The sequence below is a fragment of the Amphibalanus amphitrite genome, unplaced genomic scaffold (genome assembly GCF_019059575.1).
Source record: "Amphibalanus amphitrite isolate SeventyFive unplaced genomic scaffold, NRLGWU_Aamphi_draft 000094F_arrow, whole genome shotgun sequence".
Taxonomy (NCBI): domain Eukaryota; kingdom Metazoa; phylum Arthropoda; class Thecostraca; order Balanomorpha; family Balanidae; genus Amphibalanus; species Amphibalanus amphitrite.
In genome coordinates, this window is record NW_024881590.1 from 853,669 (window position 1) to 1,088,682 (window position 235,014).

General features: G+C 48.7%; 7 protein-coding genes across 13 annotated transcripts; 2 read left to right on the top strand and 5 right to left on the bottom strand.

The window, feature by feature from the left end:
• Positions 1 to 13,572: 13,572 nt before the first annotated feature.
• Positions 13,573 to 79,540, bottom strand: LOC122380285 (trypsin-7-like). Its single transcript, XM_043363324.1, has 6 exons — positions 79,358 to 79,540; positions 59,112 to 59,399; positions 50,807 to 51,010; positions 20,035 to 20,211; positions 15,740 to 15,895; positions 13,573 to 13,852 (listed from the first exon to the last, which is right to left on the bottom strand). The coding sequence occupies exons 1-6, from the start codon at positions 79,493 to 79,495 to the stop codon at positions 13,673 to 13,675; spliced, it is 1,143 nt and encodes a 380-aa protein (XP_043219259.1). The 5' UTR covers positions 79,496 to 79,540; the 3' UTR covers positions 13,573 to 13,672.
• A 5,561-nt stretch (positions 79,541 to 85,101) lies between these two features.
• On the bottom strand, positions 85,102 to 138,107 carry LOC122380286 (trypsin-7-like). Of its 2 annotated transcripts, XM_043363325.1 has the most exons (6): positions 137,892 to 138,107; positions 131,513 to 131,794; positions 116,635 to 116,841; positions 108,799 to 108,975; positions 89,311 to 89,466; positions 85,102 to 85,381 (listed from the first exon to the last, which is right to left on the bottom strand). In XM_043363325.1, exons 1-6 carry the CDS (start codon positions 138,009 to 138,011, stop codon positions 85,202 to 85,204), a joined length of 1,122 nt encoding a protein of 373 aa, XP_043219260.1. In that variant the 5' UTR covers positions 138,012 to 138,107; the 3' UTR covers positions 85,102 to 85,201. The 2 variants fall into 2 exon arrangements, with proteins under 2 accessions (XP_043219260.1, XP_043219261.1); XM_043363326.1 differs by lacking the exon at positions 116,635 to 116,841 and having other exon boundaries at positions 137,892 to 138,026.
• Positions 138,108 to 153,957: 15,850 nt separating this feature from the next.
• On the bottom strand, positions 153,958 to 157,806 carry LOC122380293 (uncharacterized protein K02A2.6-like). The gene is made up of 2 exons (XM_043363340.1): positions 157,538 to 157,806; positions 153,958 to 156,760 (listed from the first exon to the last, which is right to left on the bottom strand). Exons 1-2 carry the CDS (start codon positions 157,804 to 157,806, stop codon positions 153,958 to 153,960), a joined length of 3,072 nt encoding a protein of 1,023 aa, XP_043219275.1.
• Positions 157,807 to 159,888: 2,082 nt separating this feature from the next.
• Positions 159,889 to 162,990, top strand: LOC122380294 (uncharacterized protein K02A2.6-like). Its single transcript, XM_043363341.1, has one exon. The coding sequence runs from the start codon at positions 159,889 to 159,891 to the stop codon at positions 162,988 to 162,990; it is 3,102 nt and encodes a 1,033-aa protein (XP_043219276.1).
• Positions 162,991 to 165,493: 2,503 nt separating this feature from the next.
• LOC122380287 (protein expanded-like) lies at positions 165,494 to 193,268 on the bottom strand. Its single transcript, XM_043363327.1, has 13 exons — positions 193,001 to 193,268; positions 187,651 to 187,820; positions 185,773 to 185,872; positions 181,514 to 181,593; positions 180,879 to 180,958; positions 179,118 to 179,301; positions 178,524 to 178,748; positions 174,127 to 174,195; positions 171,194 to 171,353; positions 170,685 to 170,864; positions 169,890 to 170,021; positions 167,623 to 169,742; positions 165,494 to 167,254 (listed from the first exon to the last, which is right to left on the bottom strand). The coding sequence occupies exons 2-13, from the start codon at positions 187,762 to 187,764 to the stop codon at positions 166,022 to 166,024; spliced, it is 4,677 nt and encodes a 1,558-aa protein (XP_043219262.1). The 5' UTR covers positions 187,765 to 187,820; positions 193,001 to 193,268; the 3' UTR covers positions 165,494 to 166,021.
• Positions 193,269 to 203,300: 10,032 nt separating this feature from the next.
• On the top strand, positions 203,301 to 210,379 carry LOC122380288 (actin-related protein 10-like). 6 transcript variants are annotated; one of them, XM_043363331.1, is made up of 9 exons: positions 203,301 to 203,361; positions 205,226 to 205,318; positions 205,938 to 206,084; positions 206,329 to 206,437; positions 207,286 to 207,461; positions 207,782 to 207,890; positions 208,192 to 208,395; positions 208,925 to 209,126; positions 209,411 to 210,379. In XM_043363331.1, exons 2-9 carry the CDS (start codon positions 205,236 to 205,238, stop codon positions 209,536 to 209,538), a joined length of 1,158 nt encoding a protein of 385 aa, XP_043219266.1. In that variant the 5' UTR covers positions 203,301 to 203,361; positions 205,226 to 205,235; the 3' UTR covers positions 209,539 to 210,379. The 6 variants fall into 6 exon arrangements, with proteins under 6 accessions (XP_043219266.1, XP_043219265.1, XP_043219267.1 ...); XM_043363330.1 differs by having other exon boundaries at positions 203,305 to 203,382; XM_043363332.1 differs by having other exon boundaries at positions 203,323 to 203,382; positions 205,230 to 205,318.
• An 8,485-nt stretch (positions 210,380 to 218,864) lies between these two features.
• On the bottom strand, positions 218,865 to 220,131 carry LOC122380295 (carbonic anhydrase-like). The gene has a single exon (XM_043363342.1). The coding sequence runs from the start codon at positions 220,129 to 220,131 to the stop codon at positions 219,034 to 219,036; it is 1,098 nt and encodes a 365-aa protein (XP_043219277.1). The 3' UTR covers positions 218,865 to 219,033.
• Positions 220,132 to 235,014: the final 14,883 nt, after the last annotated feature.

A 235,014-nucleotide genomic window follows, 5' to 3' on the forward strand; every position in this document is an offset into this window, starting at 1 on the left:
GGGGCTATTTTTTGCCCCCCTCCAGACTTTTCGATATATCTCCAGAACCGCTGCGCCGATCGTCACCAAACTTTCAGTACCCTCCCGGACATCAATTTTACACATGATGACCAAAATTTTTTCCAAAGGCTATGATAGGTTGGCCGGAAATGACGTCAGAGTGACGTCATGTTCTGCCGTTTTCGACCCAAAAAAGGGTTTCGCGGGAAGAGCTGTCAGGCCTATAGCTTTGCAAATACAGAAAAATGATAAAGACATAAAAGCTGTAGAATTGACAGGGCTACAAAACTGCTATCTCGGATTTTTGAAATTTTTGGAAAAATAAAAAAATAATTTTTTTGGATATAATGATCGAAAAAAAACAAAAAGCTTTTTGAATTTCGCAAAAACCGGAATATATGTGATAGTCCTTACCGCTTTCCATCCACATACCAAATTTGAGATTGATACCTCCTTTTTTGGCGAAGTTATAGCGAAAAAACTGTTCAAAATTGATGACGTCAAATTTTCAAACTCAATTTTTAGCAAATCTAGACCCCGTAGCGCAAAACAGACCACCATTAGACTCCCCGTGACGAGCTGCATCGAATCAATACCCATTTTATGCAAAACTATCAACTTTAAAATTTGACCTTTTTTTGCCTGACCTTGACCTGACCTTGACCTGAACTTCACCAGAAAGTGACCTAAGCCATACCTGATAGTCTTATAATCAACACCATTGAGTTGGAAATGAAAAATTGGCCATAAAACATGCATCACACAACCTTAGTAAAGTTGGGCTCATGTGACCTGACCTGTGACCCTTGGTGACCTGACCTGTGACGTGACCTGGTATTGTCAGTGACCTCTAATAGCAACATATCTACTAGGCAACTGACGCCCTATCGCTGATTCTCGACAAAATGCGTTTTCCTCGGTGTTATAGCGCATTCCCTAGAAGACCCGTGAACGGTGAAACATTTCATCTTTGACCTGACCTGTGACGTCATCGGTGACCCCGAGGTCAATGAAATTTGGTTTCCTTCGACAAATTTGACAGGCCTTTCGAACGCCGTTTGAATTTTGCGGATCCGTCCAGTAGTTTCGGAGATACGAGGGGGGGGGCAAAAAATAGCCCCCCCCCCACCAGGTCGCGTTATAAACAGACCCCACCAGGGCGCGGGTTAACAACCAACTTCAAAATTTGACCTCACTTGACCTGACCTTGACCTGACCTCGACCTGAAATTCATCCAGAGGTGGTCCATATCACTTATTGAGTGTGCCTATTGAATTCTATGGGTAAAATGACCCATAAAACATGTGTCGCACATGCCCTTTTCTATATTTTGTTTTTGGTGACTTGACCTGACCTGACCTGACCTGACCTTGACCTTGACCTTTGAATGACATTGTATGCAACGAATATTGTCTTGGTAGTCTAAGAACACGTTTTGGGCAATCAGTCTCAGTCCATTATTCGGCAACTACGGTGCGAGGCCGATACTGTAGAAACTTGCATTTTGTACCCTTGACCTGACCTTGACCTGACCTCTGACCTACTTAACCTTCCAGGCGGTGGGGGGGCAATTTTTTGCCCCCCCCCCCCTTTAGTTTTTTCGATATATCTCGAGAACCGCTGCGCCGATCGTCACCAAACTTTCAGTACCCTCCCGGGAGCAGCTAGCGCACATGGTGACCAAAAATTTTTCCAAAGGCTATGATAGGTTGGCCGCTAATGACGTCAGAGTGACGTCATTTTTGCCATTTTCGACCCAAAAAAAGGTTTCGCGGGAAGAGCTGTCAGGCCTACAGCTTTAGAGATACAGAAAAATGTTTCATACATAAAAGGTGTGGAATTAAAAGGGCTACAAAACTGCTATTTCGGTTTTTCAATTTTTTTTTGATTTTGACCCCCAAAAATCAAAAATTAGATTTTTTGAATATAATAGCCAAAAAATCCAAAAAGTTTTTTGAATTTCGAAAAAACCGGAATATATGTGATAGCCCCTACTGCCTTCTATCTACATACCAAATTTGAGATCGATACCTCTTTTTTTGGCCAAGTTATAGCGAAAAAACTGTTCAAAATTGATGACGTCAAATTTTCAAACTCAATTTTTAGCAATTCTAGACCTCGTAGCGCAAAACAAAGACCACCATTAGACTCCCAGTGACGAGCTGCATCGAATCGATACCCATTTTATGCAAAAATATCAACTTTGAAATTTGACCTTTTTTGACCTGACCTTGACCTGACCTCCACCAGAAAGTGACCTAAACCGTACCTGATGGTCTTATAACCAACACCATTGAGTTGGAAATGAAAAACTGGCCATAAAACATGCATCGCATAACCTTAGTAAAGTTGGGCTCATGTGGTGACCCTTGGTGACCTTTGGTGACCTGACCTGTGACCTGACCTGGTATGACCAGTGACCTCTAATAGCAACATATGTACTATACAACTGACGCCTTATCGCTGATTTTCGACAAAATGCGTTTTACTCGGTGTTATAGCGCTTTCCCTAGAAGCCCCGTGAACGGTGAAACATTTTATCTTTGACCTGACCTGTGACGTCATCGGTGACCCCGAGGTCAATGAAATTTGGTTTCCCTCGACAAATTTGACAGGGCTATCGAACGCCGTTTGAATTTTCGGGATCCGTCCAGTAGTTTCGGAGATACGGGGGGGGGCAAAAAAGTGCCCCCCCCCCCCCCCCCCCCCCCACCGCGTGGAAGGTGGCTGGTAAGCCCACCGCCTGCCGGGTTAAGCAAAAAAATTTGGGCTCTTAAGACCCGCCTTGTTGAGAGCTTTCGATTGCCGTTTTCCCCGTCTTTCTACGACCATCGGTTCGGAAGTTAGACAGGGGGGGGGGGCAGAATCTGCCCCCCCCCCCCCCAGCAGGGCGCGTATGGCTGAATAGCCCAGCGGGGCGCGGGTTAACTGTGCAAGGTTCGGCATTGCAGCAAGGGTCTAGAAAAATCGTACCTGGGTGGCAGTGCTGACGTAAGAAGCACTGCTTGGGTCGGCCGCATCGCTCGGGCGGAGGTGCAGCAGCAGCAGCAGCAGCAGAGACAGAAGCAGCGGCGGCGACAGAGCTGATGGTGACGGAGCGGTGGGGGCCATTTCTCCCGTGCGGGTTCTCTTCAGCCCTGGACGGCGACGAGTGAACGAGAAACGACACCACGGGCTGGCTGGTTCGGCTAATAAAAACGACTGATATTGACATTCCCAGGGTATAAAAAGCTGTCACGTTGGTACGTCCAGAAGGGAGTTCATTGCCCAGCGCATAACATTCACTGGCCGGGACATTGGCGTGCAAACATCGTGTTTTTATTGATTGATTGATTAATTAACCCGCACCCTGGTGGGGGGGGGGCTCTTTTTTTGCCCCCCCCCCTCCAGACTTTTCGATGTATTTCCAGAACCGCTGCGTCGATCGTCACCAAACTTTCAATACTCTCCCGGACATCAATTTTACACATTGTGACCAAAATTTTTCCAAAGGCTATGACAGGTTGGCCGGAAATAACGTCAGAGTGACGTCATGTTATGCCGTTTTCGACAAAAAAAAAGGTTTCGCGGGAAGAGCTGTCAGGCCTATAGCTTTGCAAATACAGAAAAATAATAGAGACATAAAAGCTGTACCTAGAGTTAACAGTGCTACAAAACTGCAATCTCGGATTTTTTTTAAATTTGTATTTTGACCCCCAAAAATTAAAAAAATAGATTTTTTTTAAATAAAATAGCCGAAAAATCCAAAAAAAATTTAATTTCGAAAAACCGGAATATATATGATAGTGCATACCACCTTCTATCCACATACCAAATTTAAGATCGATACCTCTTCTTTTGGCCAAGTTATAGCGAAAAAACTGTTCAAAATTGATGGTGTCAAATTTTCAAACTCAATTTTTAGCAATTCTAGACCCCGTAGCGCAAAAAGACCACCATTAGACTCCCCGTGACGAGCTGCGTCGAATCAATACCCATTTTAAGCAACAATCAACTTTAAAATTTGGCCTTTTTTGACCTGACCTTGACCTGACCTTCACCAGAAAGTGACCTAAGCCGTACCTGATGGTCTTATAACCAACAACATTAAGTTGGAAATGAAAAGTTGGCCATAAAACATGCATCGCACAACCTTAGTTAAGTTGGGTTCATGTGCTGACCCTTGGTGACCTGACCTGTGACCTGACCTGGTATTGTCAGTGACCTCTAATAGCAACATATGTACTAGGCAACTGACGCCCTATCGCTGATTCTCGACAAAATGCGTTTTCCTCGGTGTTATAGCGCATTCCCTAGAAGACCCGTGAACGGTGAAACATTTCATCTTTGACCTGACCTGTGACGTCATCGGTGACCCCGAAGTCAATGAAATTTAGTTTCCTTCCACAAATTTGACAGGCCTTTCGAACGCCGTTTGAATTTTGCGAATCCCTCCAGTAGTTTCGGAGATATGAGGGGGGGGGGGGGCAAAAAATAGCCCCCCCCACCAGGTCGCGTTACAAACAGACCCCACCAGGGCGCGGGTTAACCCGCGCCCCGTTGGGCTCTGCCGAGCAACGCGCCCCGTTGGGGGGGGGGGGGCATTTTGGCCCCCCTAAGATCTCGAGAACCACGCAACGTAGCGACAAGCGGCAAACGGTGTTGGATAGCCCTATCAGGGAACTACCTTGTGACCCAATTTTATTGACCTAGGTCAAACCGATGACGTCACAGGTCAGGTCAAAGGTCCAATTTTCACCGTTTACAGGCATTTCAAGAAATGCGTTGTAAAATCGAGTAAAATGCATTTCATTGAAAATCATCGATGGGGAAATGTTCTTCAAACACATATTTTGCTAGTTGAGGTCACTGATACCAGGTCAGGTCACTGAGGTCAGGTCACTGGGGGGTCACAATATGAAAGTGTCGTGTGATACATGTTTTATGGTCCATTTTACATGACAAATGCGATTATGTGGGTCAGGCAGCCTTTGGGGCCAGCTTAGGTCACGTTTTGGTCAAGGTCAGGTCAAGGTCAGGTCAAAGTCAGGTCAAATAAGGTCAAATTTCAATGTTGATATTTTTGCATAAAATGGGTATCGAATCGATGCAGCTCGTCACGGGGAGTTCAATGGTGGTCTTTGTTTTGCCGTTCGAGGTCTAGAATCGCTAAAAATTGAGTTCAAAAATTTGACGTCATCATTTTTGAACGGTTTTTTTCGCTATAACTTGGCCAAAAAACGAGATATCGATCTGAAATTTGGTATGTATATAGAAGAGCGCAGGGACTATCACATATATTCTGGTTTTTTCGAAATTGGGAAAATTTTTTGATTTTTTTTTTTAGTTTTTCTAAAAAAAAATGAATTTTTTTGAATTTTTTTTGGGTCAAAAACCCACAATTTTGAAAATCCGAGATAGCAGTTTTGTAGCGCCGTTTTTTGTCTATTAGACCATATAAAGAACTTTGAAATTGCTTGATAACTGTAGATTTGGTGAGCGTTTCAAGATTGCATGTTTTTTGCTCATTTTTGCTCGAACATGACCTCAGTTTGACCTCAATAACTCCTGACCTAAGGTGACCTAAGACTTGAAATTTGGTGTGAAGGTGTCAAATTGATGCCCGGAAAGGTACTTAAAATTTGGCGGCGCTGCGCGCCGCCGTTTTCTTGCTATTCAGGAAAAACCACAAGGGGGGCCAAAATGGCCCCCCCCCCCAACGGGGCGAGGGTTAATTGATTTGCTTATTTATTTCACATCTGGAACACATCCATCATGAAAAAGGTCTTAAATGTTTTTGTCAAATGATGAGAGCTAAGAGAGAATATGGTGAAGGCGGGATAAAAACATCCATGGCTCATGCACAGTGCACACATCGCATTCGACTTTATGAGGAGTTCTATCGCCCTGGGTTATACACCAGGTGCCGCTTCTCTCTCGCAGATCGGCTGGGAAAACGTCATAAGCAGGGGTGTCGATTTGTGAAAATGGTTGAGGGTGCCCAGAGCTTTAACCCTCGCCCGCATACATTGGGGGGGGGGGGTTGATGCAACCCCCCTAAGGTTTTTTCGCGAATACCTAACTCGCGTAAAAAGCGGCCGGTCGCGACGAAACTTTAGGTACCCTCGCATTGATCAATTTTACATCTTCCCTGAAAATTTCATGACCCTGACCCCAACGACCTTTGACCTGTGACCTCTTTTCCGAGACCAGGTTTGGCCGGAATCGCGATTCGGCGCATGCCGGCTCGCATTAGCCGCGCGTTTGCAAGCTTTCCGTGGTTTCAAACGTTCAGACATGTGATTTGATGTTGCTCCCATGCATTAGGGTGGGTGCCAAAGTCACCTGATGGTCAGGTCATTGACTTTGGTGACCTTGGCTCACTTTTTCGAGTTTTACGTGTTTCTAGGCTAGTTTTTGGAGCTGAATTCGAATTTAGCAACCATTTGAACATTTACGAAGTAGTTTTGGTGCCTTCGTATTATGTTGCGAAGCTGTCAGAGGCGGATGTCAGGTACTACAAATACCTACCCGTCACGACCCCTACCGGTTGACCTGACCTGACCTGACCCGACCTGGTCTAAACGCTTAACCCGCGCCCAGATGGGGTCTGCCGAGCAACGCGGTCTGATGGGGGGGGCCATTTTGGCCCCCCCTCAGATCTCGAGAACCACGCAACATAGCGACAAGCGGTAAACGGTGTTGGATAGCCCCAGCGGGGAACTACCTTGTGACCCAATTTCATTGACCTCGGTCAAACCGATGACGTCACAGGTCAGGTCAAAGGTCGAATTTTCACCGTTTACAGGCATTTCAAGAAATGCGTTGTAAAATCGAGTAAAATGCATTTCATTGAAAATCATCGATGGAGAAATGTTCTTCAAACACATATTTTGCTATTTGAGGTCACTGATGCCAGGTCAGGTCACAGAGGTCAGGTCACTGGGGGGGTCACAATATGAAAGTGTCGTGTGATACATGTTTTATGGTCCATTTTACATGACAAATGCGATTATGTGGGTCAGACAGACTTTAGGGCCAGCTTAGGTCACGTTTTGGTCAAGGTCAGGTCAAGGTCAGGTCAAGGTCAGGTCAAATAAGGTCAAATTTCAAAAGTGATATTTTTGCATAAAATGGGTATCGATTCGATGCAGCTCGTCACGGGGAGTTCAATGGTGGTCTCCGTTTTGCGCTACGAGGTCTAGAACTGCTAAAAATTGAGTTCAAAAATTTGACGTCATCAATTTTTAACAGTTTTTTCCCTATAACTTGGCCAAAAAAAGAGGTATCGATCTAAAATTTGGTATGTATATCGAAGAGCGCAGGGACTATCACATATATTCCGGTTTTTTCGAAATTCGAAAAAATTTTGGATTTTTTTTTGAGTTTTTCTAAAAAAATCAATTTTTTTGATTTTTGGGGGTCAAAATCCCAAAATTTCGAAAATCCGAGATAGCAGTTTTGTAGAGCCGTCTTTTCTCTACACAACCATATAAAGAACTTTAAAATTGCTTGTTAACTGTAGAATTGGTGAGCGTTTCAAGATGTCATGTTTTTTGCTCATTTTTGCTCGAACATGACCTCAGTTTGACCTCAATAACTCCTGACCTGAGGTGACCTGTGACTTGAAATTTTGTGTGAAGGTGTCAAATTGATGCCCGGTAAGGTATCCAAAATTTGGCGGCGCTGCGCGCCGCCGTTTTCTCGCTATTTAAGAAAAACCACAGGGGGGGCCAAAATGGCCCCCCCCCCCATCAGGGCGCGGGTTAACGACATCATCTGTGATCAAAACTAACACGATATTCGTGATCAGCACCCCGGAAAACCCCATAGCAGTCACACTTTACGACTTTCTAACAGGTCTCCATTTTCCCGATTTTCGGGTCATTGACCTGACCTGGAAGGTCAGTCGATGACATAGGACCTTAAAATTCGATATCATAGGCTTCCTCTCGTGACGGGCAACACGCTCGTTTTTCCCGCGAAGCTCTAGCTCGATCAGGGGCTAAACGCGAGGGGGTCGTACCAACTCCCCCCCCCCCCCTTGTGCCGTCGAAGGACGCAAAATGGCCTGTGCCGGCGAGGGTTAAACATTGCTGATACATTGATATCACCATTAAATATTGATATTACCAAATAACGGGCTGGTTCGCTCATTGCCCAGCCAGCCTTCCCAAGTGGGGCCCACTATGGGTCCCGTCACACACGAGCTTTCTAAGTTGAAACTCACATGGACGCAAGCAAATAAGCCCATATGGGTTTTAAAATTGGGGTTACGGATCCAGCTTATGTCGTCCGCTATTTCCGCGTGAGTCCCAAAAAGCAATATGGTCCCATGTTGGAGAACCGAACCTACCCTTTGCCTCTCACTAGATCATTCCCCAGAGATTCGAGTCAAGACCTATGGAACATCATTCGGGGACCCTAACCACTATACACTTACGCTACCACTGCAGGTAGGAGGCTGGCGGCCGGTAGATAACGGAAACGTGGACCTTATTTGCGTACCTATTGTGAAAAAGGAGAAGAGTTTGTAACGATAGGTGTTACAATTCGGTTTGGTATCGGTTTCGCGATTCGCGGTGGACACATTCGTTGTCGGCTGATGCTGTATTCGCTCGTGCCAGGAAGATGATAGTAGGGTCCTCTCCCTGGCGACACTCGTTGAATCACTGATCGGCTTTGGACGCGGCCGTCGGCCCAGGACGGTAACATGTGGCCCACACATGGTCCCACAAGGCTCGGGCGGCTGAGTGCCGGCCGGCCGGAAGGGACGGGAAGAACGATAGACAGACACATGGGCATAGGAAGTAGGAACCTCACGAAAAGTGTGTTTGTGGGGGGGGGGTGCAGCGAAACTTCAATGTCACTTTGTGGGATCCCCAATAACTACCCCTATCGGCCCTATGAAGAAATTCTTTGCAATTTTATGCTCATCTCACCTTGCCGAGCCATTTCTTGCTCTTAGCCCTCGCGGGCCCGGGGGGGGGGCGTTTTCGCCCCCCCCCCCCCTGGCGAATATTTGCGATAGCTTCCGAACGCTTAGGGATAGGAAAGCGAAACTTTCAGTACCTTTTCTCCCATCAATTTGACATCTTAAGAAGTAAAAAATTTGGACCTAGCCCCCTTGATGACGTCACAAGGTCAATTTTTCTAGACCCCTGCACGGCAAACTTCGGCGTCACAGACGCAAACTTCAAATAGCTGCTAAAAATAGAGTTTTAGAGATAAAGACAAATTACGAACACGGTTGTGTAGCGTTTGACCTAGAGAAAAATAGAAAAATAGTTTTGGTGACCTGAGGTCAGAGGTCAGGTCAACGACCCCAAAATGTGGTTTTAGTTTTTCGCAAATAACTTCGACAAAAATGGTCCTATAGCTACGGCAGTGGTACCATCGCATTCGCCTTGTCAAGCCGCGTCGAATGATATATATTTTGTTCGGAAAAGGTCAAGTTTTATGTTGACCTCATGTGACCTCGAATGACCTCTGGTTGACCTTGACACATGAAAGGTCGTTTATGATGGATTTGTACCCGCTGATCACGAATCTGGCATCTATTTTCCTTTAAGCCTTCATTTAGAGCTTCCGGGTGGCAAAATTGTTTTATTTATTATTACTAACTTGACTTAGTGAAATAGCCTCTAGCAGGGATGCTTTTCTGTGACCTTGACCTTTGAGTAGCCTTGTATCGTAAGATGAATCACAAATAGGGAACTGATAAGCCTCAGAACACTTCAAAACATCTTGGAAGTAAGCACGCAAGATGTGCGAAAAAGTGCCAAGTTTGAGGTCAATTTTGAGCGTGACCTTGACCTTGATCTTTGCTTTTGAGCACATTTTCGGAATCCTTAGAGTCCCTTCTTTCGTTTGACACCTAACTTTGCCGGTTTGATGCAGCCTGCCGTCCTCTAAAAGACTTATTTTGAGATCATTACACATGTGCCTGTTTTTGCCTTTGACCTTGACCTCTGACCTTGAAAATTGACCTGAGGTCAAAAATTTTAGGGGCTTTAGAATCGTTTCGTAAGGACCTTTCCTTTGGTATCGCTTTTGTTTCCGTAGCTCCCTTATTTACGGAGTTAGACAGGGGGGGGGGCGAAAAAAGCCCCCCTCCGGGCTGCGGTGGTTGGGATTACCCCCCGGGCTCGGCCGGGTTAGTTTTGTATTTAGATAAAAGATAAATGTTTTACTTTAAAAAATGGCTGAAAATTGAGGCATGCCCCCTCGGCCTCATCCTTTTCCCCCCTGTTCCTATGCCTATGGACAGACAAAACATGCACGTCTAAACTCAGTCGGACAGCAAATACGTCATGATAATTTAACAGAATTTAGATTTGGGGCAACGGGCAAGACGGGCCACTGTGATCCATCATACCCTGCGGCGGTCATTTTTAGGTCCCACATATGAAAATTTTTGCTAAAACATCTTTCCAGGAAGGAGTCTTTGTTGCATGTGAGCCATGCATGCAAGTGCTTAGCAGCTAGCATGCATTCATGGCAAACGACAATCAACACGCAGGCTCCTACCTTTTAGTTGCACTTGCATTACATATCAGTATAGAATAAAGGCTCATTTTATTACTTTTTCACTCTGATTACTTTTGCTTGCAAGAGTACAGAGCGATGTAAAACAAATATGAATGGATAGCAGGCAGAGGCACTGCTGGGTGGTCCTTCTTACCCCGCTTTTTCTTGTCGGTGATTTTGACGTATCCCCCTTTAACAGCAGCCACCTCCTAGGTTTCTTGAATTTGAAATTCATCTTCGCACATATCAAAGGAGGAAGAATTGAGCAATGAGCATTCAGAAGAATATGAACAATATTAGTTACGAGAGCAGTGTAGCAAGATATTCGGCTCAAACCTTAGCTGGTCCATCCTATACCCCACCTTCTCCTATGCTGAAACCAACAAAGTAACGATAGGCATGTATGCTGTAGAGTGCAGACATAGGCGTTGGAACGGAGGGGGGGGGGGGGCGCCGGGGAACCGTAACCCCTTGATTTTGGCACTTTAACATTAGCCCTATGGCCGTTGCATAGAAAGAATGGTACCAAAAGTCGGCAGTGCCCCCCCCCCCCCTAATTGAGGGTGTTTCGCCGCTACTGAGTGCAGACACATTATCCGTAACTCCAGATTGCCTCACTCTGAGTTTAACCCTCGCCCGCACATGCCATTTTCCCATCCTAGAACGCACATGGGGGGGGGGGTTGCCACCCCCCCCCCCCGCGCCATTTCGTTCCTGTTGGAGATATAGAGCTTCGCGGTAATGACAAAAAAGATTCTTTGTTAACCCGCGCGGGGCTGGGGTCTCCAGCCGAACGCGCGGGGCTGGGGGGGGGAGGTAAATTTTACCCCCCCCCCTGTTATCTCCCGAACTAATGGTCCGATTTGGAAAATTCAAACGCCAATCGAAAGCTCTCATCACGAACTACTAAAAACATGTACTTAATTTAAAGTTTGAGGTCAAGGTCAAGGTCAGGTCAAGGGTACAAATTGCAAGTTTCTACAGTATCGGCCTTGCACCGTAGTTGCCGAAGAATGGAGTCATGGACTGAGACTGATCGCCCAAAACGTGTTCTTAGGCTACCAAGACAATATTAGCTGCATACAATATCATTCAGAGGTCAAGGTCAAGGTCAGGTCAGGTCAGGTCAGGTCACCAAAAAGCAAAATATAGAAAAGGGCATGTGCGACACATGTTTTATGGGTCATTTTACTCATAGAATTCAATAGGCACACTCAATAAGTGATATGGGCCACCTCTGGATGAATTTCAGGTCGAGGTCAGGTCAAGGTCAGGTCAAGTGAGGTCAAATTTTGAAGTTGGTTGTTAAGGCCTAAAAAGGTGTCTATCTGATGCAGTTTTTCACGGCGAATCGAATGGTGCTATTTTTGTTTCCGTACGAGGTCTAGAACTTCCAAAAAAGTCATTTTTCAAAAATTTTGTGTGTCGTGACGTCATAAAATTTTGAATAACTCCCACATTTTTCAACCGATTCTTCTAAAATTTGGTATGTAGGTGCGCATAGACCACTTCTCTGACATATATTCCGGTTTTTTCGATAGACTTAAAATTTTTGATTTTATAATGATTTTCCCAAAAAAATCAGTTTTTTGAAAAAATTTAGGCCAAAATCCAAAATTTTCAAAAAACCGAGATAGCCATTTGATAGACAAAGTAAAATTACGTATAACCTTTTTTGTTACGTTTTGATTCCATTAAAAATGAAGATGTTAGCGGCGTTTGAACTTTTGCCGTTTTTGAGGCGAAAATGGCGAACATGACGTCATTAAAACGTCAATTTCTCAAAAAATTTCCGACGGATTTCGCTCAAATTTTCAGGGAAGGTGTCAAATTGATGTAAGAAAAGGTACTGAAAGTTTGGCGGCGCTGCGCGCCGCCGTTTTTGAGATATCGCAAAAATTCGCGAGGGGGGGTAAAATTTACCCCCCCCCAGCCCCGCGCGGGTTAAGAGACGAATCCAATGATACCCAGTTTTACTTTCTCAGGTCAGTTATTGACCTTCCAGGTCAGGTCAAACTAAAAAATGTTGCTGTTTTGGGTCACCGCTGGATATCAAGTGCGCTGCTTATCATATACCGATGACGATGCCGTTTTCTGGTACCAAGCCAGCTAGAACCTCTTTGTCACACCGTTACCCGACCAGATTTTTGCTGCTGAGGTCATTTCAGGTGAAGTTAGGTCAAGGTCAATGATATGTGTTTGTATGTCTGTGTGTGTCTGTGTGTATACTGATGTGTGCATCGAGTGTTTATGTGTCAATATTACATGAAATCATGATCTGAGAAGCTTTTACCGAAAATGCTGTCAAAAAACTTCACGAAAAGTAAATTTAGCTTGCCTAAAACGCAATCATTTTAGATGACCTAGGTTGACCTTGACCCTGACCTTGACATCTGTACATCGTCGAACAACATGTTCCATGATAGAATGGAGGTAAGAATGGCAAAAAAGGCCGAAATCAAGGTGTCAAAAGCTCACAAGGCCCATAGCCAACGCAAGATGTTGAGAATTGGTCATTTGGGTCATGACATGACCTGAAAAACAAGGTCATATCTCCGAAACCAATAATCACAGAAACTTGAAATTTTCAGTGAACATCAAGAACGGATACTGAGGCAGCTATACGAAAAATCAGCCTTCTAGATCTAAAAAATGTTGAGTGCAGACCAGAAAAACTACCTGGGGCGTGGCAACCCCCCTTCCCCCATGTGCGGGCGAGGGCTAAAGAGTGGGAGCGCTGGCTCCATTCGGCGCGGACAAGGGCCTTTGCGCCCGCCGTCTCGTGTTCGAAATGCAAAACTTCACGGGCCCTAGCGGGGCGTGGGTTAATGCAAAGAGGCTGCGAATTTGGTAAAAATGGATATTTTCCTCGAATTCACAAGTTGGTTCGATTTCGGTATTTTTGAATGGTTTTGTTTGGTATTTGGTTTGGTATCGGTATCCTGATTTTCTGTGATTTCTGTGATGACACCAATATAGTATCCACACCAGTAGTCACACTAAATGTTTTTTTTTATTTCAACCAAATATCGGGATCAATGTATGCAACAACAGACAAGTGGCATTCGTCTAGGTTGGTTGTGTATTCATACCGACGTGCAAGAGAACATTTTATTTGGACATCCACGCACATTTCCACCGGTCGTGAGCAGTGGCATGATGTTCAGCAGTAGACGGCATCCTCTGTGTTGTCCAGGAGCCAGTCCAGGAACGAGTAGACTCGGGTGAAGACGGCCGGCTGATTAGGCTGGCCACATCCGGTGCGGTTGGTGGCCACACCCACAAGCGTATACCGGTCACGGTCGTACCACGTCCTGATCATCAGTGGACCGCCGAAGTCGAGCTGAAAAATGGCATCGAATAATCTTACGCATGTTTAAACCTAGAGAATCAGATGCATATTTAACTGGCTCTTATTGAAACGTTGGTAGGTATCTCATGCTACTCATTGCAATCGAGGACGAATCACAAAGCAGGTTTTTGAGATACATTGTGTCTTTAGACTTGAAACAAATCTGTTTCTGTTATGTGTCCGTGCTATGGCAACGACTGAGATGAGCAATACCTCAAACGGAAGCGAACGACCGAAAGCCTTGTATTTTCATCGGTAGCACGTCAGTCAGGTGGTTACGGTTGAGAGCCACGCCACGGTCATAGATACTATACTATAGTACTAGTACATAGTACATAGATACGTAGTAGTAGTAATAGTAGTATAGTAGTAATAGCAGTAATAGTTACGAGCGAGCGAGCGCAGCGAGCGAAGCGAGTCTTTTCAATATAACGGAAAAATCTCAGTATGAGCGGCCCGGCCCGGCCTGTAACGCTTTTGAGAGGCCTATATCTCAGCAGCCGCTGGACCGATTGGCCTGCGGTCTTTTTTGCTGGGTAGCCCCATCCCTTCTACCCCGTAATTGACTACTTTTGATACATCTCAGTGACCGTCGTGGCACGTGCCACGTGAAAAGTCAAGGGTGTTCAAGCTGTTTTGCAAAAGTAGTGATTTTGAGAGGCTCATATCTCAGCAGCCGCTTAGGCAATTGACTTGCGGTAATTTTTGTAGGGTAGCAGCATCCCTTCTACCAAAAATAGGATACTTTCGATGCATGTGGGTCACCCCCAGTGCACGTGCAAAATACAACAATAAGAGGTGTCAAACTTGTTCCCATTTTAATAACTCGGTAATTACTGGGGCAATTTCGCTGAAACTTGGCATACAGGTAGGCACCCACCAGGCAAGCATTCCCATGTGTTGCGGATAAGGTGCTACTGCACGTGCGCACGTGCAGGGGGCGCTTCCAGATCTCGAGAACGGCTGGGCCGATTGCGCTCAACTTTGGTACACGGTTGGGGACCAGTTAGTAGGGTGCCGTGCGAAAGTCAGTTTGGACCCCGTTTGCACGTGCGCACGTGCAGAATGCCGCTTCCAGATCTCAGGAACGGCTGGGCCGATTGCGTTCAAATTTGGTACACCGCTAGCGACCGGTTAGAAGGGTGCTTTGCGCAAGTCCGTTGGAAGTACCCTCTCGCCCTTCCGCACGCGCAGGGCTCACTATCTCGCTCGCTCGTTCTTCGCCCAAAAGGCGTTTTACTGGTAGTAAGTAATAAGTAATAATAGCAGTAAAGTAGTAAGTAATAATAGCAGCAGTAGTAATAGCAGTAATAGTAGTAGTAATAGCACATAGTACATAGTACGTAGTACATAGATACTATACTATACTATACTATAGATACTGAGCCACGCAAGGACGAGCACGAGAGAGTACGTTCATTCGTTTGTTGGGCTTTAGACCAGTTGGACCTTGCACGCATGGACTTGAAGACGGTCCGGATAATTATATGGAGGGAGTACTTTGAAGAGCAGGCTAAGCGGATCTGCGGTGGGCTGACTTATTCAGACTTCGGGCTATACACTCTCGGAAAGCGACGTCAATTTCTCCTGATATTTGAGACGCTCGGAAACAGTCTATTTCATTCCTTCGGTTGGTAGCGGTTTTATGAAGCCTAGCCAAATATTAGCCCGCGCCGTGCTGGAGGGGGGGGGGGGGGAATACGCGCCCCTCAGGTTTTTCGCGAATATCTCAAAACTTAACATGGCGAAAGTTTGGTGGCGATATCTCTAGTCGTTTAGGAGATATCGACGGAAAAGGACACGGGGGGGGGGCGTTTCGCCCCCCCCCCCTACGGCGCGCGGGTTAAACATTAGTACCTGCGGGCTATCTGAGCTCACCGTGCAGGGACCCATGCCGCCAGCTCCGATGTTCTTGGCGCCAGCGCAGATCATGCTCTTCTCGATGGTGTCTTCTCCGAGATAGTCGCCACATTCGCTGTTGCTGATGGTCCGCAAGTTGACAGTGCCCAGCACGTCGCTCGGAGCTCCATCAGCCTGTGTATCAGAGGAGTTCGTACGGGTTTTCCACTGGCAAGCTTTCGTAGACAATAGACCACACACCTTTGTTGGTGTCATCGAATTCCTCATTGAAGGATATTAGTTGCATAGAGAGAAGAGTTTGACACATGCAGAGTTCTCCTGCTCTGACTGACCGAGTGGGTCGATTGGAGCCTCAAGTCGTTTGGCCTCTGTTCGAGATAGATGTTCGGGGTATAAACGAACCTATTTCTTGCGAAAAAAGAGGTCAGATGGTACACTAAATCCGCGCCGTGCTTGGGGAGGACATTTTCACTCTCTCGACCTTTTTTTTTAGAATACCGTAAAGTATTTGCGAAGGTATTTGCTAATGTTTTTTTGACGCAAAGTATATATGCTAGTGAGCCTAATCTGACCTTGACCTGCCCTTCACCAGAACGCAAGCTAATCTGGCACCAAATGTCGCCCACATAGTTACATTTGTCATGTAAAATGGACTATAAACATGTATCACACGACACTAGTTCATATTGTGACCCTCCGTGACCTGACCTGGTGTCAATGACCTCAAATAGCAAAATATGTGTTAGGCAAACAAGTCTCCATCAATTACTTTCTATGGCATGCATATTACTCGATTTTGCAACACATTTCTTAGGATGCCTGTAAACGGTGCAAATTCGACCTTTGACCTGACCTGTAACGTCATCGGTTGGACCAAGGTCACTGAAACTGGGTCACAAGGTAGTTCCCCGGTGGGGTTATCGAACGACAGCTTTCCGAGATCTTAGGGGGAGGGGGCGACCCCCCCCCCTCTTCGAGTGACAGGGTCCGCTGAATAAGAGTTAAGAGTTTATGTCCTCTGGGGGCTAAACTATTGACGTTAGGTCAAATCTGAGGGACAACTTAAGAAAGAACGTTAGAAGAGCTATCGAATTTGCTTTTCTGGGCGCTGCAGCTCTGTTGGATTGCGAGTTAAGCGTCGACTTGCCAAAAGATACTCAAAAAGGTAAAATATGGCCTTTGACAGCCTCTGGTTTCCTGACCTTTAACCTGAACTAAAATGACCTTAACCCACGCACCGACGGGGGGAGGGCGGTTATCCGCCCCCGCTGAGGTTTTTCGGGAATAGCGGTAAAACGGCGGCGCGTAGCGCCGCAAAATTAACTATGTCTATTCTCTCATCAATTTTACACATGGTGTGCAAGTTTGAACCTACTAACTTTTAAGATCAGCTCACCAGGTCACTTCAAATGACCCAACCTCAAGGCACTTTTTTGCAACTTAGTCACCGTGTCACAGCAACAGTAGATGGCGGAGGCCTTTGAAAGTCACAGGATGTTATTAGGTCATTAGTAGCTACAATTTGTTCGTCTCGGAATTTTGATATCGATGACCTAAGGTCACGGTCAGGTCAATTTCTCGACCTCCCCATTATAAGTCAATGGAGGAAAAATCAACTCCCTGTTTTTACCACTAAAACGCGTCAGAATAGCCCCATATACCATAATATACCATACATGACTTTATATACGAACAACTTTCACTATCTTGATGGCTGTTTTGCTGTTGACCAGCTGTAAGGTCATGTGACGTCATCAAAGGTCACCGAAGGTATTTTGCCAATAACTCCTTACAGTCACCTCCATTAAATCCATGGCGGCCGCTAGCTCCTCGACCACGTCAATCAGTTGCTTCAGTGTGGTCGGGGCACACCTTCTGACTCCCGGCATTGCCCCGACCACACTGAAGCAACTGATTGACGTGGTCGAGGAGCTAGCGGCCGCCATGGATCCAATAGAGGTGACGCGCGCCGTTTGCAGTCTCCGCAGACGCGGCGCTGTATGCATCGAAAGACAAGGAGCTCCTGTGGAGACAGCTTGGGTGGAGGCCGACCAGTAAAGTGTAAAATCAAAATGTCCAATTTTTTGCGCTTATGATGACCTAGAATGCTTACAGGAATATAATATTTTTGTACGTTTCTAAGGTGTTTCAAAAAGAACATTCGGCGAGAAAGACCCTGTAGGTGTTGGGGGGGGGGGGGGGGGGCGGCATTTTTTGCCCCCGCTAGTTTTTTCGATATATCTCCAGAACCGCTGCGCCGACATTCACCAAACTTTCAGCACCCTCCCGCACATATCCCCTTACACATTGTGACCAAAACTTTTCCAAAGGCTATGATAAATGGGCCGTAATGACGTCTTAGTGACTTCATTTCTGCTATTTTCGACCCAAAAAAGGTTTCGCGGGAAAAGCTGCCAGACCATAGCTTTGATGATCAGAAAAATGTTCCAGATACAAAACGTGTAGAATTACCAGGGCTACTATACTGCACTCTTGAAATTTTGAACTATTGTAGAATTTGACCCCTGGAAATATTTTTTATAGCAAAAAAAAATTCCAAAAGTTTTTTTTCGATTTTGGAGAAAAATACGGAATAAATGTAATAGCCTCTATCGACTTATATTCGCATACCAAGTTTTATATCGATACCTCTTTTTTGGCCAAGTCATAGAAAAAAAAAAATTTGAAGACGCTAAATTTTCAAACTTTTTTCTCTAGCAATTCTAGACCACTTAGCGCAAAACAAAGACCACCATTAGATTCGCCGTGACGAGGTGCATCGAATCAATACCCATTTTATGCAAAACTATCAACTTTGAAAGTTGACCTTTTTAACCTCATATTGACCTGACCTTTACCAGAAAGTGACCTAAACCGTACCTGATGGTCTTATAACCAAGACCATTGAGTTGGAAATGAAACAAAATTGGCCATAAAACATGCATCGCACAACCCTAGTAAAGTTGGGTTCATGTGCTGACCCTTGGTGACCTGACCTGTGACCTGATCTGGTAATCCAGTTACCTATAATAGCAACATATGTACTAGGCAGCTGACGTCCTATCGCTGATTTTCGACAAAATACGTTTTACTCCATGTTATAGCGCATTCCCTAGAAGACCCGTGAACGGTGAAACATTTTATCTTCGACCTGACCTGTGACGTCATCTGTGACCCTGAACCAGGGCTGCGGAGTCGATGGATTTTCGGCGACTCCGACTCCGACTCCGACTCTGGCTTTCAAAAACCAGCTCCGACTCCGACTCCGACTCTGGGCAGAATTGTCGACTCCGACCGACTCCAACTCCCGACTCCGACTCCGTAGACCTAGCAGGGCTGCGGATTCGACAGATTTTCGGTGACTCCGACTCCGACTCCGGCTCGGGTTTCTCAAATCAACTCCGACATCGACTCCGACTCCGGTCACAACTGTCGACTCCGACCGACTCCGACTCCGACTCCGACTCCGACTCCGCAGCCCTGTCCTGAACTCAACAAAATTGGATTACCTTACAACAAATTTGACATGGCTATCGAACGCCGTTTGAATTATACGGATCTGTCCAGGAGTTTCTGAGATACGTTGGAGGGGGTGGGGGCGGTGGCCGGGAGGCCCACCGCCTGCCGGGTTAAAACATCTGTTTGTAGGTACACATCACACACTGAATCGGAAATTTGCACCTGTGACCCCTCTGTGTGCCCCTGAGGTTATAAGGTCATGAAATGTCACCAGCAGTTGTTTTTACTATGTATAACTTTTGATAGAGACGTGCTAGAACGGTGAAAACGCGCCAGATGTGTTCAGCTCGACAGTAATGCCGCACCAGTGATGTCGTGGCTCTCTTCAGTCAAAAGCTATTACAAAAAAAAACGTGTTTTGTAAACGGCTTTTTTAGAGTTTTCGCTCTCTGGAGGCTAAACCATTGACCTGAGATAAAATCTGACATGAATGTTCGGAAAGGCCTGTAAAAGAGCTATCGTAGGAGCTTTGCTGCAGCACTGTAGCCCAATTGGTTCCCGAGTTATGCATCGGGTGTTTCGAAAATTGTTGAAATAGACAAAACTTGACTTTTGATGACCTCTGATGACCTGACCTTTGACATGATCTAAAATACGACTGAAGTATTTCTGTCATTATTTTTGACGCTCTTTCGAATACCGCTTATCGCGTTTCGCTACGTGGCCCAGGAGCCGAGTTAGACGGGGAGGGGTGAAAAGGTACGACACGGAAAACTCAGACATTGTTCAGCCCTATCACACAGCACCAGCACGGCGCGGGTTACATTATACAGTGCATTATCCAGTATACTTACGTCAAGGGTCCCATACCCGGAGACGGCCACTATTTCATCTGTGTATTTGGACCTGTGCGGCAGGCAGATGGGAGCGAGGTAGTTCACCGCCGCTGGCAGAGACAGTATTGTCTGCAACTTCACCAGCGCAATGTCATTCTCCTTCGTAGTTGGGTTGAACTCAGGGTGTGGAATGAGCTGTAATAAAAGAAAACAGATGGTTGGTTAACATTGTCACGAAGAGTGGCAAACCTTAGAATAAAATCGGCAATGATGATACCTACCAGTAAAACGCCTTTTGGGCGAAGAACGAGCGAGCGAGATAGTGAGCCCTGCACGTGCGGAAGGGCGAGAGGGTACTTCCAACGGGCTTGCGCAAAGCACCCTTCTAACCGGTCGCTAGCGGTGTGCCAAATTTGAACGCAATCGGCCCAGCCGTTCCTGAGATCTGGAAGCGGCATTCTGCACGTGCGCACGTGCAAACGGGGTCCAAAATGACTTTTGCACGGCACCCTACTAACCGGTCCCCAACCGTGTACCAAATTTGAGCGCAATCGGCCCAGCCGTTCTCGAGATCTGGAAACGCCCCCTGCACGTGCGCACGTGCAGTAGCACCCTAACCGCAACACATGGGAATGCATCGCCTGGTGGGTGCCTACCTGTATGCCAAGTTTCAGCGAAATCGCCCAAGTAATTACCGAGTTACTGAAATGGGAACAAATTTGGCACCTCTTCTTTTTGTATTTTGCACGTGCAGTGGGGGTCACTCACATAGATCAAGAGTATCCGACCTTTGGTAGAAGGGATGCAGCTACACTATAAAAATTACCGCAAGACAATCGCTCAAGCCGCTGCTGAGATATGGGCCTCTCAAAATCATTACTTTTGCAAAACTGCTTGAACACCCTTGACATTTCACGTGGCACGTGCCACGACGGTCACTGAGATGTATCAAAAGTAGTCAATTACGGGGTAGAAGGGATGGGGCTACCCAGCAAAAAAGACCGCAGGCCAATCGGTCCAGCGGTTGCTGAGATATAAGCCTCTCAAAAGCGTTACAGGCCGGGCCGGGCCGCGAGTCTAAGTGTGGAACTACCCAGCGCCGAGCCGGCCGGATGACGTCACACCACGGCCAGTGCCGGCGCGGCGGCAGACTGGCCGAGATTGGCATGGTCTTAACCCTATTCCTGGCGGGGGGGGCCTCAGGAGCCCCCCCCCCCTGAGGTTTTTTGGTTATTTCTCCCAAACGCGTTGAGCTAGGAAGCTCAAATTTTCTGACTTTTCCTAAAAGGCTTCTACGCAACATGTCTGAAAATTTTGAGTTGATCTGACCTCAGGTCAGGTCACCAGAGGCGGTTTGGTGACCCTACCTCAGAAAAGTTTGCAATCACGCCAGAGCTAGAGTTTTTGACCGATCAATTTCTTCTCTTCAGGGTTTAGTTAGGGTACCAGTATGTGCAATTTGTATATCTCGGAATTTTGATATCGGTGACCTAAGGTCAGGTCAATTTCGCGACCTCCCCATTATAAGTCAATGGGGGAAAAATCAACTCCCTGTTTTTACCACTAAAACGGGTCGGAATGGCCCCATATACCATACATGACTTCATATACGATCAACCTTCACTACCTTGAGGTCTGTTTTGCTGTTGGGCAGCTGTGAGGTCATGTGACGTCATCAAAGGTCACCAAAGGTTTTTGGCCAATAACTCCGTACAGGAACAAGATACAGACGCGTGGATGGTCTCATTGTGTTCAGCTCGTCAAGACGCATCGAATGGTATACATGATGACCTCGAGGTCACGTGACCTGAGGTCAACCTTTGACCTTGACCTTTCGAGGTCAACATATATATCATTCGATGCGGATTGACGAGAGGATCACGATGATGCCCTTAGTTTGTTCCTATCTTGACTAATTCGAAAGTTATTCGAGAAAAACTCTCTCCATATCTAGCGCCGCCATTTTGACTTTTTCGACCCCTGTGACGTCATCTTTGACCTGACCTGAAAATGACCTTAGTAAAAATTGTAGATCTTGGCCGTGCGTATCCGATGCCGTTTACCGCTTGTCGCTATCTTGCTTCGTTCTCGAGATCTCAGGGGGGGCCGAATCGGCCCCCCCCCCCCGCCAGTTTCTTGTCCCGGCGGAGCCCGCCAGGAATAGGGTTAACTTGGCGAAGAGGCATCGGACGCCAAACTTCTGCTGCAGCTATTAATCACATTTCATGCGTTTCTTCCACGTGTATGAGCTATCAAGTCCTTCGAATACCTAATGTGTAGGTGAGCGTACCTGCATTTAGCAGTGTGTGCTATGCTATGTGGATGGGCACATCCGACAGTCGACACACTGCGCAATGGATTCCGATATTGCTTGGCTGATTCTGGCTTTGTGTCTTCGAACGAACCATTGAAAGGGAGGACGTTATTTTTAAAGGTTGTTAGGTGCACTCAAATGTTTTAACCTTCGCCCCAGTGGGGGGGGGGGCATATGTTACCACCCTGTCGCGTTTTTTGCGTGTGAATAAAAAACCGCGGCGCGTAGCGCCGCGCCGCTTGGGGTAGCTTTTGGTACATCAATTTTGGACAATGTGTGAAATTTTTTACCCCAGGTCATGTCAGGTCAGATCACCAGGTCAAGTTAACTGACCAAGCCTAAAAAAAAGTTTGCAATCATGCCCAGCCTGCAGTGTTTGTCAGAAAGGTTTTAAACTTGGTGGATTGCATGCTGTTATGGGCGCCTACAATTTGTATATCTCGGATTTTTTATATCCGTGACCTAAGGTCAGGTCAGTGGCGTGACCTTTCCATTACAAGTCAATGGAGAAAAATGAAAATGCCTCTAGATCCGTGTGTACGCATCAGAACAGTCCAAATATTTCAGAATCACAATGATTTAGTCCACTCGTGATGACCAAGGTGTCATTTTTGGTGATAGCCTCTAGACAGGTCATCCGAGGTCACTTGAGGCTACAAACAGTTTTTTGCCAATAACTCGCGATTGGAAAGAGATAGAACGCTGGGGATGGTCTCATTGTGTTTGTCTTGTTGAGACGCATCGACTGATATGCAACATGACCTTTTCCGGTAAGGTCATGACCTTGACCTGAGGTCAAATTTTCAAGTTGACCTTTCAAGGTCAAATTATAGTTCATTCGACGCGTCTCGGCGAGGGGAGCACGATTCTGGCAATAGAAATGTCGTGGCTTTTTGTAGTCGAAAGTTATTGTCGAAAAACACTTTTCGTAAAAACAGCTATTTTTGGAGTTTTTGCCCTCTGGAGGCTAAACCGTTGACCTGAGGTCAATATTGATTATGATCTTTTCAAAAGAAGAGTTCAAAGCTATCGATTGCTTTTCAGTGCGTTTTTCTAGCTACCATAGTTCCTGAGATAGCGGCATGTTTTCTGAAAAATATAATGACAATTGGCAAATTTTGACCTTTGATGACCTCTGGTGACCCCAATATTGCTCTAAGGTGAAAAATGACTGAAATACTTTCAAACGTACGCATTAAGAGCTATCGACTGCTTTTTACCGCGTCTTTCTAGCCCTCTTAGTTTTTGAGTTAGAGGTGGGTGGTAACATATGCCCCCCCCCCCCCCCCCACTAGGGCGAAGTTGGCTGAGACCGCCACTGGGGCGCGGGTTAAGATAAGCAACTGCTGATTGAATTTCTGGCGAGGGTTGGTGGAACGCTCTGTTTACAAATGAGTATCTACCTACCTAGTACCTACCTGCAGTGGCAAATAACTGGGTCGCGGTCAGTTAGGCATGATTCACGAAGTCCCTTATCTTTTATTAGACTTATTAAGCCCAATGTGCAACATTTGCGTCTTTTCGCGTTGTATCGGGTAGCAAATGAGAAAATCTGCTTCTGGGGCATTCCACGTCAAATCAAACACCGAAATCCGTCATCCCCTTCGATTTTTCTGAAAATTTGTAGGCAGACTGGGCATGGTTCAAAACTGAGTTACGGATAATATTTTCGAAATTTGATGACGTATCGCTGAGATATAGGTCATCGAATATAGCCAAAAATGCCACACATCAATTTTTTAAATCTCTATAACTCTGGTTCCTTTTCTGGTATCAAAATGATATTAACAGGGTCTTGTAGGCAATTGATAAGGCTTTGATTTTTATTTATAAAATTAAATTGGAGTGACCTTGAAATGCATTTGACGTTGAATTAAAACAGAAAAATTGAAATAGCAAAAAACACGTCACCTTCGATTTGGGTAATTTTTACATATTATGTCCGTCACAATGTTCCTAACCATCTGTGAAAAAATTGGAGTGGGCCATTCATAACTTTCGCGGCAAACGCCGTTTTCATGCATCAACATCACGCAACCGCGCGTGACCTTGAAAGACAGAGTCAAGACATGCTTGCTTGTGTACACTTTCTGAAATGAATGGTTGCTGATTAGTGATATCCCAAACTCTGCGAGAATGGAAATGCATAGTTATCGTAGTCAAGCATTCACGTTCCATAGTAGGGGAAGCGGGGGGAGCACCGCCACCTTAAGCATTTCTGCTCACCGAGCTGATATGCGTAGTAAAAACGAAGCTCTTTTGCATTCATGTGAAAGTAGGTGTTGTGATGCGTGCTACTGAGCCGGCACGAACTATGCCGGCGCAGTCAGCTGACAGCTGTTGCCAGCCGCCGCGGCGCCGCCCGGCGCCTGATGGTAGGCTGTGCCGCCCGGCAGCTTCCGGCGTCCTTGGGTAATGAGTATTGTTGTGCAGTCGTCAGCCGGACTCAATACAGTTAACATCGGGAGTGCGCGTGTGCATCTGGGGCGGTGGAATCGCGACGATAATTAATTTGCTATCGAACCATTATCATGGTGTGTCAAAAGTGGAAATAGCCGCCCGGCTTTAGTTCGCCAGCCTTGTCAATAGATGGCAGTACCACAATATGGGCAGCGGATCGTGCAATTGACGTCAAATTTTCGTTATCTGCTAAGAATTGAATAGCGGATCTTTTCATGCAAGAATCAAGTAAATCGGTCCACAACTTTTCTAGTAACAGAGATATGAAGTCAAACACCCTGCCAGAGCGGCGGCGCGGCGGCCGGCGGCAGCCGTTACGCGCCGCCTGGGAGACTGGCTGCGCTGAACGGTTCCGAATTGGCACTGCACTAAAACCTGTTAGTGCTTGGAATAGTTATTATAGCAAAATTTTCATTCAAGTGAGAAATAACCAAGGGCAGGAAGTATGTATGCTTGTGTGCGTACTATGTAAGCCAAGAAACTGCATTAGCAGATACTCGCTAACATTAGATCCAGCCAAGTCCAAACGCATTCCAGGTGATCTGTTTCTGATGGGTCAACAATATTTATCGTTCGAGGGCGGATACAGTTTTAACAATACAAAAAATATTTTTGCACAGCTCTATTACTTGAATAATTCTCTTCAATGCCTCATTCCTAGTTAAGCGAATTAGCCCACCCTGGTTGAATAAATAAGGCGATTTCGCCACAAGGTCGGGGAAAACCGACCGAAAACGGCCGCGCTCAACGTTAATTTGGGTATGCAGACTCTTAAAAACTCGCCTTGGGCGGGTAGGGTTTCCCAGGTATTGGCTCCAAAACACCGTATTCGGCTCCCGAATACGTCCAAGTGACCCGCCTCGTTCCTAGTTAAGCTCTTATTAGATCAAGTGACTCATAGGAAGCGAAAAAGCGACAAAAAGCATGGATTTCCCTATGGCGGCGGGCTGCCGGGTTGCCAGACGGCGCACCGGCTATTTCCACTTTTGACACACCATGTAACGTAGACTTAAATGTAAAACCATAACATGGCGCGATCGGTATAATTTTTTTTTGTCGTTAAATATAGCATTTTTTCGTCGGTTTTCGCGCGCGTTTCTCGCAATGACGGAGGAAGGCAAGCCGGTAGACCTGGGAGCCCTCACCCAACTCCTCGCCCAGCAACTGGAGCTGGCTCAAGAAGCTCAGCGGCAAAGCCAGCAGCGGGAGGAGCGTATGGTGGCCGTAATGGAACGGATATGGGCCGGGCCGGCGGTAGGGGCCGGCGCTGCAGCCGCGGCGGCTACTGCAGCGGCCACCCCAGCCGATACGAACGCAGCCGTCAATCTACCGCCCAGACTGCCGGCATCAGCGACTCCCGCTCCACAGCTGTCGTCATCGGCGTCACTGAAGGAGTTTGAATCCTGGCGACAGAAATTTCACGGCTACAGTCTGCTGACTGGCGTCAACAGGCTAGCCCAGCCCGAGCAGAAGGCAGCCCTACTCGCTCTGCTTGATGATGATTGGACCAGGGTGGTCAGGTACGGCCTGCCGATCCCCGAAGACGCTGACATGAACACCATCATCACGGCGATGCAGACGCATCTGCGCCGCCAGCGTAACGTCATCATTGATCGGAGAGATTTTTACACGCGAGTACAGGAGCCCGGTGAGACCGTGGACGATTTTCTCTGCGGATTGAAAGAGATTGCATCGTTCTGTGATTTCTGTCACCACTGCCAGGACAACAGGTTCAGAGATCGAGTCGTTGTCGGCACGCGAGACGAAGAAGCACGCCGCAGAATGTTGGAAGAGCCGGATCTCACGCTTCAGAAGGCAGTGGATATCGCCCGAGCGTCAGAGAATGCCGCCTCCAACAGCTCAGCCATTCGTGAGCCAGCTGGCTCGACCCTGGCGAAGGTCTCTCAGTACCAGCGCAGCCGCGGTCGCCCGAGAGACCGGTCGGCTGAGAAGACGTGCCCCCGCTGCGGTGGTGAAGCTCACCGTAGCGCCGGCGACTGCAGGGCCGTCAAGAGGACCTGCCGAGTTTGTGGCAAGGTAGGCCACTTCGCGTCTGTCTGCCGCGGTCGCAGCGCCAGTCGCTCGCGCGCTCCGGCGGCGAGCACAGACCGGACCCAGCGGAGGTCCGATGGAGGCAGACGTGTGTCGCTCGTCACAATGAAGACGCGAGCGGCATCTGCACCTGCCAGACAGGCAGTGGACCAGCAGCACCGAGACTGCATGATCCAAGGCCTGCACACGACGCGTGCTCCGCAGATCCAGATTCTGCTGCATCGGAGTGACGGTCGCAGGCAACAAACGAAATGGACGCCAGATACAGGCGCTGAGGTGTCTGTTATCTCTCAGGAGGCAGCGAAGCAGATGGGCATCAACGTCAAGAAGCTGACGCCGCCCTCTGGAAGCCTGTTCGCAGCAGACGGACGAGAACTGCCCTGCCTGGGAGCGTGCCAAGTCGCACTGCAGCTGGGAAGCATCAAGAGGACGATAGCCGTCTCTGTGGTGAAGAAGCTGCACAGCTCGCTGCTGTCGTGGCACGACGCTGTTCGACTGGGAATACTGCACAAGGAGTTCCCACAGCAGATCCGTTCTGCCATCTCAGACGAGGAGGAGACCTCCAGACCAGCTCCAGCGGTCTGCTCCCTGAAGACCATGCCAGGGAAGAGCAAGATACCCCGCAGAGTGGTCAAACGAGGCTCTGCTCCTGCACTTGAAGACGCCGGGAAGGCGCAGAAGGTGCACCCGCTGAAGCCGACGTGGGATGCAAGCAAAGGTGTGCCATCGGCTGAAGAACGACGGAAGCACTTCTCAGCGATGAAGGAAGCCTTCCCACGAGTGTTTGACGTCACCTCGAAGCTGTGCAAGATGTCCGGAGGCTCAATGGCCATCGAGTTGACTGAAGACGCCACACCAGTTGCCGTCTCCACAGCTCGCAGTGTACCGTTCTGCTGGCGTGACGACATTCGGCGCCAGCTGGATGAGCTGCTGGAGAGTGACGTGATCGAGCCGGTGGAGCATCCGACCGAGTGGTGCCACCCCATCGTGCCGGTGGCGAAGCGGTCGCCGGACGGCACGGTCTCTGGCTGCCGTCTGACGGTCGACCTCACCAAGCTGAACCGATTCGTCAAGAGGCCAGCGTACCCAGTCAGGTCGCCGCACGACGCTGTGGCCTCGATCGGCAGCGGTGCAAGCTTCTACACGAAGCTGGATAGCAAGTCTGGCTACCACCAGATCCCCATCCGCGAGGAGGACCAAGACAAGACGTGCTTCATCACGCCATGGGGCCGTTTCCGCTACAAACGTGCCGTCATGGGTCTGATCTCGTCAGGAGACGAGTACAACCGAAGAGGCGACGCTGCCCTCGGTGACATCCCTCAGACCTGCAAAGTCGTAGACGATATTCTGGCGTACGACTCGAGCTACTCAGCTCACCTGGAGCATGTGTGGAGCATCCTGCAGAGGTGTGACGACCACGGGATGACTCTGAACCCAGACAAGTGCTCCTTCGCCGGGAATGAGGTGGAGTTCTGCGGATTCAAGATTGACCAGACAGGCTACACCGCAGACAACAAGAAGGTGCGAGCCATCGCGGAGTTTCCGCAGCCGGCGTGCCTCACGGACCTCAGATCGTTTCTCGGTCTCGTGAACCAGCTGGGTGACTTCTCACCAGACGTCTCGGCCGCCGCCGAGCCTCTGAGACACCTCCTGCGACCGAAGAACGAGTGGGTGTGGACGCCGCTGCACTCCAAGGCCTTCAGTGATGTGAAGAAGGCGCTGGTCTCGCCACCAGTCCTCGACTTCTTTGACCCGCGGCGCCGGACAGTCCTGGAGACCGACGCCGCACGCCTGCGAGGGCTGGGTTTCTGTCTGCGGCAACAGGATGCAGATGGACGATGGAAACTGATCCAGTGTGGGTCTCGTTTCCTGACCGATGTGGAGTCCCGCTACGCCGTCTGCGAGATTGAGATGCTGGCAGTTGCATGGGCTTGTCGGAAGTGCAGCATGTACCTCTCGGGCATGCAGCAGTTCGAGGTGGTCACAGACCACCGACCGCTCGTTCCAGTGCTGAACTCCAAGAGCCTCATCGACATCGACAACCCGCGACTGCAACGGCTACGGCAACGTCTCACGCCGTTCAACTTCGTCGCTGTCTGGCGGCAAGGGAAACTGCACGCGATCCCGGATGCGCTCTCCCGGGCACCGGTGGATACTCCGACTCCAGACGACGAAGAGGCGGAGAAGGAGGAAGCCCACCAGATCGCAAGCCTGATCGCCAGAATCGCCACGGCTGATCCGACCGAGGAGGAATCACTGTTCCCGGACGCTACCCTGCAGAGGGTTCGGGCGGCGTCTGAGCGTGATGCAGAGCTCAGCGCCCTCCGAGACGTGGTCTTGGCTGGCTTTCCAGACCACAAGTCCCAGCTGGAGCCGACGCTGCGGCCCTACTGGACAGCTAGAGACCGTCTCGCCGTGGACGGCAGCCTGTTGGTATGCGGGCAGCGACTCCTGATTCCCCAGAGTCTGCGTCGGGAGACGCTCGAGCGGCTTCACGCCAGCCATCAAGGTGTGGAGCGCACCAAGCGTCGGGCTAGACAAGTTGTCTACTGGCCCGGGCTTGGCCAGGACATCGCTAACCTCGTCGCAGCGTGCAAGTCCTGCCAGATGTATCTTCCGAGCCAGCAAAAGGAGCCGCTAGTCTCCGAGGTGGTGCCAACTCGAGTCTTCGAGGCCGTCTCAGCGGACTATTTTTCGTGGGCTGGTCGCACGTATCTTGTATACGTAGACCGCCTCTCTGGATGGCCGTTCGTCTTCCACTGCTCTGGAGAGACGTCGGCGAAGGACCTGGTGTCCAGCCTGAGGGTCGCCTTCGCGGCCACTGGGGCACCCAAGACTCTGCGAACGGACGGAGGGCCGCAGTTCGCAGCCCGTCACACCCGCGATTTTCTGCGACGGTGGGGAGTGACCCACGAGATCTCCACCCCGCATTTTCCTCAGTCAAACGGACACGCGGAATCTGCAGTGAAGGCAGTGAAGAGGCTCGTGCAGAAGGTCAGCGACCGAGGCAACCTGGACAATGACGCGTTCGCGCACGGCCTCTTGGAGCTGCGGAACGCGCCTCGGGCCGATGGCCGCTCTCCAGCCCAGATACTGTACGGCCACCCGCTGCGCTCTACCGTGCCAGCTCACCACCGAGCGTTTGCCGAGGTGTGGCAGCGCGCGGCAGAGGAGTGTGATGAGAGAGCAGCCGCTCTGAAGTCCCAGACCGCAGAGCGCTACGACGCGAGCGCCCGCTCGCTGAGACCTCTGCGCATCGGTCAACAGGTTCTCCTGCAAGATCCGAAGACTGGTTTGTGGGACCGGACAGGCGTCGTCGTTGGCATCGGCAGCCGCCGAGACTACCTCGCTCGCCTGCCAAGCGGCCGCACCTACTGGCGGAATCGGCGATACCTCCGCCCGCTGCGGCCGATGGTGACCACGTCACCCGATGGCAGCCGAGACGCCATCACCGAAGACGGCGACAGCGCCCGAACCAGGACCGCCGACAGCGGGACCCCAGCCGCTGATGAAGTCCCCCGCAGCCGCCCTGGCGGAGCGACCCCCGCGCCTGACACCTATGTGAGGCGCAGCAAACGACTTCGTCGACAGCCTAAGAGGCTGACTGTGACTTGGTCGGACCCAGTGTATGAGTTTGTGTAGCCATCGTGCGCTGACACGCGTTGGTGCGTTTGTGTTCGTCGGAGGCACCGTTTTTGTTCTTGAGACGTGTTGTCTCCCCCACGTCTGGGGGGAGGTGTTGTGATGCGTGCTACTGAGCCGGCACGAACTATGCCGGCGCAGTCAGCTGACAGCTGTTGCCAGCCGCCGCGGCGCCGCCCGGCGCCTGATGGTAGGCTGTGCCGCCCGGCAGCTTCCGGCGTCCTTGGGTAATGAGTATTGTTGTGCAGTCGTCAGCCGGACTCAATACAGTTAACATCGGGAGTGCGCGTGTGCATCTGGGGCGGTGGAATCGCGACGATAATTAATTTGCTATCGAACCATTATTAACGTAGACTTAAATGTAAAACCATAACAGTAGGAATGTTTTCCTACATGTTGGCATAGTTTCCAGCGCTCCATGATAAAATTTCGCTACTTTACAGACATCGAAAACAAGTCCTGCATTTTTCGTCCTCCAAAAAATGTGCGGGTAGCACCGCCACTGATGGCGATGTTATCCACAGATCGGCCTTACGGTGACAGCCACCCTTGGAAGCGTTACTGCTGTCTGAAATAGTAACTCAAACTCATATAAGACACACAAGAGTTGGTTGTTAGTTTGTCACAGATCAGACTGTTTGTTGCGGACAATATGCATACAAAGCATGACAAATTCACGTTTATTTCGAAACATCCAGTGAAGTCAAACGTGAGGTTAAAAAACAGCCGACGTTTGCGGCCTAACTAAAGCTCTTCTCCGAGCTGAGTGAATCATCATTGCGGCTTTATCCATTTTGCCACCCCTTGGGGTAGCACCGCCGAGCATGGCGGTGTTACCCCACACACAGTCATGGACCGACAACGCCCCGACGGGAAAACAAGCCGGGACGCGATTCTTCTGTAATTCCTTTCTCAACGAAGAGCACTTCATGCCCTCAAATTTAACGTAAAAATCAAGGCATTTTGACTTGAAATGACCACTTACTTGCTGCTAAAACATGCCAAATGATTACAACGATGGTTTGTAATTCACAAAATGGGCAATTGCGATCTCAAAATCAAATAAGTCTTAGCGAAACCTACCTCACGCGGCGTCCCGTTTCCGTTCGGACACCGAAATGGCGGGTGTTTACATTCACAATTCAGAGTTTTGCCGATAGAGAGGATGGCGGTGTTTCCCACATGGCGGTGCTACCCCCGCTTCCCCTAAAAGTGTCTCAGGCAAACGGTATTTTGCGGTGAATTTTGAGCCGTGTGGAAATGCAACATGAAGTAAATTCAACGAAAACATTATCACGCAACGATATCTTCACGTCTTTTTATCCTGACTTTACGAAAGAACATACATTTTTGAGTATGGATGGGGAATTTCTAGTTAATCCAATAATAAATATGGCAGTTAGAGGCCTGCTAAGAGTAACATGTCGCCGACTGAGGCGGGGTCGGCCGACGCGGGAAACGCAGCAATCACAATTTTGTGTTTACACGTTCATGTTTCAATTGTTTACCAACTGATTTTCAAAATTCTTTCACCATGAGCTTGCCTGTACATTTCTTAGTCTTCTCACAAAATTTGACGCGAATCGAACGTAATCAGCGGTAAGGAGCGCGATGTAAAGACGGAACCGTTCCGTTCCGTCCCGGCACAGTCTACAATTCAGGCGGCGCGTAGCGGTCGGCGCCGGCTGCCGAGTCGCCGCGTTGCCGCGGCGACAGGATGTTCACTTAACCCTCGCACGACCAGGCCATTTCTCATAACACGAACGACCAGGGGGGGGGGGGTTGTTACGACCCCCCCCCTGGCGTTTCGAAACGGAAGGTCGTAGAGCTTAGCGGAAAAAAACCAACGGATTGCTCTCAACGAGATCTCGCGATTGGTGGTATATTTTTTGGTCCTAGGTCAACATTTGACCTACTTATGACCGCTCAATGGTCAAATTTTCCGAAAAAAAATCAAACTTTTTCAACTTTGCGCAACGATTGCGGCAAAACGGTGAGAAATATTAACTTCAAACCTTCAACAACGTATTCCCCACTCAATTCTGCATCATGTATGGTGTTTTTGGTGTATTTACCCTATAAAAGTAAGAGGTCTATTGCTGATGAGTGATATGGTGTCACATCACCCTCCGGTGTTTGTCCCGATTCGTCGGCTGTTGACCACTGCTCCGCTATAAATACTGTAGGTAACGACTCAGAAAAGATATGTGGATATCCACTGCAATGTGGATAGCATCAGCAGAAAACCTCGGGACTCGGTACACACTTCGTGAAAATCCGGCCGGAGGCTGTACCTCTTATGACGGCATAACTCCGTGACCTGACCTGACCCGGTCAATTTTTTGCACCACACGATAGCCAATGCTTGCCCCAACATGCATGGGAAGTTTCATCATGATCCATCAAACAATGTGGGTATCACCGGCAGAAAACCTAGGGATTCGGCGCACACGTTTGGTAACTGTCGGCCGGAGGCTGTACCTCTTATGACGTCATAACTCCGTGACCTGACATGACCCGATCAATTTTTTTTCGGCAAAAGATGCGCAAAGGTTGCCCCAGAGGGTATTGAAAATTTCAGCCCGCTACGACAAGCGGTTTAGCGTGCACTTCGAAAAAACCTCAGGGGGGGGGGTTGATACAACCCCCCCTAGGCGTTCTAGGGTTAACACCGCTATTACTAGAACAGTTGTGAACCGATTTTCTTATTGCTTGCACGATGAGATGTGCAATTCAATTCTGGACAGGTAGCCATAATTAGTTTCGCATTAATATTATGAGATATTGGCGAAAAACAGGAGGGGTGGGGCGAAATTCGCTCTTCCCCCTCCACTGCGAGTGCTAACATACGTTTGCATATGTGCCATTTTCTTCAAAACTTATGAATGGCCCACTCTAATTTTTTCACAGGTTGTTAAGAATATGGTAGGCAATGAAATATATGAAAATGAGCCAAATCGAAGGTGACGTGTTTTTTGCTATTTCAATTTTTGTGCTTAAGAACAGAGTTAAGCAAATTTCAAGGTCATATATCTAAGTAGGTGCAATTCTTAACAAACGCTTAAGAAATTACCTAAACAGTAAGGTTTATTTCATTCAAATCAAACAAGTACAACCAAAGTTATGGTCGTTCAAAAATATAAAGATGCAACATTTTGTAAAAATTTGATGCCCTATATTTAGAAGACCTATGGTCAGAATGTGCAAAAAACATCAGCGTAATGTCCGGGGCGACACAGGAACTCGCTCACCAATTTATAATGAAATCGCTGATGGTAAGGTGCAAAACAGCCGATTTTTGTTCGATTTGACGTGGAATTCTTCTCCACAGCCCTCAATTCAAGAAACCGTCCTTTTCCTTATCGCATCATTCCAGAACATAATTTTCAAACATGGGTATCTTCCCCACAAAAAAAAAACAGAAGCAGTTTCCTTCGGCTCCAATGCTCCGCTCGCCCAGGGAGACGGAAGTGTTATATTCTCGGCGGTCCAGTCTGCATTCTGCAGCACACTCAAACTTGGCGGACCCCCAGCGCACGACTGAACGATTCGTATTGTTGTGACTGTGGCAATTCACTGGTGGTTTCGGAATAATTAACAGGCGGCGCAGCCCAGTGCCTCTTACAATGAATTACAGTGGCGAATGCACTATTGCAGAGAAGAAATGGATTGAGCAGATGCCCAACCTCGCTGTATTATCAACTAAACATTAGGTACGCTTTACATTTTAATCAGGCAATCATGTAAACAAACGACTTGCGAGTTGCGACCCTTCCGTCTTACATAACTCGGCAGAATGCCCCTGAGTCGGCTAAACTACACTGCATCTCTTCAAACCTTAAGTATTTTACAATTTACCACTCAGCTATGCAACAGGCTTATAACTCACTGCTCAAGTCTCAACCCCTTTTTCCCTATCATCTTTTTGGCACCGTCAATCGCCATCTGCGCTGCCCACTGTCCAGCAAATAATCCGGCCGTCTCCAGTTCTCTGGCAGGGGCTTCCAAACTCAAGCGAACTCGCCGAAGTTTCGCCATTCAATGCGCAGGATCTGTACAATTAAGTTTGAGAGCCTCTGGGTTGGCTCGGCGCGCCTGCGCCGTGCCGTTGGTCCGGCCAAGCACGCGAGTGACGTCATGCTATAAGCGTCATCCCCCGACCAAAGTCACCAATCAGAGCCCAAGAATCGACTTGTAGTTCCACACTTAGGTAACTCGCGGCCGGGCCGCTCACACTGAGATTTTTCCGTTTTATTGAAAAGACTCACTTCGCTCGCTGCGCTCGCTCGCTCGTAATTACTCCTTAGAAACATTACGAACATGACACTTTCTTACGTGATGTCATCATTTATTACATTTACGTATATAAAAATCAAAACGTCTGTACGTATGTATGTAACGCGTCAGTCACGCTTTAACCCTCGCATGTGTGCGGCGTTTGCCAGCTTCTAATGTGTAGGGGGTGGGGGGGGGGGGTCGGTTGGACCCCCCCTTGCCGTTTGGCCCCTGATCGAGCTAGAGCTTCGCGGAAAAAACGAGCGTGTTGCCCGTCACGAGAGGAAGCCGATGATACCCAATTTTAAGGTCCTAGGTCATTGGTTGACCTTCCAGGTCAGGTCAATGACCCAAAGTCGGGAAAATCGGGACCTGTTAGAAAGTCGTAAAGTGTGGCTGCTAAGGGGTTTTTCGGGGTGCTGATCACGAATATCGTGTTAGTTTTGATCACAGATGATGTCTTGAAGCATTTAGACCAGGTCGGGTCAGGTCAGGTCAGGTCAACCAGTAGGCGTCGTGACGGGTATTCGTAGTACGTGTCAACCGCCTCTGACAGCTTCGTAACATGTTACGAAGTCACCAAAACTACTTCGTAAATGTTCAAATGGTTGCTAAATTCGAATTCAGCTCCAAAAACTAGCCTAGAAACATGTAAAACTCGAAAAAGTGACCCGAGGTCACCCGAGGTCACCAAAGGTCAATGACCTGACCTGACCTTCAGGTGACCTTGACACACATGGGAGTAACATCAAATCACATGTTTGAACGTTTGAAACCACGAAAAGCTTGCAAACACGCGGCTAGTGCGAGCCGACATACGCGAAATCGCGATTCCGGCCAAACATGGTCTCGGAAAAGAGGTCACAGGTCAAAGGTCATTTGGGTCAGGGTCATGAAATTTTCAGCGTAGGTGTCAAATTGATCAATGCGAGGGTACTGAAAGTTTCGTCGCGATCGGCCGCTTTTTACGCGAGTTATTCGCGAAAAACCATGGGGGGGTCCATCCGACCCCCCCCCCCCCCTACACATGCGAGGGTTAAGGGCTATTGCTGTGGAACGGTGCGGGCTACGGGGGTAAAATTTTGGACTTAAGTCGGACGCGTGCATCTGTTTGTCGTAACAACTTTTCGTGGGGGTGGGTTCAGCGGTGTGCACGTGGCGGGCGCATCTTTGCGGGATTTTGGCCGCGGCCGGCTTCGAGCAGACGGCACGTGCCTTAGGCTCAGATTGTTCGCTGCAAAAATGAGGGAAATCAGAGCCGGAAGGTCACTGACCTTTGGCAATGAATACCGGAACAGAGCACCGCCGGCCAGGAGGAGACGCCAAATTTATTCTGGCCATAACTCGGCCGCTACTGGGCCGATTTTAATGAAAATTGATTTATTACGCTGCGCGTAATGCTGTCCCTCTAGTTACATATATAAAAATCAAAACGTCTGTACGTATGTATGTAACGCGTCAGTCACGCTTGGCGGGTTATTGCTCCGGAACGGTGCGGGCTACGGGGGTGAAATTTTGGACATAAGTCAGACGCGTGCATCTGTTTGTCGTATTAAATTTTGGTGGGGGTGGGTTCGGTGGTTTGCACGTGGCGGGCGCATCTTTGCGGGGTTTTGGGCCGCGGCCGGCGCCGAGCAGAGAGCACGCGCCTTAGGCTCAGTTTCTTCGCTTGCCAAACTGAGCGAAATCAGAGCCGGAAGGTCACTGACCTTTGGCAATGAATACCGAAACAGGGCACCGCCGGCCAGGAGACGCCAAATTTATTCTGGCAATAACTCGGCCGCTACTGGGCCGATTTTAATGAAAATTGGTTTATTACGCAGCGCGTAATGCTGTCCCTCTTTACGCTGCGCGTAATGCTGTCCCTCTAGTTTACATATATAAAAATCAAAATGTCTGTACGTATATATGTAATGCGTCAGTCACGCTTGGCGGGCTATTGCTCCGGAACGGTGCGGGCTACGGGGTTGAAATTTTGAACGTAAGTCGGACGCGTGCATCTGTTTGTCGTATTAAATTTTGGTGGGAGTGCGTGCAGCAGTGTGCACGTGGTGGGCGCAACTTTGCAGCATTTTGGGCCGCGGCCGGCGCCGGGCAGAGAGCACGTGCCGTAGGCTCAGTTTCTTCGCTTTCAAAACTGAGGGAAATCAGAGCCGGAAGGTCACTGACCTTTGGCAATGAATACCGGAACAGAGCACCGCCGGCCAGAAAGAGACGCCAAATTTATTCTGGCCATAACTCGGCCGCTACTGGGCCGATTTTATTGAAACTTGATTTATTACGCTGCGCGTAATGCTGTCCCTCTTTACGCTGCGCGTAATGCTGTCCCTCTAGTTTACATATATAAAAATCAAAATGTCCGTATGTAACGCGTCCGTCACGCTTGGCGAGCTATTGCTCCGGAACGGTGTGGGCTACGGGGGTGAAATTTTCGACACAAGTCGGACGCTTGCATCTGTTTGTCGTATAAAATTTTGGTGGGGGTGCGCTCGCCGGTTTGCACGTGGTGGGCGCATCTTTGCAGCATTTTGGGCCGCGGCCGGCGCCGGGCAGAGAGCACGTGCCGTAGGCTCAGTTTCTTCGCTTTCAAAACTGAGGGAAATCAGAGCCGGAAGGTCACTGACCTTTGGCAATGAATACCGGAACAGAGCACCGCCGGCCAGAAAGAGACGCCAAATTTATTCTGGCCATAACTCGGCCGCTACTGGGCCGATTTTATTGAAACTTGATTTATTACGCTGCGCGTAATGCTGTCCCTCTTTACGCTGCGCGTAATGCTGTCCCTCTAGTTTACATATATAAAAATCAAAATGTCCGTATGTAACGCGTCCGTCACGCTTGGCGAGCTATTGCTCCGGAACGGTGCGGGCTACGGGGGCGAAATTTTCGACACAAGTCGGACGCTTGCATCTGTTTGTCGTATAAAATTTTGGTGGGGTTGCGCTCACCGGTTTGCACGTGGCGGGCGCATCTTTGCGGAATTTTGGCCGCGGCCGGCTTCGAGCGGAGAGCACGCGCATTATCCTCAGTTTCTTCGCTTGCAAAACTGAGCAAAATCAGAGCCGGCAGGTCACTGACCTTTGGCAATGAATACCGGAACAGGGCACCGCCGGCCAGAAGGAGTCACCAAATTTATTCTGGCCATAACTCGGCCGCTACTGGACCGATTTCAATGAAAATTGATTTATTACGCTGCGCGTACTCACATATATAAAAATCAAAACGTCTGTACAGTGGATCTAGTAAGGATCTCCAGACGTAACTAGATGGCGTTGAGCCTCAGTCGAGTCCATGTGAGATTCAAGGAGAGGTCACTACCGAGCTGGGCCCGATGGGGAGGAGGGCGGGGCGGGGGGGGGGCGGGTGGCGAGGTCACGGTGCGGATGACCTGTCAAACAGCCCCGGCGCGGTGGGGCACTGCCGCAGGCAAATGGCGCACTCCAGCGTTGTTCCATGTCGCGGTGGTGGGCTGGGCGGCCGGTTAGCTTGGCAGTTGGCTGCTTGGAAGGAAAGGATAATGAGGCATGGGTTTGCTGTGGCCGGTTTATCTACTGTCAATTGTCGATTGTCAATTATGATGAACCCAAAGTAATGCAAATGTGATGTTGGTAATGCAGCTAGCAATGGAATGCTAGCGAATGCTCCGGGCGCAGCGCCCAGTAGCTATAAGGATTAAGATTTTAGATTATTTATTGTCTCCTGAAATTTTCATTGAATATAATTCAAACAATAAAAAGATCGTATCGCTCGACAGTTTTTTGACCGGCTGGCGTTTCTTGCGTAGGCAAATAATTATCACGCAGGTGATTTTTTTTTTTGCTGGTAAGGTTGATTTGACATCACATATTCTTTGATGTCAAATCAATTGTTGTTAAGAGACGATGAGGAAAAGTGGACGAATGCCACATTTTTTGCATGAAGTCTCGAGTTAAAAAAAGCTAAAAGTTATTATACGTGTAAGCTAAAAACAATAAGATCAGTTAGTAAAAATATTTGAACCGAAATAAGCCTCTGTTTTGTCTGACCATGATTGCGTGTAAGACACCGGTCCAACCGGGTTCAACCCGGCCCAACCTGGTTCGGCTCCCCCTTTTTTAATATAATTTTGGTCCGAACCTTTTGAATGAAAGGACTCACAAGGACAAAGTCCCCGCTAAGCTTAGCTTGTTGCGTTGACCCTGCTCTCTGCTCTCCGATCAAGCAATTCCTGGTTTATGGCAGAATTTAGAGTCCAAATTTTAACGTGCGCACATAGCCGCGCACGGCCGGTCCCCTCACTGACTTCGCCTGGCAGCGGCCTGCCACCAACCACAGCCATACCCGTCAGGAGACTCAAAAACGTCAAGCACACGTCGCGTTTCGAACCCGGACTTTTGCAACCGGGACGTGCGCTCTCACCCCATGTCACATGGAGTCCAACGCTCTACCGACCGAGCTACCGGAACGGACATTTACCTTGGGGTTTCGCCTCGTGACATTCACAGACGTCAGACACATACACTTTGGTCGAACTTTAGCCGAAACACTGAGCAAGCTGCGCAGGGCCGGATAGGTGCTCGTAGCGTTGACGTTGGGTAACCTTGAGCTGAATGCGATCAGCGATCTGTCGTGAGTTCGAGCCCCACTCCCGGGTATGGTTTTATCTAGACACGAACCAAAACCTTTCCTTCTACTGCAACACAGATAAGCACGATGGCATCTTTCCCCAATATCCTCTCCAAAAGTCAAAATTATGGGTTATAAATTTTGAGCTAAGTTTCATTTTTTTAAGAAAATATTTTTGGTAATTTGTCTGGAGCCATTTCAACTCTTTTTTCTTTTCTGATTCTTTTCGACCTGATAAAACCCACCAAAACTGAACGTGCCAAATGAAAAATATCTAACTCAAATAACAGTTCAGAAAAGCCTCATCATGCATCATGAAAAGCATCATGCAACTATCGACTGAATAGTCGCATGCTGTGAATACGTCCTAGATTTCAATTGTCATTGTCCAACATTTAGGCTGAAACAGGGAACTAACGCTGCCTCTGGCTTGCCCGTTTGTTTGAGATAATTATTCCCTTCAGTCGCATTTTTGCCGGCTCCACATGAACAGGATACCACCATACCGGAGTGAACGCACCCGCAACCATCATCCCCTCCCCTCAGCCTCGGCGCAGTGGCGGGCGGCCCTGGGCGGCCCACTCCCGGCGCTACGCACGCCCCATGCGCCGTGATACCGCTTCACTCCCCCTCCCTCCTTCCCCCACAATGACCGGTGACCTCACTTCCCTCGGGATTTGGACTCGCCCTACCCCGACCGTAGCGCCACGTGGTGGCTCTGGAGATCTTAAATAGACCCACTGTACGTATGTATGTATGCATGTATGTATGTAACGCGTCAGTCACGCTTGGCAGGCTATTGCTCCGGAACGGTGCGGGCTACAGGGGTGAAATTTTGGGCGCAAGTCGGACGCGTGCATCTGTTTGTCGTATTAAATTTTGGTGGGGGTGCGCTCGCCGGTTTGCACGTGGCGGGCGCATCTTTGCGGCATTTTGGGCCGCGGCCGGTTTCGAGCAGACGGCACGCGCCTTAGGCTCAGTTTCTTCGCTTTCAAAACTGAGCAAAATCAGAGCCGGCAGGTCACTGACCTTTGGCAATGAATACCGGAACAGGGCACCGCCGGCCAGGAGGAGACGCCAAATTTATTCTGGCCATAACTCGGCCGCTACTGGACCGATTTTATTGAAACTTGATTTATTACGCTGCGCGTAATGCTGTCCCTCTAGTTTACATATATAAAAATCAAAATGTCTGTACGTATGTATGTAACGCGTCAGTCACGCTTTAAGGGCTGTTGCTGTGGAACGGTGCGGGCTACGGGGGTGAAATTTTGGACTTAAGTCGGTCGCGTGCATCTGTTTGTCGTATCAACTTTTCGTGGGGGTGGGTTCGGCGGTGTGCACGTGGCGGGCGCATCTTTGCGGGATTTTGGCCGCGGCCGGCTTCGAGCAGACGGCACGTGCCTTAGGCTCAGATTGTTCGCTGCGAAAATGAGGGAAATCAGAGCCGGAAGGTCACTGACCTTTGGCAATGAATACCGGAACAGGGCACCGCCCGCCAAGAGGAGTCGCCAAATTTATTCTGGCCATAACTCGGCCGCTACTGGGCCGATTTGAATGAAAATTGATTCATTACGCTGCGCGTAATGCTGTCCCTCTAGTTTACATATATAAAAATCAAAACGTCCGTAGGTATGTATGTGACGCGTCCGTCACGCTTGGCGGGCTATTGTTCCGGAACGGTGTGAGCTGCGGGGGTGAAATTTTGAACGCAAGTCGGACGCGTGCATCTGTTTGTCGTATCAACTTTTCGAGGGGGTGCGTGCAGCGGTGTTCACGTGGCGGGTGCATCTTTGCGGGATTTTGGGCCGCGGCCGGCGCCGAGCGGAGAGCACGTGCCGTAGGCTCAGTTTCTTCGCTTGCAAAACTGAGCGAAATCAGAGCCGGAAGGTCACTGACATTTGGCAATGAATACCGGAACAGAGCACCGCCGGCCAGGAGGAGACGCCAAATTTATTCTGACCATAACTCGGCCGCTACTGGGCCGATTTTAATGACAATTGATTTATTACGCTGCGCGTAATGCTGTCCCTCTTTACGCTGCGCGTAATGCTGTCCCTCTAGTTTACATATATAAAAATCAAAATGTCCGTATGTATGTAACGCGTCCGTCACGCTTGGCGGGCTATTGCTGTGGAACTGTGCGAGCTACGGGGATGGAATTTTGGGCGCAAGTCAGACGCGTGCATCTGTTTGTTGTATTAAATTTTGGTGGGGGTGCGCTCAGCGGTTTGCACGTGGCGGGCGCATCTTTGCGGGATTTTGGGCCGCGGCCGTCGCCGATCAGAGAGCACGCGCCTTAGGCTCAGTTTCTTCGTTTGCAAAACTGAGCGATATCAGAGCCGGCAGGTCACTGACCCTTGGCAATGAATACCGGAACAGAGCACCGCCGGCCAAGAGGAGTCACCAAATTTATTCTGGCAATAATTCACATATATAAAAATCAAAACGTCCGTATGTATGTATGTATGTATGTGACGCGTCAGTCACGCTTGGCGGGCTATTGCTCCGGAACGGTGCGGGCTACGGGGGTGAAATTTTGAACTTAAGTCAGACGCGTGCATCTGTTTGTTGTATTAAATTTTGGTGGGGGTGCGCTCGCCGGTTTGCACGTGGCGGGCGCATCTTTGCGGGATTTTGGGCCGCGGCCGGCGCCGATCAGAGAGCACGCGCATTATCCTCAGTTTCTTCGCTTGCAAAACTGAGCGAAATCAGAGCCGGAAGGTCACTGACCTTTGGCAATGAATACCGGAACAGAGCACCGCCGGCCAGGAGGAGACGCCAAATTTATTCTGGCCATAACTCGGCCGCTACTGGGCCGATTTTAATGAAAATTGATTTATTACGCTGCGCGTAATGCTGTCCCTCTAGTTAACATATATAAAAATCAAAATGTCTGTATGAAACGCGTCAGTCACGCTTGACGAGCTATTGCTGTGGAACTGTACGAGCTACGGGGGTGAAACTTTCGCGCCGAGTCGGACGCGTGCATCTGTTTGTTGTATTAAATTTTGGAAGAGGTGCGCTTGGCGGTTTGCACGTGGCGGGCGCATCTTTGCGGGATTTTGGGCCGCGGCCGTCGCCGATCAGAGAGCACGGATTCCAGGACAAAAAGTCAAAAGACAAAATGTCAAAAGACAAAAAGTCAAATGCAAAAAGTCAAAATGGATAAAAGTCAAATGGAAAAAAAGCCAAATGGATAAAAGTCAAAACGGATAAAAGTCAAAAGACAAAAAGTCAAATGGCAAAAAGTCAAAACGTCCAAAAGTCAAAAATGCAAAAAGTCAAATGGCAAAAAGTCAAAATGGCGAAAAGTCAAAAACGCAAAAAGTCAAAAGCAAAAAGTCAAATGGCGAAAAGTCAAAATGGCAAAAAGTCAAAAACGCAAAAAGTCAAAAGCAAAAAGTCAAATGGCAAAAAGTCAAAATGGCGAAAGTCAAAAACGAAAAAGTCAAAAGCAAAAAGTCAAATGGCAAAAAGTCAAAATGGCGAAAAGTCAAAAACGCAAAAAGTCAAAAGCAAAAAGTCAAATGGCAAGAAGTCAAAAACGCGAAAAGTCAAAAAGTCAAATGGCAAAAAGTCAAAACGTCCAAAAGTCAAAAATGCAAAAGTCAAAAAGACAAAAAGTGAAAAAACGGCAAAAAAGTCAAAATGATAAAAATCAAATGGAAAAAGTCAAATAATCGGTCCAGCCGTTGTGCGGTTATTGAGGATAATAGTTTTCGGGTGTGTGCAAAGTACCCCAAGTTTAGCACGCGCCACGTGCCAAGATCGACACTCAGACAACATGGTGTCCATGCCATACAACTTTTACATCCAAGTGGTATTCAGCAAAGAAGACCGCTTGTCGATGTGGCATGCGGTTCTTGAGTTATAAGGGTTTGAAGAGCGTGATGGGGTCGTGTCGGGTCGGGTCGTGTCGGGCCGGGTCGCGCATACTCAGATTTTTGCCTTAAACACGAAAGAACTCGCTCGCTCGCTGCGCTCGCTCGCTCGTAATTCCCTATGGCGTTGCATGGAAAGAAATGAGTTCAAACTGCCTCGAGCCCCTCCAACATTGAGAAAGTTCCAGCGCCAGTGCTCCCACATGTAATAATAACCTGTGAATCATTTTCATTTTATTACTTAATAGATTCGTTCATTAAAATATGTTCATTTCTTTTAACCAAATTTCTATAAACCCAGCGCGTTGGATGCTGGACCAATCAGCGATGACCGTACAGAGACCAGAGAGCGTGAGTGGACGGAGGGGACCGCGTCCAGTCTATCGGGCACGTTTAAACTTTCAGATAAAACTTTGCCATAGCACTGGAATTGCACGATGGGGCAGTGGTGACCCGGGAACGTTTGAAAAGTTGATGGGGTAGGTTGAAAGTTGAGGGGACAAAAATTGCAACTCAAAATTTTGAAATTATCTCGTCTTTTGTATTTTTCACTTTAAGTCCATTGACGTCATTTAAGCGTTAATCACATGGTATTTTTTTATTTTAAGGTTTTGGCTTTTCACCAGTGCCTCCTCTCAGGGGCGACACTTTCCGAAAATTATTGGTAGGGCTCTAATGTAAATTTTTGCCAATTCAAAGCGATTCTTTCCACGCAACGCCATAGGCATAATGTTAAATTTCCAAAATTATTGGTAGGGCTCGGGCCCTACCATGCCTATACAAAACGACACCCATGCCTCCTCTAACATGTTAACTGCGGGAGCTGCAGCCCCCGCAGTCATTCTCCAAACTGGTCACTGAGGGGTACCTTAGTCATTTTTAGTCTTAGACGTTTTTGGTAGGGGTTACCTTAGTCATTGCCCGTGATCGGGCCCCCCAGTCAAAACTGCTTAGAGGAGGCACTGCTTTTCACCCTCTCCCATGGGGGAGGGGCTGCCGCCGCCCGGTGCTCCGCGCACCACGGACGCCACGCGAGCGCTGCTGGCGCGGCGGCGCGCACTGCTCGGCCCGCGCGCCGAGTATACGGTGGTGAACCGGCAGTGTCGAGCGGCCATCAGACGTGACCACGCGGCATATGTACTATGCTGACCAGCTGCGTGAGGCAGGACCGGCGAGGATGTGGACAGTGCTGCGGCCGGTGATCGGGGCGGGGAAGAGTGCCACTGCTGCTGCGCCAGCGTGCACGCCGGAAGCGCTCAACGCGTATTATGTGAGCGTGGGCCCCACCACCGCAGCCAGCGTCCCTGCCCCGCTGCTGCGGACCCCGGTACCTGTCAGAATCCCTCGCGTAGGTACTCACATGTTCCTTACAATTTCAGTGGGTAGGGTACGTTGCGCTGTATAATATTTTTCAAAAGATGAAAAGATCGATGCTTCGACTTTTATCCTTTTGACTTTTTATTTCAGACTTTGACTTCGACTTTTCTATTTTATACTTTTTTCATTTTTTGACTTTTTGTCTTTTGACTTTTACCCGTTTTGACTTTTTGCTTTTGACTTTTTGTCTTTTGACTTTATTCCGTTTTGACTTTTTTGTCTTTTGACTTTTACTCGTTTTGACTTTTTGTCTTTTGACTTTTTTCCGTTTTGACTTTTATCCTTTTGACTTTTTGCATTTTTGACTTTTTGTCTTTTGACTTTTACACGTTTTGACTTTTTGCTTTTGACTTTTTGTCTTTTGACTTTTTTCCGTTTTGACTTTTATCCTTTTGACTTTTTCATTTTTGACTTTTTGCATTTTTGTCTTTTTGTCATTTGACTTTTTGCGTTTTTGACTTTTGCACATTTTGACTTTTTGCTTTTGACTTTTTGTCTTTTGACTTTTATCCGTTTTGACTTTTATCTTTTTGACTTTTATCCCGTTTGACTTTTTGCATTTGACTTTTTGTCTTTTGACTATTTGTCTTTTGACTTTATTCCTTTTGACTTTTTGTCCGGTTACCGAGAGCACGCGCATTATCCTAAGTTTCTTCGCTTGCAAAACTGAGGGAAATCAGAGCCGGAAGGTCACTGACCTTTGGCAACGAATACCGGAACAGGGCACCGCCGGCCAAGAGGAGACAACAAATTTATTCTGGCAATAACTCGGCCGCTACTGGGCCGATTTTAATGAAAATTGATTCATTACGCTGCGCGTAATGTTGGACACCTAGTTACATATATAAAAATCAAAATGTCTGTATGTATGTAACGCGTCAGACGTCAGTTCCCTTTGGCGGGCTGTTGCGCAGCGACGGTGCGGGCTGCGGAGTTGAAACTTTGGCGCCGAGTCGGGCGCGTGCAACCATTTGTCGTATTAAATTTTGGTGGGGGTGGGCTTGGCGGTTTGCACGTGGCGGGCGCATCTTTGCGGCATTTTGGGTCGCGGCCGACGCCGATCAGAGAGCACGCGCCTTAGGCTCATTTTCTTCGCTTGCAAAACTGAGCGAAATCAGAGCCGGCAGGTCATTGACCTTTGGCAATGAACACCGGCGCAGGGCACCGCCGACCAAGAGGAGTCGCCAAATTTATTCTCGCAATAACTCGGCCGCTACTGGGCCGATTTGAATGACAATTGTTTTATTACGCTGCGCGTAATGCTGGACAACTAGTTTACATACTAGGGTTACCCGCGTGCTCCGCAACGCGAAGGGGGGATTTTTTGACCCGTGGGTATTGGGTTGGTCTGTGTCGATTTGGTTGGTAGATATCCATTTCGTTCGATTGCTTTGGACGGCCAAGCATTTTGTAAGAAAACAAAAAGATGCATCGCATCGAGGTGCCCGTGTCGTATTATCATGCGTTCTACTTTAGAATGATTCGAAAACTGGCGTGAAGTCTTTTGAGGGCCATCGATGAATTTCGCTAAAAATGGCTATGTAATGGTTTGGAACATTTACATTTTTAAGGATACTGTTGCTAATCATGCAAAAATGAAGAGTGAATATTGGACAGAATTGAATGCTCTATCCAATGGTACCATATTCAATTGCCAAAGGTATCAGGTTATGCAGCAAACCCCGTGTGATTAATAAAGTGGCACAAAATTGACAAACACCATTTTCTCCTGTGATTTGCACCACCTTGATTTGGATCAATCAGCTTTTCACAATTTTTATCTGAGAGGCGGTACCTTTCTCTTGCGAATAGGCGTTGATTCAACTCGCTCCATTTAACGGTCACCTAAAAATAAAATTAATTCCAAAATCCCTCAAAAAACGCAATTTTTCAAATAAAAGTGCCCTCTCCGGTGCACGTGGCGCGTGCTATCCTCTGCATTGCACACCATTCAATAGCCCGTTCAATTCTGTACACGATGCTGTTTTCCCCGTGCCGGTCGGACCCCTGGTCACCAAGATATTGCACCGGGGCCGGAACCGTGTCGGCCAAAATTAGCCGTTTTCGCCCGATTTCGCAAGCCCATTTATACATGTAAAGTCTATGACGCGAATTTGCACTTTTTGAGCACGCGCCACGCGCTCCCTATCAATCCGATCAAGAAAAGACCCCTCAAAGGCACGTCGCGCATCCTTGATCTATAAGTTGTGCAAATTTCAGGGCGCTAGGTGCAACGGCCTGGCCTGTAGTCCACGCAAAGCACCACCAAGTTGGGACCTCGGTAACGGACAGACGCACCCTCCTCAAATAGTAATATTTACATATATAAAAATCAAAATGTCCGTATGTATGTATGTATGTATGTATGTATGTATGTGACGCGTCAGTCACGCTTGGCGGGCTATTGCTCTGGAACGACACACTCAAACCCGACAAGGCCGATGTTCATCGCTACCTGCAGATGATCAGCGCCATGGACATGAAGCAGCTGGTCAGCTGTCCAACTCGACCGGCTAGCGGAAGTCTGATCGACCACGTCCTAGTGCGGCAATCTGATGACATCACGGCGACCAGAGTGGAGCCGTGCAGCTGGTCGGATCACGATCTGGTGATCGCTGAGACCACCCTCCAGCGGGAGCGCCGCCGTCCCGCGGAGGTCACCATCAGGTCCACGCGAGACCTGGTGCCGGACGCTCTCTGTTTGGAGCTGCTAGTATCCGACTGGTCGGCCGTGTACAGCGCCACTGATCCTGCCGACAAGTGGAAGGCATGGCTGGCGGTGTGGTCGCCGGTCATTGACCGACACATGCCTGAGAAGAAGATCAGACCGAGACACTCGCCGGCGCCATGGATCACCGAAAACGACGAGCTGCAGACCATGATGAGAGAGCGTGACTTGGCCGACGCTGAGAGACGTGCTCAGCCGGCTGACGAGCAAGCGGCCCAGCGGTACAGACTGTCGGAACCGAGTGAAGAGCGCCCAGATCAGCGCCAAGTCAGACTTCTTTCTGACATCTTACCGCCGGTCGCGCCGTACCACGTGGAAGGACATCAGACGCTTCCTCATCTCACCTAGAGCCGGAGCGTCTTCTGCGTCTTCATCTCCGAGTGGCCCTCGCTGGGCTGACAGACTAAACGAGTACTTCGCGTCGGTCGGCCCGAGCGTGGCCGCCGCGCTGGAGGAGGCGCAGCGCGTGACCGAGCCGCTGCCGCCGCGGCCGCCTCGCGTGGTCAGCGGCGCTTTCCGCGTCCACCCCGTGACACTGTCAGAGCTGTCAGCTGCCGTGAAACGTATGTCAGCGTCTAATGCGAGTGGTGGTGACGGTATCACGATAGGTATGCTGCGCATGACTTTCCCAGTGATAGGCCCGCATCTGTTAAAGGTCATTAACTCGTCGCTGGTGTCTGGAAAGTTACCCGCCGACTGGAAAGTGGCTCATGTCATACCGTTGCATAAGTCTGGCTCGATGGATGACCCGTCTAACTATCGTCCGCTGTCGCTCCTGTCAACTGTTGCTAAGGTCGCTGAGAGTGTTGTTTGCGGTCAGCTGATGACTTACCTGCTCACGCACAATATTCTCTCCGAGGAGCAGCACGGCTTCCGGCCCGGCCGATCCACGGAGTCGGCGATGCTGGATACTGTCAGTTTTCTCATGGATGGTCTGGATGACGGTCTCATCGGTTCTCTCACGACCGCCGACACTAGCAAGGCTTTTGACAGTGTCCAGCATCCCCGGCTCCTGGAAAAGCTGGGCTGGTACGGCATTAGCGCACACTGGTTCCGTGACTGGCTGAGTGACAGGTGCCAGATGGTGCGGGGTGGTGAGGAGGTGAAGCCAATCACCCACGGCGTGATACAGGGATCACTTTTGGGACCGATCTTATTTTTGCTATTTTCAAACGATCTTGCGTCCTATGTCGACTCCAAAATAGTGATGTACGCCGATGACGTTCAGTTTTTACATCTAGCATCACCGAAGCGAATTTTAGAGCTGAAGACAGATACCGAATGTACTTTAGACATTGCGAGTCATTGGTTTGTTCAAAACTGCCTAAAAATCAACCCCAAAAAGACCGAACTGTTAGTTGTAAAATCACGTAGGAGGCAGCTTGACTTTGATTTTAATGTACAGTTTGGAGATGATGTTATTCAAACTTCCGCTAGCATTAAGGTATTGGGTGTAATTGTCGACTCTGGCTTGACCTTTGAGCCACATGTGACGGAGGTGATTCGCCGATGCTACGCCACATTAGGAGGACTGTGTAAATCTTCGCGATGCTTACCGAAAGAAGTGAAGAAACTGATCGTTGAGATGCTGATCTTCCCTCACATCCGCTACTGTTTGTCGGTCTGGTCGGGCTGTGGCGTTGTTCAGCGTCGCCGCGTGCAGCGAGTTATTAATCACTGCGCACAGGTGGTTATGGGAGCACGCCGCTCAGCACACGTGACTCCGCTGTTGGAGGAGCTCGGGTGGCCCCAGATAGACGAGCTTGTGGCGGAGAGTGACTGCGGTGTTGTTCACTACTTGGTTAACAATACCAGTGCGCCGAGGTGTCTCTCGGAGCGGCTCGAGCGCCGCAGTGACGTCTCTAGTAGGGAGACTCGTGCCACTGAGAGCGACCTGCTCCAGCTGCCGAAACCCCGCACCGAGCAGGCGCGGCGGTTCTTCCGGTACCGCGCCGTTGCACGCTGGAACTCACTGGCCCTGGATGTGCGTGACAGTAAAACGTCTGCTGGGTGTCGCAGGCGCTTTAGGAGGGCGCTTTAGGCTCTTATAATGTGTGATACCACGTCATACGTGCTGTACTTTTTTTCCTTTAACATCTTTACCATTCAGCGTATATGTATTTATGTATTGACACTTGGACAGAATAGCCGTGAATACGGAGTTCCAAACGAAATAAATGATGATGATGATGATAACGGTGCGGGCTACGGAGGTGAAATTTTTGCGCCGAGTCGGACGCGTGCATCTGTTTGTTGTATTAAATTTTGGTGGGGGTGCGCTCGCCGGTTTGCACGTGGCGGGCGCATCTTTGCGGGATTTTGGGCCGCGGCCGGCGCCGATCAGAGAGCACGCGCATTATCCTCAGTTTCTTCGCTTGCAAAACTGAGCGAAATCAGAGCCGGAAGGTCACTGACCTTTGGCAATGAATACCGGAACAGAGCACCGCCGGCCAGGAGGAGACGCCAAATTTATTCTGGCCATAACTCGGCCGCTACTGGGCCGATTGCAATGAAACTTGATTTGTTACGCTGCGCGTAATGCTCGGCACCTAGTATAGATATAAAAATCAAAATGTCCATATGTATGTATGTATGTATGTATGTGACGCGTCAGTCACGCTTGGCGGGCTATTGCTCTGGAACGGTGCGGGCTACGGGGGTGAAATTTTCGACGTAAGTCGGACGCGTGCATCTGTTTGTTGTATTAAATTTTGGAGGGGGTGCATGCAGCGGTGTGCACGTGACGGGCGCATCTTTGCAGCATTTTGGGCCGCGGCCGGCGCCGAGCAGACGGCACGCGCCTTAGGCTCAGTTTCTTCGCTTGCAAAACTGGATGAAATCAGAGCCGGAAGGTCACTGACCTTTGGCAATGAATACCGGAACAGAGCACCGCCGGCCAAGAGGAGACGCCAAAAAAAAACGCTGGTGACCTTTGGTGACGTCACATGACCTTACATCTGCCCAACAGCAAAACAGACCTCAAGGTAGTGAGCATGACCTTGACCTTCACCTTTAATTTTGAGCACATTTTCGGAATTCTCAGATTTTCTTCTTTCGTTTCACACTCAATTTTGCCGGTTTTATGCATCCTGCCGTCCTCTAGAACGCTTACTTTCAGATCACTACACATGTGTCGGTTTTTGCCTTTGACGTTGACCTCTGACCTTAAAAATTGACCTGAGGTCAAAAGTTTTGGATGCTTCAGAATCGTATTGTAAGGACCTGTCGTTTGGTATCGCTTTTGCTTCCGTAGCTCCCTTATTTACGGAGTTAGACAGGGGGGGCGAAAACGCTCCCCCCGGGCTGCGGTGATTGGAATTACCCCCGGGCCCGGCCGGGTTAACCCTCACCCGATCAAATAAACTGTTAGGCGTTGGCAGCACCGAATCAGTATGATCTTTGAGTGCCTTTTTTCACAAGCAGTTACACAAAAATAGAAAAAAGGAAACTCACCTGCTGCACCGAAGATGTGAAAATGTCAGGAGTATCAGTTGACATGTACTGTCCCAGAAAAACCGCTAGCTCAATGGCTTCGAAGGGGGCGATACAGTCGGCAGACGTCAGCACGTAACGGTCGTTGATCAGCGAGCCGCCACAGAGTGGCGGGGTAGGTCCGGCGTGCTTCCCACTCCTGTCGTGAGTGAACACTATAGCCGCCTGTGGAACACAGATGTTTCAGAAAAGGTCCCGCCCGCCGGCGGGCCGTTCTCTCTACTCACACATCAATTACAATAACAGAAATATCAACTGTCACTTTGGGATTGTATGCCGCTGTCACGATTACGAACAGATAACGACTTGGCAGCATAGGCTGTTCTAAGGTGCTGGTGGTAGGGGCTAACTCCAGTTTATGGTAACCAATTATAGCTATCTTCGTGGTTATTTGAATGAGCTACACGGGGGCATGGGGGTTATTGGCCCGTCGCCGTTATGCCTGGTTCACTGGCGGTCGCAGCCGTTAGCTAAAGAGGGGGGGGGGGCAAAGTCACACTCGCGGAACATAGCATTCAACCGTCAACCGGGGGAGGGGTTAATCGGCTAATTTTCTACGTGTGTAGCAAAATCGACGCCACAAAGTGCCGCACAGTTGGCATCTCTTATGCTACATCCATCTCATTCTTGCGTACAATTTTTGAACTCAGTTTAAGCAAAAGTAATCACTTCCATTTACCGTCCCACGGTGTGCTCACCGGTCAGGTCGCTGCACCATGCACTGAAAACAGTTAAACCCTCGCCCTGGCAGGGCATATTTCATAACATGGCCTGGCGGGGGGGGGGGGGGTCGATGCGAACGCCCCCACGTGATTGGCTCCTATGACACCTAGAAACACCAAATTTAGTAGGTAGGTGGGACCCTTGGAGTTCTCGCCCCTGTGCAAATTTGGTTCCTCTAGGTCATTATTTAGGGGGGTTTTGGGGGGTATAAATGTAAAACTTTCACTAAAAACAGGTCAAAAGTTTTTCGCTTATAACTTTTGATCTAATTAAGATAGAGCAAAAAAGCACCAGTGAACTCAGCACGTCAAGGCGCGTCGAATGATATACTTTATTGCTTGCTTAAAGGAACCATCCCACCTTCTAAAATGTTGTTAAAACCAGTTAAATTGTGCCCGACTTTATAGACTGGATGACCAGGATCACGGTTCTGGCATTTATTTTTCATTAAACATCTTAGGCTTCCCATATTCCAAACACAAACTTTCAAATATGTGATGTCACAGCCCAAAATTACCTCCTTCCCCAGGCCACATTACTGTCATAAAGCTGATTCTTTTTACTCTGTAGACACCACAAAAAAGTTCAGACCAAGTTTTAAGCATTTTTCAACGAACAAACCCATTTAAATCAGAATGACTAAACGAGGTGACGTCACACTAACGGTCGCTCCATGTTGAAGATAGGGCCTTGCGCAAGGCCCATTTTCAAATGAAGGGAACGAATTTCTTCAACACCAAGAGGCCGCGGGGGTTGCAACCTAGATAGATAGTGGTTTCTCAACCTAGCCGCAAACTTGGCTATCTCAACTCAAACCCCATGTTAAAGGTGGGATAGTCCCTTTAAGTGTACTTAACCGCGCCGGGCTGGAGGGTGTTTGAACACCCCCCTGCGGTTTTTCGCAGATATCTCAAAAACGGCGGCGCTTCGTTTTTGGCACACCTGTTTGTGCATCTTTTTCGCACAAGTTGAGAAAATTTCAGACCAAGGTCACCTTAGGTCAGGTCACCAGGTGACGCCAAGTGACCTCACCTCAGAAAAAATAAGAATGCTCGTCATAGCTACACCGATTGATCGATTGTCTTGAAACTCTCAGCGATTGATTAGAGCAACATTATCTATAAAATGTGTATCTCGGAATTATGATATCTGTGCCCTAAGGTCAGGTCAATTTTGCGACCTCTCCATTATAAGTCAATGGGAGAAAATTGAAAAGCGTCTGTTTTGCACGAACGCTACTCTAGACACTCTCAAACATCGAGATGTAGGTGAAATTAACTTTAAATGTCAACTGTGACCCCTGATTATGTCCGCGAGGTCATCTCAGGTCACGAACAGAATCTAACAGTTTTTCGCTAATAACTTCTGATAGAGGCGTTCTAGAGCGCTGGAAACACCTTAGATGTGTTCGGCTCGACGTTGCGGATCGACTGATATGCAACATGACCTTTTCCGGTCAGGTCATGACCTTGACCTGAGACCAAATTTTCAAGATGACCTTTCAAGGTCAAATTATAGTTCATTCGACGCGTCTCGACGAGAGGAACACGACGCTGGCAAAAGTATTGTCATGGCTCTTTTGAGTCAAAAGTTATTGCCGAAAAAAACACTTTTCGTGAAAACGGCTATTTTTGGAACTTTTGCCCTCTGGAGGCTAAACCGTTGACCTGAGGTCAAATCTGAGAACATTTGTATATTGATAGAGACAAGTAGAAAAACACGGAACAAATAGTTCATGGACGCGTTTCGATTATTAAATCTTCATCAGCATGACATAATCACAGAGAAAACAAAATATTTATATCTTGTTTTCTCTGTGATTATGTCATGCTGATGAAGATTTAAAGGGACCATCCCACCTTAACATAAGTTTTGAGTTGAGATAGCCAAGTTTGCGGCCAGGCTCAGAAACCACCATTTATCCTGGTCGCAACCCCCGCAGCTTTATGGTGTTCAAGAAATTTCTTCCCTTTACTTGCAGGGTGGGACCAGCTTAGTCCCTATCTCTTAACCATTAGCGGTTTGTTGATGACGTCAGCAGTCATTTCAACGCCCGCCATTCCTTGAACCCGAGTTTTGCTGACCTTGAGCTCCCTTTTTTATCAACGTGAAATCCGTCGTCGGCGCTGAGAAAGCCTATGCTTTTCATTTTAATTTGAATATTAGAAGATACCCACCACTGGAACTTGGACTGATATTATACCAAGGCCGAAGATGATCAAGCTGCCTGCTATATCTGGAGCTTGGTGTTCAACTTCAACATGGAATGAAAAACAAAATATCAAAGCAAACTGGATATGGTACTGCAAGTTTAAGTCCAAAGAAATTTGAAGAGCTGACAATTGACATTAATTCTTTTCCCGCAAGTTTTCCATAGGAGATCACACCATGAAGAAATATTTTTGATGTTAACAGTTGAAAGGGGATTGATCTTCCAGTTTTGACGAAAGATGCTGCTGACTGTCTTAGGAAAAGGATGTCGGCATGAGGTGCAATTGTGCTTGTGAAGTGGTTATAACTGGTCTTTTCACAGTGTTAAATTAAATGTGCCATTGCAGCCAAGTGTGTTATCATGTAAGGTAAAATCAAAACTACAATGTTGGTTTTACGAGCATTGAGAAGGCTGGTAGGTAACACCTGCCTGTGCTCGTAAATCATGCTGCCAAAGTATTCTAAATTAATTTTATCATACACTTTTGTTGTCCAGAATGGTTGCACTATTGTTTGGTATCATATTATTCCATGTACATATGGTAGTGTTAAGTCCGACCAACATGTTACCAGATTTGAAGCTGTTACGTTACCTAAGTACCTACCTGTTTTTTTGCTGGCGTGGTGAATGTCACCTGGATTTTGTTTTGAGGTGCAGACCTAGTAACTCTGACTACATGGGTTTGAAGCTATTATCTATTCTGTTTTTACTGGCCTGGTGAATGGCGACTGATGTTGTCCGTGGATGGCACTGAACCAAATTTTGAGTGTCAACTGCCATGTACAGTGTTTTAATACAATGCTGAGGGCTGAAAGTTGTCTTGTTTAGAGTGGTGAAAGTTCAGGATATGCCAGCCACCATGGTGGGTCAGAGTTAATGTGTTGCAGTCAGTTCGGCTTCGGCAAGCACACGGATGGGCATACGCATCAAGACCTGCTCTGCCATACTTTCAGCCAATTTTACCTAGGCAAGTCTTTTCTTTTTTCTGCCAAAAGCTATGACATTGTGAATTTCAGTGCTGTGGCCTGTGTGTAGCTTTCAGGAAAGCAATTCTAAATAAAGCTCTGATAAAGTGCATGAAATCAGCAATGCAGCCCTCTATTACATTTTCTACAACATCTTACTTGTTCCTTGCATGGAGAGAAAAATGCAATGTTATGAATTCGTTTATTCACATAATTTGACAAGCATGCAGTTACCTGCTACTATCACTGCACAAAACAGAGCAGAAAACATCAGTTGATCAAACACAAGACACAACAGAAGTTTACAACATAGGCCTGCCGAACCTGCTTCCTCCCACCACAGTTGATGCCATTTCCTAGCCTGGCTTGATGTGAGCACTGAATAGCTGCTTTGTCTAATTACAGCTCACTACCATTCAACTTAAACTACTCTCTTTAAAGTAAGAGTGAGAGCGTTCAGTGTTCATAGCAGCTCGACAGACGACAGACAACAAACATCTTGACAAACCAACCAGTATTTGATTTGGCTAATGATTTATGTGCCTGTTGTATCATGGCCAAACTACTTTAACAGCAATAATCCCTGTTTCATCTTGATCTTGCTTTTAATTCCATTTGAACTCAGATCTTGAAACAATCATCTGAAGTGATATCAGATACTGGCTTCTGTTTCTCTTGAAAGCAAGTTAAAACAACAATGATAAACTAAGGCAGGAGATGTGAGTTGTGGCAGTAGATTTTTGATTCAACATATGTCAACCTTATATTGCTTGAGACCTCTGTGACAGACAAACAAATATTTATAGTTTTTTGATAGTTTGGATTCTTGGCTTGATTTAGCAGATCAGCTGTGAACCTTGACTTTGAAATCACATAAATGTCATGGTACCCGAACGAATCCTCGCATGACATTTCTTCGTCCGCATTTCTTCGTCTACAAATCTTCGTCGGTGCATTTATTTGTCCATCAATGCTTACTCTTGCATATATTTGCGTTGAAGAAGAAATGCGAGCCGATTTTCATATACCCTGATGCGAGACAAAGTAATGCGATACGAATAAATGCCCTGACGAAGATTTGCAGACGAAGAATTGCGATACGAAAAAATGCCATAAGAAGAATTGTACTGGAATCCTTTGTTGGCCATCATATATTGACCTTGATAAGATAAACAGTGAGATAAACGCATCATTCGCGCAATATTTGTCGCACTTTGATACCAAATTATTGCTTCCAAATGCCGACGTAAAGAAAACCTTTATGTGACGTCATAGAAACAGCGGAGTTCCCAAAAAGTAAACAAAAATAAAAGTCTTATATCTCGAAAACGGTTGAATATTTTCCGGTAAAATTTGGTAGATGTTCATTTTCGCTCTTTGTGATTCACGCTACATCACTTTTATGCCAATTCATTAACTTTTTTGAAGGTGGGAGGGTCCCTTTAATAATCGAAACGCGTCCATGCATTATTTGTTCCGTGTTTTTCTCTGAGAACATTATTCAGAAAGGTCTGTAAAAAAGGGCTATCGAATGCGCTTTTCCGCGGCGCTGTATCTCTATCAATTCCCGAGATAGCCATTGGCAGTTTCTAAAATGTTGAATTAGTCAACATTTTACCTTCGGTGACCTCTGGTGACCTGACCTTTTACCTGACCCAAAAAAAAATGAACGCGTTTTTTCGTCCTTATTTTGGACGTTCTTTCGATTGCCGCTTACCGCGTGTCGCTACATGGCCCAGGAGCCGAGTTAGAAGGGGGTGTTCAGACACCCCCCGGCCCGGCGCGGAAGTCTCGGAGCACCGGCCCAGCGCGGGTTAAAGTACCATTGGCATCTATTGCAATGGCACGGGCGGAGCTATAGGCTTGCAACAATCCATACGTAAACGCGACTATTGTTCTGTGATATACGGAAATATTTACTTTCCAGGTTATTCTTACACTTTTTTATTGCTATTTTATTCCATAACCGTTTGAAAGTTTATTCAACCGTTACCATTTTCATGCACTGTGTGGTTATCGTGCATGCCCTCTGCAAATTTGAATACGTTTTGCCCCACTCATAACTGAGCTGGAAGATTTTTGTCTCGGACGGTATGCGTGGAGCAAAGTGGATGGGGCACCGTGGACAACCCTGAATTGGCCATCAGTTGTTTCCACCATGGGCAACCACCGTTACTGATTCTGAGATGTGTCGTCATTTGCTTGTATCGCCCACTTCTTGGTTAGATAAATTACCAAAAAATGCAATGCAATGTTCATTCACGAATGTCCTTGTATTGGTTGTCTACAGGTGGGAAGATGAAAAAAAATAACATCCATCCTCGTAGTAAAACCTTGTAACTATGAAAAAATCCAGTCGTACATACTACGAATACCCGTCACGACCCCTACCGGTTGACCTGACCTGACCTGACCTGACCTGACCCGACCTGGTCTAAACTCTTAACGACATCATCTGTGATCAAAACTAACACGATATTCGTGATCAGCACCCCGGAAAACCCCTTAGCAGCCACGCTTTACGACTTTCTAACAGGTTCCGATATTCCCGATTTTGGGGTCATTGACCTGATCTGGAAGGTCAACCGATGACCTAGGACCTTAAAATTGGGTATCATTGGCTTCCTCTCGTGATGGGCAACACGCTCATTTTTTTCCGCGAAGCTCTAACTCCATCAGGGGCCAAACGCGAGGGGGGTCGTATCCCCCCCTTGTGCCGTCGAATGACTTGAAATGGCCTGTGCCGGCGAGGGTTAAGATTGGTGAGTTCTTAGTTTCCTCACGTTATACGAAATATGGTCTTGAATATATAGGACCGATTACTGGTCAGGAAGTTGTTGGAAATGTGCTTAGGTGTGTCATAATGACAGTAGGTGCTGTTAAGTTCATTTACCGTTGCGTTTCATGTTTAGTGAAATCAGAAACGCTCCATTTCGGAAGACGACAATTCTTTTATGACATCACTGTGACGGCATCCGAAGTCCCACAGCCACTACACTTTCCTCAAATATGGTCTAGGTATTCATTTGAAGCTATACCCTTAGCTCCAGTGGGGGTGGGGGCATATGTTACCACCCTGTCGCGTTTTTTTTGCGTGTAAATAAAAAACCGCGGCGCGTAGCGCCACGCCGTTTGGCATAGCTTCTCATACATCAATTTTGGACAATGTGTGAAATTTTTGACCCTAGTTCATGTCAGGTCAGGTCACCAGGTCAAGTTAACTGACCAGGCCTAAAAAAGTTTGCAATCATGTTCAGCCTGCAGTGTTTGTCAGAAAGGTTTTAAACTTGGTGGATTGCATGATGTTATGGGCGCCTACAATTTGTATATCTCGGATTTTTTATATCCGTGACCTAAGGTCAGGTCAGTGGCGTGACCTTACCATTATAAGTCAATGGAGAAAAATGAAAATGCCTCTAGATCCGTGTGTACGCATAGGAACAGTCCAAATATTTCAGAATCACAATGATTTGGACCAACCGTGACGACCAAGGTGTCTTTTTTGCTGATAGCCTCTAGGAAGGTCATCCGAGGTCATTTGCGGCTACAAACAGATTTTTGCCAATAACTCTCGATTGGAAAGAGATAGGACGCTGGGGATGGCTTCATTGTGTTTGTATTGTTGAGACGCATCGAATGATATGCAACATGACTTTTTCCGGTCAGGTCATGACCTTGACCTGAGGTCAAATTTTCAAGTTGACCTTTCAAGGTCAAATTATAGTTCATTCGACGCGTCTCGGCAAGAGGAACACGAATCTGGAAATAGAAATGTCGTGGCTTTTTCTAGTCAAAAGTTATTGTCGAAAAACACTTTGCGAAAAAACAGCTATTTTTTAGTTTTTGCCCTCTGGAGGCTAAACCGTTGACCTGAGGTCAATTTCGATTATTACCGTATCAAAATAAGAGTTCAAAAGCTATCGATTGAGCTTCCATGCGTTTTTCTAGCTATCATAGTTCCTGAAATAAATGCATGTTTTCTGAGAAATAAAATGACATTTGGCAAATTTTGACCTTTGATGACCTCCAGTGACCCCAATATTGCTCTAAGGTGAAAAACGACCGATACACTTTCAAACGTACGCATTGAGAGCTATCGACTGCTTTTTACCGCGTCTTTCTAGCCCTCTTAGTTTTTGAGTTAGAGGTGGGTGGTAACATATGCCCCCCCCCCCCCACATAGGGCGAAGTTGGCTGAGACCGCCACTGGGGCGCGGGATACCAAATTTTAAAGTCGTATCTTACGAGGTTTCTGAGATATCCCACAAAAGGTAAAGGGAGGGGCCGCTTGATACCCTCCCCCAGCGGTTCCAGGGTTAACTCGTAGGTATACTTTATTAGCATATATCGTGTTTTTATGTCTTACCATCCATGGATATTGCAGAAAGGTAGTTTCGTAGCCCCCAACTATTCGTGTTTCTGCACTCCTTATGCCGCCCAAGAAAATTAGTTGTTGATTTTCCTTCCCACAGCACTGACTGTTCTTGGCAAGACCGGGGATGAAGCGTGCTCTGGGAGTGAGATACTCGAAGAAGGGGAATATTCTAGCCTGTCGGCCCGTTTCCGGTGACCTCTGCGCTGTTGCTGTACTGGGCGACTGCCATGCTGCTGATGAATCCAGGGCAGGCTGCCAGCCGTCCTTCTCAGCCGGGAACTGTCGGCACATGGGCATCACACAATGTCAGCCGTTTAACCCGCGACCGCCTGGGGGGGGGGTCCGATCCGACCCCCTCTGTTTTTCTTGAATAACTCATGAACCGCTTACGCTAGCAACTTGAAACTTGGCATACCTTCTCCCCCATCAATTTGACGTCTTCTGTGCAATTTTTAAGAAAACATTACCATTTTTTAGAGATATCGATTTTAGTGATGTAACTACATGGCGTTTTTAGTCAAAAAGTGGTAAATGTTTAAAAAATCGTCAAAAATCAGGGTTTCAAGCAAATTGCAAATTAAGGACATGAACAGACGCAGCTCATCGAGTTCTTTAAAATGGCTATCTCAGATTTTCCATATAATGCGTTTTTCATCCGTAAACATTCAAAAAACTATATTTTTTGAAAAACAGCTGATAAAATCCAAAATTTTGAGAATTTTCAAAAACCGGAATATATGTTATAGAGCGCTGTTAGAACATTAGATGTCCCAAATTTCAACTTTCTATTTTGATTTTTGACCCCCAAATTGTAAAAAATAGCTCCAACATGCATAGGGCACGGTGACGTCATAAGCATTTTTGTGAATTAGAGGCATTTCTGAACATCGCATGTGAAAACAAATGGCACCACTAGATTCCTGGGACAAAGCACGTCTAGAAAAGTGTTTGTTTATGTCAAAAATAAAAAGTTGAAAAATTGACCTTTTTTCTTAGCCCTCGTTTAGTTATGTATGGTATAAACGACTTTTTATGCTTTCAATGCACACTTACCACCAGCACAGTGAATTGGGGTCACATATAACCATTACCTTTCCGTGACCTATGATCACCTGACCAAGACCTGAAAATCAAAATACAAGTTTCGTACCCTCAGGGTATCTAAAGTTTCTGTTCACGAGTGTGTAAACAAAAAATCGGCCTGATCTGACTTGTAAGACGGCAGCCATAGGCCAAAAAGGGAACAAGTCAAATATCGATAATTTTTACTTTGACCTGACCTGTGACGTCATCGGTGACCTCGAGGTCAATGAAATTAGGTTTCGTTCGACAGTTTTTCCGGGGCTATCAGATGCCGTTTGAATTTTGACGATCAGTCCAGTAGTTTCGTAGTTAGGAGGGGGGGGGGCTATGAATAGCCCCCCCCCCCCCAGTGGGGCGGCGTGTTATCCCGCGCCCTCCTGGGGGTGTTTGAACACCCCCCTCGTGGTTTTTTCGCGAATATCTCAACAACGGCAGCGCGGAGCGCCGCCGTTTTTGGTACACCTTATCATACATCAATTCTACAAATCTTGTGAAAATTTCAGACCAAGTTCATTCAAGGTCAGGTCACCAGGTCACTTGAAGTGACTTCACCTAAAAAAAAACTTTCAATGTCTGCTGTCAGGAATGGCTATTCCTGCTCAGTGTTGTGTCCCCCCGTTGTGTGGCGCTGGGTGCGCCTCTGCCCTTCTGTGGTGCTGGGCGCGCCTCTGCGTGTCTGACTGACCGGTCGGCCGGTCGCCGCCGTCCGGCGCGCGCCGGAATACAGTTGGATAGCCGCGTCCGAGGCGTTTGGAACGGCGTGTGGTACGAGCCGGGCGAAGCCGAACCCACGGCTGGAATAGTGAGAGACGCTAACATGGTGGCAGCGTGGGCGTACTCACAGCCATGACGGACACAGTGAGTGTGACCGTGTCGGACTTCCCGTGTTTCGACGGGTCGACATCGGCGGAAGATTTTCTGACCCAGTGCAAGAGGCTTGGTGATCTGGGATCACTGACGCCGGTGACTCTTGGCAAGGTGATCGCGGCACGATGCACGGGCAGGGCACTGCAAGTTGTCAACGAGCTGGAGGGCTGCAGTGGAGGACTGACGTTCGAGTCAATTTCGGAGGTTTTGCAGTCCCACTTCTCGTCTACACCAACGGCAGATCAGGCTGCAGTTCTGCTGTCTCGCCTTACCAAAGGCTCTCTCTCTGCTCGAGAATATGGTCAGAGAGTGAAAACTCTCGTGCGTCACGCCTGCCCAGAGTTCTTTTCGGGCGACCAAGTCAAGAAGATATGCGTACCGGCTTACGAGGCGGCGCTATACCGTCATTTCCTGGTGGGTCTCAGCCCTGGTGAGACCGCGCTGCTTTCTCGCATGAAGGCCACGACGTTCGAAACTGCCGTCAGGGAGCTAGTTCGAGAAGAAACTCTTACGGATTACCCGAATGATGGTGACACGTTTTCTGCAGCTCACGTGTCTCGCGAAGACCGGCCCGCAGTGAGGTGGGCGTCTCCTGTTCGCCGGGTCCGGCCGGACGAGCCCGGCTGGAGTGAGCAGGGATCCCCTCCACGTGAGCGGTCCCGGGACAGTCGGGCAGGATACTGACGCTCGATGGATGAAGAGCACGAGTCTGATGGATGGAAGTCGTCCGGCGGCCGCGACGCGTCGCCGCGGTGGCGGTCTGGTGGTGATCGCCCCTGGCGTGGCCGCGGGCGCTCCCCGTCCGGCCGATCGCCGTCCGGGCGCGGCGCGCGGAGACCGAGCCGCGTCCCCGCTGGCAGGAGCCCGTCGCCTGGTGGGAGCCGCGGAGCCGACCGCGGGGAGGAGCGCCCCGGGCTGCGCGGCGGCGGAGCGGATCGGAGCAGCGACTTCGTGGGGGAGCGGCGCGGCGGCCGGGAGGGTCCTGCCCGGGAAGGTGAGCCGTATCGTTCCAGCTCGCCCGCTGGCGAAGCTCGCGTGCCTCGATGTTGGTCCTGTCGCGGCTGGGGACATCTCAAACGGCACTGCCCAAAACGGGCGGGTGGCGGACGGGTGGTAAAATCGCTCCCTGTTGTCAGCACCGTCATTAATGGCTTCCAGGTACACGATTGTCTCATTGACTCGGGAAGCCAGATGACTCTTATTGACGCTAGGGTGCTGAACACGATCTCGCCTAACATTGAGCTGAATAAGCCTGTCCGCCTCGTGTCCGTTTCCGGACACAATCTTGATGTGATCGGTACCTGTTCCTTGAACATTCAGATGAGTGGTACTCCGACCTGTGTGTGGAGCTGTTGTGTTGTTAATGATTTGTCTCACGATTTAATTTTGGGTTTTGATTTTTTGCAGGCGCATCACGTTATTGTAGACTGTTCTCCCTCTGACGCGCCTCGTAGGATTAAGCTTAGAATTAGCAAGCCTGTGTCAGTGCCGGCGCAAACTGCCATGTGTGTGAGGGGAGGAAATGTGAGCCTCCCCCGTTTGCTCCCCTCGAGGTGCCTATGCGGCTGTGGCTGGGGGCGCCACTGCTCCGCCGCAGGCGGGTCAGGTCAGACGGAAAATACAGTCGGTAACTGGCTACGGTCGTGTTCGGACGGGGCGCGTGTCCCGTATCGCCGGTGCGCGCACGGAGTGCACGGCGCGTTCCAGCGTTACATGGTGGCAGCGGTGGGATTGTGGCGATGGAGCCTGTGGTGTCCGTCTCCGTCAGTGATTTCCCGACTTACGACGGATCGGGCCGGCCGGAGGACTTTCTCCAACAGTGCTCTAGACTGGCAGAGTTGGGGGGCCTGCCGGACTCCAAGCTCGGCACTATCATCGCGGCCAGGTGTCATGGACGGGCCCTGTCAGTCGTCAACAGCATTGAAGACACTGGATGTCAGCTGTCGCTAGCAACAGTGACGGAGCAGCTCAAGGCACACTTCGGTGGTGCGAGCGGCTCTGTAGAGCATGCGTCACAGGGCCTGGCGAACAGGCAAAACACGGCGGACACACATCAGGTATGTTAAGCCGGTGGTGGGGCGAGACGTGTAGGCACCTGAATGTACATAGGCATTGCGTCGTGAGGCGGGATGTGCGAATTAGCACGTGCGTGTGTGTGTTTGTGAATATTGGAGTGACGTGACGGGTTACGGACATGTTGTTTCGTTTCATATATTTTTTTTTTTGCGCGGAGGGAGGAAATGTGAGGGGAGGAAATGTGAGCCTCCCCCGTTTGCTCCCCTCGAGGTGCCTATGCGGCTGTGGCTGGGGGCGCCACTGCTCCGCCGCAGGCGGGTCAGGTCAGACGGAAAATACAGTCGGTAACTGGCTACGGTCGTGTTCGGACGGGGCGCGTGTCCCGTATCGCCGGTGCGCGCACGGAGTGCACGGCGCGTTCCAGCGTTACATGGTGGCAGCGGTGGGATTGTGGCGATGGAGCCTGTGGTGTCCGTCTCCGTCAGTGATTTCCCGACTTACGACGGATCGGGCCGGCCGGAGGACTTTCTCCAACAGTGCTCTAGACTGGCAGAGTTGGGGGGCCTGCCGGACTCCAAGCTCGGCACTATCATCGCGGCCAGGTGTCATGGACGGGCCCTGTCAGTCGTCAACAGCATTGAAGACACTGGATGTCAGCTGTCGCTAGCAACAGTGACGGAGCAGCTCAAGGCACACTTCGGTGGTGCGAGCGGCTCTGTAGAGCATGCGTCACAGGGCCTGGCGACACTGACTAAAGGAAGCCTTTCAGCCCAAAGCTACGGTCTTCAGGTTCGTCAGCTGGTCCGTCAGGCGTGTCCCGAGATGTTCGGAGAGGACGGCCAAGTGAAGAAAATATGTGTGCCGTCTTATAACGCGGCCCTATATCGACACTTTCTGGTCGGGCTGTCACATGAAGAGAGATGTCTGTTGTCTCGCCAGAAAGCGTCTACATTCGAGCAGTGTCTCTCAGAGCTAACACGAGAGGAGGGCCTGGAAGCGGCAGAGGTGGCCAGCGCGGTGTCCGGCCGCCGCGTCCGCTGGGATGACCTTGACCGGGACGGCCGCTACTCCGCACCCCGCCGCCAATCCCCGGCCGCGGCCGGCCGCGGTGGCTGGTCGGGTTCGGCATCGCCGGGTTCACCCGTGCGAGATCGGCACGGGTGGGAGGAGCCGGAAGACGAGGACGGCAGAGGACGGCACGGGTGGGAGGAGCCGGAAGACGAGAACGACAGAGGACGACGATCTGGAGCCCCTGAGCGGAGGAGCCGGTGGAACTCCCCGGTGGCCAGCAGATCACCCAGCGATGCCCGGGCCTGTCAGAGCCGGTCCGGTTGCGGGACCGCCGGGCCAGTGGGCGCGAGACGCCGTTCCCCTTCACCGCGTGGCGGCCGGGGCTGGACCGACACTGGACGCGTCTGGACCCGGTCATCAGGGGAGGAACGCGGCAGCTCTCCGCGCCGCGGACGGGGCGGAACCCAGCGGCCGCGCGCCGGCCGCCGCGCGTCGCCCGAGTCGGCGGCCGGAGGAGGGGCGGCGCGTGATCCGTCGCCGGACTGGGGTGACGGTGTCGAGGGACGACGGTCAGGTATTGTCCGCTGCTGGTCGTGTGGGGGAGTGGGTCATTTCAAGCGTCAGTGCCCAAACGAGTTCGCGGGCAGGCGCAACCGGTTCTAGGATTGGTCTCTTTACCAGTAACCAGGGCTTCGATCAACGGCTTCATTGTCAGTGATTGTTTGCTAGATTCCGGCAGTCAAAAAAACTCTTTTGGATAATCGAGTTTTGCAAGTGATTGCTCCTCAAGCACAACTGAAGCCAGCCGCGGCTCTGATTTCAGCGTCAGGCCATCAGATGCGAGCCCTTGGTTCATGCAGCCTGCCCGTAAAGATAGCCGCTGCCGAGGGCAGCGATGAAGTGCATTTTGATTTCACTGTTGTTGAGGGCCTCTCACATGACTGTATATTTGGTTTTGATTTTCTGAAGGCCCATCGTGTTGTGTTAGATTGCTCAGATGTGTCTGGTCAGGTGAAGCTGCGCTTGAAGAAGCCAGTGCGCATACCACCGAGGTCAATATCATGTCTTTGTGTTAGAATAAGTACAGATTTATCGACAGACTCAGAATACGTGCTGACAGGTCAGAAAACGGGTCAAATTGAGGTCACTGATGCCCTGCTTAGGCCATACTCAGCCCGTGAGATACCACTTCGTGTGAGAAATCGTTCAGACCGATTTGTGACACTTCGCCGGCGTGATGTTATCGGGTATTTGCAGCCTACCGACGGCGCAGATATCACACCGCCGCGCGACACAGACACGTTCGACACCGCGGAGACCAATGCCGTGTCCGCCAGCGATAGTCAGTTCTTGGGTCTCGAGCCGGAGGAGGTACTGACCCGGTTCCAAGTTGGTGACGGGGTTAGAGGGGCAGATCGCGAGAAGGTAGCCTCTTTGTTACAGTCATTTCCCGGCGTTTTCTCCCAGAGTTACACAGACATCGGCTGTTACGGTGGGGGTGACGTTGATTTGGAGTTTGAGCCGGGTACAAAGCCTAGGTTTTCAAAGCCTTATCCAGTACCGTGGGCCAAAGAAAAAATCTTGGAAGAACAGTTGGATGCATTACAGGCCAGTGGCGTGATTGCCGTCGGAGAGCCCTGTGACTGGAATTCACCAGTGATTCTCGTTCCCAAAGGGAAATCTTCCGAGTTCCGCATTGTCCAGGATATGCGCGAAATTAACAAAAGTCTTTTGCCGAAGAAATTCGTGCTTCCAAGCATTGACGATTTTCTGCAGTCCCTTCATGGATGGCAAGTTGCCAGCTCGCTGGATGTAAAACATGCATTTTGGAATTTAAAGTTGTCGAAAGAGTCTCAAAAAGTCTGCGCTTTTTACGCCCTAGGAAAGACCTACTATCCGCAGAGAATGCCCATGGGCTGTGCCCAGTCCTCATACTTCTTGCATGTTGCAATGCATCGTGTTCTCGGGGACATCCCCGGTGTATCTATTTACGCCGACGATGTGTTGCTGACGAGTGCAGATGTCGATAGCCACCTGAAGCTTCTCCATACAGTACTAGATAGGTTGAGCCAGGCGGGCCTGAAATTAGCGCCCAGCAAATGTCGCATAGGCATGCAAAAGCTTTCTTACTTGGGACATTTGATTACACCCGAAGGCGTGTCAATTGACCCAGACAGAGTGAAATGCATTCAGGAGCTCAAGCCTCCCACCACTGTGAAGGAGGCGAAACGTATATACGGCTTTTTTGCATGGTTCAGGAAATTCATCCCATCTTTTTCGGACACTTCGGCGCCTCTGATTCGTCTGGCGAACTCATCATCGTTTTACTGGGATCGCGAACTAGAGGCGGCATTTGATTCATTGCGTACATGTTTGTTATCGGGCCGAGTACTGGCCTACCCAACGCGTGACGATCCGTTTGTCCTCTATACAGACAGTAGCACGGTCGGGTCGGGTCAAGTCTTGTGTCAAGTCCAAGGTGGAGTGGAAAGAGTTATCGCATTTAACGGCAGTAAATATAACAAAATGCAGTCAAAGTGGACGATTTACGAACTTGAACTTTTCAGCTTTATCACAGGCCTAAAGAAATTTTATAAATACCTTGCGGGCGCCGATTTTACATGGGTCTGTGATTGCAAGAGTGCGCTTAAAATACTACAAAACAAAGATGATGTGAACCCGCGTATAGTCAGGTGGAGAGCTTATGTCAGCCAATTCCATTTTCGGGCCGAACATCGACCAGCAGCGTGCATGCAGCACGTGGACATGCTGTCGAGGATTCCTGAGAACCAGCCTGGGTCTGGTTCGGGCTCCGGCGGGGGTGGCGACAGTTCGCTTGATGGTACCACAGTCGTGGCGGCTCCGGTCGGTGGCGCTGGCTCAGTTGCCGGGACCGTGCTCGGGTGTGACGGCGCTCGGCGCCCGCCGCCACCGGCTCGCGGAGGTGGCGGCGATCGCGCCGGACTGACGGGGCGCCGGATCCCGTCCGGGCCGCGGCCGCCGGATTCGAGCGGCTCGCACGATGGGCTGGGGTCGCACGGGTTCCGGCCCGTACCGCCGGCGTCGGGTCTGCCATCGGGGCCGTGCGGCCCGTCTTCGGAGCGGGTGACGGGAGGATGTCAGCAGGGTGTCGCTTCCGGTATGACGGGTGAACGAGTGAATGCGGTTAGCATAGACGGGACACGGTTATCACTGGATCCAGACTCAATCCGGTGGTACCAGAAACATGACAGGGATTGTCGTGCTCTGGTGCATCGTCTGAAGCACCAGAAATGGCCGAAATTCTGTTCACCTACTCTAAAAAAGCAGGATGTTACAAATTTTATTTTCCGTGATGGCATTCTTTTTTATAAAGACATTACGCGCGCAACGCTCAAGGTCGTGTGGCCCAGAGCAAAAAGGTATGAAATTCTCCGCCATAATCACGACCCGTCGCACCACGGACACTGTGGTGACCAGAAACTCTTTGAGAAAGTGTCCAGGGACGTGTGGTACCTTGGTCTGAGACGTGATTGCGAGAATTACGTCGCCAGCTGCGAGCGGTGCAGTCAGCGGAAAGACGACCGGGGACCGCCCGCGCCACCACTTCTGCCTCAGGATCCGTGCGGCCCGGGAGAGGTGTTAGTGGTGGACGTGATGCATATGCCGAACAGCCGGTTGACTGGCAGAACATTGGTGCTAACATGTGTTGATAAATTTACTGGTTTTCTCTCTCACTATCCGTTAGAGTCTGGATCCGCAGAGCACATCGTAGATGCTCTGAATAAGCACTTTTTGACTTTTGGACCGCCCCAACGTATCGAAACGGACGCAGGGACAAACTTCACAGGTCACAAAATGGCAGAATTTTGTAGCTTCTGGGGAGTACATGTCAGAAGTGGCGTAGGTTTTCACCACGAAGCAATAGGTAAGATCGAGAGACGGCACCGGGATATCAAGCGTCGCCTGCGCGCCCTCACCGACAGCCATGGTGCAGACTGGGAAAATCACTTACACGCTATTGTTTTTTCTTTGAATAACGAAGTCTGTGCATCCCATGGATTTTCCCCTTATTTTCTCTATTTCATGCGGCATACAAACACACCCATATCTCATCTCACCGCGCAAGCAGTGCCGAAATATACCGATGATTTTGTCCATGAAACGCTGCGTCTACTGTCGGACACGTTACGCACCGCACACAATAGGCTGCGTGAGACACAAACAAGCATGAAACGTGCGTACGACTTACGTCATCGCGCACGTGAGCCGGCTGTCAAACCGGGCGATCAGGTTTTGTTGCGACGTTTTGATAGCCCTTCGGGTGTGTCGCGAAAGATGGTGGCTCCCTGGTCACCAATCTACATAATGACGAAACGCCTTAGCAGGCGTCATGTAGAATGTCTCGACCCACGAACAGGCAAAACACGGCGGACACACATCAGGTATGTTAAGCCGGTGGTGGGGCGAGACGTGTAGGCACCTGAATGTACATAGGCATTGCGTCGTGAGGCGGGATGTGCGAATTAGCACGTGCGTGTGTGTGTTTGTGAATATTGGAGTGACGTGACGGGTTACGGACATGTTGTTTCGTTTCATATATTTTTTTTTTTTGCGCGGAGGGAGGAAATGTGAGGGGAGGAAATGTGAGCCTCCCCCGTTTGCTCCCCTCGAGGTGCCTATGCGGCTGTGGCTGGGGGCGCCACTGCTCCGCCGCAGGCGGGTCAGGTCAGACGGAAAATACAGTCGGTAACTGGCTACGGTCGTGTTCGGACGGGGCGCGTGTCCCGTATCGCCGGTGCGCGCACGGAGTGCACGGCGCGTTCCAGCGTTACAATGTGTATGAACATCAAAATCGACCAAAAGCTTTTGAATGACCGCGAGTATTTGATGATTGGGCAATGCTCGGACAATCTGGAGATACACGACTCACTTATTCAGCCATTTAGTGACCGAGAGATTCCGGTTTACGTTAGAAATAGAACAGATAAGCTAGTTACGCTACACAGGCGAAGTGTCATTGGTTTTGTTGAGTTGCTCGAAGGAGGGATTGATTTTTGTGATGAGTCTGACATCGCCGAGTCAGGTCCGGCGATGGAAAGTAACGCTGTCTCGGGTGACGACGGCCAGTTTTTGGGTGAAAGCACCGATGAAGTGCTGTCACGCTTCGAGATCGGGGACCAGGTCACGGGGAGGGAACGCGACGAGCTGGCGGCGCTCCTCAAGTCGCATTCAGGTGTCTTTTCAAGGAATTATGCAGACATTTGTAGTTATCGTGGTGAGATAGTAGATTTAGAATTGCAGCCTGGTGCCCAACCACAATTTGTGAGGCCGTATACCATTCCCTGGGCGCGAGAGAGCCAGCTGCGATCTCAGTTGGACGATTTGCAACGTTGTGGGGTAATTGAGCAGGGACCGCCGTCTGATTGGAACTCCCCAATCTTGCCCATTCCCAAGGCTGGGAACCCCTCAGAGTACCGTATTGTGCAGGACATGATGCGAATTAACAAGTGCTTGTTGCCGAAAAAGTTTGTTTTTCCGAACATAGACGATTTTCTTTTTTCGTTGCACGGATGGAAGGTGGCTAGTTCACTTGACATCAAACACGCGTTTTGGAATTTGCGCCTTACCGAAGCATCCAGTCGTATTTGTGCCTTCCATACGCTTGGCAAAGCTTTCTATCCCCAGAGAATGCCCATGGGTTGCATGCAATCCTCCTATTTTCTGCACATGGCGATGCACAAGATTCTGGGGGATATACCAGGCGTACATGTATATGCTGATGATGTGCTCCTGACGAGCGCCAGCATGGACGAGCACTATAAATTGCTGAGTACAGTTCTGGGTAGACTACAATCGGCCGGTTTGAAGTTGTCTCCCGGTAAATGCAGCATTGGAGTCACGCGGTTGAATTATCTAGGACATGAAATCACACCTGATGGGATCACGATCGCTCCCGACCGCATTCAGTGCATTCGAGATCTGAAAACGCCGAGGACCGTAAAGGAAGTGAAGAGGCTGTACGGATTTTTTTCCTGGTTCCGTAAATTCATTCCGTCGTTTTCGACTCTAGCTGCGCCCCTGGTTGACCTTTCGAATTCGCCCAAGTTCTACTGGAGCACTGAACTGGACGAGACATTCCAGGCGCTCCGTGAGGCGTTGATGACGGGACCAGTTTTGGCATATCCCAGACAGGGGGATCGATTTGTTTTGTACACTGACAGCAGCCTCTCTGGGTCAGGCCAGGTATTGTGTCAGATCCAGGATGGCGTGGAAAGGGTGATCGCCTACGGCGGCAGCAAATATAACCGAGCTCAGAGAAAATGGACGATTTTTGAGCTTGAAGTCTATAGTTTTATTCAGGGCCTCAGACGATTTTACAAGTATCTCGCGGGAGATGAGTTCACATGGTGCTGCGACTGCAAGAGCGCCCTTCAGATCCTGTCCAACCGTGACGAGTTAAATCCTCGTATCGCGCGCTGGAGGTCCTTCGCAGGTCAGTTTCAGTTTGTAGTGGAGCACCGCCGGGCTGTAGAAATGCAGCATGTTGACTTTTTGTCGCGGGTACACGAGGGCACGGTTGATGACGGTGCGGTTCGAGCGGCGGTTGAGCTCGCCGCGGGTGGGCAGCTGTCCGGTGACGGTACCGTAACCGTCGCCGAGCCGGCTGCTGCTGCCCCACGTGACGGTCAGGTGACGGGGCTGCAGCGATCGGAGGGGATCAGCGTGCCGCCGGTGGCACGTGACCATGACACGCGCGGCAGTGTCGCGATGCCGGCACGAGCTCACGGTGTGGCGGCTCGCGCGCCGCTTGAGCATGTGACTGGCGAACGTGTTCCGGATGCGTCAACTTCCGGTTCCCATGACGTAACCGCGGGCGCCTCGGTCGCAGAGGCCGACTGTGGCAGTCACGGAATCGAGCAAGCCTCGGATGGGACGGTTCCCGGTTCCCATGACGTAACCGCGGGCGACTCGGTAGCAGAGGCCGACCGTGGCAGTCACGGAATCGAGCAAGCCTCGAATGGGACGGTTCCCGGTTCCCATTACGTAACCGCGGGCGACTCGGTGGCAGAGGCCGACGGTGGCAGTCACAGAGCCGATCAGAACGTTACAGTGAATGCAGTCACTGCAGATTGTCTTATTGACTGCAACATTGAGCCGGCTGCTCTGATATGGCATCAGAAGCACGACAAACACTGCCGGGCTTTGGTTTTTTGGTTAAGAACAGGGAAATGGCCACAGTACTGTCCTCCTGCTCTAAAGCGGGAAAAGATAGACAATTTTGCATTGTTACATGGCATTTTGTACCGCAAGGCCTCTGATGGCTCTTTTCAGATTGTTTGGCCGACTTCTAAACGCTTCGAAATACTGTATCGGCATCATGATACTTCTACTGGGGCGCACTGCGGAGCCGATAAGTTATATGAAATTTTGACGAGAAACATCTGGTACCTCGGCCTGAGAAGGGATTGTCAGAATTATGTAGCGAGCTGCGCGCTTTGCGGTGCGAAAAAGGACGACAGGGGACCACCGCGCCCTCCTCTGTTACCGCAGGATCCGACCAGTCCGGGTGAAGTGCTGGTGATAGACGTGGTCCATATGCCTCAGAGTCGCTTGTCAGGCAAGACACTAGTTTTGACGTGCATCGATAAGTTTACTGGCTTTCTTACGTATTACCCATTAGGATCCGGAACCGCCGATGGCATTACGGATGCTCTGTCCACTCATTTTTTGACATTCGGTCCTCCCCAGCGTATCGAATCGGATGCTGGTGCGAATATGAAAAGCGAGAAGGTGGCAGAATTGTGCAGGTTTTGGGGTGTAGGTAGGAGACACGCTACTGGGTCGCACCACGAGGCTATCGGGAAATTGGAAAGGCGTCACAGAGATATAAAGCGTAGGGTTCGAACTTTATCGGCAACTTATGGCTCTGACTGGGAAGCACATTTACCAGCTGTGGTTTTTTCTTTGAATAATGAAGTGTCGTCGTCTCATGGATTTTCCCCATATTTCTTGTATTTTATGCGACATGTGAATTCTCCTGTTTCTCAGCTTATATCTGCGCATGTTCCCAAATATTCGGAGGATTACATTCACGAGAAAATGCGTATGGTGGCTGGCACGCTCAGAGCGGCCCATGAAACCTTACGTGACAGCCAACGTGCCCAGAAGCGGACGTATGATTTGAGGCATAGGGTAAGGGAGCCCACGTATCCACCAGGTGACCAAGTCCGGATACGGAACTTTGATGAGCGTAAGGGCATTCCCCGTAAAATGTGCAACCCATGGTCACCTGTGCACGTTGTGGTGGACTTGGTAGGAAGGCGTCATGTTGACTGTTTAGATCCGCGAACGGGAAAGACGCGGCGAACACATGTGATGTACTTGAAACCTGTCGTTAGCCGTGATGTGTATTAGTCATAAGTGTTTGTGGCGCATTTGCGGTCGCGAGGGTGCACGGGAGGGGGAAATGTCAGGAATGGCTATTCCTGCTCAGTGTTGTGTCCCCCCGTTGTGTGGCGCTGGGTGCGCCTCTGCCCTTCTGTGGTGCTGGGCGCGCCTCTGCGTGTCTGACTGACCGGTCGGCCGGTCGCCGCCGTCCGGCGCGCGCCGGAATACAGTTGGATAGCCGCGTCCGAGGCGTTTGGAACGGCGTGTGGTACGAGCCGGGCGAAGCCGAACCCACGGCTGGAATAGTGAGAGACGCTGACATAGCTACACCGTGTGACCGATTGCTTTGAAACTTTCAGCGATTGCTGAGAGCAATAACATATCAAAAATCGGAATTTTTTTATATGTTATTGATATAAAGTATATCTCAGAATTTTTTTATCGATGACCTAAGGTCAGGTCAATTTTGCGACCTCCCCATTAAGTCAATGGGAGAATATTAAAATGTGCCTCTTTTCACATCATCAACACTCCCAAACACTGAAGTACAAATAATTTAGGCACACTGAACATGAAAATTGTGTCCGTGACCCCCTGTTTATGCCCCTGAGGCCATCTCAGGTCACGAATGGTATCTTACACTTTTCGCAAACAACTTTTGATAGAGGCATGCTAGAGCGATGAAAACGCGTTAGATGTGTTCAGCTCGACGATACGGATCGACTGATATGAAACATGACCCTTTCAGGTCAGGTCATGACCTTGACCTGAGGTCAAATTTTCAAGTTGACTTTTCAAGGTCAAGTTATAGCTCATTCGATGCGTCTTGACGAGAGGAACACGATGCCGGTAAAAGTAAGCTCGTACAAGGCTTGGTTCAAAAGTTATTGCAGAAAAAAACTTTCCAAAAAAATCGATTTTTTTGCAGTTTTTGCCCCCTTCAGGCAAAACCGTTGACGTTAGGTCAAATCTAAGAGAATTTCTCAGAAAGGGCGTTAACACGCGCAGTGGAAGGGGGGGCGGATTTCGCCCACCCCTCCTGTTTTTCGCCAATAACTCGCGCCACAACTACGAGGGGGTATCGAAAAGTTCTGATCATCACATAGAAGTTATAGACCGATTTTGATGATTTTTGGTCGGTATTATATTTGGTTCCCAAGAACAATGTTCCCACAAAGAAAATCCTGAGAAGTGGTTTTATCTTATGTAGGAGAGACCTAGAAGTAAAAAAGATGAGTATTGGGCCCGTTGAGGACCGAACCGTCATCCAACTAATGCATTTGAAACGGTATCACACTGAGAAAATACATCAAGAACGTGAAATTAGTTTATGGCGAGGAAAGCCCATCTCATGCACTTACCGAAAATGAGGAAATAATTTTCAACTCGGTTGCGTGGTCCTTGCAAGGAAGTCCAAGAAGTGAGTGACTACCAGTGATTGATAAGGTGGTGACTGTGAAGGAAGTGGAGGACCTCATCCTTACAGATCGTCGTGTGACCTTTCAGATGATTGTGCAACAGAAAAGTCTCCATGCTGGCAGTGCCTGAAAATATTATCAGCGAAGAACTACAGACCATAAAGGAGTCAGCCCGCTTAGAAGCTCGTGTGTCTACTTTGTTCAAGAGAAAAAGGCGTCTTGGCCTTTGGAAACGAAAACAAGCCATTTTTTTAGGGAATTGAAGACTTCTTCGATCATTTGATGACTTGTGACGAATGCTGGGTCTATGCGTATGATCCAGAGACAAAAGATGATCAAGAAGTTAAGGCACGGCACATCTGTCCTTCTTAAAAGGCGAAGATGCAGAAGCCGATATGGAAGGTCAATGCTATCAGTGTTCTAGATCTGGCGTGGGTTAGTCATTACCGACTGTCTTGATGATGGTCGGATAATGATAAGCAAGCACTACTGCACACTTTTGAAGAAGTTGCGAGATGGCCTCGAGCAGAATCGCCGCAAAAAAGCTCAAGAAAGACGTATTATCCTCACCGACAGCACCCCCGCCCATTCGGCCTGAGCTGCGATTGAAGAAACAACATGATGTGGACATTAAATCCTACCGCATCTAACAAATTCAACTGACCGGGTATTAACTGACTCTTGATTGTTACGGGAGATGAAGAATCCACATTATGGCCGGTGATTTAAGTACAGAAATGACGTCATTGATGAGGTGGAGCAGTGATTTACGGGACAGTGCGAAGGTCCTACAATGATCGCCTGAGGCAGCTCAAGAAACGATGCAATAAGTTAGCGGTCATGTGTGGTGACTTTTGAAGGAGTAATGAACATCATGTAAAAAAATCAAATTTCTATCACATCTAATTCATGGTGATGATCAGAACTTTTCGATACCCCCTCGTATATTATTAACCTTCACCCGAGTGGGGGGGGGGGCATATGCTACCACCCTGTCGCGTTTTTTGCGTGTAAATAAAAAACCGCGGCGCGTAGCGCCGCGCCGCTTGGGGTAGCTTTTGGTACATCAATTTTGGATAATGTGTGAAATTTTTGACCCCAGGTCATGTCAGGTCAGGTCACCAGGTCAAGTTAACTGACCAAGCCTAAAAAAGTTTGCAATCATTTCCAGCCTGCAGTGTTTGTCACAAAGGTTTCAAACTTGGTGGATTGCATGCTGTTATGGGCGCCTACAATTTGTATATCTCGGATTTTTTATATCCGTGACCTAAGGTCAGGTCAGTGGCGTGACCTTTCCATTACAAGTCAATGGAGAAAAATGAAAATGCCTCTAGATCCGTGTGTACGCATCGGAACAGTCCAAATATTTCAGAATCACAATGATTTAGTCCACTCGTGATGACCAAGGTGTCATTTTTGCTGATAGCCTCTAGACAGGCCATCCGAGGTCACTTGAGGCTACAAACAGTTTTTTTGCCAATAACTCGCGATTGGAAAGAGATAGAACGCTGGGGATGGTCTCATTGTGTTTGTCTTGTTGAGACGCATCGACTGATATGCAACATGACCTTTTCCGGGAAGGTCATGACCTTGACCTGAGGTCAAATTTTCAAGTTGACCTTTCAAGGTCAAATTATAGTTCATTCGACGCATCTCGGCGAGGGGAACACGATTCTGGCAATAGAAATGTCGTGGCTTTTTGTAGTCGAAAGTTATTGTCGAAAAACACTTTTCGTAAAACAGCTATTTTTGGAGTTTTTGCCCTCTGGAGGCTAAACCGTTGACCTGAAGTCAATATTGATAATGACCTTTTCAAAAGAAGAGTTCAAAAGCTATCGATTGCTTTTCCATGCGTTTTTCTAGCTACCATAGTTCATGAGATAGCGGCATGTTTTCTGAAAATTATAATGACAATTGGCAAATTTTGACCTTTGATGACCTCTGGTGACCCAAATATTGCTCTAAGGTGAAAAATGACCAAAAAATACTTTCAAACGTACGCATTGAGGGCTATCGACTGCTTTTTACCGCGTCTTTCTAGCCCTCTTAGTTTTTGAGTTAGAGGTGGGTGGTAACATATGCCCCCCCCCCCCCCCACTAGGGCGAAGTTGGCCGAGACCGCCACTGGGGCGCGGGTTAATGTGACATATTGGCTACCTGTCCAGAATTGAATTGCAGATCTTCTCGTGCAAGATATAAGAAAATCGGTTCACAACTTTTCTAGTAATAGCTGTGTTAAGTCAAACATCCTGCCGCCGCGGTGGCGCCGCGGCCGGCGCCAGCCGTTACGCACCGCCTGAATTGTAGACTGTGCCGGGGCAGGACAGTTCCGTCTTTACATCGCGCTCGCCGCTCCTTACCGCTGATGATATTCGATTCGCGTCAAATTTTGTAAGAAGACTAAGAAGTGTACAGGTAATCTTATGGTTAAAGAATTTTGAAAATCGGCCGGTAACAACTTGAGTTATGAGTGTGTAAACACAAAATTGTGAATGCCGCGTTTCCCACGTCGGCCGATCCCGCTTCAGCCGGCGACATCTTACCCTTAGCAGGTGTCTAACTGCCATATTTATTGTTGGATTAACTAGAAATTCGCCATACATACTCACAGATGTATGTTTTTCGTATAGTGAAAGAAAAAAGAAAATCGGCCGTTAACCTTTTGAGTTATCGGCGTGTAAACGCAAAAAAGTTGCTCATATGGCAGATTTGACCACATTTGACCTCATTTCACCTGGAAGATTAGATATCTAGGGTCATGAAATTCACACACAACAGAGTTTCCCCAAGCCTTCACCTACCCTCAAAATTTCGTTTTTTCTAGCTCCAGTGGGAGCTGAGATCTTAGGGGGGGACATCCGCCCCCCCCTTCCACTGGGCGTAGTACTCGCAACCCTTCCACTGCGCGTGTTAACCCGGCCGGCAGTTGCTGGGGTAGGGGAGAGTGGGGTAATTTGGCCGGTGGTGTAAATTGGCCGCCCCCACCTGTACGCTGTCTAATAAAAGTGAGTGAAATAGCTCTAGTCTCTATTCATTTGTCATGGGTAGAAATAACTGGAGGACAAATGTCAAAACTTTGCGCCTCGTAGTTTTATTCAAAATTAATAAAACGTTAATTTCATTAGAAAATGGTAACTTTTACTTCTGTTTACAAAGTTGTATAACATGTAGTATTTGGGCTAAAAACGAATTCAGACATTATAGCGCCATTCTTGGGGGTGTTCAGCGGTTCCAAGAGCAATTTTATCTAATTCCGTATAGCCGTGATGACTTTATAGACAAAAATTTTCAGAATGACAATATGGGGTAATTTGGCCGGGACTAGCGGGGCAACTTGGCCGGTGCGCTCATGGTCTATATGCTGGGACGGCCGAGTTTTCATGGTCAATTGTACCATAAATGACATGATTCATGACCAACTTTGACTACTTTGATGCCTTACTTCCGATTGGTCAACTGTAAGAGCATGTGACGTCATCAAAGGTTACCAAACATTTTTTTGCTAATAAATCATTACATAAAAATGGTACAGCCGCACAAATGGTCTCATTCTGTTCAGCTCGCCAAGGCGCATCGAATGATATGCATGATGGCCTTGAAATCACATGACCTTGAGGTCAAGCGACCATATGCAACGTGACCTGAGGTCAACCTTTGACCTTGACTTCTCAAGGTCAACACATATATCTTTCGATGCGGACTGACGAGAGAATTACGATGGTACTCGATTTTTTGGCCTAGCTTGATTACTTCAAAAGTTATTCGTAAAAAACTGTCTTCGCATCTAGAGCCGCTAATTTGGCTATTTTGACCCCTGTGACCCCTGAGTCAACCTCCAAAATGCGGCAAATGCGTCATAGGACACACGTCATTGCTGAATCTGAAGCTGACTCGCAATATAACAGAAAATCCCGACCGCAAACTAACACCGGCCAAATTGCCCCACACCCCCGGCCAAATAACCCTGCTAGTGGGGCAATTTGGCCGCCTTGCAGACCTTTGTAATACGTCACAATTTCAATATAAGTAATTACTCTATCATTTCAAGTTCACTGTCCAGTAAAGTAAAATGAATACGACACCTGCCAGCGTTGAGAAAATGCAGAAATGTGTCGTCAATTTTAAGTTATATCGTTTTCTAAAAAAAGCGGCCAAATTACCCCACTCTCCCCTATTTCGCCACCCACCGTTTGCTGGGGGGGGGGGGGGGGCGTTAAACGCCCCCAGCCGATAACTCGAGAACCAATAGGCGCAGCGAAACGCACGAGGCGGCAAACGAAAGAACGCGACGAGAAGCTTCAGATGAGTACTTTAAAGTTGAATTTTGAGGTCACAGGTCAGGTCAAGGTCAGGTCAAACACCTGAAATCGGGCTTTCAGTAGCATGGACTTCAGGACTTCGCAATGGGCGCCTCTCGTCATAAACTCTGTCAAAACGGTGCACAATCCATCATATAAGGCCTACAAGAGTGTCAGCTCCATGCAGGGGTCAGTCAAGCATAGGTCAGGGTCAAGGTCAGGTCAACCGGGCAGGCACATATCCCCGAAAATAAAAACTGATATTTGCAGCCTGTGACAAATGTTTCATGGGTAATTTGGGACGTAGAGCACGATGGTGACATTCATTTTATCATATGTGTACGTGTTTGGCTAAAAAAGTTCAATTTAAGAAATGCATGTATCATGGTCGTGAAGTAGTCACGAGAAATTGCCAAGATTCAGTTCAAGATTTTGGAAAATGCGGAACGATAATCAATAATCGAAGATGGCCATCTGATTGTTCATGGTATTGGCAGTCTAATGGCGTTTATGGCATGTCTGTATGTCTATTCTGTGATTTTATATGATTTTTTGAACATATGCCGTTTTTGGTCGAAAACTCAGAAATCATGACGTCACTAAATCCTCGATATCTCAAAAATTTTCCGACCGATTTTTTTGAAACTTTGTCACAATAAACTTCAATCAATTCCCTACAGGTACCCAAAATTTGGCGCGCCTGCGGCGCGCCGTTTTTATGCTATGGCCCGGCGAAAAAAGTGGGGGCGTTTAACGCCCCCCCCCCCCCAGCAACTCGCGGGTTAAAAGGGCTGTCGAATGCGCTTTTCCGCAGCGCTGTAGCTCTATTGGTTCCCGAGTTATGCGTTGGATTCTTGGAAATTTTTTGACGTTCGACCTGGAAATCGGCGAAATTTTGCCTTCAATGACCTCTGGTGACCTGACCTTTGACCTGACCAAAAAATGACTGTAGTGATTTCATTATTTTTGACGCTCTTTCGAACGCCGCCTTCCGCGTATCGCTACGTGGCCCAGGAGCCGAGTTAGAAAGGGGGTGTTCAACCCCCCACCCCCACCCAACAAGGCGTGGAAATCCAGGACCTACAGCCGGTCGCGGGTTATACACAGACCCCAGTGGGGCGCGGGTTAACTGTGCAAGGCCCGGCCTTGCAGCAAGGGTCTAGAAAAATCGTACCTGGGTGGCAGTGCTGACGTAAGAAGCACTGCTTGGGTCGGCCGCATCGCTCGGGCGGAGGTGCAGCAGCAGCAGCAGCAGCAGAGACAGAAGCAGCGGCGGCGACAGAGCTGATGGTGACGGAGCGGTGGGGGCCATTTCTCCCGTGCGGGTTCTCTTCAGCCCTGGACGGCGACGAGTGAACGAGAAACGACACCACGGGCTGGCTGGCTCGGCTGATTAAAACGACTGATATTGCGGCTTCCCGAAGCATAAAAAGCTGTCACGTTGGTACGGCCAGAAAGGAGTTCATTGTCCGGCGTATAAAACTCACTGGTAAGGACGTTGGCGTGCCGCCGTCTGGTCAGGCTTTTTAATTATTGATTTTTTTATCACATCTCGAACACATCTATCATGAAGTGGCTCTTAATTTTTTTTTCATTCTCGTCAATTGGTGAGAGACAAGGGAGAATATGGTAAAGCAGCTTATCCATGCACATATCCCACTCGAGGATATACATCAGGTTGTGCGCATAGAATATCGATGCGATCAGTCGAAGCTGTGCCGTCAACATGTGCCGTGCCGTCTCAATACCGTTCCAAACATTTCCCTACTGGTGCTGCTTCTCTCTCGCAGATCGGCTGGGAAAACGTCATAAGGTGAGACCGTTTTGTACGCGAACCTCCTGCGCCAGAACTCTCGTAATGCGTCAAACTGTGCCCTGGCCCTGGTATTCTGCGCGTACATCTCCTATAGTTCCCCGCGACCAGTGCGGCCAGTGCCTCTGGTCTGGTGGAATCAGTTAGCCGCCCCTGCGCCGGTGCAGTACTCATGAAGTAGCACTTACCTTTGCAAAGTAGGGCTATGCCGGCCCCTGAGGCTCTGTGGTGAATGCACCCTCGCCCGTATAGAGTCGAACGGACCCCTCTCAATTTTTCGCGAATAGATCGCGTAAAAGCGGCTGATCGCGACGAAACTTCGAGTACCCTCCCGTTAATCAATTTTACACCTACCCTGAAAATTGTACGACCCTAACCCGAAATGACCTTTCACCTGTGACTTTTTGATACCATGTTTGGCCGGAACCGTGATTCGGTTTATGTCGGCTCGCATCGCACGATGCTGCCAAAATTGCGGCTCCGCGGCCATTTTTGTCGAAGTTATACACCAAAACGGAACCGTACATTGAGGTACTTGACCTGACCTCAGAGGTCACCGGTTGACCTAAGACCTTAAAATCGGGTATCAATCTCTGCGTCTCGTAACGGCGCACACGCTCGTTTTTTCCGCGACACGCTAGCTCGATCAGAGGCGAAACGGCGAGGGGGGCGGGGTCGTACCCGCCCCCCTCGGCCGGCGCGCATGTAGAAAACCAATAGGTCCGGCGAGGGTTAACCCTCGCCCTGGCAGGGGGGTCGATGCGACCCCCCCCCCCCTTTAGTTTTTTCAAAGATAGCGTGAAAACGGCGGCGCACAGCGCCGCCAAATTTGGCACGGCTTATGGGGCAACCTTTTTACATATAACCTGAAAATTTCAGGTCCGGATGACCTTGAATCAGGTCACCAAGTCAGAAAAACCAGTACAAGACATATAGTTCGTTTTTTTATGTCACTGACCTGAGGTCAGTCAGAGGTCATTACGTCGTAATGTTCACCCTCGCCCGCACATGCCCAAGAATGTCAGAATGCAGATTCTCTGGCATGAATAAAACGGGACGGCTGTATATGTTTGCGGCAACAAGAAACATCTCTGAGATCCCAAGTGAAGTTCTCGTTTTTTTTTTTTAAAGATTAAACAGTTGTAGCCATAAAGCCGCTGAAGGTGAAACGTTTTTTTTTTTTTACTACGAACACGAATGGTGTTTGTACAAACACGAAGTTGAACGAGCTCCACGTTACTCTGCAAATGCATAACGTGGACTTGGCGGTAATAAGCGAAACGCACTTGATGCCGAGCGTGGACGATAAGCGCATCTCTTTACCAGGGTATCGCGCTCTGCGTAGAGATAGGGATTTCTCGGTTGTCGGTAAGACTGAAGGCCTAAAAAAAGGAGTGACTTATACAATGACTCAGAATTCAGATAGAAGTTCCACGTGAGTTAGAAATGATGTGGTGCATTCTTTGGCCCTCTCGACCACAGAGCATTGTTGTAGCGGGGATCTACCTACCAGTTACCACCGGACGCTTCGATATCGACACGGCAACTATTCGCTGAGTATATCATAGAAACGGTGGACCATCTCCGATCATCCAGACCCAGATCAAAAACCGTCCTTTTGGGCGTTTTTAGCAAAGTGCTCAATACTGAGGCATTGGAAGTACATATGTACCATTAACCCTCGCCCTTGCAGGGGAGGGGGGGGGGTCGATGCGACCCCCCCTAAGGTTTTTCGAAGATAGGCGGCGCTACAGCCTATGGGGCAAACTTTTTACATATGACCTGAAAATTTCAGGTCCGGGCGACCTTGGGTCAGGTCACCAGGTCAGAAAACCGGTGCAAGGTCATGGTCAAACTTCAATTCTCTTTTTGCACCTGTCCAACTCACAGCTTTGGACTGATTTCCTTCAAACTTTCAGGATGTGCTAAGTTCACCGAGTTGTATAACAATAACAGGGGAAGTTGGGGCAATGCCGGAGTTGGGGCAAAGCCGAAATTCGAGATATTTCTAAAACCGTACGACATGGATGCCACGTCTCAGTGATGCTCTGAAGCTTAAGTGACTACAATTATCGCATGTTTGTTACGAGTCGTCATTTGGAATACTTCGGCTGTGAGGGCGCCAAAAGCGTTTTCAAGGTACGTTTCCCTTGTACTACATGCGCCTTTGAAGCTGCATTTCTTACTCATTTTGCTACCGTTTGTCTGGCCAATTCGGTCAAGTAATCTTCAGCATGTCTTTGCATAAGTGTGCTGCCTATTTGAAATTTATACAGCACGTTTAAAAGTTATGGGCCTGCAAATGAAAGTATGGCTGGCTGGGGTAATGCCGAAAAAGTGCAATTACGCACGTTAAAGCACGCTACGTGGACTTTACTGCTGTAGAATAGCAACGCGTATTTTTAGTCAAACAAATTACACTTTCAGCCGGCACAACGGCCTGTTACCTATAAGGAATTATTTACCTGGCATTTTGTTATTATATTACACAATTATAACTTCCAGTGTGCACCAAGCGTCCTCAAGCTCTTAAAACGCGTGTCAGCTTTGATGAATTTTGGATAAAGTTTGAGATAAATTGGCAAAACATCAATGTCGGCATTCCTCGTAGATCATTTATCCCATTTTCGGCTTTCCCCGCAGTCCGGGGCAACGCCGAAAAAGTCAGTTCTTTGATATTTTTAGTTTTTGCGCTTAACGGTATGCGAATTCATCAAATGCGCCTGGTATGTTTGAAAGACAAAAGACTGGCCTCTCGAATGACGCCAACAAGAATAGCTTATGTTGTCTACCTTGCGTACTACGGACGTCAGAAAAAAGTATTCGGCGTTCCCCCAACTTCCCCCATATAGTTCGGGTTTTTTATGTCACTGACCTGAGCTCAGTTAGAGGTCATTGCGTCGTAATGTTAATCCTCGCCCACACATGCCATTTTCCCATCCTAGAACGCACATGGGAGGGGGGCTGCACCCCCGCGCAATTTCGTTCCTGTTGGAGATAGAGCTTCCCGGTAATGACAAAAAAGATTCTTTGGGAAGAGACGAATCCAATGATAACCAGTTTTACCTTCTCAGGTCAGTCATTGGCCTTCCAGGTCAGGTCAAACTAAAAAATGTTGCTGTTTTGGGTCACCGCTGGATATCAAGTGCGCTGCTTATCATATACCGATGACGATGCCGTTTTCTGGTACCAAGCCAGCTAGAATCTCTTTGTCACACCGTTACCCGACCAGATTTTTGCTGCTGAGGTCATTTCAGGTGAAGTTAGGTCAAGGTCAATGATATGTGTTTGTATGTCTGTGTGTGTCTGTGTGTATACTGATGTGTGCACCGAGTGTTTATGTGTCCATATTACATGAAATCATGATCTGAGAAGCTTTTACCGAAAATGCAGTCAAAAAACTTCACGAAAAGTAAATTTAGCTTGCCTAAATCGCAAGGGGAAGCGGGGGTAACACCGCCCCCCTAAGCTTTTCGCCAAAATGAGAGAATATGTGTGAAGTCTCTTGGTAGTTATTGTTTTGGTTACAATATTTAAACATTTTCTCACGTGTTTTAGGTACTTATTTTGCATGCTCCTAAAAGGTTTTCATGTATCACGACTTTTAAAAATACCTTGCATATTTGCCGCCTACAAATTGTGTGGGTAACCCCGCCACCGGTGTTGATGTTAACCCAACCCATTCCTAAGAAAGCTTTTAATTGTTCAGAGATCGCGTGCGATGAGTTTCCTGTCGGTAAGTGGTAATTTTCGCAAATAATCGGTAATGGACACCTAAATAGGTATAGGTTCATCAGCTTTTTGCCAGTTTTATACAGCTGGCAAGTGCTTGGTCGGGATGCATGAAAAATATAAAGTAAAAAATCAAATAAGCTGCTTATTCCCGACTTAGGAACATCTACGAACATAAAAAAGCGTCTCTTTGGGAGTTTCATCACTTATCACGCTACGAACAGGAAACCTCAATCGGGGTAACACCGCCACGGGGTGGCGGTGTTCCCCAATAAGTGATCACAAGCAAAAATCGCCAGCGGCAAGAATGTACTACACGGTTCAACCAAACTTATCTTACTGGACAAAGCCGATCAATTATTTTTCGATGTAATCAAGTAAATCAAAATGAGTCTCTTCTTAAAGACATTCAAAAGTGCTCCCAACTCATCGAATTTTTATAAGAGAATGTACATTTTTCTTTAAATGCCCACATTAACTTTCGATTACACTGAATCACCGGAACACAAATCAGAAGACGCTTACCTCCGTGCGGTTAATAGGAAATAACGGATTTTTACACTTCACATTGCATACTTTCGCCGCCAGATGGGGTGGCGGTGTTTCCCACAGTGGCGGTGTTCCCCCCGCTTCCCCAATTATTTTAGATGACCTAAGTTGACCTTGACCCTGACCTTGACATCTGTACATCGTCGAACAACATGTTCCATGATAGAATGGAGGTAAGAATGGCAAAACAGGCCAAAATCAAGGTGTCAAAAGCTCACAGGGCCCATAGCCAACGCAAGATGTTGAGAATTGGTCATTTGGGTCATGACATGACCTGAAAAACAAGGTTATATCTCCGAAACCAAAAACCACAGAAACTTGAAATTTTCAGTGAACAGCAAGAACGGATAATGAGGCAGCTATACGAAAAATCAGCCTTCTAGCTCTAAAAATGTTGAGTGCAGAGCAGAAAAACTACCTGGGGGGGGGGGGTGGCAACCCCCCTTCCCCCATGTGCGGGAGAGGGCTAAAGAGTGGGAGCGCTGGCTCCATTCGGCGCGGCCTTTGCGCCCGCCGTCTCGTGTTCGGAATGCAATTAAGTCTAGCACGTAAACTTCACGGGCCCTAGCGGGGCGTGGGTTAATGCAAAGATGCTGCGAATTTGGTAAAAATGGATATTTTCCTCGAATTCACAAGTTGGTTCGATTTCGGTATTTTTGAATGGTTTTGTTTGGTATTTGGTTTGGTATCGGTATCCTGATTTTCTGTGATTTCTGTGATGACACCAACATAGTATCCACACCAGTACTCAGTAGAGTCACACTAAATGTTTTTTTTTTATTTCAACCAAATATCGGGATCAATGTATGCAACAACAAAGTGGCATTGGTCTAGGTTGGTTGTGTATTCATACAGACGTGCAAGAGAACATTTCATTTGGACATCCACGCACATTTCCACCGGTCGTGAGCAGTGGCATGATGTTCAGCAGTAGACGGCATCCTCTGTGTTGTCCAGGAGCCAGTCCAGGAACGAGTAGACTCGGGTGAAGACGGCCGGCTGATTAGGCTGGCCACATCCGGTGCGGTTGGTGGCCACACCCACAAGCGTATATCGGTCACGGTCGTACCACGTCCTGATCATCAGTGGACCGCCGAAGTCGAACTGAAAAAAATGGCATCGAATAACCTTACGCAGGTTTAGACCTAGAGAATCAGATGCATATTTAACTGGCTCTTATTGCCACGTTGGTACTTGGTAGGTATCTCATGCTACTCATTGCAATCGAGGACGAATCACAAAGCAGGTTTTTGAGATACATTGTGTCTTTAGACTTGAAACAAATCTGTTTCTGTTATGTGGCCGTGCTATGGCAACGACTGAGATGAGCAATACCTCAAACGGAAGCGAACGACCGAAAGCCTTGTATTTTCATCGCACAGTGGGCCAGGCGCTTCAAAAAAGCGGAATTAAATCATTGAGCACAGCTGCGGTGCCAAAAACGATTCGTTACAGGGTAAAATATCATGCTAAAGCCGAATCCGATATCCATTTTCAAATTTGATTGGTTACGCTAGGTCACTGACCTATGACGTCATTATTTAATTTCTGCGCTGCACATATGCCTGGGACAGGCGGGCACTATGCCGCATTGGCCGCGCGTTTGCAGTCTTTTCGTGGTTTCAAGCGTTCAAACATGTGATATGATGTTGGTCCCATGCATTAGGGTGGGTGTAAAGGACACCTGAAGGTCAGGTCAGGTCATTGACCTTCGATGACCTCGGTTCACTTTTTCGAGTTTTACATGTTTCTGGGCTAGTTTTTGGAGCTGAATTCGAATTTAGGAACCATTTGAACATTTTATTCGGTTCACTTTTTCGAGTTTTACATGTTTCTGGGCTAGTTTTTGGAGCTGAATTCGAATTTAGGAACCATTTGAACATTTACGAAGTAGTTTTGGTGCCTTCATAACAAGTTACGAAGCTGTCAGAGGCGGGTTGACACCTACTACGAATACCCGGCAGGACCCATACTGGTTGACCTGACCTGAGCTGACCCGACCTGGCCTAAATGCATGAAGACATCATCTGTGATCAAAACTAACATGATATTCGTGATCAGCATCCCGAAAACCCCCTTAGCAGCCACACTATACGACGTTCTAACAGGTCCCGACTTTCGGCCATTGACCTGACCTCAGAGGTCACCATTTGACCTATGACCTTAAAACCGGGTACCGTTGGCTTCGTCTCGTGACGACCTACACGATGGTTTTTTTTCCCGCGAGACTCTAGCTCAATTAGGGGCCAAACGCGAGGAGGGTCGCATCCCCCTGTGCCGTCGAGGGATGCAAAACGGCCTATGCCGGCGAGGGTTAAACCCTTATTTGTCCATTTCGCGCAAAAATGCGCAAAATATTTGCATTGGGCAGCAAGCTATACACCTTGAGGAAAGTCAGGCAGCAAATATCTTCGTGTTGTTCGGTGACGTTTTCTTTATATCCTTATATAAATTCATTGCGTCGTTGCACTACCACGGTTCCGAACAGGCACTGTAAACCCCACCGCTACTAGTAAGCATGAAATAGTTCCCGGGAACTTGAGTACGAGAAACATGCGCAGAAATACCGGCTGTTTTTTTAAAGCTATTTTGTAAGGAATAACTTTAATGATTTTACGCTGAGAGCTTTTGAATCGGGGGAACGGAATATGGTACACAGCAGTCATTTCCATCTCCAGTCGGTAAGTCCTACTTTGCGACGTTATAGCATTATCTGCCTTGACATTGGGGAAAGGAAACTTGCTTATTCGGAAACTTTGGACATTTTTACAATACTCTATCCCATAATTACAGGAATTTCACCGAAGTTGATTTTCGACTTAATTCCGCTTTTTTGATGCGCCTGGCCCACTGTGCATCGGTAGCACGTCAGTCAGGTGGTTACTGTTGAGAGCCACGCCACGGCCATAGATACTATACTATAGTACTAGTACATAGTACATAGATACGTAGTAGTAGTATAGTAGTAGGGGAGAGTGGGGCAATGGCGGACGGTGGGTAATGCCGGCCACCCATCTCTAGTGAGTACTTTGTCCATCACTAATCAGCTGATGTTGTTTACATTTCAGTGGAGCGCCATTCTAGCACGTGGTGCAAGTTTGTCACGGTAGCTCCATTATTTTCATTTTTATAGCGTTAAATGTGTTTTTCGTATCTGATTTTTAATTTTTGTTGCATCTATTTGCTGACTGTGAAATGTGTTAACGCATTTTCAGAAGTGCTGCTTTGCAATGACCTTCAATTAAGCCTTTCTTAGGCGACTGCTGGATGTGAGGCGTTTGCGGCGCAATGCCTTTGACTGCTGCCTCCTTTCTTAAAATAAAGCTGACCTCGGGGTAATACCGGACACGTGTCCGGAATGACTCCACGCGGTTTTGTTTGCGACTTCTGTCGTTAAAGCTCAACGTTTCGGGTTGCTGTGTTTACGGCTGTGTTAGTTTGCTTGCTGTGTTTACGGTTGTGTTAGTTTGCTGCTCTGTTGGCGCCGCGCTGTTGGTTTGCAGCGAGTGCAGTGTTGTGTTGCAGTGCAGTGTACTGTTAACTGCTGAATACAGTTGTCGTTTCTTAATTCTCACTTAAATTTCCATCGAAAGAACGGTTTAAGGATGAATACCAGTGACGATATTTCGACTTTTGTGCTATTGCACTTAGTGGCCGGCATTACCCCTCGCTTTTTTGCACCTCCATTTTTCACCACATTTTCGCGTAGGCTCTGAATCTGTCATCAGTGATCTGAGATACTAAAACTGGGTGCTATCTGAAAGCCTATTCCTTTGGCTATAACCACAGTCAAAATCACCATAAAATAGCTTCAAATAGCTAAGCTATTGAGCAAAATGCTTATGGTGTCGCCATTGCCCCACTCTCCCCTATAGTAGTAATAGCAGTAATAGTAGTAAGTAATAAGTAATAATAGCAGTAAAGTGGTAAGTAATAATAGCAGCAGTAGTAATAGCAGTAATAGTAGTAGTAATAGCACATAGTACATAGTACGTAGTACATAGATACTATACTATACTATACTATAGGTACTGAGCCACGCAAGGACGAGCACGAGAGAGTACGTTCATTCGTTTGTTGGGCTTTAGACCAGTTGGACCTTGCACGCACGGACTTGAAGACGGTCCGGATAATTATATGGAGGGAGTACTTTGAAGAGCGGATCTAAGCGGATCTGCGGTGGGCTGACTTATTCAGACTTCGGTCGGGCTATACACTCTCGGAAAGTGACGTCAATTTCTCCTGATATTTGAGACGCTCGGAAACAGTCTATTTCATTCCTTCGATTGGTAGCGGTTTTATGAAGCCTAGCCAAATATTAGCCCGCGCCGTGCTGGAGGGGGGGGGGGGGATACGCGCCCCTCAGGTTTTTCGCGAATATCTGAAAACTTAACATGGCGAAAGTTTGGTGGCGATATCTCTAGTCGTTTAGGAGATATCGACGAAAAAGGACACGGGGGGGGGGGGCGTTCCCCCCCTACGGCGCGCGGGTTAAAGGGACTATCCCACCTTCTAAAATGTTGTTAAAACCAGTTAAATTGTGCCCGAATTTATAAATTGGATGACCAGGAACACGGTTCTGGCATTTATTTTTCATTACACATCTTAGGCTTCCCATATTCCAAACACAAACTTTCAAATATGTGACGTCACAGCCCAAAATTACCTCCTTCCCCAGGCCACATTACTGTCATAAAGCTGATTCTTTTACTCTGTAGGCACCACAACAAAGTTCAGACCAAGTTTTAAGCGATTTTTCAACGAACAAAGCCATTTAAATCAGAATGACTAAACGAGGTGACGTCACACTAACGGTCGCTCCATGTTGAAGATAGGGCCTTGTACAAGGCCCATTTTCAAATGAAGGGAACGGATTTCTTCAACACCAAGAGGCCGCGGGGGTTGCAACCTAGATAGATAGCGGTTTCTGAACCTCGCCGCTAACTTGGCTATCTCAACTCAAACCCCATGTTAAAGGTGGGATAGTCCATTTAAACATTAGTACCTGCGGGCTATCTGGTATTGGAGCTCACCGTGCAGGGACCCATGCCGCCAGCTCCGATGTTCTTGGCGCCAGCGCAGATCATGCTCTTCTCGATGGTGTCTTCTCCGAGATAGTCGCCACATTCGCTGTTACTGATGGTCCGCAGGTTTACAGTGTTCAGAACCTGGCTCGGAGTTTCATCAACCTGTGTGTCAGAGAATCAATTTAGCTTTTCTCTGGCGGCTTTCTATCAGGGTATATTGAGTGAAGGATAGGACGAACTTTGGTAGGAATTTCTAGTATAACTACTAGAAAACCTACTATATGTGGTCGGGACTAGCAAAAAGTTCATTTGAGACTAAGAACCATTGATTCCTTCAAAGGTTGACCGAGATATCGCTCGCTGAAAACAGGCCATTTAACATGTAAACCCTATGGGCTGGTAGGAAATGTACGCCGTGGAGCAGCAGTGCTACCAACTAACTTCGGCGGGGGCCGAGCTTTCTATATCCCGCGCCCCAGTGGCGGTCTCAGCCAACTTTGCCATAATGCGGGGGGGGGGACATATATGTTACCATACCACCCACCTCTAACTAAAAAACTAAGAGGGCTAGAAAGACGCGGTAAAAAGCAGTTGATAGCTCCCAGTGCGCACGTTTGAAAGTATATCAGTCGTGTTTCATCTTAGAGCAATATTGGCGTCACCAGAGGTCATCAAAGGTCAAAAGTTGCCAAATGTCATTATATTTTTCAGAAAACATGCCGTTATCTCAGGAACTATGATAGCTAGAAAAACGCATGGACATGCAATCGATAGCTTTTGAACTCTTCTTTTGATAAGATCATCATCAAAATTGATGTAAGGTCAACGGTAAGCCTCCATAGGTCAAACATTGTGAAAATGGCTGTTTTTGGATAAAACTTTTTCACGAATTACTTTTGAACCAGCAAAGATGAAGAATTGGCAATGGCACTATCGTGTTTCTCTACTTCAGTCGCTTCGAAAATATATTTTTTACCTGGAAAAGTCAAGGTCAAACTTTGACCTCAAGTCAAGGTCACGTGGTTACCCAAATAGATCATATTGCACGTCATTCGATACGTCTTGACAATACAAGCATAATGAAGCCATCCCCAGCGTTCCATCTTTTTCCAATCGAGAGTTACTGGCAAAAATCTGCTTGTAGCCTCAACTGACTTCGGATGACCTTTCTAGAGGCTATCAGCAAAAAAGACACCTTGGTCATCACGAGTGGACTAAATCATTGTGATTCTGAAATAGTGGGACTGTTCCTATGCGTACACATGGATCTAGAGGCATTTTCATTTTTCACATTTGATTTATAATGGAAAGGACACGCCACTGGCCTGACCTTAGGTCACGGATATAAAAATCCGAGATATACAAATTATAGGTGCCCATAACGTCATGCAATCCACTAAGTTTAAAACCTCTGACAAACACTGCGGGCTGGACATGATTGCTAACTTTTTTAGGCTTGGTCAGTTAACTTGACCTGGTGACCTGACCTGACATGACCTTGGGTCAAAAATTTCACACGTGAAAAATTGATGTACAACAAGCTACTCCAAGCGGCGCGGCGCTACGCACCGCAGTTTTTCAATCACACGCAAAAAACGCGACAGGGTGGTAAAACATCCCCCCCCACTGGTGCGAAGGATATCCCGCGCCCTGGTTGAGTGGGGGGTGGGGCTATGTTTTGCCCTCCCCCTCTAGACTTTTCGATATATCTCCAGAACCGCTGCGTCGATCGTCACCAATCTTTCAGTGCCCTCCCGGGCATCAATTTTACACAACGTGACCAAAAATGTTCCAAAGGCTATGATATTTTTATATATGATAATAATGATAAAACTTATTTTGGGATATATTAGCCAAAAAATCCAAAAAGCTTTTTCGAATTTCGGGAAAAACAGAATATATATGTTAGTACCTACCGAGTTCTATCTGCATACCAAATTTCAGATCGATATCTCATTTTTTGGCCACGTTATAGCGAAAAAAAAAACTGTTAAAAATGATAACCTCAAATTTTCAAACCCATTTTTTTTTTTGCAATTCTAGACCACTTTTTCGCAAAACAAAGACCACCACTAGACTTTTCGTGACGAGCTGCATTGCATCGATGCCCGTTTTTTTTGCAAAAATACCAACATTGAAATTTGTCCTTTTTTGACCTGACATTTACCTGACCTCCACCAGGAAGTAACCTAAACCGTTCCTGATGGTCATATAACCAACACCATTGAGTTGAAAATGAAAAAAATGCCACAAAACATGCATCGCACAATCATAGTAAAATTAGGTTACACCGCGCACCGTAGGGGGGGGGGGCGAAACGGCCCCCCTGTCCTTTTCCGCCGATATCTCCTAAACGGCTGGAGATATTGCCACCAAACTTTCAGAACCCCTCTGGGCATCAATTTTACACATTATGACCAAAAATATGTCCAGAGGCTATGATAGGTTGGCCACAAATGACGTCAGAATGACGTCATGTTCTGTCATTTCCGACAAAAAAAAAGACCTTCGCGAGAAGAGCTGTCAGGCCTACAGCTTTAATTAACCCGCGCCCCACGGGGGGCTATTTAAAGCCCCCCTCTCGTTTTTCTGCAATAACTTCCAAACCGCTTGACGGATCGACGCCAAACTTTCAGTACCTTCGGCTGCATCAATTTAACACCTTGTGTCAAAATTTGAACTTCGTAGCTACCATAGATCGGCCGGATATGACGTCAGAGTGACGTCATGTTCGTCCGATTTCGACGCAAAACATTGAACCACGGCAATCGCTCCCAAGAGCTCAGTTTTTAAGCTAGATCCAATTTCTTTGCATGAAAGGACTCAGAATTGACCGCACTATCAAAATGCTCTCTCGGATTTTCAAGTTTGAAAATTTCGAAAATTTTATATAATAATATTCAAAATTTATATTTTTATACTTTTTTTTCAAAACGTTTTTGACTTTTCGAAAAAACCGAAATATATGTGACAGAAAGCATGATTATGACTAACTCTAGCAAGTTTTAGTTAAATATCGTCAAAAATGGCCAAGTTATACGCATTATTGCAAAAAATTCACAATTATTAATTTTTCAAATCCGTTTTTCAGTACGTATTTGACATCGTACACCAATATAAATCGCACCATCGTGTTCCTGAGCTCAAACTGCATCCAATAGATACATTTTTGTTGAAAAAATTTAACTTCAAAATTTGACCTTTTTTGACCTGAAAGTGACCTGACCTAAGCTAAATTTGACTCAAAATGACCTCGAATGACACAGACGACATCAAATTCGAAATCTATGGCCTAAATGGACCATAAAACATGTGTCACGTGACCGACGCATGATAAGATATTTCCGTGACCTGTGATGACCTGACCCTGACCTGAAAATCAAAGTACAAGTTTGGTACCCTCAAGGTGTCTAGAGCATCTGTTCACGAGTGTGGAAACCAAAAATGAGCCTGATCTGCCTTGTAAGACGGCGGCCAGAGCCCAAAATGTGAACAAGCCAAAATGCTAATAATTTTTACTTTGACCTGACCTGTGATGTCATCGGTGACCTCGAGGTCAATGAAATTAGGTTTCGCTCGACAGTTTTTCCGGGGCTATCAGACGCCGTTTGAATTTTGACGATCGGCCCAGTAGTTTCGGAGTTAGGAGGGGGGCTATGAATAGCCAATGTACAACGATGAATAGCCAATGTTCATTTTACGGCCTGCCCTGTCACCTTAGGTGAAAGTCAGGTGAAAACCGCCCAGAGGCCATTATTATAAAATAAATTCCGAGCCGGCTGCGAATTTTATTCCCGATTCTGAGCCGTTGATTATCATAAAAATGCAGCATGAAAAAAATCGAGCGGTAAAAAGAAGACAAAGTCACGTGGCGGTGGATGCAAATTTCCGAGCAACTGATTATGACATGACGTTTATTTGGGTAATGCCTTTGCAGCGGCCCCCACAATGAACACAACTAAAATGTAAAAAAAACTAAAAATGTCATCTGATTATTATAAAGATGACATTTTTACAATTCAAGGCGCATAAACAGCGCCACATTTGTACAAAACTGCGAATTTTCAGTAAATATTTGCAGTCGGGTACCAGCGTCGTAAAATTTTGCAAAGCTAGTCTTATGGCGATAATTTCACTCGTAGCTTATCAAATATTTCATAATATGTTTATTCCATGCATTTTTAACGCTTCTAGCGGTAACTTTAACCCGCGCCCCGCTGGGGGGGGGGGGCAGAATCTGCCCCCCCTCCCGTTTTTCGCCAATAACTTCCAAACGCGTTACGCCTGCGACGTCAAACTTTCAGTACCTTATCATACATCAATTTGACACGTTCCCTGAAAAATTGAGCGAAATCCGTCGGAAAATTTTTGAGAAATTGACGTTTTAGTGACGTCATGTTCGCCATTTTCGCCTCAAAAACGGCAAAATTTCAAACGCCGCTAACATCTTCATTTTTGAACGAATCAAGACGTAACAAAAAGGTTATACGTGATTCTACTTTGTCTATCAAATGGCTATCTCGGTTTTTTGAAACTTTTGGATTTTGGCCCAATTGTTTTCAAAAAACTGACTTTTTTGGGAAAATAATCATAAAATCAAAAATTTTGAGTGTATCGAAAAACCGGAATATATGTCAGAGACGTGGTCTATGTGCACCTACATACCAATTTTTAGAAGAATCGGTTCAAAAATGTGGGAGTTATTCAAAATTTTATGACGTCATGACAAACAAAAATTTTGAAAAATGATTTTTTTGGAAGTTCTGGACCTCGTACGGAAATAAAAATAGCACCATTCGATTCGCCGTGAAAAACTGCATCAGATAGACACCTTTTTAGGCCTTAAAAACCAACTTCAAAATTTGACCTCACTTGACCTGACCTTGACCTGACCTCGACCTGAAATTCATCCAGAGGTGGTCCATATCACCTATTGAGTGTGCCTATTGAATTCTATGAGTAAAATGACCCATAAAACATGTGTCGCATATGCCCTTTTCTATATTTTGGTTTTGGTGACCTGACCTGACCTGACCTGACCTTGACCTTGACCTTTGAATGACATTGTATGTAACGAATATTGTCTTGGTAGTCTAAGAACACGTTTTGGGCAATCAGTCGCAGTCCATTCTTCGGCAACTACGGTGCAAGGCCGATACTGTAGAAACTTGCATTTTGTACCCTTGACCTGACCTTGACCTGACCTCTGACCTACTTAAGCAAAAAAACTTGGGCTCTTTAGATCCGCTTCGTTGAGAGCTTTCGATTGCCGTTTTCCCCGTCTTTCTACGACCATCGGTTCGGAAGTTAGACAGGGGGGCACAATCTGCCCCCCCCCCCCCCAGCAGGGCGCGTATGGCTGAATAGCCCAGCGGGGCGCGGGTTAAAGCTGTTTGTGAGCCCTGGGACATAAAACAGCTTGTATAGCAGGAAGAAAAGTAAGCGGCATTCATTCCCGTCATAATGAAGAAGCGTCCAAACGTTCTGTCATGGGTGCAGCATTGGCGTGCTTAGAATTGTGACCATAATGTGATTATATCAGCTGCCTCAGCGCGCTGTAACGCATTTAAAATATGTATTACTTCTGATTTTGTTCAGCTTGTAAATGTAATTGATATTTATAACATCAGTTAACATGGTCTAAAGAACGAACCAGGAAGAAAGGGATTGGTTTTCTTTGGCGAATGTACAGGAGGGTCTCCCTTATTTTCACGATTCGCGTGAAGCTCCATTTATTTATTTATTTATTTATTTATTTATTTATTTATTTATTTATTCATTCATTTATTTATTAACTCATTTGAAATGATACGTACCCCTTATAAACTATAAAGTCAATAATGAGCAATACTACTAGAACATAGAAAATGGAATATAAGAGTTAATACTGTTTTCGACCAGCACCTAACTAGGCCATTTTCTATAAAGCGACTCAATAGGAATACTGTAAGGTAAACCCTGCAAAGGTACTGTAAAGGCATATACCCAGGTACAGTAAAGTTTTCCGCCAGGCATCTCTGCGTCAGACCTGCAGAAATGGAAATTGAACGCATGAACTAGTGTCAAAAAGCGCGATTATGTGCCCAGCTGGTCACTGGCAAACGCCGGCATGACCACATATCCAGCTCATTTAGAACAGTTATGGTGGTGCGACGCACAACAGTTATTCACTTTTCACATGGTGTGGAATGTGAATGTTGGAACGTGTCCTTGTTAATTACCAGTCCGATTGATAACTCAGCATTTAGCAGCTAAAGCCAGGCAGCAACATGACCATTGGGCCCGTCAGGGTCGCTAGTATCTAACTTACTATTCAAACAGAATCCGTCTGTGAGTTTGTGTGTCCGCACATCGTGTAGTGGGTTCAATTGACCTCGCCTACAGGGCAGACGGTATATCGTAGGGGGTTGAAATTTGCACACCTTCTAGGTGACAGAGCTGGTCAACGCCTTTTCTGGGTTCCGACTCGCTGGGGTGCACGGTTCGCGCGTGGGGCGCGCTGGAAGAACGCCAATGAAATTTTGATCGGTTCGTAGATCTTCATTGAGAGCCGGGGTCGACAAACTTTGTGAACTAAATGCATGCCGATCGGCGGCGGGTGCCTCGCATTGGCGGATGGGCAAGTTTTAATTTGAATGAAAAGTGGCGAGAGAATGTGTTGATTTTCGTTCGACAGGAATAGTTTGTGATACGAATTTACAAATGCACCACGTTTGCCGCAATGCGTCACATTGGTAACAGGGCATCATTTTTGCCGCAAATCGCACGGTTTTGTCAAATACAGTCCGATATGGGTGCAATTTGGTGCAAGGATGCATACTCAATCTCCGGGTGAAAATGCGCCACGCTTGCCGCAATGCGCCACATTTGTCACAAAGCACCATTTTCGACAAAATCGATTAGGGGTAATGGAATGGCACGAATAGGAGCAGGGCTGGGAACACTTTTAAAGTCTGATTGTTAAGCACGTATTGGATCAAATTAGTCTGTGACCTGACATGACCCAGCGGTGTTGGTAGGGTTAGGGGTAGGGGTAGTGGTAGGAGTAGTAGTAGGGGTAGGGGTAGTGGTAGGGGTAGTAGTAGTGGTAGGGGTAGTGGTAGGAGTAGTAGTAGGGGTAGGGGTAGTGGTAGGGGCAGCGGTAGTGGTAGCGGTAGTAGTAGGGGTAGTGGTAGGGGTAGTGGTAGGGATAGTAGTAGGGGTAGTAGTAGTGGTAGGGGTAGGGGTAGGGGTAGTGGTAGTGGTAGGGGTAGGGGCAGGGGTAGTGGTAGGGGTAGAGGTAGTGGTAGGGGTAGTGGTGGAGGCAAAAGCAGAACAGTGGCCCGGGCTGATCCCATTGGACGGGAGGTGATCTATGTGACCTGGCGTGACCCAAAGTGACCGGGGCTGACCCGTTGACCCGTCTTGACCCTGTATCACCCAAATTTCATCCAACAAAGCCCTCAGAACAGTTCTTTTTAAATTCTCTTCGCATTTCCGTCCATATCTATGCTTCTAGACGACACATCGACTTGAATCGAACACCATTCGAAAGCAAATTGGCTGGTGCCGCAATTTTTTCCTACCACGCAGCAAAGCAAGTGGCGCAGCCGCTTGTCTAACTTACTATTCCAACAGAATCCGTCTGTGAGTCTGTCTGTGTGTCCGCACATCGTGTAGTGGGTTCAATTTGTTACGGCTACAGGGCAGACGGTACGGCGCAGGGGGCTGAAATTTGCACACCTTATAGGTGACAGAGCGGGTCAGCGCCTTTCCTAGGTTCCGACTCGCTGGGGTGCACGGTTCGCGCGTGGGGCGCTCCGGAAGAAGGCCAATGAAATCTTGATCGGTTCTTATATCTTCATTGAGAGCCGGGGTCGACAAACTTTGTGGACTAAATGCATGCCGATCGGCGGCGGGTGCCTCGCATCGAAGGATGGTGAAATTGATTTTGATAAATAGTGGCGAAAATATATATTAACACATGGTTTCCCGTGTGTAAATGGTTTTAACGCACGACGTGGATGGGTTGGAGCACGAGTGTGTTAATGCACGAGTGAAACGAGTGCATTAACGCACAAGTGCTCCATTCCATCCACGAGTGCGTTAAAACCATTTATGCACGGAAACCATGTGTTAAACTAATTAATACATGCTTAACGGTGCGAATTTGAATTAAAATTAAACTTAGTCCATGACACTAAAAGGGCCTTTTATGGAATTCTTAGAATAAAGTCAATGACCCTTCCGAAAAACTTCAGTCGAGAAAGTCATCACTGCACGCGCGTGCACCAATTTAAATTGGTGCACGGCTACCTTCGAATTAACGCACGGTTAATCCCCAGTGAACGCACCGTAAAGTATGTATTAATATGTGTTGATTTTCGTTCAATGGAAACAGTTTGTGATACAGTTATAAAAACGCACCGCGTTTGCCGCAATGCGTCACATTGGTCACTAGGCGCCATTTTTGCCGCAAATCGCACAGTTTTGTCAAATATAGTCCGATATGGGTGCAATTTGGTGCCAAGATGCATGCTCAATCGCCGGGTGACAATGCGCCGCGTTTGTCGTAATGCGCCACATTTGTCACAAAGCGCCATTTCCGACAAATACGATTAAGCGTAATGGAATGGCACGAATAGGGGCAGTGCTGGGAACACTTTAAGTCTGATATTTTAGTACTGATTGGATCCAATTATTCTGTGACCTGATATGACCCAGCGGTGTTGGTAGGGGTAGGGGTAGGGGTAGTGGTAGGGGTAGTGGTAGGGGTAGTGGTAGGGGTAGTGGTAGGGGTAGGGTAGTGTTAGGGGTAGGGGTAGGGGTAGGGGTAGTGGTAGGAGTAGTAGTAGGGGTAGGGGACTGGACTGGTAACAGAATCCGTCTGTGAGTCTGTCCGTGTGTCCGCACATCGTGTAGTGGGTTCAATTTGTTACGGCTACAGGGCAGACGGTACGGCGCAGGGGGCTGAAATTTGCACACCTTATAGGTGACAGAGCGGGTCAGCGCCTTTCCTAGGTTCCGACTCGCTGGGGTGCACGGTTCGCGCGTGGGGCGCTCCGGAAGAAGGCCAATGAAATCTTGATCGGTTCTTATATCTTCATTGAGAGCCGGGGTCGACAAACTTTGTGGACTAAATGCATGCCGATCGGCGACGGTGCCTCGCATCGAAGGATGGTGAAATTGATTTTGATTAATAGTGGCGAAAATATGTGTTGATTTTCGTTCAATGGAAACAGTTTGTGATACAGTTATAAAAACGCACCGCGTTTGCCGCAATGCGTCACATTGGTCACAAGGCGCCATTTTTGCCGCAAATCGCACAGTTTTGTCAAATATAGTCCGATATGGGTGCAATTTGGTGCCAAGATGCATGCTCAATCGCCGGGTGACAATGCGCCGCGTTTGTCGTAATGCGCCACATATGCCAAAAAGCGCCATTTCCGACAAATACGATTAAGCGTAATGGAATGGCACGAATAGGGGCAGTGCTGGGAACACTTTAAGTCTGATATTTTAGTACTGATTGGATCCAATTATTCTGTGACCTGACATGACCCAGCGGTGTTGGTAGGGGTAGGGGTAGGGGTAGTGGTAGGGGTAGTGGTAGGGGTAGTGGTAGGGGTAGTGGTAGGGGTAGGGTAGTGTTAGGGGTAGGGGTAGGGGTAGTGGTAGGAGTAGTAGTAGGGGTAGGGGACTGGTATGGATAGCAGTAGTGGTAGGGGTAGTAGCAGGGGTAGTAGTAGGGGTAGTGGTAGGGGTAGGAGTATGGGTAGTAGTAGTGGTAGGGGTAGGGGTAGATGTAGTGGTAGGGGTAGGGGTAGGGGTAGAGGTACTGGTAGTGGTAGGGGTAGGGGTAGGGGTAGGGGTAGTGGTAGGGGTAGTGGTAGGGGTAGGGGTTGGGGTAGGGGTAGTGGTGGAGGCAAAAGCAGAACAGTGGCCCGGGCTGATCCCAGCGGACGAGAGGTGACCTATGTGACTTGGCCTGACCCAAAGTGACCGGGGCTGACCCCTTTGACCCGTCTTGACCCCGTATCACCCAAATTTCATCCAAAAACGCCCTCAGAACAGTTCTTTTTTTAATTCTCTTCACATTTCCGTCCATATCTATGCTTCTAGACGACACATCGACATGAATCAAACACCATTCGAAAGCAAATTGGCTGGTGCCGCAATTTTTCCTACCACGCAGCAAAGCAAGTGGCGCAGCCGCTTGTCTATATTACTATTTGTGGTGACGTAGTTTCTGTCTATTACGAAGGTCGCGACATGGTCCTACGTAGCGCGGGTTACAGGTCACACCGTTGCACCTACCGCGCTGAAGTTTGCGCAACTCATAGAACAAGGATGGACAACGTGCCTTTGAGCGGTCTCGGCTCGATCGGATCGATAGGGAGCGCGTGGCGCGTGCCCAAAAAGTGCAAATTCGCGTCATAGACTTTACATGTATAAATCGGCTAGCAAAATCGGGCGAAAATGGCTTAATTTGCCCGACACGGGTCCGGTTCCCGTGCAATATCTCGGTAACCGTGGGCCCGATTGGCACAGGGAAAACAGCATCGTGTAGAGAATCAAACGGACTATCGAATGGTGTGCGGTGCAGGGGTTGGCACGCGCCAAGTGTACACGTGAGGGCAATTTCATTTCAAAAAGTGCCGTTTTAAATGGATTTTGGATTTTATTTTATTTTCACGAGACCGTCGGACTGAGAGAGTTAAAACAATGGCTATTGGCAAGAGAAACGTACCGCCTCTCATGGGAAAATTGTAAAAAGCTAATTGATAAAAAATAAGATGGAAAAAATCGCTGGAGAAAATTAGATTTGTCCATAATGTGCCACTAAATAATTACACGGGATTTGCTGCTTAATCTGATACGGTTGACAATTGAAAATGCTATCATTAGAAAGAGCATTCAATTCTCTCCAAGATCCAATCATCACGTTTGCATGACAAACAACAGCATTCTTAAAAATATAAATGTTTCAAACCTCTGCAAAACCATTTTTAGCGAAAATTATCTACGCCTTTCATTTGTCATAAAACTACGCACCTAAGTTATAAAACATATTGTGAAGTAAGTTATGAAACATGCAGTGAAATATGTAAAGGATCCAACAACAACACTATCTGTAATAAGATAGTGCTAGAAAATAGCCCGGGTAACATCAAGTGTCAGATTTGTCTGCATCTGTATCACGCAAACTGTGCCGGTATAAGTGAGGATGCCCATCGATCCATCACAAACCATGGCATCTTGTGGATGTGCATGGATTGCCAAAACTGCATCCCAGCGTTCAGAGATCTGCTCGTGAGCAAGAAAAACTCAAACCAATTGCAGTTAGAAAAGCTTGAAGCCAAGATAGAGGAACTCCAGAGAGCAGTGTCAGAAAATGCCACAGAAGTCATCAAAACAGTCAAAGACGGCCAGGCAAAGATTCAGAATGCATGTCTCACATCAGTTTCCAAGGCAGTGGCTGATGAGGTCAAACTGGGAGTTACTAACGTCATCACACCTGGGTTAGGGAAGATTGAACAGGCAATACTACAAGAAAACAAGAAAAGCTACGCAGATATGCTGAAGAGGACAGTCGAAGAGAAACTAGATGCACAATTTGCGAAACCAAGCATTTCTGGACAAACTTCAAATGACACCACATTGGTGGATGAATACATTGAAAGGCAGAGTAGGAAAACAAATGTCATCATCAACAACATACCGGAAAGTGACAACCCAAATGGTGAAGATGCTAAGCAGGAGGACTGGCTTAAAGTGAACAGGCTGTTCCAGAGACTACACATCCATGTGGAGGTAAAAAAGGTGTCGAGGATTGGCCGAAAACAGGAAGGTAAGAGACGTCTTCTTTTGGTCATTCTAGGTTCAGAGGATCACAAGTGGGAGGCTTTGCGTGTCGCTAAAGGGTTGCGTGACCTGGAAGAGTATGAAAATGTATATGTCAATCCCGATCTGACCAAAAGTGAACGGGAGCAAAACAAAAAGCTGAGGGAAGAGCTCAAGGAGAGAAGGCAGAAGGGTGATGATGTGGTGATTCACAGAGGGAAGGTTGTCCCCAGACAGCGAACAAACAGAAATTGACTAGCAACCAGAGAGTACAATGGGGCTGACTGTCAAGATGCTAGCAGTTCTAAGAGGCTGAGTAGGGCACTGCAAGTATTGTATACAAATGCTGATCAATTCCCTAACAAAAAAGACGAGTTATGTTCACTGCTCAATCAGGAAAGTGTTGATATAGTTGTTATTACTGAAGCCATCCCGAAGGCTCAATTTCAACCAATGTTTGAAAATTTGTTGAATATCAGCGGATACTTCATGATTTCTAACTTCGAATTTGAAGCAGATAATCTTGGCAGCAGCGGGAAGAGAGGAATTCTAATGTATATTGCTAAAAGTCTTCACATAACAGAGGTGAAAATGAAGACAGCTTTTGATGAGCAGCTTTGGATCAGTGTTAGCACTGCTAAGCAACGCAATGTGTTATTGGGCTGTGTATATTGTAGCCCCAACTCATCCTACCAAAATTCACCGGCATTGTTTGAGTTGCTGAAGGAGGCTGCATCAGCAACGACGTTCAGTCAGGTTGTGATCATGGGCGATATAAATATCGGAAAAATAGATTGGGAAGCATCTGCAGTTTTACCTGGTGCTACAAGTCTTTCACAAGAGCTTCTTGATTGCATGGAAGACAATTTCATGATACAACATGTGAAGGAACCAACACGATATAGAGTCGGAAATGACCCAAGCATATTAGATCTGATAATAACAACAGAGGAGGACACAGTAAGCTGCTTGGATTATTGTCCTGGTTTGGGGAAAAGTGATCATTGTTGCATCAAGTTTAAAGTGAATCACTTGTTTACAAAGAGAACCAAAGAATGCAGACTCAATTTCCACAAAGGACGTTATGACATGGCTAGGGAAAAAATCATGAATATTGCTTGGGAAGAGCAAATGGAAGAAATGTCAGCAGATCATGCTTGTGACTTCTTCAACAACACGATGACTGCTATCATCCAAGACACCATTCCAAGGCAGAGGACAAAAGAAAAGCCCAATCAACTGTACATGAATAATGAAGTACTAAGGCTCAGGTCTCAAAAGTTTCGTTTGTGGCTGAAGTGGAAGGCAAGTAATAATGACATTGATGGTGCTAGATATTCTAGAATCAGTAACAAATTAAGAAAGGAAACCAGGAAACTACGCAGGCGCTTTGAAGAGGGTATAGCCAAGAATATAAAGAGTGATGTGAAAACTTTCTGGAAATACGTGAAGTCGAGGGTAAAGGCGAGAATACCCATTGGAGATATACTCACCCCAGATGGCAAAAGAGCAGTAGAAGATGAGGACAAGGCAGAAGTACTCAATAACTATTTTGGAACTGTGTTTACAGCAGAAGACTGTACTTTTGTTCCAGAACTGGAAACAAGAACCCAAGAGGAGCTATGCTCTTTCACTGTGACTCAGGAACAAGTAAAAATCAAACTTCAGCAACTTGATATAACAAAGTCCTCGGGACCTGACGGACTTCACCCAAGGTTCTTAAAAGAAACTGCTGATGAAATCGCTGTACCCCTTACCATTATCTATAACAAGTCGCTAGCATCGGGTACAGTGCCAAAGGCCTGGAAAATTGGACATATTACAGCCATTCATAAAGGTGGAGACAAAAGTGCTCCAAGTAATTATCGACCGATTAGTCTGACATCGGTCCCCTGCAAGATCCTAGAGGGATTCGTGAAAAGTAATATCATAGACCACATGATGATTAATAATTTGTTTTGTGACAACCAACATGGCTTTGTCCCAGGGAGGTCATGTACAACACAGCTTATGGAAACTTTGGAAGAATGGACACTATTGTTGGATGAAGGAGGAGCAGTCGACGTAGCCTACATGGATTTTCGTAAAGCATTTGATTGTGTCCCTCATAAGAGACTGCTCAACAAACTCAAAGCTTATGGCATCAAGGGAGATTTACTGAAGTGGATTGAGAATTTTTTGACTGATAGAAGGCAACGAGTTGTGGTGAATGATAAGAAATCATCTTGGTGTACTATCTTAAGTGGGATTCCCCAAGGCTCGGTACTGGGTCCGGTACTTTTTGTGTTGTTTATAAATGACTTACCAGAAGAACTAGATTCAAATGTGAAGATCTACGCAGATGACACAAAGATATACCGACGTGTTAACTCTGAGACCGATCATGATGCAATGCAGGCTGACTTAAACAAGGTCAAAGAATGGTCCGAGAAGTGGCAACTTCATTTCAATGAGAAAAAATGTAAAATCATGCATCTTGGTAAGCAAAAGGAGTTGCAACCTTATACGCTAGGACAATCAGCCATGGCTGTTACGGAAGAAGAAAAGGATCTGGGTGTTATAATGGACAAAGAATTGAAATTTCACTCTCACACTGCAAAAGTGGCGAAGAAGGCCAATCAAGTTCTGGGGTTGATAAAAAAGGCATTTTCAGCCAGAAATAAAACAATGATTTTGCCACTATATAAAACATTGGTGCGGCCGCTCCTAGAATACGGAAATGTGATCTGGGGCCCTATATATGAAACCGACAAAGCAAAAATAGAGAAAGTGCAAAGAAGGGCAACCCGCCTGGTTACTGAGGTGAAACATCTGTCGTATGAAGAAAGACTGCGTGCGCTAAATATTCCGTCATTGAGTCATCGGCGGTACCGGGGGGATATGATACAGGTGTTCAAAATTATGAAAGGAATGGAACGGGTGAGAGTCGAACACTTCTTCCAGATGACTACAGATACACGAACCCGCGGCCATAGTCATAAAGTGAAGAAACCAAGGGCAAGACTAGCAACCAGACAGCACTTTTCTCAAGCAGGACGGTCAACAGTTGGAATGCCCTGTCACAATCCTTGGTAGACTCTCAAAATGTAAACCAATTTAAGAATAGGTTTGACGAAATTCAAACAAACAGCTCACTGTACTCAACTAGTAGCCAGTAAAGTTATGGCACGAGAGTGGACCAGTTGGGTTCACTTATAAAGTCAAGAGCAGGACCAACAGGGCTTATTAGTCCTCTTTACCTGAACATCAAGTACATCAAGTACATCAAGTACATCAAGTACATATTTCACAGGTTCACTGAACTATAATGACAGATTCTGAAGTGGAAAGCATGCTTATCAGACACGGGCACCTCGATGCGATGGATATTCTTTCCAAACCAAAACGTTTAGCCGTCAAAAAGCAATCGACCGAAATGGATAGATAACCCAACCCACACAAGAACAACCAAACACCCGCCGATCGAAAATACCCCTTTTCGCGTTGCGGAGCACGCGGGTCACCCTAGTACCCTTCCTATAAGACAAACCGAGTCCGGCAGAATCAGACTGCGCTACCACCGTGTCACGATGTTCAGTGCAAAGTCGATGTCCGATGCCTGGTGTCCCTGGATTTCGCTTGGCCGTCAACGAGAAGTCAAAACGGTAAAGCACAATGGGACATGGATTGGGTGTGCAAATGTCAACAGGAAGGGCATTTGGGACAAATTTCCGGCATTTGGGGCAAATGCCCGTATACAGCGCCTGAAATCGACGATTTTTCTAGAATAGAAAGAAAACGAAAACAACTTGTATGAAAAAATATTTGCTTTAGCTACACAGCTGTGCGTAAGGAATCCAAATCCCATTAGTTGGGCGTATGCCCTCCGCCGCGTCCGATACTTTCTGGATCCGCCTGTGGTTACCGTCTGTATTTATTGGTTTTCGCTCAATACTAGACGTGAATATGGTCGAAACTCGAAAACCCGACATGTTATGCGGATCTCTTTCAAATACACAAAATGTCAACGATTGTAATGCATGTTGCTGAAAGATTTCTCGTGTTACTACTTTTTGTTCAAAATATATATCCCAATGAAATCCGGTTGTCCTTTTGCTTAATCCCAGAAACTGGTGGTTGAAATGCAATTTTCCTAACCGAAGCATGTCTTCTTTTAGAACTTAAGCTTTGCTATTTTTTCATAAATTGAGCCATAGATAACATGAATCATGTTATCTATGATTGAGCGATTAACTTGTTCGCACGATTCATTCATAAATACATCTCTAAATTACTCAATCCCAAGCATGAACAATGCTCAACGTTTTGAACCAGGCATAACACAGTTGCTGTGATAGCCCAAGAACTTTTGTCATCAATTCACCTTTAAATGTGACATGAGTTTTCTTACAAAGGACACGGAAAACGTCTTCAAATATGTTTTATCAAAAACATGAAGCATAAATGTATACAAAAGATTTAAAAAATCGGAATTATAATGCACATAATCACATAATATGGAATATATAAAGCACTTGAAGTATGACATCATACATTTTTGGCTCATTTTTCGCAGCCAAATAATGAACCGGAAGATGCGTAAAAATGAAGCACGCGTGAGTTTTATAATAATGAGAAAAGCAGCCGGCTGCTTTATTCGGCTCGATTTTTATTTGCAGCCAGTGTCTCGATTTTATTTTATAATAATGGCCTCAGGTCACGAAATTGAGCGAAGGAGGTCATTTTAACTGAGAATTGGCTCACGATATTTCCGAGTGTGTTGGTGGCTTTCTGACTCGTTAGGTCAATTTGATCGAGAGCTGTTTGACGAAGACCTCTGGCGACCTTAGTGAGCCATACTTAACCCGCGCCCCACTGGGGTCTGCGCATAACACGCCCTACTGGGGGGGGGGGCTCTCCATAGCCCCCCCCCCTCCTAACTCCGAAACTACTTGGCCGATCGTCAAAATTCAAACGGCGTCTGATAGCCCGGAAAAACTGTCGAGCGAAACCTAATTTCATTGACCTCGAGGTCACCGATGACATCACAGGTCAGGTCAAAGTAAAAATTATTAGCATTTTGGCTTGTTCACATTTTGGGCTCTGGCCGCCGTCTTACAAGTCAGATCAGGCTCATTTTTGGTTTCCACACTCGTGAACAGATGCTCTAGATACCTTGAGGGTACAAAACTTGTACTTTGATTTTCAGGTCAGGGTCAGGTCATCACAGGTCACGGAAATATCTTATCATGCGTCGGTCGTGACACATGTTTTATGGTCCATTTAGGCCATAGATTTCGAATTTGATGTCGTCTGTGTCATTCGAGGTCATTTTGAGTCGAATTTAGCTTAGGTCAGGTCACTTTCAGGTCAAAAAAGGTCAAATTTTGAAGTTAAATTTTTTCAACAAAAAATGTATCTATTGGATGCAGTTTGAGCTCAGGAACACGATGGTGCGATTTATATTGGTGTACGATGTCAAATACGTACTGAAAAACGGATTTGAAAAATTAATAATTGTGAATTTTTTGCAATAATGCGTATAAATTGGCCATTTTTGACGATATTTAGCTAAAACTTGCTAGAGTTAGTCATAATCATGCTTTCTGTCACATATATTTCGTTTTTTTTTTCGAAAAGTCAAAAACTTTTTGAAAAAAATATAAAAATATAAATTTTGAATATTATTATATAAAATTTTCGTTAGCTGGCCTCAAAGGCTGCCTGACCCACATAATCGCATTTGTCATGTAAAATGGACCATAAAACATGTATCACACGACACTTTAATATTGTGACCCCCCAGTGACCTGACCTCTGTGACCTGACCTGGTATCATTGACCTCAGATAGCGAAGTATGTGTTTGACGAACAATGCACAGTCCTCAGCAGACTGCGTGGTAGGTATTCTTTTTCCGACAAAACCGATGATAACTCAAAGGATATGTTACCAGTATAAAACCTTTTGGGGCGACTAACGGAGCGAGCGAGAGGGTGGGCCTTGCACGTGCGAAATTGCGAGGGGGTACCTCCAACTGACTTGTGCACGGCACCCTACTAACCGGTCTCTAGCGATGTGCCAAATTTGGGCACAATCGGCCCAGCCGTTCTCGAGATCTGGAAGCGGCACCCTGCACGTGCGCACGTGCAAAATGGGTCCCAACTGACTTGTGCACGGCACCCTACTAACCGGTCCCTAACTGGGTACCAAATTTGAGCGCAATCGGTCGAGCCGTTCTCGAGATCTGGAAACGACTCCTGCACGTGCGCACGTGCAGCAGCGCCCCAACTCTGGCACATGGATATGCAGTGCCTAGTGGATGCATACCTACATGCCAACTTTCAGCGCAATCGGCCAAGTAGTTACCGAGATATTGCAACAATTACAAAACGGACGCCTCTTCGTTTTGCACGTGGCACGTGCATAAGGGGTCACCCACATGCATCAGAAATAGTCCAATACTTGGTAGAAGGAATGAAGCTACCCTACAAAAATTACCGCGTGTAAATCGGTCAAGTGGTTGCTGAGATATAAGCCTCGCAAAAGCGTGACCACGGCCGGCCGGCCGGCCGGCCGGCCGCTCATACTCAGAAATTTCCGTTAATCTAAGGAAAGACTACGCTCGCTTCGCTCGCTCCGTAATCAGTCGGTCGAAACTTACTGCAAATAGATGCTCCATGCTCCACTCGTTCGACTGGGTCAATCATTAATCAAAGTATACGCCTTGTGTGGCAGCAAAATGCAGAAGTTTGTTTTGGGGGCAAATATAAACTTTTTGGTTTTGTTGCCAAACTGGATGGAAAAGGAATACGATGATAATGTCAATCTAGGGTGCGGAGTCTCGCGCGTCTTGCTGTTACGATTTCTGAGTGACCGATATCATAGTATTCGCGTTATTATCGGTTTTGTCGGAAAAAGAATACCTACCACGCAGTTTGCAGAGGGCTGTACCATCGATAGTTTTCAATAACTTACCAATTTACTCGATTTTACAACACATTTCTTGAAATGCCTGTGAACGGTGAAAATCCGACCTTTGACCTGACCTGTCACGTCATCGGTTTGACCTAGGTCAATGAAATTTGGTCACAAGGTAGTTCCGGGGTGGGGCTATCGAACGCCGTTTGAATAGTTGACCTTCCTGTGACGTCATAGGTCTAAGAAAAATGGTCGAATTCGCAATTTACCATGCCTTTTCTTACGATTCACGGAAGTGTTTTCTGATTGGTCGAGGCTGACCCCTGTTGTGACGTCACAGGTGATCATCCACTCAGGTGACTATCCACATGCCAGATCTATCATGTACATTATATCCAGACTCATTTTGAAAACTTGGATTTAATTTGCATGACCGACCTCTCGTCATTGCAAATTGGACTGATTTGACCTTGTTTGACCTCCTGTGATGTCACAGGTCAAACATCATGGTCATTGATATCCTATCCTGTGCATCTCGATGAGCTCTTTCGAATGCCGTTTGAGTTTTTCTGATCAGGCTATTGGTTCCGGAGATACGATGGGGGCCCTCCCCCCCCCCCCCCCCCCAACAACAGGACGTGGAACCTGCCAGACCTCATCGGGCGGGGATTTACTTACCGAACTTTATGATAAACACTAAACAGAGAGTAAATAAAAATATTAATTTAAATTCAAAATAATAAATTACGAAATAAGCTATGCAGGATACTTACGTCAACGGACCCATACCCGGAGACGGCCACTATTTGATCTGTGTATTTGGACCTGTGTGGTAGGCAGATGGGAGCGATGTTGTTCACTGCTAGTGGCAGAGACAGTATTGTCTGCAACTTCACCAGCGCAATGTCATTCTCCTTCGTGGTTGGGTTGAACTCCGGGTGTGGAATGAGCTGTAATAAAAGAAACAGATGGTTGGTTAACATTGTCACGAAGAGTGGCAAACCGCAGAATAAAATCGGCATGATGATACCTATTACTCCTTAGAAACATTACGAACATGACACTTTCTTACGTGATGTCATCATTCATTCACTTACTACTTACTAGAATACAGGTTTACGCGATAACTGTATAGATTCGAGATATATGTTTAAGGGGATTATTAGCTTGGTTGTTAAAACTTGTATGTTTATGCCAGTAGGGTTAAGCTTGTTTGTTACTTCAATTAACTGTATTATGGTAGGGATGTACATGCGCTTTTCAAGGAGCGCTACAGATCCGAAAGCTTGCTCGCTTCGCTCGCTCGGTAATAGATTTATTTTATTTACCGGTGAAACCTGGATGAAACCTGGTGAAACCTGGATGATGGATGGCACAAATGTCACAATTCACATTTTCAAAAGTAACTAGAGGGACAGCATTACGCGCAGCGTAATAAATCAAGTTTTAATAAAATCGGCCCAGTAGCGGCCGAGTTATGGCCAGAATAAATTTGGCGTCTCCTCGTGGCCGGCGGTGCCCTGTTCCGGTATTCATTGTCAAAGGTCAGTGACCTTCCGGCTTTAATTTCACTCAGTTTTGCAGCGAAGAAACTGAGCCTACGGCACGTACTCTCTGATCGGCGACCGCCGCGGCCCAAAATCCCGCAAAGATGCGCCCGCCACGTGCAAACCGGCGAGCGCACCCCCACCAAAATTTAATATGACAAACAGATGCACGAGTCCGACTTGCGCCTAAAATTCCACCCCTGTAGCCCGCACCGTTCCGGAGCAATAGCCCGCCAAGCGTGACTGACGCGTTACATACATACATACGTACAGACATTTTGATTTTTATATATGTAAACTAGGTGCCGAGCATTACGCGCAGCGTAATAAATCAAGTTTCAATAAAATCGGCCCAGTAGCGGCCGAGTTATGGCCAGAATAAATTTGGCGTCTCCTCCTGGCCGGCGGTGCCCTGTTCCGGTATTCATTGCCAAAGGTCAGTGACCTTCCGGCTCTGATTTCCCTCAGTTTTGAAAGCGAAGAAACTGAGACTACGGCGCGTGCCGTCTGATCGGCGACGGCCGCGGCCCAAAATCCCGCAAAGATGCGCCCGCCACGTGCAAACCGGCGAGCGCACCCCCACCAAAATTTAATACGACAAACAGATGCACGCGTCCGACTTGCGCCCAAAATTTCACCCCCGTAGCCCGCACATTTCTACAGCAATAGCCCGCCAAGCGTGACTGACGCGTTACATACATACATACGGACATTTTGATTTTGATATATGTGACTAGAGGGACAGCATTACGCGCAGCGTAATGAATCAATTTTCATTAAAATCGGCCCAGTAGCGGCCGAGTTATTGCCAGAATAAATGTTGCGTCTCCTCCTGGGCGGCGGTGCTCTGTTCCGGTATTCATTGCCAAAGGTCAGTGACCTTCCAGCTCTGATTTCACTCAGTTTTGCAAGCGAAAAAACTGAGGATAATGCGCGTGCTCTCTGATCGGCGACCGCCGCGGCCCAAAATCCCGCAAAGATGCGCCCGCCACGTGCAAACCGGCGAGCGCACCCCCACCAAAATTTAATACGACAAACAGATGCACGCGTCCAACTTGCGCCCAAAATTCCTCCCCGTAGCCCGCACCGTTCCGGAGCAATAGCCCACCAAGCGTGACTGACGCGTTACATACATACATAAGTACAGACATTTTGATTTTTATATATGTAAATGACAGCGTTACAGGACAATAAATGTTCACATACAAAAGCACACGTCGGATCGTGTCGAAATTCTTCGTGGTCCTTCGATTACTACATACATTAGTAAGTGAAACTCTATGTGTTGTATTCGCTGGTAGAGCCACATTAAAAACAAATGGCGAGAATATCGGAAAATCGTTTAAGTGGTTGGTAAGCCGATAAATCAAGACAGTAAGTTAGAGTCGGGAGGAGACGCAGTTGCACCCCCCCCCCCCCCCTTTTCTTTTCCCCCGGCCCGGGGGGCAGTTATATTCTCCCCAAACTAAGTAAAAGGGAGGTTATTACACTCCAGCTACATCCCCACTCCCCTCCCAAACTCCCCCCATACCTACTTGTACCCTTCCCTTCTGACATATTCTCCGTCACCGTCTTTTTGCGTCCCCAGAAGTCCCACCCAGCGCATCTCCCTGAATTTCCTACGGTCCTCCGAGTGCCCCCATGTCCTTTCTAGGCCAATGATCCTAAAGTCCTCTTCCTCGTGCTCCTTTTCGGAGAAGTGCCGGCTTACTGGGATTCTGCCCTGCCTTTTACATCTGATCGATGCCAGATGATTCTGAGTCCGCGTGTAAATTGTATCACCAGTCTGCCCAACATACACCACCTTCTTGCATTTCGCGCACCAGACACCATATACCAAATTTGATGTTTTGCACCCAATCATCCTGTCATAATGAATGGGTCCCCCCACCCCTGGTACCGTTTCTCCCACATAAAAGACCCTACAAATCACGCAGCCGCCTCCGCAGTCCTGCCTTCCATGGGTTTTGAGAGCTTTCCTTGTTTTGCCGTGGATCAGTAAGTCTTATGTTTTTTCCCCTTTTAAAAGCAACCATTGGATCTTTTGGGAAAACTTTCCTCAATATCGCCGATCTAGTTAGAATACGTCTATTTTTTCGTATAATCGCTCTGATGTCTGGCAGAAAGCTGCCTATGTAACCACCATAGGAACTTTGACATCTCCCTTCCTTTTATGTCCATTTCTCCTCACATTTAGTCAACTGTTCCTTTTCATGTGGTCCACCCTTTTCAATTCACGATCAATCTCATTTCTTGGATATCCCCTCTCCGCTAGCCTGTTAGTTAACTTTTCTGGGTGAAGTTGATAGTCATGCTGGTTTGAGCAAATGCGTTTCATTCTTATCCCAAGACCCTGGGGTATCGCCCTTTTCACGTGGGGTGGATGGTCTGAGGCGTAGTGCAATTACATACGCATGTGCATCTGTGGGTTTGGAAAAGAGGTTGGTCGAGATGTGACCCGACTCGCTCAGACTTACCTCTACATTAAGGAGCTCGATGCAGCTTTCTGTTAATCTCAGATCCACCTTGATGTTGGGGTGTATGCTGTTGGCTAGATCTTGGAAAGCTCGCAAATTATCTTCCCCGTATAACCATATTCCCCAGATGTCATCAATGAAGCGAAACCACTTGAGCGGTAAAAAGGCAGACCTTCCCAATAACTCCTTTTCACAGGCAACCATGTAGGTACATACAAAATTTCTACCCAATTTAGATCCAATCGCGGTCCTTTTGTATAAAGTTTTTACTTGCCCCTAGTTGAAAATTGTTGTTATCAAGAACTAAATCTATAACCTCTAAAACCTCTTCTGTGGGGATTTTTGCGACCGTTCTGTTGTCCAACGCCGCGCGGCAGGCGGCTAAACTCCACGGCAAAACAAGGAGAGCTCTCACAACCCATGGAAGGCAGGACTGTGGAGGCGGCTGCGTGATTTGTAGGGTCTTTTATGTGGGAGAAACGGTACCAGGGGTGGGGGGACCCATTCATTATGACAGGACGATTGGGTGCAAAACATCAAATTTGGTATATGGTGTCTGGTGCGCGAAATGCAAGAAGGTAGTGTATGTTGGGCAGACTGGTGATACAATTTACACGCGGACTCAGAATCATCTGTCGTCGATCAGGGGTAAAAGGCAGGGCAGAATCCCAGTAAGCCGGCACTTCTCCGAAAAGGAGCACGGGGAAGAGGACTTTAGGATCATTGGCCTAGAAAGGACATGGGGGCACTCGGAGGACCGTAGGAAATTCAGGGAGATGCGCTGGGTGGGACTTCTGGGGACGCAAAAAGACGGTGACGGAGAATATGTCAGAAGGGAAGGGTACAAGTAGGTATGGGGGGAGTTTGGGAGGGGAGTGGGGATGTAGCTGGAGTGTAATAACCTCCCTTTTACTTAGTTTGGGGAGAATATAACTGCCCCCCGGGCCGGGGGAAAAGAAAGGGGGGGGGGTGCAACTGCGTCTCCTCCCGACTCTAACTTACTGTCTTGATTTATCGGTCTACCAACCACTTAAACGATTTTCCGATATTCTCGCCATTTGTTTTTAATGTGGCTCTACCAGCGAATACAACACATAGAGTTTCACTTACTAATGTATGTAGTAATCGAAGGACCACGAAGAATTTCGACACGATCCGACGTGTGCTTTTGTATGTGAACATTTATTGTCCTGTAACGCTGTCATTACTTTTGAAAATGTGAATTGTGACATTTGTGCCATCCATCTGACGAAAATATAAGCATATACAGGGTGATCAAAAAAATTTGGAACCCCTAAATTGAAATGTCTATAAGTCCGAAAATATTCACTTTATTGACAAATTGCGAACACCATTAGAAAGAGCATTAAATCCTCTATAAAACACGTCAAATTGGTGCATGTATGTTGTAAAGCATTGGCACACTATTAGTTTTTGGAATGAGCGTCAGAAAACTGAGTGAAACGAAATCGTCAAATGCTAACAATGCGCTGAAATCCGTTAGCACTCTATCTGTTGTCTTTTTGCGAATAACACACATCCAAATTCAATTTTATTTCAAAAAAGGTTAGACAGAAGCACACAGTAGAACAGAGGCACGCGTCCTAGCTTCCGCTGTTCATCCCAGCATGTGCTCAACGCGAGCTCCGTGGGCCGTCACGCAGGCCTGCAGTTGCTTGGGGACAGCTCCGAGACAGCGCGGACCAGCAGTCTCTGGGACAACTGGTCCCAGCAGGCCGTCAGCCTTTCCTTTCCTTACAATAGCACGTGAATGAGCTATTTTTATTCATGAACCTCCAACAAGCGACATGGTCAGAACAACAAACCGTCAATCACTGGTTTGTGCATAATGTTCAAAACTGTTTCACTGAGTTTCGTGACACAAATTTTATAGGTATATGTCTAGGGCAATATTTATAATAATAATTAAGTTCAATCAACTTGGTTTTATGGAGAATTGAACGCTCTTTCTAATGGTGTTTGCAATTTGTCAATAAAGTGAAAATTTTCTGACTTAAAGACATTTTAAGTTAGGGGTTCCAATTTTTTTGGATCACCCTGTATATATATATATATATATATATATATATATATATATATATATATATATATATATATATATATATATATATATATATATATATATATATATATATATATATATATATATATGTTGCGGGCCAAGTGCGAAGGCTAGTCAATTCGCGAATGGCCTAGTCCAAGTGCGATAACGCACTTGGACTAGGCCGTTTGCGAATGGACTAGTCCATGTGCGTTATTGCAGTTGGCCTAGGCCGTTTGCGAATGGACGGGCGTTTATGCTCCCAGTCCAAGTGCGAAGTCAGGCCAAGTGCGAAATATCCAGCAAAGTGACGTCAACTTGGCAAGTCAACTTGGCATGTGCAAAGTCCCGTGTGAAATGATGCGTGCAAAGTATTGGTAACTCAACCGGCGTCACTTAACCTGGCCTGGTGACCTGACCTTAGGTCATCTGGAGTCAGCATTTTCACACAATGTGCGCAGAATATGGGAGAAAAGGTATACAAAATTTGGCTTTGCTGCGCGCCGCCGTTTTCTCGTGATCTGGGAAAAACCACAGGGGGGTTGAAAACAACCCCCCCTGCAGTGCGCGTATTGTTAAATGCAATGCAAGACAACAGTTTTTCGAACACTCACCGCACCGCACTCACCACACACAAGCCGCACCGTCCCGGTACACCACACCAGAGCAGAATGAATCGAGCGCCACAAACTCGACCAAGGTCAGGTCGGGTCATCAGCGGGGAGCCCGGAGCACGGTACTAATGGTCTCCGCACACCAACGCGACTCTCCGCTGTTCGAAGGTCACGGGGATATTTGACCTCCCCAGATCCAGATCGGTGGCCGAAGCCTGGCCAGCGGCAACACGTTGCTATAATTGCCGCGTTGTGCAGGGTTCAGCGGAAAGTCGCATCCCGAATGGACCAGGTGTGTGGAGACCTTAACCCAGAGTTGCGCCAGCTCGCAGATCTGCTCCGGAGAACAAACTAAACATATAGACGCAGTGGCGTCGTCACGGATTTTCGACTAGGGGATCTGGTCGGACGGTCAGTCAAAGTAATCCCCACCAAATACTGAAAACTCCTCGGATTTAGACAATTTTATTTTGAGAATGCACCAAAATCGTTTTTAAAATATTTTATTTTATTCTTGATCGATTTTCGTGGCCAAAAGTGTGTGTGTGTGGGGGGGGGGAGGGGGGCGTCGGACCGGCATATTTTCAAGAATGTGTGTGTGTGGGGGGGGGGGAGGTCCGGACCCCTCCGACCCCCCCCCCCCGTCGGCGACGCCCCTGCATCGACCAGCGGTCCCCCATTCATTCGGAATCGTACCCCAATCCGAGGATCCATGCTTCCGGCGGCTAAGTGCAACGCCACAAACCCGTCCGTTTGCAAACGGCCTAGGCCATTCGCGAATGGCCGGCCATTCGCAAACGGACTAGTCCGTTTGCGAACGGACCGCCATTCGCAAACGGCCTAGTCCATTCGCGAATGGACTAGTCCGTTCGCAAACGGACTAGCCTTCGCACTTGGCCTGTAACATATATATATATATATATATATATATATATATATATATATATATATATATATATATATATATATATATATATATATATATATATATATATATATATATATATATCGAAACGTCACTAAGAGTCTGTTTCTTATTCATTTCTGGCACCTGCTTGTTCATTATATATATTGTATGGAAAAGTTCAAGCTTTATGCTGAACACATGTAACCTCGAATTACCTTTTGGTTGACCTTGACACATGAAAGGTCGTATATGATGGATTCGTACACGCTGATTACGAATCTGCCATCTAGTTTCCCCTAAACCGTCATTTACAGCCTCCGGATGGTAAAATTGTCTTATTTATTATTGCTAACTTCAATAAGTAGAATAGCCTCTAGCAAGGATACACTTCTGTAACCTTGACCTTTGAGCAGTCTTGTACCGTAAGATGAACCACAAATAGGGACCCGATAAGCCTCAAAACATTTAAAAAAATCTTGGAAGTTAGCACGCAGGATAAACGAGAAAGTGCAAATTTTGAGGTCAATTTTGAGCATGACCTTGACCTTCACCTTTAATTTTGAGCACATTTGCGGAATTCTCAGATTCTCTTCTTTTGTTTCACACCCAATTTTGCCGGTTTTATGCATCCTGCCGTCCTCTAGAACGCTTACTTTCAGATCACTACACATGTGCCGGTTTTTGCCTTTGACCTTGACCTCTGACCTTAAAAATTGACCTGAGGTCAAAAGTTTTGGATGCTTCAGAATCGTATTGTAAGGACCTGTCGTTTGGTATCGCTTTTGCTTCCGTAGCTCCCTTATTTACGGAGTTAGACGGGGGGGGGGGGGCGAAAAACGCTCCCCCCGGGCTGCGGTGATTGGAATTACCCCCGGGCCCGGCCGGGTTAACCCTCACCCGATCAAATAAACTGTTAGGCGTTGGCAGCACCGAATCAGTATGATCTTTGAGTGCCTTTTTTCACAAGCAGTTACACAAAAAGAGAAAAAAAAGGAAACTCACCTGCTCCACCAAAGATGGGAAAATGTCAGGAGTATCAGTTGACGAGTACTGTCCCAGAAAAACCGCTAGATCAATGGCTTCGAAGGGGGCGATACAGTCGGCAGACGTCAGCACGTAACGGTCGTTGATCAGCGAGCCGCCACAGAGTGGAGGCGAAGGACTTGGCTGCCTCGCTTGCCGACGCATCTGCACCGCTACAATAGCTACCTGTGGAACACGGCGCTCTTTGAAAAGGTCCCGCCCGCCGGCGGGCGGTTCTCGGGCGGGCGGTTCTCTACTCACACATCAATTACAATAGCAGAAATATCAACTGTCACTTTGGGATTGTATGCCGCTGACACGAACAGACAAAGACTTGGCAGCATAGGCGGTTGTTCTACGGCCTTCGACAGAGGGGACGGCGGGTGGTAAGTACCTACATGGGGGAGACCGGGTCAAAGTGGCTATCGCCCGCCCTTTTAACCCTTCACAATACGAGTAGTTAGGCTGACTCCAGTTTATGGTAACCAGTTAACCACTAACCAATTATAGCTATCTTCGCGGTCATTTGAATGAGCTACACGGGGGTTATCGGCCCGTCGTCGTTATGCCTGGTTCACTGGCGGTCGCAGCCGTTAGCTAAGGGGGGGGGGGGGGGGGCAAAGTCACACTCGCGAAACATAGCATTTAACCGTCAACCGGGGGGGGGGGGTTAATCGGCTAATTTTCTACGTGTGTAGCAAAATCGACGCTACAAAGTGCCGCGCAGTTGACATTTCTTTATGCTGCATCCATCTCATTCTTGCGTACAATTTTTGAACTCAGTTTAAGCAAAAGTAACCACTTCCATTTGCCGTCCCACGGTGTGCTCACCGGTCGGGTCGCTGCACCATGCACTGAAAACAGTTTAACCCTCGCCCTGGCAGGGGGGGGGGGGGGTCGATGCGAACCCCCTAAGGTTTTTCGAAGATAACGTAAAAACGAATTTGGTACAGCCTATGGGGCAACCTTTTTACATATGACCTGAAACTTTCACGTCCGGGTGACCTTGGGTCAGGTCACCAGGTCAGAAAAACCGGTACAAGGTCATGGTCAAATTTCAATTTTCTTTTTGCACCTGTCCAACTCACAGTTTTGGACTGATTTCCTTTAAACTTTCAGGATGTGCTAAGTTCACCGAGTTGTATAACATATAGTTCGGGTTTTTTGAGGTCACTGACCTGAGGTCAGAATAGAGGTCATTACGTCGTAATGCTAAGCCTATGGGAAAATACTAAATTCGGAAAATACTGGAGATATCCCCTTCGTTCTATCATTTCTGTGCTTTGAAAACGCAGTACTTAACAGCAGGTCACTTGAAGCTTCTTTTTTTGGTGTACTTATCCATGGGTCAGGTCAAATGAGGTCAACTGAGGTCAAATGACGTTTTTGCCAATAACTTGGCACATAATGACGCTAGAGCTTAAAAAATGGTGTCATTGTGTTCCTGGTGATCAGCCGATTCGATTGATATGCGATATGATGCAATTTGGTTAACGTGAACTTAATTGATTAATTAAAGTTTACTTTAAAATTAAGAAAAAACTTTAAGTAAACTGAAGCAAGCTGAAAAGTATATCATTCGACGCGCCTTGACGTGCTGAGTTCACTGGTGCTTTTCTTTTTGCTCTATCTTAATTAGATCAAAAGTTATAAGCGAAAAACTTTTGACCTGTTTTTAGCGAAATTTTTACATTTATACCCCCCAAACCCCCTAAATATTGACCTAGAGCAACCAAATTTGCACAGGGGCGAGAACTTCATGGGGCTCACCTACCTACCTAATTTGGTGTTTCTAGGTGCCATAGGAGCCAATCGCGAGGGGGGTCGCATCGACCCCCCCCCCCCCCCCTGCCAGGCCGTGTTATGAAAAATGCCCTGCCAGGGCGAGGGTTAAGCCAAGACCGGCGAGTAAGCCGGTGTTTCGCGGGGACCCCTATCCGCAACCATTTTTAACCACACTCCTATGGAGTCAATTTAGGGCATTACGCCTCGCAATTCACTCTGGAAAGTAGTAGCCCTCCACGACTATTTGCGCACCAGTGGCTCGCGACCCCTCCATCGAAAGGTATTCATTGACGCCTACCTGGCAGACGCGCCCCACAAATCCCTAAGAGAGGGGTTAACCTCCACGCCTACCCTTCGCCGAGCAAGTCACGAGGGCCCAAAAAACTCCCACGCTTGTCCATTTTTTGAGAGAAAATATATATAAAATGACAATCCCACACCCAGGAAACATCGGTGAGAAAGTTTTGCATGGGGGGGGGGGAAGGTCAAATCGAACTATGGAAGATTCGACATGCATCCTATCACCAGTACACTGAAAAAAATTCAACCCAAGGCCGGCGAGTAAACCGGACCGTGTTTCACGGGTACCCCTATCCGCAACCATTTTCAACCACCCTCCCAGGAGTAGTGCTAGGTCCATTGCGGTGTAGTCGTGTCGTACTTGCTCTGAGCGGATATAGCCGCTGTCAGCGAACATGTCCGCTGAGAGCAGGGACGACTACACTGCAATGGAACCCTACTGTACTCCTGGGAGGGTGGTTAAAAATGGTTGCAGATAGGGGTACCCGCGAAACACCGGTTTACTCGCCGGCCTTGGGTTAAATTGTTTTCAGTGTACCTATAGTCATGCAGGCCGCCAAAAAAAAAAAAAATTTGTCGCCACTGCTTTCGTGCCCTATATAATAATTAAAATGGTTTCACTTGATAGTTTCGGCAGAAAAAGCGTTGTTAATCGTCCCGTGATGAATATTGCAGAGGTTTTAACCCTCGACCGCCTGGGGGGGGTCGGATCCGACCCCCCTCCGTTTTTCTTGAATAACTCAAGAACCACTTACGCTATCAACTTGAAACTTGGCATACCTTTTCCCTATCAATTTGAAGTCTCCTGTGTAATTTTTAAGAAAAAGTGTCCATTTTTTAGATATATCGATTTAAGTGATGTAACCACATGGCGTTTTAAGTCAAAAAGTGGTAAATATTTAAAAAAAATCGCAAAAAATCAGGGTTTAAAGCAAATTGCAAATTAAGGATATAAATAGACGCAACTCAACGAGTTCTTTAAAAGGCTTTCTCGGATTTTCCATAAAATGCGTTTTTCACCCCTAAAAATTCAAAAAACTATATTTTTTGGAAAACAGCTAATAAAATCCAAAATTTTGAGAATTTCCAAAAAACTGGAATATATGTTATAGAGCTTTATTAGAACATTAGATGTCCCAAATTTCAACTTTCTATCTTGATTTTTGACCCCCAAATTGTAAAAAATAGCTCCAACATGCATTGGGCATGGTGACGTCATAAGCATTTTCGTGAATTAGAGGCACTTCTGAACATCGCATGTGAAAACAAATGGCACCACTAGATTCCTGGGACAAAGCTCGTCTAGAAAAGTGCATTTTTATGTCAAAAATAAAAAGTTGAAAAATTGACCTTTTTTCTCAGGCCTCGTTTAGTTATGTATGGTATAAACTATTTTTTATGCTTTCAATGCACACTTATCACCAGCACAGTGACTTGGGGTCACATATAACCATTACCATCGGATTCGGCGTGAAAAATGAGCCATAAAACATGTGTCGCACGCCCATGTAGCAGAAAGTGAAAACCGTGACCTTTCGTGACCTGACCTGACCTTGACCCGTACTTAGTATGACCCCTATACGCACATGGTACCTTCACTAGGTCTTTGAGGTCATTTTTGGTGAGTTTCGAGCAGCAGCTATCGATTCCGCTGTCCGTAAGCCTAATCATGCAAAACCCCAGAATTTGACCTTTGACCTGACCTTGACCCGAAAGTTGACCTCAATCTTAAAATCTTAAGAGTGCTTTGGGAAGGTCTTGTAGAGACCTTTCGAACGCCGCCTCGCGGGGCTCGATGCGACCATTGGTTCTCGAGATAACAGGGGGGGGGGGTTCGGATCCGACCCCCTCCCCCCACAGGCTGTCGTGGGTACGGAAATAGCCCAGGCGCTGCCGGGTTAAAGATGCACCCTAATAATTATACTTTTGCCTCCACTTGAAAACCGCCAAACAATGTGCCAAGATATCATTGGTGCAAAAACGTTGAAAAATTATTGTACCTAATTTATTACTGTATGAGACAGCGCCATCTAATTGTGGTGGTTGAGCCTTCACAATTTACCAGTAACATAACCTTCCTTCAGGAAGGTTATGTTAAGGTTTGCCATCCAGGGATACGCGTACACGATATCTCGAGTAGCTCCAACTCTTTCAGTGAGGGTTATGCCAATGACTCGACACCCGCGGGGACAATATCCGGTGCTGGGTAGCTACCTTATCTTCGGACTGCATGTGCGGTGCATATTTTTGAGTAATAACGCGGGGTAGTCTGCTTACCCTCTTACTGTATGCCTGGCCTATTCAAATACATTAGCCAGAGGGGTGTGGTAATAACTGGTGTAAGCAAATTGACCACGGTCAAAAATGCATTACCAGAATGCACTTAAGCGAACATTTTGGGATGGTCTCGTTCCTAAGTCGGCTAAGAGCTTCGGTCCAGAAAATAAATTTATCGTTGGCATACAGTAAAATACATACCAAACTCGGCCGGTGATAAATTTTCAAGACCTCAGTCCTTACTGATTTTTGAACTCGGCCTTCGGCCTCGTTCAAAAATCCAGTAAGGACCTCGGTCTTGAAAATTTATTTACACCGGCCTCGTTCAGTATTATATATTACCCTCCACCTGGACATGACGAGACATACGCATATACCACCCGCAGTGCAAGGCTGAATTCGCCAGCTTCGGGTAAAATTGTTTTTTCAGTGTGGCGACGGATCGATGCAGCATATAAAACCAAGATAGCATTTTCAGACCATGGCATTTACCCATGACCTAGTTGTGTGGCGGCGGGAGAGAGAAGGTGCATCGACCTCTAGAGACCCCTCACAGGTTCCTAGCTTTCAAAATGGGCATCTGAGGGCCGCGCGCAGACTCCTGCGAGGCTTTGCAACCGCGCTTGCATGAGGGAATCTGCGCGGGACCATTGGGACCAATGTTAGGCTCTGCAGAAGTCTGCGTGATGCCTTAGAACTTCAGAAGTCCACCCCTGTATGTTTTCATTTAGAGGCCAGTTTAGGGCCCTCAGTGACTAGTACAGGGCCTGCAAAGGCCAGTAGGTTGAGACCATCAGAGATTGAGTTGGGCCCTCAGAGATTAATGTGGGTCCTTACAGGCCGGCATGGGGCCCTCAGAGGTCAGCGTAATGTCCTAAAAGACCGGCATGGGTCGGCATTGGACCCAGAGGCCAGCAGAGGGACCTCAAAGGCCAAGATGGGCCATCAGAGGCCGATGCGGGCCCTTAGAGGCCGGTATCGGGTCTTCAGCAGCCAGTGCGGGCTCTCATAGGCACCTGAAGGTTAGTCTTGGGACCCCAGAGACAGAAATTAGGCCACCAGAGACCGGTGTGAGGCCCTCAGACGCCGTTTGGGGCCCCTGAGGCCGGTTTAGGGGCCCTCAAAGGCCAGTGGAGGGCCATCAGAGGTCGATCTGGGCTCTTAGCGGTCAATGTGGGCCGCTTGACCGCCACTGAAGGGCCCCCAGAGTTCAGTGTAAGACGCGCAAACACCGGCGTGGGAGCTATTAGCCGTTTTCACGACGGGCTATCCGGCGAGTGCACCTGATTTGACCAAATCTGCACCTTATCTCTTTTACAGCAAATATCTTTATTTTATGAATTTATTTCAGTGTTTTAATCGATGATACTGTCTGATGATATGACAAAGCAGGCATGTAAGCAATTCGTGCAACCCTAGCTGATAGCTACTAAGAGACACACTGAACCTGATTTGACCGAATCTGCACCTGATCTGCACCAGATGTGCACCAAATGTGTACCATATGCCCGTCGTGAAAACAGCTTTTATGGTAATAGCTGGGCGTGGGTTTCTTAAACCTCGTAACAATCGGATAAGGGCCAGGGCGCCATACGCTCATGGGGGCCCATCGGTTGTTTGGGGAGGGGCAAATGATATCCCGCGCGGGGCTGGGGTCTCCAGCCGAACGCGCGGGGCTGGGGGGGTAATTTTTCCCCCCTGTTATCTCCCGAACTAATGGTCCGATTTGGAAAATTCAAACGCCAATCGAAAGATCTCATCACGAACAACTAAAAACATGTACTTAATTTTAAGTTTGAGGTCAAGGTCAAGGTCAGGTCAAGGGTACCAATTGCAAGTTCCTACAGTATCGGCCTTGCACCGTAGTTGCCGAAGAATGGAGTCATGGACTGAGACTGATTGCCCAAAACGTGTTCTTAGGCTACCAAGACAATATTCGTTGCATACAATATCATTCAGAGGTCAAGGTCAAGGTCAGGTCAGGTCAGCTCAGGTCACCAAAAACAAAATATAGAAAAGGGCATGTGCGACACATGTTTTATGGGTCAATTTACTCATAGAATTCAATAGGCACACTCAATAAGTGATATGGACCACCTCTGGATGAATTTCAGGTCGAGGTCAGTTCAAGGTCAGGTCAAGTGAGGCCAAATTTTGAAGTTGGTCGTTAAGGCCTAAAAAGGTGTCTATCTGATGCAGTTTTTCATGGCGAATCGAATGGTGCTATTTTTGTTTCCGTACGAGGTCTAAAACTTCCAAATAAGTCATTTTTCAAAATTTTTGTTTGTCGTGACGTCATAAAATTTTGAATAACTCCCACATTTTTGAACCGATTCTTCTAAAACTTGCTATGTTGGTGCACATAGACCACTTCTCTGACATATATTCCGGTTTTTCGATACACTCAAAGTTTTGGATTTTATAATTATTTTCCCCCCAAAAGTCAGTTTTTTTGAAAAAAAAATTGGTCCAAAATCCAAAAATTTTCAAAAACCAAGATAGCCATTTGATAGACAAAGTAGAATTACGTATATCCTTTTTTGTTACGTCTTGATTGCTTAAAAATGAAGATGTTAGCGGCGTTTGAACTTTTGCTGTTTTTGAGGCGAAAATGGTGAACATGACGTCACTAAAACGTCAATTTCTCAAAAATTTTCTGACGGATTTCACTCAAATTTTCAGGGAACGTGTCAAATTGACGTAAGAAAAGGTACTGAAAGTTTGGCGGCGCTGCGCGCCGCCGTTTTTTGAGATATTTCAAAAATTCGCAAGGGGGGTAAAATTTATCCCCCAGCCCCGCGCAGGATATGATGCCCCCTCCCCTTATTTGCCTTTAGGGGATGGCCCTGATGCCTCCCCCTGCGACCGCCACCGTGTACACACTACACAGGCCTCTGAGATCGCATACTAGTTCATGCAAGCTCTAATACGCAGGCCCCTGAGGTCCCGCGCTAATCCATAAGGAACCAAGCCGGCATACGGGGTCACCACCGGGCTTCTGAGTTGCACAGCACCAACCAATGAGGTCATACTTTAGTGTCGTAAAACCACGTAAAACGTAGCAGGGCCAAATGAGCGTGCCGAAGAGGGTCTCAAATGCCGAAGAGGGTCTCATGCCAGCCAATGCTGTGCATATGAGAGCCTCAAGTAAACCCACCCCGATATTCCAAATAAGTTAGAGCATATCTCACATCCGGCCATACTCGTGAACCTGTGCCAGTGACACTGACCGCCAAATTGACAGAATGTGAAACTGAGCCCACTCAAGAGTGAAATTTACTTCCTTTGCTGGCGCAAGAAAGACCTTTCATTAAACGATAAAGTGAAAGGTACAAAAAGTTTTTTTTTTTGTAGGACTTCTGTTCGATCTGAAAAGGTGGGACCAAAAGATAGTATGGCCCAACCTTTCAGCACCAAAGGGGGGGGGGGACATGGCCCCCGTGCCAAGTACCATTGGCATCTATTGCAGCATCACGAGCGGAGCTATAGGCTTGCAACAATCCATATGTAAACGCGACTATTGTTCCGTGACATACGGACATATTTACTTTCCAGGTTATTCTTACACTTTTTAATGCTATTTTATTCCATAACCGTTTGAAAGTTTATTTAACCGTTATCATTCATGCACTGTGTGGTTATCGTACATGCCCTCTGCAAATTTGAAGTTATTGCAGAAACTTGGAACGGTTTGGAAGTTATTGCAGAAAAACGGGAGGGGGGCTATGAATAGCCCCCCCTCCAGTGGGCCCCACTCATAACTGAGCTTGAAGATTTTTTTTTGTCTCGGACGGTATGCGCGTAGCAAAGTGGATGGGGCACCGTGGACAACCCTGAATTGGCCATAAGTTGTTTCCACCTGGGCAACAAACGTTACTGATTCTGAGATGTGTCGTCATTTGCTTGTATCGGCCACTTCTTGGTTAGATAAATTACCAAAAAATGCAATGCAATGTTAATTCACGAATGTCCTTGCATTGGTTGCCTACAGGTGGGAAGATGAAAAATGACATCCTTCCTCGTAGTAAAACCTCTTAACTATGAAAAAATTCCAGTCGTACATAAAGCAACTGTCTTGCTTCTGAATTCGGGGTAAAGAAGTGGCCGGTGGCCACTGCCGTGGATTTTGGACAAAGTGGACACAATGCATAGGTTTTTGGTTTTGCCAATGACCGCGTTTCCATGGGCACTCGTGATCCGGATCAGCAAATATAAATCTTATAATATTCCTCGAACTCTTCGTTACAGGGTATAATTCAGAGCGGATTATGTTGAGCGGACAGAGCGTATATGATCAGTTAATCCCTTGTTCTAAATTTCATATATGTACTTATTATAATGGAATTAGCTAATCTACTTTTGCTGATCCGGATCACAGGTGCCCATGGAAACCGGGCTACAGTCTCCGATATGTGAACGCCTTTACAAATGAAACGAAGGTGAAATGAAAGGCAATTTAATGGGGATGATATTAGCCGTTTTCACAAGGGCCATCTGGTACACATTTAGTGCAGATTTGGTGCAGATTAGGTGCAGATTTGGTCAAATTAGGTTCAGTGTATCTCTTAGTAGCTATCAGCTAGGGTTGCGCTAATTGCTTATATGCCTGCTTTGTCATATTATCAGAGAGTATCATCGATTAAAACACTGAAATAAATTCACAAAATGAAGATATTTGCTGTAAAAGAGATTAGGTGCAGATTTGGTCAAATTAGGTTCATTCGCCGGATAGCCCGTCGCTAAAACGGCTATTATTGTTGATGAAGTCGAGCAATGGCATGTTTGAGCATTATTGTTAGAAAAATAGTATGGAATAATAACCTTATGCTCATTCTTTAAAGTATTTTTGGTTGATAATATATATTTAACTCCGCTGGATGCTCGGTATACCGGGCATTATTCGGCCAGATTTCCCATAGGATATTTACATTTCATGCACTCGTAAACTCGTGCATGAAATGAGAAAATAGCACTCATTTCATTCGTGCAATTTTCAAAATAGTTCCCTCACTCCGTTCGGGTACTATTTAGAGGCAAATTAATACCCTCACTTCGTTCGGGCATTAATTTAAATATCCTTGGGAAATCTGGCCGAATAATGCCCGGTATACCGAGCATCCAGCGGAGTTAAATATACCGGGTGGCCCAAAAAAAACGTTCCGAACTTTGGAGGCCTATATCTCAAATTCGAGTGCAAATAACGAGCCAAAATTTTCATCAAGTTTGCGTCATTTCTTTGCGCATTGGTATGCCAAATTATAACACTGTACCATCATTTTCAAGCCAGCAATCTTATGTTGAATCAAGTAAGACGTTTTTGCTTTTTTTGCCGTTGTTGAACGGAAGTAATGATTGGCTTAGACGTACCATGTTAGAAAAAATACAAAAAATAGAACGGCTTGAATGATACCAGCACGTGTGTTGCTATTTTATATTTTTTTGTCACACTTACGTGCCAAATATTCAAATGCTAAGCCAAAGTTGTGTTAATGAATGCCATTCGTTTCAACACAAGTCCTGTTTCAAGGCGAAGGAGTGGCACGGTGCATGGGTTACTGCTGATCGCCCTCCCTTCAAGAAGATCAAATAGTATATCGACTGAATAAGGAAAAAAGCTAGAGGGAATGTGTCACCCTGAGGCCTGAACCACCAATGAGACTAGTTGCCAGTAGCAGTCATGGCTGTAGGCCGTGGTGCCGAGATGGAAGTGGCCCGTTCACTCACATTTTGGGTAAACATCAGAGCAAAAAAGTGATTTTTACATGGCATGCTAGAAACACGAACCGTTTAAAAAGTAATTGACCGAATAACATAAAAATCATACCATTCACTGAAAATGTATGTCGCATTGACTATTGGAAGTTTCAATGTTGTATCTTTATCACTTTCTGAGAAATATTGATTTAAAATTGGGAACGTTTTTTCTGGGCCACCCGGTATATCCCGCGCCCCGTAGGGGGGGGGGGGCCGAAACGCCCCCCCCCCTGTCCTTTTCGGTCGATATCTCCTAAACGGCTGAAGATATCGCCACCAAACTTTCAGGACCCCTCCGGGCATCAATTTTGCACGTTGTGACCAAAAATTTTTTCAGAGGCTATGATAGGTTGGCCACAAATGACGTCAGAGTGACGTCATGTTCTGTCATTTTCGACCGAAAAAAAGACCTTCGCGAGAAGACCTGTCAGGACTACAGCTTTGAAGATACAGAAAAATGATCAATACATCAAAGGTGTAGAATTGACAGGGCTATAAAACTGCTATCTCGGATTTTTTAAATTCTTGAGTTTTGACCCCCAAAAATCAAAAAAGCATTTTTTTCGGATATATTAGCCAAAAAATCCCAAACGTTTTTTTGAGTTTCGAAAAAAACGGAATATATGTAATAGTACCTACCGTCTTCTATCTACATACCAAATTTCAGATCGATACCTCGTTTTTTGGCCAAGTTATAGCGAAAAAACTGTTAAAAAGTGATGACGTCAAATTTTCAAACTCAATTTTTGGCAATTCTAGAACTCGTAGAGCAAAACAAAGACCACCATTAGACTCCCCGTGACGAGCTGCATCGAATCGATACCCATTTTATGCAAAAATATCAACGTTAAAATTTGACCTAATTTGACCTGACCTTGACCTGACCTTCACCAAAAGGTGACCTAGGCTGGCCCCAAAGGCTGCCTAACCCACATAATCGCATTTGTCATGTAAAATGGACCATAAAACATGTAGGGGAGAGTGGGGCACATTCGTGCATGGGGCACATTCGTTTTCAGCAGTTTATGGGAACACGAGTGACTGCACGAGCTCAAGGTAAATTATGGAAATATGTCTATCATTGCCGCCCTTCGTTCACCGTAGAAGACAACACTGTACCTGCTGTCATGCTGGATAAAAACGCAAATTTGTAATATTCGTGAGCTTTCCAAACTTTTCTCATATTATCCATTTTCGTGATCCTGACTCGGAAATGTGGTTCAGCTTTTCAAAATTGGGGGTGAAGAAGCTCACTCTATTCACGGAACTGCTGCAAACTTGTTTGTTGAAAAAGTGTCATTTTTTCAAAAAGAAATTTTGAAATATATTACTAATAACGTTGTGGGGCAGGTTCGTGTAGGCACTGCCTGGGGGCACATTCGTGCATATTTTTTTTTAGTTTTTGCGATTTATGACTTTATCTGTAGTAGGTTTCTCTAATGACGCTCGCCTGACTCAGTCTCGACTGCTTGCGACGTCGTGACGAGCAATTCACGCGAACTTGGCGAGGTCACGGAGGCCGGCAGTTGGCACATTCTTGTTGGCCAGCCCATTCTTTCTACATATGTTGTGCAATGCATTCTTGTCGAAAGGAATCAAGTGAAATGACCCCCTGCCAATTTCCTTTGGTAAATTTCTGGTAATGCCCGGCAATTTCTCGAACTTTGCAGGGTGAACGGAAGTGCCCCACCTCTTGAACGAATGTGCCCCATAGGTGGGGCAGTTTCGTGCAAATGTTCAGAGTTATTAAAAGTCATTTTTTTTCTAATGGAAGCAATAATTTTAGAGGATAACTTTTAAAGAGGAAAACTATCTGCAATAGTTCCTTTCCATACTACCATCAACATTTTTGCCATTGCACTAACCAAAGAACAGATATATGGGTTTATCCATTTTTTGCACGAATGTGCCCCACTCTCCCCTATCACACGACACATTCATATTGTGACCCCCGGTGACCTGACCTCGCTGTGACCTGACCTGGTATCAGTGACCTCAGATAGCAAAGTATGTGTTTGACGAACAATGTACCATCGATGGTTTTCAATAAATTACCAATTTACTCGATTTCACAGCACATTTCTTGAATTGCCTGTGAACGGTGAAAATCTGACCTTTGACCTGACCTGTGACGTCATCGGTTTGACCTAGGTGAATGAAATTTGGTCACAAGGTAGTTCCCGGGTGGGGCTATCGAACGCCGTTTGAATTTTGAAAATCGGCCGGTAACTTTGCGAGATCTTAGGGGGGGCCGAAACGGCCCCCTTCTACGGGTAGTAGGGTCCGCCGGTAGCCCTACGGGGCGCGGGATATTATAGACTGTACCTATATTGTAGATTGCAGATTGTGTCATTGATAGCGCATCGTTAATCCGAGAGCAATGTGTATTGTGTAATTATTCTCTCATCAAGGAGCTTATTGAAATGTTGCACGATTTATTGATTCATGGAATCGAATTCTGTTTGCTTGTGTCGACAATTGTTTGTGTTTTTTTTTTTTTGTACATTCTGAAGATGGCGCAAGCTGAAATTTATTAATGAATTAGTTTAATCATTCATTATCAACCAAAAAAACTTCAAAGAATGAGCATAAGGTTATTATTCCATACTATTTTATTATTGTTGACATAGGAAAACTCTTTGCAAGTTTGAAGCATCATTCTTGCATTGTATGGCTATCGTGACCTATGAAGCGTCAGCATCGAAAGAAAAAGCGTTAGAGTGGCCGCTTTGCTCCGGCCTCCCCTATATGTATATTCTTACATGCGACACCCAGCTTTTTCCCTTCACCTGCCTGATTTGGTTAGCGTGTGGTGGGCAAAGTGGAGGGCGAGGGTGTTGCCTTATAAGCATGGCTGGACCTCTCATCAATTCATGTAGATGCGAGTTTGGCTCTCACCGGGCCCATTGGTTTTCCCATACACATCCGCGCCACCCGTCGGCCGCTGGGGGAGGGGACAACTTGTTGCCCCCCTTTACTTCTGTGACGATATCGTCGCAATGCGAAGAGATAAGAAAAAAAAACGAAGCTTTGCACACCTATTTCTCAATAGCTACCAGAAATCGTGTCCAAATTGGGTGTCGATCCCATTCAAAATGTCGTAGCAGTGCCGTCAGAGGCCCAATTTAACCTTCCAGGCGGTGGGGGGGGGCATTTTTTTGCCCCCCTTTAGTTTTTTTTTAAGATATCTCGAGAACCGCTGCGCCGATCGTCACCAAACTTTCAGTACCCTCCCGGGAGCAGCTAGCGCACTATGGTGACCACAAATTTTTTCCAAAGGCTATGATAGGTTGGCCGCTAATGACGTCAGAGTGACGTCATTTTTGCCATTTTCGACCCAAAAAAAGGTTTCGCGGGAAGAGCTGTCAGGCCTACAGCTTTAGAGATACAGAAAAATGTTTCAACATAAAAGGTGTGGAATCAATAGGGCTACAAAACTGCTATTTCGGTTTTTCGAATTTTTTGGATTTTGACCCCCAAAAATTAAAAAGTACATTTTTTGAATATAATGACCAAAAAATCCAAAAAGTTTTTTGATTTCGAAAAAACGGAATAAATGTGATAGTCCCTACCGCCTTCTATCTACATACCAAATTTAAGATCGATACTTCTTTTTTGGCCAAGTTATAGCCAAAAAACTGTTCAAAATTGATGACGTCAAATTTTCAAACACAATTTTTCGCAATTCTAGACCTCGTAGCACAAAACAAAGACCACCATTAGACTCCCCGTGACGAGCTGCATCGAATCGATACCCATTTTATGCAAAAATATCAATTTTGAAATTTGACCTTTTTTGATTTGACCTTGACCTGACCTGCACCAGAAAGTGACCTAAACCGTACCTGATGGTCTTATAACCAGCACCATTGAGTTGGAAATGAAAAACTGGCCATAAAGCATGCATCGCATAACCTTAGTAAAGTTGGGCTCATGTGGTGACCCTTGGTGACTTGTGGTGACCTGACTTGTGACCTGACCTGGTATGACCAGTGACCTCTAATAGCAGCATATGTACTAGACAACTGACGCCTAGTCGCTGATTTTCGACAAAATGCGTTTTACTCGGTGTTACAGCGCTTTCCCTAGAAGCCCCGTGAACGGTGAAACATTTTATCTTTGACCTGACCTGTGACGTCATCGGTGACCCCGAAGTCAATGAAATTTGGTTTCCTTCGACAAATTTGACAGGGCTATCGAACGCCGTTTGAATTTTCCGGATCAGACCAGTAGTTTCGGAGATACGGGGGGGGGGCAAAAAAATGCCCCCCCCCCGCGCGGAAGGTGGCTGGTAGGCCCACCGCCTGCCGGGTTAAGATTGGAGTTCTTAGTTTCCTCACGTTATACGAAATATGGTCTCGAATATATAGGACCGATTGCTGGTCAGGAAGTTGTTGGAAATGTACTTAGGTTTGTCAAGATGACAGCAGGTGCTGTTAAGTTCATTTGCAGTTGCGTTTCATGCTTAGTGAAATCAGAAACGCTCCATTTCGGAAGACGACAATTTTTATGACGTCACTGTGACGGCATCCGAAGTTCCACAACCACTATACTTTCCACAAATATGGTCTAGGTATTCATTTGAAGCTATACCAAATTTCAACTTTGTATCTTACGAAGTTGCGGATATATCGCACAAAATGTAAAGGGAGGAGCAGCTTTATGCCATCCCCCAGCGGCTCTTGGGTTGATACGTCGGTATACTACATAGGTAAGCATATTTCAGGTTTTTATGTCTTACCATCCATGGATACTGCTGAGGGGTAGTGTCGTAGCCCCCAACTATTCGTGTTCCTGCACTCCTTAACAAGATCAGCGGTATTTGATTTTCCTTCCCACAGCACTGACTGTTCTTGGCAAGGCCGGGGATGAAGCGTGCTCTGGGAGTCAGATACTCGAAGAAGGGAAATATTCTAGCCTGTCGGACCGTCTCCGGTGACCTCTGCTCTGTTGCTGTACTGGGCGACTGCCATGCTGCTGATGAATCCAGGGCTGGCTGCCAGCTGTCTTTCTCAGCCGGCAACTGTCGGCACATGGGCATCACACAATGTCAGAGACAGACCTCTGTTGTCTGCTTAACCCGCATCGCACAGTTTGTCGGAAAGTTATTTCATCCACAAAAAATATACCATTCGAAAGCTGACGTTGAGCTGATTCCAAAATTGTAGTTCACATCAAAATCGCGGCACGATGGCCTTAACCCTCGCCTGCACATGCCATTTTCCCATCCTAGAACGCACATGGGGGGGTGGTTGCCATCCCCCCGCGCCATTTCGTTCCTGTTGGAGATAGAGCTTAGCGGTAAGGACCGAAAAGATTCTTTGGGAAGAGACAAATCCAATGATACCCAGTTTTACCTTCTCAGGTCAGTCATTGACCTTCCAGGTCAGGTCAAACTAAAAAAATGTTGCTGTTTTGGGTCACCGTTGGATATCAAGTGCGCTGCTTATCATATACCGATGACGATGCCGTTTTCCGGTGCCAAGCCATCTAGAACCTCTTTGTCACACTACCCTACCAGGTTTTTGCTGCTGAGGTCATTTCAGGTCAAGTTAGGTCAAGGTCAATTATATGTGTTTGTATGTCTGTGTGTGTCTGTGTGTATACTGATGTGTGCACCGATTGTTTATGTGTCCATATTACATGAAATCATGATCTGAGAAGCTTTTACCAAAAATGCAGTCAAAAAACTTCACAAAAAGTAAATTCTGCTTGCCTAAAACGCAATTATCTTAGATGACCTAGGTTGACCTTGACCTTGACCTTGACATCTGTACATCGTCGAACAACATGTTCCATGATAGGTGGGAGGTGAGACTGGCAAAAAAGGCCGAAATCAAGGTGTCAAAAGCTCACAAGGCCCATAGCCAACGCAAGATGTTGAGAATTGGCCATTTGGGTCGTGACATGACCTGAAAAACAAGGTCATATCTCCGAAACCAAAAACCACAGAAACTTGAAATTTTCAGTAAACATCAAGAAAGGATAGAGGAGCAGCTATACGAAAAATCAGCCTTCTAGCTCTAAAAATGTTGAGTGCAGAGCAGAAAGACTACCTGGGGGGGGGGGGTAACCACCCCCCATGTGCGGGCGAGGGTTAAAGAAAATCGTTTAAATAAAAACGTAATAATTTTTTGCTTAACCAACGAGCCGTCAAGAACTTTCTTGAAATCATAGGCATGCTTTTTCATTTTCTTGTGGATGATGAATGACAAAGGAACAATATGCAATAATAAAAGGTTATCAAATACTAACCCGCGCCCCGTAGGGCTATCGGCGGACCCTACCACCCATAGGGGGAGGGCCGTTTGGGCTCCCCAAGATATCGGAAAGTTAGCAGCCGATTTTCAAAATGCAAACGGCGTTGGATAGCCCTACCACGGAACGGAACTGGGGCATTCCACGATAGATCGTACCAGGCCCGTCACCCTCATCTCTCAGATTTGAATGAAAATTGGTACAAGGGGTAATCATAGGCTCCAAAAACACCTGCCAAAATATCAGACTTCTCAGATGAAAACTGTTTGAGTTACATTGTATAATATTTTCTTAACGTCAGATTGTAAGGGTGAGTTTGATGAGCTATAACTCAAAAACGAGCTAAGCAAGCAACAAACGGTAAACAGCTTTGAACTAACGATGAATCAAAGATAAATACAGTATTTTTAAAATTGGAAAGAAAAGCTTTACATATTGAAAAAGTCGTAGTATTTTTTTTAAATTGTCTATAAGGGCCCTTGGGACCAAAATTTTTGCCATTTTTATTTCTTCAAAATAAACCTCAGGTCCTTTCAAATCGACATGCAAAAAATTAGAAAGGTGTTCTTTCTATAAGTTCCTCATTTAAATGTATACAAAATGGGTTTCCGGGGGGTCGGTACGACCCCAGCGCGCCGTTTCGCCTCTAATGGAGCTAGGACCTTGCGGAAAAAACGAGCATGTGCGCCGTTACAAGATGCATCGAATGATACCAAATTTTAAAGTCTCGGGTTCATTGGTGACCCCTGAGGTCATTTCAAGTGACCCAAAATTACGGGTCCGGTTTTTGATAGATAACTTCGCAACAAATGGTCGCAGAGCCGCGATTTTAGCATCTTTGTGTTTGCCTCGCTCCGGCGCGTCGAATGATATACTGTTTGTTCTGGTGAAGTCAGCTTAAGTCGCTGACCTCGGGTAAGCACACTGCCGTGTATTTGGCTCCGCGCCCCGACCGGGCGGCCCAGCCGGCAGCCAGCCCCCGGGCATCACGTGACCGCCCCGAGTCCGCGGCAAAGCCAACCAGCGCGGCGCTGGACAAACAGCGCCGCTACAGAGATGGTTAACAGTCGGGTCAGGCCACGTAGCTGGGTGAATGAGATCATTTTGCACATCATTCGATTCGCAAGGTCTTCCCGAGTCCATTGGTAGCCTTCCCGTCTCTCTAGCTCAATTTGATCGAGAGTTATTGACGAAAAACTCTTATGACCCTAGTGATGTACGAATGACGTCACGCAAGGTCAACAATGCAAAAGTGAGGCAAAAATGACTTTAATTGAACTTTCCGTAACCAGTGATGTCACTAGGCAGCTTTACCACACTATTTGTAGGCTCTCTTCCGAAATCACAATTCGAGACCATTACGGTGACGCAAAATAAGTACATTTATAGAAAGAACACCTTCCTAATTTTTTGCATACTACTTAAAAATGATCCAAAAATGTTTTTAAGCAAATAAAAATTCAAAAAATTTGGTCCCAAAGGCATAAAAATGCAAATGAAAGGAAACTCGAGGTGTTATATATAAAAAATAGTATATATTTCAAAATTTTAAAAATGCATATTATTCTTTGTTTCAATGCAAGTTCAATGCCGTATAGTATTTGGCATTTGGATTATCCGTCTTAGAGTTACAGCCCGCCAAACTTGGGGCTGCAACGCAAGATCCAAAACATGTTATACACTATAACTCAAAAACCACTCATCTGATAAGCCTGAAATTGTTACAGGAGGATTCAGAGCCCCTGATTACCCCTTAGACCAATTATCGTTAAAATCCGAGAGATGAGGGTGTCAAATTGGAAAAAAGTGGTACGATCTATCGTGGAATGCCCCAACTACCTTGTGATCCAATTTCATTGACTTCGGTCCAACCGATGGCGTCACAGGTCAAGTCAAAGGTCGAATTTTCACCGTTTACAGGCATTTCAAGAAATGTGTTGTAAAATCGAGAAAAGGCATGTGATTGAAAATCATCGATAAGGAATTTTCCACAAAATACAAATTTTGCAATTTGTGGTCATTGATGCCAGGTCAAGTCACAGAGATCAGGTCACTGAGGGTCACAATACGAAAGTGTCTTGTGATACATGTTTTTTGTTCCATTTTACATGACAAATGAGATATTATGTGGGTCAGGCAGCCTTTGGGGCCAGTCTAGGTTATCCCGCGCTCCAGTGGCGGTCTCAGCCAACTTCGCCCTAGTGGGGGGAGGTGGTCATATGCTACCACCCACCTCTACCTCAAAAACTAAGAGGGCTAGAAAGACGCGGTAAAAAGCAGTCGATAGCTCTCGATGCGTACGTGTGAAAGTATATCATTCATTTTTCATCTTAGAGCAATATTGGGGTCACCAGAGGCCACCAAAGGTCAAAATTTGCGAATAGTCATGATATTTTTCAGAAAACATGCCATTATCTCAGGAACTATGATACCTAGAAAAACGCTGGAAAAGCAATCGATAGCTTTTGAACTCTTCTTTTGATAAAGTTATCAAAAATGACCTAAAGTCAACGGTTTAGCCTCCAGAAGGCAAAAACTCCAAAAATAGCTGCTTTTCATAACACGGCCTGGCAGGGGGGGGGGGGTCGATGCGACCCCCTCCCCCATCGCGATTGGCTCCTATGGCACCTAGAAACACCAAATTTGGTAGGTAGGTGGGCTTCCTGGAGTTCTCGCCCCTTTGTAAATTTGGTTGCTCTAGGTCAATATTTAGGGGGGTTTAGGGGGTTTAAATGTAAAAATTTCGCTAAAAACAGGTCAAAAAATTCCCGCTTATAACTTTTGATCTAATTAAGATAGAGCAAAAAGAAAAGCACTTGCGAACTCAGCACGTCAAGGCGCGTCGAATGATATACTTTTTAGCGTGCTTAAGTGTACTTAAAGTTTTTCTTAAATTTTAAGTAAACTTTAATTAATTAATTAAGTTCAAGTTAACCAAATTGCATCATATTGCATATCATTCGATTCGGCTGATCACCAGGAACACAATGACACCATTTTTTTAAGCTCTAGCATCATTATGTGCCAAGTTTTTGGCAAAAACGTCATTTGACTCATTTGACCTCATTTGACCTGACCCATGGATAAGTACACCAATCAAAGAAGCCCCAAGTGACCTGCTGTTAGCTACTATGGTTTCAAAGCACAAAAGTGATGGGAAAAAGCGGATATGTCCATTATTTTCCGAATTTAGTATTTTCCCATTACGACGTAATGACCTCTATCTGACCTCAGGTCAGTGACATAAAAAAACCCGAACTATATGTTATACAACTCGGTGAACGTAGCACATCCTGAAAGTTTGAAGAAAATCAGTCCAAACTGTGAGTTGGACAGGTGCAAAAAGAAAATTGAAATTTGACCATGACCTTGTACCGGTTTTTGTGACCTGGGGGCCTGACCCAAGGTCACCCGGACTTGAAATTTTCAGGTCATATGTAAAAAGGTTGCCCCATAGACTGTGCCAAATTTTGCTTTTACGCTATCTTCGAAAAACCTTGGGGGGTGCATCACCCCCCCCCCTCCCCTGCCAGGGCGAGGGTTAACCTTCCAGGCGGTGGGGGGGGGATTTCCCCCCCCCTTTAGTTTTTTTTCGATATATCTCAAGAACCGCTGCGCCGATCGTCACCAAACTTTCAGTACCCTTCCGTGAGTAGCTAGCGCACATGGTGACCAAAAATTTTTCCAAAGGCTACGATAGGTTGGCCGCTAATGACGTCAGAGTGACGTCATTTTTGCCATTTTGACCCAAAAAAGGTTTCGCGGGAAGAGCTGTCAGGCCTACAGCTTTAGAGACACAGAAAAATGTTCCAGATATAAAAGGTGTGGAATCAAGAGGGCTACAAAACTGCTATTTCGGTTTTTTTTTATTTTGACCCCGAAAAATCAAAAATAGATTTTTTGAAAATAATAGCCGAAAAATCCCAAAAGTTTTTTGAATTATGGAAAAACCGGAATATATGTTTTAGTCCCTGCCGCCTTCTATCTACATACCAAATTTGAGATCAATACCTCTTTTTTTGGCCAAGTTATAGCGAAAAACTGTTCAAAATTGATGACGTCAAATTTTCAAACTCAATTTTTAGCAATTCTAGACCTCGTAGCGCAAAACAAAGACCACCATTAGACTCCACGTGACGAGCTGCATCGAATCGATACCCATTTTATGCAAAAATATCAACTTTGAAATTTGACCTTTTTTGACCTGACCTTGACCTGACCTCCACCAGAAAGTGACCTAAACCGCACCTGATGGTCCTATAACCAATACCATTGAGCTGGAAATGAAAAACTGGCCATAAAACATGCATCGCACAACCTTAGAAAAGTTGGGTTTATGTGGTGACCCTTGGTGACCTTTGGTGACCAGACCTGTGACCTGACCTGGTATGACCAGTGACCTCTAATAGCAACATATGTACTAGACAACTGACGCCTTATCGCTGATTTTCGACAAAATGCGTTTTACTCGGTGTTACGCGCTTTCCCTAGAAGCCCCGTGAACGGTGAAACATTTTATCTTTGACCTGACCTGTGACGTCATAGGTGACCCCGAGGTCAATGAAATTTGGTATCCCTTGACAAATTTGACAGGGCTATCGAACGCCGTTTGAATTTTCCGGATCCGTCCAGTAGTTTCGGAGATACGAGGCGGGGGGGTAAAAAAATGCCCCCCCCCCCCACCGCGCGGAAGGTGGCTGGGAGGCCCACCGCCTGCCGGGTTAAATGGTTTGGAAGATATTGCCGAAAAACGGGAGAACAGACCCTTCCCCTCCAGTCCCTCGCGGGTTAAGAAATTCAATGCTTTGTAGAAGTCACACATGCAGAGGAGTCCGTAAAATCGGGCTCAGAAGTTCACTGACCGACTGGGCGATGGCGGAGGCTCGAGAAACGCTTTCCAATCCATTGGCGTTGAGCGCGGAAAGCTGCCACAGGAGCAGCAGCAGCACCGGCGACCACGAGCACGGATAGCTGGCAGTCATTCTCCCCGTGTGAGCTAGCTCCCTCCAGCTTCGAGGACCGACAAGTGAACGAAAACCTACACTGCAGGCTGTCTCCTGTCTTCGATTGATAAAAGGTTCAGTCTGGAATGTAAAAAGTTGTCAGGCTGCTCATGTTATAAAGAAGTTCGGTGACCTGTTCAGCCCTTGTCTTTTGAAAGACCATGCGTGGCAAGGGCAAGCGGTGCGTTCCAAAACCGTATGTAATTCAGCCCTCGCTTGGCCACTCGCAGTGACCTCCGGCCAAGTTACCAGGTCACGAAAATCGCTATATCATCAAACTAGTACTAAAGTTTTGCTGTTTTTTATAAGAATCCATTTCGTTCAAACCTGCATGGTGTGCTAAGCTCACCGAGTGCCATAATATTCATCCAATTTTTAAGGCAGTTCACCTAAGGTCATCTGCAGGTCATAATGACTTATACGGGAAACAGTTTCGAATGTCCCCAATTGTGAAAATAGCGGAGATATCCGCTCGATTTTAGCGTTTTTGTGTTGAACTACCTCAGTTCATATCAATACGTGACTAAGCATTAGGGAGTAATAGCGGTGCACGGGTTAACCCGCGCCCCGTTGGGCTCTGCCGAGCAACGCGCCCTGTTGGGGGGGGGCATTTTGCCCCCCCCCCCCTAAGATCACGAAAACCACGCAACCTAGCGACAAGCGGCAAACGGTGTTGGATAGCCCTATCATGGAACTACCTTGTGACCCAATTTTATTGACCTAGGTTAAACCGATGAAGTCACAGGTCAGGTCAAAGGTCCAATTTTCACCGTTTACAGGCATTTCAAGAAATGCGTTGTAAAATCGAGTAAAATGCATTTCATTGAAAATCATCGATGGGGAAATGTTCTTCAAACACATATTTTGATATTTGAGGTCACTGATACCAGGTCAGGTCACAGAGGTCAGGTCACGGGGGGGTCACAATATGAAAGTGTCGTATGATGCATGTTTTATGGTCCATTTTACATGACAGATGCAATTATGTGGGTCAGGCAGCCTTTGGGGCCAGCTTAGGTCACGTTTTGGTCAAGGTCAGGTCAAGGTCAGGTAAAGGTCAGGTCAAATTAGGTCAAATTTCAAAGTTAATATTTTTGCATAACATGGATATCGAATCGATGTAGCTCGTCACGGGGAATTCAATGGTGGTCTTTGTTTTGCCGTACGTGGTCTAGAATCGCTAAAAATTGAGTTCAAATATTTGACGTCATCATTTTTGAACAGTTTTTCGCTATAACTTGGCCAAAAAACGAGATATCGATCTGAAATTTGGTATGTATATAGAAGAGCGCAGGGACTATCACATATATTCCGGTTTTTTCGAAATTCTGAAAGTTTTTGGATTTTTTTTAGTTTTTCAAAAAAAAAACAATTTTTTGACTTTTTTGGGGTCAAAAACCCAACATTTTGAAAATCCGAGATTGCAGTATTGTAGCGCTACTTTTTGTCTACTAGACCATATAAAGAACTTTGAAATTGCTTGATAACTGTAGATTTGGTGAGCGTTTCAAGATTGCATGTTTTTTGCTCATTTTTGCTTGAACATGACCTCAGTTTGACCTCAATAACTCCTGACCTAAGGTGACCTAAGACTTGAAATTTGGTGTGAAGGTGTCAAATTGATGCCCGGGAAGGTACTGAAAATTTGCAGCGCTGCGCGCCGCCGTTTTCTTGCTATTCAGGAAAAAACACAGGGGGGCCAAAATGCCCCCCCCCCCAACGGGGCGAGGGTTAAATCGCAACATACCCGGATGGCCTGGACCTGGTCCCTGTGATGGCAGCCTAAAATCAAGATCAGATAGGTAACTGAACCATGAATACATACATATTCAGAGGTGACCACGTCCCTGTGACATCGAGGTAAAAACATGCCCGACAGGTCCGTCTCCAAGCCAGAGGTCAACAGCCTGGCCCGGCTCAATCTGGTCCTCTTCTTAGAATGTCACTTGTCAATTAACACCCAGTTATGGATCCACCAACTTTTCTAGCATGTGCCGCAAAAAGTTGTTATTCCGCTATCAGCTGCATCAGCTTCTGTTGCCTGAAGTAGCAGCACAGTAGCATAGGTAGTAGCATAGGCATACCAGGGTGATCCGGCTGCTCCGCAATGCAAGGAAGACATATTTTCGGACCTTATTTAGGCGTTGAGCTGGTTCCCTGCCGATTGCGTGTCTGTTTGCCAAGACAGAGCAAATGCATCCATTTCGTTCGATTGGTTCTGACGGCAAAACATTTTGTGTAATCAAATAAAGTAGCCTTACTCTTGTTTTGGACCACAATTATTTTTAACCCTCGCCCGCACATGGGGGGGGGGTGGTTGCCACCCCCCCCCCCAGCTAGTCTTTCTGCTCTGCACTCAACATTTTTAGAGCTAGAAGGCTGATTTTTTGTATAGCTACTCATCTATCCTTTCTTGATGTCCACTGAAAATTTCAAGTTTCTGTGATTTTTGGTTTCGGAGATATGACCTTGTTTTTCAGGTCATGTCATGACCCAAATGGCCAATTCTCAACATCTTGCGTTTGCCATGGGCCTTGTGAGCTTTTGGCACCCTGATTTCGGCCTTTGTTGCCAGTCTTACCTCCCACCTATCATGGAACATGTTGTTCGACGATGTACAGGGGTCAAGGTCAGGGTCAAGGTCAACCTAGGTCATCTAAGATAATTGCGTTTTAGGCAAGCTGAATTTACTTTTTGTGAAGTTTTTTGACTGCATTTTTGGTAAAAGCTTCTCAGATCATGATTTCATGTGATATTGACCCAAAAACAATCGGTGTACACATCAGATTACACACAGACACACACAGACATGCAAACACATCTAATTGACCTTGACCTAACTTGACCTGAAATGACCTCAGCAGCAAAATTCTGGTCGGATAGTGTGACAAAGAGGTTCTAGCTGGCTTGGCACCAGAAAACAGCATCGTCATCGGTATTTGATAAGCAGCGCACTTAATATCCAACGGTGACCCAAAACAGCAACATTTTTTAGTTTGACCTGACCTGGAGGGTCAATGACTGACCTGAGAAGGTAAAACTGGGTATCATTGGATTTGTCTCTTCCCAAGGAATCTTTTTGGTCTTTACTGCTAAGCTCTATCTCCAACAGGAACGAAATTTCGCGGGGGGTGGCAACCACCACCCCCCCCCCCCCCATGTGCGTTCTAGGATGGGAAAATGGCATGTGCGGGCGAGGGTTAAGCCGCGGCGTGCTGGTGGCCTTTTTACTCCCCCCCCCCCTTAGGTTTTTTCGCGAATATCTCATTAACTTTTGGAACACCTGTTCCTATATCTTCTCTGCACGCGTTGCAAAAATTTCAGACCCGGGTCATTCAAGGTCAGGTCACCAGGTCGCGTCAAGTGACACCTTACCTCAGACATCTTACCATCCACAAGAGACCAGCGGCCAGCGGCCAGCTTGAAAACCCGCCGAGAAGCACGAGTGTGGCCGTATCATGACCATCGCCATAATGTCGGTGATCTGTGTTTGTAATAGGCACTTTTCGGAGCGATAAAAGAAAAACGTAAATATATGTTGTCATAAATTTTTTGACACTGGATAGTAGAAGTTATAACGGGAATACAAAATGCTTGCTTCTAAATTATGACATAACTTGAAACTTAACCCTCGCATGTGTGCGGCGTTTGCCAGCTTCTAATGTGTAGGGGGGGGGGTCGGTTGGACCCCCCCCCTTGCCGTTTGGCCCCTGATCGAGCTAGAGCTTCGCGGAAAAAACGAGCGTGTTGCCCGTGACGAGAGGAAGCCGATGATACCCAATTTTAAGGTCCTAGGTCATTGGTTGACCTTCCAGGTCAGGTCAATGACCCAAAGTCGGGAAAATCGGGACCTGTTATAAAGTCGTAAAGTGTGGCTGCTAAGGGGTTTTTCGGGGTGCTGATCACGAATTTCGTGTTAGTTTTGATCACAGATGATGTCTTGAAGCATTTAGACCAGGTCGGGTCAGGTCAGGTCAGGTCAACCAGTAGGCGTCGTGACGGGTATTCGTAGTACGTGTCAACCGCCTTTGACAGCTTCGTAACATGTTACGAAGTCACCAAAACTACTTCGTAAATGTTCAAATGGTTGCTAAATTCGAATTCAGCTCCAAAAACTAGCCTAGAAACATGTAAAACTCGAAAAAGTGACCCGAGGTCACCCGAGGTCACCAAAGGTCAATGACCTGATCTGACCTTCAGGTGACCTTGACACACACGGGAGTAACATCAAATCACATGTTTGAACGTTTGAAACCACGAAAAGCTTGCAAACACGCGGCTAGTGCGAGCCGACATACGCGAAATCGCGATTCCGGCCAAACATGGTCTCGGAAAAGAGGTCACAGGTCAAAGGTCATTTGGGTCAGGGTCATGAAATTTTCAGGGTAGGTGTAAAATTGATCAATGCGAGGGTACTGAAAGTTTCGTCGCGATCGGCCGCTTTTTACGCGAGTTATTCGCGAAAAACCATGGGGGGGTCCATCCGACCCCCCCCCCCCCTACACATGAGAGGGTTAAAAGATCCAATGTTTGTTATGCAGAAAAAAAACAAGATGTGTGAAAAAAGCCTTCTTTGTAATCACTGAAAGTGAATTCTGCCGCCGGGCACCTGGCTAAACACAACTTAAAAGTGATGGCACGGATTTTAGACTTCAGTTAATTTTCCGGAGTCGGAGTCGAGGCAGCTGGACCGACTCCAACTCCGACTCCGACTCCTGGCTGCTTGCCACGACTCCGGGCGACTCCGACTCCGACTCCGACTCCTACTCCGAAACCCTGGTGATGAGGGCGCTATTTATTTCGGAGGGCGACGACTGGTCAGGAGGGCGCTGAACGGTGATGAGGGCTGCGACAGATCTGGAGGGCGCTACGTGAAGAGGGCGCCGACAAGTCAGCAGAGCGCTGTATGGTGGGGAGAGCGCCGGCAGGTTAGGAGGACGCCGTATGGTGAGGGAGGGCACTATACGAGTGAAGATGGCGCTATCAAGTCAGAAGGGCACTGCTTAAAGAGGAGGGCGCGGACAGGTGAGGAAGGCGATGTACGGTCAGGAGGCCGCCTACAGCTCAGGAGGGCCGTCTATGGTGAAAAGGGCACCGACTTGTCAGGAGGGCGCTAAAGGCAGAGGGCGCCGGTCTGGAGGGCGTTGTATGGTTGGGAGGCCGCTATACAGTGAGGAGGCCGGCGACAGGTCAGGAGGGCGCTGTACGGTGAGGAGGGCGCTATAATACGATAAGGAGGGCGCTGACAGGTCAGGAGGGCGCCAACAAGTGTGGAGGGCGCAGACAGATCAGGAGGATGCTGTGTGGTAAGGACCATGAAGGCGCCGACTGGTCAGCCCAGAGGGCGCCGAATGTGAAAAGGGCGCCGATAGGCCATAAGAGCGCTGAATGGCGAGAAGGGCGCCGACAGATCAGAAGGGCGCTGAAGATGAGGAGGGCGCTAGATGGTCAGGAGATTGGGGGTGGATATCCGGCAGTTCAGAATTGTGGGTGCATGTTCACCCACAAAGGGATATGAAATTGTAAACCTGGGTGCCAGTGCCGCATGGTGTACCGCAATGGCTTACCGTCGAGGGCGCCTAGAGTGTTGGACATTAGAAAGGCGCCTTCGGCGCCACGAAATGATCGTGGAAGGCGCCCTGGATGAGGGCGCCGTAGATTTGGGAGGGGCTAAAGCCCAGTGTGCCCCCCCCCCCTTGGCTGCGCCCCTGGGCAAGTGTCACTTTGCCAAAGTGCCACTTATCAAAGGGACACTTTTGGAAACGTTGGTGCAGGTGTGTATAAGGGTGGCTATATGAATCCATTTGTGGGGTCGCCCTTTCCAATAAGTGTCACGTAACAGCAATGGGACTCTATATGAACTGGACCCAGGGTGCTCGCCAAGACCAATGTCTTCCCCTAATCCCTATCATCCTTCCGGCTCTGACATGGTCTTGTCAGACCGAAAGGGCATAACCCAACAAACCAAACGGAAATTGCCATCTGGCTGCGTGGTGTAGTGGTTAGCGCACTAGACTCGCGTTCAAGTGACACGGGTATCGAATCCCGTCGCCGGTTGATGCTTTTGGCGCGTTGTCCCAGTAAACATGCCGACGTCGGCGACTGGGGGGTTTGAATCCCACCGCCGGTTGATATTTTTGGCGCATTATCCCAGACCCCAGTAAACATGCCGACATCGGCCCCGTCGGTCCAAAGACAAACGATCTCGTCAACCTAGGCAAACGACCTCGGCCCAACGTCGGCTCGACGTCGGCTGGACTTTGTCGGGCCGAGGTTGTACCGACTTTGGGCCGACGTCGGCATGTTTACTGGGAAAGCACCTAAAATTTTTGACCTCAGGTCAATTTTCAAGGTCAGAGGTCAAGGTCAAAGGCAAAACCGGCACATGTGTAGTGATCTCAAAGTAAGCATTCTAGAGGACGGCGAGATGCATAAAACTGGCAAACTTGGGTGTCAAATGAAAGAAGAGAATCTGAGGATTCTGAAAATGCGCTCAAAATCAAAGGTCAAGGTCAAGGTCATGCTGAAAATTGACCTTAAACTTTGCACTTTTTCGTAAATCTTGCGTGTTAACTTCCAAGATGTTTTGAAATGTTTTGACGCTTATCGGGTCCCTACTTGTGGTTCATCTTACGATACAAGGCTGCTCAAAGGTCAAGGTCACAGAAGAGTATCCTTGTTAGAGGCTATTTCACTGATTCAAGTTAGTAATAATAAATAAGACAATCTTGCCATCCGGAGGCTCTAAATGAAGGATTAGAGGAAAATAGATGCCAGATTCGTAATCAGCGGGTACGAATCCATCATAAGCGACCTTTCATGTGTCAAGGTCAACCAAAGGTTATTCGAGGTCACATGAGGTCAACATAAAACTTGACATTTTCCAAACAAAATATGTATTATTCGACGCGGCTTGACAAGGCGAACGCAATGGTACCACTGCCGTAGCTATAGGGCCATTTTTGTCGAAGTTATTTGCGAAAAAAAAACTAAAACCACATTTCGGGGACGTTGACCTGACCTCTGACCTCTGGTCACCAAAAATATTACTTCTATCTTTCTCTAGGTCAAACGCTACACAACCGTGCTCGTAATTCGTCTTTATCTCTAAAACTATTTTTAGCAGCTATTTGAAGCTCACGTCTGTGACGGTTAAGTTTGCCGTGCAAGGGTCTAGAAAAATCGATCCTGTGACGTCATCAAGGGGCTAGGTCCAAGTTTTTTACTTAAGAAGATGTCAAATGGATGAGAGAAAAGGTACTAAAAGTTTCGCTTTCCTATCCCTAAGCGTTCGGGAGCTATCGCAAATATTCGCCAGGGGGAGGGACGAAAAACGGCCGCGAGGGATAAGAGTAACAGTATGTATAAAATGTATATCTGTGAGGGATAAGAGTAACAGTATGTATAAAATGTATATCTGGGAGCTTTGATATCTGTGAGCTAAGGTCAGGTAAATTATTTCGCGACCTCTCCATTATAAGTCAACGGGAGAAAATTAAAATGCGCCTCTTTTGGACGAATGTCGTTCTATAAACACTCTCAGACATCGGTTTAAAGGTAAGCATTATACATCGAATCGGAAAATTGAACCCGTGGCCCCTCTCTGTGCCCCTGACTCCTGACCTGGAAGGTCAACCGATGACCTAAGACCTTAGAATTGGGTATCATTGGCTTCCTCTCGTGACGGGCAACACGCTCGCTTTTCCGCGAAGCTCTAGCTCCATCAGGGGCAGGGGTGTCGTTTTCCAAAAATGATTGGTAGGGCCCAAAGGCGGCGGCCGGCTATATGTGACGGGGCTTAGAAGGTAGGGTACCCCCAAATCTGCCTTTCTCATCGGATTTCGGCCACTTATTTTTTCGCCCTGGTCATTGACAAGACAAACCAAAATCTTAACCCTTGCCCGTAAACGGTGTTTTGCCACCTTCGCCCATGCAGGGGGGGGGGGGGTTGGTGCGACCCCCCCTGGCGTTTGAAAACGGAGCGTCGTAGAGCTTAGCGGAAAAGACCAACGGATTGCTCTCAACGAGATCTCGCGATTGGTGGTATATTTTTTGGTCCTAGGTCAACATTTGACCTACTTATGACCGGCCAAAGCTCAAATTTTCGGAAAAATCTAACTTTTTCACTTTTTCAGATTTCCGCGCCGATTGCGGCAAAACGGTAAGAGATATTGGCTTGAAACCTTCACTATCGTGATCCTTGATCAATTCTTGATCGTTTGGTGTGTATTTCGATGTCATAACTCTAAAAATGATGCGTTGGGAGCATCGGAAGTCTGCAAGGTCATTTGTGCATTGGGTCACGTCAGGCGTGTGACGTCACTGACCTGACCCTGACCCAAAATGAACTACAAGAAACAACCGACGATGCCTGAAATGGATAGCCAATTCGAATTCAGGGCATCAAAATACCCCGAAAAGGCATAAAAGTGCAAGAAGTCATTACAGGTCAACCGAGGTCACTGACCTTACCTTGACCTTTAGTAACCTTCAAAATGTCAACGGACATTGTGCCAATGTCAAATCAGCCAGTTGTTATTCTAAAACAATCCATCAGTGTGTCAGGTCAGTCGGCATTTATACCAATGTGAAGCAATCTCCAATTTAGCGTAAATCTGGCCGGAGGTTGTTCCCTTTATGACGTCATAACTCCAATACCAAAAGTTGCGCAAAGGATGCCCCAAAGGGTACTGAAAATTTGAGCAAGCTATCTGAAACGGTTCGGCGTGTAGCTAAGAAAAACCTCAGGGGGGGTTGCACCAACCCCCCCCCCCATACATGGGCGAGGGTTAAAAAAGAACTTTGGATGTCTAGGTCATCACCAAGCCCCATGCACAAAACGTGCAGTTATATGGGCAATAGTGTCGGAGAAATGCACGCCATTCTGAAAGAGGCCCACGCCGACTAAAAAGGACGGCTGTGCTGAAAGGGGCCAGGAACGACTTTGAGGGCCCAAGCCGATTAAAAAAGACGGTTACGGGGCCAGGAAAGGCTTTGAAGACCCACGCCAATTGAAGGGTTTGACAACTAACGAGGTCTCGAAACACCACGTAGTTAGGAAGACCTGCTTGCCAAAATAAAAGGATGACAGTACGAGGGGCGTTCAGAAAATTACGGGCCCGACCATGAAGGAGCAGAGAGATACAACATCGACTTGTTAGACCAAGAAGTTAATTTATTCAAATAACATCCATTAACCCGCGCGGGGCTGGGGTCTCCAGCGGAACGCGCCGAACCCCGTAGCGCAAAAAAAGACCACCATTAGACTCCCCGTGACGAGCTGCATCGAATCAATACCCATTTTATGCAAAACTATCAACTTTAAAATTTGACCTTTTTGGCTTGACCTTGACCTGACCTTGACCTGACCTTCACCAGAAAGCGACCTAAGCCGTACCTGATAGTCTTATAACCAACACCATTGAGTTGGAAATGAAAAATTGGCCATAAAACATGCATCACACAACCTTAGTAAAGTTGGGTTCATGTGACCTGACCTGTGACCCTTGGTGATCTGACCTGTGACCTGACCTGGTATTGTCAGTGACCTCTAATAGCAACATATCTACTAGGCAACTGACGCCCTATCGCTGATTCTTGACAAAATGCGTTTTCCTCGGTGTTATAGTGCATTCCCTAGAAGACCCGTGAACGGTGAAACATTTCATCTTTGACCTGACCTGTGACCTCATCGGTGACCCTGAGGTCAATGAAATTTGGTTTCCTTCGACAAATTTGACAGGCCTTTCGAACGCCGTTTGAATTTTGCGGATCCGTCCAGTAGTTTCGGAGATACGAATGGGGGGGGGGCAAAAAATAGCCCCCCCCCCCCACCAGGTCGCGTTATAAACAGACCCCACCAGGGAGCGGGCTAGGGCATCTATCAAGGAGTGCGTATACCAAAAATGAGCCTGATCGGACTTGTTAGCGGGCGGTCAGAGCCCAAATAGTGAACTAGCAAAAATGTCGATAATTTTTACTTTGACCTGACCTGTGACGTCATTGGTGACCTCGAGGTCAATGAAAATAGGTTTTTCTCGTCAGTTTTTCCAGGGCTATCACGCGTGGGGGCCGATTCGCCCCTCCCCCCCCCCAACCTACCAGTAATAGGGTTAAATAGGATATCAATCGCTGCGTCTCATACTGGCGCACACGTCCATTTTTTCCTCGACGCTCTAGCTCCGGTGAGACGGTGAGGGGGTCGCACCCGCCCCCCCCCCTCCATCGGGTTCAACTTCAGACCCCTCAAAGATGCGTCGTGGATCCTTTGTCTATAAGTTGCGCAAATTTCACCGCGCATGGCGCAAAGACCATAGTTCTGGCCTGTAGCCTGAAGTAATGGGCGACCATGTCAGGACCTTGGTTACAGACAGACGCATCCACATCAAATAACTAGTAAGTTAGATCTATCTTTTAAACAAATTATACCCCTAGGGCTCATGCTGTTTTCCTTATCCCGCGCAAGACTGCGGGGAGGCTCTACAGAGCCCCCCCCCCCCCGTTTTTCGGCAATATCTTTTAACCCAATTCACGGATCAAAACAAAACTTGCAGTACCTTCAGCGGCATTAATTTTACACCTTATGTTTAAATTTCAATTTTCTAGCTACCATAGTTTGGCCAGAAATGACGTCAGAGTGACGTCATGTCGGCCGATTTCGATGCAAAATGTTGAATTACGGCAAACGCTCTCAAGAGCTTAGCTAAATCCAATTTCTTTGCAACAGTGGACTACAATTACACGTAAGTAGGTATAGCTATCAAACTGCTATCTCGAATTTTCAAAAATTTGAAAGTTTTGGAAAATCATGTTTTTACAAGTAGGTACCTACAAGAAAACAAATATTTTTTTTTTGTTTTTTTTCCAAAAATCGTTTGATTTTGCGCAAAAACCGGAATAGGTACATGTGATAGAACTCACACTGATAAACTATTCTAGCAAGTTTTAGCCCAAAATCTTCAAAGATAGCCAAGTTATTTGCAATACCTACGTCGTCCACTCCAGAAGTTTTGAGACTGGCCTCGTAAAGTCCATATGAACAGTGCTAGATACTTGTTGTTCTCACAAGTCCTTACCACAGTTGTTATAAACGTACTTGCGTAATTTTGTTTTTCTACGTTGCAAAAGACGGCAACGGTGTCACCCTGAACATGGCAAGTCGCACGCGGCTTGTCACAGTGACCAGTGTAGAGCACAGTCAGGTTGTTCATGTGAAGACAGCTTGGATGGTCGCTGTGCAATAAAATTTTGGGATTAGCTTGGCAAAAATGCCCGAGAAACATAGCAAATTGACTCTCAAGTGACTTGAGACGAAAGCTGGATGTATTTTTAACATCAGGAGACCAAGAGACAGAAGGCCCAATGAAAACACACTGACTTCTTCAGACCCAATAAAGACAGACAGCGCAGTTCCACTGGGAAGCTCAAATTAATCCCTTACTTAGAACAAAAAGGCAAAAACTTCATAACCTGGGTCCCCTACGACCAGATGGTCAACAAGGAATGATTCGTGAAGGTTCTGAGGGAGTTGAGAAAGATATTTCGCCGCAACAGGTCGGAACTCTTCAACTGTGACCAGGGGCTCCTGCACCAGGACAGCGCACACACCCACAAGTCCACCATGGAGACGAGCTATCTGACACAGATGTGCGTCAAAACCGTCCGTATCCCTTCCCACAGTCCTGATCTGGCCCCCGTGGCTTCTGGATGTTCCCCAGACTGACAGGGAAGCTCAGGGGCCGTCTTTCGTAGGATGTGGAGGAGATGAGTGAGGCTGTGACAGAGGCCCTGGGCACCTTCACTTTGAAGGTCTATCAGCAGGCCTTCAGGCAGTGACAGGAGCGCTAAAGCAGGTGCATTAGACTCGGGAGGTTCCATTTCGAGAGTCATACAAGTTTCATGCTTCTCTGAAACAGACAACTGTCTCTACTGAAAAAGTCTCAAAACTTCTGGAGTGCACCACGTATTGTCAAAATTTTACAATGATACCTATATTTTTCAAAACCATTTTCAATACGTTTTTGACATCGTACAGCAATATAAATGACACCATTGTGTTCCTGAGCTCAAATTGCATCTGATAGGCACCTTTTTGGTTGAAAAATTTCATTTTCAAAATTTGAACTTTTCTGACCTGAAATTGACCTGACCTTCGGCAAATTCAGCTGAAAATGACCTCAAATGACGCAGACGACATTATTTTAGAAATCTACGTGTAAAAGGGACCATAAAACATGCGTCACATGACCGATACATGATATGTACTTTTCGTGACCTAGGATGCCCTGGCCTTGACCTAAAAAAAAAAAATCGAAGTAAAAGTTTGGTACCCTCAGGGTACCTATCTAAGGCATATATCAAGGAGGACGTAAACCAAAAATGAGCCTGATCGGACTTGTCAGTCGACGGCCAGAGCCTAAATTGTAAAAAAGCAAAAATGTCGATAATCTTTGCTTTGACCTGACCTCTGACGTCATCGGTGACCTCGAGGTCAATGAAAATAGGTTTGGCTCGACAGCTTTTCCAGGGCTATCAGACGCCGTTTGAATTTTGACGATCGGCCCAGTAGTTTGGGAGATAGGAGAGAGGCTCTGGAGACACCCCCCCCCCCTCAGTCACTCGCTTTATGGAAAAATACCTCAGTCATGCGCGGGTTATCAATCGCTGAAGTTAAAAAGGGATCACTCAGTCGATACATCAGTCGCGAATATGAGATCTATTCCGGAGGTAAGGTCACTTAATGTGACCTGCTGATCTGATCTTGAAAGACCAGGGTCTTATTTATTTTTTTTCATAACATTACAGAGATGTAACCGAAGGTTTGTTGTCAATAGTTAAAACACTATTCTTTAGAATTGTGTTTTTCTATTGAAAAACAAATCGAGTCCCCGTACAGCCCAAATTCTTTAACGAGCTTGCAAAAGATGACTGATGTCATCACTGTCTACCGTGGAAGTCGTATGGCTGCCCATCTACGCTGGAGTATGAAAAACATCATCTCACAAATCTGAGTTCCCTGACAATTTGGCAAAAGCTGCCTGAGATCAGTACAACTTGATGCTCTTGAAAACGGCTGCTCCAAAAATTCTGATTTTTTCAGGATTACTAGTGGGCCAGGTGATCTACGTTCTGGTATGGGTCTCCCCTCCGCGGACCATCTGGTGCACGTGCCACGTGACTTTGAAAATTCCCGTGTTAAGCCAATGGGCAAAATGAAAAAAATGCGTTCCACGGCGGATTGCTCGAAAACGATCCAAACGACCCCCCATTTTCCTCCATGCAGATCAACCACCATTCGGTGCACTACCCATGGGTATGTCGCAAAGTGGCCGGAAAAGTCCAGAACCACGTGCCACGTGCCGTTGAAAATGACCCTGCACACCGGAAATTGGGACTTTTGGTCATTTCGGCGCACCCATGATGCATACTATGGCGTGGGTGACCAAACAATGGGTGTCATCCGGTCGTCCAGTGGGCCAAAATGGTAGTTTCAAACTTTTGGGATCCATCATTCTGGGGATTCTTTTTGACAATATACTTACGTTTCTTGGCGCAATGTTCATTCCACCCAGCCGGTCCTCAATGCGTTAGGTGACCCAAATGACGATTGACCTGAAGGAAGTTGGGGGCGAGGAACACGCACGTGCCATCCGTTTTTTAATCGGGCGCTTTCATCTAGGAGATTTTTGCAGATATCTTTTTGATTTGTGAAAATGACCAGCCTAGCGGTATGCCAGTCGTTGATAAATTATTATCTTGCTGCGGCCGGGCGCTTATTTGCGGTGTTTGCGTTTGGCGGCTGGCGGGCGACTTTTAGTCGTTTTCGGTTAGCAGTTAGCGTCGGTGCGGTGCGGGCGGTTTTATTTTTTTCGGCGTTTCGGCGTTTTTTTCTGTGTGGTTTGCGGCGGTCGGGCGATTTTTTTTGCCGTTTGCGTTGGCTTTTCGGGCGTGCGTTTTATTTACACGTTTTGCGGTGTTTACGTTTTGCGGCGGGCGGGCGTTTTGTGTTTTTTTGCGGTGTTTGTCTTTGGCGGCGGGCGGGCGGGCGGGCGATGCGGGCGGTTTTCTTTTTTTTTTTGCGTCGTTTGCGGTGTTAACCCTCTAATGCCCACGCATAGTTCCACGGTTCCTAAAATTAGCACCTTGTGACATATGATTCATTTAGGGTCCCTTGTTCGAAATCTGGAGTCAAATATTTTTTCGCAGTTCAAATTTCGGAAATAAATTTTGTATCAAATATGATACATTGGGCATTCCACTTGGTAATTTTTAGTGGTATCAGACCACACAGAAGGAAGTGAAGACATAGATGAGAAAATATATATTATTAAAAATTTCAGTGATAAAAGTGGCAGTTAAAATGTGTAAAATGCCAACAAGACATCCTTCACTGTGCACTTTTTATCAGAACATTTTCTTAATATTTCATTGGCATCCTTCTTGTATCAAAATGTCCTTTCAGTCGGTGCTTAGGGAACAACGCTAATCATAGGCAATAGGCATCTATTTACGAGTGCCTTCTATTCCTTCTATTTCCACGATACAGCGCAGCGCGTTGCACTTGTGCAATTTTTTCCATAATTCAGACATGTGGGCCGTGCTTCTCAAACGTAGATGCGTTATGCATACTTGATATAGAAATGAAGACATTACACTTTACAGTTGGCTCGCGGTAAGTGGTTGAAGTGAAGCAGTTCTGATGCAAAATGCTGGACAGCCTGCCGACGGACCGGGATCAATGCCAAAGACGATGCTGGTTTATCTTCACGATAGCTGAACAATCTCTGGTGACTGAAACTCTCAGCCTGTGAATCGTCAGTTCGCACTTTGACTGGTCGTGCGGTCCTGATGTCATCGGCGTTGCAGTATAACAGCCGCGCACTGACCAGTGCAGTAACGGTTGTACGTGTCAGACAACAAAGGTACAGGTAACTGCCCACCGATCGGCAGGAACTTGCACAATATTCATTGACCTCATATGGAGGTGAGCATACGCATTACGCAATGCCGCACTTTAACTTTTAAGTACAAAAGTAGTATCCATGTTTTAGTACCTATAAATCCTTTTTGTTCAGTGGCACTCAGCTACCACAGTTGGCGGCATATGTCAATATCTGTTAAAGGAAATAGTTCACTTTCACGAAATTATTTTTTTTGCAACGATTTATTATTTTTTATGTTCAAAATAATCAGCAAAGAAAATAAAACCTTTTTATAACAAAAGATTTTTTTTTCTATATTTTGATATAGGAAGAACTTTTCAGTTTCTGTAAGGCACACCCGATCCAGTATGAAAAGAGCATGGGTCCCGAAAATTCTTCAGAAACAGAGAAATTATCGCAGCCACCGGCATTTGGGCGATCTGCTCGATCTGATAATGTTCCCCTGAATGTCCTAATTGATCAGTGTTGTGTTGCCTCTTCACTGTGGCCTCGTGAGAGGCGGGCGGCCGAAAACAATCACCGGAACTGCCGGACATGTATTCTGCCGCCGCACAACAAGATACCAAAAACCCACGTGACCAACGCCTACGCCGCCATTACCGGAAGTCCACCCCGGACTTAGTAGTGGGCCGATGCCGGTGACTAAACACGAGACGAGAGGGCGGTGAGCATTCTTACAATTATAGTGCCTATCAAATAAGAAACTAAGCACGACTACAACGCGTGGGCATGAAACGTCTACATTTTACAAATCACATTGGCGCCGGTTCGGAATTTGCAATCAGCTGACACGACTTGGGTCTTCCCTAAAAATAACAAAGCAACCTCGCACAATTCTGGCGCAGCTGATACGAACACTGAACAGCGCAGCTAAATTCACGACACAACACCACCCCTCTCTTTGAGGGAAAACACACCCTATGAAAACACCCAGGCACAGGTACGGTGCTGAGCTAAACTGTACACGCGCAAACTCGCCTAACCTACGGCGAGAAACGCTTCCGCGGCCTACGCACCCTACGGCTGCGGCGCGGGGCCGCATGCTCGTCAGGGGCGGCACCGACTGGCGCCGCTGGGACAGGACTGGTACCCCTGGGCGGCTCGGGACACACATCATCGGTAGGAGCGGGGTCCACGGTCACCGGGGCTGGGTCAGTAGGCTCGGGCTCGCCCCCGACTGGGTAAAAGGTCACCGGCACCTCGCGATCAGCTTCCCCCGGGCGGCCCGGTACCAGGCGCCTGGCATGCACCCGCTCACCTGTGGCCAGCCTGTAGCTGACCGGACCGGTCCTGCGGCTCACCTGCACAGAGCGCTGCCCCTCGACCCGGCCCGTCCCGGGCTTCCGTACTCGCACCCAGTCGCCAGCTTCCCATCGCGGGGCGGCCGTGGCGGTGCGGTCATACCGGGCCCTGTAGGTCTCCTGGTACGACTGGTGATGCTGCCGGACAGCTCGATCCTCGGCAGCACGGCCGGACGGGGTCACATCGGACGGGGTCACATCGAGAATCGTCCGCGCCTCCCGCCCCCTCATCAAAACAAAGGGCGACACTCCGGTCGCCGGGTGGACCGTGACCCGGTACTCACCCAGGAACTTTCTGACAAACGTCGAGCGCGGCTCCCTCGCCAGGCGAGCCGACTGGATGGCTTCCTTAACCGTCCGGTTCAGCCGCTCGACCATGCCGTTGGTCTGCGGCGAATAGGGCGAACTAAACGTCTGTTTGACGCCCATGCGACCCAAAAACTCGGCGAGTCGGCCCGACCGGAACGCAGGGCCGTTATCTGACAGTAGCTCCAGCGGCACACCTTCGCGAGCGAACACTGTCTCCAGGAACTGGCAGATACTGTCTGCCGTCGCGTCCTGGCAGAGCGCGACCTCCGGCCACCGGCTGTACATATCGACGAGCACAATGCCGTAGCGCTCAGACGACGGACCTCTCATGGGACCGATCACGTCCACCATGAGGCGCTGCCACGGTCCATCTGGGAGTGGGATGGGCTGGAGGGGCGGCCTCTCCCTCCGCACGTGCCCATCGTGCTGAGAGCAGACCTCACAGCTCTTCAGCAGGTCACGCACCTGCCGGTCCAGGCGCGGCCACCAGAAACGCTCACGAAGCCGCTGTTTTGTGCGGACCACCCCCTGGTGGCCCGCGTGCGCGTTAGTCAGAACGCGCTCGCGCAGCGCCGCTGGCACCACCAGCCGGTCACCGCGGAGCAGCAGCTGGCCATGTACGGACAGCTCGTCCCGTACCTGAAAGAAACCAGCTGCTCGGGGGTCAACGTCCCTCTGGCGGGGCCACTGCCCGGACACGTACCCACGGACGACGCTGAGACACTCGTCGGCCGCCGAGGCGTCACTGAGCTCCTCCTCAGAGATGGCTGCTGCCACCGTCAGAGCTGCAATCTGGAGATCGTCATCATCCGGCCACCAGGTCTCGGCTACCGGCAGCCGTGACAGGCCGTCGGCCACGGTGTTCCGCTCCGAGCGGACGTACTCAACGTCGAAAGAAAACTCGAGCAGGCGGGCCTCCCACCGCGCGACACGCCGCCCGACGCGCGTGGAACCCTTGGGACCGAAAATGGTACACAGAGCCTGATGATCCGTGCGCAGAGTGAATTTCCACCCCCAGAGATAGTGGCGAAACTTCTCACAGGCCCACACCACGGCCAGCGCCTCCTTCTCCACAGTGGAGTAGTTACGCTCGGCCGGAGAGAACGACTTAGACGCGTACGCGACGACCCTGGGCGACCCCGAGGCGTCGATCTGCGTCACACACGCGCCTGCTCCGACGTCGCTGGCGTCGGTCGTCAGCACCGTGGCGAGCGCGGGGTCGAACATACCCAGCGCCGGTGACTGACGGATGGCGTCCTTGACGCGCTGGACGGCGCTGGACAGCGCCGGCGACCACTCGAACTTGTCAGCGCGCAGCGCAGCTCGCAGCGGCTCGACCAGGTCCGAGTACCGCGGCATGAAACGGGCGTGGTAGCCCGTGGCTCCCAGGAAGGCGCGGAGGCCCTTCTCGTCCTGTGGCTCTGGAGCCTCCAGCAGCGGACTGATCCGCCCTGGGTCGATCTGCACACCGGCCGCTGAGATCCTGTAACCGAGGAAATCAATGTCACGGCAGCCGGTGGCACTCTTGGACCAGTTCACTTTCACACGGTGGTCCTCCAACCGCCGCAGCACCTGCTTCAGGCGAGCGTCATGCTCCGCCTGGGACGGTGCGTGGATGATGATGTCGTCGAGGTACACCTCCACCCCGGGGATGCCCTCCAGCATCGACGTCATCACCCTCTGAAAACAAGGGCCGGCACTCGCCAGACCAAAGTTTACACGGCGGAACCGGTACAAACCCTTGTGGCTGACAAACGTGGTCAGGTTCTGGCTGTCGGGATGCAGCTCCAGCTGGTGGTACGCGTCCTTCAGGTCCAGCCTGGAGAACATCAGCGAACCACGGAGCCGATCGAGAACGTCCTCAATCCTCGGGAGAGGATGACCATCCGTGATGACCGCCTGGTTCACCCTCCTCATGTCAACGCAGAGGCGGATGGCACCGTCCCGTTTCCTGCCAACGACCAGTGGTGAGATCCAGGGAGACGCGCTCACCTTCTCAATCACGCCCTGGGCCTCCAGCTCATCAATCCGGGCACTCACTGCGTCCAGCACAGCCAAAGGCAGGCGGCGCAGTGGCTGGCGCACTGGTGGTACCCCTGGGTCAACTGTCACTCGGTGCTGGTACCCAAGGATAGCGGGTTGGGCCCCCGGAGAGGCTGGTAGCTCGTCAGGAGGGCTGGTGGGTTGGGCAGGCTCAGGAGAGGACACACAGGTGGGGTTGGTGGACACACTGCACACACGGTTGCCCACAATACAAACATCAAACACTTCCATCAGGTCAAGGCCCATCAGAGCGCGTCCTGACGGCACAACATACACTTTGACCAACTCTGTTTTCCCCCGGCATGACACATGAACACTTTTCACCCCCAGCACATTTAGCACGCTCCCCCCGTAGGCACAAAGGCTCTCCTCGGCTGCCCCGAGATCACCCTGCACAGAGTCCCTCGGCAGGATGGAAACTGGAGACCCTGAGTCCACAGTGAAAGTTACCTTGAGCCCCTCTACCTCAGCATCAAGGGTCAGCGGCACGGCACTAGCCCCAACAGCTAGCACCTGGACACTAGAAACCACACTAGCACCGCAGTGCTGGGCAAAGTGGTTGGTCTTACCGCACTTGGAGCACTTCCTACCGAACGCTGGGCAGCTGCGGTCACCTCTGCGATGTCCAGGGCGCCCGCAGCCCCAGCACTCAGGGCCTGCTGTCTGCTGCTGTGGTTGCTGCCGTCTCGGCTGCTGCTGCCTCCCCTGCGGAAGCTGCTGCCGTCCTTCCTGCTGCTGGGCTGGGACCGGGCCGAAGCGTCGGCGTCTGGACCCCCCTCGCTGAAACTTCTGTGGCTGCAGGGCCTGGACAGGCACAGGCACGGCTGGTCCCTCGATCACCCTTGCTTCTCGTTCAGCAGACTCCAAGGTGTCGGCCAGAGTCAGGGTCTTCTCCAGAGTCAGACCTGACCCTTCCATGAGAAGCCGCTGCCTCAGCTTGGAGCTCACGGTCTTCTCAATCACCTGGTCCCTGATAAACTCGTCCATCTGGGCACCGTACTCACACGTGCTGGCCAACTGGCGCAGCACGGAGACCCACTGGCTGGTGGTCTCACCTGGTTGCTGCCCCCGGCTGCGAAAGCGGTAGCGCTCAACACAAACATTCTGTTTGGGAGCGAAATGGGCCTCGAGGCGGCGCAGGCACCATTGGAAGTCGTCCTCGCTTTCCAGCTTCTCCATGGGTGGCAGATTCTCAAACACCCGCTGCCCCTCCGTCCCTAGACAAGTCAGGAGGACAGCTTGGCGACGTGCGGGAGGGAAAGCGTCACCTCCGACCGCACACAAAAAGTTCTCAAACATCCTGACCCACCGAGGCCAGGGAATCGCCGGCTCAGCTCCAGCGGTGGGCAAAAACGGCGCGGGAGCCGCCGCGAAATCCATGGTGAAAAATCACTGTTCGAAGTCCTCAGTCGCCACTTTGTTGTGTTGCCTCTTCACTGTGGCCTCGTGAGAGGCGGGCGGCCGAAAACAATCACCGGAACTGCCGGACATGTATTCTGCCGCCGCACAACAAGATACCAAAAACCCACGTGACCAACGCCTACGCCGCCATTACCGGAAGTCCACCCCGGACTTAGTAGTGGGCCGATGCCGGTGACTAAACACGAGACGAGAGGGCGGTGAGCATTCTTACAATTATAGTGCCTATCAAATAAGAAACTAAGCACGACTACAACGCGTGGGCATGAAACGTCTACATTTTACAAATCACATTGGCGCCGGTTCGGAATTTGCAATCAGCTGACACGACTTGGGTCTTCCCTAAAAATAACAAAGCAACCTCGCACAATTCTGGCGCAGCTGATACGAACACTGAACAGCGCAGCTAAATTCACGACACAACAATCAGTACGAGAATTTCTCTAGAGTTCTCGTAGATAATTTCTCTAGTTTCTGAAGAATTTTCGGGACCCATGCTCTTTTCATACTGGATGGAAATATATGCAAGGCACACATCTATAGTATCGCAGCTAATTAGTGCCTACTGTTGTGTTGCAGCTAATTAGTGCTTACGTCACAAGCTTTCGCTTGTTGTGTTTTCAGATCTGTCCTTGCACAAAGTTGTTGTTGTTTACCACGTGGCCATGCCGTGAACTACATAAGCCCAGTGTCTAAAGCCTAGACAAATACAGACGTGGATGCAACAATATTGGCGACGAGGCAACTTTAAGTTCAAGCTCTAAAATACATTGAGCCTCTGCTACTCAGTCGAAAAAGCCCCGCGCAGCGATGGCCTCGCCCGCGCTGGAATTGCCGCAATTCGACGTATCTCGCCCTGACGAGTGGCCAGGATGGCTCCGTAGGTTGGAAAATATGTGTCTGGCGATGGATGTGTCAAATCCAGTCAGAAAAAAGGCATACCTCCTGCATTTTGCTGGTCCAGCAGTCTTTGACTTGCACGAATCCCTGCCTATGCCTCAGGCCGCAGAGCCCACCGATCAGGGGGACCCAGCAGCAGCCCAAGAGCAGAGGCAGCTGGATCCATATCAACTGATATGCAAACAACTCAGTGACTATTTCGTGCCACAGAAAAACGTTGACTACGAATGCGATGTTTTTCGCCAAGCCGTGCAGGGAGAAGGTGAGTCAATTGACAGCTTTGTCTCACGCCTGCGACATTTGGCCAGGAGCTGTGAATTCACGGATCTTGCTCGTGAAATCCGCCAGCAGCTGATTGCAGGAGTCAGAGACCCCAGGGTAAGGGAGAAAGCCCTGCAGCAGAGAATGACCCTGGAAAACTTGCATTCGTTTGCAAGGGGCCTGGAACAGGCAAGAGCACAGGCCCGTGCCATGGAGGCACACCATCAAAGCCGGTTCACCAGTCTGCCTCCTGTAAAAGCCCAGAACATGGTAGAAAGCAAAAGAAACCTCACTGGCAAGCCCCGTGTCCAAGAGACAAAAGAAAGATGTTCAAGATGTCACAGCCCAAAACACCACCACTGGGAATGTCCATTCAAGAACGAGACCTGCTACCACTGTGGTCGGCAGGGCCACACAAAGGTGGCCTGCCGTAACAAGGAGCCACAGGCTACGCCAAGGAAGAATCCCAGTCATGGTCGGCATGGCAAAGTCAAATGCATGAGCCAACAACAGGACTTGAGTCAAACTCAGCAAGACAGCCCAACTGATGAGTACGTCATGCAAATCCGCCTGCCTGTGAACAAGACAGAAGTCAGAGAAAATGAACCACTTGTCACAGCAGTGAACTTGGACGACAGAACAGTCCAGATGGAAGTGGACACAGGAGCAGCAGTCACAGTGATGTCAGAACAGCTGTTCCACAAGCTGTGGCCAACAAGAAAACTCGACAAGTCCAGCCAACGACTAAAGACCTTCACTGGAGAGCCCATTCCAGTTGTTGGTCAAGTCGATGTGAAGGTGCTCGCTCAAGATGAAGTAGTGCACCTGCCACTCCTGGTGGTGGGAGGTGAAGGCAAGCCCCTGCTAGGTCGCAATTGGCTGTCAAAGGTGCGACTGAACTGGCAGGCCATCTTCCAGGTGAAAGCCTCACTGGAAGAAAAAGCGCAAGAGCTCCTGAAAAAGTTCCCAAACCTGACGAAGCCAGAACTTGGAAAAGCAAATACTGAAGCTCATCTGGAGATAAATCCCGACATAAAACCAGTATTCTGCAAGCCCAGGTCAGTTCCACTAGCTCTGCGTCCGCTGGTAGAAGAGGAGCTCGACCGTCAGATCAAGGCGGGAATCTTGAAGCCCTGCAAGTCGGCGCAGTGGGCAGCGCCCCTGGTGACCATCCTGAAACCAGATGGCAAGTCAGTACGGCTGTGTGGGAGTTATAACCTCACGGTTAACAGAGCCAGTCATCTGGAGCAGTACCCATTACCGAAAGTGGACGAGCTCTTGACCCAGCTATCTGGAGGTGAGAAGTTCTCGCTAATAGATCTGGAACAAGCCTACCTGCAGATCCCGCTGTCCGAGTCTAGCCAGAAATACACAGCAGTGAACACACACAAAGGACTCTTCTCGGCAACCAGATTGGTATATGGAATCAGCAGTGGTCCTGCCATATTCCAGCGCCACATCGAAACTCTGTTGGCCGGAATCCCGAACACCACGGTGTTCCTCGACGACATCTGCGTCACAGGCCCCAACGATGCTGCACATCTGGCCAACCTGGAGGAAGTGCTAAAACGCCTGGACCGAGAAAACCTGAGAATCAATGCAAAGAAGTGTCGTTGGTTCCTGCCGGAAGTCTCCTACCTCGGACTGAGAATCGACAAAGAAGGTCTGCATCCAACAGATCAGAAGATCGCAGCCGTGAGAGACGCCCCAGCACCTGAAAACGTCGGACAGCTGAGGACGTATCTCGGTCTCATCAACCACTTCAGTCGCTTCTGCCCGAAGCTGAGTGCAGTCGCGGCCCCACTGTATGCCCTGTTGAAAAAAGATGCAGAGTGGCGGTGGCGAACGGCTGAGGAGAACGCCTTCAACGCCACGAAGACACTCCTCTGTGAGGCACCATGCCTCGCTCACTTCGACGGAACAGCCCCCGTCATCGTCTCAGCAGACGCCAGCTCATACGGCCTGGGCGCCGTCCTCTCACAAATGACTCCAAGTGGAGAACGCCCAGTCGCCTTCGCTTCCCGCACACTCAATGAAGCAGAGAAGAAGTACAGTCAGCTCGACCGGGAAGGTCTCGCCCTGGTGTTCGCGGTGAAGCGATTCCACAGCTTCCTCTACGGTCGATCGTTCACGCTGAGAACGGATCACAAGCCTCTACTGGGACTGCTTGGCAAGACCAAAAACCTGCCAGACGCTGTTCCGCCCCGCATGGTGAGATGGAAGGTGACTCTGGATGCCTACCAGTACCATCTCGAGCACACGCCTGGCAACGCAGCTCAACATGCCGCAGCAGACGCTCTCAGCCGTCTCCCAAGACCGGAAACTGTGCCAGAAACGTCAGTGACACCGCTCATGGAAGTCATCCACATGCTCGAAGCTGACGATGCCCTGGTAACAGTTGAAGCAGTTCGAGAGTGGACGCGACGAGACCCGACTCTCTCAGAAGTGCTCCACTACACCCGGTATGGATGGCCCAAGGCTTCAGCTGTAACGCCAGCCCTCCTGCCGTACCACGGTCGCCAAACCGAGCTGAGCATACAAAACGAGTGTTTGCTCTGGGGATGTCGTGTCGTTGTACCCCCCGCATGCCGTCAGAAGGTCCTGAGACTGCTCCATGAAGGACATCCCGGCATCTGCACCATGAAGCGCCGAGCCCGTGGCCAGATCTGGTGGCCCGGAATGGATACAGACATTGGAGATGTGACCAAAGTCTGTGATGCCTGCCAGCTGAATCAACCAGCTGCGCCGAAGGTGGCATCCCAACCATGGCAGTACCCAGACGCTCCGTGGCAGCGAGTCCACGTGGACTATGCTGGTCCTGTAGAAGGGAAGATGCTCCTCATCATAGTAGACGCATACAGCAAGTGGCCTGACGTCTGGATCACCAACAACGTCAGCGCTCAAACAACCATCGATCATCTCCGCATGACGTTTGCCACGCACGGTCTTCCAGAAGTGATCGTGAGTGACAACGATGGCTGCTTCACCAGCAAGGAGTTCGGCGAGTTCATGAGCGCCAATCAGATCCGCCACGTCTTCACTCCACCGCTGCACCCGGCATCAAATGGCCAAGCCGAGAGCATGGTCAAGCTGGTGAAGAACGGCATCAAGAAGCAGAAACCAGCACCGCTGCTCACGAAGCTCCAAAGATGGCTGTTCCAGTACAGGAACACACCGCACACGACAACAGGGAAAGCTCCGGCCGAGATGCTTTTCCGTCGTGCTCCTCGGACGCATCTCAACCGGCTGCATCCGTTGGAGGAAAGGAGAAGCCGCAGTAGTGTCGAAACGGGCACTGTCATCCGAGCCTTCCGAACTGGAGATCCAGTCTACATCACTGAAGTAACAGCCTCCGAGTACAGATGGCTCCCAGGCACGGTTCTCGAGACATGCGGACCGACCTGTACGGTTCTTCTCCAAGATGGCCGCAAGTTCCGCCGACATGTGGATCACATCCGGCCGCGATACACGTCTGGTGATACCGGACTGTTCAGGGAGGAAGGACGTTCTCAAAGCGACTACCGCTTCCAGCCGCCTGCAGCTGAGCCCGGACCTGCAGCGCCCCGATCAGCGCCTGTCACTCTGCCAGAAACGCTTCCGGCTCAACCGGCAGCGCCTCCAGCGTCATCAACTACAGCACAGCCAGTGACGCTTCCTCCGGCCGCTGAGCCAGAGATCGCTCCGGCGCCCGCGAGCGGACACCAGCTCGCTGGACTACCCAGCCCCGTGGCGAACTCTCGTCCGGCGCGTAACCGGCGTCCACCCGATCGCCTGAACTTGTAAGCGCTGGAAACAGCTGGAAGGGAGGTGTTATAGTATCGCAGCTAATTAGTGCCTACTGTTGTGTTGCAGCTAATTAGTGCTTACGTCACAAGCTTTCGCTTGTTGTGTTTTCAGATCTGTCCTTGCAAAAGTTGTTGTTGTTTACCACGTGGCCATGCCGTGAACTACATAAGCCCAGTGTCTAAAGCCTAGACAAATACAGACGTGGATGCAACAACATCCTCAACGCAAGACACCTTTTTCGGGACGGTAAATAGAATATCTTTGCCTAGGGTGATCGTTGGGCTGTAAAAGCTCCTGATTTATGCTCGTCTCAGCCCAAGCTACGGAACTGCTATTCCAGTTCAAAACCCATGTTAAAAAGTGAACTATTTCCTTTAACAAATGACATACCTGGCAGTGAAAATGCTTGCCAGGTATCAGGCACCTGCTGTAACCTGGCAGCAGTGCATGGTTGCCTACTTCTTAGATAGAAAATCAAAGGAACCGCGCCCTAGCTACGGTCCGGAGTCTGTCTTCATGGCGAGCCCGTTTAGCCAGCTTCCTCTGAAGATGACGATATAGTTTTCCACTCCACATTCAATCTCTTAATACTGGGATGAACGGAGGAGATTTGAATCGCAAACAAATTGTGAGTCGTTCTCCAATATGAATGCTGGCTGGCTGCTAATGCAAGTCTTCAGCCATGCCCAGCTAACACATAGACCCACAAGACATAAATAAGCCCGTCCATAACCCCTGTTGGAATAGGTATCGAAATTGTGCATGAGACCGCTGAATCCTCCTGTCCCTAACATCAAGTCTCAATTTTTGGTTTCGCGAGTATAAATGCTCGCACGGATGATCGTTCCTTGAAATCAACAAGCTTGTCATCGATAGCATGTCATTCCTAACGTGGTTTTAGAAGATATGGTCTGCTAGTGTCCTGCAGATCAAAAAGTTCACTATTGTCATCGTCAAACAGTTGCAAAACCATATTCCTATGAGCGTTAGAAAAGTCGAGATGTATGAGGCATGTAAGGCCACTCATAGAAAGCTAGATGTTGGAAGATTGACAAGGATGAGAGGCGGCATAAGCGTACCAATATCGTTATGACATTTTAAGTCTGGAGCGAAATAGAGTTATCTGGCGCAAGAGGTGCGAACTTCACAAATTTATGCATCTTGTACCATCGTCATTTGCAATGACTCACAGGCCATTGCAATGCTTATCACCTGAGAAAACTATGGTATTGGCACACCGTATGTTGCAGCGGCGAAAATTTCATAGAAAATATTGGAGTGCTATGCCCACTGTATCATATCTAGTATCCCCAAAAATAGGGGTCCATATCTTCGACCCTGAAAAAGTTGCGATGTTTTGCAACATACTATGATATATATTGAACATTTGTCTCACAGTATACCAAGTTTCTTTCCAAATGACTGATTTTTTGTTTTCTAAATGCTTAAATTTACACTTGCATCTCAAATTGATTTTCGGCAAAGGACAAACTGACCCTCTTCAAAATCACCTGGTGGGAAACTGAGAAATCATTACTTAAAAATTTTGCCTCCAGGTGGTCGCCAAGACGTACCACTTCTGATACAGCAGGGTTTTCAACAATTTTCACTTCTATGATTAGCAGGCGAATTTTCTGCAAATTGACTTACAGATATGATACCGGGGGCACTAGAGGGTTAAATTTGTTTGCGGTTGGCGGCCGCTTTTTCGTTTTTTGCGGTGTTTTTTTTTTTTTTTTGGCGGCGGGCGGGCGATTTTTAGGCGTTTTCGGTTGGCGGTTAGCGGGCGTGCGATGCGGGCGGTTTTATTATTTTGCGGCGTTTTTGCGTTTTTTTATTTGCGGTTTGCGGCAGGCGGGCGTTTGTTTATTTTTTGCGACCTTTGCGTTGGCGTTTCGGGCGTGCGTTTTGCGCGTTTTGCGGTGTTTGTGTTTTGCGGCGGGCGGGCGTTTTTCACAATTCAAAGTCCAAACCTTCGGGCCACAGCGCTCCTCGAAAAGCGCTGCCCTCGAGTAGGTATGCTAAGTTGTGCGACCGACCAGTGGCCTCATACAAGAAAACCTAATACCTAAAATTTTGGATAGGTATTCGAGACTCCACTATCTATAACATGCATAACTTTGATCGCCCTGAAAAACCTGGCGCTGAGGGGCTAACGAAGATGCGACTACAAGACCGTGCAGACCGCAGAGGTTCACTTATGGCGCTAAAGGTCAGTGACTTGACCTGAATTGAACATTTGGCTTATGTCAAGATCTGACTTGAACAAAAATAAGTTTTGCTAACATTTAGCTGCGCAAATCCGAGTAGTCGCAAGAAATCCGTCATGCAACAGTGTAGCACAAACCCACTCCCAACCCTTACTCCTGGGGGGGGGGGGGGGGGGTCGAAATGAGCGAGCACATACTCGTATTTGCATTATTCTGCTAGTGATCTTTCAGCTAATTAATCAGTCATCGTTTGACGTAACGAGGAATCGCACCGTTCCCCTAAAAGGGGGTTTGGAAGTTGCCATCTTTATTTACTTTACAACAAATCAACCACATATGCATACAAATACGAGGCACACTATTCCATGCAATGCACAATGCACAGCTGCGCAGGATTCGCTGTATATGCAGTATGCGTCTTATGGCATGAACGGAACGAATGACAACATGATCACAAACTGAGTACTTTGAATGCAGGAAGACAATGAGCGATTGTGCAGCGCCGCTGTCCCAAATGCCACCGTTTGCGTGGACTCAGCCCTGTTTTAGACCACATGCACGAGCCTGAGTGTATGGACGGAGTGTCACACCTGTGAGTGGGGGGGGGGGATCTAGGGGGGGGGCGGCAGCCGGCTTCAGGCAGGCCAGTCTCGGTGGGAGAGGGATGGAAGACGGCCACGCTTTGCCACGGCTCGCCTCGCTGCTGGAGGAACGGCAATATCCCAACCCCAGTCACCAGCTACCCGAGAACGCTACACCTCATCGATAAATCACTTCACAAAACACAACACTGCGCGGCCGCGATCGGCCGGCGAGGCTCACCGCACCGCGGGAGCCGCGGCATGGCGCCGTCCGTCCGACTTTGCACTGGCGATTTGAGCTGGGGCTGCCGAGGGCCGCGTTGCTGACGCGCCCTCGGCTGAGTCGCCTGCGGCCGCCGCCGGGCCGAGCGCGCTCGCTCGCTGACCGGCCGGCTCGTGCCAGGTCTGTGGCCGGCCCGGCCCGGACGGCCGCAGCAGCCGGTCGTTGAACAGGGCGGCGATCAGAGGCAGCTCCAGCTGCTGGCTGGTGGCGCGCAGACTGCTCAGGTCCAGCTCTCCCTCCGCCGGCGCCGCGGCCTGAGGCCGGCGAGCTGCCTGCTGGGCGGCGGGCTGGCTCTGCTGCACTTGTTGACCCTGCTGCTGTCTCAGCAGCAGCAGCTGTTGCTGCTGTTGCTGCTGCTGCTGTTGCTGCAGCAGCAGCTGTTGTTGTTGCTGCTGCTGCTGCTGCTGCCGCTGTGCCTGCAGCAGCAGCCGGCGCTGCTGCTGGGTGGCCAATGGCGTCACCCTGGCCTGGGTTCTGGGGTTCGGCAGGGTCGCTGATGACGTCTGTCCCAGATTCGCCGTCGTGACTGCGGGAGCGGCAGCCGGCGGCTGCGGCTGCGGCTGCGGCTGACGGGCGGTTGCCTGAGTGCGCTGCTGCAGATGGCGCCGGATCAGCTGCTGGTGCTTCAGCAGCGTTTCCTTGTTCGCAGCATCTGCCTGCAGCAGCTGTCTCTGCTGTTGTTGTCGTTGCTGCTGCTGCTGCTGCTGCTGCTGCTGTTGCTGCTGTTGCTGCAGCTGCTGTTTCTGTTGTTGGTGCTGCTGCTGCTGCTGCTGTAGCTTCTGCTGATACTGCTGTATTTGTAACTGCTGCTGCTGCTGCTGTAGCAGTAATCGCTCCTGGAGAAGCCGCCGCCGCTGCTGCTGCTGCTCATCTTGTTGATGCAACTGTCGCTGCAGCATAGCCTGACTGGGCAGTGTCCGGGACACGCTCAGCTGCTCACTGGGCAGTGTCCGGGACACGCTCAGCTGCTCACTGGGCAGTGTCCGGGACATGCTCAGCTGCTCACTGGGCAGTGTCCGGGACACGCTCAGCTGCTCACTGGGCAGTGTTCTGGACACGCTGGGATGTTCGCTGGGCAGTGTCCGGGACACGCTCAGCTGCTCACTGGGCAGTGTTCTGGACACGCTCAGCTGCTCACTGGGCAGTGTTCTGGACACGCTTGGATGTTCGCTGGGCAGAGTCCTGGCCTGCAAGAACACATACTGTTTGTCAAATACCTAAACATATCCGTCATCTGACTACGTTAAAAATCACTCAGTACAAAACTAGCATATAAAACTACATACAGATATGTCTATCTGACAAAGATCAAGACACAATCACCGGTATCACTTTTCTTTAAAAAAAAAACAGGGGTGGAGATCTCGGGGAGGGGGGTCGGGGGGGGGGTCAGGACCCCCCTGAAAACGAATTACTGCTATGTAAGTCAATGGTACTACATCCAGCCCGCCTCCATCTGCCCGGCCTGGACCCCCCTGACATTTTGACAGATCTCCACCTGTGTTCAAAAATAAGTAAATAAACAAAAGATATAAATAGTTCGAATGTATCTCACCTGAGACGAGTAGGGAGGCGGCGGCCGGCCGTTGAGGGTGCATGTGGCCAGGAAGTCGGCTGAAGCGGCCAGCAACAGGTTGTCGTCAGAGTGTGCGCGTGTAACAGCTGAGCTGTGGGAGGGCCGCGGCGCCAGCGCGCGGTACACATCCACCTCCGAGTAGGGCTCCCAGCTGCCCGAGCGGCTGATGGTGGAGGCCAGTGAGTGGCTGCTGAGGCGGCCGCGCAGGCTGCCCAGACCCTCCGAGTACAGCGAGCTGTACAGGCTGGAGGCGCTGGAACCGGCCTGGCTGCCGTACAGGCCGCTCTGGCTGCCATACAGACCGCTCTGACTGCCGTACAGACCACTCTGACTGCCGTACAGACTGGCCAGACCGCCGGTCTGCGCTCCGGCGCGGGGCGCGCGGTACGGCGGCGGCGGCGGCAGTGGCAGGCTGGCCGCCAGGCTGCTGCAGTCCTTGGCGTCCATGTACTCCTGACGGCTGATGTCAGGGTCCTTGAGCGGATAGATGACGTAGTCGGCGTCCGAGAGAAGCTGACGCTCGAACTGCTCGATGGGTGCCGACGAGGCGCGCTCCAGACCGGCGCCGGTTAGGTTAGCGTACAGCTGGCCAGCCTCCAGAGCTACTGTTGAGCCGAGGTTGGCGTACAGTCGACCTGCCCCGGTCAGCTGCGGCTGGGAGGCACGCACGTCCAGATAGTTATTACCTCTGATGACTGGCAAGAGCGGCGCTGGTGGCAGATCCTGGCCCTCCGGCGCACCCGCGTGTACCGGTTTGGGTTTGGGGAGAGTCGCCGACGCCGGCGCGGCGCCCACGAAGCGCGGCACAGTCCTCAGGCGGACCGGTCGCACCGTCGGCGCCGCGAAACTCGGGCTCTGTCGGACGGCGGTCGCGACGTGCGCGCGGAACACGGTCACCAGAGGTCGGGTGGTGATGAAGCGAGCCGGTGCCTCAGACGAGGGCGCCGCTGACGCCGCTGGGACGGACACCACTCGCACAGCGTCCGGTACTGGAGCCGGCGCCGGCGCCGCGGGCTGAGCAGGCGCCGGCGCCGGCGGCGGGGGCGGCTCAGTGGCCTCTGTGGCCTGGCACGACTGCGCCAGACCCACGCGAGTCACTGTGGTCACCGTGGCCATGGCCACGGCGGTGGGAGCGACCACCTCGGCCACCATCTGACCAAGACGGTCGAACGGCACCTGCACGTAGTCGCTGTCTGTATCGAACGTGTTGGAGACGGTGGTACGTCGCGGGAACGTGCCGGGAGTGGTCACCACAGAGCCCGCCGATGTGTGCGCCGAGTTCGCGCTGTAGTCGACAGTGCCCGCCTGACTGCTTGAGTTGGACGTGGCCGATGCACCGCTACGAACGCTAACGTTATCAGCATCAACGTCGTCCTCTTCATCATCACCGCCGGCAGCGGCTCCGCTGTCCTCCGCCGCCGTCGCCGCCTTGTAGAAGTCCGCGTAGTCCTCCGATCCGTTGTAGACGGAGGCGGACTCGGCCGTCAGCGAGGCCGTCTCGTCACCGTCGTCGAGGGCTCGCGTCGAGTCGGCCGTGCTGGCGGCGCTGACCCCGCTCGCCATGCTGCTCTGCGAGAGGTGCTGCAGGCTGAGACTCTCCGACACCGCCGAGCCGGAGGCCGCGTGACGTGGCGAGTCGCCCTGGCGCGCGTACAGGGTGCTGCCGGAGGTTATACTGGCTCCGTCGCTGCCACCACCACCGCAGGTGCATCTCTGCTCCGTCTTGCCGGTCTTTCGACGCGTTTTGCAGGCGGCACAGGGACTGTCGGCTTCCTCACTGCACACGGACACGTTGTCCTCCTCGACACAGGTACTGCAGCAGTTAGTCGGCGAGGAGAACATGTGTTTCTGAGTGTGCTCACAGCCGGCCGGTGGCTGGCCACTCGGTGGTGCTGGTGGCTTCACCGGCGGGAAGCGCGAGCGCACTGCGCCGGCCGGGTGCAGGGGGCCTGAGCTGCGCACGCTACCTCCATGACTGACACCCTGCTGGGGCTGGTCGGCCGCTGCCGCCGCGACCGGCACCGAGGCGGCCGGTCGGAGTCCGACCGAGCCGCTCTCCGTGGGACACCGCGGCGCAGGAATCGGGTCCTCTTCGTGTCCTGAAACAGGCGAGACAACGTGAGGAGACAACACCCACGACACATGGAACGGACGCTAGCTTAATTACAAAAACGCAAAATCGATCAAGCATTGTGTACGAAATGAAGCTAGACATTCGCCTATGTGACCTGACCGCGGTGCCCTACCTGCCGGTGACCTCTGCGAGGAGCGGAGGGATCCGGAGCCCAGCTGGGACCGTGACCGTGTCAGGGAGTCCACGCCACTCTCCACCGACTCTGCCGGCTGCGTCCTGGCCAGGCCCTCGACGTGGAGCTCATCTGAAAATAGTTACACGGACGTTGGTCAGCTAATTAAAGTCCGTCACCAGAGTTCGTCGCAAGTGCACCACTAGAGGGCGCTGGGACTTTACCACCAGCGAAGCGCGACTCTGCCACCAGAGGGCGACGGGGCTCCCTCAACAGAGGGAGAAACCAGAAGGCAGCGCTACCTACATTTATATCCAACGGCAGTTACAGACTGTCACCAGAGTGCGCTTCAATCTACCAATGCACAGACGTGGAGGTGATGAAATGCAACAGACGCGGGTCATTGTCGTTGAGAAGATGTTGCACCCGAGCATATTACAGCTGGACAGTTACGACAGCTAACGATTCATTAACAGCAACAAGTCGTTATTCGGAATCTATCAGCAGACTGAACGTAGCACCATCAACATCAGGGTGGACGAGATCCACAGTGTAACCACGAGCGCTGCATGGACACCTTACCAGCTGACAGGGTAACATTCACCGTCACTCTAGTCACTCACCTACACTCCCGATCATCAAGTATCACTCTGGTCACTCATCGTCACCCTCTGGTCACTCACCCGGTCACTCGGTCACTCTGGTCACTCTGGTCACTCTGGTCACTCATCACCAACAAGTTCCCTGGTCACTCACCGCACTCTCTGGTCACTCATCAGCACTCTGGTCACTCACCGTCACTCTCGTCCAGACTGTGGGCGGTGCGGTCGGAGACGATGCCGGATGTGGTGTTGGACGACGTGTTGGAGATGACCGAGGTGCGCGGGTCGGTCGAGCTGCCCTGCTTGTTCAGGTACTCCCAGCCGGCGCACATACTCGGCGGAAAGTGCTGCGAACTGCCCGTGCTCCTTCTCTCTGTCGGACACACACACATACTCGGTTATAACAAAAAGCTAAATAAACCGTCGCACAGACATACTGGGACATACCAACAGTTATGCCTAATGACTCACATGAAGTCGGGTTACGGCCATCACCTTAGTCATTCATTCCTTCAGTGTATCATCCAGCAGTTGGCTTGTAATTTCTTCCTATTACCGAATAGCTCCTTAAATGGGTAATTTGTTATGTATCATACATAATCTTGCTATGTGTAGGAAGGTATGCGTGTGTTGAAAGTATGCAGTGTGATTAATACTATTCTTTGCACGATATCACATAGCCATTATTTCACTGTCACTCACCTTCGTAGGAGTTTTGTTTGATTTCGGCCAGTCGTTCTTTGAGCGTCTGCGTGAACATGTGAACGTCCTTGCACAACAGGAACAGGTGCTTAGCCTTCTCGTCATCACCCGTGTAGAAGGTGAACTTCTGGGTAAGGGCGCTGATCTCGAACTTCTTTTTCTGAAAAGGGTAAACACGTGATAAATGACGCGTGCAATGTTAATGCACTTGCATCAGGGCAAACTAATGTGCTCGATGATTTAAGGCAGACGGACACTGCACAAGCCATACCTATTTAGGAAAATATGGGTACCTATTGGCATCACGTAGGTATATGTATGTACCAATATATCCGCAACATTATAAACAAACACAATGTCTACGACGATAACAAAACCAATACAAGCTTCCGTTTAACTTCAATGCGGAGAGCTGAAGGAAAGAGGGCTATATTAGTTTCTATTGTATTTTATATCGGGATTCCGGGAGTCTTGTTGGTTTCAAGGATGGAGCAAACGGCCAACGTCCCCTTTCTTCAAAAAATAGTGCTACGGAGCAAACAATGTAATAGGTACTATCAGGATACCAAGGAATTCTTGCGGGCATGCGATTGTTCCTGACCTATGCAAATGTATTCAGCATTCACTTCGATACAATTCAAAGCACGACTTTCACCGTAGGCTGACTGAAAATGAGTCCGATCTATGCTGGCATCAATATATTTTATTCATCAAATTCGGACTGTTGTATCTGACTGGAAAAGGATGCATGCTACTAAACTTAACGATGCATGTCAGTATGTTACGCCATTGCAGCTCTTCGAGACTGGAAGTTTATTAGCAAATTCAACAGGTGGCATAGCTTACAAATGACTTGGTATGGTTTTGTAATGATCTATTTGTGGTTTCATGGAATTCGAGCAGCTTTTCTAACCATGGATGTCTTTGATATCCTCCAATCGATCATATTATCCGGTTTTCATTTGGTGGCATTATTGAGGCGCATCCGTTCGTACCACTGTTGAACTCCTGTCTTTGGGTGCGGCCCAGTCGCTGGGATGGCTGTGGTAGTAATTGTGCTACCTCCCGGTCGTCTCATCCACCGTCTCTGCAGCCGACCGGTCGTCGGGCTGCGCCCGGGCCGGGCCGGGGCGCGGCGCCCAGCCCGAACCCGTGCTGCGTCACATTACCCGAGACGTCTCCTCCGGCCAGGCCATGAATAGCCGCTCAGGCCTCAAGGTTAGCTGCCTGCCGTCCGGTCGACAAAGCACTGACGCTGGCGGGCCGACCGGCGCCAGCCGCAGCTGCCACTGCTGCCACTGCTGCTGGTGCCAGTGTGGATTATCCTAACATACTCCCTGTGTAACGTGTCCCTACCACTGCTGCCGTTGGTCGTGCTGTCACTACCACTTCCACTTCTCCGTCATTTCGTTCTTCAGAAAGATGCATTTTGACTGTCTATTTTCCCACAGATATATCCGATCCGTGTTTTTCGTTAGCACCTCTTAATACCGTCATTACAGTCTCATTCCCGCGTGGTGCCGCTGTATTCCTCCTCGGTACCTGTCGGCTCTGCCCTCCCCGACTCCGGACGCGGTCCCGGAGGCGGGGACCGGCGTGTAACGCGGCCGGCGCGGCGCTGAGAGGTGAACAATGCGGCCTGCGGCGTGCTGACGGACCCGAGAGACGCCGATGGGACGCCGATGGGACACCGATGGGACGCCGATGGGAGGGCGATGGGAGACTGATAGCCCCAGAGGACTGATCCCTCCAGAGATGACGGCCCGCCGTGGTCTGCTCTTTGGGACAGAAGGGTTGGCGAGAGGCAGTGCAGAGAGGAATGTCTGCGGCTGGAATGGATCGAGACACGCAGCGGCGATGCTGACGAGTTGGTCCTCATTGCCCTTTACAGAGGACGGCGTAAGTGTTCAGCGATAGTTCGGGTGCTTGATATGAGAGCGCTTCTCCCGACTGCCGGATCCTGTCTAATCCGCAGCCAGCAGCCGGCGCTCGCCGGTCTGAGCTGGCGCGGCCCTGACGTCGGCTGCTGCGGCGCTGACCGGCCGGCCGGGCCGAGGGGAGGGAGGGAGGAGGGGAGGTCGGGAGGAGGGGAGGCCGGCGCCCCCGGCAGCGGGCAGCATCCAGCGGCCGGCCGACGGACCTGCCCCACAGCGATCCGGCATTCCACGCCACTTTACGTGCACAGCAGCCGGCCGAGCGGCGGCCGGCCGGCCGGCCTGACGTCGGCTCATATTTTACCCACGCCGTCCGCCGTTTGCAAGTATAACGCGGTGCCGGCGGCTGAATGTGGCGGTCCGCCGAGCCGGCAGCTGGGCAGAGCTGTGCTCGGCAACGTCCGCCGAGGTCCCACGGCTGCCGACTCACGGGAACACGGCCACGTGGCGAGTGGATGTCGACCGGGGCGGCCAGCGACACGGGTACTACCGGGCGACACGGGTACTACCGAGCGACACGGGTACTACCGGGCGACACGGGTACTACCGGGCGACACGGGTACTACCGGGCGACGGAGTCAGTGCGCTGACAAACGGGCCCCTCGAGCAAAGGAGTCCGTGGTATTTACGAGCGATCCCGAGCAGCCGAGGAGGCTTGTAGTGCTTGGGTCCTTTTAAATAATTATAGAGGTAAGAGGTAAGAGTCTAATCAAGAAAAATTGTGTTGGTTGAAACGCACGCAACCGAACCCTTCTCGGAAAAGAAGAGTGGTTGCAGTGATAAACGCATTGTGGTAGATTGCTTAAACTTATTTTTAATTGTTATACTCAACTATGCCGTGCTTATAGATTATCGATGTTTTGTTCAACATCCTGACAAACAAATGTAAGTCAGGAAACTTCGACAACTGCTGGTGGAATTTGTTGTCAGTTGTCACAAGCTAGCACAACCAACAGCGACTGTCTACAGCGGGCAGATCAAAGAATGGCGGCGCCTTACCTCAAACGTCAGGTTGTTGATGTTGGTCCACACGAATGACGCCAGCAGTTTGCGAGACAAATTCTTCTCCTGAAAGGAAATTCAATCACCAGGTTATGAAATGCAGCAGCACAGAGTGTAACCCATTCCTGCACAGCATACATTTGGTCTAAACACATGATCTGGTAACCCTAACCGGACCACCTCATCACTGGTCACCTGGTGCATAAAATGCTGGGGCCACGACAAGCAACGGCTGTCTGTGGAATGTCTGTGCTGAACTGAGACATTGCGTAATTCGCATGGCAACGTGAATGTCATTGCTAAAAGTTTCATGCGAACGCGATAGCTTTTCAGTAAGCAGGCTACAATTAGTTCAAAATCATTGATAGGGTGCTTGAAGGATTGGATGCTCGTTCACTGTAATTCTCGTCATGAAACATGGGGAGCATTACAATCAAATGCATGGTCACAGTTTACAATGTCCCCCAATTCATTAAGTTTTAGTTCTTTTTTCCTTGAGGTCTGTGAGAAACGGCAACACTCTAGCAGTTATCGTCGGGTATTGGTTGCTGTGTTGTCAGTTACGGTTGCCCGCTTGTCATCTCGTCAACTGACGAGTTTCTGTTGCGCTGTGACGTTAAAGTAATGTGTGATAACTCACTTTCAGTCAAGGAGTCGGGAGTGGGCGCGAGGTGCTAAAAGGTCAGCAGGCGACAATGACAGCGTGAGCATTCCAAATAGCCATTCCCATTCGAGCGAGTCGTTTTTCAGTGAAGCACCGTGCCATCCCAGTCACCACAAATGGTCTCTGCGTTCATTTGAGACCACTTACTGGCGCCCTGTCCGTCGCCGCCTATGGCCGAACAATGCGCGCCCGATGGCGCGGCCTTGTCGGTGTCGGCTCGGCCCTCTCGCTCTCCGCCGCGGGCGGTCGCCGGTCCAGTTTAGCCTACCGGAGATTGTGCGTCCGCCGTCCGGCCGAACCGCACCTGCCACGCAGTGTAGTAGCCAAGGCCGAGCCGCTGCGGGCCGCGGCCCCGTCCGCCCATTGACTGGCGCTGGCGGGGTGCGACCACAGGGGAGGGGAGGGAGGCCACAAAGCGGCCACATTCCTCTGGCCACTCATTAGGGCGTCTCTTTGTTCCGGCTGAGCGGCGCTGGGACGACACAGTGCGCCAGAGTGGCGCCGGGGCTAGCCGGTCGCGATGACGGGATACGGGGGCGACAGGAACAGGTGGAGAGGCGGGACGGCGGCGTGGAGAGATGGGGGATAGCTCAGTGGGAGAGGTAAGGGTTAGATGGTGGGGATCTGGTGGGGAGACAGGGAAGATGGCGGGAGAGTGGTGGAGAGAGGAAGGAAGCAAGGTAGAGAACGGTTGAAATGGGGAGACAGCGGGTTAGCGATGAGGGGAGGGTTTGGAAGAGAGAGAGAAGGTGGGGTAAGAATCTAGTGGCAACGGCAGGAAAATAGGTAAGACCGGTGAGAATATGGGTGGTGGCGGTGGGAAGACGGTGGATAATCGAAAATGAAGGACATACACCGGACAGACTTCGGAAACTGGATAATGACAGGAGTGCGCTAGAATAATGACAGGATGTACCGCCGCCAAGTGAGGACCAGGCCCGAGTCTGGGACAGCCATGACGGTCGAGCCTCAGATGTCTATCGCGCTCGGGAAGGATAGCCAATATCTCCGAGTCGTCTCCGGAGCCTGGCGGCAGTGTTAGACAGCTGCCGAGGCTCGGCTGCCGGTCTCCGCCGTCCGGCTCACAGCCGGCCGCGGCCACAATCCGCCGAAGAACGACCCGCCGACATTATCCGCTCCATCTACACGGAGTGCCGTTGCGCAACATTCAGTGCGTGCTGCGGCTGCGGGCCTGCGGTTAGAGGCGGTCCTCTGCGGCCGGCGCGCCGGAAACCGTCGACTCGGGGAGACTGGCCGCGGCCGCGCGGGCCGCCGCCGGAGACTGCATCCGAGAATAGAACGGTATCCCGGAGACCGCAGCGCGACACAGAGCGCTAACACCAACCGCCACCGATCGAGAAGATCCGACAATCAATCGTCTACCGTCTGCTCCCAATCACCCGGTGACGGCGTCACATAATGGGGATCTGCAGACCAGTTTTCGATCATATCAGAACACGCCACTAACGCCGCTCGCACGCCACTCACGCCGCACGGCATCTTGTGACGTCACTGGCCGGCGACAAAGCCGCAGCGCGTACCACGGTAGCCGGCCGGCGCGCGCCGCAGGCGCTGCCGACTCGACTTTGGGACCGGTCGGACGCCGGTCCAAAGCCAGAGCCAGAGTGGCCGCCGGTCGGAGCAGGCTGATCGGGATGCTGCAGCGTTGCCGGGGTAGGACGCTGACCGGGCGATACATCGGCCGCTCCCCGGTAAGCCGGAACGAAAACAATCGGCAAACCCTCCGCTGAACGAAATCAAACAACACGCAAAACGGCGCGGAAAATATTAAGCAATCCACGATCTTGTGTTTGTTAACCCGCGCGGGGCTGGGGGGGGGTAAATTTTACCCCCCCTCGCGAATTTTTGCGATATCTCAAAAACGGCGGCGCGCAGCGCCGCCAAACTTTCAGTACCTTTTCTTACATCAATTTGACACGTTCCCTGAAAATTTGAGCGAAATCCGTCGGAAAATTTTTGAGAAATTGACGTTTTAGTGACGTCATGTTCGCCATTTTCGCCTCAAAAACGGCAAAAGTTCAAACGCCGCTAACATCTTCATTTTTTAAGGAATCAAGACGTAACAAAAAAGGTTATACGTAATTTTACTTTGTCTATCAAATGGCTATCTCGGTTTTTTGAAAATTTTGGATTTTGGCCTAAATTTTTTTCAAAAAACTGACTTTTTTGGGAAAATCATTATAAAATCCAAAATATTGAGTCTATCGAAAAAACCGGAATATATGTCAGAGAAGTGGTCTATGTGCATCTACATACCAAATTTTAGAAGAATCGGTTCAAAAATGTGGGAGTTATTCAAAATTTTATGACGTCACGACACACAAAATTTTTGAAAAATGACTTTTTTGGAAGTTCTAGACCTCGTACGGAAACAAAAATAGCACCATTCGATTCGCCGTGAAAAACTGCATCAGATAGACACCTTTTTAGGCCTTAACAACCAACTTCAAAATTTGACCTCACTTGACCTGACCTTGACCTGACCTCGACCTGAAATTCATCCAGAGGTGGTCCATATCACTTATTGAGTGTGCCTATTGAATTCTATGAGTAAAATGACCCATAAAACATGTGTCGCACATGCCCTTTTCTATATTTTGTTTTTTGGTGACCTGACCTGACCTGACCTGACCTTGACCTTGACCTCTGAATGATATTGTATGCAACGAATATTGTCTTGGTAGCCTAAGAACACGTTTTGGGCGATCAGTCTCAGTCCATGACTCCATTCTTCGGCAACTACGGTGCAAGGCCGATACTGTAGAAACTTGCAATTTGTACCCTTGACCTGACCTTGACCTTGACCTCAAACTTTAAATTAAGTACATGTTTTTAGTAGTTCGTGATGAGAGCTTTCGATTGGCGTTTGAATTTTCCAAATCGGACCATTAGTTCGGGAGATAACAGGGGGGGGGGGGTAAAATTTACCTCCCCCCCCCCAGCCCCGCGCGTTCGGCTGGAGACCCCAGCCCCGCGCGGGTTAATCCGAATGGCTATGATATACGTGAGCTATCCATTTCCATGGCCACTTGAAACTAGAGACACGGACGAACAGGTGCCGGAGCAAAACGTGAGCCTCTGCGACTGGTGAACGTGAATGGCACAAATGCCGTGAGTTAATGACACTAATTACCCGAGCTGGAAGACCGGCCTGCGGTAACGTTCGCCACAGTCCAGTACTTTTCCGCGCAGGTGCCCTGCGGGAGCAGTCGTCCCCAAGAACGATGCGGGACGGGAATGCCAGAGTTGCAGAACGGTCTTGGAGCGGAGGCATCAGATGGTGGCCACACCCGTGTCTCTTATGGCCTAATGTGCTGCTGTGTTTCAGCAGTCTGGTGATTAAAAGTAGGTAATGCTGCTCGTTACAGATGTGCTAGCGATACTGCTGTAGTTACAAGTAAAATTTACAATAAGTATCTTCCGCGGTTATTATGGTTAGAGCAGATTAGAGTGATACCATTGACCATGCTACTACATGTAGCTTTTTGGTAGCTTTTTGTGCTTTTTGGTGCCGTTGGGGGAGATAAAACCAACATAAGTCGTACTTCCAGCATTGCGATGTCTTTGGGGCAGATCGAACTAACATTGAACGTTTACCTATATTTACCTCGTACAGCGCAGATGGAACCGACATTTACCGTATGAACACACCTCGTGCAGTTCAATGCCGTTTGGACAGATCTGGCTGACATTGACCGTGTGAACCCACCTCGTGCAGTTCAATGCCGTTGGGGCAGATGCCCAGCAGTACGGAGCCGGTTGGCTCGGCTTTTCGTCGTTTCAGCCTGTAGATGTGCAGGTTGTGAGGCGCCTCCATGGCAGAGGCCTCGCGAATGTAGGCCAGCTCGGCCTGGGTCTTCGCCATGGAGCGGTTGTCCTGGTGCGCCGCCGCCGTCTTCTCCAGGATATAGTCGACGCCCATTTTAGTTAGCACCTGGAAAACGTGGCCAGTCAGCATCCACCTTCTTTTTAATCTTGCTGGTACACCACCACCAACAGTTTTCATTAAGACGGTACGGATTATGGCATTTGCAGGTAACTGACACATCTACTGTCACTGTTCAGAGATCCGTTTTCACAGCAGAAAACATGCCCTTTTCACTATTTAGCTCCAGTAACAAAAATACCCGAGCCATTGGCGCAACAATTTACCTACTGGAGCAACAACTTCTTGCACCTTGTTTCCAGTTCTTTACAGCCCGGCGACACGGAAAGAAGCCTCATTATAGACCAATTACGCCAGGAAACCACTGTGCGCATTGCACAACACACGTTTGTGTGGCATCCGACAGGGTCCACTCACCCATTTGGGGAAGTACTCGACCGGCTGGAAGTAGGCGGTGCCAGCAGTGTCGCTGAAGTCTCCGATGTCGGCCTGCAGTGCCCAGCCGGCCAGCAGGAGACACGTGTCGACGGCACACGTCTGCCGGTGCACCAGCACGTTCTCTCGCAGTTGGAGGTAGTAGTGGTGCCGACTGACGCGGTCCCTGTCGATAAACGAGCCACAGGGCACAGACGGGTCAGACATATGTCATAGACATGTAACAAAAAGCTACAGATAGGCTGAAGACAGTTTAAAGGGACTATCCCACCTTTAACATGGGGTTTGAGTTGAGATAGCCAAGTTTGCGGCGATGTTCAGAAACCACTATCTATCTAGGTTGCAACCCCCACGGCCTCTTGGTGTTGAAGAAATTCGTTCCCTTCATTTGAAAATGGACCTTGTACAAGGCCCTATCTTCAACATGGAGCGACCGTTAGTGTGACGTCACCTCGTTTAGTCATTCTGATTTAAATGGGTTTGTTCGTTGAAAAATCGCTTAAAACTTGGTCTGAACTTTGTTGTGGTGCCTACAGAGTAAAAAGAATCAGCTTTATGACAGTAATGTGGCCTGGGGAAGGAGGTAATTTTGGGCTGTGACGTCACATATTTGAAAGTTTGTGTTTGGAAAATGGAAAGCCTAAGATGTTTAATGAAAAATAAATGCCAGAACCGTGTTCCTGGTCATCCAATCTATAAAGTCGGGCACAATTTAACTGGTTTTAACAACATTTTAGAAGGTGGGATAGTCCCTTTAATGAGAGGTCACACAGCTAAGTAAAACGGTGTGGCCTGCTGACAGTGGCATGGTAAGTGATACAACACATGGCTTTCTTCCTCTGTGTCCAAATGTCCACCAGAAAAGGACCCATCCACTTTTCAATGCCCTTGTAAATAGAACCACGCCCCTCTATGATCGCGGCCTCCGAGGAGATAAACCCCCTTCTCCTCCGTGGTTAGCACAGGTCAGCGGCCGGTCTGGAGGCGCGTCAGTCTGATATTAGTAGCCGTTTCCCGGCACCGGCTGGCGGCGGTGGCGGGAGCGTCAGGCACGTCCGCCCGGCGGACCGCCACCACCAGACACCGCCTCCGCCTCGAAGGCCGGCGACGTCCGTGCAGCGACCAGGGGCGGCGGCGGTGGCGGGGCGGTCAGAGCCGGTTGGTTACATTCCGAACAGGATCCCCGGCTACCGACCCTCTCAGTCACCGGGCCCGCGGACCTGTCCTCGGCCGTGTGGTCGCTAATGTCATCTCTAGCCCGTGTCTTTCTCTTTCTCATCGCATTCACCGTCTTCTTTTATCGGTTATAGACTTTCCCAGCCCTTGTTTTCCCAGCCGTTTAGTGTCACAAGATTTCGGCGTTTTCTGTATCTTGCCAGTAACATGTACCAAGTCCGTTACTCATGGGCCCTCGTCCTCCCTGAGTTGTTGATTTCCAGCTCTCTAACCTCGCAATATCCGCCCTTATCAGCCCGTGCTATGTCATACATCCTCTGTCTGTCTGGTTCGCCATTCCTTCGCCAGTTCCGTCCCATGCCCAGTGTGGCAGCCGAGGCATGACAACCGCAGACATCCGGCGCGGTCACTGAGCTGATAAATCAGCTCCACTGGACGTCCCGTGCAGCTGCTGATTCACCCGCTAAAAATCCTAATGACAGCACGATAACAGAAGCACAGACAGTGCACGCAAGCTGTCGGAAACTTTTGGAATTGATATCATAGGTAAGTTGTCATGCGACTCACCTCAGTAACAAGTGACTGTCCACGTAGAATTTGACCCGGAAGCTAAACTGCAACAGGGGCCTGTTGGAGCCGTCCAGGCCCTGTAAAGGAGGCGAGGAATCGCAGTCATCAGATGTGCACCGCACCGCTCACAGAAACACAAAACCAAGAGGGCTAAATGTTAACGGCGGCTCGAACCTGAATCATCATACGACGTGGTTCGCCTCAGACATGCCACAAATATCTCATTGTCCGATTCAATGACTGTTATTTGAAGGCAGTTTGATAACAAATGAAGCCTTAGTTGGCAAGTATAGTCGACTACAGAATGATGTTCCACTCCTCAGAAGTTCTCAGTTGACCGGAGCGCTAAGTTGTGCCATTTATCACGCAATTAAGCGTGTCGATTGTGAGCATTGGGACAAAGCTATAAGTTGTGAACTCAGCCCGTGTGATGCGGCACAGCCTACCACTCCAGGCAAATAATTGCCTGTGAAAAGTCGAACATCATTCTGTAGTCGACTATACACTATGATTATTTTACTAAATTTATGTATATATTTTGTTTCGTGCAGAATAACAATAATTTAATAATAAATATTTGAATATAATATAAATAAATAATAAATATTTGTATCTGTGTGCTAAGTACTCACATATTCATTCGATGACTTCCAGGCCTTAGGTGCGTATTTCGACACCTTGTTGTCCGGATCCACGAACACGTACTCTCCATCTGTAAATAATCAAGTAAGATCAATAATCGTAGCAGAAACCAGTCCGAGATTAACATAAGGTATATTATAAAAATATGGCTATCAAATGTCAATATTTTGTTGTTGGTGTATCACTTTTGCACTGCTGGCAAGTAAAACTTTTCGCCGTTCTGCAGAACAGTTCCATGGAGCCGCTGGCCGTCCGGCGGGAACATCGTTTGGTCATCCACTCGGTGGGTAAATGGGTGCGGTCCCTCAACTCATCGCGCGTGTTTGTTGCAGGAATCAAAGAAACCGACATTAAAACTGACTAAGATTTGTGCTACTTCGGTGTATCGTAGTGCATAGATCTGGAATAGACCTGCATAGCCCGGCGACTAAATGACTAGGCGCAGCGGAGCCTTTAACCCTCGCCCATGTAGGGGGGGGGGGGTTGGTGCAACCCCCCTGAGGTTTTTCGGAAATAGTGCAAAAACGGCGGCGCGCAGCGCCGCCAAATTTTGGGTACCTTATGGGGCGAACCTTGTGCATCTTTTGATAAAAAAATTTGACCGGGTCATGTCAGGTCACGGAGTTATGACGTCACAAAGGGAACAGCCTCCGGCCGGATTTTCACAAACTGAGTGCCAACGCCCGAGGTTTCCTGCCGGTGGTACAGACATCGGTTGATGGATCGTGATGAAACTTCCCATGCATGTTGGGGCAAGTATTGGTTATCATATGGTATAAGAAACTTGACCGGGTCAGGTCAGGTCACGGAGCTATGACGTCACAAGAGGAACAGCGTCCGGTACTATTTTTGAAAAGCGCCCGAACCACTATTTTGTTAATTCTTGTCACCTCAATGGGAATATGCAGCAATATTAGCTTCTATAGGGAGCAAATGGACCTCCCAAATCCAAAAATACAATCAGATTTCAAAAATTTAAATTTTGATTTTTCGAATTTCTGCCGACGACTGTGACCTTGCAGACTTCCGGCGCTCCCAACGCGCCATTGTTAGAGCTAGGGAAACGAAATACATACCAAACGATAGAGAATTGATCAAGGAACACGATAGTGAAGGTTTCAAGTCGATATCTCCCACCGTTTTGCCGCAATCGCCGCCGAAAGTTGAAAAAAGTCTATTTTTCCGAAAATTTGACATTTGACCGGTCAAAACTAGGTCAAGTGTTGACCTAGGACCAAAAAATATACCACCAATCGCGAGATCTCGGCGAGAGCAATCCGTTGGTCTTTTCCGCTAAGCTCTACGACGCTCCGTTTTCAAACGCCAAGGGGGGGGGGTCGCACCAACCCCCCCCCCTGCATGGGCGAAGGTGGCAGATCGCCGTTTACGGGCGAGGGTTAAAGTAAGCAGCTGATAACTCGGTTGGCAACTACAGGTATTTGCGTTGGTAGGTATTTGCGATGTTCTACGTAGGTAATATCAAGTTGATTCACAACCCCAACGAAGGCATCAGGCATGCAGCTTTATTGTGCTTTGAAGCATGAACGCATAGATTGCATTTGCAACGCAAAATGTACCCATTAGTTTGGCGGTTCATAACTGGAGACTGCGATCGTCGATAGAAAAATAACACCAGTAGGAAATGAGGCTTCGGAGACTGCATTATCTCACAGGAAGCTAACCAGTTCTCCAGTTGTGCTGCAGGATTGATACAAAACAGAAGCAGCACCAGTGACTGATTTGTATGATATCTAGTTTTTGAAACTGGACTGGAGCTATTTATACAAAACATACGGTAGCAAATACGGCTAAATAGAGCACGTGTTACGGTGTTGAGTGGTAGGTAAGCGAGAGATGAGACAGATGGAAGATACCCAGAACACGGCCATCATTCAAAGACCGCGTGAACTTTCACCCCATCTACATTCAAACAGATGTTGAGCGCAGCATGGATACCGAACATTCATGCCTAAGTATGAGCAGCATTTCAATGTCACGCGCTGCGCGCTCAGTTTCGAAGTCCCTGAGCCATTTGCATGCATTGACCTTGCTGGCTGGGACCGCGGCGGAGCGCTGCACCGAACCGTCACCCGAGGCGGCGGTGCCTACTCTGCACAGTCCATCCTGCGACCTCACCGGCGCACCACACGAACCGACGCCCCGACCAATGTATTCGGCAGGTGAGCCAAGACCTCCCACAAGGGTTCAGCAATGACGACGTACGACACACAAACTGGTGTATCTCTGTGAGGTTCGCTGTGCTACAAGCACTGCGACATTCGCGGTTGGCTTTGGTCCGAGATCCTACAGTTTTTCCAACCGCTTGCTTGCACTCTCGATGGGTTCATTGCACGCGGCGGCATTCACGGCGTCTGGGGGCGCGGCCGGCGCTCTTAACATCGTCTCTCCACGGAGCCTCCTTCCGCCGGGCAGCCCGCACCTGGGCGCACCTCACAGGCCGGCAAGGACGCGCCTTTTTGCCCGTGCGCGCCCTCGTATCGCGGCGCGGCGGCCTCCCAGCGGACCGGGGCTGTTTGAACGTGGCCCCCGGCTGCGCTCGGCGCATTTTTGACGCGCCGCGGCAGCACTATCGCTGACCAGCACGCGCCCGGCGCCACTGACCAGGCCGGTCGGTGGGATGGACCGCGCGCTGGGATGGGCCGCACTGCCGGGGGGACGGACCGGCCGCGCTGTTTACCAGCGTCCGAGCGGCGCGGCGCGCGTCCGGCCGCCGTACTGATACCGGCCGGTGTACCGAGGCACACGTCGGGGTCATGGTAAGTACACCAGAGGTCACCTCACAGGGCAGATGATGCGCGCAGATACTGAGGGTAGATACTGCGGATAGACACTACCGGGTGTATTCTACTGGTAGATGTTGTAGGGAATTACGTAGCTGAACATGACGTTCAACATGAAAAACGTCTTGAGACGATCTCCAAAGGAAAGTCATTCGACGTTTATCCGCGGACCTGGAGTGCCAACTTCAACTATAATACATCATAAGCAACTACTTGAGCTCTTCTAGCCAGCACGTTATGGATCTGTCACTATCCCCCACAGTGGCCTGGAACTAGCAATGTAGGAACTCGTCAACAAATTCTATACTTACGGACAACATATAAGCTGAGGCATTGGGAATTCCGGCAAAACATCAACAAGATCCACAGCCATACAGATCACCCCACAACTAAAAACACATGCATTACATAGATATCTTGCAAGCTTTGGAATTATGTGAAGTCAGCCATACAGTGGCACCCCACAACTAAAAACACATGCATTACATAGATATCTTGCAAGCTTTGGAATTATGTGAAGTCAGCCATACAGTGAAATGTTATTCGTCAGCCGAGCTTGGTGGCTTTCATAAACTGCAACAGCATTCTGCGGTGCACATATTCTCGATGTGATCACGGAAATATTGAACTTTATGACTATCATTATGATCGGATTGAAGCTACCCCATGCATGCCAGCACAGAAACCATAAATACATCAAGAAACAAAGCTTTAGTCTTGGAGGCCTTTTTCAGTAATCTCAGAACAATGCAGATGATTCCGTGATGGGTCATTTGAACTTTTATTGCGTCTCATATTAATCCCTAGTTCCAATAATAACTAATCGTGCTAACTAAGCCAGCAAAAGCGCGTACCAGTTAGCAGCACACAATAGCATAACTACATGCAATTTGAATAGCATAACTACTGATGAGCATGCCTTCTGACACCTTCATAGCGTCCTTCGCATTCTCTGAGCGGCACACACCGGCCTCCACAGCACCTCAGACACGTGGCAGCGGTCAACGGACAAAAACCGGGCCGGCGCCGGCGCAGCAGGTCAGATAAATGGACATCACTGCTGCTTCGGAGGGCCAGTGCACTGACCTCGCATCAGGGCACAAACAAAAACAGACGCATCCGCTGTACCCTCGATAAATCACCCGGCCGAAAAAGGGCGTGGGTGGGGTCAGGGATGCATATAGAGATACCACAGCACGATACGGAAGTTGCGGAAGGGAAAAATGCCGTGTCGCTACTTATCCTTTTGCCCGTTTTGGTCGAATATATCAATGAATAGCGTTTTATTTTCATATGAATGGTATTATGCACTGCGGTCATGCAACGAATTTCGAAGCAAGGAACGAATATTTGAGATGGCGCTGATAGTGTGTAGACATCATTTAGGCAAGCCTCAAGCAAATTGTAAATCCAGAAAGCACCAGAATTGCAAAATTTTCCGTACTCACCGATCGGGATAGCCAGTCCGAACAGGGCCGGATCCTGCAGGCCTTGGAGACACATTCGATCACAGACGCGGGCGGCAAGCTCGGAGAGACGACACTTGGTCTGGAACGGGGAACGAGAACGATCAGATTGGGTCACTCAGATGGTCCGGTCAGTGCGGGTCACCAGGCGGTCAGAACAGGTCGACCAGACTGTCAGTACGGTCAGCACGTGCCACTCAGGCAGTCAAAGCATGTCAACTACTTATAACGGTCAGTACAGGTCGAGGTCATCTTACGTCCAGCACGAGTCACCCAGACGGTTAGCACTGGTAACCCAGACGGTCCACAGACAACAGAGTGAATATCATCGCTCATGTTCACTGATAAACTGCTAACAGCAATCAGCACTGGTCACCCAGACGGTCGGTCAGCGAGATTTAATCCAGTCAGCACTAGGATGTCAATTACAGAAAATCAGGATACCGATACCAAACCAAATACCAACTAAAGCCACAGGAAAATACCGAAACCAAACCAACTTGGGAAAACCAGGGAAATATCAACTTTTTACAAAATTCTCAGCCTCTTACCTACACATTAGTTAGGAATCATAATATCAACAAAATACCAAAAACATAAGGTATCCAATTGACATCTCTAGTCAGCAGTCAGCCCACCCAGCCGACCAGCAATGGCTATCCCAGTCCAGCTTGTCAGCAATAGCTATCCCAGTTGGTCGGTCAGCATATCCCAGCTGGTCGGTCAGCGCTGCCCGATACGGTCCTCTTCATCCGTCTGCGTCAGCAGACATTCCCCATAGCTGTAGTTTCGGTCTCACTCGGATAGATTTTGGGCAATACTAAAACCTCACAATCGAATACTGCCAAACCTGCTGTATCGGCCTTTACTGGCACACCTAATGTCATATTCGCTATGTGTACATTTCAATATAATTGGATACCAGGAACATGACTCATTTTTAGAGAAAAAAAAAGACAGAAATGGCACCCCAATGTTAGTACGACGCTTTATTTTATGTATGCTCGATCAACATTAAATGTGACTTATTTTAGGCCGAAATGGCAGAAAAATAATTAACCGGAAACAATGAATATGAATGCTGTTACTCTCAGTCAACCGGTGACCTATGAGGTCAGAATGAAATTCCCAGATCAAGAGTCCGGTTTTGGGTAATAACTTTCGTAATGGTCGCAGAGTCACGGCTTTTGCACTATCGTGTTTATCGTGCTCAGGCGCGTTGAATTATATAAGTTTCATTTGGGAAAGTTCAATTTAGGCTGTCGACCTCCAGCCAAGGCCAGGTCAAAGTAGCTCAGGTCGCAAAGCTGATCGAAGGAGCTCATAACTACCACATGTCATTCGATTTAAAGGGTCTTACCGAGTCTATTGGTGACTTTTTCTACTCGTTACCTCATTTTGCTCGAGAGTTATTGACGAAAATCACTCTAAAGACCTCAAGCTCACGAAACGTTCAAAAAAGAAAAACATCAAACTTCGCAACGACTGGAAGAAATCACGATTTCATGTAATTGAGCTAGTGTCGAGCATTTCCGGTACTAAAATTATAGCTTCCATATTTCCTTATTGAAGTTTAGTGGTGAGGTTACGTGACATGACCTCAGGTGACTTTTATGAAAAATCCGAAATATACGTGTTACGTAGTTACAAGTTACAACTTGTACGTAGTTACAAGTTGTGAGTCTTCGAAAGGTTAACAAATTTTGCATCCTGCAAAAGATTTCCTGACACTGGCGACTCAAATTTTATCCGTCTTTAAAGTGATTCAATCACGAAAAAAGGAAATATATGGGGTGCTTCACCACCCCGCCGATAACATTACACGAAATATGGACATCTTCCTGTCCAGTTTCGACTCACCTCGACACTGAAGAGCAGCACTTGGCGCGTGAGTAGCTGAACGGCCACGTAGCGACGACTGCTGGGCAGCGGGGAGGAACAGGACTGGACTGACGTGACCGCCGAGTGGCGCATGGCAGACGGGCGCGCCCCAGCCCGTGGGGCACATAGCAGGTCAGCTCGGCAGCCGCCTGCCGACAGAACGGGGTAGGCATGGTAAGAAAAGTGTCAGCGTTGAAAACACAGAAGGGACAGTATGCTGTCAGCACAGTACCTAGCACACTGTCAGCACAGGCAGCGTCAGCACAGACAGCACAACCTACATCACATAGAACATATGGTAGGCAGTGCATACAATCAGCCCTGTCAGTATTTATCCGTCGTAAAAGTATCACCCCGGTCCATTGCCTCGGATTTGATAAGTTGTAGCCCTCCGGAGTGCATCTCTCGTCCTGATATGGCTGCTTAAAACCATAGGACTGACGGAGGGGAACACAGCTGTGTTTGCCTTCCACTATAAGGTGGTGATTGTCCCGCTTGTTTGACTGCTCGCTTGAAGGACATTTTAGCGTCACAGTAGAAAGGAATCTACAAAAAACGTCCCGGTTACGAGCCGGTATATGTCCCTGGAACTATCATAGCTAGTGAAGTAAAATGGAAGGATAACGACACATGCCATAAATGCATCGATGACCTTCACAAAAGTTTCACATTTATTCCCATCGTTCATGAACACAAAGAACTATAGCCAGTCCAAAGTCACCAAGGGCAGCTAGGCAGGACTTTGTCGCTCAGAGACCGTGCTGTCTACCTAGCTTTAGTCGGAACTGGGGCGTCAGGGGCATCAGATCGTAGCCGGGACATCAGGTAGCCCGCGATACTGACGGACCTGGCGTCTCTCCGAGTCAGCTCGACCGCCATCAGCCTGCCTGCGGGCCTCAGCAGACGGCCACCGGGCGCACTTTCACCTCAATCACAGTAATTGTGCGCTGGGCAGGCCGGCCTGGCGCCGACGGGCGGGCGTGCCAGATCGACTCAGGACGGAGCGCACACGGTCTGCGCCTGGGTTCACTCGCCGTGTGCGAATGTGCGAGTGTATATCCTGGTGTAGGTATGAAGTATGCGGTGAATTGATGGCAATAATTCATAGATCGATGTTTGTAAAACACTTGATTAGTTTAAATGATCGTGAAGAAAAAAGCGTTTGAATAAGGATGAGTAACATTCTTGCAAGATGATCGGAAGGCAAAAAAAAATCAACTCGCTGCGATGTTTCTGAAGCTTTCACGCTGGATCATTTGATATTCTTTTATACTACCTATTAACCCGCGCCGGGCCGGGGGGGGGGGTGTTTGAACACCCCCCCTGTGGTTTTTGGCACACCTGTTCGTGCATCTTTTCCGCACATGTTGTGAAAATTTCAGACACGTCTCACCTCAGAACAAAAATAAGAATGCTCGTTATAGCTACACCAATTGATCGATTGCCTTGAAACTTTCAGCGATTGATAACATTATCTATAAAATGTATATCTCGGAATTTTGATATCGGTGACCTAAGGTCAGGTCAATTTTGCGGCCTTTCCATTATAAGTCAATGGGAGAAAATTGAAAAGCGTCTGTTTTGCACGAACGCTATTCTAGACACTCTCAAACATCGAGATGTAGGTAAAATTGACACAATGAACCGGAAAATGGCAACTGTGACCTCTCGTTATGTCCCCGAGGTCATCGCAGGTCACGAACAGAATCTAACAGTTTTTCGCTAATGACTTCTGATAGAGGCGTGCTAGAGCGCTGAAAAGGCCTTAGATGTGTTCGGCTCGACGTTGCGGATCGACTGATATGCAACATGACCTTTTCCGGTCCGGTCATGACCTTGACCTAAGGTCAAATTTTCAAGTTGACCTTTCAAGGTTCAAGGTTTCAAGGTTATAGTTCATTCGACGCGTCTCGACGAGAGGAACACGATGCTGGCAAAAGTAATGTCATGGCTCTTTTGAGTCAAAAGTTATTGCGGAAAAAACGCTTTTCGTAAACACGGCTATTTTTGAGTTTTTTTGCCCTCTGGAGGCTAAATCTGTGGTCAAATCTGAGAACATTACTCAGAAAGGTCTGTAAAAGGGCTATCGAATGCGCGTTTCTGCGGCGCTGTAGCTCTATCGGTTCCCGAGATAGCCGTTGGCAGTTTCCAAAATGTTGAAATAGTCAACATTTTACCTTTGGTGACCTCTGGTGACCTGACCTTTGACCTGACCCAAAATTGACCGAAGTGCTTTCGTCCTTATTTTGGACGTTCATTCGATTGCCGCTTGCCACGTGTCGCTGCGTGGCCCAAGAGCCGAGTTAGAAGTGTTCAGACCCCCCCCCCCCCGGCCCGGCGCGGAATCTCAGAGCACCGGCCCGGCGCGGGTTAAAAGACCCATTGCTGGTACCGTCTATCCACGACAGTCGTACTCCTATCCATGCCTTTTTAGCACACGCTTTCCCATACTGTCCCGCACCTGACCCAGATGCAGGACATTTGATCCCCCAGGGCGGCTCCCTGGTTTCTGTCTGGTCGTATTGATCCTCCTCGCTTCGTAATTTGATACTCAGCTGGTAATATAGACACGAGTTATCGAGACACGAGTTATATTAGTGTAGACACGAGTTATCGAGACACTGGACAGGTGGTCGGACAAGCGCTTCTAAATATGGCCAGAAACGATTCGATTTTTTTCATGATTTCGTTATCCTGTTTTTCGATGATAAAAATTGTTGAAGAAGTTTAAGATTTTAAAAGTTAATCGATCAGTGACAGGAGGTATGAACTGTGATAAACGACCTAAATGGTTAGCGTGCTGTTTTGGGAATGCTTCGGTGGTAGGCATCTTTTTTAGTTATCGGTTATCTTGTTGTTTTGTGCGCTGGCAAAGACAGAAGGCGACGATTCTTGCAACAAATCATGATAACACGGCATCACTCGACTCTCCTTATCACTGCTCTCTCTCTCTCTCTCTCTCTCTCTCTCTCTCTCTCTCTCTCTCTCTCTCTCTCTCTCTCTCTCTCTCTCTCTCCTCTCTCTCTCTCTCTCTCTCCTCTCTCTCTCTCTCTCTCTCTCTCTCTCTCTCTCTCTCTCTCTCTCTCTCTCTCTCTCTCCTCTCTCTCCCTCTCTCCCTCTCTCCCTCTCTCCCTCTCTCCCTCTCTCCCTCTCTCCCTCTCTCCCTCTCTCCCTCTCTCCCTCTCTCCCTCTCTCCCTCTCTCCCTCTCTCCCTCTCTCCCTCTCTCCCTCTCTCCCTCTCTCCCTCTCTCCCTCTCTCCCTCTCTCCCTCTCTCCCTCTCTCCCTCTCTCCCTCTCTCCCTCTCTCCTCTCTCTCTCTCTCTCTCTCTCTCTCTCTCTCTCTCTCTCTCTCTCTCTCTCTCTCTCTCTCTCTCTCTCTCTCTCTCTCTCTCCATTCACGTATAGGTGGAAGAACAGTTGTCTCACATGCGCGTGATAAGGTCACTATCAGCTCGCTGTGGACTCTTTGACCTCTTAAACATCAGCAAACATGTGACCAGCCGCAGCAATTGCAGTTGCTACCTCACGACCTGACGTTTAAAATTCGCTCAGCCGGTATGCACGTGCTGAAGGTGTGTACTGATCCAAATGCGACTCGATTCAAACAATGTCGATGAATGTTCTGGTAGGTATAGAATGGATCGGTTTCCATTCTCTCGGGAAACGTTTGTTTGATTCTCCGCAAGTACCTATAGCTGCCCTAGTTTCATAACATTGCTTTTTTGTGATATTACTTACAGCATTTAGTTTCAATGTGGCTATCGATCTTCAGCATTAAATATAGGTACCTTGCGTGAAGTAGGTAATAGGAATAATATAGGGGACAATGTATAGTGCCATATCACGACTCAGTAATTCCTCTCAGGTTGGGGTCCTTGGACTGTTGCATAGGAGCGCTAGGTATAGGAAAAGACCAGGCTGATTACACTTATAGTCATCAATGTTGTAGCGTGTAGTTCATTGACAAAGAGCTTGCGTGAGAAAGGCTTGACACGCTTCCACACGGTTGCACAGGTATTCGCGGTGCTCCTGTTGCGTCCCGTGGGAATTCAGTGGCCCATTCACAGGCCAGCTGCAGGTGTGTGGGACGGACGTGCACTTTCCCGGGCCGACAACAACCAGCACGCGTACTGCCCCTCCCCATCCCCTCCTCACTAAGGACCTAGGCCAGCCGGCGACAACAACCGGCACGTGCAGCGCCCCTACCCTCCCCACTAAGCCTTGGGTCACACAGTGACAACTCATCAACGTATACTAGCTCTCCCAAAACAACAGCCAAAAAGGTCCCTGGGGTACATAGTAACAACACCCACCACGTGCATAGCATTTGTTTCACCATTTCCCTCCCCATCCTGGGTCACACATTGATAACAACCGGTACATGCATTACCCCTCCTCCCCCCCCCCACAGAGCTCTGCGGGCATGCAGTGACAACACTTGCCATGTGCATTACCCCCATTCACCCCTCTCCAAAAAGTCCCGGGGGCACATCCCTAGTGGAAATATCCGCTCCGTGCATTACCCCTCCCCATCCCCTCCCCACTAAGGTCATGGGATCCGCCGAAGTGACAACACCCGGTAAGTGCATTATACCATACATCCCTCCTTCCAACAACCCCGAGCCCCGAGGTCACGCGGTGACAACACCGGCCACGTGCAGTGTGCACGACCACTCCCCTCGTCCAATATAGGGAAGAGGCATGCGAATTGCGAACCACGATCTCAATCCATTAGAGCAGGACGGGATAATTAATATCCGCTTGATCGGCCGTGATGACATCCATGGTATTCATATTTAGCAGACATAATGGAGCATTGAACATTGGAGCAGGGACTCGTGAAGTGGTCAAATGATATTGGTTCCTCTCACAGAATCTGGGCATTTATTGCATGGCGGTAACATGTATGTAGACGCTTTGCTGGGCGCTGGGCTAAGATGAGAGATCGAGAATGTCTCTTTCTCGTTATAATTCATAGTATCATCTGACTCCCGTCGAGTCTAATGTAAACAAAAATGTTCAGCGGTATCCTTCCGGTGTCCATCATCTCCTTCAGTTCTACAGCTCATCACGCCCTCGTGCGGAAAGGTGTCGGCCCGGCACAGACATTCGACAGCGCATTGTGATTTCGATGGGCCTAGTGGTCGCCTCCACAAGTCCACGCTGCCCACTAACATGCTGCAGAGGTAGCAAGTGAGGTTCGCGGACTCTCTGTGATAAGTGTAGGATTTCATTGTGTCGTTCTGACGATGATGTTGATTTAGAGGTTTAGGGCGCCTGGACTGCGGTGGTTACCGGCGCTCACTGTGCCGTTCTCTGCTTCACCCACCTGTGTCCCAGCGCGGCTGGTCGCTCCGCCATCGCGGCCCGGCCGGCCGCAGTCCGCTGGTCCGCCGTCCTGCACCTGTCACCGTGCCGGTCACACCGAGAGCACACCGAACGGTCACCGGGCGCCCTGCGCGCGCGCACCACCCTCACGCCGCCACCAGCACGAGACTGGCGCGCCGCGCCGGCCGGCGCCGCCACCACCGCGTGCTGCCCGCGTGCCGCCGGCCCGCGGTAACCGATGGCCTTTCTTGGTCCCTTGGAATGCCACTGGAGCTGGTAAGCTGCCGCCGGCTAGCCTCGGCTCAGGCGCCGACATTCCGCACCGGCCACTCGGTACAGGCTCTGGCAGAGGGCAGTGCGGCGCGCGCGGCAGACGCTCCGCAGTCGGCAGCCCGAACCCCGGCGGAGGGTGGCCGCCGCGGTCACCGGACGGCGGGGTCCCAGACTCCCGGCTGGAGGATAGGGCGGGACGGAAGGGATAGGAGGGACTGGGGGAAGAATAGCCATCTGAATAGCCAACAAGAGGGATTGCCATCCCTCCATGCCCTCCTAGGGCAGAGGACAGCCACTTTTATCGGGAGGCGGGCGCCTGATCTCAGCAGAGGTCAGCGCGGTCACGGTCGGATACGGTCACTGCGCGCTCTGACCCCGGTCAGGGAAGGGGTGTCATTCACACCAGCCAAGCTTCCCGTCAGAGCCGTACCAATACGTATCCTGACTAGTAAAAATATATGCAAGGGGGGCTGAGGGATCAGGTGTCCCAGCTAGTGCCCGGATAGGTTTAGGTAGATGTAGGTAAACACCCAACGGGGCTTTGCAGGAAAAGTCTAAAAAAAAATTTCAGCTCAATATCAATGATTTCCACGCTTTATTCTTTGACTCATTTCCGCGTCGATATATCGACGGTCTCGCTCGTCGATATTGAGCTATCGACGAACGAGATCGCACCTGACCCAAGGCCATATAAGTTCTTGACCGACCTGACTTCAAGTGACCTCCGGTCTTTGCACTCCCCTGATGTTAATTTTCCTCACTAGTGTCAACTCATGTAGGTATAAGTGTTTGTGAGTGTGGGAAATGTATTATTTGACTTCACCTGTAAATGGGTGCATAACCCGTCGGTGATAAAATGAATACAATACAGTACAGTAGGTCTATTAAAAAAGTCCCCCGCACCAGTGGGCGCTGCATTCGCTGAGCCGAACCCCCGTCTGCCCGTCCCATATCGCGCCGGGCTCAGGTCAGGTAGGGTCAGCGGGACCGCTCGGTCCGGCCCGCGGGCGGTGGACGGGCGGCCGGTAACGCTTTCCGCCAGCCAGCCGTAGAATCCAACAAACGGGACGGCCACCACTCAGCGCAGCGAAACCGGTGTTAAAGAATGGCAGTGGATGTTCATGGCCACAATGATTATGAGATAGTCATTGTTAGCCCGTGCCCCACAGGAATGCCTAGACTCGCACGCCCTGTTGGAGGGGAAATGGGGATTGAGCATCATTCTTATAACTCAGCTTTGGGCATTTAAGTGGTATTCGAAGTAGCGTCAAAAGTAGCAAAAAGCAGAAAAAAATACTTCAGCCAATTTTAGATCGGGTCAGAGCAAAAGATCATGTCACCAGAGGTCATCGATGGAAAAATTTTGCTTGGACAGGGTGCGTTGCGCGCACCGGTGCATTGGGTTTCCAATTTCCATGGAAACATCAACAGACTCGGAAGCTCGTAACGCTAGCGTGGAGCCGAATTCATATCAACCGCCGCAACAATGCATGGCAGCGCAGCGCAGCGTGCTGCAGCGCGGGGCCGTGAAACATCGCCCAGGGCTATCCATGTGTCAGGGCAATCCAACCCACGTTATGGGCTCGGCCCCAGCGGAGCATGAGGCCCAGAACTCCCGCCCAGGCCCCCTGTCTCCCCAATTCCTGTCATCCTTCCCACTCTGAAATCGACCGAAAGAGCCTAACCTAACGCAACAAGCAGCTCGTTTACCGCTATGTCTGAATAATATTGTCAGATTTAATTAAGGTCAACGGCTTAACACGTAAATAACAGCAACTGCCGTCTGCCACCATCGGTATTATGAGAAAACCAATCGCTTTTCCACAAACACTAAAAGTTTTAAGCTAAACTTGCATGAAATTAATTTTACCAGCCTCGTGTTCCTCTTATCAAAACGCTTCGAATGAATCAAAAGTTGATCTTTAAAGGTCATTTGAAGAATTTGGCCTATGTTCAAAGACATGACCTGACCAGAAATGGTCATGATGCATAGCAGGATATTAGATCCGTATCGTGGAACTTTACACACTTTAGATGATTTCATAACTTAAGCATGTCTATCAAAATATTTATTACATGGCTCATGTGTAAGCTGGGTGTGTGATCATGCTTACGAGTATGTTGAACGCAACTGATAATGTTCAGTTGGCCACAATTTCTATATTAAATTAATCCTCCCGGATTTCATATTTCTCAAGGTGTATTAATGACACCTTGACGATGTCGAGAAAAAAACGCTTAGGAGATTTAACAGCCTGAGATACATTCAGTATAAGGAAGGGTCAAGTCTAGGGTTACTTTTACAGGAAAAGTCGAGAGGGGGAATTAAGTTCGGGGCAAGGGCGGATCCAGGGGCATCTGAAAGGGGGGCCCAATGCCATTAGGTTTTTGTTAGGATGGCACCTGCAGAACCTTACCTACCCCCCAAATCCTACTCTCCCCGGATTCTGGCCACTTTATATTGTTAGGTTGCCAAAAAAAATAGCTTAAAAATATACGTAGGTAGCCTTGGCGGTAAGGGGCGGGGGAGGTCCCTACTTGACTGCGCCCTTGCAAATGTCAATCAGTAGTATCAACCTATTACCCTGGCCAAACATCAATTAGCGCCTTTCTAAATACAGAGAGGTTAACACGTGACTATTTTTGCTAGGCCAAGACCGATTGAAGGACCCTGGTTCGAAGGAAGACCCCTGATTCGCAGCGTGTTATGCGTGTTAATGTTAGAGGTCATGACCCCCGTCCCCCGCCAGTTTCTATACGCCGACGCCTGTAGCCAGCGGTGTAACTTTCTATATGTATGGGGGTGCAGGTGCACCCCCATCCCCTGAAAGTGCACCCCCATCACGTCAAAGTGCACCCCCATAGGCTAAGCGGCACCCCACACGCCGCCCGACACCGATAAGCTCTTGATCAAATGGCGAGGGTGATTTCCCGGCTACATTCCGTCTCGCGACCGGCGTCGTGCTGCTTGCGGGCTTGGGAAGCGTCCAGTCGTATCGTTCCCTAAAAATGGATGAAAGGGGCACCCCGGCAAAAACGGGACTTTCTCAGAAAAAGTGGAGCGCCCGAGGCAGAAGTGGGGCACCTCCAGGCTCCAACGTAGGTTGGGATCGTCAAGCATAAGACTGGCGCCCCAGCGGAGGAGAGGCGCCCCCAGTAGGAATGAGGCACCTCAAGCAGAACTTGCGGTTCGCCCAGTAGAATAGCGCCCTCAGTAGAACACGGGCGACCCCAGCAGAAAGGGGCGCCTCACCAGAAGAAGGGCGCCCCAGCGGAAGAAGGGCGCCCCACCAGAAGTGAGAAGAGAGATGTCTCCAGCAGAAAAGGAGCGCCCTCAGCACAAGAAGGGCTCCCCAGCAGAAAGGGGGCGCCCCAGCAGGAGAGGGATGCTTCCAGAAGAAGAGAGGCACTCCAATAACAATGGGGCACCTCAAGCAAAAGTTGGGCTCGTCCAGCAGTAGTGGGGCGCCCCTAGCAGAAGAGGAGTGCCCCCAGCATAGGGCCGCCCCAGCAGAAAGGGGCGCCCTACCAGGAGAGGGATGCCTACAGAAGAGAGGCGCCTCAATACAAAAGGGGCACCTGGAGCAAAAGTTGGGTTCGTCCAGCAGCAGTGGGGCCGGGGCGCCCCCAGCAGAGGTGGGGCGCCCCCAGCGGCCCCGGCGGAAGTGTGGCGTCCCAGCAGAACAGGGGCTCCCCAGCAAAAGAGCAATGCCCCCAACAGACCTACCCGAGCACCTTCAGCAGAAGTTGGGCTCGCCCGGCAGAAGAGGGACGCCTCTAGCAAAAATAGAGCATATCAGGGAAGGGAAATGTCAGACTCCAGTAGAAAAGTGAGACCCCAGCAGAGGAGGAGCGCCCATCAGAAGTAAGTCCCGCCTAGCAGAAGCGGGGTGACCTCAGCAGGAGAAAGGCGACCCCAGCAGTAGAAAGGCGCCCAATAAAGAAGGTGATTCCAGCAAAAGTTGGTGTCGCCAGTCGCCGAGCATATAAGGGCACCCCGATTCTATAAAAGGGTGGAATAAAAAAGTAAAATGCAATTTCGTTATAAATTCAATTGATTGATTGATATTCGTCCGAATGAATTTAATGTCATTTCGTAATACCCAACTTAATGCCATTGGACTGTAACATTGGGATGTTTAGTGTTCATACAATTAAAATTGTACATGCAAATATATTCATTTTATTTCAAAAGTTATTGTAAGTTGTACCTACAAGCAGAAACCTCGACTTCCGTTTATCGGTGCGCCGGTTAGAGGGCCTTGGGTTAATATAAATGAACTTCAATCCCATTTGCAACATCAGTCTGAGTTGAAACTAAACCGGAGGAACACAAAATGGTGATCACTCTCAAGTCTGAATTTCGAAATATACCAACAAAGCATTTTACCGAAATCGAGAGACAAGGGCGCACACAAAAGGAGGGGGGGGGTACACGGGCCCGTGCCCCCCCCCCCCCATTCGAAAGGGGGGCCATCTCAAATGGTTCTCAAATGGGCCTCTACTCTTAAGACCGCCGAAGACTGTCTAAAATGAGCTAAAAAGACGATTAAAAAGACCAGGATGAGGAAAGCCCATCTCGGGCCCCGGCAGGCCCAAATGAGGCCATACAATGTCCAGCGCAATCAAGGGGAAGGTGATAGATGTAAAATTTCAATAACCTTCAAAAGGTCCCAAAGGGCCTTCAACTGGCGTCAAAGGGCCCTCAAAATGCCTTAAAGGGCCCTCAGAAGGCCTAGAGGGCCCTCAGATGGCGTCAAAGGGCCCTCAAAAGGCCTGAAAGAGCCCTCAGCCGACAGCAAACGGCCCTCAGAAGGTCTTAAAAGGCGCCAATGGGCCCAGTGCCGGCGTCAAACGCCTCCAAAGGTGGCAAAGGGCCCTTAGCTGGCGTCAGAGGGCCCCCAGCTGGTGTCAGAGGGCCCTCAACTGGCGTCAGAGGGCCCTAAGCTAGCGTCAAATGGCCCATCCGAAGACCTCAAAGGGCCCTCAGCTGGGGTCATAGGGCCCTCAGAAGGCCTTGAAGGGCGTCAAAGGACCATGAGATGGCGCCAAACGGCCCTCCAAAGGCCTCAAAGGGCCCTTAACTGGCGTCAGAGGGCCCCCAGCTGGTGTCAGAGGGCTCTCAAATGACGTCGAACGGTCCTCAGCTGGTGTCAAACGGCCCTCAGAGGGCCTCAAAGGGCCCTCGGCTGGCGTCAAAGGGTCCTTAAAAGGCCTCAAAGGGCCCTCAACTGACGTCAAACGGCCCTCCGAAGGCCTCAAAGGGCCCATAGTTGGTGTCAGAGGGCCCCATGCAGGTGTCAGAGGGCCCTCAGCTGACATCAAATGGCCCTCAGCTGGCGTCAAATGGCGCTCAGAAGGACTCAAGGGGCCATCAGCTAGGTCCAAAGTGCCCTCAGCTGACGTCAAACGGCCCTCAGCGGGCTCAGAAGGCCTCAAAGGACCCTCGGATCTTCGGGCCCTTGAGGGCTTCTTCGTTGTGACAGTGCTGCTTTGTCGGTGAGGTGCGCGGTCGCCGTGGGTCCCTCGCTCGCCGCCGGGACAGCGAAAGGTGGGTGATCGGGGCCGCCGTCGGCCGTACGTGCCCTGGTATGGGCTTCCTGAATATCTGTTACGACTGGTACCTTAGGAAAGTGGGCATGCCGCCTGAAAATCGTGTCTTTGTAATTTGTGGTATAAAAGTGAGAAAAGTTAAATCTCTGGTCTGTGATCTCGCTACGAATCATTGTAATGATTTTTCATGTCTATGTGGCTGAATAGATATGCGAATTGACAAAGGGGGTGCTGCCCCGCTCATACACATCCGGGCTTACCCGTGACTATAGCCTCCGCTTCTAGCTAGCCAGTAGCCCGGGTCGGTCGGCCGGCTGGCAGTAAGGCGCTACCCGGACTGATTTTTGAGGGCCTTGCATCCACGCTTATTAATAGAATATTTTACGTGATTGTTAAGATGGTGATAACTAATCACTGAATCGTATTTGAATGAAACATGCTGCGTAAACAAAAATAGAACATTCAATGCTTTGAAAATTGAACAGGTACTGAAGTGATTGTTTTAATCATGTATCGACAAAAGCCAAGTTTCAAGTCAACTGAAATAGAATGGCGTCGGGGAATTTTTCGGCTGGGGCCTGGGGCCCTTCGTCATGGGGGAGGGGGGCAGTTTGAAGGTCGTGCCCCCCCCCCCGTTCAAAAATCCTGTGTGCGCGCCTATTGAGAGATATGCACCATTTATGCTCCTTGGAAAGCGCCCCTATCCTCATTGAATGTCGCCCCCATCACCAAGTGCACCGCCATCTCAAAATCAAAAGTTACACCCCTGCCTGTAGCGATATGTCAGTGATTGCGAAGAGACGGAAGAGACAAGACAAGAGACGGTCCCACCGACCATCCGATCGGTATCGGGTCAAATCTGTAGTTCCCGCTGCACTGAACGTAAAATGGTTGGATGGAACCTCAAATTGAAAATTATCTAATATAAGCGCCAGCAACGTTGATTGATGACTAGAGTCTGATCAACGATGATTATAGAATCTGAGTAGCGAATTGATTGAAAATGGGCTCAAAAATAAATTTGAAAGGGGGAAATTCCCCTTCCTCCCTAGCTGTTCACGCACAATTTGAAAGGGGGAGCGGAATTTTCGAAGGGGGGAAATTCCCCTTTTCCCCCCCTTTAAAAGTTACCCGGGGTCAAGGGTGCTAGATTCCTTCCGTCCTCGGCTCGCTATCCTCAGGAAAAACCAATCCGCATCGCCCCTAGTCTTCATGCTTCCCTCTCTGGACTGGAGGTCACCCTGCACCAGCCAACCTGTAGTTGATGTCGGTTCCATTCCAGGACAAATAATCCTCTTCGGGTGACCGTTGGGGAGACGGCTGGACCGCCCCGACAGGGCAATCGTCCCACGGGAACAGTCACGCTTCCGCAGATCACTGTCGCTGGCTCGCACAACCAAATTACTACACCAGAGCATAATTATGTCATAGAGCTCTGCAAGGGCCTTCTCAGACCGAAAAAAGATGGCTCCCAACAAAACAAACAATTTTATCATTCAGTATTGCATCTCATCAGGCACCACATGTTTTCAGAGTGTTTATTATGCGTTCCGTCCAAAAAAAGCGCAGTTCAACCTTCTCCCATTGACTTCAGCGATCTCAAAATTGACCCGACCTTTCTGTCAGCAATGTCAAACTTGCAAAAAAAAAACTTTCAAATACATATACTGTTGCCCATTGAAATCGCTGAAGGTTCTAAAGCGGTCGGTTAGTCGATGTATTTAGATATGATGAGCACAGGAACTTTCCTTGAGGTAAGGTCATTTAACGTGACCTGGTGCTATGACCTTGAATGACTTGACATGGGCGGGAAAAATGGGTCATTTGAAATCTTAAAATGTTAGATTTTAACAATAATTGCAAACACTATCCCGGCCAAATAGTGAGTGAGAAGGGAGCGATTCCCCAACCCCATGTTTAGCTCCTATAATTGAGCTAACTGCTAGAGCCTCGCGGAAAAAAACGAGCGCTTGCGTCGTTACGTGACGCAGCGACTGTTACCCCATTTTAAAATATCAGTGACCTCTTAGGGCAGGTCAAGGGCCCCAAGGCATTGGATCGGTTTTTGGTGAATAACTTCGCCAAAAAAATGGTCGCATTATCGTCATTTCGATACAATCGTGTTTTCTGTTCTCAGACGCGTCGATTTATATGTTTTTGGCTTAGGTGAAGCAATTTAGGATGTTTAGGTCAATGTCATGTTAGGGCAACACAGGTCACGAAGCTGTTGAAAGGAGGACATGTTGCATAACATTTGATTCGGCAAGTCTTGCGGAGTCCATTGATGGCTGTCCCGACTGGCTAGCTCATTTTGATCGGGAGTTATTGACGAAGCACTCCTATTGACGAGCACTCCGTCACGCAAGGTGAACAATGCAAATGCAAAAGTGAAGCATTAAACCTTGCCAAGAATGTATGAAGTCACGATTTCATGTGCTTGAGGTATAGTTTTTAGGCCATTTCCGACGCCAAATTAACAGTTTCCATATTTTTCCATTATGCTTATAAGACACTAAGTGCGTTACGGATTTGCATCATTTTATAACCGACAACCGTGCAGTCTGCAAAGGTTTACTTAACCCTCGCTCGTAAACGGCGATCTGCCACCTTCGCCCATGCAGGGGGGGGGGGGGTTGGTGCGACCCCCCCTTGGCGTTTGAAAACGGAGCGTCGTAGAGCTTAGCGGAAAAGACCAACGGATTGCTCTCGCCGAGATCTCGCGATTGGTGGTATATTTTTTGGTCCTAGGTCAACATTTGACCTACTTTTGACCGGTCAAAGGTCAAATTTTCGGAAAAATAGACTTTTTTCAACTTTCCGCGGCGATTGCGGCAAAACGGTGGGAGATATCGACTTGAAACCTTCACTATCGTGTTCCTTGATCAATTCTCTATCGTTTGGTATGTATTTCGTTTCCCTAGCTCTAAAAATGGCGCGTTGGGAGCGCCGGAAGTCGGCAAGGTCACAGTCGGCGGCAGAAATTCGAAAAATCAAAATTTAAATTTTTGAAATCTGATTGTATTTTTGGATTTGGAAGGTCCATTTGCTCCCTATAGAAGCTAATATTGCTGCATATTCCCATTGAGGTGACAAGAATTAGCAAAATAGTGGTTCGGGCGCTTTTCAAATATAGTACCGGACGCTGTTCCTCTTGTGACGTCATAGCTCCGTGACCTGACCTGACCCGGTCAAGTTTCTTATACCATATGATAGCCAATACTTGCCCCAACATGCATGGGAAGTTTCATCACGATCCATCAACCGATCTCCGTACCACCGGCAGGAAACCTCGGGCGTTGGCACTCAGTTTGTGAAAATCCGGCCGGAGGCTGTTCCCTTTGTGACGTCATAACTCCGTGACCTGACATGACCCGGTCAAATTTTTTATCAAAAGATGCGCAAGTTTGCCCCATAAGGTACCCAAATTTGGCGGCGCTGCGCGCCGCCGTTTTTGCACTGTTTCCGAAAAACCTCAGGGGGGGGGGGGTTGCACCAACCCCCCCCCCCTACATGGGCGAGGGTTAAGACGTCATAGTTAAGTGACCTGACATGAAAACGTGGTTGATTTCAAATGATCCGGCTTGAATCAAATGTAAGGCATATGAAATGTCAGCCTTCTATCATCAGTGTGCTTTGAGCTACCGCAAAAAATACATGGTGGCGGCATCCATCCCCTTTTCTCGGCCGGCGAGGGTTAAACCTCGCTTAGAATTATTGCAGATAATGATGCGACCGAAAACAAAGCATTTATCTGTGTCTAGAACGGCCGCTGACTTGTTGGACAAGATCCCCAATCTTAATTTGCTAGATGGGAATAAAATACTCGGCATGTGATACATATATACCCCAAGATTTGCCCTCCCGCTAAGTCAATTCTAATCATCACTGTCGCTTTTTTATCCGAGACGATGTCACCGCTAAACGGGTTGTTTTGTTTGCTTACTTGCGTTGAATGGTCATTACGGATTATTGAAGGATTATGATATAATAGGAATGGGGCAAGGGAGGATATGCACTGCAGTGCAGGTGTTTAATTTAGATCACAAAGGCATCATTTCCGGCATCGTGCAGAGTCACTATCTTCCCCTCCTCTGCACTGCGGCATCTCTGCGCCCCACACACGGCGTCCTCACTCCACGGCCGGCCGCCGCCAACTGACCCACTCGCCGGGCGCCGCGACCTGACCCGTGTCACTGCCGCGGCCTGCGCAATAGAGTCGGGGCTGTAATCCGGGGGTTCGGCCGGCCGGCCGCCTCTGGAGCGGGGGACTTTTTTAGTAGACCTACTGTACAATACAATAGGTCAATGTGTCAACTACATTGAGTTCAAAGTTCTTAGTTATATTTTCTTATTCAGATTGAAAGGAAAATTGACTTTTGTAAAGGCCAAGTAAAGGCATTTTTAGTTGACGTCATTTGTAAAAGGGTTGTTCATGGCTGTTCTTTATACTTACTTCTTTGAATTTTGTTATCCTTGATTACCTGTTTTGCTACAATTGTGGACTGTGGCAAGACTGTGGTGCCGTGGTTGCGAAAAGTGTGGTGCCTGCTGTGAAATGTATGTGTGGTTTTTTAATTGATTGGTGCATTTTTTGAAGTAGTGGGTTTACTCCACTAGTGATTATTGCAACTATTTTGGGACATGGACCTCAATCTATCGTTATCGTTGGGTACATAGGGCCTTGGCTTGTATCGTTCGTTGTCTTCTTGGTCCTAATATACAGGGAAACTACGAGGCGAATATCCAAAAATTGATTGGTCAATAAATGGACTTTTGATGACCATATATGGACATAAATGCAGCCCCCGCTACTAAGGGTGAAAAACGGTATAACAAGCCGGTACTTGCGGTATCGCGTCCACTTAATCGGAGAGAAAAGGCTTCCATTTTTCACTAGGAATTAGCGTGATTTGATAAATTTGGCCAATTGACTTGAAAATGACGATAAGAAAACGGCTGTTTTGCAGGTTCTGGGTGTCATAATCGGCTGGCCATTCAATAAATGGATTGGTATTTTGAAAGAAATTTTTTAAAAGATAATTTAATTACAATAAACAAAGATATTTAATTTTAAAATAATAACTTAACCACAATTACAAAAACCATAAACAAAATAATAAAAATAAGGATATTTTTAAACCACGGTACTTCATACATTTTTTGGTGCATCTGTTTCACTCTGCCATATTTGCCAATCACTGTTTGACCTTGCGTTGCAGAGCTGCCAGTTAATTATGCACCGAGTGAGTGTAGGCTTTGTGTGGTTAAAAAACATTATTATGCCTTATTTGTTCATTTGAAATTTGAATGCTAGGATTCATTGAAAAGATGAAGTCTGATTTTATGACCATATATGGTCATTGCCCCGCCCACTCCAGCCGTTGATTGGCTAATCCAATTTTTGTTTGGCTCCTTTTAGTTTCCCCAACTGAATATGAATGAAAATGTTTGATTCATTTCATGACTTTTCAAATGTAATGTGACTTGTGTGCTTTTTCAGTAAATCCTGGGCATTTTTTCATATTTTTTTTTTCTGACACATTCTCTGTTACTGGGCTAGGAATTTATCAACATTTCACTTGGCAAGCCTCTAATTTTCTCTAACAACCAGCAAAAACAGAGCTCTTTGAAAATTATCACTGGCCTGCCTTATACCTGACACAATTTGTTACTGAAAACCAGGGATGCGGAGCCGTGGAAATTTCAGACGGCCCCGGCTCCGGCTCCGGAGAAAAAGATCGGCTCCGGCTCCGGCTCCGGGTGAAATGTCATGGCGGCTCCGGCTCCGGCTCCGGCTCCGAGTAAAATGATCCGGCTCCGGCGGCTCCGGCTCCGGCTTCTACTCAGTACATCCACTATGCGATCAATTAAATACGGGTTGAAGAAAAAAGGCGATGGGATTGGTACACGTTGCTTCTGTATTTGTATAACAAGGCTATTTTGAATACCACATTGTTTTACGCCTTGTATTGTCAAACCGAACTAGGTAAATAATTGTTTCCTCGTAAGAAAAGGAGCCGGAGTCGCCCCCTTTTTTGACGGCTCCGGCTCCGGCTCCGGCTCCGGGTTATATTGTTTCACGGCTCCGGCTCCGGCTCCGGCTCCGAGCAAAATATGCCGGCTCCAGCGGCTCCGGCTCCGGCTCCGGCTCCGGCTCCGCATCCCTGCTGAAAACATATGAATTATGATAAGGACACATCAATATCATACTTAATTCCTCTGGAATAAAATGAATACATCTATTTCTCATTTTAGATATTCTCACTATTGATTTAAGTTGAAAATGGACCATGGACCATATATACTACAATCACCTTGTTTAGCTAAACATGCTTCATTCAATTGTGTCTAGCTAGCTTATATATATATGAAGCGTGAGACACAGTTGTTGTTTCCACAGATAGACCACCATGCCCCTTTACGAGGGCATTGGCTTGATTGGAGAGAAGCAGCTACCACCAGTGTGCCTGGACATTGGCAGTGCTTACACAAAGTGAGTTGTTAACCACCACTGGGGATACACATCCTGGAAAAAAACTTTGGCTATTTTTGGCAGCAATATCCTTATACTATTAATGTGTGTATAATGTTTTTTTCTTCAATAACTGTTTGAAACTCTGCCACTAATGTGAACTAATTTACTAGACTAATAAATGCTTACACACATTCAAACCATTGAGAGGTCATTTGATGTAGATATTATAGGTCAGCTTAACTGTTTGGATAGGTATTCTACCTCAAATCAGCAAATGATTTATGTATGGTCAATTGGTCAATGACATTTGTAAGCGACCAAATGGCACTAACTTCACACATCAATTTTATGTTGGTTAAAGTGACAGCAGGTTAAGCATCTGTTCCTATCACCAATGCTCTTCATTCTTCTATATTGAGAGCCTGTACGCCAGCTTCCACCAATTTCCTGTCTGAGGGATTTATTCCATGCTGAAAAGTCGACCCTAAGCTATATCATTGTTTATTATATTTACACTGATGATTGTCTACTAAGTTTATGAGTGTTGTGACCTGCTTTAGTTTATTTCCTGATAATGCCCAAAATGCTTTCCTGGCTGCCCTCTGCTTGTAGGTATTGACCACCGAGTGTGTTTCAGATGTGGGTTCTGCGGCGAGACAGGCCCACGGGCCATCATCCCCACCCGTGTCAAGCTGGACGGCCAGGAGCGATCCGTGTTCGACTACCGCAACAGGGAGGATCTCGACCGGCTGCTGGTGGCGCTCCTAGAGACCATCTACTTCAGGTGGGGTCGATACACCCTGCTGGGCTGCGCTGGCGGCCCAGAGAGTGTCGAAGTATCCTGGGTATGACGTCACATTTCCTGTGGCTCCCGCAGCTGCCCGGAAGCAAGCGACCGAAGGGAAACTTCCACGTAAACTGCGCGCGTGAGAGTGTCCGTGCGAAAGTGTTAGGCTGAGTGCGCGTCTGGTGACTCCATAGACTAGCCAGTGTTTTATGGTGACCTGACCTGACCGTATTGTTTTCAGGCGACTGCTGGTCAGCCCCAAGGACCGCCCAGTCGTGGTCGCCGAGTCACTGCTCACCCCCACCATCTTCAGAGATGTGCTGGCCAGCGTCCTCTTCAGGCATTATGAGGTGAGAGATGCACCATGAATGGTGGTGGTCACTCAGTCACTGGCGGGGCTGCGGAGTCGGAGTCGTTCGCAGTCGGCTGTTCTTTTCTTACCGGAGTCGGAGTCGGAGTTGGAACTCGCCAAAATCTTACCGACTTCAACTCCGGAGTCGGAGTTAACACTGCGTGGCTCAGTCATGCCCTACAGCCGTTTGCTCGACAATATTCCGCTCGTTGACATTTATAAGTTAGATTTTGTCGAAGCTCAGGTCCTACTCGTGCGTCGGAGTGGGAGTCGGAGTAGGAGTAGGAGAAGGAGTCCCAAAAAAATCAATCGACTCCGTTGCCCTGGTGACGCTGATAATATAATGGAAACAAAAATGTGTTGCTATTTCCTAAACGTGAATGGTTGGTTTGTCCAATTATGTAGTTTCCTAATGCACATTTTTTCCGTTGATCAATGTCACGTTAAGCTTCAAGTTCCTATCAATTATGTGTTTGGTCAAATGAAATGTATGGTAAAGTACCTACTATAAGTTTGATATTGCTACAGACAATTAGCCAAACGCTCTGACAATCACAATTTTGTGACCATCCACACTTGTACAATTACCTTCTCACGTGTTTGCACTTTGTCGTGTTTGCTTTTGACGCCCTCCATATAGCATGTTTGGCTTTAAGAGTCCTTAGCTCTCCCTCCCCTTGCACACCTTCTTGTTTGCTGCTGGCGTCCTCACCCCATTCCCATCTTCACACCCTTGGGTGTTGTGTCTGCTGCCAGCATTCTCACTTCTCCCCCTCCCCCTTCTCACATCCCAGGTGTCTTGTCTGCTGCTAGCGTTCTCACCTCTCACCCTTCTCACATTCCCAGGTATCGTGTTTGCTGCTGGCGCCGTCGCACCTGCTGGCCCTGATGCCGCTCGGCCTTCAGACTGGTCTGGTGCTCGACATTGGTCACGAGGAGGCCGTCTGTATCCCCGTCTATGAGGGAGTGCCCGTGCTGCGAGCGTGGCAGGCGCTACCGCTGGCCGCTCGAGCCGTACACAGGTCAGGGCGGGGTGCTGGAGCGAGCTGCGAACGGTGGAGATCGCTGTGGGCTGGTACATTATCTAGTGCTGTCATTCTATACTGGTTCTGGTGGTGGCTGGTTGACGGCAGTTAACGATGTGAGAGGTGATCTTTTTTAGAATGCGTTGTACAACGATTAAAGACGCATTCGTTAAATGTCATTCGCCAGAGCTGGCTAACTAACTCGTTCTATTGCAGACGGGAAACGTCAAAAACCGATATGTGCTCCATATTCTCTGTCCCAGCCTTGCCCAGTGGCCCCACGTCGTCCCTCACATATGTCTTTCTGTGGTCACCAGGTCGCTGCGGGCCGCTCTGAAGGAACACGGTAGTGTGGTGGACCCCGCCGGACGGTCCGTAGAACAGGTGGTCGACAGCCTCAGCGACGCCGTCGTTGAAGATATCAAGGTAGGTAGACATTAGACAATGTGCCGTACTCTGCTCCCGGTGATGGTGCTTTGCTTACCATCAAGGCGGCTTCGCCATACACTGGTGCCTCCTTGCTGTATTTTTGGTTATAAGCTATTGGTGAGCTTTGGCATTATGTGTTGCATTCTTTTTAGTGCGCACCTCAGGCCACACCTGGTTGCTTGTCCCTCACTTATGCAGCTGTCTTGTGTTACCGTCTCACTAAAATGCTGAGTGCCCCATCCCCCACCATCACTGACACCTCACTTATCACTGACCAGTGTCCCTTTGTGCTCCCCAGGTGCGCGGAGTGCTGGTGGCGCCCTCTGCGCCGTCAGATTCGGCCGGCTCCGAGCCGATACCCGTCCCGCTGCCGTACCCGCTCCCCGGCGGCGTGACACTGACCGTGGCCGGCCGCAGTCGCCTTCTGCCCGCTGAGGTGCTGTTCACGGCAGACGCAGATAATCAGACGCTGGCCACTATGCTGCTGGACGCGCTACTGCAGGTGGGTAGATTTTGGATATCTGTGGGAATGGTTTGATGGCCATTCTGCAGAGTCTGCTGGGAGCGGTGCTGGTTGGATACGGAGAATAGATAAGACCTTTGACTGGTGGAGCATTGCGCTGCCTCTGTTACGCCCTCTTTCGACCGCTCGGTGACCGTAGCGCCGCCCGCCGGGACTGTGAAAGCTGTAGCTCTACCTGACGTGGTGGCGCTGTTAGTATGATGATGATTTGTGAAGGCAATTTGTAAACCTTCGTTTTTCAATAAGCTCATTGAGCACAGCTTTATCAACTTTGCTTACTTAACTCCTGACTATCGTTTCCTTTACCGTCTCCTTATTTCCTCTGTCAGTTTTGGTTACAGTATGCAATACGGTAACAGCTGCTGCCACCTGCAGTGCTCGAAACTAGTCAGTTGATTCATCTGTCTGCCTATTTGGATATAACAAGCTTTCCTTCTAGCCTTTCTATATGACGTTCTATAACTGTCATGTTTGTCTGTCTAACCCTTCCACCCTCTCTACCCCTCAGTGCCCTCTGGACAGCCGCCGTCCGCTGGCCGCCAGTCTGGTGGTTCTCGGAGGTACCGCTCACCTACCCGGAATCAAGGCGCGCCTGCTGTCGGAGGTCCGTCGCCAGGCCGCTCTGCCCCCGTACAGCGAGACACTCCACCTGGATACGTTCAGGATGCACCGGCCGCCGGCCAAAGCCAACTACCTCACCTGGCTCGGAGGTATGTATTGAGGGAGAGATGTGTAAAGCGGTCTGCCTACTCAACGGGCTGAGGGGATGTCAGACTCACGAGTTGAGGCTTTCCGATAAATACTCATTGTCACCGATAGGTCTAGCTCTGCCGTTGGTGTCTTCATACATGTCCTTATCTGTGAAGCATTGCTGTAATATGGGCGTTGAATTCAACGATTTTATATATGTACCCTTAGTGACTGTGACACATTGTGTTACTACGTTCTGCTCCCCCTAGCACCGACTCTAACCGGACACTCCATCCCACCTCAGGCGCCATGTTCGGCGGCACGGACGTGGTGCTGACCCGCTCCCTGACCCGGGAGAAGTACCTGGAACTGGGAGCGCTGCCCGACTGGTGCTCCCTGGCGACGCCCGTGGCAGACTCGCGCGGTGTGTAGCTGCCCGACTGGTGCTCGCTGGCGACGCCCGTGGCAGACTCGCGCGGTGTGTAGCGGCCCGGCCGACTCCCCGCTCGGTCGCCTCTGACGGCCTTCCGTCGCCGCTGTGACTGAGCAGTGCTGAGCTTCCTTGGCTGGTCAGCGGGGATGTTGAACAAGCCTGCTGCCGCTTATCATAACACCCAAAGCTGAGAAGTCTGAGATCCGGTGGGCTGACTGGTGGAGTTTAGAGCTCAGGAGTGCCGTGTGGGTCGGGACGGTGGAGCTGAGCGGGTGTTAGCGGTCTCCCTGCCTCTCCCGGGGGTGCCCACCAGAAGGCTTTAAGTGCTGTTTGGGGGCCGTGTATTTAATGTAATATTTGTAATATTTTCCATGGTATAAACTACTGTGCGGGGTATGTGACTGAGATACCGCGCCAGCGTCCAAGATCTTTCAGTGTCGCTTTGCTCGTTTTCTGTGGGTATTGTTTTAGGAAGATTCTAGATGATAATCCCATGTCTGCATATTTGTTTGATTTTTCAAGCTCTGCTTTACCCATTCTGGGTATCAACTATTTGCTGAGTACTCCTCGTTTCTTTGACCCGATGGTTCAGTGCGTGCATTTCGAACGTTCGGTACACTGCTGGCTGCGTGCATTTGAGACATTCAGAGCGGAACATTGGATGGAAATGATTGGGATTCCTAGAGCTCTCCTTTTGTAAAGTATGCCTCCATTGCGGAACACGGGCGGCGGCGCAGCTTCTGCACTCTGCACTGCTGACATTGTGAATTGGGTCGCTGGAAAACTTTTCCGTGCGATTCAGTGCCTGCTTAAACTGAATACACGTTGACTTACTAATAACATCGTTTTTCTGGTGCCTGACAAACAGAGAGTAATGGAACGAACGAAGAGAATATTCATATGGGAATGCGTCGCCTTATTGAGGACTTGGCCTTGTTCAGCCTTATATTTTGTAGCAACTCCCTAGTGCCGTAGGTATTAATGTTTTCCAAACGCATATACTAGAAACTGAAATGTACTCACAAACCCAGATTCGCAAGAAACAGTCAACTTGGCAAAATGTGTGTTTGTTGCCGACTTTATTACCAGTATAACGCCTTTTGGGGCGACTAACGGAGCGAGCGAGAGGGTGGGCCTTGCACGTGCGAAATTGCAAGGGGGTACCTCCAACTGACTTGTGCACGGCACCCTACTAACCGGTCTCTAGCGACGTGCCAAATTTGAGCGCAATCGGCCCAGCCGTTATCGAGATCTGGAAGCAGCACCCTGCACGTGCGCACGTGCAAAATGGGTCCCGACTGACTTTTGCACGGCACCCTACTAACCGGTCCCTAACTGCGTACCAAATTTGAGCGCAATCGGTAGAGCCGTTCTCGAGATCTGGAAACGACCCCTGCACGTGCGCACGTGCAGCAACACCCCAACTCTGGCACATAGATATGCATTGCCTAGTGGGTGCCTACCTACATGCCAACATTCAGCGCAATCTGCCCAGTAGTTACCGAGATATTGCAACAATTGCAAAACTGACACCTCTTCATTTTGCACGTGGCACGCGCATAAGGGGTCACCTACATGCATCGGGAATAGTCCAATAGGTACTTGGTAGAAGGAATGAAGCTACCCTACAAAAATAACCGCATGTAAATCGGTCAAGTGGTTGCTGAGATATAAGCCTCGCAAAAGCGTCCTCACGGCCGGCCGGCCGCTCATGCTCAATATTTCCGTTGGACTATCCCACCTTTAAGATGGGGTTTGAGTTGAGATAGCCAAGTTTGCGGCGAGGCTCAGAAACCACTATCTATCTAGGTTGCAACCCCCGCGGCCTCTTGGTGTTGAAGAAATTCGTTCCCTTCATTTGAAAATGGGCCTTGTGCAAGGCCCTATCTTTAACATGGAGCGACCGATACTGTGACGTCACCTCGTTTAGTCATTCTGATTTAAATGGGTTTGTTCGTTAAAAAATCGCTTAAAACTTGGTCTGAACTTTGTTGTGGTGCCTACAGAGTAAAAAGAATCAGCTTTATGACAGTAATGTGGCCTGGGGAAGGAGGTAATTTTGGGCTGTGACGTCACATATTTGAAAGTTTGTGTTTGGAATATGGGAAGCCTAACATGTTTAATGAAAAATAAATGCCAGAACCGTGTTCCTGGTCATCCAATCTATAAAGTCGGGCACAATTTAACTGGTTTTAACAACATTTTAGAAGGTGGGATAGTCCCTTTAATCTAACCCTCGCGGGCCCGGGGGGGCGTTTTTCGCCCCCCCCTGGCGAATATTTGCGATAGCTCCCGAACGCTTAGGGATAGGAAAGCGAAACTTTCAGTACCTTCTCTCCCATCAATTTGACATCTTCTGAAGTAAAAAATGTGGACCTAGCCCCCTTGATGACGTCACAAGGTCCATTTTTCTAGACCCCTGCACGACAAACTTCGGCGTCACAGACGCAAACTTCAAATAGCTGCTAAAAATAGAGTTTTAGAGATAAAGACAAATTACGAGCACGGTTGTGTAGCGTTTGACCTAGAGAAAAATAGAAAAATAGTTTTGGTGACCTGAGGTCAGAGGTCAGGTCAACGACCCCGAAATGTGGTTTTAGTTTTTCGCAAATAACTTCGACAAAAATGGTCCTAGAGCTACGGCAGTGGTACACTCGGGGGCAGATTGATGTTCCACCAATCCCAACCCATCGGGCTCCCATGGCTCAGCACTGGCTGCTGCCAGTGCTGCCTGCCCTCAGCACTGCTCAGCACTGCCGGCTAGTGCTAGTGCTCCCAGTGCTGCCACTGGCAGCAGCCGGTGCTGAGCCATGGGAGCCCGATGGGTAGGGAGTGGTGGAACATCAATCTGCCCTCGAGTGTACCATCGCATTCGCCTTGTCAAGCCGCGTCGAATGATATATATTTTGTTCGGAAAAGGTCAAATTTTATGTTGACCTCATGTGACCTCGAATGACCTCTGGTTGACCTTGACACATGAAAGGTCGTTTATGATGGATTTGTATCCGCTGATCACGAATTTGGCATCTATTTTCCTCTCAGCCTTCATTTAGAGCTTCAGGATGGCAAAATTGTCTTATTTATTATAACTAACTTGAATTAGTGAAATAGCCTCTAGCAGGGATACTCTTCTGTAACCTTGACCTTTGAGCAACCTTGTATCGTAAGATGAACCACAAATAGGGAACTGATAAGCCTAAAAACATTTCAAAACATCTTGGAAGTTAGCACGCAAGGTGTGCGAAAAAGTGCCAAGTTTGAGGTCAATTTTGAGCGTGACCTTGACCTTGACCTTTGATTTTGAGCACAGTTTCGGAATCCTCAGATTCTCTTCTTTCGTTTGACACCCAATTTTGCCGGTTTGATGCAGCCTGCCGTCCTCTAGAAGGCTTACTTTGAGATCACTACACATGTACCGGTTTTGGCCTTTGACCTTGACCTCTGACCTTGAAAATTGACCTGAGGTCAAAAATTTTAGATGCTTTAGAATCGTCTCGTAAGGATCTTTCGTTTGGTATCGCTTTTGTTTCCGTAGCTCCCTTATTTACGGAGTTAGACAGGGGGGGGGCGAAAAACGCCCCCCCCCCGGGCTGCGGTGGTTGGGATTACCCCCCGGGCCCGGCCGGGCTAAGGAAAGACTCCGCTCGCTTCGCTCGCTCCGTAATTAGCGCTCCCGACCGTTTATCATAGCACTTTGACACGACATCCTCGTGACCGGCTGACGTTTTTTCACGTTCCATTTCTCAGCTTGGCCTGGCACACCATTGTTATCCTATTGTTTCTGTTCGCTTTGCATTTCCAATGCTTCATCCCAGAACTTCCTTCCGGTTATTATTACATCTCCCTTTCCCTTCACATTTCTGCAGCACTCGCGTCGCCTCAGTCAGGAACCAACTATCTGCCACTAGCTCCGCTTATTGTGCCTCTGCGTTGCCTCAGTAATTGTCAACCATCGCTTCCTAACCTCTCTCTTTCGCTCTCTCTTTTTTTTCTCTCTCTCCCTCTCTCTCTCTCTCTCTCTCTCTCTCTCTCTCTCTCTCTCTCTCTCTCTCCTTGCTGTCCCCACCCTCTGTCCGCCGTTTCTGGGAGATGTGGGCCGCCTGATGAAGAGACCCCACCACGTCTCTAACCCTCCGTAAACTCACCGGAGCGACTCTGTCGTAAAGGTCTGACGACCGACAGGTGTTCGTGCAGGGTACGGCCGACATGTCTGAAAACATGGAGCCAATTAGGTAGGTAGTAGCCGGATGGGTAGTCGGCCCAGGACAGGTTTTTATAAGGGGAACTCAGGGTTGTCAGAGATTTATAAGAAAGCAGAATTTTAAAGACGGTGGGGCGGGCTAAATGATAGTATAGGCATGTCGGTTGCTGCCTATTTTTATTCAAATACGCTCATGAGGTGCGACGACTATTCAATGGCTGTTGACCAGAATATTCGTCGGTACGAATACGGTAAGTGTTCAAAGCGGCACTCGCATGAAAATGACAGGATCTGCCTTCCGTCTCTGATTACTTTTCATTCTAACAATCTGACGCGCTCACGATAATCGCACCTAGCCTCGACATTTGTAGGGGAGAGTGGGGAAAGATGCCCAGGGTTTGACTATATCATATATTATTCGAAAATGACGATCGGAAAGCCAAAACTTGGAGTTTCAACGGAAGCCGACATCATTTTTCTCCAAAAATATCACACTTTCGTGCCTGAAATATGACAACTTTTTTTGCTATTAAGCATTTTCCTAAAGAAGTGAAAGGGGGCATCTTACCCCACAGGATGGGAAAGACGCCCCCTGGCGTTGGGTAAGATGCCCCCTGCACTATAAGTGACATAAATAGGCACGTGAATCGCCTGAACGAATCAGTAGTCCCTTCGAGCCTGCAGTAGACACCAAACGTCATTGTAAGGGCCCTCAAAAGTAGTCGTAAGGGGCTTCAGAGGTCATCGTTAGGGCCATCATAGTCCAGCGTGGCCAAACAAGCCTCCGTGGTGGCGTTCGGAGACCACTGTGGGGCCCTTATAGGTCTTCATGATGCTTGAGGGCCCTCGAGCCCATCGTGGGGACCTCAGATGCCAGCGCGGCCCGTGGAGCCAACGTGGGAGCCCTCAAAGGATGTCGTGAGGGGCCCTGGAACCAATAATGGGGCCCACAGAGGCCGTCGTGAGGGCTCTCAGAGTCAGATGCCGCCCAAAAAGTCGCTGTGTGGGCCGAGAGACCGGCATGGGGAGCACCCGACCGTACCGGACTCTCAATAGTCCCAGATCGGCTTTTGTCTCTCATCACAAGTATGTAATAAATGATTTGACGGGCTGCTTGAAGGACAGCCTACGGATTTAGGGGGGCGTCTTTCCCCATCAGGACATGGGGCATCTTACCCCAAGGTACCGAAGTAACATTAAATCAGCACAATTTGTTAGCCATAAAACTACACCCTGAAACAAACTGTTTGGGACACAGTACACGTATGTTAATGTATCACGACTATAGCAAGGGATGCAAAAATTATGTACCTTCTTTGATATTTACAATGTTTTGACGCCAAAATATTTTTTGAAAGCAGCAAATAAAAAACATGCAATCACCAGCCAGCCGTTGCCCAACTGAGCTTCGCAAATTTTTGTGCAGTTAACAAGGCAGGCTTCCGCTTTACGCTAAGAACATTAATTTCCAGGTTCGATTCTTTGTTTCCCCGCTAGAGGGGGTGGGGCGTCTTTCCCACCCTGGGCATCTTACCCCACTCTCCCCTACCCCCCCCCCCTCCCTATCACCAATCGGTTCTGTCCCTGTTTTGACCCGGCGGGGTCAAAACAGGGAGTTGTCTGCACGGTGCTCCGAAAATTGCCCCGAAACAGACCGCTACCGTACCCTCACCGCACAACCAAACACATGTGAGGAAGCAAAACAAGCAGTCCCGTCGTCGGTAGCCAATGATGGCTCCGTCTCCCCCTCCCTGGACGGAGTAGAGGGCAGGGGCGGGGGGGGGGTAGACGGGTCATGTGGCCGACAGCTGCTCACGGCTGCCGTAAGCCGACACCGTGAGATTGTTTGTCGTGTCATGGAGCGTCGCGGAATCACCGCCGCCGGCCGCAGCGAGCCGTCTGTGGTCGCATATCGAGCAGCCGCGCATACAGCCTGACAGACGGTCTAGAGATGGTCACACACGTTTTTGCACGGCACTTGTGGTGGTCCCGAGAAGGGCGCAACTGTTGTGCTGGTGGGGAAGGGATTGAAGTGACTTATGTATATTAGGGATAAAGAAACGGTTTGTTTGATCCCCTCGTAGTCTCGGGTAGGTATCATACATTTCTCCTTTCTTCACTCTAGTCTCTAAATTTATTACTTTTGGCTCCGAAGACCGTGAATATTCTCAAACAAAACTGCACAGTCTGTGCTGCCTGCTAGTTGGACTGGGCTACGATCCTTTGTTGACAAATTAGTCCGCTCATGTTCGCCCTTTTGTTGACAAATTACCTAGTCCGCTCATGACATCACGAGCGGTGAGTAACGATAGGACTTTGAAATAACTCGGGTGATATAAGCAGGCGCTCACACCATCATCCAATTGCAAAGGCGCTTTCTGATTAATATGTACTCTGTTTGTCTGCATGGTTAAATCACGTGTTCCATGATGTTCATGGCCACCACAGGAGGGTCTGGGTACTGAGAAGTTTGGGACTACCCCCGTACCGACGATGGGTTAGATTCATTTGCTCCCGCCTCCTGGGCCATCCGTTGAGGCAGAACAGTAGCAAATGTCGCCTACAGCTTCTCTATAACAGCGGCATGCTCTTGAGTTACAATCAACGTCCAAGAGACCACAAATTGAGGCAAACTTATGGTTTATCTCAGTTATTAATGCCTACCATTGTCATTCGCAAAAAAAGACGAATTACCGTCTTACTTAGTCCCGTCGTCTAAAAGACGAAGGGACTATCCCACCTTTAACATGGGGTTTGAGTTGAGATAGCCAAGTTTGCGGCGAGGTTCAGAAACCACTATCTATCTAGGTTGTAACCCCCGCGGCCTCTTGGTGTTGAAGAAATTCGTTCCCTTCATTTGAAAATGGGCCTTGTACAAGGCCCTATCTTCAACATGGAGCGACCGTTAGTGTGACATCACCTCGTTTAGTCATTCTGATTTAAATGGGTTTGTTCGTTGAAAAATCGCTTAAAACTTGGTCTGAACTTTGCTGTGGTGCCTACAGAGTAAAAAGAATCAGCTTTATGACAGTAATGTGGCCTGGGGAAGGAGGTAATTTTGGGCTGTGACGTCACATATTTGAAAGTTTGTGTTTGGAATATGGGAAGCCTAAGATGTTTAATGCAAAATAAATGCCAGAACCGTGTTCCTGGTCATCCAATCATCCATCCAGTCATCCAAGTCGGGCACAATTTTACTGGTTTTAACAACATTTTAGAAGGTGGGATAGTCCCTTTAAAGGTGTGAAACGTAATATATTTGTCTTGCAATTTCAGCAAGATAACAATACATCGATTGACCTGATTCCGTCTGTTCGTCTGTCCTTCTGCCTGTTCGTCTGTCCTCCTGTCTATTCGTCTGTCCTCCTTTCCGTACGTCTGTCCTCCTGTCCGTACGTCTGTCCTCCTGTCCGTACGTCTGTCCGTCTGTCCGTCTGTCCGTCTGTCCGTCAATTTGTCTGTTCGCCTGTCTGTATGTCTCAGCTCTTAGTCTCGGTCTGTCCATCTGTGCTCCATGCTTCCACAGAGCCTGAGGTCAGCGCGGCGGGGAGCCCGGAGAGCACGAGGTCATCTGACCCCGTGGCCTGACCTCCCTCGTCGCATTTGTCACCAGCGCAATTATTTCCCCATTGACAACTGGAATCGGCGCGCGCCTTTTGTCACCACTGTGATTTGGCGCGAACAAAAAGTGTCCGCCCGGACAAAGCGGGCGTCGGCGCCAATGCGTTGATAGACGGAGCGGCCGCTGCGCCTGGACGAGCTGCAGAGCGCCGCGTTTTGCTCTCCCGTCTGGTCGTAGCAGTGGTAAAACGCACAATGGCCGTAGGACTTTCACCTGGGCAATTGCTTTAGAGATAACTTTCGCCCTGCTGGGGAATCGGGTGTCTCACTTCCTGTGTTTTGCGCTATTTCCACCTGTTTTTGGCGCAGCTTATTTGATTCTATGCACCTAAGAAAACTTGCATTTAGTGTTCCCTCTCTGTCGCTCCTGTGTCCCGTGCTGCGACCCATTCCAGTTTGGCTGTTGTTGGCCGTACTCACCCATTTTTCGGTTGCGCTCCTCATCCGCCACAACCGTGGGTGAGACGACGTCGGACGAGAGAGGGAGAGGAGTAATAAAAAAAGAGACGGAGGAGACAATGTTGAGGACATTGGTGCCGTTGGGGATGGGGGGGTGGGAGAAGCGCCACTCGCGGCCCGCCTCTGTTGTCACCGTCGTCCCCTCTCACTGACTGACGTCTGTCCTCTCGTCTCCTCCCTCGCCCTCCCCGCCCTCGCCCCCTCCCCACGGACTGCCGCTCCCCAACCCACCCCCGACCCAGCTGGTCTTCACACTCCAGAGGGGCCACTAAACTTTATTAGGGGACCCTAATACCGATTAGTGTTTCCTCTCTGTCGCTACTGTGTCCCGTGCTGCGACCCATTCCAGTTTGGCTGTTGTTGGCCGTACTCACCCATTTTTCGGTTGCGCTCCTCATCCGCCACCAAAAGCCCCAACTGGAATCGACAGGACATGGTAGGAGACTGGCACACTCAGAGTCTCCTCGTTAAGCTGCCAGAAGGACTGGTTCTCGAGAGTAGAGAATGTGCTATTTGAATGCCCGGTGGCCCATCACACAAGGCGCAGTGCTCACCCAGCGAGTGTCACCCTTCGCAACACTAGGGCAGTGTGAAACGACGCCCTTCCAACACCAGGGCAGTGTGAATCGACACCCTTCAACACCAGTGCAGCAGGAACCGACACCCTTCGCAAACACCAAGGAATTGTGTGAATCGACACCCTTCAAACACCAGGGCAGTGTAAATCGATATTCGATACCCTTCAAACACCAGGGCAGTGTGAATCGATACCCTTCGCAACCACCAGGGAATTGTGTGAATCGACACCCTTCAACACCAGGGCAGTGTGAATCGACACCCTTCAAACACCAAGGCAGTATGAATCGACACTCTTCACAAGCACCAGGGCAGTGTGAATCGACGCCCTTTAACACCAGGGCAGTTTGAATTTGCATTTGATGATCAATGCTTACCTGACATTTGACCTAACTAAAAATGACAGAGAGCTTTCTGTGTGGTATCTGACGTCCTTTAGAGCACCACTTCACTAGTATACCGCGCGTGTCGCTATGTCGCTCAAGAACTGAGCTCGAGAGCGCTCCTCACGCATCGATGTCTTGCGATCGAGCCACTGCTCTGTCGTGGGACAATGTTGACATCAGCAGCCGTCGAACTCTTTCCTGTATATGCGATAAACCATTTGGTTGCACAGGAACGCGCCTTTGAACTTCTTTCAATGTCTGGTGAGACAGCGCAGGAAGCGCTGTTTAGTGTAGAGCCGTCGGGAGCTGACAGGCTGCAGGGCTCGGATCGTGCTCTGGCACAGTCGGTGACCGCTGCCGTTCCGCAGGTCACGCAGCAGCTCCAGCTCCCTTTCCAGGATCCTGATCGGCTCCAGCATGACGTACCAGACGACGTTACCCCAGCAGGGGATCACCGCAGTCGGGGAGCCCGTGTAGGCCACGTAGCGGTCCAGCCTCTTCGGCAGCAGCTGCTTCATGTTGGGTGGCGAGGCCACCTGGGAGGAGCTGCCCGCCTCCTTGATCTCGTACAGCGACTGCGCCAGAGGAGCGATACCTCGACCGGCGCTTCCAGAATGCAAGTCGAGGAACACAGCAATGCCCGCCAGGCCGTCAACATTCGCTGCCGCCTCTTCGAGCGAGCCATACTTGATGTTTCTGAAGCCCAGGTGCAGCTCGGCCGGGTAGCGATACCCGTTGATCGTGTGCTCAGAACCATAGGAGTTGTTGGCGCCCCAGTGCATATCAAAGATCTCGAAGACAAACGTCCCCGGCAGCCGACCGCCGCTGATCGTTGTAGGGATGTGGTTGGCCCAGGTGACGGCGCCCATCACTCTGTTGCCCGTGTTTAACAGCTGGATGCTCTGCGGGGTAGAGTCGATGTTCTTGAACCTCAGCACGCTGCGGTCAACCTCCACGTGATTTCCGCAGGGATCGATGTCTATCGGGGACTGACGTGGTCCTTCGTAACCATCGCACGGGTCCAGTATGGTGGATGGATCGGCGCATTGGTCGTCTGTAACCGAATCCCGCACATTCAGTCTAAGCTTCTTCAAAATAGGCTCTTCATCTGCAGACGAAGTCGATTCCGCTTCTCTTTGACTAACAGAATCTGGAGGCTCACCGGATACAAGCGGTTGTTTCTCTGTCGAACGTTCAGTCACGTCTCGGTCGAGATGCTGCTCCTCTGGCGACCTATGTGGCCGTCTGTGTGACGATGGTCTGAATATTTGTGCGGCATTTGTGGGCACCGCTATCAGGGACAGCACCGTAAACAGCGTCAGCAGAACACGACGTCTAGTCAGTGCCATGGCTGCGGCGGAGTGACCCCGCGGGGGTGCAGGCGCGGCTTATATGGGCGCTGGTTTGGGTTGAGCGTGCCTTGTCTGAGGGAGCTGATGTTAGAGGGCGGCCTCTGACCACGCGTCTATCACTGATGGCCCCGGGTCAAGACGCACACGACATGGGCATAAAAACGAGTGTCGTGTCACCGTCCGCTGCATGGGCCGTTAGTCACACCAATGAAGCATACATGTTCAAATGGATATATTTGGCCTTATTCCTTAATAACACATGCAAAAACTATCAGTTAGTTTTTAAACTACCGCTTGTTTCTTTCCGTGCCCTATTTTAAAGTTGTCTGTCACAAAAGCAATGCCCAATAGTTACTGTTGAATAGAGTATACCCTATTCTGTAGGGCGTGTTGGCCAGGTTGTGCGTTGAACGGGGCTTGTTGCGCGCAATATGAAAACGCATCCGCAATGACAATCGAAAATCAGTTTTCAGCTATAACTCTATTTGTTGGCGAGTTCCCAGTAATGGCTTGGTTTGGCCGCAGCCCATCACCAGAGCTGTCATATCGACTCAATAAATTGTGGTTCCCCTCGATTTTGCCGCGGACATCACCGGCGTCGACTGATCCGGGATTAACGTCCGAGCCAATCCGCTCCCCGTGCTGGTCCGTCGTGGTCGGATGTCCGTCTTCAGAAGACGTCGGCGGAAAGCCACCGCGTGAGCGGACAGACCGCGCTGTGGGCATGACGGGATGAGGGACCACTCTGGACTGGAGAGCTGAGGGACTGTTCCTTTAAGTGGGTATCTGAGAGACCGATGTGTTACGGGAAGCTGAGAAACTGCTGTAGTGAAAGAAAAACTTTCACGTCACTCTGTGAACATGAGAGCTGAAGTATTGCTATGGGCGGGATATAAAAATTAACTTCATATCTGCTGTGGACACTAAGTGTAAAGCTGCAGAAAACCTATATGTTGACCGGGGCATTTGAGACTGATTGAGGATGTGGCTGGCTGAGGCTGATAGGGATGGAGACGGAAACGCCACCGGGGTTGAGGACTGAGGAGTGATGGACACAAAGAGCTGAAAAGAGATCCCTGGGGATGGAAGAGACGCTGGCAGAGCGTTGTAGGTAAGTTTGGCCTGGCCGTGGTACTACATAGTACATTATCCGGCTGTTTCACTGAGTTTAAGGGAATGTAGTTACGTATCTCTGCGGTTCGCGAACTTCTCTCTACCGTTCGGGAGCCCCTCGAGCTCCTCTCTGCGGTCCAACACTCTCTGTTGTCTGCGGCTTAGAAGCCCCTCTCTGCGAATCGAGAACCGTAGCGGCCCGGACTCTCTATCTGCGGCTCGGCCGAGCGTGGAGAGGGACTGAGCGCTGTGTGATCGGATTGTGCTGACCGGCACGGCTCCGCGGAGAGCAGAGATGCGTGGCACGTTCCGCCGACCAGCGGTTTGGCCGGAGGCCGCGGCTAGGGGTCTGGGTCGGTCTCGGAGCCGGCCGCACTCAGCATCGCAAGTATTACAGCGGCACCTTGGAGCGATGTGTTGAGGTTAGAACAGTTTTTCGTCTTCGCATGCAAAGCCATACTTTAGGTAGGTACCTACTAACGTATAATATGGCTTGAGCTCAGCTTTACGGCTCAAATACTTTTGCATAGTTATGCTCTCACAATTTGCATCTTTTTAGGTTTATTTATCCTTTTTATGGAGAACAGTTGTATAAAAACATACCTATTATTTAACATTAGCAAGTTTTAAGTAGTATTGTTTTTTTATCTCGACCTTCTCCTTGTTGAAGGTCCTTGTGAAGGACATTTGCGACTTTTTCGGCTAATTCAAAAATATCGCCAATTCACCGTCTACCGGAACCTATCGGACATGCGCTGACCGAGTTATAGTGCATTGCTCAGCTGTGATCTTATCTCTCGCCACCATTGTATGCGATCGTATACATTGGGGAAGCTAAAATTCAGGTTTCGTCAGTCTCCACAGAATCGCTGGATGCCACCAGATACCGGACATGACTAATAACTTCCCATTATTGTATAGGTAGGTATGTGTAACCGACAAGGCGGCGTAGTATAGGTTGTTATAAAAACCAAAGCTGACGTTTGGAACCGCAACAGTGGACTCGAGTTTTACTTCAAAGTAGACTGAAATTCACTATTAGCGTTCCTGGTCCCAAGACTCCAACAGACTGTCAGAAGCACCTTGCACGGCTGAACCAACAGCAGCGCACAGAGCCATGCGTCTCAGGTCCCGAATATAGCGGCTAAATTGCTGCATTCCTTACAGATGGCTGTGCATTAGCGCCCGGCGGCGATGGATTTGGCTGAGCCGCTGCACCCTATTCTGGGTCAGGTTATTGCGGGAGATTTCTGTGGGTGAGGCTGAAATTCAGTCCAGGTGAGTCGGTAAAGTGAAGGTATGCATTCATGGCTCATAACTAACTAATTATATGTCGTTGATTAGCATGTTGTATGTGCTTGCATTTTTTATTATTATTAATAGGTAAATATGCAATTGCATGGGTGTAAAGGCCATCACATATCAACTGTTCTTCGCTATGGGTCATTCTCTGTGAGATAAATTTACTCAAAGGTATGAGCATTGGCGTTAAAATCAACATTTGAAAACGGTTATTATGAAATAATCAACAAACACTAATTGTAAAATCATTTGAAACAGCGCGCCTTTTACCTTTATACGGACCCGATTACCTATTACCATTGCAATTCAATATGCAGTTTAAAATGCTGTTAAAAGGAGACGCGATCTATGTTTAGGCTAAGTTGTAAGAGCCTGTTGCTGGATTTCTGAACTCGTTGGTGTGTTTTCCATAAGCTCAGTGAGTGCCTAGTCCAAGTCACGGCAAACATACCGTAAGTTTCCAATTCCCTATCAGCAGAGTTGTTTTGTTTCTGTTTTCCTTTTGCTTCGAGCTCGGTGTAGGATTTCAGCAGTGGGCTCATACCTCTATGGTTCGCCTGAATGCACTTTGTCCAACACTTTTCAAATAAGACCGGCAGCATTCGGACTGAAAACAGGCTGAGCGCCTCTCGGAATCGCCGAAACTATTCCAACCACCCATATCCGGAGCGAGCGGTAGAAATGTGGCGGCCAACACCTCGCAGCCATCACCGGAACAGACAAACAATTTATGAGCAAAACAGAAAATAATCTTAGGTGAATAAATACGATGAGAACAAGACCTACATAAACAACATATCTGCAACACATTAGAAGTCAAGGTAAGTATGAGTAACCAGCCATGGATATTGGATAACCAGATACCAATGCAACGAAAGAACTGATAATCAGGTATTTGTTCTTAGCGATTTCAAGACTGCTTGCCTGAGCCTCCATGACTTTTGAATGCTAATTGCTGTGAACAGTTGTACAGCTCCCTAAATTCCGACTGAAACTGTGTCTGGAAACCACAGGTAACCGGCAGGCGTGTGCTGTTGTGGAGTTCGCAATGTCGGTGCCCCGGGATGTTTGCCGCAGTTGTAGACACATGCGTCCGTTGTTGCCAACTAACGAAGTTATGAGCACAGCTCGGGCGCGCACTGTTTGGAGGTAACTTTTTCAGCTGCCATCCAGATGGCAAACTACGGCGCGCTGCCTCCCAACAGACCCAAGAGTCCAGATGACCGTGCGGGAACTCTGTCCGGAGTCCGGAGGCGCGGCCCGGAGCGACGGTGCTGCCCCGGCGGCTGACGGGCCGGCCGGGCGGCCAGCGTCGGCTGCTGAGGGCCCGCTCCGCCAGTCGCCTCGCCCGGTGCGCAGAGAGTGGTCGTGCGGCACACGTGGAGATCGGACGGTGTCGTGTGATGTTCTGAGGGGGCTGCGTGTGCAGGTGGGGACCATGGAGATGCCGTTCGTCTTGCTGGTGCTGCTGACCGTATGGACGACGCCAGTGCCAGGTGAGGGAAGGAGATACATGGAGGGCTTGATTATCAGTCGCGAGAGACCCGACTGATGACTTGTTTCACCTCTGACCTCGGTCACGAGGCTGGACTGCACCAACTGACACACGGAGATCCGGTCAGTCAAGACTCAAGAGGACCCAGGAAATTCTGCCAACATACTATGGCGTTTATCTTTTTGATCCCGAAACAATAGATAACCGAGAGATGATCATTTTCCATGATTACAAGTTCAATGATCGCTTTACACAATAATCAACCGCAACCTAAGCGATTGTTTTTGCCATGAAACTCTCTGTACCATAGACAGTGATGAGCTACTGAGCCGGAAATCTGTAGTTGTGGCAGAATATTAAATTGGATTCCCAAAGCAAAACTTATATCACTTGCCTCTTCAATCGGTAGAGCGAACTGCTCGTCAGCGAAAATTGCCCCCGGTTATATCGCGTGTCGATGAGTGCCTTCAGTACTCGAACAAATCAGAGCCTCATTCAATAGCGCGTCCAGCTGGTTTGAATGGTGCTTCAATGCAATACTTTGACCGAACGGATTTTCTATATCGGCTCAGTTTGCCAGAAACGAATAGGAGGATCACCGGCCACTGAACTGAATATGTATGATCTTATACAGATCCTCTGAGATCCATGAATCTCTAGGCTCTGAGGAGAGCTGACCATAGATTTTCCAGCTTCTGTGAGCATGCTCTCAGTCTCCCCTTGAGAGCCGTTTGTTTGGAGCGAGCTGTCATCTGTACGATCTTTGCATTGCTGTTGGTTGAAGAGTGTCTCCAGGTAACACGGGGAAAAAGCGAGCGAATGACTTATGCGTATGCCCAACTATATTCGAGAGCTTATCACAATGAATATACGAGGGGGTACCCAAAAGTAACGGGAATCGTTCTCTGTAGGCCAAGCCAGTTGTAGCTCGGCATTGCCCTGCTAGGGGCAAACCAGTCTGGCCCCTGGGACTTAGTCTGCACCGTGAGGTGACGAAATAAAGAGGCGCGGCCGCGTGGCGCACGTATTTATTGAAGCACTCCCGCCCGATCCGTCGTTTTTTTATGCATAGCGGAACTGAGCAACAACGCGCATCTGTGAAATTTTGTTTCCTGCTGGGGAAGTCCGCGACTGAAACGGTTTCAATGCTTCAAGTAGCATACAAATATGCTGCCGTGAGCAAGACGCGAGTTTATGAATGATTTTCGCACTTTAAAAGTGGTCAAATGTTATCCCAAAAGCGCCCCAAAAAAGCTTGCCAAGTGAAGTCAAATGTCAAGACAATGCTGATTTGTTTTTTCGATGCAAAGGGAAGTGTGCAAAAGGAAATTGTTCCTCCCTGGTCAAACTGCCAATCAGACGTTTTACTTCGACGTTATGCGGCGTGTGTGAAACACGGTGAGACGAAAACTCCCCGACAGGTGGCGAAGCGGGGAGTGGTGATTTCATCGCGACAGTGTGCCAGCGCACACCGCCTTGAGTGTCATGCAATTTTGGACAAAAAATACATGACCCCACGGATCCACCCTCCCTATTCACCGGATTTGGCACCCTGTGACCTTTTCCTAGTCCCCAGAATGAAAAAGACCTCAAGGGAAACCATTTCGACGACTTTGATAAGGTAAAAGCAAAAACGACGATGGCTCTGCAAGGCATCACCTTGCAAGAGTTCCAGAGCTGCTTTGAGAGCTGGAAAACGCGTCTGCATAGGTGCATTGTCTCGCAGGGAGAGTACTTCAAAAATGACATGAGTGACGATCTGTAGGGATCAGTGAATAAACAGATATGAAACAATTCCCGTTTCTTTTGGGTACCCCCTCGTACTGATGCTTTTTTGCGTGTCGATGGTATTTTTTTCTAATTCTATCTTTTGCAACTACGAAAATTTTATATTTACCACCGGAACCCATATGGATGACTCGTCTGGACCTATAGGCTTCTGCTGCTCAGTGTACTGATACTCGATCGAGAGCCAATGTCCGAACCGCTCAGTTTCTCAGAGTTGGTTCAAGCTCGCCGGTCACGCCGCAGCGGTTTGAAGGGCTCTCGAAGAAGTGGAAGTGTTTTAGACAGCTCATTCGATATCTCTCAATGCCTGAGTCGCTGCGGCTGATAGAACAGAGGACAGGAGAGGACAGAGGACAGTTCAGAATAGGACAGAGGACAGGATAGAGGACAGTGGACAGACAACATGACAGAGGACAGGGCAGAGGACTAAGCACGACAGAAGACAGATGGCAGGCCGACAGAGGACAGGACAGAGGACAGCAGACAGATAACAGGACAGAGGACAGGGCAGACGACTAAGCACGACAGAGGACAGATGGCAGGACAGAGGACAGGGCAGAGGACAGGGCGGAGGACAGGACAGAGGACAGGACAGAGGACAGGACAGAGGACAGGACAGAGGACAGAGGACAGGACAGAGGACAGGACAGAGGACAGGACAGAGGACAGGACAGAGGACAGGACAGAGGACAGGACAGAGGACAGGACAGAGGACAGGTCAGTGATCTGAGCAATATTATTTTCGTCTTTTCGGTGGTTTTGTGATAACCAGTGTTCATGCACCAATGCGTTACACATTGATCGCTTCAGGTAGCGCAGAACCTTTGATCTTCCTTTCATTCATTTGTCTTCATTACATTGGGAATTGGCCTTCTGACGACTCCTATCGTGTTTGAGATTTATTTTACCGGCGCCTATTTCAACGCATCGTTTTATTGTCTCATATAGCTCGACACCAGGTAACTACGACCCAGGTGAGGTGACAGCTGGATTGGGGCGGAAGACACAGGCGTCCATATCTCTCCGCGTTTCACCCCTGTGGCCGCGACCCTCCCATCGTAAATCCATCTCTGAAATACCGCGCCGTGACGCACTGTCCCAACACGGCGGGAGGCGGCCATTGATTCTGCTGCTGCCGCCGACCACCGGCCGCCAGCGCCGCGCCGGCAGCGCGCAGTGACAAGCCGCCCCAAACAAGCAGCGCCGTCCTTTTTGTCACCTTGTTTTTGTATGTGGCTCGGCGCGGCGCGGCGGTCGCCTTACAAAGGGGCTAACTGGGGGTCGTGCGGCCGGGCCGCCGCCGGCGGTGGCTCCAGTCGGGCCCGCTGCAGTGTGGGCCGGCACATTAGGGAGGGTGGCCAAACTGGAGGGTGATGGAGCGGCCCGGCCCTCCCAGCACCGCGCCGGCTGGAGCAGGCCGTGATGGAGCGGGTGCAGGGCCTGACACCGAGCCCAGAACGGGCTCCACATTCACCGAGCCCAGAACGGCACCGGTGAATGTGGAGCGGGTCCGGGAAATGTGGATCATTTTGGTAAAGGCCACTTTAAAGGTAGTGTGCCACCTTTGAAAGATTTCCCGTTTTATTTTTCCTAGGATAAGAAGCTTCTGTTTTTACCTAATATCGCAAAAAAAATCAAAAATGGGCCTGGAATAGTGCCTTTTTCGCCTAAAAGTTTATCGGTTTTTAGATATGTATAACAACTGTAGTGGGCTCACCTGCAAACAGGCGTCGGGCAACAATCGCGAATGCGGCGCACTTGTGACAATAAGCAAAGGTCATTATAGTGTTACGACCATACGACGTACGGGAATGAGTTATCAGCTGTCTAATCGTAGACAGAATGAGTTATCAGCTGTCTTCGGCAAATTTAAGAAAGTATTGGTATTGTTTCTTAAATTTGGCTGTCGAACATTAATTTGTGGTTTGAAATATGATTTTATGTAAAATAATTGATATGAAACAGCCGTCTCTTAAGTTATGACCCCATTACACCACACGCAAGTGGCAGAAATGACAATGATCAGCTGACGCATTTTTCTTGGCCGAAGTCAGAGCGCGCGGCCCGACGCACCACGCTTATTTGGAAATTCCGACCTCGACGAGCATCAGAAGCCACCTAACAGGCGTGTTCGAAACCGCAGGAGATGATGATGAACGGGTTTATCGAAACTTGATTGGATGAGCCTATCGGTAATAGCGATTTTAGTGTGTGCATTTATTGTTCATAGTGGTGTGAAATGTGGTTGGGGTACGACCGACAACCCGTCGGGGCGAATTTCGCACTGGGGTACTCAAAATTTGAAGAATTTAAGACGTTTCCATAAGTTTTGAAGGTATGGATAAGTTCTAAAAATCCGGTTCTCCTTACCCGGGTCATTAACTCAATATGGTCCAGGAAAGCTGGCACACTACCTTTAAACCAATATTGAACTACCCTTATTTAGCTACACAATATTAAAAAATTGTCAACATGAAAATGCATTTCATTCGATTCCGATGGTGGCTTGTGCCTGTCAGTTGCAATGAAAGTAAAAGTTCCAACCTGGTGCAACTGGTTTTCCACACTGAATGTTTCGGTCCTTACGCTTCACTGTCTCGTGCACGCTTGAGAGGGCAGGCTGCCATTGTCTCGCGTGGAAACCCGCGCATTGTCAAATGACCGTGCGGGACGGCCGTACCCGAGCTCAGCACTGCGCCCGGGCGCCCACACAGCCTGCCATGTCACTTGTTTTGTCGTTCGTTTCACTTCTCCTGCATGCGGCTATTGCCACTCGCCTTCGAGCAGTCAACACACAGGCAACTGGGCAGCAGTGAGTAGGCGTATTCGAGCATATTCTTTTCTGAGTTGTGACCCTCACGATCGCAGACACGCTCCTCGTTCAACACGCACCGCCCGACTGTTCTGCGCTCTGCCCGAGGAGCTGTTTTCCATTCCGCACTGACACCGCTCTGGCTTTTGTATGGGCTTACAACCCATTGGGCGAATCAGGAACGCTGCCGGTGTTTTCCTGGCAGAAATAATTATGTTGTCTCATCGATTTTGCGCGGCGGCGAACCTGTTACGCGGCCTGCATCTGAAAGAGCTGGTCTGGCTGTTTCTGTTTCTGCCAGCTACGGGAGATTTTGATAGCATTCATATTTAATGCGAAAGAGCTCTACAATACTGCAACATCCACTAACAATCATCCCGTTTAATAAGTTATTTTCACGCTAAGCTGTTAATAGTAAAAGCTACAAATGGCGCATAGTTTGGGAACAATAACGACTCTGCAATGAGAAATGGGAACATATGATTTGAACATTTTTGAATAAAGTCAACAATGCGCTGGTGAATTGAAATTGCCAATAGATTACTGAACCCCTGAACCTACATGTGGACTTCCTATTATTCGCTAGGACACTCCGGAATCTTGATTCTAAGATGTTATATATTTTATATCAGGACGTCGAGTCCCGTTTCTGCCCGGCAGAGGAGTGCCGAGGAGTGCGGCCGTGCCGATGTCGGTAGTCACCGGATAATTTGCCGCCCGGGTCTCTCACTGCTGCCCCGGGAATAGATTCCAGGCCGTGACCGACTTGCTATTCAGATCATCCCCTCGCAATCGGCGAGACACGCGGGTGTGCGATGGGCCGTCCGGCTACCGTTCGAGCGGCGATAGCCGCCAACTTCCGACCTAAGGCGCTGCGGAGACGACCCGGGCAGACTTGACTTTCCACCCGGGTACGGACGGTCCCAAATTAGCCCGCTGATGGCCGTCCGGTGGAGAGCGGACGACCGTCGAGCATGCGGCACGTCCCATAGGGTGGTTATTAGCCTGGCGACAGCCGCCAGACGGCCGGGGGTCTCCGGCAGGTCCGTTCACCACGCCGAGGGTATTGGACCACATAAACGGGCAATTAGCCGTTTGGTGAGCGCTCAGCCAAACGATGCGCAGGTATGTAGCTGCGTGCTGCTGCTGCCGCGGGCTCTGCCAGCGGCAGTAGCTGTCAAACCAGACTGACAGATGCGGGGACAGGTCGGCCGATGAATGAGCCCACACGCAGCTTAAGTGGGGGAGGGATGACGTTCTCGAGCTTTCAACAGATTGTCCGAAAACGCCGTTTTCCAAAATCCCATTAATCATTTTATGTCCACTTTATGAGAGTTCTCATACCATATGTTTCCTTACTTCAAGCGAAACAGAACATACCTATATAATTACTTGTCAAGTTTGCATGCAATTATCTATGACGCACGCATTATACAGAAGGTACCACTATTTTCGTGGTATGATGCATTTCCATGTTGATTGTCTGCCAAGGTAGAAAATTTACAGATTTTCGTACATTGAACAACCCAAAGATCTCTGGCTGACAAGGACGCAGATTTTCTCCCAGTAGCCTCTCCAGTTGCCACCTGCCATTCAGTCATTGTGGCTCTCAATTCTCGCAATCCGTGCGGCTGTTTCTGCGTCACTCGGTCCTTGCGGCCGTGAGCCCGTGACTATTCAATGTCACAGTCCCTACGGCCATCAACTGCATCATTCACTGTCACTTGTTACACTCCCTGCAGCTTCTATGTGGTCGTCAGTTGTCACACTCCTGACAGTTGTCCTTGCGTCACTCAGTCCCTGAGGCCTGCATCGTACCGGCGCGGTGGTGGTCTGCGAAGCTCCCTGGGGCATAGGCGCGGGAGCCGGGGGGGGGGGGCAGTGGGGGCAGCTTGCCCCCCCCCAACTCTGGAGCCGTGGGGGCGGTGCCCCCACAGCTTGGAGACGGAATACCACACTTTTTTTGCAAATGTTTTCTTTTTTTGTTGAAAAAGCTGAGGGGTGAAAAATAAGTGGCCTAAAACCGGTGAGAAAACTAGATTTGGGGGTACCCTAGGTTAATCTCTATTATGGTGTGCCCCCCCAGTCGGAAAGTAGTTCCCGCGCCCCTGCCCTGGGGATGGCACCGTGCTGTGTCAGCCCCAGAGACGGCAGATCTGCCCGACGGCTGTAAACAGCTCCGTGCCACGGTAGAGCGACTGCAGTAGTACCTGAGGTAACTGTTACGGCAGTAACGACAGCAGCAGCATTAGCTTTGGCAGCGGCAGGGACAGCAGCAACAGCAGCAGCAACAGCAGCAGCAGCAGCAGCAGCAGCAGCAGCGGCAGCAGCAGCAGCAGCAGCAGCAGCAGCAGCAGCAGCAGCAGCAGCAACAACAACAGAGACAGCAACATAAACATAATCAGCAGCAGCAGTTGCCCAACAGTAGCAGTTTTGACGACGGCAGAGGCGGCAGCGGCCCCGCACAAAACCGGTGCGCGCCGCGGTGCCTGAAAGGCTGCCGTCTCTCTGTTTGGTGGGGTGGTGGCTGCAGCCCGAGCTGGCAATGATTTATGGCAGCTGCGCCGTACTTCCGGCAGCCCCGAGTGCAAACTTTACACTGGCATTAGAGGCACGGATCAGCCATGGGCCCAGACTTAGGCTGGGCGTAAATGTGTGGTTTTCAGGATCCATCGCGTGATGGGGTTAGGGACATGTGAAGCGACGGCAGAAGCTGACAGGAGACGGACTGCATTGTTTCGCGTCCTCAGGAGACGTGTCTCATTCATTCTTATGCATTTTTTTTAAAGCTGAAATCGGATGGTGACTGCAAGGCTCTTGATGCCTTTCACTCGTGATCCCCTTTGTGCAGTATCTTTGCTGAAGCGTGACCTGGTTGTCAAGTGACTATTTTGACCTCTAATTCTTTGTCGAATTGTAGCGGACATCCTGTGTGCGATCTCATTGGCCTGGTGAAGTTCTGTTCGTCTCTTCATCCGTTACACGATGAACGCACTTCTGACATAAAGGCAGCGGCATTTCTGCGAGTCGAACAGAGAAGTTGAGACGTTCACGTATGCGGCACGTGGGCTAATGGCCATAAGTTGATAGCAACGAGGCAGCCATTCCACGTGCTTTAGAGGAGGCTCTAAAGTTGACCGTTTCGCGGCAAGTTTGGCAGTTGGAACTTCATGTCTCATTTAGAGTGCCTCGGTCTTCTATCTGCGCCCACCGGCAAAACTTCGCCAGCATTTGTCCTGAGCGTAATAGTGAAGCATCGGCTATGTTATTTCATACAAGAGAACTCTGGGTTCTGAATCATCAATTGAGTACTTGCATGGCGGCCCATTGATAACATTTCAAATGTATGTAGTATGTACATCATACATGAGCATATTACGAAACGCATATGTTGATCCATATAATAAAGAACACGATGTGCATGCCTATATAGTATAGTCTATGATCAGCCATAAAAATAATGACGTAAAATCAGCCAATATATGACTGTGACCTTACTACCTATGTAATGACAATGCAATGAAAGCTAGATACGAGCATTTTATTGCTCTGATGAAATACCATGACCTAGTTTATTACCGCTGTCTTACAATTTTGTCACGACCGGCATATTTTTTGTAGGCTAGCTCTTATCGAATCTATCCAAAAATAACGTAATAAAGTACGCTACCATTGTTGCCCTAGACTGTGTCTCCCGTATCAACCATTTATGTGTATCATTACCATATGAACGGTCTGATATCTAATGCTGATGTATGTACATAAATAGACGTCACTCGCGTGTCGGTCGCCGCTGAGCGGGGTCCCCCATTGTCCCAGGGTGGGGAGGGGGAGCCCCGCCTCGTCAGCTTCTCCCGGATCCGCCCGGACGGCGCAGAGACCGCCCGAGCTTCATTTGGGCCAGCGGCGGCTCCAATCTGGGCTCGTTTTAATCCTGCTGTGTCCCTGTGCCGGACTGGAAAATTGTCGAACGTTGGAAATACATGATTAAATATTAACGAACCTAATTTCGAAAAGAAGCCCGTAGTAAAACTGGTCATTATTCGTTTCATCATCGAGTGAGGATCAGTAGAAGGTCTAACGTCAGTGACACAGCTACAGCTGAAATAGATTTTGCGTTATGCAAACTTGGTATGCTCTACAAGATCCCTCAAAATTTATTATGTTCGACACCGTGAAATATGAGTGGCCCAGCGATGGATCGGACTACTTTAAAGATTTATCGCAGAAATTCACTGCATACATATAACAGATTGATAGGACCCTGGAAATTATTCCATAGCGTTATAACCATGCAATTATGACATAATCCACTGCAATGTATTTTTGGTAATCCCTTGTTCCTTACTTTACGAGTGCTTGTATCAATTGAAGCGCCATAGCAATCTTCCTCACTTTCATTTCACGCTTTAGCCCGCGAGTACCAACGCGTGACCACCAACTTTTGATAACTATTGGAGATGAAGAGACGGCCACTCTTTATTATGCACTCCGTAAAATATAATACGCAGTTAGTCTCTACCAACGGATTATAACTAGCCAGATACCTATATTCGCGCCGTTCCACCGTAAATCGGACCGAGCCGCTAATGAATTCACCCTTCCTTCTGCGTGGCGGCTCTGAGAGCGGTCGGTTTCCGCCACTCGGCTTCTGTCTGTCTGTCTGTCTGTCTGTCTGTCTGTCTGTCTGTCTGTCTGTCCCGAGACTGTCATCGATTATGCTCTCCGTCGGCGGCGGCGGCGGGGCAGCAAACGTGTTCAGCGCGGCTCGCTGCCGGCGGCGTCACCGGACCGTCATCGCGGCGTCACCCGGGCGTCACCGCGGCGTCATCCGGGCGTCACTTCTCTCAGTCATCACCCCACCCACACCAGCTGCCAGATACCGAATCTGAATTGGAATGAGAGCCAAACAACAGACTGATAGCAGCTCAAATCAACTTTGCTTCAGTGAAATTAGCGGGAATTGACAGCGCTTAGCGACCAGCAGGGTGACAAATTTGAATTATAAAGGAACCAGCTCTGGTTATTGTTCTGAAATGCAAACAACGCAATTCTACTAATAGTTTTCAAATATGTTTTGCAATTCTCTTTTTGTCAGATTTGTTTTAGGTAAGCAATTTGCTAAATACTCGTATATCACGTTAATCAGTAGCGTGTCATATAACTTGAACGACAAAATAAAAAAGCTTACTGTTGGCTATAGCTGGGCATCATAGAAACTCATTTGTTACTGATATTTGAAAATAACGCCTAAGTCATTACTTTTAGGAATAGTTTATGATGCATTCACCCAATCTGAACTTCACCACCGAAAAGACATTTTCCTTTGTCGCCGCGATCCCAGACTGTTAGAGGATGATCTATAGCGGTCTTCGTCTCAGTAAAAGGCCCAATGAACGGTAATGGCCCAATATTCAACATACCCTTGATGAAAGACGCCGCCGCGCCGAGTTAGCCCAGTGTCCACGAATGCCGTCATCACGTGGAGGCCACTGTGTGCGCCGTGTCCGTCACCACCGCGCCGGAAATGGCTACAATATCCGGCCGGCGCGCCACCACTGCCTCACGGCAGCGCGGCTACCTCCGCGGCCCTCGGCGACTGCTCCCGGGCTCCCGCCGACGCAGAATATTGCATGAACACGAACAATAGACAGGGCTCCGTCTCTGTTGCTGGGCGAAGTGGAAACGCATAATGATCTTGCGTGTCAGCATTCAAGATTTCCTCGCTGCTCTTCTTATCGTGGATGCTAGATGATTATTTTAAAGGCATAGTTAATCATGCAATAACCTGTCAAAATATGTCTTCATCATTTATGTGTGCGCCCTCATATCTGCTGGAAGCTTGCACAATGGAGTTCAGCCCAAAATTAATTCACATACATCTTTCTCCTGCCATCCACCCCCTTGCCCTTGAGGTTTTACCTCCCAGACCCGGGGTTCGAAAGTACGGGTGAAGATGAAGGTGTAGTGCATCCGATGATCTGTCTGCGTAGAGGCAGCCGCGGGGAGGGACACTTCAACGAATGTTACGGGCGGATACGAGACGAAACGAGATACTCAGATGACACCGCAGCGATGACGTCATTCGTCCACTTCCGTCAGCTGACAACGACACGACGGCGACTGCTGATCGTAGAGACAGAAGTTGAAACACATATTGTTCAGCAAATGGACGTCCAAAACGACTTCAATAGCCAACTGAGCTGGCACTATTGGCTTGTTTCTCCTCGCGGAAGATGCTATAAACAAAGTCCAAAGCGGCCATTGGTTGCGAGGATGCTTCGAGGGCTGGACGGGGTCCGCCTTCTTGGTCCGCCGCTCGTCAGTCTGATGTCCTGTACTCCCGTAAGGCTCATTGTTCTGGAGTGGC

Coding starts and splice junctions, on each gene's coding strand:
- LOC122380295 (XM_043363342.1), bottom strand. CDS start 220,131: ATGGCACTGACTAGACGTCGTGTTCTGCTGACGCTGTTTACGGTGCTG.
- LOC122380294 (XM_043363341.1), top strand. CDS start 159,889: ATGTCAGAACAGCTGTTCCACAAGCTGTGGCCAACAAGAAAACTCGAC.
- LOC122380293 (XM_043363340.1), bottom strand. CDS start 157,806: ATGGAGAAGCTGGAAAGCGAGGACGACTTCCAATGGTGCCTGCGCCGC. Junction 156,761..157,537: donor CAGCGGCTTCTCATGGAAGG/GTCAGGTCTGAC, acceptor CCAACCCACCAG/CCCTCCTGACGAGCTACCAG.
- LOC122380285 (XM_043363324.1), bottom strand. CDS start 79,495: ATGGCCCCCACCGCTCCGTCACCATCAGCTCTGTCGCCGCCGCTGCTT. Junction 51,011..59,111: donor TTCTGCAATATCCATGGATG/GTAAGACATAAA, acceptor TGTGTTCCACAG/GCGGCTATAGTGTTCACTCA. Junction 15,896..20,034: donor CCGGGTATGGGACCCTTGAC/GTAAGTATACTG, acceptor TCTGATACACAG/GCTGATGGAGCTCCGAGCGA.
- LOC122380286 (XM_043363325.1), bottom strand. CDS start 138,011: ATGACTGCCAGCTATCCGTGCTCGTGGTCGCCGGTGCTGCTGCTGCTC. Junction 131,795..137,891: donor CCTCCGCCATCGCCCAGTCG/GTCAGTGAACTT, acceptor ATGTGCCGACAG/TTGCCGGCTGAGAAAGACAG. Junction 108,976..116,634: donor TCCCATCTTTGGTGGAGCAG/GTGAGTTTCCTT, acceptor CTTTTATTACAG/CTCATTCCACACCCGGAGTT.
- LOC122380287 (XM_043363327.1), bottom strand. CDS start 187,764: ATGCGCCACTCGGCGGTCACGTCAGTCCAGTCCTGTTCCTCCCCGCTG. Junction 185,873..187,650: donor TGCTGCTCTTCAGTGTCGAG/GTGAGTCGAAAC, acceptor TCCCCGTTCCAG/ACCAAGTGTCGTCTCTCCGA. Junction 178,749..179,117: donor TCGAGTACTTCCCCAAATGG/GTGAGTGGACCC, acceptor CACGTTTTCCAG/GTGCTAACTAAAATGGGCGT.
- LOC122380288 (XM_043363331.1), top strand. CDS start 205,236: ATGCCCCTTTACGAGGGCATTGGCTTGATTGGAGAGAAGCAGCTACCA. Junction 207,462..207,781: donor GCCGCTCGAGCCGTACACAG/GTCAGGGCGGGG, acceptor TGTGGTCACCAG/GTCGCTGCGGGCCGCTCTGA. Junction 207,891..208,191: donor CCGTCGTTGAAGATATCAAG/GTAGGTAGACAT, acceptor TGTGCTCCCCAG/GTGCGCGGAGTGCTGGTGGC.